The sequence below is a fragment of the Python bivittatus genome, unplaced genomic scaffold (genome assembly GCF_059951505.1).
Source record: "Python bivittatus isolate LINGU-HERP-01145 unplaced genomic scaffold, Pbiv_v1 ctg000850_np1212, whole genome shotgun sequence".
Lineage (NCBI taxonomy): Eukaryota > Metazoa > Chordata > Lepidosauria > Squamata > Pythonidae > Python > Python bivittatus.
Window position 1 is genome coordinate 28,233,729 of NW_028277112.1, and position 288,358 is coordinate 28,522,086.

A 288,358-nucleotide genomic window follows, 5' to 3' on the forward strand; every position below is an offset into this window, starting at 1 on the left:
ACTGGCTGCCAGGCTAAGGAGATACACTAGAGAAGCAGAGGCCAAGAAGATAAATGCCCTGTTCTCCGAAGAACCATCCAAAGTGTACTCTCAACTGCAGTGCAACCACAGAGTAACAGCTGAACTCCCAGCAGCAGAAACTGAACAGTACTGGAAGAACATATGGGAGAAAGAGAAGACATATAACACCAGTGCAAAGTGGCTTCAGGACCTGAAAGCAGACTACAGCAATCTCACAGAACAGGAACCAGTCACCATCACAGTAGCAGACATCCAACAGCGGGTCAGGAACATGAAAAGCTGGATGGCACCTGGGCCGGACATATTCCACACCTACTGGCTAAAGAAACTAACAGCAGTGCGTGAATGCCTAGCAGCACAGATGAACCAACTGCTAGCAGCAGGCTCCCACCCAGACTGGCTAACACAAGGAAGGACAGTGCTGATCATGAAAGACCCTCTCACAAGGGAACAGCACCATCCAACTACCAGCCAATAACGTGCCTCCCCACAACATGGAAAGTTCTATCAGGCATCATAGCTGCCAAGCTACAAGACCATATGGGCCAGTACATGAGCACAGCTCAGAAGGGCATTGGGAACAACACCAGAGGCTCAAAACACCAGTTACTCATAGATAGAGCAGTCGCACGAGACTCAAGGACTAGGCAATCTGAGCACAGCCTGGATTGACTACAGGAAAGCCTATGACTCAATGTCACACACATGGATCTGTGAATGCCTGGCACTATACAAAGTCAACAGGACACTAAGGATCTTCCTCAATAACTCAATGGGACTGTGGAAGACAACACTGGAAGTCAACTCAAGACAGCTCACACAAGTGGCCATCAAGTGCGGCATATACCAAGGTGATGCGCTGTCTCCGCTGCTGTTTTGCATAGGCTTAAACCCCCTCAGCCAGATAATCACAAGGTCTGGATATGGGTACAAGTTCAAGAGTGGAATCACCATCAGCCACCTTCTCTACATGGATGATATCAAGCTGTATGCTAAGAGTGAACGAGACATCAACTCACTGATCCACCTGACACGGATCTACAGCGAGGATATTGGGATGTCATTCAGACTGGAGAAGTGTGGCAGGATGATAGTAAAGAGAGGGAAGGTAGTTAAGCCCAATGGAGTGGAACTACCAGTGGGCCACATAGCAGACATAGACACCAGCTATAATTACCTTGGTATCCCACAGTCACATGGGAACCATGAGGAGGAGGCAAGGAAGACAGCAACATCCAAGTACCACCAAAGGATAAGACAGGTCCTAAAGAGCCAGCTCAATGGGAAGAATCCATGCCATCAACATGTACACCCTGCCAGTCATCAGATACCCTGCCAGTATAGTGAGCTGGCCAAAGGAAGACATGGAGGCTGCCGATGTGATGACCCGGAAGTTCCTCATAATGTATGGAGGTTTCTACCCCAAGTCCAACACCTAGAGACTGTACACCAGCCGCAAAGAGGGCGGGCGGGGTCTGATGAGTGTCAAAGCCACTGTCCTGGATGAAACCTGGAGCATCCAGGAGTACATCAGTAAGATGGCACCCAAAGATGAGCTGCTGAGAGAATGCCTGAGGCAGCAGCAGACAGGGGAGGAAGTTCAAGTGGAGGAAGTACCATGGCAAGACAAGCCCCTGCATGGGATGTACCATCGACAGATAGCTGAGGTGGCTGACACTGGGAAATCCTATCAATGGCTGGAAAGGGCCGGACTAAGAGACAGCACTGAGGCACTGATCATAGCAGCACAAGACCAGGCACTAAGCACCAGATCCATAGAAGCAGCGGTCTACCACACTAGAGAGGACCCAAGATGCAGATTGTGCAAAGAGGTCTCAGAGACAGTCCAACACATAGTGGCAGAATGTAAGATACAGGCAGGAACAGCACATACTGAATGGCACAACCAAGTAGCTGGCATTGTGTACAGGAACATCTGCACAGTGTATGGGCTAGACCCCCCCAAGTCCAGATGGGAGATTCCATAGAAGGTCGTGGAGAGTAACAGGGCTAAGATCCTGTGGGACTGCCAGATCCAGACAGACAGGCAGGTACTGGCCAATCAACCAGACATCATGGTAGTAGACAAAGACCAGAAGACAGCAGTAGTGATAGATGTAGCAGTGCCAAGTGACAGCAACATCAGGAGGAAGGAGCATGAGAAGCTGGAGAAGTACCAGGGCCTGGAGGAGGAAATAGAGAGGATGTGGAAAATAAAGGCCAAAGTAGTCCCAGTCGTAGCAGGAGCACTTGGGGCTGTGACTCCTAAGCTCAGAGAATGGCTCCAACAGATCCCAGGAACAACATCAGAGCTCTCTGTCCAGAAGAATGCAGTGCTAGGAACAGCTAAGATACTGCACAGAACCCTCAAACTCCCAGGCCTCTGGTAGAGGACCCGAGACTGAGGAAGACATGTACCACCCATAGGGGTGAGAAGGGAATTTTTGTGTGTGTGTGTGTGTATGTATGTATATGTATCTGTGTGTGTGTGTGTACACACACACATACATACCCATCTAAAGTGGCTTTAGTAAGTATTTATTACCTAAAATTGATTATGTGCCATCAAGTTGGTGTTGACTCTTAGCAACCATATAAATAGATCTTCTCCAGGAGGATCTGTCCCTAACATAGTCCTTCAGGTTTTCCAACAGTACCTAAACTTACAACTCGGTATTGTTGTTGATATAAAGATTGCCTGATTTTTCTTGTTTTCTATTCACAGTACTAAAGAATTTGTACAAAAGGGACTTTATATTTTTTAAAAATGGGAACATCAATTATTTGTTTTCATCTTTCTAGAGACCTGAAAATCTTTTGAGAATGCTAATACAATCTCTGTGTCAATTTGCAAATTTGGCAGTTATCCATCTTATCTAAGAAAGTAAGATATTGCAGACATGGCTTCAACATCAGCTACGTGACTGGGTGCACACATATTGCATTTAAATGTCTGGGTTCATACAACACATTAAGACCAAACCAAGCAAATCAGATTATGGCTCAATGTGATATGCAGACCCAGTCAGTATCTCCTCCCCTCATCCCCTGAAATTTTTAAAACAATCTTCCGTATTAGAACAAAGTTGTTTGAAAATCCATGATGGTCCAACTAAGGATGGCAGACCCTATCCATTTCCCACCATTTTTATGCTTCATGTAGATGCAGACAGAAAGTATAGAAAAATCTTGGTTTTGTAGAGCTGCTCCACGTTTAATCTATTTCAGCAGGAAAAGAGTTACCTCGGAGTCAAGCCATTCTTCCATGTTCATGTGACATGGTTGAGTTGGAGGTACCCTCATTGCTGAATAGGTTATAGAATTCAACATATGTTAGCCAACTTTCCTTGACCCAGTTGAAAGCGCTGCAAGAATAGGACCTTTACATAAATAGTATTGTGGTAGAAAGCTCCTGGATGCAAGAATGTAACTCCTTCTCCCTTAGGCCTTCAGGGAATAGTTTCCACATAATTTTGTCTGCCAAGGAATCCCTGTGCACCGTTGGGATTCAGGGGTGTTTTGGAGGCTGCTCAGTTCAAAACAGGTAAGTACCACACCATTCTCCTGTGTAACTGAGTTAACTCCTGTGCAGTGCCTGCATTTGTATCAGCAACACCCACCAACTCACTTCTCAGAATTGTGATAACATCTAATCACAATGCAGATGTTGCACATCTAATACGTTTTCGGTTTGCATTATCTTGTGTGCACTATTTTTGTGTCAGGATTGGATTTTTTCCCAATGTAGGACATCATGGAAAGCAAGGTTTGGACCAATAAAAAGCATTATCTTTTGGTAACTGAGAAGTTCTGAGCAGCTTTTCCGGGAATCGAGGGATACACCCCCCCCCCCCCCCACGAGAGGCGATCGCTCCCTCTTTCTCTAAGCTGACCGCCTCGGCGTAAAGCCTCCCTGGGCTTCTTGCAGCCTCAGCGGCGTCTGCGCGCCTCCTCGCGAGATCTTGAGGCTTGGGTTTCTTCCTCTACAGAAGAGTCGGGGAAGTTTCCTAGCCACTCGGCTAGCCGTCCGCCCACGGGGGAGCAGTTGCTTCGCAGGCCCGCCCATCCCCGCTTTGAGCCGCGCGTCAGTTTTATAACCCGCCATCTGCCGCGCGCGCCTGAAAGCTACTTCTCCGTCGCGAAGAGGCGGGGGCAGCGGGGCGGCGAGGCAGATGCCTCCTTCCTGAGGCGACGAGTGTAAGACGTTGCTGGCTGGGTCGCCCGGCAGGGGAGAGCGGGCCGCGGTGGGCCGCGGACTCGCTGTTTTCCTTTCTCTGAAAGGCGGTTTCGCCAGCTCTGGCTCCCGGCGGCAACGCAGCCGGGACCCCTGCCTCGAGGACGCCTGAGCCAGCGCCGGGCCAGCATCCTCCGGCTCCAGAAGCAGAGCCTGAGCGCTGCTCCGCCCTCGCTGGGCCAGATCCCTCCCTGCTCGGGCTTGCCTCCGCCTCCCGCTCCCCTCGCAGCGGATGCTTTAAAGACTCGTCCCCGAGCCGCGCGGCTGTTAGGCGATTGGCTGCCGCCGGCCCGCTCTCGTTCGCTCCTTGGCGCCGGCTTCGCTTGCCTCGGGGGAGCTGGGGGATAACGGAGGGCCCAGCGGAAGCTTTGCGGCCGGCTGCCAGCGGCCGGCGCGAGGGGCGAGGCGCACACACGTGTCGAAGCTGCTTTGGCTTATCGAGACCGAGGAAGGGTAAGCGTAAGTCCGTGTGGGACCGGCCAGCCGGCTTCCTCCTCCCCTCCGCGGTGCCCCAGGGAGTGTCGTCGCCTTGAAAGCAGAGAAACGAAGGCGTGCGGCGTGGCTGCTTCCAGCCGCCCTGAGACTCCGGCAGACGGAGCGAGGGTGGTCCTTGTCTGAGGAGGCGTGAGGTAAGAGGAAGCGGGAAGCAAGGGAGTAGCGGAAACGGGGAGACCTCCTCGGCTCTTCTCTTGGCTCGGACTTCGGGGAGGGGGATCTCCGCAGTCGGAGGGCGAGAGCGGCCGGCAGCGGCGGGAGCATCATCACCTGCCGCGACGGCGGCGGCGGCGCTGCAAGGACAGGGGCGGAGGGACCAGGAGGAGGGGCGGGGCAGGGCGGGGCGGTTGTCTGCCTGGGAGGTGCGGCGTGCTGCCTTGCTTTTTCTCGAGGGCGGCATAGTGGAGCCCGGCAGCGACGGGGCGCCATTTGGTGGTTTAAAGCGCCCCGAGCGGCAGCCGACTGTTTGTTTATTTGCTTGTTTGCCAGAAACGAAGGGACTTCACTGAGCCAGCCAGAGCCGCAAGAAGCTCTGTTCATCCTCCGGCCCGCATTGCCGCTGCCCGAGGAGAAGCCATGGAAGCAAAGCCTTTGCAGCAAGCTCCTCGCGCGGCGTCCCCACCGCCCCGCTCCGGCTCGCCGAGGCTCAAAGCTGCAGCAGGGAAAGGAGGAGGAGGAGGAGGAGCCGCCGATGCAGTATCCACAGGCGCGGAGGAAGTATCTCGTCTGCCGGCAAGTGACGGGGACGCGCCGGCTGGCACAGGCGGCTCCTCCTCGGACCCCGGGAGCGGATTGGCTTCTGCCTCTGCAGCTGCTGGAGATGGGCTGAGCAGACCGCTGGGTCCCACACCCAGCCAGAGCCGCTTTCAGGTGGACCTGGTGGCAGAAAACGTGAGCCGCACTACTGTGACTGAAGAGGCGAGGACGACGGAAGCACCTCTTGAAGTACCTGGTGATGGGTCTGGGAAAAGCAGCGAGGAAGCAAAAGGCCGGTTCCGGGTGAATTTTGTGGATCCCTCTGCTGGGGATGACAGCTCTGGTGAACCTGGAGGTGGGGGCACCGAAGGCTGCAATGTCAGCTTCCAGAACGGTGGCGACACGGTGCTGAGCGAAGGGAGCCTACATTCTGGGGGCGGCTCAGGGGGACACCATCACTACTATTATGACACTCATACCAACACATACTACCTGCGCACCTTTGGCCACAACACCATTGATGCCGTACCGAGGATAGACTATTATCGACAAACTGCTGCTGGTCTAGGAGAGAAACTTATTCGGCCAAGCCTTGCAGAGTTGCATGATGAGCTGGACAAGGTGAGTGATGGTGAGCAAGTAGAGAACATCTCAACCCCGTTTTGAATAAAAGATGGGACATCAGGCTGATGCAGTGTTGTGCTTGTAGTATAAAAGCAGAAAAATACTGTAGCTTTCCTAAACTAGATGAGTTTTAACTATTAAAACTCATGTTTTCTATGTTCTTTCTGCATGGACTTTGGCTTTATAGATATACATTGCAAATATATTTACTTTCACCTTTCTGTCTTTCTGTTATATGTTTATATTTGCATGGTGCAAGTATACTCATAGGTCTGTAAAAGTTAATGGAACACTAGAACAGTACTTGATGTCTGGTCCAAGGTATTATCACTCTTCATTTCCCCCTTTCCCACATTTTTTTCTCTGTCCATTTTAGGTTAGGACATGGGGTCAAGTAGTTGCTGGAGAAACACTGTAAAGTCTCTACATGGTGTAGGAACAATCAAGGGCCATCTTGAGATAGGCCAGAAGAAATCCCTTTATCTCTTTCTTATAGCAAGCATCCATATTCATTTGAAACCGAGCTTTCTGCTTTCCTGTGTATTCAGATTACTTACGGATGCAAAGATCTTTGTCAGTTCCCTGCAAGACTTATTGCAGTGTTCATGGATTTATAAGCTGTCTATAGGTAGATAAATAATGTATGTTTGGGAGGTTATTTTCAGAATAACATATTTAATAAACTATGTAAAAGCTAAAAAGGTTAATAATAATACAGGCTGCTTTAAAATTGTGCCTTCTCAATAGGTCAGAATTAAATATCCATTTGTTACAGCATGATGAAAGGAATTTAACCTCAGCAGTTTAAATTCCTCAACTACATATATGTCTGAAACATATTTAAAGAGTTATAGTTAATTATGAATTTTATTAGTGCTTATTTATATTAGGTTTTGATACTTTTCTGACCACTGTCTTTTGGAAAAGTCCAACATATTCTTACAGAAGACTACCAGTTTATGGTGATATTAATATTTAAAATGGAATTCTGTTTTGTAAAAGTATGTTAAGCCACTGTTAATATTTCTGATTTTACTAAAAAAAAAAAGAGATTTCCCAAAACAGAATTGCATATTCAAGCTAAGCCATTGAAAACCTGTTTGATAAATTAGTACAGTATAAAGATTAGATAGTTGATTGAAGCAATATGTAATAACATATATATACATGGAATTCTGGTTTCATCTTACTGGAGTTAAGAGCCTTTTGAAGATATAAACATCTATAGCTGATGGGAGAAAAAACCTGGCATGATAAATAAGTATTGTAGTACATTATTCAATAAAAGCTTACTCCAAAATCTACTTACTGCATAGTGTAGTGTGGAAGAACAACATTAATAGAATATAAATGCTCCTTTCTTTTAATTCAGATAGATTGTTAAAGCAAGAATTTGCAATTAAACATTATTTGCATTTTGCATACAATACTATATTTTACAAATACATGATCTAGCAGCTGTTTTCATCTTATTTCATAATGACTGAACTATAGAAATAATAGTTCAACATGGCATTTGGTTCCATGGTTTGTAAGCAATTGTTGTTGATAGGTAAATAACAAAAACTGCAGGTATTTGGGTATTCCAGCTCAGATACTTAGTTAATATTTACAAGAAGAATCTCTGTACCACCATCAGACTTCATAGAATGCATAATAATTTAGGGTTTCAACAATAATATTCTTTCCTGTAAAGTTTGAAAATATATGTTCTGTCTATCATTAGCATTGGTTAAGTCTTAATCCCATATTTGGCATCTTATATGCCATTAGAACATTACTATCAGTAACAAAACATGCATGTTGTAATGGCTTAAAATTGAACCCAAGGTTTATCATGTATGTGCTGCCTGTTTTATCCTTCCAAGGAGTAAAGGGTAAGATGCAATTAAATTGCTAGTGCATCTGGAGAAATTTTTTGCTTTTGTAAGAGCAGCTGAAATTTTTGTGGTAGTATAATGCTTTCAAAATGATGTGAAAACTGAGAATACCTCAGCTTTTGCATGACATATATGCTTTATTTCTTTTGTTAGTTCACTTTTATCTCAAACTGATTTTTTTAAAGTGTAATTATAACATAAATAGTGAAATGTTAATAGTACAGATTGTGAATATATTTAAAGGAGGTTGGCTTTATCACCATATCTCTTACTGATTTGAATGACCTAATTAATTCTGTGTCTATGGCAAGGTGTAGATTTTACATTTCTTCCACTCACAATTATATTTCAGATTGCTCCTTTGGGAGCAACTGTTAAAATTCAATCCCATTTCTTACCAGCAGTTTACTATGCAGAATGTCACTTGAAGTGTTTTGATGATTTTCTTAAGCCTTCCAGAATGTTTTTGAATCAAAGTACTTCAAAATTGGTGCTGTTTCAAGCCTGGAACACTTTTTGTAGGGTCAGAATAGCTTTGAATGTGGAACAGAGCGTTTTGACTACATTTCATGTGTCTAGTCCTTTATTTTCTTTAGCATCTATTAGTGTCAACTGCTTTACAGTTGTGTAAGGAGTCCAGAGTTAACTACGCTGTCTAGATAAGGACAACAGAATAGTGCTGTGATATGGAGAAGGGATACTGCTACTTCTTAGAGAGAGATACTGTTCCTTTGTTATCAAAGGAAAACAGCAATGCTTTATTGGAAATGTTTATTATTCCTTGAGATTCCCAATACCTTTCTTTTCTAGGCCTTGGAACAACACTGTCAGAAAACCTAAACAGAATTAGTACTAAACCTAAACAGAGTCTACTGGAGCTGGGCGGCCAATAAATTTAAATTTAAATAAATACTATGTAGATAGGACTGAAGTAGATGGACCAATGATCTTAATTAGGTATAAGAGCCTTCCAGTATTCTTTTGTAGACTACTTGGACAGCCTTTCTCAGTCCAAGCAAACACTTGCATAGGTTGCAGTTATGCAGTTATAATTTTTAACATGTTGCTTGAGACAAATGCTGGTAGGTGAACATAGGGGAAATACGTTGTCAGTGTTTAATATACATACCATTTTATGTGGTTCCTAACTCCAGTCAAGCTATGAAATCAGGCTGGACTGAATGTTTGTTATACATGCAATAAAACATATGCTACCTTTGTGCTGAACACTTCTGTTTGTGTGAAGCCTGTTCTTTCCTGCTTCTATTGCTGTGCAATTCTCAACCACACTTCTTTATTTGAATCTTTTCTTAGGAATTGGACCTAACGCTACCCCAATCCTATCATTTTAGAGATGATGAGGAAAATATAAATATAACTTCTATTCTATTGAAAATATAAATATTCAAAAATTCAACCATTAATCTTAAAGATACAGTGCTTTGTTGAAACAGAATAGCGGTGTTATACAAACTTGGTTTGCTGCTGTCATTTTGTTCCAAGAAGCATAGCAGAAACATACTTCATGTTCAGTTAGAGATATTAAGAACAATAATGTCATGTTGTGGAGAGGCATTCATAAATATTGATTTCTGTCTTTAGGTTTCTAAATAGCCTTCAAAAGCCATTTTGGTAAATCACATGTGAGGTACATTGGGGGGGTAAGGAGCATTTCACAGAGAATAGATAGCAATAGAGTGATAAACAAGCATGAGCATTAACTAAAATCCATAATAAGTAGATAAACTACATGATTGTTTTTTTAAACGGATAGCCAGTTTAGAAAAGTGTAGTTTGCAGAAAATGAGAATATGTCAATCCCGGGAAAAGCAGGAGCTTTGTGAGCATGCTCTGAAGTACCTCTTCCCCTCCAGATTTCAAGAACTGTGGAACTCTACTAGCATCAGAATTCATTGAGTTGTCTTAGAGCTTAGAGTAGACCTATTAAAATCTATTGGTCTTAAGTATTGTCTAAATTAGATCTCAGTTTTTTCAGGAATTGTATGCTAAGTGTGTTTTATTTGAATCTAAATAAATAGAATGTATTTATGGAAGAAGTAGGGTATCTTTTTAACAGTATTGATAGTCCCCTGTCTTGAATAGAAAGAAATAATGAATCAGGTTAAGCAAATATTTTTAAATAAATGAATATTGTCCATTAAAAGTACACTTTAAAATTGCTTTTAATGAAGTTAGAAAAATAATTTGCTAGAGATTTAGAAACAATCTTAGCTAGGCAGCAGTATAGGATATTTTATGAGAATTTAAATAATTTGTTATTAGTTTAAAATATTGAAGTTAATTTAAACCATCCTGCTTAGAAAGTGGCTGTTAGCATTTCTGTGTAAAAGATTCATGCAACTTACTCATTAAGAGATCTTGCAGTATTAAGGAAATACATTGGAGGCAGAGGATTTTTTTTTTCTGTAGTTTAGAACAAAATATTTTATTTATAGGTAGAGTAGTTGTGGTTATGTTGCTTGTGTGAAGGCAGACTGGCCTACAGAGCTACGTGCAAATGTGGCATGTTTGAGGATTACTGTGAGGTCAAGAGCTGAAATGTTAGCTAGATGGCTCATAAAAGCTTCTTAATCACCTGGCTAATTACTAAGTTATCTAGTAACTTAAGATTGAAAGTAACCAATAGAAAATCTGTTAAAGAAATATAGCTAATGAAAACTTAAGCAAAAATGAATTGCGCCAATTCAGTTGGTCACATTGGTTCTGAATTACTTTGATTGATCTGCTGTTGGAAAAAAAAATAACTGAAATTACTATCTAGGATAAGTGAGAAAGCAAGTTTAAGCTACTGTGCTTAACATTAATATACCTAAAGCTAAATAACTAAACAGATTAGATTTTCCTCTTTTAATGAATGTACTAAAATTTTATAGCTTTTTAAAAATTGATTTAAGTGATTCCTTGAAACTGGTTATGCATATAGCACTTGTTCAAGTGCTTTATTGCTATCAAGCCAGCTGCTGTTATAAGAAGGTTCAACCAAAACTCCTTCTCCATCCCTTCTCCCAGTAGCAGATGCATTAATGGGCTTGGATGTGTTGCATGAGCTGTGATCCCTTCAGTAACATTTTATATTAAAAGTATGGATTTTCTCATCATTCCTTAGAATATTTTAAAGTAATCTATATTATTTGGGCAGAAGAAGAGAGGGCTAAGTTTTGATTCAGATGGTATACTGAGTTTAATTGTGGTTGTGTATTGTATAAGACCAGTGAGCATAGTTTTTTCAGTGAACCAAGATTAAGAATAGAATGACTTAATATATTATGTGAACACAGCTTAAAATTGCTTGCCTTAAACTTTCCTGGGAAGAGAGCAAGTTTATAGCTAAGAGTTTATTCTTGCATTCTTAGCTACTAAACTGGATTACTTTTTCCATTTCCTTACAATACAGAATGATATTTTGGTTTATTGTATACTTCTGATTGTAAATATGCTGTGCATTAATCAGATTAGGAAATGAAAAAACATCAAGGATCACTTGAGTAGAAGGCATCTCTTCTGCCAGAGAGCATTCTGGCAATAGATGCTTGAAGAATCTATCTTTCAATCTACTAATCTTATAGTATCTAACTTGAGAATTACTAGAATAGTGTTTAATGAAAAGTAATGCCTCCAATGTTATAAATTATGAACAGATGGCATGTGTGATTGAATTTTTGGCTGGTGAAGGATCTCCTCCAATTGCAGTTCACTGCCAAATGTTGGATTGTTGATGGTGATGTTGGTGATATTGATGTATTATGCGTTGCTGAGCCAAAAAATGCCAAAATGGTAAACTGGGAAGTGCTGATTTTGTGATCAAAAATGAAGTGAACAACCTGTGAGAGCAATTGACAAGTTTCACACAAGAAAGATTGATGAACCTCATTCAGAGGGAAATTGCTGTCAAGCTTGGCATTTCATAGGAATGTGTGGGTCATGTTATTGAAGTTCTACGATATTGGAAAGTTTGTGCAAATCAAGAGTCTTCCTCACATCAAGACTCAAAAATTGCCAGCAATTATTGTCATACTACAAGAATGAATGTGAGAAATTTCTTCACAGCATTATGACAACCAACAAAACATGGCTTCATCATTATGATCCAGAAACAAAGTGTCAGTTCCTGGAATATCATAATGAAGTCTCACCTGTGAAAAAAAGAATTCAGAATCTAGGGTTTGGCAGGAAAACTCATGGTTACAGTTTTTGGGATGCAGATGGTGTTATTCACACAAATTTCTTTGAATCTGGCGCTGCTATCAACTCAGAGCATTATACTGCAACACTCAAAACTTTGGAACAGCAGAGTTTAGAAGCAAAAGAAGGAAATTTTGTTGCAACCTGACAGTGCTAGGTCTCACACCTCACAAGCCACCCAAAAGGTAGTTGTGAAGTTGGTTCTCATAATCTTATTCCATCCATCATATAGTCCAAACTTGGTATTGTGCAACTTCCACCTTTTCCCAAATTTAGAAATACTTTTGTGGATATCTATTGGACTCAAAAGAAGAGGTAGAAAGGACTGTCAGGACCTGGTTGAAGCAACAAAGTATGGAGTTCTTTTGTGATGGGTTTAAAAAAGTTGTTCATCATTAGTAGAAGTGTGTAGAGAAGTAAATACAGGTAAAAAATAGAGCTCATGTCAAGGATTATTTTTAGTTTCATTTATTAAAATATCCATATAGATACTTTGGAGATGAAGGCATTACTTTTCATTAAACCTCTTATTGTTTTCTGTGCTTTTTTAAACATTAAAATTTACAGCCTTTCTCAGCTGGGGTTCCATGAGAAGTTGCTTGGGGCTCTGTGAGAGATCGTGATTGAAAAAAATAAACATTGTTTTTTGAACTTTATATGCCATGCAATACTAGTACTCACAGTGGTGGGAGATTTTACGCACCCAACTCAGCTCCTGGCCTGCTGCTTTGCTGATGTTATGAACATTGTAAACATGGATTGTTTAAGCTAAAAGTGAATTATATTGTGAGGTTTTTACAGTATGTGTTGTGATTTTTATGCAGGGGTTCCCTGAGATTTGAAAATTACAGTGGTACCTCGGGATTTTCCATGACTCTGGGCGTATCCCGAGTTGGTCGTAACCCAACGCAAATTTCCCCATAGGGTTCAATGTAAATCCGGTTAATCCGTTCCGCCCTCCGAATTTGGTCGCACCCCGAAGCAAATTTTCCCATAAGGTTCAATGTAATTACCTTTAATCCATTCTGGCGTCCGTGGACCACGCGTCAGGGGCGGGAGAACGGCTGGGCGCTGCGGCGCAGCGGGAGAACGGCTGGGCGCTGCGGCGGGGCGGGAGAACGGCCGGGCGCCGCGGGGCGGGGTGGGAGAATGGCCGGGCGCCGCGGGGCGGGGTGGGAGAATGGCCGGGCGCCACGCAGCAGGAAAATGGCCGCGGATCACGTGTCAGGGGCGGAAAAATGGCCACGGACCACGTGTCAGGGCGGAAAAATAGCTGTACCCCAAGGCGGAGTTTGCACATCGAGGTAAATTTTTGCAGCCGGAGCTGGTCGTAACCCGAAAAGTTCGTTAGTAGAGGCATTCGTATCCCGAGATACCACTGTACTTCAAAGAGTCTAGGGTAAAAAGGCTGGTCTAGAACATTGACCCTTTTGACTTAATGTAAAAGTGTATCGTATCTATGAATTATGCATACAGATAGTCCTTGCTTATGATCACAAATGGGACCAACAACTCCATCGCTAAACAACATGGTCATTATGCGAGATATCATGTGACAACAATGGACTTACAACCTCATTTCCACCACAATTGTTAAGCGAGACATCACATAACGGCGACTTGCAATTTTACTGCCACATTCTCCAGTCACTCTGCTTGTCAGAAGCCAGCTGTGAAGTGTGCAAATAGTAATCATGTGATTGTGGGACTCTTTGATGGTTGTAAACAGTGCCAGTTGTGAAGCGCCCTAATCTCAATCATGTGACTGTGGGGACACCATGACAGTCATAAATATAAGGACTAGTTGTAAAGTTACTTTTTCAGTGCTGTTGTAACTTTGAACAGTCACTAAACAGGACAGTCGTTAAGCAAGGACTTTATGTACAATACATTTTATTAATGCTTTATATAATTGCTATGGAACTTTCTGTAATCTTTTGTGGAAATTATTTAATTATATTCTATATGACATGCAAAGCAACTTTACATTAAAATTATTTATTTAATAAATGAAACATATAAAACATTAAGTTAATATAAAGCTTCACTAGATGTTATCATACAGCGGTAGACTACTTTTCTCCAAAGCAGAAACATTTTCTGGGTTTCTAATATTAGTCAAAGTGTTCTGCCATTTAATCCTTGGTAGATACAGCACTATCAACATTAAATAGACATTCAGTAGTTTAGAGTCTTTCATGGCAACCTCCCTTTCCCTTCTGATTGATACTGTGTTGTAGGAGCTATTTGAAGATGGCTATGCAAATGGAGAAGAAGGAACTCCTACTGGAGAAGCTACTGCAACATATACTGCTGATAGTAAAGGGATTGTCAAATTTGGTTGGATCAAAGGTGTATTGGTGAGTAGAACTTGGGTATTTCAAGTAATTCTTGTTTTTTCTTTAGTGTTAACAAATGTTTTAAATCAGGGGTATTAAATGTGGAATAGAGACTCAAAATTTCATGAGCGGCAAAAAAAAAACTTAGGATGGAACAAAGCTACTTGTGAAATAGAGCTATTTCACTTTGGTCACTTAGCTCACAGTGTTTATCACTTACCAGAATACCAATATTTGGTTTTATTACTGGTTTGATATGTAATTTTTTCAAGTGCATATCTAGGGTGAGAAGATTTAGGGTACCCATCCCACTAAAAGCTGCACAAATCCTGTTTTTTTCCTTACCTTTTCTTGTCTTTTCTTGTCTTCTTTGTCTTTCAGTCTTTTTCTCATTTGCTGTTGCTTTACTTCTCTATTTTTGCCTGGCAGAGTTTTTCCTTCTCCTCTTTGCCTGGCAGAGATATCTTTTGTGTGCTTGCTGTCTTTCTCCTTGCCCTGTGGAGAGGGTGTGAGAGCAGGTGGGGGTTCTCAGTGGTGTTGCTCATCACAAGGAGTCTTGCAGGGCTGATAGTGTTCCCTATGCCTGAAAAATATGCCAGGTTGGACTGAGGCAAGTTGTGAGGCCACTGTTTCCAAACTGCTTCTGTTCCAGGAGCTTTTCTTGTGGCCCAGCATTCACATCTTCAGAGCACTCAGTGCCCTGGCCTTGCTGTTTAGCGTCCATGAAGTATCATTACAGGCCACAGAAAATGACTCAGGAGACCCCCTGTCTGTGTATCTGGCTGTTTTCACAATCATTACCCCAAAGATTCTTTTTTTAAAAGAAGGAAAACATAAATTTAAGAGTATCAGTAGATAAGAGAAGTAAGATCAGTAGATAAAAGTACGCTATGAAAATATTTTCATTTGTGCATCTTCATTCTTAATACCCTGTTATTTACCTTTTGTTGGTTGCTTTACTATAATCCAAAGAATACTTACAAAAAACCCAAATACCATATAACTGATTAGATCATTCTACTAAAGAAATGTTCCTAGAATAGAACTATATGATTAATAGTAAAAGGCATACAGTTTATATTATTCACTTTAAATGTGCAATAAGCAACATTATGCTTAGTCATATATACTTAGCATCTTACTAATTTATTTATTGAATTATGCTACATTTGAGGCTTCTCTCTTTATATTTTCTCCTTGCCTGTCCACTTATGCTGGCTTCAAGGATAGTATTGTACCTTTTCAGATGGGTTTCTATGGTTTAAATACTGCTTACAAAACAGTTTCCAGGTTGGCATCTTGAGAAACTATGGCTCTGTACTCATGCTTTTCCTGTAGTCATACAAAGCAAATGGCTCCAATTGGTTGTACACGACAAATAATGTATTTTTTCGGAGTGACATTATATATTATGTTTGCTGTACTACTACGTTTTCAGTTCATAAACACTGATCAGTCTTTTGTTGGTGAATGTTTTTTCTTACTATTAGAAATCTAGAAATGTAATACATTTTTTATATAATCCATTGATTAGCTATTAATAATCATAGCTTTAAATAGTTTGCAACTAGCTTTAAAATCTGCCATCCTCTTGCATTCTGTTTTCTAATTAATTATTTTTATGTGTAAAGTAGAAACTTTTGCCTCTGTCTTAAGAATATAAGATAATGAACAGTGTCTTTATAGTAAGACATCAATTTATATTTATATAAAGTAGCTCTTTACAACTTGTAAGCCATCAACTCTAGTGAGGTTCTCACTGTATAGTAATAAAAGGAAGAGATAAAACAATATCTTCATTTGGCCATCAACTAAAAAAAAATATTATAATGAGCTTTTCTTGATGAAAAACATATTTGTATGTATTGTTAAAGTTAGGTTGGTTCCAAATTGCATCTTGAAAAGAATGCTTGAAAACCTGAGTTGCTTGGTTCTTCTGTAGAAAACGTTTAAGATGAACTGTTACAATTACTTCAAAAATCTAATTTTAATATAAATATTTTTACTCTGATGCTGGTATAGGTACGATGTATGTTGAATATCTGGGGTGTGATGCTCTTCATTCGACTATCCTGGATTGTAGGACAAGCTGGCATAGGTAATTGCTTCTGAACACCACATCTATATTATTTTGGCCACTACTAAAAGCCCTGTGACTTTTAACATCTGACAGGAATCTGAATTATAGAATTGAATTGCTGCTAAATGCCCATAAGTTTCTCAAAAAGGGAGAACTGAGAGGTTAAACATATGCTTTTTTTTGCAGACCTTTCCCATTTTGAGGGGTTGTTTCTGTAGTGAAAAGTGGAGGTATAATATACCTGAAAGATTAGTCCTATGTTTGATTCCCAGACTATTATGTAGACAGGTAGCAATTTTTCCTTTCCTTATTAGAAATTAGTCTCTGCTATGATTTCTACAAAAGCTGAAGTTTGCTCTTCACTTGAAAAGAATACAGAGCAATTGTTAAACCTGTTCCATCTGCTTTTTACTAGTAATATCTTTTATAGTCCCATTCTTAAACAAATGCTTGCATGTTTGACATTTATGCTACTTTTGTTACTTTTATATATTGAACTCAGTTGTTAACTATGTTCCATCAACTTGGCATCAACTCTTACTGACCACATAAATAGACTTTCTCCAGGTTGATCTGTCCCCAGCCTGGATCTTCAGGTCTTCCAACAGCATATCCATTATTGCTGTAATTGAGTCCCATCACCTTGCTGCTACTACTGTCATCTTCTCTTTCCTTCCACCTTTACCAGTGTTAGGGACTCCTAAAAATAGGATAATTTGAGCCTGGTTATTCGTACCTCAAGTGAGAATTCTTGATTGATTTGTTCTGTGTTCCATTTGTTTGTTTTCTTGGCTATTCATGGTATTCTCAAAAGTCTTCTCCAACACCTGTTCAAAATCATCAGTACTTTTCTATCCTGCTTCAGAGTCCAACTTTCACTTCCATGAGTGTCACAAAAAAAACAAACATTGCCTACACAATTCTGATCTTTATAGGCATAAATGTGTCATAGCATCTGACATATTCCAAGGCCTTCATTACTACCCTGCAAAGTGCTAGTCTGCAGCATATTTATTGGCTGCTGGATCCTGTACTGCTGATAGTCAATCCTAAAATGCAGAAGATATTCACCACTTCAGTTTATTCAGTTCTAAGGCTGGGTTACTGTACCTGTTGTCATTAGTTTGGTCGTCTTTATATTTAATTATACTCCCATTTTCTCATTGAGGTCCTTGACTTTCATTGCTAAATCTTGCTGGTCATTTGTATTTGTAGTTTTCAGAGTAGTGTCATCAACATAGCCCATATTATTGGTATTTATTTCTCCAGTTTTAAAACCATATTCATCATCTTCCGATCCAGCTTCCTTCAGTATATTTTGACATATAGACTAAATAGGAGAGAGAATTTAGCCTTTGCTGACCTGAGGCCTGTCTCTTTTGCCATGTTCCATCTGAACTGTGGGTTCCTGTTCTGTGGCTTTTGCATTTGAGAATGAGATGTTCTGAGATTCCCAATTTCCCAAGTACATATCATAGCATGACACATTTGTAGGCCTATCTGTAATCAATGAAGCATAGTGACTTATTTTTGGTAGTCTTTGGCTTTGTCAATTATCCAGCATGCCTCAGCAATAATGTCTCTTGTTTCTAAAATCTGCTTGAACGTATAGTATTTCTCTTTCCATATAAGATAATCTATTCAGTTTTGGATGATCGTAAGCATTATTTTGCTAGCAATGAAATTAAAGATACTGTGCAACAGTTTGCCGACCATGTTAAGCCTCCTTTCTTTGGTATTGGCATGTAAACTGATATTTTCCAATCTCTTGGCCACTGTGTCATTCCCCAGATTTGCTGGTATAGGCTAGAACCTTCAATAATTCTTTTTTGCTTTGCCATATTTCTGTAAATATTCCATCAGTTCATGTAGCCTTTCAGCTTGATAGTGACTGGACTGTTGACCTAATGTTATCATCTAGTACTAAAGGTTCTTGTAAATAGGCACTATCTTCTAAGGTAACTTGGATATTGACATCACTGTTATTCAGAATTTCAATACATTCTATCCATCATTGTTTGAAATCAGTAGTTAGCCTTTGTTAAATAATATGCATTTGTTTTAGGAAATTTATAGTTCTTATAAATAATCATAAGAATTATTTTTTCCTTACAGGACTTGCTGTCTTGGTTATTGCAATGGCCACTGTTGTAACTACTATCACAGGCTTGTCTACATCAGCAATAGCCACCAATGGTTTTGTGAGAGGAGGTAACATTTCATTAATACTTACATGATTAGTAGTCTTCAAATGTAGCTGATATAAATGATTTTTAATTCAATGTTTATATCAATATTTTTACAATAAATGTGATAATGCCCTATGTACGTAAATTTCCTCATAGAAAGCATTTTCTGCGTAATTTAAAGAAATGTTAAAGACTAGGGAATATATGATTGATATACATTCAACAGCAATTTGATGCAATAGCAAGAACAAAATATTAAGCTAGCTTGTCAGGTTCAGTTTATTTAAAAAAACATGTTTTTGGTGACTTGTTATAAAAGTCCTCTGCTCATCCTGAATGTTTTGCTTAGTAAGCCAGACAGTTACTTGCATGCAGTTTTATAGTTCTTTGGTTATAAGGAAAGTTCTAGAAAATATATCATAAAGTTAGCTGCTGTGATTCTGTCTGTCTATCTAGAGTTAGGTTTCTATTAGGTGTTGATCACTTAATAAACAGAGGCAGACATTTTCTTACAAGTGATTAATAATATTGATAATGATATTAATACTGTGCTTCTTTAAGACTTAATTTTTGCACATGAATATCAGAATTGGAATCAACAAATAGTACCAAAATATAAATATTCTAAATATATTTGGTATTGCTTAAATTTCACTGGAATTCATTTAGGCATGTATGGAATTGCAAATTAAGAGGATGATTCATAAGGAACATTTCTTGTAAATAGTAGAATTTCACCTTATTAATTTTTTCAATCAGTGATATAGTTTTAGTAATTTTAATCATTTTCTATAGTCAAATGTACTTTGTATAACAGTGTACTGTTCATTTGGAAGATAAATTTATGATCCTTGAAAATTTATTAAATAAAAATGAATATACATAGTTTGAATATGGTAAAGCCAATTTTTATAAATACAGTATTATATGATTAATACCTTCTAACAGGTAGAATTCTAATTTTTTTTGTATTAATATTGTTTTACTTAAATTAGCTAACCCACCTAATGGTAAGGATTCTATATTCCAGCAAGATGAAGCTTTCACAGTTTTTAATTTTTCAGAGTAAAGAAATCATTTTACAATGTTATATACCAAAAGGTGATGGATTTCAAGAACATAGGAATTGGATTGCTTCTTTTGTAACTGGGTAGGCCACTGAAGGTATTTCTGTGGCAGAAATGCAAAGTAGAAGGCATAAAGGAGAAAAAGTATAATTTCATGGTTTAAAGATGGTTTTGGATTCTATTCTGCTTTATATTCCTGGGCAGTAGAATTGGCCCGGTAAACTTTTTGCCTGCTTTAGCTAATTGACTAATTTTGTTCCAGCATTTATGTCATGTTATACTTGAATGCTCTTGTAGGACAAAGTCTGTAACTTCTCCTATAAGACCAAATACAGGAAACCACAAAAGTTACCAAATTTTTAGCAATAACTATGGCTAGTTATGAGGTACAGTCATTAAAAGCATAGAGGATATATCAGAGTAAAAATCTAGAAAAATTATAAAAAGCTATAAGATATAAAAATATATGAATTAAAAACAAAGTACATATAAGAAACAATCTAAAAGAAGGGGTAGGAGCATTAGATGGGTGTAGAGGAACATAAAAGGTTAGTATGTGGAAGACTACAGTGGGGCAAAAACGTATTTAGTCAGCCACCAATTGTGCAAGTTCTCCCACTTAAAAAGATGAGAGAGGCCTGTAATTTTCATCATAGGTATACCTCAACTATGAGAGACAAAATGGGGGGGAAAATCCAGAAAATCACATTGTCTGATTTTTAAAGAATTTATTTGCAAATCATGGTGGAAAATAAGTATTTGGTCAATATCAAAAGTTCATCTCAATACTTTCTTATATATCCTTTGTTGGCAATGACAGAGGTCAAACGTTTTCTGTAAGTCTTCACAAGGTTTTCACACACTGTTGCTGGTATTTTGGCCCATTCCCCCATGCAGATCTCCTCTAGAGCAGTGATGTTTTAGGGCTGTCGCTGGGCAACACGGACTTTCAACTCCCTCCAAAGGTTTTCCATGGGGTTGAGATCTGGAGACTGGCTAGGCCACTCCAGGACCTTGAAATGCTTCTTACGAAGCCACTCCTTCGTTGCCCGGGCGGTGTGTTTGGGATCATTGTCATGCTGAAAGACCCAGCCATGTTTCATCTTCAGTGCCCTTGCTGATGGAAGGAGGTGTTCACTCAAAATCTCACAATACATGGCCCCATACATTCTTTCCTTTACACGGATCAGTCATCCTGGTCCCTTTGCAGACAAACAGCCCCAAAGCATGATGTTTCCACCCCCATGCTTCACAGTAGGTATGGTGTTCTTTGGATGCAACTCAGCATTCTCTCTCCTCCAAACACAACGAGTTGAGTTTAGACCAAAACGTTCTACTTTGGTTTCATCTGACCATATGACATTCTCCCAATCCTCTTTTGGATCATCCAAATGCTCTCTTGCAAACTTCAGACGGGCCCAGACATGTACTGGCTTAAGCAGGGGGACACGCCTGGCACTGCAGGATTTGAGTCCCTGGCAGCGTAGTGTGTTACTGATGATAGCCTTTGTTACTTTGGTCCCAGCTCTCTGCAGGTCATTCACTAGGTCCCCCCATGTGATTCTGGGATTTTTGCTCACCGTTCTTGTGATCATTTTGACCCCATGGGGTGAGATCTTGCGTGGAGCCCCAGATCGAGGGAGATTATCAGTGGTCTTGTATGTCTTCCATTGTCTAATTATTGCTCCCACAGTTGATGTCTTCACACCAAGCTGCTTGCCTATTGCAGATTCAGTCTTCCCAGCCTGGAGCAGGTCTACAATTTTGTTCTGGTGTCCTTCAACAGCTCTTTGGTCTTGACCATAGTGGAGTTTGGAGTGTGACTGTTTGAGGTTGTGGACAGGTGTCTTTTATACTGATAACAAGGTCAAACAGGTGCCATTACTACAGGTAACGAGTGGAGGACAGAGGAGCCTCTTAAAGAAGTAGTTACAGGTCTGTGAGAGACAGACATCTTGCTTATTTGTAGGTGACCAAATACTTATTTTCCACCATGATTTGCAAATAAATTCTTTAAAAATCAGACAATGTGATTTTCTGGATTTTTTCCCCCATTTTGTCTCTCATAGTTGAGGTATACCTATGATGAAAATTACAGGCCTCTCTCATCTTTTTAAGTGGGAGAACTTGCACAATTGGTGGCTGACTAAATACTTTTTTGCCCCACTGTATATCAAGTTACAGAGCACTCTAATACAGGTAATCCTCACTTAACAAGTGCGCTGTTTAGCAACCATTTGAAGTTATGACAGCGCTGAAAAACTAACTTTATGATTGTCCTTACACTTAAAATCGTCGCAGGTCCTGCAGTCACGTGATTGAGATTTGGCCGCTTTGCAACTGGTGGGTGTTATGATTGTTGCAGTGTCCCATGGTCAGATGATCACCGTTTGTGTGCCTCACAGTGGCTTCTGACAAGCAAAGTCAATGGAGAAGCCAGCAGTAAAATCACTGTTGTCTTACTTAATGACTGCATTGCTTAGTGACAGATTTGCTGGTCCCAATTGTGGTCATTAAGCAAGGACTTTCTGTATCATGAACTAGGTGCAGATAGCACAGATCATCATTCTATGGATTTTGAGTTCTGCTGCACAGAACCTGGCGATATTGTATGTTGTAGCAGGCTGGTATCTGATAGCAGGGTGGTGTAAAATTGTTTTGTGCATTCTGGGTATTTATGCAGTAATGGTGAGATGAGGCTAGCACAAATGTCTCTAAGGTACAGGCACTGGAAAAGCACATGCTCTGTTGTTTCTTTCTGTCCAGAGTCACAGGGGCATTGTCTCTCTGAGTAAGGAATCTTCCTATATTGGCCTTTGAGGACAACTGAGGGGAGGGCATGAAATCATGCCAGAGTAAAGGCCCTTCAATGTTTAGGTATTTCGAGTTTAGTTAGGTATGCCATGGGGGAGGCAGAGTACCTGTTGGATTCACTGGCAATAAAGTTTGGGGTCTTGGCCAGATCCAGTTAGCACTCTGCATCTTCTACATGCTGTTTAGTAAGTGCTTTGGCCTGATCATATCTCATGCTGAGCAGAAGACCTGGAGAGAAGTCCAGGGATAAGATTTTAGTTGCTGCTGCCTGTTTCCATGTGGATTGAAAATCATCACTTATAGTTAATAGGGCAAGGCCAAGGGGAAAAAAAGAAAGTCTGAGCCAATAGTTAAGTATGGTCATCCATACTCTAGCCTCCACTTTCATGACGCCTGTTTCTAGGCACAGGGTAGCATTAGAGATACAATGTGGGACTTGAAGGGCTGATCTTAGAAATTTGGATTGTACAAATTCTAATGGTGCCAAATTGAAGAAAGCCCAGCTGGGCACCACAAAGAAGTTTTATTATTAGCTTGGTTTCAAATAATTTGAGTGCTGCAGGTATACAGCGGCCACCCCTTGTCTTAAGGAATTTAAGGATGGCAGATGAGTTCCTCTGTACATTTTCAGCAAGGTAATCCCCATGGGCTTTCCGACTGCCAGCAGAATGAAGGACTATCCCAAGGAATTTGAATCAGAAGACCTGCTCAGTCTTGTGGCCATTGATGTTCCAGGAATGGCTTTTAAGTCTTTTGGCAAATGCTGTGATTTTAGTTTTCTGATAATTGAGTTCTAGCTGGTCTTCCTTGCAGTACTGTGTTAGTGCTCTCAGTCCTTTTTTTAAGGCCAATAGGTGTTCTTGAAAGTATTGTTGGGCTGGTCCGGGTTCTTTTCTCGTCTCTGGGGGGATTGTTAGGTTGTAGAGACTAAGCCATATTTACTTAGCAGCTGCTCTTTGCATTTTTAAAATAGTGTACTTGTCATATAGTTTACTCCTTCATGTGACATTTTTGGAAAATAACATTTTTTAAAAGCTCTTGATGTGTATGCAAACAGATTTAAAGTGTTTTGGTAGATATTTAAAGGAATTTTCCTATATTTATTACCTGCATTGCCAGAAAACAGTGGGCTAGAAATAGAAATATGATTGGACAGTCAAGCAATATTTACTGTACATCAGTAATTCAGATGAACACATGCTGGCCATTCAGAATGTAATGCCACTTGACCTCACATAGAAAAGAATGGGGAAAATATTAATTTTTTTGAAATGTTTTGAAAGTAGTTTGCATACATATAATTCAGGACATCCTGTCCTTGTAATACCAGTTGGGAATGTTAATCAGTGCTTGTAGGACATAAGCGTAAATTCTGTGTATAAAAATATAATTTATATCAAAACTTCCCCCGGCTTACACTCTCTGTTCTTCTTTAGGAGGTGCATATTATCTCATTTCCAGAAGTTTGGGGCCAGAATTTGGTGGTGCAATAGGCTTGATCTTTGCATTTGCTAATGCTGTTGCTGTAGCCATGTATGTAGTTGGTTTTGCAGAAACTGTTGTTGAACTACTTAAGGTAAACTAATTCTTCTAGTGTGCTGTTTGTTGTCTTTCTATTTCACAGTCTGAACTTTACTAAGTGTTTTCTTCAGCACAACTCTACATTGGAATGATCTATAAGAACTGTTAAATACAGTGGTACCTCGGTTCATGAACTTAATTCGTTCTGTGACTCTGGTCGCGAACTGAATTGGTCACGAACTGAATCAAATTTTCCTATAAGGTTCAATGTAAATACGGTTAATCCGTTCTGACCCCTCCGAATTTGGTCGCCAACTGATTTTTGATCGCGTCCCGAATCAAATTTCCCCATAAGGTTCAATGTAATTACGGTTAATCTGTTCTGAACCATGTTTTTTTTTTTTTAAACTGCAAAAGTATGAAACAAAATATAGAACGAAGAGAGAGAACGCTAACCTTGCTCGACGTGACTTCTGGTGTGGAGGACAGGAAGGTGGGTGGGAAGGCGGATATTGCTTGGAGGGAGAGTCCCCCCCCCACAGGAAGCCGCGACCACGTGTCACGGGAGGGAAAATGGCCGTGGATCCTGTTCATAACCCGATCTGGCGTTCGCGAACGGAGGCAAAATTTTGCGAACAGGGCTGTTCGTGAACCGAATTGTTCGTGAACAGAAGCGTTCGTGAACCGAGGTATTACTGTATACTGCAAGTGTTGATAGAAAATCTCTTACTATATAACCAGTAGCTAATTTTTAAGGGAGGTGTAAGTCAGCTTGGATTTGATGATGTTAGAAGTGCAGTTGACAAATATTTGCTCAGATCAGCCTTAGATTATAATTTAATTATGTTTATTGGAAAACCTATGGAGGTCTTTGACTCATCAAAAAAGTTAGGCGGTCCCAGTAGAAATGGTGTTTATAGACCTGTGTAAAGTCTATAATTTAAACCAGTTACCCCATGCCTTATGGGAGATGTGCCTGCTTCACAGTTCCAGGAGACATGCTTTGTTCACTCAAAACCCCTTTGTGAAATGCCCTTTTTAGGTCTTTGCAACCCTAGAAATAATCATAATCTGGGATTTGATGCTGTGAAAGTTATTCAGTCATTTAATATTTTTCATTTACTAATTATTAATGACTGTAGTTTGTACTTTCCTTCCAAACCAGAATTGGAAAGAATCTAAAGTCTGGATTAGAGGGCAGAGGCAAGCCATATTTCATTGATGGCCTGCCTATGGGAAAATTAAGGCAACATGAAAATATAGAACCTGTATACTGGTGATTTATTTCTAAATCTGTGACTTGAATTTTTAAAGTTGTTAATCAATTCAAATACAGTGCAGTTAGAAAAGTTTAACATTAATCTCTATGAAGGTAATTCTTATAAAATAGAGCAAAATAAACTTCAACATTTGTACAAGCAGGATTTTCTGGAACGTTATATTTGACAGACTAGAATGGAGTTCTGTGTTCTTTCTTTCTAATATTCTTTCTAATCTTTTTTTAAACCTTTTTGAAAAATATGATTTTAGCTTATTGCAGGCTTTTAAAAATATTTTTAACTCTGTTACAATTGTCTCAATTTTTTGTAGGAACATGATATACTTATGTTGGATGTAGAAAACGATATCAGAATTATAGGAGCAATTACAATTGTTGTTTTATTAGGCATCTCGTTAGCAGGAATGGAATGGGAAGCTAAAGTAAGTAACTGATTTTAAAAATGATATTCTAAATAAGTAATATATGAAGATGTGCAAAGCAATAAGCATACATTCCAGAAACTGCTAGAATTAATATTCAGACATCTAGCAACAGGGCATTCTTGCAATAATATTTCTTTCCATCATATAGTTAAAATATAGAGATTATTTACATTGTCTGTTAATGTAGCTTTTCCATTAAAGTAATGGGAGGGGAGGATTATTCAAATATGACTGTTCTAGTCCTCTACAGCACAATTATCGGAGTTTTGTTGTGAATAAATAATCTGAACAAGCAGTAAGATTTGTGACAGTTCTTAAAGAATTGTGCCCCAAAAAAGGAAATGTATAATCCTATTGAAGGCTTTTCAAAAGCAAGTACTGTTCTTTTAATGCTGACAAAATTGTGCATAGGACTGCAGCCTCATTGTAACTAAAATAAAAAAAGATACTTTGGCACATATCTTTTAAATGGAGAAAAATAAACAGTGAAGATATGTCATTTTTGTTGACTGTATAATTGAGCCAGTTGTGAATTCAGCAAGAGTTTCTTGTGTGCTAATTGTGTGGAAACTGCAGTATGATGTAAGATTTGCATAATCCAATTTTGTAGACTTCAATAATCTGAACATGCTTGTTAATCTGCAGGGAGATAGACATTTTAGCATATCTCCGGTAATTGTCTCTAAACCTGCTCTGGAGCACAGAAAGATATCAACAAACTCCCTGGAAAATAGAAATACAGCCCCAAATCAATATTAATAAAATATTAATAGTGTATTATTTTATATTACTATTATTTTATCCCGCCTTTGTATTTATAACTCAAGGTGGTGAACATACCTAACATTCCTGCCTCCTATTTTCCCTACAACAACCCCGTGAAGTGGGTTGGGCTAAGAGAGGGCGACTAGCCCAAAGTCACCCAGCCAGCTTTCATGCTTAAGGGAGGCGTAGGACTCAGTTTCCTGGTTTCTAGGCCACCCACTACACCAAACTGGCTCTAATGCTAAATTATTCTAAACATATATCTTATGTCCATATGTACAGTTTGAATTCGTAGTAAGGTGTTGTCAAAAAAAAAAAAAAGCATTCTAATTCTTTGAGCCAGCAGTTTTGTAAATCAGTCCCAAGTTCATTTAGCCCAGTTTTTAATGCAGGTCAGTGCATTTTTCTGGTAGCAAGTGTTGCCTACAGAATATGAATTCTTCATCATCCATGTATGATTATGAAGATTTATATCATTTTCACTTTAATCAAATTACTCAAATCAGTTAGGTCAAGCCACAGAATCCATTACAAATGCAGTTTAAATGTTTATGTATTAAAAGACAGTATTTTTTCCTTATTTAAAAGAATGCCATGGCCCCAGCAAGCCTTCTGAAAGGGCACTTTTGTATAAGGATATATTATTTTCATTCTATAAATCTAAAAAATTTACCTCTTATATTCCTTTTTAAAAATACTTAAGATCTTAATATGATTTAGTTCACAATATTACTTCACTTACTTTCATCTAATAGAAATAAGAATGCTTGTGGTTGAAAATGTTTTGTAACAGAGATGACAATTCACCTAGGAATTTGCTGATATAGACATATTGTAACATGCATTACTTTTGCATTGCTTACATTAAAAACACTATACTATTGTGTAAGATACATTCATAAGATTTTTTAAAAATTACATTTTAGCACAGTGTGATAGCCATAGACATTATTTACCAGTGCATTGAAGGGGAGATCATGCCTTGAAGCTAATCCATGTACATATGAAACAAGTACAACATATGGAACATTGGAAAAAAAATGTTCATAAAAATGTGTTCAATTAAAAACGAATGTGGCTCAATTGAAGAGAGACCAGCATATCTAAAGAATTGTATTTTTAACATTTATATGGCTGCAAACTCAGTCAAAGTGACTCTGGGCAGCTTACCCCCCGCCCCCCAACAAAACCTAACATAAAGGCTACAAATCCACAATACATACATCTATGAACAATAATGAAACAATAAAGCAATAAAATGGTGATCCAAAGGGCAATAACACCATTATCCAGTCTCTGAACGATGACTAACTTTTTCCTTCTATTGTAAAAATCTGTCTCGGAGGCAGGTTTTTGACACCTTTGAGTAATTAGGTTACAGCTGATAGTGAAAAAAGATGAGCTATGCTTTTAGATTTCTTCAGGATGTAGGGATACTTTTAATAAGCAGACAGTACTAATTAAAAATAGAAATCACAAACCTTTCTCATTTCTGTTTCCGTCTTAACTAGTTGACAAATATAACTGCATATAGTGTTGGTCTTAATTTGAAGAATTTTTTTGTATTAATGATGTTGATATTAACACCTTCAAAATTATAGGCACAGATTGTTCTGCTGGTGATACTACTAGTAGCTATTGCTGACTTCATCATAGGAACATTTATTCCATTTGAGAACAAGAAGCCTAAAGGATTTTTTGGTTACAAAGGTAAGACAAAATTATAAAATAAAACTTTTCCCAAATGTAGTTTAAAACTTGTTATTTCACTTACGTTAGAATTGGCTATATTAGTATCACATTTATTTTTAACTAAAACCTTATATTCTAAGGAATATGTTAACTATTCCTTGTTTTGAAACATTAAGTGTTTGGCTTCTATATACAGTGGTGCCTCGGGTCACAAACACTTCTGTTCAGGACCAATTCGGGTCACGAACAGCTCCGGTCGCAAAATTTTGCCTCCGTTCACGAACGCCGGATCAGGTCACGAACAGGATCCGTGGCCATTTTCCCTCCCGTGACACGGTCCGTGGCCATTTCCCCACCCCTGACACGTGGTCCACGGCCATTTTTCCGCCCCTGACACGTGGTCCGCGGCCATTTTCCACCCCTGACAAGTGGTCCGTGGCCATTTTTCCGCCCCTGACACATGGTCCGCAGCCATTTTTCTGCCCCTGACACGTCCGCGGTCATTTTTCCGCCCCTGACATGTGGTCCCTGGCCATTTTCCGCCCCTGACACGTGGTCATAGGGAGGGGGACTCTCCCTCCAAGCAATAGCCGCCTCCCTGTCCTCCATGCCAGAATGGATTAACGGTAATTACATTGAACCTTATGGGAAAATTTGCTTCGGGTCACGACCAATTTGGGTTGCGACCAGAGTCACAGAACGAATTAAGTTTGTGAACCGAGGTTCCACTGTAGTATACTTTGATATGCAACCTAACTAGGTTTTCTACAAACCGTTGGAACAGATGAATATTGCAAAGCATTAGTGCTAAGAAGAATTGCTTTCCAAACTATGATTTAGAAATGTATTGTGCTGTTAGAAATCCCTTTGTATCTTCCAGCCATGCCAGTTCCTTTCCTACAGCCCATACTACAGGTGAAACTCGAAAAATTCGAATATCGTGCAAATATTCATGTATGTCAGTATGGCAACTCAAAAGGTGAAACCAATATATGAGATAGATGCATTACATGCAAAGCGAGATATGTCAAGCCTTACTTTGGTATAATTGTGATGATTATGGCGTACAGCTTATGAAAACCCCAAATTCACAATCTCAGAAAATTAGAATATTACATGACATCAATAACACAAGGATTGGAAATAGAACAATATCGGACCTCTGCAAAGTATAAGCATGCATATGTACTCAGTACTTGGTTTGGGCCCCTTTTGGAGCAATGACTGCTGCAATGCGGCGTGGCATGGATGCTATCAGCCTGTGGCACTGCTGAGGTATTATGGAAGACTAGGATGCTTCAATAGCGGCCTTCAGCTCCGCTGCATTGTTCAGTCTCATGTCCCTCATCTTTCTCTTGGCAGTGCCCCATAGATTCTCTATGGGGTTCAGGTCAGGTGAGTTTGCTGGCCAGTCAAGCACAGTAATCCCATGGTCATTGAACCAGGTTTTGGTACTTTTGGCAGTGTGGGCAGGTGCCACGTCCTGCTGGAAAATGAAGTCAGCATCCCCGTAAAGCTCATCTGCGGAAGGAAGCATGAAGTGTTCCAAAATCTCCTGGTAGACGGCTGCGTTGACCCTGGACTTAATGAAGCACAGTAGACCAACACCAGCAGATGACATGGCTCCCCAAATCAACACAGACTGTGGAAACTTCACACTGGACTTCAAGCATAGTGCATTGTGTGCGTCTCCATTCTTCCTCCAGACTCTGGGTCCTTGGTTCCCAAATGAGATGCAAAAGTTGCTCTCATCAGAAAAGAGGACTTTGGACCACTGGGCAACAGACCAGTTCTTTTTTTCTGTAGCCCAGGTAAGACGCTTCTGACGTTGTTTGTTGTTCAGGAGCAGCTTGACAAGAGGAATACGACATTTGAAGCCCATGTCCAGGATCCGTCTGTGTGTGGTGGCTCTTGATGCACTAACTCCAGCCTCAGTCCACTTCTTGTGAAAGTCCCCAACACTTTTGAATGGCCTTTTCCTGACAATCCTCTCCAGGCTGCGGTCATCCCTGCAGCTTGTGTACCTTTTTCTACCACACTTTTCCCTTCCACATAACCTTCTATTGATGTGCTTTGATACAGCACTTTGGGAACATCCAACTTCTTTTGCAATTACCTTTTGGGGCTTTCCCTCCTTATGGTGAAAATGATGATGATGGTTTTCTGCACAACTGTCAGGTCAGCAGTCTTTCCCATGCTTGTGATTCCTACTGAACCAGCCTGAGAGACCATTTAAAGGCTCAGGAACCCTTTGCAGGTGTTATGGATTCATTAGCTGATTAGAGTGGGACACTTTGAGCCTAGAATATTGAACCTTTTCACACTATTCTAATTTTCTGAGATTGTGAATTTGGGGTTTTCCTAAGCTGTACTCCATAATCATTACAATTATACCAAAGTAAGGCTTGACATATCTCGCTTTGCATGTAATGCATCTATCTCATATATTGGTTTCATCTTTTGAGTTGCCACACTGACATACATGAACATTTGCACGATATTCTAATTTTTCGAGTTTCACCTGTACTACTATTCTAGAAGGTCCCTTAAACCTGAGGAATGGCTTTTTGTAATGCTTTTTCTTGTGAGGAAAGTGTCAGTGTGTGAAGAGACTTTAGGAATTAATTTCAGTTTTATACCTTGCAAGATGACTGTTTTCAGAATCTGAATGGGAATGTGTGAGTTTTTTTCCCCAACAGTCTAGGATAACTTATTAGTAGCCTTGGGCCACTCATCTCTCAATTGAGGATTGTGGGCATAATGATGGTTGTCATAGAATGTGTATGAAAGTAGGTCCATTTTCCTCCAGCTTAGATGTAAAAGGAGTAAGTCATTCAACTTCTCCAAGATATGGATATCTTGTGCTCCTCACTCTTGAGATACTCCTAACCAGGTTTATTTATTTATTGTAAGAATACAGGTAGTCCTTGCGTAACTACTCTAATTGGGACTGGCAACTCCGCCGCTAAGCGAAGTGGTCGCTAAGTGGGAAATCATGTAACTGTGCTTTCTAGCTGGAAAGAGAGAAAGCTACTCAGTTTCACATCTTTGGCTTTTGTTTGCCTCCTAACCATTTCTCTGCCTTTTGGAATGCTCAAGTGCCTCCTTACTGTCTTGTACCCATCAAAAGCAATGCAACTGCACAGGCAGCCTGAGGCTAGGAGCTGCAGGTGCACTATGTATACAGCTTATTCTCTTGAAATCCCTTCCTCTCCAATCTCTCCACTCTTCAAGGGGGGGCAGAAGCAAATGATTTCTGTAGGCAATCTCTCCTTTACCTCACCCTTTCCCGCTGTTGGTGCAATCACATTGCTTTTGATGTGTAAAAGAGCAAACAGCTTACTCTCTTGCAATCCCTCCGTCTCCAATTTCTCTGCTATGCAAGGTGGGAAAAAAGAAAAAAATAACAGGTTAGGCAGGTACAGGACAATGCATGCTGACAGTAATGGTGATCACGACTAAGGGATGCTGCAAAGGTCGTAAATGGTTGTGAATAGTCAGTAGTTATTTTTTCAGCACTGTCATAACTTTGGTCACTGAACGAGTGGTTGATAAGTGAAGACTACCTGTTTGTTTTTTCCACTCAATATGTCTTGTATAATACTACAGCTTGTGTATCTATAATTGTATTTAGTTAATATCTGTGTTTTAGTTAATGATAGGAGAAAGATTATATGCAATATAAGGACATGCTGTCTTCATGACTTGGTGGAAGATTCATTGGGATATGCTGTATTTGTTAAAAAAAAATCACAGCACATCTTTAAAAAATATATCTTTCAGTTTGTTTTTTTCAGTTCATATGTAATTTTTCTAGCTTCATTGTAGTTTCTTCAGTGGAATAATAAATATGAACTTTATTGGACAACAGAATGCTAAAATATTCTTTTAAAATTTTTCTTTCCTAATAGCTGAAATATTTTCAGAAAATTTTGGACCAGATTTCAGAAAAGATCAAACTTTCTTTTCAGTATTTGCTATATTTTTCCCAGCTGCAACAGGCATTCTAGCTGGTGCAAATATCTCAGGTGATCTTGCGGTGAGTGATCATTAGTTATTTTGTTGCTATTCAGTCCGTTGGATTGTTCTTATGGTTCATAAATTCCAATTTTTTCCAGGATCCTCAATCAGCCATACCTAAAGGGACACTGCTAGCCATCTTAATCACTACATTGGTTTACATGGGAGTAGCAGTATCAGTAGGTAAGCAATTTTCACTTATAAATTACTTGAAGGTGATTTGATACTATATTTGTATACCATAATTGTTGTGTATTAAGGTAGAATGCATAGTGACTTTTTGAGATTTTCAGCACATGTATGCATAGTTTTTCCTGGGTTGGTTTTTATACTTTGAATTATTGTTTATTCTTTTTATAGAGACAGTCACCTTATAATTTACCAAATATAAAATCAGTGTTCTGTACCTATATACTGTGGGCCATCTTAAACTGACCCTCTAGTCCAGTTGGTATCCCCAAGTGTTTATATTTCTATACGGGCAAAAAAAGGGAAGGCAAGAACAAGTATTATAAATATTTTATATACTTTTAAAGAGAACAAAAAGATCAAGAAAACCCAGGTTGCAGTACAGGTAAATTGGTTGTTAAAACTTTCTAAAAATAGATTATAGATATTTTGAAGTCCTATCCTTTTTTCTTACAAATCATAATAGCCATTTAAGTAGAAATTCTCCCCAAAGCCAGACATTGTTTTTGCTTTTGCTTTTTATGGTATGTATGTTTTATGTTACTTACTTAGATTTTTATACTGCCACATACATTGATTTACAATGTATGTGACAGTATAAAAATCATACAATGATTTACAATGTATGTCATCTAGTTGGATTTCTGAGCAGTCCTTAGCTTTCCAAAATATCAGATTAGCTGTATTGTATACTAGAGCCAAGCATACTGAGCCAAGCCATCTTTTTGTAGGAAGTGATTAAAAGGTTGAATAAGACAGAAGAAGAATCATTGCTGAAGTCCTGTATTCCTCCCCTATAACATAAAAGGCAAACTTTTATGTAACAAAAAATACTTTGTAAAATTAGGTAAAATAAACCTAATTTTACCAGAGTTTAGTCAACAGATTTTTTTTATACTTGTGGAAATTGTTGCTTCTCTAAACTTGCTTGAAATTGGATTTATGAAGAACAACAGTGTTAATTACCAAGTTAATCTGATGCCTGTATGTTAGAAATAAGTTGGTAACAAGTTTCTTCTACCTAGTGCACGAAAAGTTATGCTTACTGATGCTTATATAGCATTTAAGAATCATATCATTCTAGAATAAGACATTTTCAGAATTCTGTTTCCCCAATTGAACAGGATAGAAGGTAAGGTGGGAAGATAGGGTCTGTAAAAATTCCCTCCTTCCCTTTCTTTCTTTGAATAAAATCTAGTAGATTCAATTGCCCTTTTGTGGATAAGGCCATTTCTGGATATAGACTCTTTTTGAACAAGCAAACAGTGTACTATTTCTAGCATGGTGTATGATGTGCTGTCGCAACCTCCACAGATGCAGTTTTGGGTGTGCGTGTGGGTTCACATAATATCACTGGACACTGAGAAGCAAGGGATTTGTCAGTTTTCATTCCCCCTTTCCAGCTCCATATTTGTATTAATATGTTTTATTTATTTATTTGAATTTATTAGCCACCCAACTCCAGTGTTTTGCATATATTATAAAGGCTAACAATTTGTAGTGTTCCAAAGTTTAAATACTGGGAGAAAAAGATTATTTCCAAATGTACTTATTTTTAAATTGTTTTCTTTTTGTTTAACTGCCATAAACTGTCCTATTAGAACTCTTCAGATGGCTGGGATTCAGCTCCCATAGTTTTCACAGAAGTCTAGGGGATATAATATACTTTTAGTTAAAGAAGGGAAAAGGCTAGTTTGCAAAGTATTTTTAATTAGAAAAATCATAATTTACAAATCTGGGTCTTTACTGGTATTTCAGGAGCTAAATTAGTGTGCAGTGTAATTGGCTGTTATTTTTCCTCCCCTGCCCCTACCCCTGCCCCTGCCCGTCAGAAGTTTTGAATCTTTTATTCTCAGGCCTCATTTGTTGTTATTCCAGGGAAAGTAGCTAATCTGTACATGAGCACAAGCTAAGGAGAATTTCCTTGCTTAAGTAACATAATATACAGTGGTACCTCGGGATACGAACGCCTCTACTAACGAACTTTTCGGGTTACGACCAGCTCCGGCCGCAAAAATTTACCTCGATGTGCGAACTCCGCCTCGGGGTACGGCCATTTTTCTGCCCCGACACGTCCGTGGCCATTTTCCCACCCCTGACACACGGTCCATGGCCGTTTTCCTGCCGCACCGTGCCCGGCCGTTTTCCTGCCGCGCCACGCCCGGCCGTTTTCCCGCCCCTGACGCGTGGTCCGCGGACGCCAGAACAGATTAACGGTAATTACATTGAACCTTATGAGAAAATTTGCTTTGGGGTGCGACCAAATTCAGAGGGCGGAACAGATTAACCGGATTTACATTGAACCCTGTGGGGAAATTTGCGTCGGGTTACGACCAACTCGGGATATGCCCAGAGTCACGGAACGGATTAAGTTCGTATCCCGAGGTACCACTGTATATTTGTGACCAAGGCTAACAGCATTGAATTGTTATTTGGATGCATTCAGTGGTGCACATTGATATATTAGCATGGAGTTACCACCTTAGTAGCCTTCTTATCATGTGTTCTAAACCTGACTTGTTAAATCAAAGAATAATCTAATATCCCAGAGCCACGTGTAATTGTTTACACCCTTCGGGGCCCCTTCAACCACAACTGTTAAAAATCAGTATGGTTTTCTGTCATTTGGAAGCAGGAAACACAACACAAAGAAATCCCCCTGAACTACCTTCCAAACTCCAGTGAACTGAAATAGATACATGCAAAACATTCATTTTTTTCCTGTAGATCATGCCATTCTGGAAGTGTTCCAGCGTATTTTATATATACTTAAAGTATTGAAAATCCTCTGCAATAAAGTTACAGTTTTGAAAATCTTGGCCCCACCTATATTTGTGAAAATGACCACATCCACTTTGGGCCATTATGTTTGAAGTGGTTGTAGGCCATCAAAAGACCTCTTATCCTTGCTTTAAATCATAAAGTCCTACATAACTGAGTTGATTTGTTTTTAAGTACTATAACAATTACACTTATTTTTATAGTTAGTAATGCACTAAATAAGTGGTTCTCGAAGACCCTTTCAGCGGGTCCATGAAGTCAAATAAATAAACATTTTAAAATTTCTCAGTTTTAATTTCTAATACAGTAAATATTGATAGCTGTAACCCACGTAAACCAATGCTCTTTGGTTGGACTCTCAATCATTTTTAAGGATGTAAAGGGGTCCTGAGACCAAAATGTTTGAGAACCACTACACTAAATGTTCAAGGAGAAATGGGATATAAAATGCCATTTATATATTTTGGTATCCTGAAGAGAACAATGTTGCTTGAAATCAATGAGCTTAAATATGATTATCATTGTGTTGGGTTATGGGAAAACATGCATGGACATACTAGAAAAACTGACTTAATAAAAAAAGGTGCATTTAAATTATATAGATTTGTGAACAATTCCAAACACAAATATGCGAAAGCTGTTTTTTTTTTTGTAATCAGTAGGGTATCTAAAATATTCTTAGATAAGTGTGATCCTGCAGAAATTGAGTCTCAGTAGGTATAGAACATACTTCAGTATATGTTTAAAGTTATCTTAAATTCTTAGATACAAATTACAGAATTTGTAATGGATAAGATGCTATAGCTTTCTTTTGATCTAGCAGGTCAACAATTGGATAGGAAAATATTCAGAGATCTTACTGCATGTACAGTGGTACCTTGGGTTACGAACGCCTCTGCTTACGAACTTTTCGGGTTGCGACCAGCTCCAGCTGCAAAAATTTACCTCAGTTTGCGAACTCCCCCTCGGGGTATGAACTGGATCCGCGGCCATTTTCTGCCGTGCCACGTGGTCCGCGGCCATTTTCCACCCGTGCCACGTGGTCCGCGGCCATTTTTCCGCCCGTGCCACGTGGTCTGTGGCCATTTTCCGCCCGTGCCACATGGTCCGCGGCCATTTTTCTGCCCGTGCCACGTGGTCCGCGGCCGTTTTTCCTCCCTGCCGTGTGGTCCGCGGCCACTTTCCGCCCGTGCCACATGGTCCGCGGCCATTTTTCTGCCCTTGACGGGTGGTCCACGGACGCCGGAATGGATTAATGGTAATTACATTGAACCTTATGGGAAAATTTGTTTCGGGTTGCGAACAAATCGGGTTGTGACCAGAGTCACGGAACGGATTAAATTCGTAACCCGAGGTACCACTGTAGTACTTTTTTTTTCTGGTAGACTTTGTCATATTAGTTGGCAAGGATTTGGAATGCTGTCTCTTTACAACAGTTCCTCTACTTGTATAAAAAAGGTCAATATGACATTAGTAAAAGTGAGTAATAGTTGGATTTGGGTATCAATTTGTTGGAAATGTGATGGACAGAAATAATTAAATATAACTTTTATGAAATCCACATTTACCATTTTATCCTCAGCATCCTGCCTGGGGTTGATGATGTAGTTCCAATAATGTGTTTGGAGAAGCAGACATGTTTATTAGACTGCTGTGAATAGGAGTATGGCTTAGCAGGTTTGTAAAGGAAACAATGGCATGGAAAAGACCATAGTTTGTATGGACAGTTTATATTAAAAATGGATCTATCCTGAGGTGTCCATTGTGAAAAATTAATATAATTGGCCCTGATGCTATATTGACTACACTAGAACAGTTTATAAAATAGGCTGCAAACTGCAGCCAAACAAGAGCACAGTCACAGTGCTGGAAAACTCAAAATGGCTCTGTGAGAAACAAATTTAGGTTTCACAATAAAGTAGTGTGTTTTGTGCTGACCTCTAAATAAAATTCTCAGAACACATATGGAGCCTTCATAGCACCTCTTCCGAAATCTGAATGTTTCCATTTAAAATGTTTTGCATAATCCTAGAACACATGTATATACATGCTACTGTTAAGGAGAAATACAATATTTTAAACATCTGTATTCAATATTCAGATATTTGTTCAAATGAATGTAATTGGTTAGGAAGCATATAGCTCATACAGTTACTTTGAATACATTTATTATTCATTGTACAGTTTTTAAAACTCTTTGTTGTGTCATTTTCTCAACTGATTTCCCAAACTTTTTAAAAACCTCTAATCCAATGAAAGGTACTTTAGTTTTGCAGTGTTTTATGATAACAAATCTGGCAGTTTGTGATAGCAATTGAGTCAGTTACTTATGTTGCATCAGTGTATATACGTAAGGACATAAGTACCATAAACAGGAAGTTCAGCAGGGAGTTACATAGGTTTTGTAAAAGCTACTGGTATTAACTAATGGTGTGTTAAATGCTATTTTTAAGATTTAGTTTTAAGCTGTTAATATGATTTATGAAGGTTTTCAACAAAACCCCAATGGACCTTCTTTATAAGAATGTCTTAAGATAGCTGTAATGCACTATGCTTTTCTGATTAGTAGGTCATCTCTTTTTTATCTGCTTGTTCTAGGTGCTTGTGTTGTTCGAGATGCCACCGGGAACCTTAATGATACAATTATTAATGAGCTGGCAAACTGTACATCAGCAGCTTGTAAGCTGAATTTTGATTTCTCCTCCTGTGAAACAACAGAGTGTTCTTATGGGCTGATGAACAACTTCCAGGTAAAGCACCATTTCTAATCCTGGGAAATCTTTGAGATATTTTCCATACCATACATGATTTTAGAAATGGTTGTAAACTGTTCATTATAAATGTGGAAAAAGATCCTTTGTGTTATAATTACTTGAAATCAGATATTTAAAATGGAAAATGTCTCTCTCGTTGGACCTTTGATTGAAATCCACGGTTATCTCTGTTTTTGTGTTGGTGGTTGCATTCTGTTGTCACCTCCTTAATATTATTAAGGATTTTAATTACAATAGTAAAATCTAATGCAAACTAGAAAAAGAAAGAATAGAAAGAGTGAAAGGTGTAAAAGAGAAAAAAGAACATAGAAAATAGAAAGAAAAAAGGAAGAAAAGTAAGAATATAGTGAAGAGAGAGGAAAGAAATATATAAAGAAGTGACTTCTAGTCTTTATCACAAGTATAAAAATTTTGTAACTCTTCACCCCTCTTAGTTTACAATCAGTGATCACTTCATCCCATATCACATCTCTTATCTATAGACAAATCCATAAAGCATCATCTTTTCAGTCCTAGTATCAGCAAAAAGGGTTAACCATTAAGGGTTACCAGAAATATCAACATATCTTATTTTAACCTTGACCAAATAAACCAACTTTATATTCCTTCCTTTTAATTCTAATAGTCTTAATCTTTAGTCCATTCCAAAAATGCTGTAGAATTTGATTTCTTTTCATTCTTCAATGCTTTAGCAAGCCTCTTTTGTAAATCCAATATAAAAGAATTATCCAGGTTACTCTCTTGGTTTATTATTTGTACTTCCCTTTTGATTTTTAAAACACCAACTGGTTTCTTTTGTATGTCCAGTGAGACATCCTCTTCCACGTCATTCTTGTAACCTGTCAATTGTAGATCCATTTTCGATGCCATCTGCCTTGTCAAGTAAAACTTGTTCCTCATCTGCCATTTCTTCTATGATATCTTTTGGACACAATCTATCCATAGAAGCGAACATAGCTATGGACTTTGTTGATACTAACTTCTGATTCCCATTTTTCAAAAGTGTCCTTCAGTATCTTCAGTGTTAAAATGTTTTGTGTCATTTTATACATCACTTTTAATTAACTGTTAATCAGGCTTGTATATTTTTCTCCTTTAACTAAAATCTTTAGTTCCCTCTAGTGTCCAATTTTTAAAATTGTTTATCTTTATTTTGTCTTGCAAAAGTCCAAACAACTGTATTTCCCACAGAAGGCTGCTGTAATCAAGGAAACCACCAGGGAGGGAACCACACCCCCACCAAAACTGGCAGGGCAAGCTACTGTGTATAAACAGGCAGCAGTGCACTGATGATGTTACCTAGTTGGGTAATCAAATGTCTGCCAGCAAACACCAAGCTCAGAGAGCACCAAGAACTCTAAAGTTAACATTAACCCAGTCCCTCACTGTATGTAGATATTTTTTTTCTTTAACATATGTAGCCTCGTCTTAAACAATAAAAAATTGAATTACTGTACATATTTATAATAGCTGATAAAATCAATAGTAAATAAATTTGTATGCCCAGGGATTTTAACACCTATACTGATCTTTAACCTGCACAGTAGAGACATCGTTCAAGTCTCTGAGTTTATCTGAGAAAAGGAGGAAGTTCTTTTTTTTTCTTAGTTGCTGTGGAGAAGATAATGTTCTTCCTCTTGAATCATATTACAACATGCACAGCTTTCATTTGCTCTTACATTGTTTGGTTTTGGTTTGTTACTGTTTTTTGTTCTTTATTAGATGAAATGGAAAAAAACTTTAGGTACTAGTGATAAGAATAGCCAATTAAATATTTGTGGTTGAAATGTAGTGTTTTGATCATGCAATAAGACTCCTGTAGCTTTCCATTTTGGGATGTGTGTTTAAATTGTTTCAAAGCTTTACTGGGACCTTCAGAACAGATTTTGATATTGCATTGGAAAGTGCTTTATAGAAGAGTGCAATTATAGATCCATCATTCTTGGCTGCTATGTATTTTAAGTTTTGTATTATTGTTATTTTTATTTAAATGTTGTTTGCTGCCCAGAGTCACTTGGTGAGATGGGTGGCCGTACAAATTGAATAAATAAATAATTATAAATAAATAAATAAGTGCATGCAAGATTGGATTTATCATCAGAGACATAAATAGGTTTACAACCTATGATTTAGCTGAATTTGATGTGATTCACCTAACTTGCAAGTTAAAAACAAATGTTTAAGACAAATGAGACTCAGTTTGGTTTAGTGGTTAAGACATCAGGCTAGAAATCAGGAGTTTGTGAGTTCTAATCCCGCCTTAGGCATGAAAGCCGGCTGGGTGACTTTGGGCCAGTCACTCTCTCTCAGCCCAACTCACCTCATAGGGTGGTTGTTGTGGGGAAAATAGGAGGCGGAAGGAATATTAGGCATGTTCATTGCTTTGAGTTTTTTACATACATACATACATATAAATTATTAGTCATTGCTAAACAAAAAGTTAACATATGCTCTGATACAAATATAATAGCAAGAAAATCATAATTCATTCAAGGATATTAATAACAGTCCTTGTTTAGGCAATAATATATGCATAGAAGCCAGAAATTTAGTTACAGAGCTGAGAAATGATTTTTCTTTCTATTTTTAAAAATAATTTTATTAAGCTTTAATAAACATGTCTTTAAAATATTTATTTTAAAAAACCTTAGTTATTGGTTTATATAAACTATATATATGACTATATTACTATTGTATAAAAAGTTATTTAAAGAATAAATAACTTTTATTCTTTATAAACTTTATAATTATATAAAAAGCTAGATTATGTGGGGGGGGGGAAACCCTATATCTAAAGGGCATAAGAAACCAAAGAAACAAATTACTTAAAAAAAAAAAAAAAAGCAGATGAACAAAACTAATTAAAAAAACCCTAAACGATGTCAAATTCTAAATATAAAAGAAAAAAATATATAAAGGCAGAAAAAAAGCTACTAAATTATGACTTCCTTCAGTTTGATTTATTGTTGTTATTATTGGATTTGTTATGGCCACCCATTCCAGAAGACCCTGCATGGCTGACAAAATCCCAAAAATAATAAGAGTTAAAACCCACATAAGCACAAGCACATTAACCCCAGGCCTGGGAATAGAGCCCCAGGTCTTAAGTGCTTTTCAGAACCCCAGGAGAGTGGACACCATCTGTATCTCTGGGGGATGTTGTTCCAGATGGCAGGGGTCACAATAGAAAAGGTGCACAAGATGGCAATGTTTAATTGAAGGGACCTGGAGGACACCTATTCTGTCTGAACATACTGGGTGAACAGAAACAATTGGAGATAGGCGGTCCTTATGACCCTGTGTCATGAAGGGCTTTATAAGTGACAATCAGCACCTTGAATTGCACCCAGAAACCTACTGGCAACCAGTGTGGCTCACATAGCAGTCACAAAACAATAATGTGAGGTGCCTGTTATTGTTCGTGCTGCTGCATTTTGTACCAGCTGTAGCTTCCAGATGGTCTTCAAGGGCAGCCCTATGTAGAATGCATTGTGGTAGTTTGAGTTTGAGTGACCATCTGAAGAGCCTCCTGGTTGAGGAAAGAGTGCAACTGCCACACAAAATGAACTTGTGCAAAGGCTGCCTGGCCATAGCTGCTACCTGTTCTTCAAGCAGGAGCTGCAAGTCAAAGAGGTCCCCCAGGTTGTGCACCAGTCTTGCATGAGCAAGTGCAACCCAATCCAAGACCAATAATGGAAACATCTCCGACCCAGGGCGATCAGTCACGCAACTCAATCCTGTCAGGATTGAGCCTAAGTCTGTTCCTCTCCATCCAGGTTCGGATGTACACTGGGTCAGTACATTGACAGTTTTACCTGCACATCCCAGAGTTGAAATGTAAAGCTGGGTATCATCAGCATACTGATGGTACAGAACCCTGAACTGGTATATAACCTCACCCAGCAATTTCATGTAGATCATAAAGGGGAGAGAGTTAAATCCTGAGACACTCCACAAGTGAAGGCGCCATGGGTGAGAGCTCTTCTCTCCTAGCAACACCCACTGAGATTGACCGCTAAGGAAGGAGGCGAAACACTGCAACTTAGTGCCTCCCACTCCCAACCTCAATAGTTGCTGCCTGGAGCTCCCTGGCACCTCACAGCCACAGATAGGTGCTCCAACACATCCAGCAGCCAAACAAAAAACAACCTCACAAACCAACACCATTACAACTACAAAAAGGAAAAAAAAATTGCATGTAATCCTTTTTTACAACAGTCCAAGCTTGATATATCCAAAGCTTGTCATAGATTGAACAATTCCAGATTTTGAAAATATAATTTAACAAGACATTAACATATTTAATCCTTAACTCTGTTCCAAGTACCTGATTCACCATAGGCATACTATATAATTATTAAGGAATTATAGATGAGCATGCTGATAACACCAACATTTTATTGTGGGTTTTATGGGGAGTTATCTTTGCTTTCTGTGGTTATTCTTTGTTTTTGATATTGTTCTGATTTAACTATTATTATTACTACCAGTATTTTGTTTAACGTTGTATGCCACTCAGAGTCAAAGCATTTTAAGTACTGTACTTAGGCAGGTTATAAGTACTCTCAATAAATAAATATCAGAGTTCCTTCAGATTTATTACATTTCCAACCTAGGAAAACTAAGAGCCAACCTTTCTAAACATGCTTTCAGGGGTCCAGTATACCCAAAAGATAGATTTTTGCTATATTAATTGTGTTTTTAAGTCATGAGAAATATATTTAACAGTCTTTAAAGCCTTATGCAATTGATTAGGTAGTACGAGATACTCCAGTTCTATATTCCAAATTTCTTATATATTCACCAAATGTATCTTTCTTTTTCCTTTACTACTTCTTTTCTTTTTTGCTCCCTTCCCTTCCCTTCCCTTCCCTTCCCTTCCCTTCCCTTCCCTTCCCTTCCCTTCCCTTCCCTTCCCTTCCCTTCCCTTCCCTTCCCTTCCCTTCCCTTCCCAATAATTTGTCTGCATTGACTTTCCATCACTGAAGGTGGTCAGACTTATTTGAGTAACTTATTAGTTAACTTAGATTTATTTGAATAACATGTCCGCATCTCCACAAAGCTGAGAGTCTATAGAGTTGTGGTTATCCTTTATGGATGTGAGTCCTGGACTCTGTACCAGCAGTACATCAAACAACTGGAGAAATTTCACATGCGTGCCCTCCACTCCATCCTTGGCATTCGTTGACAAGACCGTGTCTCCAATCTGGAGGTTTTGGATCGCATGGAGTCCACTAGCATTGAGTCCCTTATCATCAGAACCCAGGTGCAGTGCGTGGGACATGTCATCGGAATGGATGACCACCGTATGCCTCGCCAGTTGCTCCATGGTGAACTGGAGACCAGAAAGAGATCGCGAAGTCGTCCATGCAAATGCTACAAAGACTCTGTGAAGGAAACCCTATGCTATTGTGACATCCAACCAAGGGAATTAGAAGCTGCAGCTGCTGACAGAACCTGCTGGTGAACCCTGTTCTATGAAGCCTACACCAGCATTGAAGATAGGCACTGCCAAAAAATGATGGAAATCCGTGAGCAGCATCAAAGAGTAACACCTACAGTTATTGTAACAATGGACTTCCAATGCTCCCATTGTGCTAGACTCTGCACTTCCAGACTGAGACTGCAGAGCCACCTCCGATGACCTGCATAACAGCATGTCTTTTTCGAATCCGAAGGACTACCTATTATAATAATTTGTAGGTTTAGTCTCAGTAAACACTTCTCCATGCCTTCAGGTTTTCAGAGACTATGAGGGCATTGGCGCCAAACAGAGTATGTAACAAATATTTTAATTGTATGTATTGCCACACAATACATACACTTAAGTAGATTGTATTTCTTTTGTAAAATTTTAAAAGTTTTAAAGGTATAATTATTTAATAGTTCTTTAGAATAATACTCTCATTTAACAGCCCATCTTACAGCTATTTCAGAATAAGAATTGCTCCACAGTATTAATTTTTCATGAGAAAAAGTAAATACATTTAAATTTTCTATCCAATAAAGTTCAAATAAATCTGACCATCTTCAGTTTTGGAAAGTCAACAAAATTTGTATTGTAGTTGGAATGAAGGGCTTGCCAGGATTATAAGAGTCCTGAACCCACAGTGGTGAGTCAGTATCATTCCCATTCCAATACATGACTGACAAATAATGTTTAACACAAGAATATTGTTTAAAATAGGAAAATTAAAACCACCTTCATCATAAGAGACATGACTTTAAAAGGAATATTTTCTGTCTTTCTGTCTGCTGTTTCAATCATCTAGGTAACTTGAATTTAGCTCCTTCCATAAAAAAAATTAAAAATTCATTTATGAAATTCTTTAAAATATTTAAGTGCAAGCAGCATAGGCATTGCTTTCAAAATATAGATATCAGTCTTGATACAGATTTCATTTTCACAACATTAATTCTTCTGTACAAATTATTTTTTCTATTTTATATTCAATGTACAGGTAATGAGCATGGTAGCAGGATTTGCCCCACTGATAACAGCTGGTATATTTTCTGCAACTCTTTCTTCAGCATTGGCATCTCTTGTCAGCGCACCTAAAATCTTTCAGGTAAGAAGGATTGTTTTCATAACCTTGATAACTGAAAATGTCTTCAAAAATGTTCCATATTAAAAAAATATTAAATATTTTCTCAACTTGCTCATAATTTATGTAGTAAGTGTTTTCATTAAAAAAAACCCCTACAATATATCTATATCTAATAATGCTGCCTGCTTCTGTCCATCATAGTCTCATTGCGTTTTAGACTAGAGTTGATGATCTGTACAGTTTCAGCATTACAGAATTTTTTCTTACTCCTTATGCACTCTCAGCCCTATGTCTTTAAGACTTGATGCTTGATTGTTTCTCTGTATGTTCATAGTTTAATCGCTCATTTCTTTTGGTCCTAGGCATTGTGCAAAGACAATATCTATCCTGGTTTCCTGATGTTTGCTAAAGGCTATGGGAAAAATAATGAACCTTTACGAGGGTATCTTCTCACTTTTTTGATTGCTCTTGGATTCATATTAATTGGTGAGTTTAAATCATATGTTTGTTTTTTAAAAAACTTGTTTTAAAGATCTTCTGAAGCATTTGGCATGATCTGCTTGTCACCATGCTAATCTTTAATAACTGAAACTCAGTTATGACTTCTTGTGAAGTCTGAATCAACGGCCCATTATTAACTGTTGCATATTTGGAAATAAAATACAATGATATAATGCCTGAATTGAGCCTCATGTGTTTTATAGATACAGACTAATTTCATCAATCACATTAACTAGTTAGACTTCAAAGGTTTGTCAGTAGAATTTCTCGTTCTTCAAATATTTGAAGAATCCTTCTGTGTAATCCAGTGCCTCAGTGTTAATAAATGCAAAGAAGTAAATCCATCTTACAATTACACTATGAAAAAGCAGAATAAGGTTCCTGTGTAAATTGACTTACTTAACTGTCATAGTATGCAAAATAGCTTGTCATTAAAAATGGCCTGCTCTAAGCTCAAATACTTTGTCTAATGATCAAAAACATCCCATTCTGAGTTCAGAGCAGCTGTACAAGCACTTACCAGAAGTATTCCAATATTATTCCATCCGTTTTAGAAGAATTCTAATTGTTCCATAAAAAGAGTTTTGGAATGCTTCTAGAAAGCTCATAATATTTCAGACTTAAAATATTTCTAGTTCAAAACATTGTGCCTACTCTTAAAGTTTGGGAGGAGCTGTACGGAACCAGTACTGAGGGAAGAAGGAACTGTTTGTATCTATTTCATAGATATTCTGTGCAGTCGTACATCTCACTAGCTCTCTTCTTAGTAGGAGATAGTTCAGCTTCATTTCAGTTCTGGAGTTGTCTCGTCCTGCTATCTCAATTAGTACAAGAAGCTTTAGCAGAAAAGCACTTTTGCCACCCTAATCTGGATTGTATATTTCTGCATATGTGAAGAAGGCAGTCCTTCTAATCTGCAGCACCACTCTTGGAAATTCTGTCTCTAGTTCATGTAAATGCTTCACTGGTAAAAAAAAAAGCTGCAAAGAATACAAAATCAAAAGAACCGCCAGTACAAGTAAGCGGCTCTGTTTTCCATAGCTGTCTACTGTAAAAATCAATATAATTATGTGTTTCTGTCTTTGCAGCTGAATTGAATGTAATTGCTCCAATTATCTCCAATTTCTTCTTGGCTTCCTATGCTTTAATTAATTTTTCCGTGTTCCATGCTTCACTGGCAAAATCACCAGGTATGGATTTTATATTGGTCCTAGTGAGATCACAGTGTCTTTTTAAAACTACTTTTGAACAACACTAATTGTACATCCATTTTTAAAACTGTAAATAGCAACAGCAATTAAAAAACATAAACTTTCCAGCTTAATCAAATTGTAGATAGCAGTCGGAATCATAACTGAAGTTTGGGGGGAAAAGGCATAGTATTCCTATGTAGTTTCTTGCTTTCATTTTTTATTTATTGATATTTAAGTTTATGGCAGTTGCATATGTGTATGCTGGCAAATTTATGTAATAATTTTTTTTATTTATAAACCATATTACAGTGTGGTAGTACACATTGAAGGATAAGTTACTGTTTATATCTTTAATTTATATTTGCTTTTCAATAGGCTGGCGTCCTGCTTTTAAGTACTACAACATGTGGGTATCTCTAGTTGGAGCAATTCTCTGCTGCATAGTGATGTTTGTTATTAACTGGTGGGCAGCACTCCTCACATATGTCATCGTTCTAGGACTCTACATTTATGTAACTTACAAGAAGCCAGGTGGGTACATCTTTTTCAGCCACTGAGATGGACTTATTTGCCTGTTACATATACAGTGGTGCCTCGGGTCACGAACGTTTCTGTTCACAACCAATTCGGGTCACGAACAGCTCCGGTCGCAAAATTTTGCCTCCGTTTGCGAACGCCGGATTGGGTCACGAACAGGATCCGCGGCCATTTTCCCTCCCGTGACATGGTCCGCGGCCATTTTTCCGCCCCTGACATGTGGTCCGCGGCCATTTTTCCGCCCCTGACACGTGGTCCGCGGCCATTTTTCCGCCCCTGACACGTCCGCGGCCATTTTCCGCCCCTGACAGGTGGTCCGCGGCCATTTTTCCACCCCTGACACGTCCGCAGCCATTTTTCCGCCCCTGACACGTGGTCGTAGCGAGGGGGACTCTCCCTCCAAGCAATAGCCGCCTCCCTGTCCTCCACGCCAGAACGGATTAACGGTAATTACATTGAACCTTATGGGAAAATTTGCTTCGGGTCACGACCAGAGTCGTGGAACGAATTAAGTTCGTGAACCAAGGTTCCACTGTATGTGATTTTTCCCTTTAGTGCTACTTCACACCAAGTACACATTTAAGTTTAGGTGAAGTAAATTAAAATGAGGATTTGGCTGTATGGCAAAGATTGAAACCTTCACTTTTCAGAGTAATACTTTTGCTAAGGAAATCAGTTACAAAAGAAAATAAAGCACTACTTTTCAAATAAGATTAAATTGCTTAATCATTTTATTGTATTATATGGTTATGTAGCAATTTTATTTTGCAAGACTTTCCCAGCTAATATGCTATCAACAGCTTTTCTTTCAGACCAGACTTCCTTAAGCTCCATCTCAGCAAAATTCACACAACTTTGAAGAGAGGCAGTACAGGTTTTCTTCTTGGTTACATCTGGGTTTTAGGATTAATTCATTTTCCATATCTTTTTCCTTAAGTTTCTTTTGTCGTAACTCTAACTGAAATCTGATGCTCTACTCTCTACCTGAAGGTTCATCATTACCTCACAGTACAGCTTCTTGCCATCTCATTCATTAGTTCTGACCTCTAGGACTTTTTCAAACAGGGTTCTTATATCTTTTCCTTGACCTCAGACTAACACATCAGTTTCTGAAACTGTTACTTATCAGTAATGTTAATCTTCAATCTATGTTGTACAGTTTGGCCAGAAATGCCATTCTAATTCTTTTTACCAATTAATATTGTACTTTAATTTCTTATAGTCATGTTTAAAATCTTGACTCAAAGCTTTTTTCTAATAACTGTACATGGCAACTATTCTTAACCAATCTTTATATTAAAATGTTTTATTTAGCTAGAAAAGTATAAAGGGATCCTTAAGTATCAAGAATTTGCATATCTTCTTATTCTTGGAGCTTGTCTGAAGTGAACATATTAAGCCTTCATAAGATAATGTATTTGCTCATAAAAATACATTTTAGGATCAAGTAAATTACTAGTGAAACTGCCTATGTGGTTTATTATTTTTCTTAATGAAGTGCTGAGATAATTAGTCTTAATATAGAAATCTTGAGTCCTGTTATCAAACTACTTGGGTTGTGGCTTGCATGATAAGGGAGTATCAATTGTTTATTGATTTATTGACATCATTCAATTGTTTGTTTGGTTGAAATTAAGATTGCTATAGGGCATTTTCTGTTTCAATATTAAAGCAATCTTTTACAGATGTCAACTGGGGATCCTCAACTCAAGCCTTGACTTATCTGAATGCTTTGCAGCATGCTGTCCGCCTTACTGGTGTGGAAGACCATGTGAAAAACTTCAGGTAACTTGGAAAAAAATAGTCAGCATATTGCTGGACTCGAAGTATAAGAACAGCAGTCTGGAGGGAAAAACTGACAGATGTCAGATGTTTGGAAAATTAGAGTCAGCTCTAACACTGAATTGGTGTGCTTAAAATGTGTTGATACTGGTATTGGATGATTTCATGCAGAGTGATGTAGCCTTACTTGATCTTTCAAATTAGTGCCTGTTTACCATTTTCCCTCAGAAATTTTAAAGTGACTTGATGGGTGATATGGTAAATATGGTTTGAAATATGCGTAGATTATGGAACTCATTTAATCTACTTTCTTATTGCTGGTTTGGACCAGGTGTTCTCTGACCAAGAATATATAAGTGGCTAGAAGTTTAGTTTCTAGATCCACTGTGTGATATTTTTCTGGAGGGAATAGCAGGACAAGAATTTTGAAATTTGTTCAGTAATGTTTTTAGTAATTGCAGTCTCCCAGAGCTGGTAATATCAAGTAGAATATGCAAAGCCAATATGCAGCAAAGGTTCATAAGTCAGCTTTTATATGCAGTTAGGAATGAGCTATTTTTTTTCTTGGGGAACTGGCTTAAATAGTTGTTGATGGCTTAAGGATAACACCAAAATGTTACTTAGCTCTCTGATCCCATTACAATTCTATTTGTCTCCTTTGCTTGGTGCTCTTCAGTCTAACCCCTGACCAAGAGATAAGTCCAGAATCCATGACTTTATTTTAGTAAATGTATATATACAGTGGTACCTCTAGTTACGAACTTAATCCATTCCGTGACTCTGGTTGCAACTCGAGTTGGTCTCAAGTTGAGGTAAAGTTTCCCATAAGGTTCAATGTAAATACGGCTAATCCGTTCCGCCCTCCGAATTTGGTCGCACCACAAGGCAAATTTCCCCATAAGGTTCAATGTAAATATGGCTAATCCACCCTCTGAATTTGGTCACACCACGAGGTAAATTTCCCCCATAAGGTTCAATGTAAATATGGCTTAACAGTTCTGAAACATATGCATTTTATTTTTAAACCTCAAAAACCTTCCAAATGCCACAAAAACCTTCCAAACGCCACAAAACACACCACAAGCCTCACCGAATGTCTCCTTGCTACCGCGATCTCGCCCACAGGAAGCCACGACCGCGTGGCAGCAGGGCAAATGGCCGCGGATCTGGTTCGTATCTCGAGGTGGAGTTTGCATGTCAAGGTAAATTTTTGGGACCGGAGCTGGTCGTATCTTGAAAAATTCGTAAGGGGGGCGTTCGTAACTAGAGGTACCACTGTATATAGGTCATTTTTTCACTTGGGCCAACAATATTCAAGGCCAATATCATGGTGTCTTGATAAAATAAATGGATAACAAGTGGTGATTCCACTCACATGAAAAATGTGCTAATTCCGTATTGTTTTCATGTGCAGATACTACTTAATGGGAACATTTTAACAACAGTTCAGATTGGATTGCAAAAATGTACATGTTAACTGTTGTTTGAATCTAAAACTAGGCCACAATGTCTTGTCATGAGTGGTGCTCCAAACTCACGTCCAGCTTTGCTTCATCTGGTCCATGCCTTCACCAAAAATGTAGGACTGATGATCTGTGGTCACGTACATATGGTAAGTGTCTGAATAATTGGTTATACTTTCAAAAAATTATTTCAGTGCCTGCTGTAATATTTTCTTTTTTTTCTCTGTTTCTGTAGAAGTCCATCTAAGATAATGCGAATTGCTGTATACATATACAATACATATATACATACATATATTTTATTGTAATATTAGCTTTTGTGGACTAGAGTCCATGTCATCAGATCTTGTAGGGGAAATAATGGCAGTGATATAAGAAAATAGTGATACTGTGTTATCTAAAAGGAAAAGTTGTTTAATAATTTTATCTTTAAAACCAGTAGTAGAGTCATGTGAAAAAGGAAGTACACCCTCTCTGAGTTCTATGGTTTTACGTATCAGGACATAATAAAAATCATCTGGCCCTTAGCAGTTCTCAAAAATTGGTAAATACAACCTCAGATGAACAACAACACATGACATATTACACCATGTCATCATTTATTTTACAAAAAGAAAGCCAAAATGGAGAAGCCATGTGTGAAAAACTAAGTACACCTTATGATTCAATAGCTTGTAGAACCACCTTTAGCAGCAATAACTTGAAGTAATCGTTTTCTATATGACTTTATCAGTCTCTCACATCGCTGTGGAGGAATTTTGGCCCACTCTTCTTTACAACATTGCTTCAGTTCATTGAGGTTTGTAGGCATTTGTTTATGCACAGCTCTCTTGAGGTCCCGCCACAGCATTTCAGTCAGGTTGAGGTCTGGACTTTGACTGGGCCATTGCAACCCCTTGGTTCTTTTCTTTTTCAGCCATTCTATTGTAGATTTGCTGGTGTGCTTGGGATCATTGTCCTGTTGCATGACCCAATGTTGGCCAAGCTTTAGCTGTCAGACAGATGGCCTCACATTTGATTCTAGAATACTTTGGTATACAGAGGAGTTCATGGTTGACTCAATGACTGCAAGGTGCCCAGGTCCTGTGGCTGCAAAACAAGCCCAAATCATCACCCCTCCACCACCGTGCTTGACGGTTGGTATGAGATGTTTGTGCTGATATGCTGTGTTTGGTTTTCGCCAAACGTGGCGCTGTGCATTATTGTCAAACATCTCCACTTGGGTGTCGTCTGTCCAAAGGACAGTGTTCCAGAAATCTTGTGATTTGTTCAGATGCAACTTTGCAAACCTAAGCCATGCTGCCATGTTCTTTTTAGAGAAGAGACTTTCTCCTGGCAACCCTCCCAAACAAACCGTACTTGTTCAGTCTTTTTCTAATTGAACTGTCATGAACTTTAACATTTAACGTGCTAACTGAGGCATGTAGAATCTGAGATGTAACTCTTGGATTTTTTGCAATTTCTCTGAGCATTGCACGGTCTGACCTTGGGGTGAATTTGATGGGACGTCCACTTCTGGGAAGATTGGCAACTGTCTTGAATGTTTTCCACCTGTGAATAATCTTCCTCACTGTAGAATAATGGACTTTAAATTGTTTGGAAATGGCCTTATAGCCCTTCCCAGATTGATGGGCAGCAACAATTGCTTTTCTGAGATCATTGCTGATGTCTTTACTCTTTGGCATTGTGTTAACGCGCGCCTCAGTGCTCGAGACCAGCAAACTCCTAAAACTTTGGCTTTTTTAGAGGTAGTCACACTTGCTGATGATCAGTTGATCAAGGGCATTTGATTAGCAGCACCTGGCTGCTACTTAGCCTCTTCATACCTATGGAAGCAGTAAGGGTGTACTTAGTTTTTTACATATGGCTTCTCCATTTTGGCTTTCTTTCTGTAAAATAAATAATGACATGGTGTAATATGTCATGTGTTGTTTTTCATCTGAGGTTGTATTTACCTGCTTTTAAGAACTGCTAAGGATCAGATGATTTTTATTATGTCCTGATACATAAAACCATAGAACTCAAAGAGAGTGTCCTTTCTTTTTCACATGACTGTACATCTTGATTCTTAAGAATGATAAAGGAGGTAAAGGTAAAGATGCAAGAGGTCCTCTTCCTTTCAGACAAATTATTATTTTTTTATTTTTATGTAAAATAATTACAATGACCATTCAAAGAATACTGTTGGTAAAGATCTTGTCATTTAATGTTATAATTAATATCTGTAGTATGATACAAATCTATAATCTTAATTCAAGGCATGGGCTGAATTCAATTTTTATTTTTAAGTTCTTTTGCTGCCGGAGGTTACAATTCAATAATGTGCCATAAAATACTAAAATGTTACTATATTTCTGAATATTTCCCATTCTTATATTATTTTTGTAACTAGCTATTGCTTGTATAGAGAGTAACGTTTGTCTTATGTAAGCTTTATAATGTAGTAATTGGCAGAGTAGAAGCATGCAGATAAGATGGTATGTTCCTGGAGAATGAGTTCTGTTTGTTAGCTACTGGGGCAATTTGTGGCAAGCCTAGCCTATATAAAAATTCAAATATCACAGTGCGCAGAAATTGTTGAAACGCAGTACATTTTAGGTATGCAGTTTGTGCATGAACTACATAAAGATTACCATAGTATGTTATTCATTGATAGAATGTGTGAGATTTCTAAATTGTTTGAAAGTAATTCTCAATAGTAGGTAAGGGTTTTTTTTTAATTTAGCTTTTGTGGTAAAAGGGAATCATAATTTATGGTTATAGTTTCTTCAGCTAGCCTCTGGTTTAAATAACTTGTGTTTAGGATATTTTCTCTGTTTAATCTAAGTGATACCATTGTCTTTTGAAAGAGCAGTAGATGGTCCCCAGTGAGGATGCACATTTAAATATTTCTTCCAAAACTTTTGATAACGGTTTGTGTGTAATTACATTCCCCCTTCCTCTTTTAGGGTCCTCGCAGGCAGGCCATGAAGGAATTGTCAGCTGACTTGGCCAAGTACCAACGGTGGCTTATTAAAAACAAAATGAAAGCTTTTTATTCTCCAGTACATGCAGAAGACCTGAGAGATGGTGCACAGTACTTAATGCAGGTAGGTAGTCATTCTAAAATGGAGGAGTTTTGTCTTTTGTAATTATTTCCTGAGAAATATAATTTCTATTATATACCACACATTCTGATAGATAGGGAGGCTATATAAATTTAATAAATTCCATTTATAAATAGGTATTATCTATTCATGTTTTAGAGTTACTTTATAGTTAAAGTAATGTCCAGAAAATAAAAATGGTCAGGAATAGATTAATACTGTTTCTCATACATCAGAAACAGTATTTCATGTCTGAAATTGAAGTTCTTTTGGTTTTGAGTACCAAATAGTAGACGCAGGGAACTAGCTTTCATGCAGCTGGGTTTCATGCATCATGAAGCTGGATCACCATCAACTGTCACTCACTTGTTGGAGACCATTCTAAAAATTCCTAACCCTTTACAATTTATAGAGTTCCTTTGTCTACTCTGCCATGTTTTTGAAAGGTATTCAGGAAATTGATATTTAAATATTATCTTCATTAGAAGAAGACATGACAATAGATTTGAAGTAAGTCTTAAGGCTATAAAATTCTGTGTAGTCTTACAAGATGACAGGATCACTCTTTTGTTCCCCCCTTGCAGAAAGAATGTCATCCAGGATATAATGGAAAAGGCTAGGTCTCTGTAAAGAGAGAATTCTGTTGGCCTCCTTTGCCTTTATAATTATACCCTTCCTGCTGAATTTCATTAGAAGGATCTAAAGGGTAGTTGGGAAGCACTCTGCAAAACCTGCACAAAAGTACATGATTTCATTAGGAAGACAGGTCGTATTCTCAGAATCTCTTTACAGCTTATTCTGTTTGTGCATACTGTAATTAGGTTAGACTGGGGGGAATGCTGCTGTTCCAGTGCTACCCACAGCCATTCTCATGGAGTACTTTTGAGTGACATAGTGACTTCAAAAAGCATGACAGTCTGGATAAAAATATTGATTAAATGTAATTATTCATTACATGTCGGTAGAAGGTCTAGGTATATATTAATAATGTTATGCTGATGTCCCATTAAAATTCTTGGAAGAGATTTGGAGACATTAACCTAGGCTTTGAGGAGATATATGCTATCTCGAACCATAGATTGTACATACCAACATTAATATCTTGCTGTACATCTTTAATAGAAAGCAAAAGTACTCAATGACAAACAGAAATTGCTCCAAAGACAGAAGGGTCCTTAGGTTCTAGGAGAAGATATGGCGATCCAGATGCTAACCTAGTCAGTGCTGTGACATAGAAAGACATATGTTTGGGCTTAAATTTGCTTACAAGGTTAGTTTTTACCTCATTCCTCATCTTGAGGCATTTAGAGTGCTTCTAAATTACAGCCAGAGTTATCAAATCGTTCCCAGTGAAACACAGGTCTGGATAGGGTAGAAAAATTCCAGTGTTTTTACCTAGTCTAAATAAAGCAAATAAAGTTTAGACATACAATTCCAAAGTGTTGTATGTACATTTTTTTAGGCTGCAGGTTTAGGAAGAATGAGGCCAAATATTCTCGTTCTTGGATTTAAGAAAGATTGGCAATCAGCTGATATGAATGATGTTGACATCTACATCAACTTACTACAGTGAGTAGAAGTAATAGTAATTAAAAAGGTATTGTTCTTGTAATTGAGTATCTATACTTGCCGTATCAATTTATCATTGTTTTCAAAAGAATTATAAACAGCTTTTTCTGCTAATATATTCTGAAATTGGGGGTAGTGGTTCAGTACAATATTGACTTATGGACCAATCTTCTAGGCATATTGGTGGTTCTGAAGTGGATAACATATTTCATTCAGAGTCCTTTTGACCATATGCCAGGAGAGTAGAAGAAAGAGGAGCCTTTTTCCCCCTCTTGTCCTGTCCTGGATGTTCTGGGACTTCAATAAAGCAGAGTCCTGGATTGCACTGACAACTGTACATACCTTCAGATGAAAGCAAGTATAGCTCCTCTTTGGACTGTCTACTGAGAGACTCCAAACTCTCCTTTTCAAGGAAAGTTATTGAGGTGAGCACCCAGAATGAAGTAGATTCTATGGACCCTTTTCTCTTGGGTTTCAGGCCAGGATACAGGTCTGAGCCTAAATTGGTCACTTTTGTGGGTATTCTTTGGTTAGAATTAAGATAGGAGAAATGAGACCCTCCCAGTTGCTTTCAGTACTATCGTTCTAGACTGACTGAAGGTTGAGAGTGGGGGGACACTGTATAAGTGATCCATCAGTAGAGGAGAGGTCAAACCCTTAAGCTCTCTGCTGTGACAGGCTGCAGGGCCCAACTCTTCCCCTTCTCCTGTTTAATATTTACATGAAGCCACTGAGAGCATTCATCCACTGGCACAGGATGAGATGTCATTATCTCAGAGATATATATCTCCACCCTGGGTCAAACAGGAGATGTAAACAAGGTTCTTTTTCAATGCCTCGAGGCTGTTAGGTCTGGATGAGGACAAACAGACAAACGTAATCCCAGCATGACAAGAGTGGCTGTGGGTCCAGAAATTTACTGATTTCAATAGAATTCTACCTTTGGTCCTAAATTGTGCACCCTTTACAGAGCAAATCTACAATCTGAGGTCCTGTTGTCCTTACATCTCCTGCTGGAAAGGAGGGTGGAGGCAATACTCAGGAGGACCTTCAGCACAGCTCGATCTTATATGGCTAGGCCTGAACCAGGAGGCTTTCTTGACCGTTAGTCATGCCTTTGTTACCTCACACTTGGATGACTGCAATTAACTATACATAGACTTACCTTTGAAGACCATTTGGAAGATACAGATGCTCCAAAGTGCAGCAGATAAATCAGTTTACTCAGATTACATGTCTTCTACAAGAACTGTATTGGTTGTCAGAAGGTATCTTGGTGTAATTACTTTTAAAGGTCATTACTTTTAAAGTGTTTATGGCTCAGGACTTGGATATCTCCAGTACTACCTTCTCTGAATGGAATTTGCCCTTCCAGTGAAATTCAAAGAGGACATTTACTGCATGTCCCAATCAAGCCTTCTCTGTGGCAGTTCCTTCCATCTGGAATAATATAACCCAGAGAGATAAGAGCGGTCATGTCCCTGATACTGTTTTGGAATGTGAACAAGACTTGTTTTTTTCCAAAATGCCTTTGAGGATCATGTGGAAGGACAGATTGCTCCTGGAGGAATGGCGCTGCATATGGGATTATAATACTGTGATTATGTACTATGGCTTTTACTTTTTTTGTGTGATACTGACTGTATGTTAATCTGCTTGTGGTGAACAGGAGTTCTGACTAGAACAGGACATAAGCGAGACCAAAGAAAAATGAAATGAATAAAATAAAATAAAACTGTTGAAGTTAGCGGGCAGGGGGGCAGCTCCTGTTTTTCCACATGTTCAAGTGAATTCATCTGTTGAAAGGAATATTTTGGCAGTGGCTAGTCTTTGAACAAGAAGCTGAAGTTAGGATGAGTCTTCCCTGAAAGATCAGTATTTAAGTTTTTTGTTTCGTAGGATGACCCTTGGAGACATCTCCTTTCTGATTTTATTAATCAAACTTGCTTGTCCTTTCAGGTTAATTTTACTAATTACCCAAATTTGACTGCTTATTGGTTTCCCCACCTTACTTTATTACAGCGATGCTTTCGACTTTCAGTATGGAGTAGTTGTCATCCGTCTGAGGGAAGGTTTGGATATATCTCATCTTCAGGGACAAGGTAATCCTTAATATGAGTTCAGAATATTAGATTTATGTTCTCCCTTTACAACAACAGCAACCACTCTTCCAGTTTTCCCTGTAATAGTCTTCCTAGATAATATTTTTTTCTGTAATAGCCAAGATAGACAATGTTTAGTTACAAGAAATTGGTTGAATGCATAGTTTTAAGTTATCAGTTCAGTGATGCCATTATTACACTTAACTGCATTACACTTAGCCATGAACATTTATTTATAAGCCAAGTTGATTGATTTCTGATGTGAAAATTAAACTCTTTCATGGTCTCTGCATCACATATATGAATTCTGCACCTGCATAGGAGTCTGCATCAGACCCTTGTAAAACTGAGGAAAAAAAATAAACTCCTTGTGACATTCCATTAATAGCATTGTACTTCATCCTGCTGTCTGCCCACTGTAGCCTGTGTACTAGAATTGAGTTGGGTTCAGTTCTGTTTCATTCTTGAGCCTTGTATCACAGCTTCTGAGGCTGGTTTCTTGGTAGTTTACCTTTTTTAAAGCCTAAAAACAAGGATAAGAAACATTTTCAAAAGGATCTTTCTTTCCTTACACAGCTGTCAGGCCCAGCCCAAGAACAATGGTGAAACAGTCCAGTTGAGTTCAGTTCCTTTATTTGCTTGTACCATATAGACAAAATCTTGCCAGCAACTAGTGGATATACCTGGGAGATTCTAGGGAGTGGCTATCCTGAACCCCTTATGCTTTCCATGCTTCATTTCCGGATTGTGTTGTCTTTTGTCTCCTTGCCCTTCCTGGAATGTGCCCCCTACTTCCTGATAGCCTTGCTCTCTGCTGCAATCCACCATAACAACTTTGGCACCAGTGATTCATCAATTTATTCTTTTATAGCCTGGAGCTACTGATTCTTGCTCTGCATCTTCTCCAGTTACTTATTGGCAAATTTCTATTGATTTGTGCCATCTATCATTGCTAATTTGATAAATTTGGTTTCAGGAATTAAGAGCATGAAATTATGGATTACACCCCCACCCCATTATCTCTCTGATTGAAAATGTGTCTCTGTGACATACTAGGTCAGTAGCCCCAGGTTCAGCATGGAGATTATTGCATAATATGATCAAATAATTCATCAGACTTTGGTTACACAATCTTATTGAGATGTTTTGCATCAAGATATGCATTAGTGGTGCTCCTCCCTTTTCCTGTTTTAGAATTGAGAGCAATAGCATTTGTTAGAAAGCAGCTGGGACGTAACTGTATAAGTGCTGTGGTATCAACATATGCACCACTCCTGCTTCAGTGAATGTGTTGTTGGTTGCCCCGTGCGGTTTTTCATCTTTCCTTCACTAGACTTCCTAAGGTACAGTTACCTTATATAAAGCATTAACGATCATCACATCTGCTTAATCTGGTCAGGTCTAGCAGTTATTCCAGTTTTTGCTTCAGAGCCAGTGGACTCTGTCATTTAATGCTTGATTCCACATTCACCAAGACCTTACTTGCCCCAGGTTACTAGTTGGATTTCTGTTAGTAAGAACACTCCTCAATAAATGATCCAGCTGGTGTATTTAGAAGCATACACACCTGTAGTCATTTTGATCTTACCAGTGTTTCTAAAAGGAGCTAGAGATGCTTGACAAAGGCCTTCATCAGTTTTGCTCAGTAAAACAATATAGTATTTAAGAAAAAGGTGACTGCCAGTTTCTTTTTCAGCACTATTTTATTATCATAGATAGTTCACAAAGCATGTTTCAGCATCTTATGGCTCTGGTGGGGTAGAGGTCATAAACTGGACACTATGGGATGCAAGTGCTATTTTATTGCTTCTTTCTCCTTTTGGAGAAAGCATCTGTTCTTTCATAAGCACATTCTTTTTTAAAATAACAAATTAACACCATCAAGCCTATGGCTGATCGTAATTGTAATTTGATATTTGGTTCTGTTGTGCTTAGGTGACATGTTAGCCTGTCCCATGTATCCTGTGCTTGCACGGAGGATCACCTCTTTGATGCCAAAATAGTCACAGCACAGAAATGAAAGAAACTTTGGATTCCTTAATCAAAGTCAAAACAGAGATTAACAGATTGTAAAATCACCAGTTCCATTCCAGGTTTGTGCCTTATGCTGCAACTTGGTAGGCTGTTACTTTGAATCCTGGATTAGGAACTTATCTCTAAAAAGCATCATAAATTCTTTACTAGATACATGGGACTATATATGAAGGACGGCGGCGTATGATCTACCTTAGACCTGAGGAATCTGAACATTTATGTATGTGTCAAGAAATTCAGCGTGAATTACCATTGCTCTGTCAGGAGAATAAATATGCATCCACCATTCTCAAAAGCACATATTTTCAGTTTGTGATCTGATTTCAGTGCAAGAAATACCTTCAATTTGGGATGGGAAACAATTATTCCAGTTCTGCATCCTTTCCACCAAGCCAGAAGATTCATAGCATGCATGGTAAATTCATGCATTTCAGGAATCGAAATCCATCCTTATATTGATGATTGGTTTTGATTCTAATTTTGATCCATAATCTCAGCTTTGCAAAGAGAAGTCATTCCTTTGACTGTCCAAGCATCTCCAGTTTATAGGCATGGAACTTGACATCTGCCCAGGTGAAGGCTTCTTCCTCCCGTAGCATTTTCTTTTCTCCGTAATTGCAGAAGATATTCATCAGTATTCTGCCCACTATCACAATGGTATTTTGCTGTTTTCTCTCCATACCTAGATCTACCATAGTGCTTTTTTTTTTTGGTCATTTCACTGGTATGCCACTCACTTTTAACTTTACAAGTGACATTGCCTTTTTTTTTCTAGCACTCCCAATTTGTCAAGTCATTTCTGATGCATTAATTACTATGGGGTTTTAATTATTCGTTAATTTTGACACTCAGTGAAAAATTATTGCAGTTCCTTTTGAACTGCTTGTCGTTTTCAAGGCAGTTTGAACCCATCCTTTGAACCTATTCAGAACATCAGTACAATCTCAGTTTTGTAGACTATTTGGGGAAGGAGTGTTTGTTAAATCTACTGAGGTGCTGACCCAGTGCTCAGAGGCTGTGAGGGTCTGGATGAGAAGGAACAGGTACAACTTAACCTTAGCAAGATGGACTGGCTTTGAGTTTTGGCCCACTGGAGCTGGTGATGTATCATCTTTGACTCTTGATGGAATAGCACTTTATTAGAGCTGGTACACAATTTGGGGGTCCTCCTGGACCCATGGCTCCTGTTGAAGAAGCAGGTGGCAGCTAGGGGGGAACTTTGCACTGATTTGTCTTATGCACCAGTTGCACTCATCCCAGGATGGGGAAGCCTTGCTCACAATCGCTCGTGCCTTGGTCACTTCCCAGTTGGATTACTGCAATGTGCTCTACATGGGACTCCCCTTGAAGACCATCCAAAAATTACAGCTCATACAGAAGTGCGCAGTTTTGAGTGCCCCTTAATTTGCCCATATTACACCACTGTTGTGTGAGCTGCACTGGCTCCCAATTCTTTTCCAGGTGCACTTCAAAGTAGTGCAGTTCTGTAGTAGCACCATCCTTCTCCCGATGATCCAGCAAGCCCTCATTCTCTTAACAGAAGGTCTTAAAAAGCTGGTTGTTCCCTCAAGCATTGGGATAAGGTTAGAGCCCCAATTGTTAATGGGTTAGAGAGCATTGTTTATGGCTCTCGAATTTGTTTTTTGGGATATATTGACAATTTGGTACTATTCTCTTTGGTTTTTATTGTTTTGTGAGCCACCCAGAGCTGTGACACGTAAGATGGGCAGCCATAAAATAAAATACCTAAACAAGGAATAAGTCAGCAAACCATATCAAACTGAGAGTTTGTCCACCGCATGCAAAGTCCCCTGAATGGGTATCCATAAGGTTTAGGTTTTACTTTGCAGTAGCAGCACTACTGTATAATAGGTATCTGTATAAGCAGTAAGCTAGACCTGATCCTCTATACTTCAGAATATCTTTCTAATAGTGTGCACCCCTCTAGTTTTGACAAGAGATTCCTTCAGTTGAACCCAAGGTCTTTCATATGAATCAATGCATCACCTAACCATGGTTTGTGATCTCTTCTGCTTTTGAGACTCCTAGCCAATTACATAATTGTCTCAGCAATAAACACAGAAAGACCTAGATACTGCAGCAATAGACCATGAATACAGATAATTCAGGGATGTGGATCTAGTTAGATGCAATGAGCCACTCTTAATACGCTTTTCTTTCTACATTGTTAACAAACATTTTCAGTACGTTCTTAGAATGCAATGCAATGCTCTTTGTATCCTGGTCACTCTATCTCAGCTGAAGCAGCTGTGATTCTCCATCCTTCTTGTCATTCTTGAAGGAGCTCATTGTGCTAACCAGCTAGAGATAGTCTTCTGATGCAGAGTAAGGCTAATTGTATCATTTGGATTTGCATTATCCTTGTCTGATAACCTGGTTCATTCCAAGCAGACATTTTCAGTAGAGAGAAGAAATTTCCTAGGAACAGCATGTAAACCTTCAACTTGAAAAACCTATGGTTATTAATTGAATTTGTTGTTTAAGTGGAATTATACAGTATACGTGCTCAGTAACTGTTACTTAGAATTTGTTTTCCAGTTTTTAATTACCCTTACATCAAAGTTCTAGACTTCCTTTCATTAAAGTATATTTACTGCTTTTTCCACTGTACCTGTCTCAGATTGCACTTCAGTTTCTTTCCTGTCACATCTGAAGTCTTTAAGGATTTTTTAATTGTCTAAATGCTTGTCTCTCATTTTTACATTTATTACAGGTAGTCCTCATTTAGTGACCACAGTTGGGACTGGAAACTAGGTTGTTAATGAAGCAGTTGCTAAGTGAAGCAAACTGTGCTTACAATCTTACTTCTGCTTTCCTTTGCTTTACTGACCTGCAAAGGTTGTAAACATAAAGATTGGTCACAAAACTACTTTTTCATCACCACCATAACTGAATGGTCATTAAATGAAGCAGTCACTAAATTAAAACTACCTGTATTTCAAACTGATCACTGTGATCCACTTGTGGCAACCACCAGAAAAACCACCTTCAAACATGGACAGTTGCCCCAGAGCTATAAGAAGGATCCCTTTAGTGTTGACCATCCTTTCTTTATGTATTCAGAAGACTAACATAACTGTGACTGATACTGATTCTGATTCCATTTGAGATAGTTTACAAGCTCTACCTAAACCGACCAATTGTTTTATCTGCCTTTGGACTTCTCTAGGCTATTTCTTAAGTGAATGGTGAGCGCTAGCCTTTTGTATGAATTGCACTGCCATCTTTTGGCAGTTCCAAAAACTTCTCTTTATTATGCAGTTCCTTAAAAAGGATTGGCCAGTCTGTAACACTTTTTCATGTGGATCACAGATGAAGTTGAGTTGTTTTACCAGCTATAGCCAGACCACTTCCAACAGGCTAAAGGATATCTCTAAAGGGCTAATGCCATATACAGTAGATTGTCTTTAGTCATGGGAAACCATTACTGATGTATGTAACGCAGGGTACTCCAGAGTGGTCAGTATCAACCCACAAGGGTTGATGGGACTATCCATTATTGCTGCTGCTGTTATAATTATTATTCATAGTACTATTAGCTAAAGTAATATTTATTAAACTATTTTCATAAAATAAATGTTTGGGGATCGATAAACAATCTGAAGCTTTATAAAGGAGTTGATGAAGTGAAGAGTTTGGGGAACCCTGCTCTAATGCTGTGACAGTCATAGCCATCTTTATTATGCTCATAAATTTATGTTTCTGTATCCTTTGGACAGATGCTTGTACATCCATTCTTTTCTAGCCTGGACCATCACCAGTAATAAGCTTACTAAACATCCATGTATTTAGTGTATAGAGACTATGAAGAACGATAACAGATTATTTTCCTGTGATAGTAGCTCTTCACTTAGTTATCCACACATTCACACAACCAACCTCCCTTTCCTTGTGCAAATGCTACCTTGGCAATTATTGCACATTCTGAACATGCTTCCCATTTAAAAATCTTAGTTATAGAAGATTCTAGTGAAACACCTGTGCAGATATGGAATTCCTGTGTGCTAAAGCCCAAATGACTACTGAAACAATCAGTTTCAAATAGCAGCCTATCCTTGCATAAATGTTCAGTAATATATTTTTAATATTCACAGAAGAGTTATTGTCATCCCAGGAGAAATCACCAGTAACCAAAGACATAATAGTAAATGTAGACTACAGCAAGAAGACTGATATGGTAACTTCTAAGCCTGTTAGTGAAAAAGGACTTATTCATAAAGGTAACTATGTATTTAGTACATTTATACTTAATCTTTTTTTCTAGGAACTCAAAGTAGCATGTGTAGTTCATCACACACATGTGCATGTGTGCAAACTGGCATACATACACATACTTTATTATCATATCAACCCTATAAGACAGATTTGACTCCTAATAGTAACTGATCAGAATGTCATAGTTTTGTGGGTATTTGAACTTAAGTCTCCTTATTATATAACAGAATTATTGTGCAGATTTTTTTTTAGTCAAATTTCTTATGCAGGGGTATATGTTGTTAACTCAGTCTCTTCCTTCCTATTACATTCTGTTTCATGTTGCAAAGTTTGAAGCTGGTGACAGTTTCAGAACTAGCAGTATTCAATTTAGTTGGTACAGAGGATTATTGAAGGTTATTTATTACAAATTAAATGAATAAATAAAGCCTTTGGGGCATTGAGGTACTGCATCAAAAGAGTTGCTGTTACAATTATGGCAAGTTTGTTGATTGTAGTGTGGATTAACTTAATAGATAAATATATTAGCTCTGCCATGTTATGTGCTTGTAGTCACTTATAGGCCTAGCCTATTTTAAGTACTTGTCTAGTAGCACAGCTTGTCTTGAGGCAAATGTGGGACTGATCATGGGTTTTACTCATTCTTTTTCCATCTCAGGCTAAAATGTAGAATTTTAAATTCTATCAGTACTTTCTCCCCCAGATAAAAATATTTGTGCATGCGTGCGTGCACTGGTGCAAAGAAAGAGGGATATATAGAACATTTATTTCAGCTACTAAAATCTATATTTCTTTTTTTTATACTGTAGTGATATAAAGAAAAGGTGTGACATGCTAATCAATAACATTCATGATGGCATGTATTAATTAATTATTAAAATGTAGAATTTTAAATTCTATCAGTACTTTCTCCCCCAGATAAAAATATTTGTGTGTGCGTGCACTGGTGCAAAGAAAGAGGGATATATAGAACATTTATTTCAGCTACTAAAATCTGTATTTCTTTTTTTTATACTGTAGTGATATAAAGAAAAGGTGTGACATGCTAATCAATAACATTCATGATGGCATGTATTAATTCGTATTTGATTTTTTCCCATAGAATGGTAAACAGTGATCCATTATCATTAATATTGCAAATAACCTTTTGATTTTTTTTGTTTACTTTTAAAACTTGTCCAGAAGAAGAAGAAGATACCAAGACTCCAACACAGCCACTTTTGAAAAAAGGCAGGCCATTTTCCATCTTTTGTGTTTAATCCATTTTCCTTTCTGTCAATGTCCATTTATTATTTCTTTCATATCTTATTTTGTATATTGCATTGTTTATCACAAGTAGAAGATAATTTATCTACTGGGAATTTGGGTGGTTGTTTTGGCCATGATAGGTTTAGTAATTTTTTGAATGAATTTCAATAATATGTTTTCCTAAATGATTTTTGATTACAGTGTTAAAAATGTAAGGGTATTATTGCAGTGCATATGTTTCATTGCACCAAATAGCTAATAAAAGTGATATGAAGTATTTCAGGCATAGGCCAATATCTAGATAGTGGAATCAAAAAGGGCTTGACCATTCATTTACACTCCCAACCCTCTCAGCAGCCACCTGCACTGCATATGGGGAGTTTCAAGGGCATGCAATGTGATAATATTAAAAAAAAGTCAAGTGTGACGCTAGGTCCATGTATTCTAGAACATATCTTCTTTATCTCTTATTTTTTTTCTATTCCTTGTAAACCAGCTTCTGCATTTGAATGGAGATGGCTGATCGGATATTTTGGACTTCATTTTCTTCCAAATGTCACTTCTCAATTTTACAGATCCTAAGGGCCTGTCTGTTCCTCTGAACATGGCTGATCAAAAGCTGCTTGATGCAAGTTCTCAGTTTCAGAAAAAGCAAGGCAAAAATTACATTGATGTTTGGTGGCTTTTTGATGACGGAGGTAAGACATTAAAAAACATTACAAGAAAATTAGAAATGTTATCTAGTTTTTCATTTCCGACACTGGCTCCAAACTGAGATTGGTTTTTTTTCCTTATATAGGCTTAACACTTTTGATTCCATATCTTCTGACAACCAAGAAAAAATGGAAAGACTGCAAGATCAGGGTGTTCATTGGTGGAAAAATAAATAGAATTGACCATGACAGAAGAGCGTGAGTTTAGTGATTTATGAAGTTCCCTTGGCTAAAATGATTTTTTTCTATTTTAATTGATGAAAAATCAAAGTACTGACTTATCCAATCAGTGCATATATTTATTATATAGTTTATATTAATATTCATAAATTGCTTTAGAATAATCATCAATGATGGTACTACACTGGATGAAAAGTTTATATTTGTATATAATGACACCTATGTTTTGCTGATCTCCTAAGCACGTCAGTACTCATAAGGAATTGCTTCTGAAATTACAGTGGGATGAAGAACTAATGCAAAATTATATATTTCTTACTTAATTATTAGATTTAGAACATACTCAAAAATATCCACTATTTACAGTATCCCTGACAGAGGGACATCCAGTCACTGTTTAAATGCCTCCTGTGAAAGAGGATCCACTGCTTCTCAAGGCAGTATTTTCCATAGTTGAGTAGTTTCTACCATTAAGATTTTTTTCCTGATGTCCACCTGAAATCTGGTTCCTTATAGTTTAAAGCCATTGTTTCTTGTCCTGTTTTCTGAAACAATTTTATTGTTCTGCCCTGTTTTCTACACAACAGCCTTTCAGAAACTTGTAAACAGCTATTAAGGTTCCCCATACCCTTTCCTTCTCCAGGCTAACTATAGTCCAGTGCCTCTAACCCTCCTTCATAAATGTTTCAGTGGCCTCTGGAACACTGCAGCTTACCAATGTCCTTAAAATCCAGAATTGGATGCAATTATTCTAGGTTTCCACAGTTGATTATGGTGTCTTTCTTTAACTTTCAGGATGGCAACATTGCTCAGCAAATTTCGGATAGACTTTTCAGATATCATGGTCCTTGGTGATATCAATACAAAACCAAAGAAAGAAAAGTAAGTTCTGTGCTAATTTTCAATATTAATTTTTATGGAATTTAAATGAGATATTACATAGAATTATTAAGAAAAGCATAGGTACTAAATAGAAATAGCTTTTACAGAAAATGGACTGAATTGCCATTAAAAACAGAATCATTAAGGACTATACAAATGTTGTGCTATTATTTAGATAGAACTTCAGTGTGATACTCATTTTAATTATAGTTATAACCACAGTACATGAATAATGAAAATAATCACTTAATATGATTTCGTAATTATATAAGTAACCCTTAATGTGATTTTCTCAAACCACAATCTGAAAAGAGATAGTGATATTGAAGACTGCAGGTAGTCCTTATTTAACGACCACAACTGGGACCAGCAACTCCATCACTAAGTGACATGATCATTAAGTGAACCATCACATGACCGTGCTGGACTTACATCAGTTCCTCTGCAGTTATTAAGCAAATCACCAAGGTTGTTAAGTGCAATGTCATGTGACCGCAACTTGCGACTTACTGCCAGCTTCCCTGCTGGCTTTGCTTGTCAAAGTCAGCCTCTAAAGGTTGCAAATGGTAATCACATGACCATAGGACACTACGACCATTGCAAATGCAGTATAAATAAGCAGGATTAAGGTTTCAATTAATGAAAAATCCAACCTTATGGACAGCAGTTTTATTTTTATTCTCAAGCCAGTCCCTACACTGCCTGGGAAGACTTAGTGTCTTTAAATAGAGGTAAATTGCCAAACATTGTCTGCCTAAGGGCTGGAAAAAATTTGCTAGGAACTATGAAACCTTTGTGCAAAGATAAAGTAGCTGTTGGATTCCAGTTATTAGGCCTGCAGTTTTTAATGGCATCATGACATGTTAGTCACATGTCTTACTACAGATATTTCAGCTAGCAAACTGAGAATTGATGCATTCCAATTCTATAATCAAATAACTTTCAGCATTGCAGCCTTTGAAGAAATGATTGAGCCATTCAGACTTCATGAAGATGATAAAGAGCAAGACATTGCAGACAAAATGAAAGAAGATGAACCTTGGAGAATCACAGATAACGAAATTGAGTTATATAAAACCAAGGTATATAGCATTCTTTCCCATACATACGTATATTTGCTCTTTGCATCAGTATTCCAAATTATTTTTAAAATGGCTATTAGCCTTTCATACATCAGTAATGCCCTTATTTTATTTTCAGAGCCACCGTCAGATTAGATTAAATGAATTACTGAAAGAACATTCAAGCACAGCTAATCTAATTGTTATGTAAGTACTCTTTTCTGTGGTTCTTGGCATCCTTTCCAGTAAGTATTTGAAATAACAAATCACTTAGAAAATGTTATATAGGTGGTCCTCGCTTAATGTCCATTCATTCAGTGACTGTTTGAAGTTACATTGGTGCTGAAAAAATGGACTTGCGACTGGTCCTTGAACTTACGACCACCACAGTGCCTCCACAGTCACATTATAAAAATTTGAGCCAGCCCACATTTACGACCACCATCCCCTGCCACCCCCCCAGCTGATCGTCACCTTCACCTGCCTCCCCTCTGCTGGGTTCACCATTCCAGCCACGTAGGGAGGCTCTGGGGCTTCTTGCCCTACCATGGCTTTGGCACTGCTTGCACCCTTATGTACCCTCCCCCACTCAGCAGCCACTCTCACACCCTCGCTCACCCTCCTCCGATCTGCTCTGGTCACACCATGCCTCACCAGTCACTCATGCACTTAACCTGCCTGCCGGCCTGCTTGTGAGCTGCCTGGGACTTGCAACTTCCTGCTGGCTTCCCCACTGTCTTTGGTTGCTGGAAGCTGGTAGGAAGTTGCAAGGAGGTCCTCACTTAATGACCTGTGATCCTTGCTTAACAACGGCAGTGGGGACTGCAGGGATTGCCATTGCTAAGTGATGCAGTCATGTGACATTGCACTTTACGACCGCATCACTTAGCGATGGAAATTCCTCTCCCGAGTGCCGTCGTTAACTGAGAGATACCTGTACTTTTGATGCTTAAAAAGAAGCTGTGTTCTCAGTCTGATTCAATTTAGTGACTTATTGCAGGCAATTTATTTATGATGCATGGTGGGTCTTTCATTCCTAGAATTTAGTAAGTCTGAAACATACAGTTTTGCATTTTCATAGGGTAAAGAAAATGCTCCAAAAGAAAAATGATATTTCAAATTAATGCTAGAATCCTTACAGTAACATCAATACTATGTATTTTTTTCATGAAAAAGTAGCAAGATACTTGTTTCCAGAAATTTGTTTCTTAAAATGTATTCTGATCCTGCACAAAAGCCAGAATCCTGCTCTTGTCCAGAGGCAATTCACTTACTACAAGAATTCTTAAGCAACCATTACTTCAGTTTTAAACTTTTTATGTGAATAAAAAGCTGCATGGACTACTTTAATGCACTGTACTTTAGATGCTTTCTGAGATGACTCAAGCTGCATCTGGTACAGAAGAGGGTAGCGAGATCATTGGCAAGGCAACCTCATTGTAGAATAATACCAATTGTATGGTTGTTGTGCTGGTTGCCGATAGGCCTCTAGACCCAATTCATTTCCCTTCAACCCTACACAATGTGGCACAAGGATACATGATGCAGAGCCTTGCCCAGGTTGAATCTACCCATCTAGTACAAACATCTGGAAATGCCTGCGGTGAGTCCCCCTTCTCATGAGGTGTACCTATGGATCACACTTCCCGTGGGAGGTGCGTTTTTCACAGGGATGTAGAAACTCTTCTTTTCTAGGGTGCCTTTGGCCTGAGTTGATTGTGTGTACTGTCCTAAGTGTATTTGTAATCTTCATTTTTATGCTGTTCTATTGTCTCTGGTTTTGCTTTCTTTTAAAAAGAAAGATCAGAATTCTCTGGGATTGGGGAGGTCCACAAATATTGCAAGTAAGCAAGTAGATAATTAATTAAAATTACATTGGCCGAAGTATGCCTGAATACCATAAGAACTTGAGAGATGGTGGAAAGAATATAGTACAGTGGATTGCAGTAAAATTAATCATTCAGTTGTGTGAATTCTTGCTTGAGCATACGTCTTACTACTGAATAACTTAGAGGGGGATTAGTAGAAGCAGTAAATCTAATAATTTAAAAACTGCTTTCCACAGGAATTTTTTCTACTTCTGCTGAGCACTATTGAGTAAAACCACCATTTAACGTCAGAAGTATTTTGGATGGCAGATCAGTTTAGTAATCTAATTGTATTAGATTACTTAATACATTTCTAATCCTGTCCACCTGTAAATAAAAATAGATTTTCCCCCCTCTTTTTTATAGGAGTTTGCCAGTTGCACGAAAAAGTGCAGTATCAAGTGCACTGTACATGGCCTGGATAGAAGCTCTTTCAAAAGACCTACCACCTATTCTTCTTGTCCGTGGAAATCATCAAAGTGTTCTTACCTTCTATTCATAAACACTCTTGTGCAAGATGCAACTGGGAAGAAATGGTACTTCAGTGCCTAAAGGAAAGGGACTGGGATATTTGATTAAAATATTAAACTCAAGCAGAGACAAAAAGTGACAACTCTCTCACTATTCCCCTGACTTGAAAGCACATAAGGAAAGTCACTACACTCATAAAGTTGTGGAAATTCCTTTTTTTTTCTCCTAATTCTTCTGTAATTTAATCTTGCTTAATGGGGGAGGATTCCTTAGTAAAGAATAAATAAACAGGTTTTTCTTTGCTACTTGAATGGCAGCAATAAAAGTGTTTATTTTTGATCAATGAAAGGGTTATAGATTTATAAAAACCTTTTAGCCTTGAGGTGCCTTCTGAAGTTAACCAAATTTCATCCATATACCGTTTTGTAAATTTATACAAAAAAAGTCAATCTGCCATTGGCTAAAACTTTAGATCAAACTTCCTCTAGTTTCTAGACTTTTCCATCTAACAATAATAAAGATGCTGCATTCTGGTCTTCCATCAAGGTATTAGTTTGGACTATTGTATGTTTCTTATTGTTTGGAACAGGGTGTGTTTGTGTGTGTCTGTGCTGTGTGTGTGTGTGTGTCTGTTTAAGATATCGGTTAGACCTGAAAAAAGGTAAGTGGGACGATTTGGCTGTTACAAAAAACAAATTTATGCAGTTAACATTGAGGACTTTATAATGTTCAATATTTACTACTGAATATTGTTAAGATGTACTAATTGGGAAGTACTAATTTTCTCCAATTCCATCACATCCTATGTTTTCATTGGGCTCCTATGACTAAAGATTAACCGCCCAGCTTTTATTGTGCCACTCTGTTGTCAAAGGGCGCTTCCGTCACAGGATGCTGTCAGTGTTGGGGATGATACCGTGTGTGCCCTCTGGTCATGTCACTTTGGGGGGGGGCACATAAATAAAAACCAGTTCTGTGGACCACATTTTGTCCGAGGCATCCAAGGGCAGTTTATTTAAAATCTGTTAAAAGTCCTGGTAAACACTCAGGTTTGATTCTCTTGAGCTTGCGTTTTAATTTGGTAAGACAGATGGTGTATTCAAGACTGCCTGTTTGTGTGCCCTCTGTTTGTGGGTGTGTGTTTTAATTGCTTTATATTTTTTTTATTCTACAAACTGCTTACAGAAGAATCTCTTGAGGCTTTATCCAGTGATTAGTAATAATGCTTATACCTGTTACCTGTAAGTTGCCTAAAAATATTTTTTAGCTTTTGGCTTTAATACAGAGCGCCATATTAGATCAAAGATCTATAATTTCAGAGTTTGTAAGTGAACGCATAGCATATAAAAACACAGCTTTCTTGCTAAGTGAGATCAAAATCTGTGAACAAATAACTTGTTTTTGGAAGATCTGATTAATGAGACAATAGGATCCTTGCATATTGTAATTTACCTTCAGTAACCTACAGCTCCAATGCTGATTATGGGTTTTTTTTTTCAGAAGTGCAATACAAGTTGGCTGTCACATAGAGTAACTCGTTGCCAGGATATATTTTTCAAAGGAAATTGGAAGTTTATAAGAGTAGTTTATTGTTACTTAAAAAAAAAAACCACATTGCAAATAGAGTGTTGATTATTACCAGGTTGGTGGTTTGTTGCTGTGATGAGAGAAGATGTAAAATTACTCTGAGGTTGAATTTCCTCTCCTCTCCCCATTTTGTTTAGTACAGACTTAGAGTAGGGTAGAAAATGGTGTTGCCATCCAGAAGAAACGCACTGGAACACTTAGCAGCTTGGTCCATTCAGGGCAGCCATTGTTTGTGATGTGCAAAAGAAAGGAATTGCATTTTTGTTGGTGCACGGTGGCTGAAATAATTATTTTAACATTTAGATCTATTGATGGGTACCAAATGTAGCCTGTGACTTAAAGTTCTTCATCCAGTGAGAATTTCCAATATTACAAATGCAAAATGCCAAATCACAATTATAACATTATTAAAGCTCTCCAGGTAATATAAACTATTAACTTGTTAGTAAATTTAGCCATTCCAATTTCTCTTTAATATAAATCTAAGTTTCTCTTGGGCGCTTTTTAAAAGTTTCAGTAATGACTTGAAATAGTTTTCCATTGACACTCAGCAATACCATTTTTATAAATTTAACTTTATTTTATGAAATTTGGAAGTGTTTAGAAAATAGTTGAACAAATTGATTATTTATTGTTTCGTTATGTTTGTCTTTCCTTTTTACACAATTCTTTTATATGCTATTTTGTTTATTTAAAAATGAACTATGGTCTTAATTTAAAGCTTGAGCTTTGGTTGGTACTATCCACAGTCTGAAAACGTTATGTCATATTTTGATAATGTATTGTAACTGTTACTCACAGTTATGGCTTTTCTAATGTTTTAACAACATTGAGTATTGCAGTTACTACACTGTACCGAAGAAGGATCACTGCAATAAATGGGAGTGAATTAAATACTTTTGTCTAAATAATTTTATTTTTTTTTACTGCACTCACCCCCCGCCCCCAGCCCCATGGGGCTCTGTCTACTTTCCTGTCATGTCATCTGCTTTGGCTATTTCAGGTTTAATATTTCAAGCACTATTTACACTATTTCTGTTGTCTCCAGATCAAAGAACTTTGATGTTTCATAATTGGTCTACTTTGTTCTCCAGGAGAATCTGCCTAAACAGCTACTTGCTTCCAACTTCTGCACATAGGCCAAATAAGAATTACTTGGTAGGATCAGCCTAACCCAGCAGTCTTGGTTGTCAGAGATAGGAAAAGTACACACTCTTTTACTTTCTGTTTATCTGTGAATGAACTCATTCTTACGTTTTAAAATTGTAAATTTAAACTCAGAAAGAGCTAGCCCCATCCAAATGATAATTGTGCCATTCTTCCCAGTTACCCACCCACCTTTGCAGCAAATGGTATCTCTCTTCCATGGTGCGTCTTTGTCCCCTGTTCTATAAAATTTCAGCAATAGAACCCTCATTTGCATCAAAAGCCTTATGGCTGTAGTATTTCCAGAGAAAGATTTTCTCGGCTTGGCATTTGCTCTTCTATCAGTGTTGCTAGCACTTATGCTTAAGAGAAGAGCTGGAAGGGGCCAAGTTATTTACAAGACTGGAGAAACACAAATAGATTTTGGCTTGGTTGAATTATGCTAAGTTCATCAGAAATGTGGCAATCTCATTAATTGGGAATACTTTCCAAATGATCCTGGGTTCATGAGCAAGTGAAATTGAATAGGCCATCTCTCTTGGTTCTTAATGTACAGAAATTGATTTTTATATTGCCTCTTAGTGAGAAAAAATTTATGCATATTGTTTCTCATCGATAGATCTGTTCATGAATTTATCTAAACATTCCAGTCATTGTAGCAATTTCATTAAACTAAATAGAATATGGCGTTCCATACTCCAGTGTATATACTGAATATTCCTTTTTTCAAGGTTATTCTCCATGCATCTGAGGAAGAGAACTGTGATCCATAAAAATGGGCACTTTGATATTAAGGTGCCACAGAATTCTTCACTGTTCCTGCATAGATCTTTCCAAACCTTACCTCATTCAGTACCAGTACCTTAAGTATCAAGGATCAGCTGCACTCGGTATTGGCTACCTGCATTTTAAGACCACCTCAGAAACTCCATTCTGGCTGTTCCTGCTATTTGAAATGTCCTCTGCAATGGCACTCCAGTTGTACCCAAGGTGACTAATCTGCTGCCTTTTCAATAAAGGCAAAGTCCTTCATATATTTCCAGGTCTTCTCATGGTTTTACTCCATCTAGAAATTGAGATACTTTTTTTTTTTTGACGTAGTTTTAATATTACATGGTTTGTGCCATCCCTACTATTTCCCAAGTTTATGGATGAGTGCCAGTAGTTAAGAACATATCCAGATGCAAGATGAAAGTGGGTAAACTTAAGAATTTAGATCCCATGAATAAATACTTGAGACTTCTAGAGCCATGACAGTTTGCTTCATTTACAAGCCTATAAAGAGGACACAAGGTCTTCAGCAAACAGCAGGTCCCAGGAAAGTGTTTTTCTAGCCATTGCTGTACTGGTTTCCTTCAGTTTTATTTAATTCCAGCTAAAAATCCTCTGTCTTGACCTTAATTGGAACTAGGCTGCTCTTCAGTTTGAGGGCCATGGCCAGCTGAGATAGATCCATGGTCAGCCCTCCCGGCTTGATGCCCTTGGTACGTGTTGCACTGCAGCCGCCCCCTTCCCCAGCTTTGTCGTCAGCCTCACTGAGCAGGATCTGGTAGTTGATTATGCAGTTCATATAAAATCTTAATGTTTTTTAGCAATTCAGCTGATCTATAATCATGCTTTATTTTATTATTGGAATCTTGTCAAAATGAAACCCAGGTTGCTTTACATTCATTTTTGTAATCAGTTTTTTTTTCTTGGTATGTGATACTGTTAATAAAAAGCAAAATTCCCTCTTGCTTGCTTTTCTCCCTTTAATTTTCAATCATTTTCAGGTGAAGCAATTTGCATTTTTTTTTTAACAAAAAACAGTTCTGCACATTAAGATGCAACCCCTCCCCCTTAATTCTGCATCTAGTTTACTCCATAAGGGGTTCAACAAAGTATTCCTGATGATTCATGAATCTATACAGAATTAGGTATAATTGCCTTTTCTGCTCTGGACAGGGTGGTTCTCCTTGGTTTAACAGGTTTCTGGATAGGATATTTTTCCAATCGTCAGCTCTGAATCTAAAATTGCAAATCTTCCTTCGCCTATCCAAATACTAAGCTGGGCTAGGGAGAAGTGGGCTGCTTTTTATGATTTTATTCCTTTTCCCCCTAAGAAAAGAGCAGCACATGCTTAGGAACATTGACTGTAACCACCTGCATCTTGTTGGAGGTTGCAGCATTCTCTCTGTCCTTATGAGCATTCCTGAGGGTGGGAATCTTACTCTGAGTAATAATTAGTGAAACAGGTTTTTAAATCTAGCAGAAAACGCATTGTAAGGATAGGCAGAGCCCAGCACCGAGCTAACTACATTCCACGCCTGTGTGCCTGAAAGAAAAGGCAGGAGGAAGTAACCACATTAGCCACTTCTCAGACAAAGAGCAGGCAGACTGATATGGATTTACTCTGTGTGTCCTTTGTCTAACTCTCTTACTACCTGTAGTGACACCTTGTGCCCAATAGACCACGAGGTGCTAAAGTGTCAGTGCCTTTGAGTTTGAACCTTCCACATAGGTTGGCCGCCTCATTCCCCAGACAGGGCCTCTGGCCCCAGCTGAGGGCCTTCGCAGCAACCTGAAGGTCCTTTGCTGAGTAGCAGCTGCAATCACTGCAGAGCTGGCTGGTTTGCATGTTTTCAAAAAGTGGGCACTAGGGCTGACAATTTCCTGGGGGGGAGGAGTATGTGAGCTATGGGCCAGAGAGTTGGCTGGATAACCACACTACTGATGCTAGAGTGTGTGATTGGGAGAAAAGACTTTGCTAGCCCTCCTCTTCTATCTTATTTTAGGATAAAGAAGGAGAGGAAGACAGTATGGCAGAAATTGCAATACGATGGCTGAACTCCAACATCCTGGTTCAAGCCTCGACTTATCTTTGGAGGAATCTAGGCTTCTGTCGGATTAGAATTTAGCCCCACAACTTAGCCTTCCTTTGCATTTACTTTCCTCCAGGAAAAAAGGAGCAGGTATGAACTTGCTATCTGGGCTGTACAAGCTTGCCAATTTTTTTGAATATGCAATATTGTTTTATTGTCAATTTATAGCAGAGTTAGCAGTGAGAATATTTCTGGAAAGTGACAGGAAAAGTCCTTTTCATCTCCCTCCAGTTTGCTTTCCCTTCCAGCAAGGTTGCTAGAAGCATCTCAGCTGGCCTCTCCATTCCTGTCTATGCAAGCGAGCAGTTTGAATGGAACCAGATGTGTCAGGGGGGAAACACAAGGAGATTAAGAGCACACCTTTGTCATACGGAAGTGGTCAAGCGCCATCTCGTGGTCACAGAGAAATGCAGATCCTGCTTTTGGAGCATCGTGGGGAAGGGAAGTTGTTGAGGATACATTATTGAGAATTCCGTTTTAATACCAAATTATAGAACCTATCTGGCCCAAATGACTGCTGCAGCTGGCACATTTTATATCTGCTACACACTGATTAGAACCTCAATACATCAATGCAATGAACCTCTATGTCTGTCTGACTGCTAGACTTTTGGATTATAATCTGGATAAGGTTTTCAGCAGTCATCACATTGAAACTCTCTTCTTTTAGCTCCAGCATTACCTGTACAACATTCAGGAAAATCTCCTTCCAGCATTGAATGTGTTAATTCTATAGACCTGGCAAGATTTACTTCTGTTGTGCTTTCAGCAAAACATACATTGCAATATAGACATTTAATGTGTGATGATTTCCCCAAACCACCTCAGTTTCTAATGCAAGGCTTTTTTGTTTCCGAAGCCTTATCGAACCCATATGCACATTCAACAAACCAAGAGCTACACTTGGAACTAAAATAGTCTATCGTTTTATGATGGAGGTACACAACACATACATGTTCAGGAGGAAAACGTCTGAGAACATAAAAGAGTCGCTTCTGCCAGCGTCACTAGATTAAGCATTGAGGAGAAGGGTCATTGAAAAAAGCTCTTAATCCAAATAATGCAACTGTTCTCCTGGAACAGAACTTCCAAGAACATTATTTGGAGTGTAGGAGACTGCTTGCAGTGCCCACCCCAATTTCTCCAGCTTTTGGGGGAAGATGCTGAAGATACCCGGCCCTTAAATCCCCAAGCCAGCATTTTTCAACCTACCTTCTGCTGCTTTCAAAAGCAGAGCAGGCACACGTTTAAATAAAGGTAGGGCCAAGTGGAGCCAGATACTTTAACAGTCTTTGAAGAAGGGAAGAATGAAGTAGAACCTGATTCTGTACATTACTGTGTACAATCTGACAACTCAACTGAATGTAAGGAATGTACTATAAGAGGAAAAAAATAAGAACGAAGCACAGAAGCTTGATGTCTTCCATATAGGTTGGCCTATATTTCCCATAATTCCCTAGCCAGCATGATACTCTGCCAGGTTATCTGGGAATTATGGGCCTTGAAGCGCTGCAGATACTAAAAAGTATAATCAGTCTGCTACACTTTCATGTGCAAATGCACACATTCAGGCTTACTCAGTGCAACAGGAACAGGTGTAAGAGTTCCACCATAGGTGCACAACACGTCCGGTTCAAATCTGGGATTAATTTTTAAAAGTAGGATCATTCTGACTCAACGTTCATTTACCTGGAATGGAGCAGAATTGGTCTGAGCCTTGCCAGCCTGGTGCCTGGCCTCTACAAAATTCCAATTCCAATCTTATTTGCCAGAGTAGCTGCACCAAAAGAGAAAAAAATATTTTAATATCTAGCTAAAATGCCATATTGGGGAGAGGAGAATGGTACTGAAGTTTTCCCCACATTAGGATGATCCTTGCAGTCAGGCCCCAGTCAGAAAAGTTGGTTGGGGGAGTAGAGGAAAACCCAGGGGTTAAGAGATTAGCATTTGCTTTGTCTCATTCTGATTTATGGAAAAGACCAGGGACTGATTCCTTACATTGCTTTACCTCCTGATGATCAGCTCATCTGCATAATTCCTTATAAGCCCCCCCTCTTTTGAAAATGCCTCGTCAATTTATCTGCTTCCAATCTGTTATTCATGGGCTACTATCAGAGCCAGCATCTGGGACGTGGGGGGGGGGGCGGGGCGTGCAGTGGCAGAAAGATGGAAACTGCATCATGCCTTTGTGTCACAAGCACACACCCCTTTTTTGTGTGGCATATTGCATGCACCTACAAAAAGGGGGAGCTCACAACACAACAGTGCCACACTACCTCATTTTGACAAAAGCAGCAAGATCCTTCAAACACCCATGATCAGAGCATCTTTGATCGTATGCTGTTCCAAACAACAAAACTAGAAGTCCTTTAAAAACAAAAAAGATATTTAAAAAGCATATTTAAAAAGATATTTAAAAAGAATCTCCAGCACTGATTTTATGATTTGGTATACTTTGGCACCTCATAATGAACAGCTTGTAGCCACTTTACTTTTAAATATGTTTTATAGATGTACATAAATTGGAAGTGTTAATCACTAAGAGCTCATTGCATCTGTTAATAATAATTAAGTAAATATTTTCCTGCCAAACTGAGATCACCAGCGTAAGAGGATTGCTGACCTTGAAGCCTGGTTGGTCATCTCTTCTTCTCCAGAATATAGAGCAGTGTTTCTCAACCTTGGCAACTTCAAGCTGTGTGAACTTCAACTCCTAGAATTCCCCAGCCAGCATGCTGGGGAATTCTGGGAGCTGAAGTTCACACAGCTTGAAGTTGCCAAGGTTGAGAAACACTGATACAGAGGATGTTTTTGTTCAGGGAGAGGCAGGGACTGAGGGCCTCATCTGTTATCACCATTTTTTAGACAATAAACGTAGGGTCCCAGAAGCCTTGCATCCTTCTGCCTGCAATTCTGCTGCTGCTCTGCCCTCAGAGCAGACAAGTGTTAGCAGCAGCTTTTTTTATAGTCTAACAACGCTTTGCCAAAAATAGTCATGTGTGTATGCACTGATTTATGCACTGCCTACTTTCCTCAGGACTCAAGGCGGTTTATTATCCCATGCAATAAAAACAGAAGAGTAGTAAGGAGGCCATCAGCACCTTGAATTGTCTCAGAAAAAAAGCCTTTTTTAAAGATCTTTCTTCTTAAAAATCAAGTTGTCAGGGCAGCCACCCAGAAGCCTCGGGGGGGGGGGGGCAATCCTCAACTCCTCTCTGTAGGTGGGTGCGTGGGTTCATGGTATCTAGGTGGGGGACCAGAGCTGTCATGCCACCGAGTCCTGGGGCCAGGCATGTTGAGACCCAACCCAGGCAGGGAGCATCCCTTCCTCCACCCAGCTCTTGCCTTTTCCTCGGTGCTTTGCAGGGACAGAAAGGTCTCAGAGCCTGGAAATTACAGTGGTACCTCGGGTTACGAACGCCTCTGCTAACAAACTTTTTGGGTTACGACCAGCTCCGGCCGCAAAAATTTACCTGAGTTTGCGAACTCCGCCTCGGGGTACGAACAGGATCTGCGGCCATTTTCCCGCCCGTGACACGTGGTCCGCGGCCATTTTCCACCCCTGACACGTGGTCCGCTGCCATTTTTTACCCGACACGTGGTCTGCGGCCATTTTTCCACCCGACACGTGGTCCACAGCCATTTTCCGCCCCTGACACCTGGTCCGCAGCCATTTTTCCGCCCCTGACATGTGGTCCACGGCCATTTTCCGCCCCTGACATGTGGTCCGCGGCCATTTTCTGCCCGACACGTGGTCGTAGAGAGGGGGACTCTCCCTCCAAGCAATAGCCGCTTCCCTGTCCTCCACGCCAGAACGGATTAACGGTAATTACATTGAACCTTATGGGAAAATTTGCTTCGGGGTGCGACCAATTCGGGGTGCGACCAGAGTCACGGAACGGATTAAATTCGTAACCCGAGGTACCACTGTACTGCACTCCGATTCTCTTTTTGTCTGCTTGGATTAAATTAATCACTGGTGGTTAATTTAGGGGCACCACTTAACACAGTCTGTTAAATAAAGATTACTAAGACATTAACTGGATGCATTATTCAGTTTCTCAGTATACTTTGACACACAATGTGCAAATTGAGCCCCTTTTTGTACTTTCCACCTGCCCCATTTTTCAGAGTCACATTTTTTGGTTGTATCTTAGGAAAGTGCTACAATCCAATGAGGAACCAATGGTAGTCCTGTGCAGGTTCTGCAAAATTGAACATGAGGAGAGAAAACACACCCTCTCACCATTATTCACTCCTAATCTTATAAGGTTGACCATCTCCCATATCAAAACAACACAGCTACCAGAAAATAAGTTTTATTTCAGGAAAAGTGATGCTGTATTAGTACAAAGACCAACAAAATAATACTGCTTCTTCTCAAAATGTAATTTACAAGGTTTTCTTCTTTCCATAAAAGAAAATACACAGAAAATACAGAATATGAACCAAAACAGGGAGCACAACTTCTGGCTAATTTTTGATCAGCACAAGTAAAAAAAAAAAAAAAAAAAAAGAGCAGACATGGAATGTGCTTTGGGTTGGTTCACACGTGAGGGGTTTTTTTCATATGACCTGTAACAAGTACCAGCTGTCATTTATAGCACCATGGTGACATACACTTACTTATTAAATGGCACATTAAAAAAAAAAAAAAAAAAACACTAAAGAAGACTAAATGCCAACTCATTGTACAAAGGTAACTCTTATAAAATAGGCTATGATAAAACGAGACATATTGTATATAACTACAGCATTAATGAACATTCTTATTTTCCAATACGCATTTTTTCCATGCAGCATGAATAGCGTACACATATGGCAATTCTGCAATAGCTCAGTTGTGTTTATTTCAGGGCGAATCCGAGCCAGCACCACTTAGAATGAAATATCAAGTGTTCGCTTCTAAGAATACATGATTTGTAATCAGCTGCCTACAGTAACGCAAGTATGTTGAGCACCTTTTGTTGTAGTGAATGAGGTTTGTATGATATAGTGAGGTTACCTGAAGGAAATACAGTACGGCTTGGCCTGCAATACTAAGGATATCACAAGCCATCCAGATGTTTTGTTACAGTGGTTGCACATCATTTCCATGACTACTCTAGTCTTTATGACATGCGTGTTGAGCATCAGCACCAAATTTAAAGTTGAAATTCTGATCATGGTTATTTAAGATAAATATCTTGCTCAGCAAAAAGAAAGCCCCGGGGAAGCATATTACAGTACTCATTTGATCATGTGACATTTTGTTTTTTATGTTTTATGGACCACAGGCACAATACTGAGAGGAAACTTTGTCAATCTATTAGTTTCTGTCCTTTTTTTTTCTAAAATACCTAATACATGTAATAGTTCAAATTCATAAAATCGCAAAGAAAAACAAGTTTTCTTTTTCTTTTTTAACACAGATTGTTAATTTCTCCATATATTACTGCATTAAAAATAAATAAAATCTCTATTTTTAATTTAGGAACTACAGCAAAATACCCAATATGCTAGACTGCTTATAGGAAAAAAGTAGCTCATGTTTTGTGCCATTTAGTGCCATATATGATCTTTTAAGCACATTTTTTTTTAAAGTATACTTAAAATTGAGGTTATATAGACAATATAGTAACCATGATTGTTGGCATTGTAATCAAAGCTCTGGCCACAGAAAAGTCAAGGTCTATCCTGCAGTCTTGTTCAGGATGGAAAGATGCAGAGGTCACTATTCTTTGCAATTTTTGGTCTTTTGAAAAAGTAAGCCATTGACCCCTTTAAAGCTTTCAAACCAAAGTATGGTAAGATATGTGAATGGAAGGGACTCCTTCATGATGGGGGTGAGGAAGGAAGGTTTTAGTAGAGTTCAATCCAAAGTCTCATTTTAAGAGCTTCTCCAAGTTCTCCTAGGAGGTAGTTGTCCTCGTTGCTTTCTTCCAACTTCTTTAGCTCTTCCTTTTTGTACAGAGGAATGCTTACTATTTCCAGTGTGTAAATACCAGCCATGGCTTTTTTCTTAGCAACTTGAAGATAACTGAGCCCATCTTTCTGATGTATCCGGAAGGTGCTGTTGTGATTACCAAAGGAGATAACATAGCGGTTGTGATTTGTGAGGGGCTGTATTGCGGGCATGAGATCTAATATATGCTCTTTATTGCCAAGGCCAGATATGCTGAACCTCATCCTCAATGGAAGATCAATGTCCAAACTTTCCAAACTGATCTGTTAAAGCAAAAATAAAAGGTGAGAGCAAAAGGCACAGGCAAACTTCACGATTTCTGTTTAGACAATATTTTTTTTTACCATGGATTATTAATTATTCTAATTTCTCATCATTGCTGCTTCCCTGCTACTGGGTTTAGAATGTCACCAAGAGCTCAGGTCCAGAAGCTGCATTTCAAGGCATTTATAGAAGGCAAGCAGACATCTCCCACTCTCCCAGAATACAAAACCATCTTTTGTGCTCTGCTAATTTACTGGTTGATTTGTTCAATAGGAAAATACAGAATCTGCATAGGACCTAGGAAATACTGATCAATATACTTTTATCATATCAGCAAAGCAGCATTCCCCACACGCAGCTCTTCAGATGTGTTAGACTTCATTTCCTATGTTTTGTTGGCTGGTAGGAGAAATGTACATGGGTGATGAAGTCCAATTTACCTAGAGGAAGGTGAACATGAAGTAATTCCCCGCCCCTGATGAGAAAGTCTCAGTTCACTGTTTTTTCATTTCAATAAAACAATTGTGGGGAGAGTGTGTGTGCTATCCACAAATATCTAATAAATTGGAAAGCATATCATCATGGAGGTTTACATCATTTGTGTGATGACATAATCAAATGGCACAAAATCTCATTTTACATCATTTGTGTGATGACCTCATTACATATGCATAATGAGGCCATTACACACATTAAGACATTTATAACATTTGCATAATCACAATTAGGCAAATTACATAAACTGCAGCGAACATTTGGTCCATTGTATGCAACATCCTTTCCATTATGCACTGAAATTTCATTGCAGTTGTAGTGACTACTCTGGTGAGAATAACCATGGAACAAGAAAAAACAGTCAATTAAAAGTGGGAATCAGTTGACAAGAACAAAATCAGTAATTTTATTTTAATTCCTGAAACTTAGAGGCCACAACTCCAAAATGAGTCTGGATGGCTTACATCAAATTTAATAAAGTAATCATATGACTTTATGAGTTTTTCTAGGATCCCTCAATATTCTGCAGTAGCAGTCTTTTCCTGTAATGATTACTCATTTATTTTAAATCCCATTGTTTTGCTCTATTTGTATATATAAACTCTCTTTGAAACTGGAGGGGCAGAACTACTATGCATAACTATTATGCATTCTGTAGTAGCTCTATGCAAGCTCATGTAAGAAACTGCTATTGACAGAACACAGTAGACAGAAGGATATCGTTCTTGATGCTAATAATGCAAGATTATTAGTAGTTTCTTTTCAAAGCCACATAAGATTCTGACAAATTCAGTGGAAGCATTTCTTAGATCTGGTTTTGGAACAGCAAGTGAAAATCAGCTATGCAGTTTTTGCTTACCTCTGCAGGCTGAGATTGATTGAGACTTCTTTTCTTCCTGCTGTCTTTTTGGGAGTATCCATTAATTTTACACTCATAACATGCTTCTGGAGACAAAGCATTCTCCTCACCTTGATCCACTGGTAGATACTGGCCTTTACTAAACCCCATACCTGAGACACAGTGTCTGTTGAATAACATAATCATATTAGCACCAGAAGAAAGAAGCCTTTTTGTTGCCATATTGCTAGTTCATAAGAGAAATTCATGATGTGTTATGCATCAGATCATAACCCCAAGTTGTAATCATTTTGTGCAAACAAATTCCAGACTTTAATTATGCATTTCCTTCTCTATGTTTTGAATCTTTTAGTTTCAAAGAGGGATTTATTCCTTTCTAAACTTTTTATCAGCTTCCTCACTGATTTTGCTTGTGGGAAGCTGTCAGGGAAGTTCGCAAATGGTGATCCCGTAACTGCGAGATGCTGCAACCATCGTAGTAATGAGCTGGTTGCCAAGCACCCAAATTGTGATCACATGACTGTGGGGATGCTGCAACGGCCACAACTTCGAGGACTGGTTGTAAGTCCCCCTTGTTCAGTGCCATTGTAACTTTGAACAGTTGCTGAACAAGTGGTCATCACCTAAGGGCTACCTGTAGCACTGAAAGTATTTGGTGTAGTTATAAGACATTAAGAGATGGGATTTTACTCTACCACTTGACTATCCCCAAGTGACTTGATGAGAATGGTTCAACTGGTGGAACAATGGCGGAAAGGAGACACAGGATACTCTAGGAAAAAAGAGTATAATCTCTTTCCTAATTTAGGCAGCAGAAAAACTCTACTGATTAAAACTCCTGCTGAAAAGAGCTATTCTGTCAATAGAGGTGTTACCCTGGAGTACCTCGGTATTTAATTTTCATCCCATATGAATTTGTAGATTCCGTATAATTGTAAAGAAATCACTACAGCTGCCATATTATTCAGTTTCATAAATAAAGACATTTTATGTTTAAGCAACAGGTATAGGATTTGGCTTGGAAAAACTTAAAATTTGCTGGAATAACATGCATTCAGTGCAAGTTTGATAAAGGGAGAACAGTGGAGCCAAATGAGTCTGTAACTGGCTGGTAGCACTGTTTAAAAAAAACCCTGATGATAATCAGCACTGAGTTGGGTATGAGTTAGACAGATGTTACAGATACATTCTTTTTTTGTGGAGGACTAGATTACAACAAAAAAATTATAGTTTCTACGTACTGGCTGTTTCAAGGCAGTCTTAAACATTCTACCATTCGTGAAAGCATAAAATGAAATCAGAGGTCACAAAGGTTATTGCGCTAGTAGAAAACTAGTATTTATTAATTAATTGGGATTTTTTAAAATAATATTGAGATTTTAAAGTTACAAAGTTAAAAGTTGGAAATGAAAAAGAAAATTGAAAATACAAATTATAAAGAAAAGGAAAAGAAAAAGTGAGATAAAGTAAAAGAAAAAAGATATGAAAAATAGATAACTTCCAATCTATCTCTGGTCTTAGGAATAGTAAGACTATCATAAGTGCTAGTTTTTAATACATTAAGTAGGAGTAATTCTTTGTCAAAACATATCCCATTACATTTATAATCTAATCTTCAAATCCCCATGTAAGCTTCAGCCACCTGCATTTTGCAAATAGTCCATCAATGGTTTCCATTCTTTAAGGTAATAGTTATTTGAGTTTTCTTTTAATAAGCAAGTCAGTTTATCATTTTCTGCCATTTCCATCAGTTTTAACAACCATTCTTGTATTGTTGGTATTGTCTGGGTTTTCCAAAATTGTGCATAAAGAAGTCTTGCTGCAGTAATCATGTATTGAGTAAATTAATTGTGATTTGACTCTCCCAAGATAATAGAAATTGCTTCATATTAAAATATGTTGGTCACTCACAGTTTTGTAGAAGATGCAGGCATGTGTCTGTCACAGTCAACTACTCACCCTTGCCCTGCTCTGTAATATCCCGGGGGGCAGCCACAAAGGTATCCGCCTTCAGTGTTGGAACAGCCGTAATTGCAGGGATTCTTAGTAGAGGAGCATTCATTGACATCATGGCAAGCACTTGTGAGCTGATCATAAGAGAATCCAGAGGGACACGCACACTTGTAGCTTCCAAGAGTGTTGTAGCACGAAGCTGAGCCACAAATACTAGGACTTGAGCATTCGTTTTCATCTGTTGGGCAATTGATAACACACCTTTTTAAGTATACAGATTTTATCAAGGGAGAACTTGTCAAAACAGTGACTAATTCCAAATGCTCATAAATGTATTTCCAGGTTTTCTTTTTAAGATTGGAATAGAGAAGTGGGTGTTATTTTAAAGAACACAGAATAATAGAATAAGTATATTTCATTTTAATAGTAGGGGTTGGTATAACACCTAGCAATGTGATGGGGCGACTGAGCTTTTTTTCTCTTTTCAGCACAAGTATATCACTTGGAAGGCTACAAGTTTCTTCCGAACATGCAGTAATTCGACATATCATTCTGAAATGATTTCTACTGCATTGATGCTTCATTATATAACTTGTGGTTATTATTCCCATTTCCAGAGGATCCTCTTCTCTCCCAGCACAGAATCCTAGGACCTATACTGACCTGTACACAGGCCAGTCCTTGGATCTACTGCAATTTTGGGCCATATGATCATGTTGGCTACAGAGCAGTATTTTTAGAGTTACAGGTAGTCCTTGCTTACTGACCACCTCATTTACCAACCATTTTAAGTTACGATGGAGCTGAAAAAGTAACTTTATGACCAGTCTTCACATTTAGACCCATGCAGCGTCCCCATAGTCACGTAATCAACATTTGGGCACGATGCAATCAGCAGGCATTTATGGCAGTCACAGCGTTATGCAGTCAGGTGATTGCCAATTGTGTGCTTCACAACTGGCTTGCGACAAGCAGAGTCAGTGGAGAAGGTGGCAGTAAAATTGGAAGTTGCAGTCACGTGATGTCTTGCTTAACAACTCACTTAATGACCAAATGGAAAGTGATGTTGTAAGTTTGTTGCAATCATGTTGTTTCACTTAGTGACTGTGGCACTTAGCAACGGAGTTGCTGGTCCCAATTGTGGTTGCTAAGCAAGGACTACCTGTAGTATAATATTAATTAGAGATCCAGAAGAAAGCAATGGTAAATTATTTTGGTACTGTTGCCAAGAAAACTTTGTGGAAGTCTTTGTGGAAAAGTTAATTTTTTTACATTTAGGCACACCCCATGAAGGAACAAATGATATAAAATAAAGTAATTCTGGGTTTCTGCACACTATTTTTCTTCTCTACCTCACATCATTAATTCTGGAACTCTCTGTGTAAAATGAGTTTCTTACCGACACATTGATTCCACTGGTAATGCTGGATAAATCCTTGTGGGCAGCTGCATCTATAGCCACCAAGAATATTTTGGCAGCCATGTTGACATCTATGATTTCCTTCACACTCATCCACATCTACAAATAAAGATATTATGGTAAAGAAAAAGAGAAAAGAATGAAATAGCAAATAATTTGCTAAATTTGGTGTATATATCTATAGAAGAACAATTCCATGTGACCCAATGAGACGTTCTTTTGAGTTATTATGCACAGGATTGTATTATTATTAAAAAAATTTATTAGGAGGGAAGTATATTCAAGCTGTAAAAATCCTCTGCAACCATTACAAGCCAGGAAGGTAGTGCTTCAATTTTTTCTCCCTCCCTCACTTAAGGATAGGAAGGAATCAAAGGCCAGGAGGACAGCCCTACCCTTAGCCATTCAGTTAAACAGTATTTATGAGAAGCAGCTGCTCTTTCTAGGGATGATGTAACAGCTGCACATGGTTAGTTAAAATGTTCAGTTTGCTTACTGGCTACTGAGAAGAGGAACAGGACATGACTCAGCTAAGTGAAAGGATGGAAGATTTATTAAATATTTTTTAAATTTCAGCCACTCTCCTTTATTTCCTCCCATTCATTCATTGGATCTGTAGACCATCCCATTCCAAATTATTCTGGAAGGCTTTACAAAATTAAAACAACAGTAAAATACAAAACAACCACAGCAATCAAAACAGCATCCATTCAGGGAGCAAAAACTCTCCACATTCCTCATAATGCCCAGAACCCATCCATCTACTAACCTAAGGCCTGTGGAAAAAGCCAGGTTTTTAAAGCACACTTAAAGATGGGGCAAGGTGGGAGCCATGTTCCAAAGAGCAGGAGCTGTGACTGAGAAGGACCCCATTAAATGACATTGCTTAACTGAAGGGACCTGAAGTAAGCCAACGCTGCTGGAATGCACAGAATGGGCAGACATTATGGGAGACAGATGTCCTCCAGCTTGCTAGGCCATATGCCATTTAGGGCTTTATAGGTAATGACCAGCCCCTTAAATTGCACCTGTATGCCAACTGGCAACCAGTGAAACTCATATAACAGGAGTGCTATGTGGGCATCATGAGGTTTGCTCATCATTGCTCATGTTGCCAACTTCTGGACCAGCTGTGCTTTGCAAATGGTGTTTAAGGGCAGCCCCATGTAAAGAGCATTGCATTAATCAAACCATGAGGTGATCAAGGTACGAGTAACCATGTGGAAGGCCTCTTGATCCAGGAACAGGCACAACGAGTGTACAAGCTGTTTCTATAAAAGGCCTTCCTGGCCACAGTTGACACCTGCTCCTTGAGCAGGAGTTGAGAGTTGAGGAAGACCCCCAGATTGTACCCCATCCCAAGCAAGGCAGTGCCACCCAACTCAGGCCTCGTATACCCACAACTACTTGGTTTCACTAGGGTTGAGTTTAAACCTGTTCCTCCCTATCTGGACCTTTATAGGGACAAGACCTCAACAGCATCACTTGACAAGCAAGGGGCTGAGAGTTACAGCTGAGTGTCATCAGCAACAGATGAGCTCCCCTAGTGGCCTCATGTAACTGTTGAACAGGAGGGGAGAAAGCATTAAGCTCTGAGTCACTCTGCATATCAGGGGGTTTGGGCTTGATCATTTCCCTTCCCTCAACATTAATTGGAACTGACTGCAGAGAAAGGAAAAGAACCACCATAACACTACATATCTTATAACCCTGCAACCAGTCCATGTTTAATGGTATTTGGCCATTCTATTTTTCAGAAAACTGATCAGTTTGAAGTTTTTTTCTTAAAATATTGCAATCATAGCAACAGTGATCTAAGGAGTATTGGTAGAGAGGTGTTATCTCCTATGTTCCATTGCTATATCCATCAGAATTTTTAGGGGGTCCAGTTTTTTTTCTAAAAAAATAGCATGAGCGAGATGAACTGAAATCCAGATATATTCTTCAATATTTATGAACTGGATGCACAAAATATTCTCCTACTATTGCATTCTGTCTTGGGAGAAAGCCTGAATCTGGTGCTGAATGGAAAATTTTGAGGTAGTTTTTAATGTACTGCATTCAAGATGGGACAGATAATTCTAATGTGCCGTCTTCTAATTCTGGAAAAGGCTCTAATGCTGGGAAAGGTGGAAGGAAAGAGAAGAAGAGGATGACCAGTAGCAAGGTGGATGGGCTCAGTTAGGATGGCAATGAGTGCATCACTGGGAGACTTGAAAGAACAGGTTAGGGATAGATCGTCATGGAAAAAGTCTATGTGGTCACTAGGAATCGAAAATGACTTGATGGCACATAATCAAAAATTCAAAATCATCCTCCAGAGCCAGGAGCTCTGCCACAACATAAATGACACAATTCCAAGCACACTAAGAGTTAAAAAGAGTTGCACTGAATAATAAAGATTCCAATGATCACATGAATTTATGATATAAGCCTAATACACATAAATATTGTTATTAAGTAATGACCTGGCAATTTCCAGAAATGCCTCCTCTGTATGTAACTTATGATGTTGAACTTTACCTTCACAGTTTAATCCAGTTGAATCTAGAGAGAAACCTCTCTGACATTCACAGGCAAAACTTCCAGGAGTATTTTGACAGATTCCTTTTGATCCACAAAGTGAAGGCTGTGATCCACATTCATTGTTATCTACAAAATGGTATTTCATTTTTATAAATCAGATACCAAAAGAAAAATAAAGAATGCTATGTTTGAATTTTTGCACACCTGTATTCATAACTGATATTCTCAATATCATAAAGACTTGATATCAATCTTGAATATTATCAAGGCTTTTAGTTATAATACATAATGGAAACTATTTGTACCTATTGCATGCTATCAGATCCAGACAACATAGGAAAATTATGGCTTCTCTTTGAGAATGTTTCACAATTTCCCTCCATGTGAAAGAGCTTGCAAATAGCAAGAGATATATGCTAAAGGTCAGTAAGTGGAAAGGTATTATTTGTCCTAGGCGTGATCAAGTGGAACTATGTTAGATTTACACATAGAATTTAGCAACTTCATAAAATGTTCACTAAAATGTTTAATTTTTTTTAACACATGTACACATGCACACATACACAATTTTTCCTGGAATTTGTAAAATGTAATACTAGGATAACAACTGTCTTAATTTATAGCACAAACTGTTTCTAAACCTACAAAGTTCAAATGTTGTACGAGAGGATTCATACACTGTTATTGTTACCGGTAACATTATGTAAATAAAACTCAGGTGCAGGAAGGTCTACCTTTTCAGACAAAATTGGTATTCTCCCTGTTATACTAAAAGCACAGGAAGAAGAAAGTCAGAATTTAACAGCTTTTAACTATTTATTTATATTTCCAGATTTGAAAGCAAAGCTACTGGGAGCTTTGTGTCCTCATTTCAATCTTTTTCTTATTAAATCCTATTAATCTAAACTCAGAGAGATTTATTACTAGCCCTGATTGTTGCTAGGGAGTTCTGACAGATGTTGCATGTTTTTTATGAAAGCAAAAAAACAAAAAAAAACCCCAAAAACTTATTTTACCTATACAGGCTGTATGATGTTGTGTGAAACCTGGTGGGCATTTACATGTGAATCCCCCAAGGGTATTGACGCAAAGAAATTGACAGTTATGCTGTTTAGTTTGACATTCATCAAGATCTAGGAGTGAAAAAATAAGGTGTTTATTTCTTTAAAATGAAGGCAACATGATTAGTTAGTCTAATATTTAATAACATTGTTAGAGCAATCAAAATTGTTTTTAAGTGCAGAGAATTAGCCAAAAGGCTCTCTTTCATATCTCCCTATGTTTTGATTGAACACGATGAGTATCACAATGTAAGTGCTGTCCCTTACAAACATACATGCAGTATCACAATTGATATATCAAAGGGGTGGAGCTTGCCTTGCAATGGCATAACACTCATTGCATCATTTGTTTAGCCACCCCCACCCCATCATAGATATCTCTGGTCCTTACCCATTTTGCCCAGAAGACCCAATCTCTGTGGTAATCAGTATTAGATTTGCTGTGTGGTCTATTCTGTGCACGGGCAGATCTTCACAAAGGATTTTTCTTTGCAGTGCAACATTCTTATTCATGATTCACATGATGCATTTTCCACCTCATCATCCTGGTTGCTATTTTCCTTCAATATGCTGTTGTTTCTTCTACTTCTTTTCAAACAAATAGCCCTGTAACTTCCCACTAAAGCAATTATGCAGGTGGACAATGATGGACAGAGAGATTAATGTATGTAAGTCTTGTTTGCAAAAATTGGGGGTAAGGACTAGAGATGATGAAAGGCTACAGTATATCCTTGCAGCTTTTGAAGGTGATCTTCACAAATTATGTATATAGTACTGTGCAAAAGTTTTAGGCAGGTGTGAAAAATTGCTGTAAAGTAAGAATGCTTTCAAAAATATATATTGTAAATGTTTATGTTTATCAATTTACAAAATGCAAAGTGAGCAAACAGAAGAAAACCCCAAATCAATATTTAGTGTGACCACTCTTTGCCTTCAAAACAGCATCAATTCTTACACTCGCACACTTTGGACACTTGGACAAAGTAAGGGATCTTGTAGGATTAGAGTCAGGTGTATGATTAACCAATTATACCAAGCAGGTGCTAATGAGCATCCATTTCATATGTAGGTTGAAACACAGTCATTAACTGAAACAGAAACAGCTGTAGAGGAGGCTTAAAACTGGGTGAGGAACAGCCAAACTCTGCTACTAAGGTGAGTTTGGGGAAGACAGTTTCATGTCACAGGTCATACACCATGGCAACACTGAGCACAGCAACAAGACACAAGGTAGTTCTACTGCATCAGCAAGGTTTCTCCCAGGCAAGAATTGCAAAGCAGACTGTGGTTTCAAGATGTGCTGTTCAAGCTCTTTTGAAGAAGCACAAAGAAATGGGCAATGTTGAGGACCGTAGACACAGTGGTCAGCCAAGGAAATTAATGCAGCAGATGGAAGATACATCATGTTTACTTCCCTTTGACATCGGAAGATATCCAGCAGTGCCATCAGCACAGAACTGGTGGAAACCAGTGGGACCCAGGCACACCCATCTACTGTTTGGAGAAGTCTGGCCAGAAGTGGTCTTCATGGAAGAATTGTGGCTAAAAAGCCATACCTCTGATGTGGAAACAGGCTAAGTGACTCAACTATGCACAAAAACATAGGAACTAGGGTGCAGAAAAATGGCGGCAGGTGCTCTGGACTGATGAGCCAACATTTGAAATATTTGGTTGTAGCAGGAGGTAGTTTGTTCGCTGAAGGGCTGGAAAGCGGTACAATAACGAATGTCTGCAGGCAACAGTGAAACATGGTGGAGGTTCCTTGTAAGTTTGGGGCTACATTTCTGCAAATGGAATTGCAGATTTGCTCAGGATCAATGGTGCCCTCAATGCTGAGAAATACGGGCAGATACTTATCCATCATGCCATACCATCAGGGAGGTGTGTGATTGGCCCCAGATTTATTCTGCAGCAGGACAACCACCCCAAACATACAACCAATGTCATTAAGAACTATCTTCAGCCTAAAGAAGAACAAGGAGTCCTGCAAGTGATGGTTTGGCCCCCACAGAGCCCTGATCTCAACATCATCGAATCTGTCTGAGATTACATGAAGAGACAGAAGGATTTCAGGCAGCCTACATCCACAGAAGATCTGTGGTTAGTTCTCCAAGATGTCTGGAACAACCTACCTGCCAAGTTCCTTCAACAACTGTGTGCAAGTGTACCTAGAAGAATTGATGCTGTTTTGAAGGCAAAGGGTGGCCACACCAACTACTGATTTGATTTGGGTTTTTCTTCTGTTAGTTCACTTTGCATTTTGTAAATTGATAAACATAAACAGTTACAATATATATTTTTGAAAGCATTCTTACTTTACAGCATTTTTTTCACACCTGCCTAAAACCTTTGCACAGTACTGTATGTGCCGTTCAAGACTCCACCCTAAGCGGCTTTCTCAGAGATTGTTTGTTTTGTTTGGAGTTCTCAGGATCCTAGTTTTGTTACGACTCCATATTCTGTGCTGTCCAGTTTTGCTTTCAGAGAAAGCAACAGGCCTGTCCTGCTGTCAGTTGGGCAGGCAGTGACTTTGGTGAGGGTTTTCTTTATAATGGGTGCGGGGTGAAGGGAATGGCATCCCTGCAAAAGCATAAAAGGGAAGTTACAGGGGTCCCTGAGCAATGCTTCCCCAAGGATTTGTGTATAGGGAAGCATCTTTAAAAACTCACAAAAATGCTCAGTAAGAATGGAATAATGGCAATGTCTTTACACATTTGCATGCAGAACTGCAATATATAAACAATCCAATAGATGCAGTTGGACTCTATAGTTCTAGTTATTATTGTTCACTGAAGTATATGGCCATTTCAGCACTTCCTATTTTATCCAGCATGCCTTGCAATCAAGCAGAAATTGTACTGTACCGTTTGCCGTATGTTCAGAGTAAAAACATTTTTTAACACCACCACTGTGGTGTTTCACAAATGACAGGAACTCCAAGATTGATCCTGCCTGCTTCTTCCCTCACTGCAGTAGAGGCAATGCATCTTGCAAGAACATTGAATCCAATAAGCCAGATTTTATGCTATTCATGTTTTGATTAGCTTTGTTGTATTATATAAGAATAAATTAATTGGTTAGAAAATCCATTGAGTTACTCAATCTTTTACCTCTACAGGACTTTCCATCTTCTTGGAGGCTGTAGCCACGTGGACACGAACATTGGTAGCTTCCTTCAGCATTCTTGCAGATAAAATTGCATGGTTTGGGAGACTGGGAGCATTCATCAAGATCTAATTATAATAATAATTGTCAATCTAATTACAACAATAATTCATATTCAAGTTTAATTTATTCAATAGTATTTGTTCCAACATGAAGCCAGTGAACTATGCCTGATAATGCTTATTTAAAAACCATGTTCAGCTCTAACCAAAGACAAGTTTCTTCATGGTGCAAAAAGGCCAAACAAGTTGGAAATCAGTAAGAATTTCTAAGTTCTCAATTAATAACGGAAAAAATCCTTCAGCTCAATTCAGAATTAGTTAAGCAGTTCCAATCAAATTTGGAAAGTTGATTGAGAAAAAATTATTTCAGAAAGTTTAAACTCACAATATCAAGTTTATAGTTCATATAGGAAGCTATGCAAGCTTGAGTTCCAAATTATAACATTATAAAACAGTGACATCACTACTTTCCAATCTGCATAAAAAGGTATTTCTAAAGGCAAATATACTACCTTGCTTAGAGTAAATTATGATATCAACCCTACTTCCCAATTCCTACTTCATGAAAATCCTTTTTGCTCTGTTCACCAACTTAAATGGAGAGTTTCCCAAGGAAAGTTGAACTACAACTGTCAACTGTACAGCCTCAAAAAAATCCTTATTGTGTGCCTCTTTTCCAGTTTGAGCTATGATACAGTAAGAGAAAGAATGAAAGGGTGAGAGTTAAAATATAAGAAAAAATAAAATTCAAGAAGGAGTTTAATTAGGGGCTGTGGATCTCTACAAAACAAAACAAGAACACTATTTTTGATTAAAATACAGGGATTATGTTAAAAGGCATATTCCTGTTGACATGAGAAGTTGAGACTGTCTTGAATCAGGAATATAATTGTAGAGAACTTTTTATATCTGGAGGAAATGCAAATAAAAAGTTTGAGACTTTACATCAAAATATTTTAAATCACTTATAAAATGGAAAATATAGCAGGTTATAAGATAGTTTCAATATAGAAGTAAAAGTAAAGGCTATGATAAAACTTACCCACACAAGAAGTACCACTAATGTCAGTCGTATAGCCAACTTTACAAAAACATCTGAAGGAACCCATGGTGTTTATGCACTGGCCATGTCTACATAAATTTGACATGACCTTACACTCATCAATATCTATGGAACAAAAAATATGTTGCATTTTTTTATTTTGGCATGTAACTATTTACAGCTAATCAAATACATGACTCCACTAAACAAACATAAATTAAATAGCCATAATCCTACAAGTTTAGGAGTTTTTTGTAGGTGTCAAAGTGCAATATCTTTCTGTCCATGAACAAAAAGATTCACCAGTAGAGAAGCCAACACTCTTACAGACAGAATGAAAATGAGGGCATACTAAGAATTAAAAACCATTGAAAAATTCAGGGTATAATTTTTATAAATAAATAAAGTAAGTAAATCTCAGTGTAACTGTCCCAGCAGGCCTTGGAAGGGTAACAGCTCTTGTAATTATAGTTCTACCCATTGCTCTCAAATGGGAGAAATTTTTCTATAAAAAAACAACCCCTTTTCCTCCCCCGCCCCTGCAAATCTCAGTAGAACCTTGCTACTTTTGTCTCACTCACAGCCAATAGTTTGCTCTATTAATGGTTTAAGAATTTCACTGTTCAAACTGTGATGCCTATTAATATTAATAGCAGGTATTATTTTTACTTATTTTCACTTCTATTTATTTCAATGGAATTTTTAGAGTATGCTACTATGATAAGTACATTTGTTGAGGATGCTTTAGAGAATGTATTTTATTTGGCCCAAAAGGTTTTGTTGAGAATTAGAGAATGCATTGTTACACAACAGTGAGTATCAATGTTTTCAATGAAACTAGAATATGATATTTGGTAGGATGTGCAAAAGAATTGCCATCTTTGGATGGTCCATGTCTTTACAGAAACATGCATGTTTTAGGCAGAAGTGATTTGGGGTAGGGGTGGGGAGTGGGGAAAAGGCAAGACCAGTAGAAGCAGCAGTTCTAGGTACTCAAGCAGTTCTAGGTACCTCAAGCAGAGGTAAGGAAAGGAAGGTGCTGGGAAGATTGGAGTGAAGGGGGGTGAGCAGATTGGTTGGATATGCTATGACTGTCAGTACAGCTTCCTTGAATTCAGCACAGAAATCCTTTTGGTCTGCCCATCCCTTCCCAGAACATCCCACTGCCTTCCTTTCCCCACTTCCCTAACCACTGCCCCCACCACTGTATACAAGAGTGTCCTTTCTACCTGGCCCAGAATAATCATCTCTGGAATCCTCCTGTCTTCCCCGATCCTTGCGCATCCCCTGGCCAGCGTGTACTAGAGCAAGTGAGTATGAGTGTGTGTATGTGTGCATCTATGGGTCATGCTTAGACAACAGTAATTATTAAAACTTTAACCTACAAAAGTATAATTTTACATTAAACTTTGTAATAATAATTTATATTATTAAAATTTTAACCATCAGAGACTATGCTGTACGTTCTCTTGAGACTGGGAAGGTTTGACAATTAATTAACAATGAATTTTCTTGCTGCTTATCAATGAATAATCTTCTCTATAATCTAAATCAATAGAAACTATCCATTTAAACTATTAACTGTGTAGGAAAATTTGTCTGCGAATGAAATTGTTTGATAAGCAATACAACTAAATTATACCACAATATTCTTCCGCTTTCAAAATCAAGAGCATCCTTAGCTTTAAAGGTAATATTATACACCATCTACCCCCCCCGTTAGGAAAAATATAAAAAAATTGTCCTAAGGTCCCATGCAGAATACCTCTCCCATCAGTGGTGTACCCCGGACCATGTGGGCATAGTTTCTTGTACTGAGTTGTTATTAGGAGCGGGCAAATCTCACACTGATTGCCCCACCCTCTTCCACCATCACAACAGCATTCTGATTTGGTGACAAGATTACGGCTACTAGAGGCCATCTGACACATTGTCTGTAAGACTTCAGCAAAGCAGAAACCTTGTCGGTTGTCTGTGTAATAAATTTGGAGAAATAACACACATTTAAGTAAGAAGCATTTGATTCTGTTAAAATAATTTCACATTTTTCAATCGTGATTCCTAGTAGCATTAGTTTTGGAAAAAAAAGATTTTATTTTCATTAAAACAACATCTAAATATATATTTCATGAAATAAAATTAGGATTTTAGCTACAATAGCAGCTTAGCGCTAACCAGCATTTCACGTTTAATAACTTTTATCGCAAATCCTTTGATTGTTGAAAACATATCAATTGGAATAATAACTTATATCTCTTACATCAAACTAAATTTTACAAAATGATCCTCATAATACAGATTAAAGTTAGTAAAGGCTGATCTTTTGAAAAAACAAAAACAAAACTATTCTGTTTCAAACAGACGCAGAAACCAGGGAATATAAATTTACTTGCCAATGCACTCAGTTCCAGATGGGCTTGACTGGAACCCTTCATTACATTCACACACGTAACTTCCAATAATGTTTATACAACGGCCATTTTCACAAACACCAGGCTTACTGTGGCATTCATTTTCATCTTGATCGAAAGAAAACAAAACAATGAAATAGCACAAATGCGAACAGAATAACCACAATTCCCACAATTTGAAATGAAAGCTACACTTTCGATACAGCAGATTAAAAAAAAATCCTACTGAGGCTAAAAAATCCTAGCCTGAGAAACAAGTTATACTGAGTACAAAATAAATGATATTATTTATGCTCTTAGTCCTTATATGCTTGCATTTCTAAAAGCAATTCAATGCGGTTTTTTGTGTGTGGGGGGGATTATTGTTTCATAGGGATCTGCAGGCTGATGTACCAAGCAGCTCTCCATCAGAACTGTTGCCTAATCACTTGCTATTTCCAGGGGAAGAATTCTTAAGAACTTTTCTATCATGGTGAATGGTGGGAGTATGAAAGGATTTAAAGCACCTTTCCCCACGTACTATAGTCTCAATCCTGTTTAGGTCCCCAATCCTATTTATTTACATTTTAAAAAGCACGTAAGCTAGGGGTAAAATGTTGAAACTTGAAACTGGGATACTAAAGAAGAGAATAAAGCGAACCAAAGACAAACACACTGATCTCCAACTTAGGGTTCTAGAGAATGTTTTTCTAGGAGGACAAATATGCAATGTAAGAATGTCCAATAGAAGAGAATACGTATGTGTAGCTCAGGTTTGAACTGTGGAGTCCTTGGTGATCGCTGAGCTTGAAGTTTTCTTGAAGACATTCCATTACCCAACTAGGTAACATTGTCAGTGCTAGTGAGCGCGTGGTTTGCTCCCTGTTTATATACAGTAGCTTGCCCTGGTGGGGGTTGGTGGGGGTGTGGCTTTCTCCTTGGTAGTTCCTTGATTAGGGTATTGTTTTCTGCTTGATTGTCTGCCTGCTGTTAATCCCTGCTTATCTGCTGGAGAGGATGTGTTCTGGTCTTTTGGTTTCCTTCTTAGCTTTTTTATTATTTCTTTTTAATGGCCTGTAAATGTGGTTTATCTCTGTGTGTCTATTGATGTCTGATTTGTCTGAATGCCAACCTTCCAGGAATTCCCTAGTGTTTTTGGATTTAGCTAGGTCTAGGATGCTTACAGTTTTCCAGTTGAAACTATGGTTGAGTCTGTCCATGTGTTGTGAGATTAAGGAGTATTCATCGGTGTCTTCTGACTGCTAGTTGGTGTTCATGGATGTACTCTTTTAGTCTTCTGCCTGCCTGTCCTATATAGTGGCTGTTATATGTATATTATATGTTGCTGTTATATGTATATTTTAACAGTAACTGTATATTATCTAAAACATACTCCTGTTTTCTCTTCTCGGGCTATTGGGTCTTTTGGTTTACTTAAGATATTTTGGAGGGCTTTAGTTGGTTTGTGTGCTACGGTGATGCTGTCTGTTGGCTCTTTCTGAGATGTTTTTGATGTAAGGCAGTGTTATCCTTTCATGGTTTGTGTTGGTTGTGCTGTAGTGGGTTGAATGGTCAGGCACTTCTTGATAAAGTTGCGTGGGTATCCATTTTGTTGTATGATGATGTATAGGTGGTCTGTTTCTTTTTTCTGGTGTTCTGGGTTGCTGCAGTGTGTTTGTACTCATCTGAATAATGTTACACAGCTACTCTTGTGGCAGGGTGGTTGTTGCTTAATGGAACACGGTTAGTGTGGATTGTTTTTCAATAGACTGTCCATCGAAATAAGAAAGAAAGCATAAAAAAAGCTAAGAAGGAAACAAAAAAGACTAGAATACATCGTCTCCAGCAACCTGCACCAGACAAACAATGAAGCAGAAAACAATACCCTAATGAACGAACTACCAAGGAGAAAACCACATCCCCACCAACACTGGCAGGGCAAGCTACTGTATATAATCAGGGAGCAAACCTCATATTCACCACTACTGATGATATTAGCCACAGTCACCCTCTCCACTCTGCACTCCAAGGCCCCTGCTGCCCTGTGCTCCGCGACCCCAGCTAACCTTTGCCATGGCCGGCCTGGCCCTTCGCAAGGCAGCTCCTGGCCACGGGAGGCCATATTCCCCAGGTCTTGCAAGGAAAGTTCCATGCGTGATCTTGGGAAGAAAGCCTTGTGTGGCCAGCAGCTGCCTTGCAAAGGGCCAGGCTAGGCATGCTTGGTCAGCAGTGGGAGCAAGAAGATGATGAAGGTCAGCTAAGGTGGCAGGGGCCACAGAGTTCAGGGGGCCAAAAGGGCATAGATGGGGGGGGATAGGTGAGTGGGAGGAGTTGAAGTGCTCCTGTGGTTGTAAGTGTGGGCAGGCTGCCAAGCACCCAAATTTTGATCACATGACCATGGGGGCGCTGCAACAGCTGTAACTTTGGGAACCGGTTGTAAGTCGTTCAGCACTGCTGTAACTTCAAACAGTCGCTGAACAAATGGTTGTAAGTTGAGGACTACCTATAAGAGCTAATAAAATATACCAGGTCAGTTTGTTTGCCTTGATTTATTAGTAAGATAATGTAATTACTATTTATTCTCACATGACAATTTCTAACGTGTCAACACATTCCAGTCAAATTGTATGTAAGCCTCTTATTATGAGGTTCCTTTGTGAAATATAGATTATTTATTTTTATAATTCTAAATTGACTTGGCAATGTTCTCCTCCATAGTAATCCTAGAAACTATAATGTCAGGGTTGCCAGGGAGAAATATATATTGCATAGGCAACTCTGCATCAATCTGTTCAGTTATGCACTGCCTGGCCTTAGTTTCTGGAATGTGGAAGGTAATATATTCCTGTATTACCTGTACTAGCCCCGTTACCAGCTACTGCCCTTGAACAAGCCTTTTTTGCATTTGTATTACAAACCCTTATTTGTAATCTTTAGCAGTATGTCTAATAATCTGCTGATGACAATTGTGCACAATTATAATGCCTTAACAATAATTATCAGAAATACACTATATTAAAAGCAACCACTGTATAACAATGAATTATTAAATCAAATTGTTTGCTTTTGATTTAATTACAAAGAACAGAGTACCTGGTCTTAATACCTACCAATACAACCTTCTCCATCTGGTCTCCGAGTCATTCCAGGGGGACATATACACATGAAGGTTCCAATCAGATTTTTGCACATCATGCCTCTTGATTCACAGTCATGTAGACCTTCTGCACATTCATCAAGATCTTTTTAGAAAGCAAAATAATGTGTACGTTAGAATACACATCTATTTTTTTCTTAATACCAGAGTTAAATGGGAATTGGATTGCATCCTGATTTTCGTAACCTTATAAAAAGCCAAAATGAAATATAATGTAGCAATTAAATAATTTATGAACAGCAATATTTTGTAATTAATAATACCAAAGATATTTCTTGTTTTATTATGATTTTATAAACTCTGCATACAAGTATCTTTCATACAAGATACTGTAATTATAATAATAGCCTTTTCTTCTACAGTAAATTGTCATGCTTCACACTCAAAAAATTTACAGAATACATTGTTCTGTAGAAATCGTACTGGCAAAAGTGCTATTAAGATATCAATATGATTACCTTTGCACATTTTTTGGTCCTCTCTTAATTCATAGCCTACTGGACAGGTGCATTCATAGAAACCATAGGTATTTATACAACGAAAAGCACAAAGCAAAGGATTTTGTACACATTCATTTATATCTAAATGACAAGACAAAACAGAATCAATACACTTGCATTTTAATAGCATATTTATAATATAATAATAATAATTATTATAATTAATAATTTTGCACATTTCTTAATGCTAACTGTGTGGTGCAGTTATGTGTGGAAAGAGATTGGGATAGGAATTAATGAATTCTCCCAACTTCGACACACAAGCTTTAGTGTACTGGCCATACGTGGATCTCTTACTCTTAGCCAAACTTTGCCAGGCAGCGTCCAGCCAACATGCTGCATAACCCCACGTGGACACAGCTTGTGTAATATTATATTTTATTAAACATATTGATTTTTCAGTTACATCCATTCTGATAAATGTGTGCATATGCATTAAAAAGCGATCTAAATGGGAACAAGTAGGTTCTTACAAATGTAGAGCACGTAATGAAAAATAGGACAAAGTATTTTAAAAAGACTTTTTAAAAGTATTTCTATCCCAGAATACTTAAAACCGCTGTAATCACACCAATTTGATGCTCTTTCCAAATGTCTGTAGCAGAGAGTAGTGTAAACAAGGAATTGGGGTGGGTGGAATTAATTTTCTGATGGAGCATCTTTTGTAAAATCAATCTCTTTCCTTTCCCCATGATAAGATGAAAACTCGAATGCCCTCTCTCAGATTAAAATGCCACTGGGGAGGAGATATGGGAAGAGCTAACCATGGATTAGCAATATATTTAAAGTCTATCCCTTTCCCATTTCAACCACTATATTTTTTCCAACAGTTTTTCACTTATCTGTATATAAATTGCTATGTTCAACATTGATTCTCTCAATTTCTTTCTTTGTACACTTTAATCAACTTTATTAAAGTGTTTACGAAAGAATTTAATATCAGAATCAGCTTCTAATGTTCAAAACAAACCAAAATTAACACTGAAATAGAATAAAATAATAACATGTAAAAAATACAAAATATAATCAAAACCACAAAATATTAAAGTTTAAAAGATTTTAAAAGCTGTTAAAAAGCATATAATTGTCCTTCTTAAAGATCTGTTGCTGAGTCAGGGTGGTTAGAAATAAGAATGATTTATGACTCTCTTTCCTAAGCCATATTAACGAATTCTGGGAGTTTCAACATCATCCAATTGAGATAATTGCTTCATGTATAAAATTGGGTGAGAAAATCAATGATATCTAAAACATGGCTCGTATGTTCTATAGATGTCAAATATTATGGTGGGGTGAGGAGCAACATAGACAATTCCAAAGAATTATCACTCATATATTTTACTCTCTCAAGCCCACTCTACATACAGGAATGCACAAACGTAAGATTATTGTCACTATTTGTGTCCCTGCAATATTGTGGGGCTTCTGGCATCCTAAGCTGAATTAATTAATTCCAGGCAGTTAAAAAATAGTTAATTAGAAAAATGCTAGAGTCTATTTTCTTCCTTTTCTCTTTTAAATATTCAGATAAGTATCCAGAGCAGGCTAGCAGTTGAAATATGCTCAGAAGAAAAAAACGATAACTTACCCTCACAATTCATCATTGGCCCAGGTTCAAATCCATCCAGGCAATTGCATTCAAAACTACCAATCACATTGGAACATGTGCCATTTCCACAAGGATTACCAATGGAACATTCATCAGTATCTAGGATATAACAGGCAGAACAAATGTTTGAAAATTGGGATGCAACCCAAGTTTATGAACTTTAAGGATTACAATACGTGCAATGTATAAACAATGCATAGTACAGAAAGAGCACACACCTACACAATGCACTCCAGTGTAGTCAAGGTTGTATCCCAAGGGACATTCACAACGGAACGATCCATCAGTGTTTATACAGTGTCCATTGGAACAAATACCAGGATTCTCAAGGCATTCATTCACGTCTAAAAGAAAAAAGTTATCCCAAACCTTTTATTCTCTATCGAGAGTCTAGTATACCATTATCGAACAATAGAATTTCACTTTTTGTCTGTTAAAAAAAATAGTGAGTAAAAAAGGGAACATTTTTAACATACCTCAAATTTTAAAACATTAAAGTCTGCTTGTCATTTCCATTAAAATTTCCTTCATGAAGCAGTGCCAAGAGCATAGAAGAATATCCTTTCAGTGACTTGCCAGATTTATTCTCTTTAGACATTTGTTGAAAATAATTTAAATTTGATTAGATGTTAACACAGGATATACGTGTTATTAAACAATTATTTTGTGCATTATTTTTACAGGTAGTCCTTGCTTAACAACCACAATTGGGACTGAATTTCCATCGCTAAATGATGTGGGTGTAAAGCAAATCATCATGTGACCATTTTGCTTAGTGACCACAATCCCAGCACTACTGGTTGTCATCATTAACCAAGAATCGTGGGTTGTTAAGCGGAGGGAGTCCCAGGTAAGGAGCACAGGGGTGCTGCAAGGGGTGGGAGAGGCTATAACAATAATGCACAAAAAGTTGTTTAATAACACATACATCCTTCTGGTCTTCCCCAGGTCTCATGAGACCAGGCGCACTATTTGGAGAAGGAATTTGGAGGTCTTCCAAATCATTGTGAGACTGGGGCTTCTGCTGTTCTCCAGATAGCATGCTCGTTCTTGTGAGACCTGGGGAAGACCTGAAGGTTTCCAAAGGATCATGAGAATGGGATGTGTGATTTGGAGAAGGAATGGTATGAATGGACTCGGGAAGAAGGCCTGGCACAGCCAGCAGATGCCTCGCATACAGTAGGGTCAGGCCAGGCACGCTTCATCAGCAGTGGAAGGAAAGTGGCAAAGATCAGCTAGGCATGGCAGAGCCTGTGGAGTGCAGGATGGCAGGGGCAACTGGGGCTTTGTGCAATGGTGCTGGGGTGGCTGGCTGCACTGTGGGGCTTGAGGTGGCATTTCTCAGTGGCAGCGGCAGTGCTGGGGCTCAAGTAGAGGCCTGGGGAATGGTGGTGGCTGGCTTAGACTGCCAAAGGCCCTGGGCCACTACTTCAGCTCCAGTCCCAATGCTTCTGCCACTGCCGAGTGCTGCTGTGCAGGGCAGCCAAAAGGGCATAGATGGGGGCGAGAGATAGGCAGGTGGGAGGAGTTGCAGCAGCTCTGTGGTCATAAGTGCGGGAAGGCTGCCAAGTGCCCAAATTTTGATCATGCAACAGCCATAACTTTGAGCACGGGTCCTAAATCCATTTTTTCAGCACCATCATGATTTTGAACGGTCGCTGAATGAATGGTCGTTAAGTGAGGACTACCTGTATAGTTTTACATTTTAAAATGTGAAGTGATAATTGTTTAGTATTTTGGTATCAACATTTTAACTAATGATGATTTATATATTTAAATGTTTATTAAACTTGTTTTTATACATTTTATTAGACTTTTTTTTTGTTAAGCAACTTTAATGTTTAAAACAATAAATGGGATATATTTATTAATGATATAAACCAGCATTAACTATAATGATAATAATATTAAACAACATTGTGCTACCTTATGATAACTCTGCACTTAGAGGCAGAGAACTTTCCTGAAATAAAATTTATACTCACTTTCCTTAATAAAGTGTATAAATCACATTTTAAAAGAGTTCCATCCCAAACTCAATTTCATTTAAGTATTATATAAAACAAAAAGTGAATAGAGCTATTTAGTGGAGTGGTAATGAAGAAAATTAATACCTTCTCGTGTATCATCTATTCCAGGTATAGTTCCATGGCCAAATGGACACAGATCCTGAAAAGCAACTGTGAAAGAAAATGTTTGAAACACCATCACTAAAGAGAGAACATACAGAGCAGTCATTTAAACTGTCTACAATAATTTAAATAAAAATGTAAACAAATTCTACCACGGGAATTTTCTGATTGCTCTTGGATAAAGAATACAGCTGACGAGAGTACGTCCAAAATGTAATCAGTAGCTATAGCTGTAATGCTATTCAGCATCTAGTATAAGCCAGTAATAAAAACAACTTAAGAAAGTTTTTCTACTGTAGGTTCCAACTCATGTTTTTCTACTTCCAATTTCATATGATGACTTGATGAGCGCGGTTTTATAACTGGAGACACTATATATTAGTTTCATGTTTTCATTTTCTGCTTCTCTTGAAAAGCTTTGCAATGTTTTCACTACCTTCTTCTTCTTTAGGACACAGTTCACATGGATCACCCCAACCTTCTCCTGGCATCTTGCTGCAACAACATTTTGCCTTGGTGGTATTAAATGCTTTTGGCATAGAGCACTTTCCATTCTCAAAATTAGTGAAACAAAAGCTCTGTCGAGTATCTAAGAGAGAAAGCAAAGGTCATACCACTGTAATTAATCACATATTAGGAATGAATTAATCCAAGCTTCTCACTTGGAAATATTCCTATTTAGACTCTTATTATCAGTAAGAAATAGTAATTCACCATACATTGTCTTGCTTTTAATCAAGACTTAGTAGAGATTGCTGATAACAATTTGCACTAATCACAATTCACTTTAGTCCTATTTATTAGCAATGACAAATTTTATATCCAACCCTGTATCATGAAGCTTGCTGAGATTTCTTTTAGGCGTTGATTTGCTAAAGTTTTTAAAAGGCATATATGGCTGAATTTGTTAAATTTCCTCTTCACATTTATATAATTAATTTGTTATTATTTTAACGATCCTGTTAACCAGTTTGATGAAGTTTTAAATGGAAAGGGGAGATAGAAATAGTTTTATTCAATAAGAATCAGGATTCCATATTAACCAAAGTATTGTTAATTTAGTCACTCATAATTTTTGGGTTTATTATTATTGCCTGTTACAACCATGATGCTTACCAAAACATCTCCTACCATTGTCGGATATCACAAAACCTGGGGGGCAGATGCACTGGAATCCTCCTGGAGTATTAGTGCAGGATCCAAACAGACAGATATTAGGATCCTCATTACATTCATCAATATCTGAAAATGTAATTAAATCATTAAATATTCTCCAAAATGCAATCCTTTGTGCCAGAGAGTAGATGGAAAATGCTGCAACAGTTAAGGTACTTTATATTAAAAGAAGTTTTAAAACAATACATATCTTAGATAAAAATATTTTTGTTTTTGTTTGTTTCAGATACTGTTTTCATAGATAATTAGCAAATACAGTCTTTGCTGAATATAGAAAATAATACCATTCATATTGATAAAAAAAATCCAGATCCAGCATTTAGGAGGAAAAATTGTTCATAGAAAATAATATATAGGTTTATAAAATAGTTACAACTTTCTGAGTTTCCAAGAAGTCGTCATCAAGAAACAGGCCACCTGTAAGTAATGTGCATATAGACCAAATGGAAAACTTGTGATGGTCCAAGGGTTGCTGACTACAACTTCCAGAAGACCTGTCAGCATGGGAACAACATCTGAAAGATCACAGTCTCTAACTTGCCAGCCAGTTTTTCACAGAATTAACTTTCTATACATAACAGCATAAGAAAAGTTCTGCAGTTCATGATCAATGGTCTGTCTAGTACACAGCGGCCAATCAAAAACATTTGGGAAGCTTAAAAACACAGACTGAACATTATTAAAACTCTTCCTGTTATCCTCTAGCAACTAGTATTTAAAATGTATGATCATATAGTCTACAGACCTGCATTTTAGCAGCACATTGTAAACTGCAAAAACTATTCATATAGTTTATTAAACTAGTTTTGCAAATTACATAATGTTAAAATTTTTACAAATTAACTTTATTAATCATTAGTCATTTCACATAAGACATAAAAATAAAATGTACATTTTTAAAAAGTGTGAATAACTTAATTGCTTCTTAGAATAATTTTATTGACTTTCACAGGACTTACTTCAGAGCAGAAATACCAGGGACCCTGCTTGCCAGTTTATATATAAACATGAAAGAAAGAGGATGAGAAATGCTAATTAGAGCCTTTCTCATTCTCTTTCTTTCATGTTTATATAGCAAAACATAGAAGTTTTCTTCATTTTCTTTTTCAATATTTTGGCTAAAATGATTTCTTAAATCTGTTTCATAATACAATTTTGTAAAACATAATGTTTATTTTTCTTTGCAAGCATCTATCACTGAATTCATGAAAAAGGAGGGATAAAAATCTAAAAAAACTAATAATAATAATTTTCTATGTAATGTTTAGTTTCCACTATATTAGTTCCTAGTCTTGAAATAAACCCTTGATAAATAAGGTTTATCTGCAACAATGAAGGCACTGAATACCCCGGTACACTAAGTTTGTAGAAAAAGTTATGACTGTTTCCCCAGAAAAACAAAAGTACTAAATCTCCTTCCCCAGTCACTGATGCAAAAACTAATGCATTCCATCTTCAGCTACCTATAAGATAAGGTTCCATATATTCAAGAGTTACGCCAGCAATCATGGGTTGAGAATGCAACACATCACACTATCTACTTTTTTTTTTTTTTCACATATTCAGGAAAACAATGGAACAGTGAAATTGTTTCAACAGTCATACTGTTTTGAAATAAAGAAGGATTAATAAATATGACTAAAACAAATACAAATTAAAAACTCATAGAATAGGATATGCTAGGAGTCAAAGAAAATATAAGTGATCAAATTAAAATCAAGTTGCTAATAAAGAATATGTGAATCTCATACTATCTTCCTATATAACTTAAAAGGAGGAGAAGAATTATAAATAATTAAATGATGAATAGTTCAATAGTATTACTCATTGTAATGTAAAAATGCCATATTTTGACATTCTTTTCCAACAAATCCTGGTTTAAATTCATCTCACTCAAAACCATTACTTTTGCTTGAATGTAATTCAACATGGATTCTCTAAATCACAAAACATAAGTTTTTAAAAGTTTTTATTAAATTTTGTGTTGCTTAAACACGAAGGCTTTGTATGTTTCTGGTATCACAGCACAATCACACACACGCATACACATGTGCTTCTGTGTGTAGCACAATACTTAAATTTTCTATAAACAGTTCTATAATATTGCTACCATGTAAACCATGTCCAAAAAGAAAAGGTAGCCTTACCAATGCAGCTTTCACTTTTTACTTCATATCCTGGTGGGCAGATACATCTGAATGATCCTTCCAAATTTTGACATGTCCCAGGAAAGCATGAGCCAGGAAGTACCACACACTCATTAATATCTCAACAGAATGGAGACAAAAGAGGACATTTAGAGAGAATGTCAGCTGGCGGGGCCCAGGAGGAGACCCTTCTCTGCCATGGCCCCCACCCTCTGGAATATTCTCCCCCCAGAAGTGCGGCAGGCCTCTTCCCTCCTGGCTTTCTGGAAAGAACTAAAGACCTAGTTCTGCCAGCTTGCGTGGGGCAAGAGTTTTAATCAACCCTGGGCGTGGCTGGTGCCCTGATGATGTTCCCCGAGGCTAATAATTTTTAGCTAACATCAATTAGCTTGGAAGTTACTATTTACTTAGGACTAATTGTTACATTGTATTTTTAATTAATATTTATTTTTCCTGTAAACTGCCCAGCTGTTTTCTAATGAGATGGGCGGTGACAAATTTGAAAAATAAATAAATAGATTTAAGAATTCTGGGCTGAATTTATTTTTTAAATTTATATCCTGTCTTTCATCCTGGAAAATAATGTTTGTTATTTCTCCATAACAATAAGTAGAAGTAGGTATTGCTGAGAGACTAGCCCATAATCACCCAGTGGCTCTCACAGCTGCAGATGGATTTTAATTTTTGGTCATAGTTCAATACTTTCATTGCCACACCATACTAATATACATAGGCACAATATGCAAATATTGCACAGAACTTGAATTGATTGCACTTCCCTCATTTCTATTGCTGATCTGCTGGATTCTTTTATAATAGGTTCATTTATATAAAATTGTTATCTTCAAGAAAGTATCATGGCTGGAAGAACTGATAAATCTTCAGGTGAAAGGATTATGTCTAATGTTTCTAAAATCAGCTCCTGCAGATAGAGCATAATCAAATCTCTTGCATGGAAATTTAATAGTCAATTTTTCCTACAGAAATCAAGATAGCTACTTCAAATCTGCAACCAAAATAGCTAAGAGCAAAACCAAAATTTTGATGGAAAGGAAGGGCGTCAGGAAGAGAGAGAAATAGAGAACTGGTTTTGTTTCACTTCTTGAGTTCTTGATTGCCCTTCAGTCCAGGTATACTTATCCACTGACAGCATTCTTGAAGTCCCTTTATTGGGTTTCCTTAATTTTAATTTTTTTAAAATATGAGTATAACTGAACCTTTGCCATTTCTTTCATTAATATAACATCTCATTCTCAGTACTTTATGCCCAGAATTCATACTCCTCATGATTATAATCTATAATGAATAATTTTTAAAAATACATTAATTTGATTTCAGCTTATTTCTAAGTAAGCACATACATAATTACACTGGGGTGGGCAGCCAATACATACATACATACATACATACATACATACATACATACATACATACAAACAAATAAGTAAAGTAATTACACAATACTATATGTGGTGCCTAAAAACCCAGAGGAATATTATAAAATTTATGAAAAAGTATATCCCACAATGTCCAGTGCAGCTTATTGAGTGTGGATTACATTGTATCATAAGGCACATTCACACTTGATAATTGCTTTTATACATACCAATACAGTTTTTGCCATCTGGAGTAAGTTCATAACCTTCATTACATAAACATTTAAAAGAACCAATTTCATTAAAGCACCTTCCGTTTCTGCACACCTGCCCAAAGAAGGAACTGCACTCATCAATATCTATAAATAAGCAAGAAAAAAATTAGGTATTTCTCATGAGCTTAATATAATGGAATGCATATGCAGACAGAGTTACCATATTAAGGTATAAACACATCCCAGTGGATAGTGTCATGGAAATGACAAAACATAGCTGGTAAGGAATGAGGTCCTTGTATGTGAAAAGCAATCTTTCTAGCACTTTAAGACACAGATTATTTAATGAACATATATTACTAGACAAATCTTTACCTTTTAATATTTCATACACAAAAGAAACATATTTCAGAAAGACCAGAAATATTTGCATATAAATTTTGATCTCCATCTTTTGTGCATATACAGAAGCCAGTATAGCTGCAGCACTTTATGGCGGAGAGTCAAAGGGAGGTTGCTTTGAGTAAGTCTTTGATTGAAGCAAAGTACTCCTTCAAGTCTTTGCATACAGTCCTAATAGCTGGTATCAGCCCCAGGTATGGAATCTAGTTCAGGAAAATGCTAGAAGCAGGAAGAGTTAAATTGAGCTGAAACAGCCCATTCACATTCACCTACTAGATAGTGGAAAATGAGAGAGCATTTCAGTTTAGCGGAAGAAAGAAAATCTTCCAATTTCAGGGGAGGCATTCGTGGGGGAAATGGATAGCACTATTATATTCTGGTTGATATTTGCTAGCTGAGAATATGCTGGAGGGGTACAGCAGGAAATAAGAGGATAAACCCAATCAACTTGCCTAGCTGGCTGACACACTCACAAATCAAGATACCTCACTTTGGCAGTGACATTAAATAGATGCAACAGAGACAGGATATGGATTGGCAATGGGGACAACAAATATAGTTTTGGGTTGATTTATGAATCAGAGGATAATACTTTAACTCAATACTGGAGATAGTACTCTGTGGAATTCTACAATATAGATGCCAGAGAGTAAAAGTGCAACCATGTAATTCTACTCTCTGAAACCTTTACACTGATGGATCCACTGTAAAACATCACAGTCTTCACTTGCAGAAATTATTCAGAAGATTCTGCAGTTAGGGAGGGTGTCAAAAGCTGCTAAAAGTTCATGCAGGATCAACACAGCACTCCTTCCATTTCTCTCCAAACCAATGAGAGCAACTAGGGCCAATTTTGTCCCCAAATCCAGACTGCAACTGCTTAACCATCACATTCTTGAGTGACTTGCCAAAAAAAAAAAAAAAGGTAGGAAGGTTATTTATAATTGGTTAGAAGTAAATCTCCAAATTCAGAAAAGGTGTTTTTAGAAAAGAACAGAGTCTTTGTTACTTCAAGCGTGAGCCAATTAGGGATCTTCTATGTTTGATCTAAAAGCAAGGCAGCATATCTGAGTTTGACTCATAAGAAAGTTTGGTAGAATACCCTCATATTATCTACCATTCTTATTAAGGGCTGGTGTTTGGCTACAAATTGATAGAATAGAAATATAAGAAAAGGCTACATAAAACAACAACAAAGAAATAACTGCGAAATAACAACCCAAAAATTCTTTATGCTAATTCTGACTAGTTAAAAGTATAATCGTAATGACATTTCTCAATAAAACCCATGAAATTGAAAGATTATCATACTTTTTTCTGATTATAGGACTGAAATAAATATTACAGCATTTCCATGTTTCTGTTTGAATGTATTATATCATCACTCTTTCTAAATGATATTCATTCTCTTACCCATACAATCATTATTATGAGTTAGCTCAAATCCTGGATAGCACAGACAGTTATATGATCCAACTGTGTTTTTACAAGTTCCATTTCCACAAGGGTGTCTTTCACATTCATCAACATCTACAGATAGAAAACATTAATACCAAACAAATTATTCATAATAAAAATTAATTTTGTATTTGCTTGTTTGTTTTACTAAAACTTATATGGCTCTCAGAAAATGATTCTGGGCAGCTTACACTTCTAATTACAGTTTTGGGATTAAAAAACAATAAATGAACAACAAAACTATAGCAACAATAAAGTCATAATCATAATCTGTCATATAATTGTACTTATCAATGGAACAAGTATGCAGTGACACAGGTTGTTATTGGTGTAGCTCATTACCCATGTAACACTGCTACTCTGTGAGCTGCAATGTTATCACCTTTAAAGCCCTACATGACATAGGACTGAGTTGCTTGCAGGACCACCTTCTCCCAAGAACATCTATCTGGCCCATACTCTCCCACAGGGAGGGTAGGCTCCAGTTTTCCTCTTTTAAGCTTTGTCACGTTATGGGAACTAGAAATCTTGCCTTTTTGGTGGCTGGCCCTGTGCTCTGGAATGATCTCACATACACACACACCCTCCCAATATATGACAGGCTCCAACTCTGCTCACCTTTAGGAAAGCTGTTAAGCATGACTTTTTCTTCCAATGTTTGGGTCTAGTTGAGTGGAGTCCCCTTTTGGTTGTTTTTATTATTGTGTTTGGTCACCATTTTATATTTTGTATTTTATATTTATATAACGTATATATTCTATTTGGTTCTTTTGGTGTATTGTTTGTTATTCTGCTGTACGCTGCCGACAGCCACATTGTTTGAGTTGGGCAGCTTTATACAGATAGCCGTTGGTTAACAACCATTCATTCATTCATTCATTCATTCATTCATTCATTCATTCATTCATTCATCCATCCATCCAGCGGCTGTTTGAAGTTACGAAGCACTGAACAAGAAGACTTACAGCCAGTCCTTGAAGTTGCGGCCATCACGGTGTCCCCACAGTCACATGATCGTGATTTGGGTGCCTGGCAACCAGCTTGCAATTATGACTGTTGTAGCATCCCAGGGTCACGTGATTGCCATTTGCAACCTTCCCTGCTGACAAATGAAGTCAATGGGGAAGCTGGCAAGAGGTCGCAAATGGCAATCATAGAATCATAGGATTGTAAGGGACCTTGGAGGTCTTCTAGTCCAACCTCCTGTCCAAGGCAGGAGTCATCATACCATCTCAGATAAATGGTTTTCCAATCTTTTCTTGAAAACCTCCAGCAATGGAGCATCCACAATTCCGGGAGGCAAGCTGTTCCACTGCTAACATCACACCTAACAATCGTGCAAGATTTGCCTAATGACAACTGGAACTGCCGGAACTGCTATCTGAAGTCAGTGTTGTCACGTGATGTCATGCTTTACAACTGCATTGTTTAGTGACAGAATTGCCAGTCCCAATTACCATTGTTAACCGAGGACTACCTGTAAATCCAGTCAATTAATTAATTAATTAATTAATTAAATAATTTTTGCCATATAATTTAAAGGGCTTTAAAGGAAAAGATCAGCTCTTTGAATTGCTCTTCAACCCAAACTGGCAACTATTGCAGCTCCCTAACTAGTGGTGTCACATGGGCCAGCCATGACATACCAATGACTACTCAACCTGCTGCATTCTAAATTAGGATAGTTTCTGAATATAAGTGAATATAAGATAGTTTCTTGATATAAGTGACCTTTTACAAAATCTCTTGGTGCAGGAATGGTTGTGGTTGGTGTACAATATGAGACTGTGCAAAGGTCATCATGACCAAGGTTTCCACTTGCTCTTTCAGCAGGAACCATGAGTCCAAGAATACTGCCAGGTTGTTAGACATGAGAGAACACAACATCATCCAGGGCCAAAGAAGAAATGCTATTAGAATCTGGTTGGTTTCTGCATCGAGAGCCACCATATCTTGTAGGAATTGAGGCTAAACCTGTTCCTCCTCACTGATACCCTTAAATCCTGCAGGGACCAAGACAGAATTTCAACTGGATTTACAGTTCAGCCAGATGTGTAGGCCAGATGTGTAGGAGATGTGTAACTGGGTATTATCAATACACTAATCTTCCATGACAATTGATGTTCAGTTCCAATAGTGTTATTTGATTTGATTTGACTTCATTCATATAATACAACTTAACCAATATTTGTCTATCTGGAAATTCTGAGAGTTGTAGTCTCAACACTCCTAGTAAGTAACAGGTAGAAAGCTTAACATAAGACAGTTTTTAATTATTACATTTTATCTGTGCATATGGAACTTATAGTTCCCTGAGAATTATGCCACTGCCATCCAATCTTCAGTTTAGCAATTTTCTAGATTTATAATTTAAGCGTTTTATATATTTATTCATATACCCATGCACATAGTTTGATCGTGGGATGCCTTGAAACCATTTTGACAGATGCAGTAGTAGCTCCCCTCTTTATCCACACATGTGCCATGACTACATACATTAGGAATTTCCTGGCATTCATTGCGATCTAAAACAAAATATAAAACACATGATGTACATATTTATCTATGGTATTATAATTTATCTATTACTCATAATTCCACTTCTAGAATCTGTTAACGATTATTAGAGCTAAAGTCTACTCTCTGAACCAAACTGTCCTAAGAAAAAGCTCTATTCTCTGAGTCAGCATCCTTTGGAAAAACTTTCTTCTTTATGCATGTTAAAATCAATATATTAACTATACTGAAGGAAATTACAAGAGCAGTTTTCCTACTACATTTTGCTGCTTATGAATTTAAAAAATGGTGAAACAAAATGTAAATTCAGTATAGAAATCTGGAAAATATGTAGCTAAAATGAATATTAAGCAAAATGCTGATCACAAGTGACTCCTTACCAATGCAGGCACCATTGGGTGAAAGTTTGAAACCTGTAGCACATTCACAGCGGTAACTACCAGGGCTGTTAATACAATCTGCATTTCGTTGACAGAGATTATCACCATTGCTACATTCATCAATATCTGTGACATCAATAATCCAAGATTAAGAGTCAATATATGTGTTTTACCACTATGAAACATTCAGGTATTTTCTACACTGAGCAAGGTACAGTGAATATGAATCAGTTAAAGCACTTTTATATTCCATTAAGTTTAATCAAACAATTTAAACATGAATTTTACATTCCAGTTGAAATCTAAAATCTAAATGCATTTATTATCAATATATATCCCTAGTATTTTACAGTACACTTGGTATGTTAAGTCATAAATAGCATTTTAATTTATTTTTAATTAAAATATTACAACATTGTCAAGAAGGAAACTTGTATGTCCCCAAATATATTTTTAAAACGATAACTTAAGGTAATAGAAAAATTATCAGGAGGATTAAAATTATTGAATAAATCTATCATTTTGCTTCTAACATAGCAAATAACAGGAACATAAACATAACATTTCCTAAGCAACATTGATGCTTACAAGAGAGTTATTACTTCCTTTTTTTTTTTCTAAGTAGGAAATCAAATTAGCAAGATAAACATTATCTTGTGAAATAAGACAATACACAGACTGGCTTATATTAGGAAAAGAAGAATAACTAATAATAAGGTTTAAAAGTTAATGGACAAGCTGAAGACTTATATTGCAAAAACTAAGCCAGAAATTCAATGAAATGCAATGAAATCTATTTTTCAAAAACAAGCATCCTTTTATCTTTTCAACAGACATTAAAATTCTTATATATTCTAACAATTAGGCTCTGTGTAAAAGAAACATTCACAAAGTTTCTGTGGGAGAATATGTACCAACATTCCACAAGTATTTCATCTTGTGCATTTTTTTTCTTTTCTGGCCCACTCAATCACAGTTGATCATTGTGGGATAACGGTGATTTGGCAGTGCAAATGTGTAAAATCTGCATATACTTGTCAATGCATATACTCTGCTATTTGCACCAGCTTGAAACACATACAGTTGCGGTGACAATCAGGCTATACAAAAAAGTATATCACCTTCACAGACCAAGAGCAGATCATTGTAGCTAAATCCTGTAGGGCATTCACAACGAAAACTCCCAATCTGGTTAATGCAAACACCATTGGCACAAATACCTGGAATTTCTTTACATTCATCAATATCTGAAAAATGAATGTTCATTAGTCAAATGCATTGGGTTAATATTGCCAACAGTCCATGTGTGGTCTGAAGTTCCTTCTATGCAAGCAATAAAAATTGCATTAATATTTTACTAAAATATAGACATATAAAATATTGCATGGCACTTAAAATGGTAACAAGAATATTTCATTTTAGTTAATATAATTTTAGCACATTTAGGAATTTTTCCAAGAGAAAATAAATCCATAAAAAGCTACAGTACAAGCATAGGGAATCAGACTAGGCTTTTCCCCTGTAATAATAGTTTACATACATATGGAGATGTTTATATAGATGTATTTTATTGCAAATAAGTGACTCAATTTAATGAGGGATACCAAGCTGACAGAAACTTGTGCATATCTACGTATGTAAATATCTGAACTTATTTCAGTGTATATTTAAAACATAATTCAGGGAGAGGGTGTTGAGAAAACACATAATATCTAAAGCAGTAGGGAAGAGAAGTCAAAATTTTATTCATGACTTAATTTTTAAAAGGTAATTAAAAATAAAAGAGGATTGCTTATCACAGTCTCACATTCTCAGCTTATGTAGTTTAAATAATGCAACAGCTTTCAAACTTACCAACCGCTTTTCCTGTATGGATGTCAAAGGTGAAACCAGGAATATTTCCACATAATGTTTTGAATTCAACTTAAGTGACAAAAAGGGGAAAACTTATATTTATTTCAATTCGTTTAAAAATACTTCGTAGTTTTATTTTACAATCCTTGTAATTATTTAATTATCTATCACTTGCATCAAAATTCTCCTGAGCCAAGCATGAGTACAATTCCAGAGGCTTGTAGACACCCATCTCAAATAAAAGCACGTCTTTTAATTCTCAGGTCCTTCTCTAGATGGAGAGCCTTTTCTCATTCTTTTCCTGTTATTGTCTAGCTGTCATTTTTTCAAATTTTCAAAAGACTTGAAAAAAATGTCTGCATTATCTGGTATGAGGAGAAAATCAGATCACTTCCAGAATAATCTGAAGTGAGAGAGAGACATCACCCTTATTTTTGAGATTTGTCAAAAATCTCATGTCCAATATATGAATAAAGTCAACAAGGATGGGATACTTCTGGTTGTATAGGCATACTGTATTTTATTAAGTTGTAAGTATATTTAATTTTCAAATAATTAATTATTCTTTTTGCACAATATGATATCTCATAAAACCACTGCAGAGGATTCCCATATTATTCTTATCATATACCAAATGCACATCTGTATAGAATATTTTTTTTATTCATCCTCTTCGTTCAAGCCACTTAATATAATTCTTTACTGTTTATAATAAAAATACTACAAACACTAACAAAGATAGTGTTCCCCAAGTTAACTAAATAATACATTTAATACACAGGAAAAGAACATACATGCTATAGAAAATAAATAAATAAATAAATAAAATCCATTGCAAGAGTTAGACAGATATACCATTATTTCTAAAAGTAGTACATGTATATTTCAGTAATTTTAAACTAGTTGGTTCACATCATTAATATAATACTTGCCTTCCTTGGATTAGCAAATGAAAAACCAGAATTGGAGACGAAACAAGGAAGTATAAAACCCAGTAATTCTGAAGAAAATATTGCATTACAAATTGCCCTGTTCTACCTTCCATATAGGAATATTTTCTTCAGCCAAAATTAAGCACATTATATAATCCAAATATTAGCTGTAATAGTGACTGATCACTGCAAGATAGGATTGCATAAAGATATAGTAATTGTGAATTCCTGCCTTTTTTGAATTATTTAGTTCTCCCATCAAAATGCAGCAACAGGAAAGGAAAGCATTAACCACTGAAAGAGGACGGCATTCTCACTTCAATTCTTTTTCTTTCATTGCTATCTGAGAATCAGAATTCTTATTTTTAACAAGTTTGATTGTACAGGAAATAAAACACAATACTGGAAGGAAAAAAGGGCTAAAAAGTTACTTTCTTCCTTACTGTGAAACTGAAAGTCAAGCTAACATCTTATGCTAAAGCTGCCATGATACCTACACTTATTCACTAAATAAATTAAAGCGAGTATCAAAGATGTCATTTAAATATAAATTGCTCCAAGAAAATGTAAATGAATTGTTACCTGTTCCTGGAACTGGGCATGGCTCACACAGCTTGTTCCAGGCTTTCCCAACATTGTAAGTGCAGCAACACATTCTCTTGGTAATGTTAAAGGGAAGTTCATTATCACAAGATGTTCCATTGTAGCTTCTATAACAAAAGCTCTTTCTCATATCTAAAGATATAAAAATCATATACTTTAAAAAATATCCTGTAGAATATTTCAGAAATATTGGTTCTGAATTAGAAACTTTTTCTGTACATACCATGCTAAGAGATTTTGTAGCTAACTAAGCTGAATTTTGTCTAAAACACAGCAGAAGATACACCAGCTATATTTATATCCCATGGTTTATTCAAGTAGATGAGGAAAAGAACTGGACAGGTAGGAAACTCAGCCATGATAGAGGTATTGGTTAATTTTTAAATCTTAAATTTCCAGAAAAAAACTGTATCACGAGATCAGGGATGCTAAGATTCATGTAACTTTTTTATTCATATTGGATCAATCTGACCTCTTATAGCTCCAAAAAACGGCATGATTACAAAATCAAAGAAACTAGGAATAAAGAAAAAAATAATAAATGCATCGTTAGTATGGAAGGGCACTCTGTGTCGCAAAGCCCAGGATATACCTTTACTTTAAACATGTTTCTTCCAGTACTCATTGCTTCAAAAGCAATTTGGACAGAACAAAGTATAGAAAGCGTTTTAGTTTGGTTTAATTTATGTGTGGGATATCTAGAGTAGATACGTAATTTCGGGGGGATATCTGTATGTGCATGGGTGTGTCTACATATGCACACAAATTAATAATAAATATGAATATATACATATATAACATACACATTTACCTGAAAGTAAATCCCACTGAAAACTGGAGCTTACTTCCAAGTAAACTTACTTAATATTAGATTGTATGTTTCAAAGGGGATATTTAGCAAACAATAAAAATAACAGCCAAGATTTAGGTTGTTTTAACAAATATACCCAAGTTTAGCTGATGAGAAAGTTTGGTGTAGTGGTTAAGACACCAGGCTAGAAACCAGGAGACCGTGAATTCTAGTCTTGCCTTAGAGACAAAGCCAGTGACAACGGGCTAGCCACTCCCTCTCAGCCCTAGGAAGCAGGCAATGGCAAACCACTTCTGAAATCTTGCCAAGAAAACTTCAGGGACTTGTTTCACTTTTCCAGTGAAACACCTCGCCACATATGATGCTTCTACATAAATGCTGCTTTGGTGCAAATCCTGCTTATAGTCTTTGCCTGCTGTTAAGATACTTGCATAGAAACAACTATCAGTGTAAACTGGTCCTAAGTTTTAGAGTTTTAGAAAGTCAATATGGCACTGTGTAAATATGAAAACGTACCCATACAATTGTGTCCTCCATTCACCTGCATGTATTCTGGGGGGCAAATGCAGGTATAGTTTCCTAAGGTGTTATAGCATGTCCCAGGTCCACACACACCAGGATGTGCAACACACTCATCAATATCTGGGGAAAAAAATCAAGCACCAAAATTAATTTCAATAAGTAAAAATGACAAATAATAACAAATGAGCAAATATTAAACATAGAATAGATCGAAGAAATGAAAATGATTTTCAAATGAAGCTGAGCTACTTCTGGATTTACTGAACTGACTTCAGAATTGAGACACTCTACTATGAAGTTCTCAAAGTACAGTGGTACCTCGGGTACCGAACGCCTCTGCTTATGAACTTTTCGGGTTGCGACCAGGTCCGGCTGCAAAAATTTACCTCGGTTTGCGAACTCCGCCTCGGGGTACGAACCGGATCCGCGGCCATTTTCCGCCATGACACGTGGTCCGCGGCCATTTTCCGCCCGTGCCACGCGGCCATTTTTCCGCCCGTGCCACGTGGTCTGTGGCCATTTTTCCACCTGTGCCACGTGGTCCGCGGCCGTTTTTCTGCCCTGCCGTGCGGTCCGGGGCCGTTTTTCCGCCCTTGACGCGTGGTCCGCAGACACCGGAACGGGTTAACGGTAATTACATTGAACCTTATGGGAAAATTTGCTTTGGGTTGCGAACAAATCGGGTTGTGACCAGAGTCACGGAACGGATTAAATTCGTAACCCGAGGTACCACTGTAACAATAAATAGATCTTTTAATCCTGTGGGTTTTTTTACTCATTTACTCATTTTACTCATTTATTCATATTTTAAAAATCAACAGTAACTACATGATTCACAAGCTGCATCAGTAGTACAATGTTTTCCCTATGCTACATTCTCACTGAAAATCACTGCTTGAACCTGACAGATATGCAGTTGGAAAAACAGTGTCTTAGGATACTGTTACAGTTAACTTTCCTTCTCTGTTTCAGGTCCAGTATAGATCAGTTCCATGAAGTTGCCATTATGTCAAAAGACAAAAAAGAAATGAAGCAGGCATGCCAAATTTGAATCAAATAAAATTAATTCAGAGTTTGTATATTCATAGATTAAACTTAAGTACATCAATTGTACTTTACAGTTAATTATACTGTAATTACTATAAATTAATCATTTTAAGTCCTTTGAACCTTTCTTAAATTATATGAGATCTGCGTGTGTGTGTGTGTGTGCATGTGTGTGTGTGTAAGGCAGAGACATAAACACATATTTGAACTTACTACTTGAACCTACTTTTGAATAAGTTTCATTGGAAAGGACAGAATTTGCATCCAACTATTTGGGCTAATATCAGAAGGCAAAGAAGGCAGGATTCAATTTCTATTATTTATGACAAATTCAGTAATTTGATCTGTAGAGTAGCTAGAACCCACAAGCTTTAATTTACGACCCCACATTAAATACCTACATAATATTCTCAGGAGGAAAACAGTTGTGGGGCAAAACATTGCTTAAGAATATTGTTTTTCCTTTCCTGCTATAAGAAAAAATAAGAATTTTTACCTTCACAGATTCGGGTTTCTTCACTGAGATAGTACCCATGGGGACATTCACACTGGAAGCTGCCAAAAGTATTGATGCAGTTTCCACCTTGGCACAAACCAGGCAATTCTTGGCATTCATCAATGTCTGCAACAAAAAAGAAGGCCATGTTTTTTGGCTGATGAAAATTACATGAAAGACTATAGCAGACCACTTTTAAATGATTAACTTATGCTTTTACTTTTTATTCTAAATCTGCTTACTTTGTTATGACAGAGATCTGGGGGGAAAGCTGCAAATAAATTATTATCCAGCTGAAGTTAAAGAACATTTCACTCTCATAATTTTGGATGGAAAAATATTAAGTACTATATTAGAATATTAAGCACATTTGGCTCCCCTACTGAAATCATTGTGGTTAAATCATAGTTACTATTAGTGTCTGGCTTAATTAATTTGATTTAACCAAGTCAAATTTACAGTGCTTTTCGCAGTGTATTTCAATAAAAATCCAGTAACCTTTCCTTTTCAGACTTTTTCTACCTTCCAGCAGGAACCAATAATCAAGTAGAGAGCTGACAATTTATATTTCTAATTAATTTTTTTTTTTTTTTGCTGAAGCGATGGTGAAATTAGCAAAAGTAATAAAATGTGGGCAACTCATGTAACAATACCATCCTTATTCCCTCTTAACAGTAAAACCTCCCAAATCCAACAAGAAATCCTAAAGACCTCAACATTCTAAAAGGAAATTGTGAATTGGTGGAAAAACTATAATAAATGGGAAAAGATGGATTATTACCATGAACTAACTTTTATCTATCTTCCCATCTATACATAAAGATTTTACTGTAGTCTATGTTCTTTCAATAGGCACTTGTTCATTCATATCCTTATTCTAAATTTGAATCTACTTTTTCTCTAAACTCAGTCTGACAATCTCCCTTTTACAGGCAGTTTATCAAACCTGACATTACTAACAGCAAAACCAATAGTGGTCACAATGAAAGAAAAAAAAAATACCTTCTAAGATAATTGTTATAGGATTTGGTCTGAAACCTTCGCCTCCTGGACACAGGGTATTATATTCACCTAGGGATTAAATAAAAGGACAACCAAGAATAAAATAAAGGCAGGAGGATTTGTCTGACATGTGGCAGAAGCATAGCAAGAAACTTTGACAAGTTGATGTATCACCTCTGAGAAATGTTTGTTTGCTCATAAGCACTGGTTTACAGAAAGTCTTATGACTTATGTGTGTATAGCAATGTTATCTGTTTTATTCCTTATTATATTACTTATTTGCCCTCCCACCTAACAGAGTCATTTCCTTACTGCTATTTACAGGTGGGCATGTCTCGCAGGGATTCCCCCAGGCTTTTCCCAAAGAACAGCAGCAGGAAGAACGACTGACTCCAACACCAATTTCAGTATTGCAGGAGAGACTCCCATCGCCCCTTGGTCCATATTTCAAGTAACAGTTGCCAACTCTGTTATCTGTACAGAACAAAAGAAAATTAAGCTGTGTTGATCAGTGTGTCATCTAAAATGACACTGCCCAGACTCATTGTGAGTCAGGTAGTGTACAAATTTAAATAAATAAATAGCATGTAACTATGGTAACTAGTTTTAATTTTATCCTTATTATTAATATCAGGAAGTTGTTTCAGTTAAAATTAAATAAAATGAAAACCTCTGAGTTTTAATTTAAATGTAAGGCTATTAACACCATAAGTATTCTTTACTGGGCTAAAGGCAAAATGAATGAATGAATGAATGAATGAATGAATTCACATTTATTATATAGAGACTGCAAAATGATAACTATGTATTTTACTCCTACACCCCCTCCTGTATTCCATTCAGATTAGGATGCAATACATTCATTTCATTATTTCCACAAGCTTGTGAAACAAAGTTTAGGTTACACAATTTAGCCTATGTTTATTTGCAGAATGTTGGAAAATGACTGTGTGTAATTTCTAGTTTGGTTTGCAGCCAGCACACTCCCAGTCAGTCCCTAAATCCAGATCAAAGCAAGCACACAAGCATGAGCATACCAGGCTAGCAAAAAACATGGCTTGATATTTATTAATTAAAAATCAGCAAACATAAAAAAACAACTAACTGCCAAAATAGGAAAAAAGATAGGCAAGAGCAGGGAGAGATACGGAAAACAGGCAAGAGATAAAAGGAAACTTAAAAACAACAGTCTACATTTTCAGTATTCATATATTTATCAAAAGGCACAGAATTTTCCACAGCCACTGGAAGCAATACTCTGGGTAATTAACCCAAAGAGAATGGCCTTTGGTTTTTCTAGCTTTAACCCTTTTATTTACCTAACAGCAACAGAACAGAGATGGAAAGTAGAACACCAGTTGATCTCTCCTCTATTCTGTACCATGTGAAGGAAACAATTTGGTGGGTGTGGAGATATATTCAACACAGAAAGGTCTACAGTATTCCAGAAATGTGTTTAGAGAAGAAACCCAATAAGATTTACATAAATAGGCTAAGGAACAGCTTGTTTATTGTTAATGACTATGAAGCACTGACTATGACTATCAGGCTGTTTTTTTTTTCACCTAACCTAGCTACCATACCTAAATATGTGTTCCCTTTCATCTGAAATCACCAGGCACATCTCAAAACACACCGTACAATATTACTGTGTTTATAATGTGAACATATATCACATACTCCAATGCATAATATTTTAAGTGCAGAATACAAGTAGTCTCCCCTTAGACCACAATAGAGACCAGAAAATTCATCATTAAGTGGGGCAGTTGTTAAGCAAGTCACCATATGACCAGACCCGATTTTACGACCATTTTTATGATGGTCCTTAAGCAAATCACCATGGTTGTTAAGCAAATCACATGGCCATTAAGCGAATCCAGATTCCCCAATGAACTTTTTTGCCAGAAATCACTTAATGACCACGTGATTCACTTAACAACCATCATAAAAAGGTTTCAAATCACAACTATGGGGGTGGTGGTGCAATGGTTTGCGGCACTAAGTGTGAGTACAGGTTGTAAAGCATCTTTTCCAAGGCCGTCGTAACTTTGAACCGTTGTTAAATGAGTGGTTGTTAAGCAAGGACTACCTATAGTAGACTTTTTGAAAGCTCAATTACAGTGCAGTCATGGGCTATAATTGTGGTTATTTCAAGTTCCTTTATAACCCCCTAATTTCTTGTTTGTAAATCTGTTCCTTAAGAACCACTTTGAACACAATGCATGACTTTTTGCCAGCCAATCCCACTGGATTAGTGCATTTAATGAAGTTGAACCATTTGCATCATGAAATATTTGTTTTCAATTTTTGTTCTTGTCTCCCACAACAGACATCCCTGGGGCAGTCTTTTCTTTCTACTTATGTAAAATTATTATAATCTTACATACCCACACAGCCAACTCCTGTTGGGTTCAGCTGGAAATCTGGAGGACAGTTACATTCATATCTTCCAGGAGTATTTACACAAAAGCCATTGACACAATTTATAGGATCAGCACACTCATCAATATCTAAAGTAAGAAATATGCATCTGAAAATTATGTTAAGCCTTTATATTCATTTCATTATTTTTTCATAATGAAAAAAAATCTCAACACACTTCCTTAATTGTTTACTTCACAAAACCTATTACTTTCAGCACAAAACTGATTTCTGAAATGCTAAACCAATCAATACTTCATTATATTTTGATTTCATAGCTATATTCTAGCAACCATTAGTTTAATGAAAAAAAGAAGTAAACATTAAATTATTTCTTTAACCAAAATCTAATTACATACAATCTAATTCAATTTCATAGTCATTATAGCATTATTATATCATATCTATAATTATCATTTGGAATAAAAACAAATTTCTTATTCTTGGGCATGTTTATTATTATAATTATGTGAATGATTCATGCTGTATCTTTATTAAACATTATGATGTACTATAATATTGTCTGTAATTTATCAGGTGTTACTAGATTTATTGAAACTAAGTTAGGTTTGAACTAAAATACCTATCTTGGAAAAAAAAATCCCAATCCAGTTCCAGATTCCCAATGGTAATCTAATATCCATATAATTTTATAAATAAAAATCTAGAAGGCAAATAACAGATTTTGAAGCTGTTGACTGCTCAAGTCCTGAGACAGGTATTAAAATCTCCAGTATTTCAAAATATGCATTTTTAGTCAGCTTCTTATTTAAAAAAATGAAGCAAAAAAAAAAAATGAAGCATTTTTACTGCTAATCTATCCAAATTAGATTAGAGAGATCTGCAGGTTACTGATCCCTTCATTTTGGGCAGAATTATCTTTGTTATTGGTGATTGCACTGAGGAAAATAAACATATCAAGGGCATTATGGATTGGGATCAAGAGAGGCTAGACAGGTCACTGCAGGGTTCAAAACTCTCTCATTCCATCAACATGCCACCATTAGGGCAAAAACGTATGGTAGCTTTGGAACTGGCATATTGATTTTCCATTGCATTACTTTTAATCAGTGGGAAACAAGCAGAACCAAGATGGATATCGCAGTGAGTTCCGCAACCATAATTACCCCTTTACCCACATGCATACAATTGCTCTGTTAGGAAAACTTTCTCTGTTCAAGCTGTTATCTGCAGTCACGCCCATACAATTCTTTGTTTTAAAAAAGTAAGTGTATGGATAAGCCTGGCTTCTATTCACTTTTTCCTCTGATTATTGTTCATCTTATTATTAGTTTGGGACAATACCAGGCAACATTCAATATTGTGTTAACAGCAGACATTTGATTTTGGAACAGGATTTACTATGTCCTCAGCAACCCTTACCCTGCTCCCCAAAATTCTTCCAGTGTCCTGGAAGAAATCATGGATAGAGATGACCATATTATTCTGTTAGTAAACAGTGTTGTATACATCTCTCTTTTTTTATGCTGATATTGTTCTTTTGAAGACTGTTTATGATTAATGATCTATTAATAAGAAGAATGTGTAATTTTGCATTTGTGGAAATATTTGCTAACAGTCCACATGAAAAAGAAATTATTAAGTATCAATAAATAGTAGTATAGTGTAACAGCTTTCTGCTTGTTTCAATGTTCCTGCTTTGACCTCTTTACACAAAGGATTGATTATACACAATACACATACATATCCATATCTACCCCCACCCCCACCCCATACACACATATATTTTTACCTGTACAATTTCCTCCAGTTCTATCCAGTTCATAGCCATCATCACAAATACAGTGAAACATTCCAGGTAAGTTATTGCAAGTACCAAACACACAGATATTCTGGAAGGCACATTCATCAATATCTGAAACAAAGGATAATACCAAAATGAATACAATACATACCCCAAATAATTTATTTCCTAATAATGCATCAAATGCAAATCTGTTTTGAAAGGTCTAAGTCTTATGTGTCTATGGTTCCTTGTGGTTTTACTGGGAGGGAGCTGAATATATTAATTACACTATACAATAAGGAGAGAATGTATACATCTTAGAATACAATATTTATATATGATATGAAACTTTAAAGAAGACTAGTTGAAAACTATTTACTTGAAAATATTTGCATATCATTTTCCATTAAAAAAAAATCTAATCTAAAAGCAAAAAATTTGAAATAATTTAAACAGTGTGCTAAACGAACTGATAAAAGCATATATTAGAACACTTATAAAGTCAGCAATAAAAACAATAAAACAACTGGAGCTGCAATAGAAAGTTTAAAATATCACAGCAGGTCTAAATGTGATGGATATGATACATTTGCACCTTGGCAGACTACAGCCATGTCACTAAATTAAACGGTTCATTTTACTTTGAAATCTACTGAAAAATATATTACCACAAATACAAAATTCTTATTTTTGGCTTACTTCTCTAAGAACCATTATCAATGTATATTTCCATATATATATATACAAAGTTGTGACCAGCACATTTTTTTACATACTATTTGTTAATTGACAAAAATGGTCAATCCACTGTTCAATGTAACATTTTATGTGCAAGGCCATGAAAACTTCAAAGTTAAGACAAACCTTCACTAGAGCTTCTGAAGCAAAGTCGTTCTGCTTGAGAAAAACAGCTATTTATACGTAAAGCATATGCTGTATATTCTGCATCACCCAAAAGCTCTGCCAGTACTTGTAGTTTACCTCCTCATATCTGATCCAGATTCTCAAAACAAGGTTAGAGTTGTGGTGAATTACCTTGGCAAGTTCGGCTGTTGGAAGCTGAAGTGAAGCCCATCTCACACTCGCAACGGTATCCACCAGGAATATTAAGACACTGTCCATTGTCACACAGATTAATATTTTCTGCACATTCATCAATATCTGTTGAATTTAAAATGTTACAACATCAGGCATTTGTACATTAGAAATAAATTTCATTCACTTTTTCTTAAAGGTCACTAGTAGAAAAGTCAATTTTATCCTCTGATGAATATATACACCATTTTCAAAATAATCTGTATTTGGAAATTATGTATGGGAAAGTTTAGGGCTTTGATGAAACTCCATATCCAGGTTTGCATAAAAGTAAACACTTAATCAATCCATTGTCCCATGGGGTTCTGAATTCTACTTCTAAATTAAATATAATTCTTTCACAAAATGATTTTAAATCTTTCTCTTACCTGAACAAGTAAATCCATCCCCAGTAAATCCTTCTGCACAGGTGCAGTGATATGATCCAGGAGCATTTACACACTGAGCATTTATGCTACACTGGTGTGTTCCATTAGAACACTCATCAAGATCTGTTAAAGCAATTAGTTAGAAAGAGGAAAATCATAAACACATTAAAAGTAACCATCATTTGGCTTTCTAAAGTTCACAGAATGTCTTGCAGAAATTGGCTTAAAGTCTATTAGTATTAATACTCTAAATCATTAGGATATAATTCACTTGAAAAACAATTGGTCATATTTCAGAAGTTTCCAAGTTCAGGCTCTGGCATTTCCACCTCAACAAATAAGACAGCAAAAGTCCTGTGCCAGAAATTAAAGGCAGAGAGTCTTATATGATCATCAGTGTATCTTTAAGTGTAGTATTGAGAGATTACCAGAAATGATTTATCAATATTTATTGATAACGAGAAACATGATGGCAATCTTCTAATACCTGAAGGGAAGATGGTTCAGATAGATAGAAAAAAGCATAGTTTGATATTTATTTATGAAACATCAGCAAATTGATGAATTTGTTAAAATGCTGTCTCAGGCCTGTTACTAAGGCCATAAAAACTTTTGGTGAACACTATAGGATGGGAATGGTTATGACCTCACAAGATGGTACCTCTCAGGAAAACACCTGTGATCATACAAGTATCACCTATTGTCTTATGGATAATGGTTATATTTGAATGTATAAACATAGTGAAATATACAGATATACTTTAAAGATACCAGTGAGGATAGGAAGTTTTGAAACCAGAAGAACATCTGAAACTTGAGACAGGATGCGGTGAATAAAGATGGGCATAACTGCTTCCTATTTCTGAAATGTTGGGGAGAACTGGGGAAATAATGGGGTTGGTTTACTGAAGTTCTCAGAGCTACATTTAATTTTTGTATAGAATACACAGCCTAAAATATATTAGGAAGGAATTTACAGCTGACAGTGAAGGTCACCCTTTTTGCGGAAGTTGTCTGAAATTACCTTTTGGAATAGGAGATCCTGATAAATTTAAAGTTGTAAAATGACTGTTTATGATGTTTGCTGTGAAAGTAACTAATATACCCACATATAAAATGGAACCATTTGACTAGCCTATATGGAGAAGAAAGATTCTGTCTGAAATTTGTTGAGATTCTTCTAAATCCATCTCCTGATGGTATATACTGTATACAACTGACTCTGTTACTGTAGAGTCAATTAGCTGGCTGCCCCTACTTTCTACTACCGGCAAGAGGAAATCCCCAGTGACCAATCAATCTAAAAAATCAATTTTAAAATGAACACATAACTTATATATGCCTTTTTATGAGGCAAGCAACTATATCAATTTATCTTTACTCACCAATACATTTAATTCCATTTCCAATCCATCCTTCCTTACAGCTACATTTGAAGCTTCCTGGGACATTGAGACATAGACCATGCATGTCACAGTTGTGGGCACCAATCTCACATTCATCCACGTCTAAACAAACAAATGTTAAATATTAAAATATTAAACCTTTCAGCTCACGTGTTAAGTGTTAGCTAGAGTGGTAATATTGATCACGGTTTTAATGTACCACATACTATAGGTACTGTGATTATTCCTCTTTTTTATAAAGCATCTGATAAAATAATTATAGATAATTACTATAAATCATAAAATGTGGATTTAATATAGATTTAAATATAATGGCTATTTCTTTCATAAACCCTAAGAAAGAAAGAAAGAAAGAAAGAAAGAAAGAAAGAAAGAAAGAAAGAAAGAAAGACAGACAGACAGACAGACAATGGATATATCTACATATATTTATGAAGCAATTCATCATAGAAAAGTAGCAACATGTATAAAAGAACCAATATAACATCAAAAGAAAACCTGCCACATCTCTCAGTGTTACATTTTCTTCATGTTCATGGTGTGACAAAAGTACAATTTAATTCCAGTAAAAATATCAGTAAATCAAATATTAAAAATCTCCAAGAAAAACAAAGTAATAAATCATATCATTGAATTAAATGCAAGAAAGGATGAATTAAAGGTAGGGAAAGAAACTGATGTGCAAATTTGATAGAAAGCATTACACATTTGTCTGACTTCTACCATTGTCATCATATCTATCAGAAATCAGAGCAAGAATAGGTGATAAATGAGCATGTGAAAACCATAAATTCCTTATAAGATTTTTTGATAAGCAGACATTTGTTCTTAAAGAAAACAAAGCACAGAGATTTCAAATACTGGGATTTCAAATTCAGCTACAGATAGTCCTCAGTTAACAACCACTTGTTCAGTGACTATTCAAAGTTATAATCTGGGTGCCTGGCATCTGGCTCACACTTATGACAGTTGCAGTGTCCATGGTCATCTGATTGCCATTTGTGATCTTCCCTGCCGGCTTCCCACGAGCAAAGTCATTGGAGAAGCTGGCAGGGAAGGTCACAAGTTGCTCAAGTAAGTTGCACACATCCTCCCCCACCTGGCAGCAGCTACACTCATGCCGCCCCTCACCAGCCACCCAGATACCCTCCCCCACCCAGCAGCAGCCACTTACCTGCCACTGGCCTGCCTGCGAGCTGCCTTGGACTTGCAACTTCCTGCTGGCTTCCCCATTGATTTTGGTTGTGGGAAGCTGGAAGGAAGTCGTGAGGATATTCTTACTTAATGACAGCAACAGAAATGCCTTCACTAAGCTATGCATTCATGTGATGATCCCCTTGTGATATCACTTAGTGACTGAAATTCCGGTCCCAATGACCGTTGTTAAGTGAGGACTACCTGTACATAAATTTACCTCTGAAATGTATACTTTGATAAAGATGCTTGACAACAGAATATTATAATATTTACAATATTTAATAGTTTAGAAGTAAAGGTGTGTTTTCTTAGGATAACTTAAAATATGTCTGACATGAGATATGAACTATTAAACAAATATTGTTGAGGAAAAGGTACACTTCTTTCAACATCCTTGGGTAATGTCCTTGGGTTTGAGCAATGGTGAATGCTACCTTGAGAATGTGGGTGATGCTGCCAACCTTAAAAGTAGCAAGTCTGCCCCTTCCTCAAGAAGTCATCCATCAACCCAGTTCATCCTAGGCATCTATTGCTCATTTCCAATCCATCCTTTTGGCAGAAGGTGGATAAGCAGGTTAGCAGGACAACAGTTACAGAAAGTCCTATATGAAGTGAATTATCTGGATCAGCCAGGCCAGGTCTGGGCACGGTATAAAAACTTATTTGACTGATTGATCAAATATATATCCCACTGCAATTACAAGGACTCTTGGTGGCTCACAAAAATAAGCACGTACAATGTAATTACATAATACAGTTAGCCTCAGGATTCAAAAGCTCTCAGGAAAATCTCTGTCTTCAATTTCTGTTGGAAGGCAGATAATTTGGAGACAAAGTAACCCCCAACGGGGGACCATTCCAGAGGATTGGCCCTGTTGCTGAAAAATGCTGAAAAATGTTTCTGAGCTTCAGCTCCTCTGACCTCCTGGAAATGGGTGGACAACTAGCAGCTTCTCAGCATGAAGAGCAACTCTTGTAGGAAGATGTGATCCTGCAGATAACCTGGTGCCAAGCCATAAAGGGCTTTATAGGTTAAAGCCAGCACTGTTGTGTAGCAAGACATACCACAGATGTGAGAGATGCATCCCTCCTATCTTGCTTGACATCTCAGCAGTGTTCCATACCATCAATCATGGGGTTGCCTATGAACAATGGGCACACTGTTTTGCAGTAGTAACCGCCTAAGTTGGAGTTTTAATTGGTGTTGGTGAGGAAAGGGAGATTGAGCCCTTGGTTGCTCCAACATGGGTGTCTTAGGGCTTGGACCTCTCCATCATTCTCTTTAATGTTTAGATGAAACCACTGCCTACCTGATGTTCTACTACTTGATGGAGTTGCAATCCCTGGTTCAGGTATAGGTGAAGGCTTCTGATATAGCAGGCAAAGAGAGATTCTCTGCTTTACTAGCAATCCCCACTCATTCTACAGATTAGCTGTCTTGGTATCAGGTTTTAATTCACCTCTTTTCCCAGCTCCACCCCACATTAGAGATAGTGATTTGTGGATATTTTCCACTGGCTGATGACATTTGATGGGAAGGGAAATGAAGCTAGGGGAAATCCACCAAGTTGTTCGCCTTTAAAGAACCTACCCACAGATTGCAAATTAAAGCTATTAATTACTGTACCTAGTATCTGATGAATATGCCTACTACATGACTTTCATACTCTGATGTATTTACCTGTACTTGCTTTGATGGATTTCCTTGTGCTTGCTCTTTGTTGTTTAATGAAGGTACTTTTGTGTGATACCATGACGGGCCCCAAATCCCTATAGAAATTACATGCCTTGAAGAACTGTAAAATTCTCAGCAATGCTGATTAACAACATTCTTATTTCTTCTTCTGCAGTAAAGTGCAGATCAGTCTGTTAGAATAACAGTAATGAGCCTGGAACTCTCATATAGCAAACAGACAGCCCTGCATTTCCCCACAAGGGCTGTTGCATCCTCCTTTTACCATGAGGAGGGAGCCCAAATCAGTAACAATGAAAAATATTCAGCACCTCTCCACAGAGGCAAATTTAGGTTTCTTTGTTTGATTAAAAAAAAAGCAGTGTCATACCTGTGCATCCTGTGGTTCCCTTCTTGACAGAATAACCCAGCTGGCAATGACAAATGAAGGATCCTTTGGTGTTCTCACATTCTCCAAACATGCAAATGTTCGAATTCAGATCACATTCATTCACATCTATAAATTCATAAAGCTCAGTGATTAAGTGCAAGTGTTTTATTATAATCACCTAGTTATTCCAATAAAATAGCTTTAATTAACTAAAGAAATATTAAAAAATAAAATGTCTTCTATATTTTGTCTAACATTTAATAGTGCTTGATTAGCAAAATTATTTAATAAAGGACTGATTTATACATTAATGAAATAATTACTTAAGCATAATATTTAATTACATGCAGAATTATAGAATTGGAAAAAGCCATTTAAACCAATGAGTCCAATCTCCTGCTTGGCGCAGGGATGCAAATTAAAGTATCCCTATTAGATGACTGTCCAGCTCTACCTGAATACATCCTGATAAGGGGACCTGATCAGCTCCCATTCTTATTGGTTCAACAATTCATTGATCTTACTGCTTGGATGATTTTCTAAACATTTAACCACACACTGCTTTAAGACCCAGGACCTTTATTCTGTGTTTTGCTCTCTGGGATGATGATTGAGACAAGCGTTTGTTCTTTGTGACAATCCTTTAGGTACCTGAAAAGTACTATCATATTTCAAGGCTAAACATAGCCAGCTCCATTATTATCACCATTCTATTTCTCTAAACTTATGCTAGTTTCTCTGAAACTTCTTTAAATTTGGCATCTAAACAGCACACTGTCCCACTGGAATATGAGCAATGCAGCACTGTAATTATTTCTTCATGAGATCTGGAAACTCCTACTGTCGCAATCTAAAACTGCACTGCCTTTTTATACCACAATTTACAATGGACCCAAATTCAGCTTGTGATCAGCTTCAGCTCCAAAACACTTTTGTCAAATATTATTATCATGCCTGGTACGGAGTAAAACGGTGCTTTTATTCCAGCAAAGCACTCCTTCAAAACTGTTTTTGAGCAGATTTTAAATTTTATATATAGTACGTCTTCTAAGTATTAGCCATCTCACCAAGTTTTGTCTTAAATCTGATAAGCATTCCCTCTACTTTTTCATCCAAATTATAAATGAAAACGTTAAATATACTAGGCCCAGCATTAGCTCCCATGGTATTCCACTTGATATCTCAGTCCAGTTTGATGAGGAACCATTCAAGAAAATTCAGACCAGCAATGAATCAACTTAACAGATATGTCATCTTCCCATCCGTAATTAGTTCGCTAATTAGAATGTCATTGGGTACAAATGAAGTCAAGATATATTGCATTTTCACAAACTGAAATCAATTTAATCTATCTCAACTAAAATTACAATTTAATCACTTAGAAAGAACAAATCTAAAGCATTTTCCTATTTGTATGTTATTATTTTTATAACATTAGCTTATAAAACAGAACCTCTGAAATCTGTAACTATCTTACATACCAATGCATATTTTCATATCGACAGAAGCCATGAATCCATCGTAACAAAGGCAACGATATTCTCCTGGAATGTTAATGCACTGTCCACCATCACAGATATCTGGGTTACTCTCACATTCATCGATGTCTGAAAAAAAGTGGCTATCGATATCATATTTAATCTTTCATTTCCCTAATAAATCGTATAAAGGCTTTTTTCCCAGTAATTGAGGAAAATTGTTCAAACACATCATTTGAACAGTAATTGAGGAAAATTGTTCAAATACATCATTATATAATCTACTATGAAATGCTCTTGGGGGCACATATTTTTTTCTTTACCTTGACTGTAGATTGTTAAACATTCTGTAGTTTTGACTTCCGGGGAAGCAATGGTGGACTGAGAATGGCTCCACGACAATGGAGCCGATGGCTGCGGCAGAAAGAGAAGCCAGTGAATGGATCGGCTCCTTGGAACCCTTCTCCAGATTAAGGAGAGGACTAGGATCACCAACAAGTTTGCTCCATACAGAGGCTCACCAGTGAAGAGACCATAAAATAGTGATCTCCGATGGGTTTGAGAGCTCTGGGAGCCAGGGAAAAATCTTCCTGCCTAAGTCATGGTTCGGTGCCTTCAAATCGACAATGGGTTTGCCCACTTCCTCTCTTAACTACCTTAGGAAATTGCTTGTTATTGAAGAGCAAGTTTCATTATGCCGTGAGAGCTTCCATCCTGGATGAAATAAGTGTCATATAAGTTTAAGGAATAAAAAGAAAAAAAAATAATTTTTTGGAAAACAGCAAAAGAAGGACTAGAAAGTTGATTTTGGAAAGTTAAGAGGCTAGGTTTGTTTAAAAATTTATAAATATATAAATTTATATATAATTTTGAAATTAACTGTAAGAAATCCTCCTGTGGGAAAAGCTTTGCTGATTGGAAAATAAACATATGATAAGAGGGGACTTTGAGGATTGACTAGAGGGAACCAGAGAGAACTAAGGATTATAATTAAAGGAGAATAGACTTATTAATACAATGGAGCAATATTATTTGACTATGGAAGAAATCAAGGATATTTGGGAACAATATACCTAGAAATTACTCTTAAGATTGTCTGCCACTATAAAAATGGATCTAACAGAGGCTACAGAAGAGGAACAGATTTACTGGACGAAACAGAGATTGAGGCTGCCTTGAATGTGGATTGAAAAATGGATTGAAAAAAAAATCCAGATTACAAGAGTGATATGGAAAAAAGATGATATGGATTTGAAAATGGATTTAAAAATGACCAATTATAAGAGTAATATGGAAAAAGATGCCACAACCGAGTTACAAATGAAACTGGCTGATGTTTTAATAACTAAAAGGGACATGCAAGTAATAAATCAGAAGAGTGACCTTCTTATCTTGGATTTACAAAAGGGACATGTTAAACTACTGAAGCTGTTCCTGAGAGGAGACAAAGAGAAAATGATAAGAAATCAACTTGTGGGATATTACTTGATGGGATTAAAGACCAAACTTTTTAAAAGTAAACAGAAGGACTATAAAGTGAATTTACTTGATCAGGCTTAAAATATATGTGTTGTGGTTTCTGGTAGCTATTAATGGAATTTCTTCTTGACCAGGACTGAATGATGAGGCTTTGAAGATTTATTTATAAATGGGGAGATATTTCATTTGCTTTATTCCTCAAAGAGAGTAATAAATTGGAATACAAAATGAATTTATTTGATTAAGGTTAAAATATATATGTTATTATTTCTGGTAGCTCTTAAATAGGCTTTTGCTGAATAGGACTGCATGATGAGTTTTTACAATTTGTTTATTGATAAGAGATGAGATATGGGAAGAAGAGATCTTTTTCAATTATTAAAATACTAGAGAAGGTGTTAAATTACTGAAGTTGTTTATACTTGTCTGGAGGGAGGGGAGAATCATTTTTTTATATTTCTCCTTTTCTTATTTTTTCCCCTTTTTTCTTTTCTTTCTTTTCTCTCTTTGCACTTTTATTTTTCTTTACTTCACCATCTCTATTTTATTCCATTATCTAGGGACCTGAAATTCTTTACCCAGGCCTAGCTATGCTAATCTGGAGTCACCCTTACACTGTAAAAATACTTCTCTTATCCCTTTTATGAAGCAGTCGCTAATCCAGCAGTATCTGCTGGGTTGGTCAAGCCAGTCAATCTGATGAAAGCAGCACCACACCAAAGCCCTGCCCCTTCTGTACATGGGTTATAATGTTATGTGCATGTCCCAAAGGGGCAGAACTTGCAGGTTGACAGTGTGACACTCTTTTTGTCATGCTGATAAAAGCAGCAGAAGCTGTGGATGCCCATGCACTTAGTTTCATTCCTGACTTGACTTTCCCTGATACTTCAGCACTAATTTTTGATGCCTGCAGAAAACAACCTTATGAATTTCTTGTTTAAAACGAATAGTTCTGATGCTCAAACTAGAATTTGTGAGGAAACTATTACCTTAGATATTAAGCAAACTTATTATCGGAAGTTTTTCATCTTTCCTAATTTAGAGCTTTTAAGAGAAAGAGAGACTGAGGGAGATAGATCCATTCATGTAAAAAAAGGGGGGGGGCATTTGATATTACAAATGTGAACCTTGGACTTGCAAGGATTGTCTTTCCTTTCTGTATTTTGATTTTTACCTGATACTTGGTGTGGGAAAACTACGTATATTGCTACTTTACTGTATTTACCAGAACCATAGATTAGAATCATAATTCATACTAATTTTACTGTGGAAGGTAAAATCCTAGTGTGCCAGCTTAGAGGCAAACAAGGAAATTACTGAAAGAATTGGGCTGCACAAGTGAGTATACAGTTACACTTGATAACAGAATATAACAAGTGTAATATAATAAAATCTAATAAATAACTATTATTTATTAGATTTATACCTCACCTTTCAATCAGGAGCTCAAGGTAATGTACATAGCATTCCCTCCTCCAATTTTCCTCCATAACAATTGCCCTATGAGGTAGTTGAGCTGTGAGAGAGTGACTTCTGTAGCTGAGGGTGGGTTAGAACCTGGGTCCATCCACTGCTAGTCCAGTATCTTCACCACTGCATCCTCCTGGTTCATGGCTCATTCTCTAAGCCATTTTACTATAGTACTTCTTTGTGTACAGGACTTTTTTTCATTATTTTGTGGATGCAGTATAAGAAATAGAGTTGAACTGCATTATCTTACCTGCGCAACTCCTCATATCTGGCATCAGAGCATATCCATCACTACAACTACATTCGTAGCTGCCTTCAGAATTACTACAGTGAGTGTCACAGCCTCCATTCATAATCATGCATTCATCAATATCTAGGAGAGTGTATTTGGGACAAATGATTAGATATGTACCTTATAAAGCATCACTTTTTTTTTTTGCTTCTAAAATCTGCATTTTTATTCCTTAGTTTTCACATTTCTTCTCTATCTCTATCAGCAGAAGAACATAAATACTTCTAGGAATTAATTATATCAAGATTTTGTGATGTAAGATAACAAACTAAACTAAACTAAAATTAGAATATAAATTATAGCTAAACAAACAAAAGTAACAGTGTAGTTTTTGTACATCCGGGTAGTTCACCTTCATAGATCTTGAAATAAGCTTCATCTTATTTGTTATGAAGTTAAAGTTCTGAAAAGAACACATTTAAAAATTTATTGTGAAACTGACAGATATTAAAATTTCTAGTACTCACCAATGCAGCCTTGCTTATCTGGAGTTGCCTGGTACCCAGGATTACAGGAACACTGATACATGCCAATCACATTCACACATTTCCCATTTCTACACAGGTTATTGCTAAGAGAACATTCATTGATATCTGAAAAAGAAAATTTGCTTGCTTCAGCTCCTGTCTACTGTCTGGTTTTGAATGGGCAAAAATCTAGCAATGCCATGAAAATGGATTCTGACATGAAGTTCCAACCTTATGTTAATATAGCCATGTGTCAAAATAACACTAACATTTCAACACCTAAGGGCCAGTACTTTTATGCTTTAATGTTATGAGAATGATAATATTACAGCCACGGAAAAATAGCAATCACATTATTGCTATTTTGCAAATTTCAGTCCTAATATACATAATATATATATGACTGCATTTTTACAACATCCAACCATATGAAAGCAATTAATCAGTGGCAAGATCCAGACTTGGAGTCTGCTCATTGTCTACTGAAAATGACAGACATTTAGCATAGCAGATATCTGCACAACCTATTTAATTGTTTAAATATTTTTATTCCATTTTTCTATAATATAAGTTGGCTAAGAAAACCAGAAAATAACATACAGTATTTCAAGAACATGAATGAAAATAAAAATCAGCTTGTGCTTCTTCAGAAAATAAAAAATGCAAGTGCTCCTTCAGATTTGCTTGTTAACACAGATAAATGACAATTTTATCAAATGCAAGCTTAATATTAACAAAATTCACATGTATCTTCAAGGCTGATTAATCAGGGTGATCTCTCAGTAGATAAAAAGAATTTCATTTTACATGTCTAATCCAAAAAGTGAAAGTAAGAGAAAGGGGAAGGTTGTAATAGATATGAATGAAGGTGGTCTGAACTTGTGGAATTAAGTTACTGAATACATGCATAAAAATGAAGTTACGAGTTTCATTACAAATGAAATGAAAATGATATAAAAAGTATGCTTTGATATCATTTTTGTTGTGCATTAATATAAAAGCAGGAAATCATAAATTGGTGATAATTGCAAAGTTATGCTCCAGAAAAAGGTGCTAATGAAAGTATAAAGGATCAGTTTGGTGAAAAAAGGTGTGCAACATTCTGAATGAATGCAGTTTCATAGCCGAGTGATTATTTTGGGAGGCATAAATAGACAAGTAGGAAAAGAGAAGAGGGTAGAAAAAAGGTGACTAGCCCATTTGGTAACCCAGGAATAACTGAGAATGGTTGCATAAGATCTTTTCTGGGTCATGGATCTGGGAGGGAAGGTGAAAGAAAGGGAGCTTAGAATGGGAGAGTTGGCTTTTTTTAAAGTAATGTTCTTCTCTATAGCTCCCAGCTGGACCCTGTCCATTTTCCAATTTTATCTTTCTTTTGCTGTTTCTTCCACCACACCAATTTGATCATGTTCTGTTCTATTTTCAGACAGTTATCCCACTGACAAACAGCTTGATAAACAGGCAGACAGAAACCTGACACTCTTTATATATTAGTGTCTGAGAATAAAATGATGAGAAGGGAGTCATAAATCCAGTGAGAACGTTGCAAGTGTAGATGAAACAACCAGAGAAGTGCTAAAATATGGATATAGTTTGCTTATGCAGTGACTCTGCAACTTATTTGTGTGTGAAGACTGCACCTTGCCTGATGATAGAACAAAGGCTTAAAAGGAAAAGGTGGAAAGAATGGATGCAAAAACTACATGGTGATGCATTTATTAAGTGTAATTGGGAAGACATTAGGCAAAATTGTGATGAGGGGTGACCCGAGCAAACTTTGGGAATTGCAATGAAGCTTTATTCTGGGCAGACATATATGTGCATGATTTTGCTTTTAAGCAGGTCATTGTAAAATGTATGTATAAATACATTTATACATAACTGATTTAAGAAAAAAATATTCATAATTATTTAAGAAAAATAATTGTAATTTTCTTGAGTTAAGATAGGATGAAAAAGCCTGAATTATAGAACAGTATGGAGTTGAAGGTTGGCTACTGATATGGTAAAAGCAGTACATAATGGAAGTAAAGAATGTGTGAGAGTAAATGGAATGCTTAGAAAATGGTTCCTCATTGACTAGGGAGTTAAACTAGGATATGTGATGATCTCTTGGTTCTTTAATATAAATATGGATACGTGTTTAAGGAAAAAGTCTGGTGATGTTAGAAGTGAGTTGGTCAGGGATATGAATGTATGTCCACATTTGTAGGAAGATTATCTAGTATTGTTGCCTAAGAATCAAATAATTTTCAGGGAATGTTAGATAGATTATATGATGTAACAACAAATACGAACTGAAAATTAATTATCAAAAATGAAGATAATTGTGTTTGACAAAAATGGAGGAAACAACTTGTAAATTATATATAATTAGTGAAAAATCAGAGCAAGGAAATATTTACCAAATATAAGAATATGGATGGAAAAAAAATAAGATGTGCAAAGATTGCTATTAAACTAGTGGGTGGTATGGCATCCGCAGTGAAGAATGAATGTTTGTCAAAAGAAGTGAAAATGCCTGTCTATGCCCACTTCATCGCATGGAATAAATGCTTGGTGTATCACAAGAAATTTAAAAGTAACTTGAATGTAATGGCAATAGGTTACTCAAGAAACGTGTGGAAAATTAAGAAGCAATATTATAGTCAAGAATTACTGGGTGATGAACAAATATGGATTGAATGCAAAAGTGAGTGACCAATCTGAAAGAAGTACTGTGAGATGGTATGGTTGTACAGAAAGAATGAATGAGAATTGACTCTCAGAACAAACATAAAGAGTAAATGGACTGGGAAGAAGGGAAAGACCAAGAAACTTGTGGCTTGATGCAACTGGAAATTCTCAAAAAACAGGTGCAAAAAGGTTAAAGAAGAAAAAGCAGTGTATGAAGTAATGTAAGAAATTCTGATGCAAGGATGGTGTGCAGTGATAGAAAGATAAGGAGAGGTTTAATGAATGCTGCTGCTGTTAACTAGATTGAGCTATAATCACAAAACAAATATATTAAAGAAAATTAAATGAGTTGAGAATAGGAATACCAAGAAATTCATGTATGGACTTGATGTGATGCTCAAAAATAATGTTATGAGAAGTTTAAAGGACAAAGACAGTGTATGAATCAGTGTATAGATTTGGTGGAAGCAAAAATGGCATGCAAGGATAGAGAATTATTGAAAATTATAGTGAATGGTGTTAGTGTAAACTAGATTTAGTTAGTTTTATTTTATTTTCTCTTATCTCTTGCCTTTATTTTCTTTTGCTTGTTATCTCTTTCTTCGTTTATGCACTTTGCATAACATTGGTTTTCCCAAAAGGAAAGAGCAGGATGGGTATATAGGCAATCCAAACGTTCCAGGTGAAATAATTTTAATGCATTCATGGGCAAATTTATATTATGTTATTGCAACATTATCAGTTACTTATTCACAGACAATTTTATTTGTAGGTTCATGAAACTTACCCACACATTCTTCACGTGATAAAGACAATTCATGCCCAAGAGGACAGTCACATTGAAAGCTTCCTTCTGTGTTTAAGCACTTCCCACCTCTACAAAGAAGGGGGTTACGTTCACATTCATCTATGTCTGAAAAGATTTTAAGGGACAATTTAAATGCCAACATATGGAAGCAATAAGAAACAATTACATTTTGAGAAAGAGCCTCTTTATAAAAATAATGACAACTTATCTCCTCTATATTTCATAATAAATAATACAGGAATCTGGGTAATTTGGCACTTACAAAATCATATTTAGACATAAAAATCATGACATTTAAAAACCCAATATTTATTTATTTGTCTAATTTATATAGCCACCCATCTCACAAAACAAGTGACTCTTGGCAGCATACAACAAGCTAAAACAATTAATACGTATCTAAAACCATATAGTTTAACTATATTAAAACTATAAAATTAAAGCTATAAAAATAATAGAAGAAAATTTATGAAGCTCAGGGTTATATTGAGATTTCCTTTAACTGCTATTTCTGAGGTTCTTTTATATACTACTATCATATGTAAAAGTATCATGTCCCACCATTATATATTAATAGATTTGTTTTAAACTATAAGCAGCAACATAGATGCAAAGGCCCACATGCTTTTCACAAGCGGTATGTGATCTTTTTCTGTACTTAGCCCAGTATTTAGTTTAATTGATTGCTACTTGTCCTAAAACAAATACACACACTCACACTCACACCCGCACATTTTATGTTTTATGTTTAGACTCAGTGTCCAGTGGCTTCCATTATTACCATAATAGCTTACTTTGTGGTATTATGGGACAACATGACTCGGGGTGGTGTACCAAATCATCAAATAAAAATACAAAATAGAAATAACACATACCACTAAAGCAAACTAAAACAATTAAATGGTGATCGGGACTAAAATACATGCAAAATATATTATATATAAATATATTATTGTTGTACCCCAATTTGTCCGAATGCTCAGTCCAACACATATAGAGAACTTGAAGTTGGAAAAAACTGCACAAAAACTCCACCACTCACCCATGCAGTTCTTCATCATCATAAATCCACTTTCATAGCCCTCGAAGCATTCACACTCAAAGCTTCCTGGAGTGTTGACACAGGTGCCACTTCCACAGAGATCAGGTGAGATATGGCACTCATCAATATCTAGTTCCAGAATCAAAAAAAGTAAACAACATCTTACTGATAACACAAGTATCAAATAAATTAGTTCTGCAATGAAGTGAGTCAAGAATATAGTTCAGATACAGAGGCATCACGAGCCTTACAATTATTGAAAATGATTGGAAGAATGATGACTGAAACAAGAAGGTGATATTTATATAGTGAAAGGATGCTGTACCGTAACCAGTAATTTCTACGATTATTGACAGTCTTCCATGCTTTATCCTTTTTTGTTCCTTCAAACCTCTCCCTGTTTCTACTGGAATTATTTGTAAGCAAATGACCTCCTCCCATAAAGTGGCTAGACATTAACTCTACTGGGTTCCTAGGATACTGTCTGCTGTGTGGAAAATAATGCCACAAGTATTCCAGGTAGATATGTCATGGAGTCTGCAGTATGGGTGATCTAGTTCTATGCTATGCCATCCACCCTCATACTTAGGCTACATCCTGAATCTGGAAACAGGTCAAACTGGTGTTCACCCTTAATCACAACCTAACCTAGATTTGATTTTATGTTGATATTAATATACCTTTTTGTACTTTCTATCTTAGCTGTAATATGCATGTCAATTTTATAACTTGCTCTGTGTGTGTGCGCGTGTGTGTGTATAGATATGGTATGTGTATGTGTGCAGATAAATAGACGGGCAGACAGATAGACAGATATTGTCAGGAGGAAAACCAAAGGCTTGATTGAATATAACCACTTCACTGAGCAGCAAGAACCAAGTATTTGAAACACACCATGATTATTATTGAAATGCACCTCTTTCACACTGTTCTGTGATCTACAGAACACCTGACTGGCAAGTATGGTAACAATAAGCTTTCTCTTGCTGTTTTTCTTTTCTGCCCTAAAACTGAGAAAAAATGGCAGAAACCTTGCCCAGCCCTAGCTAATGAATTTATAGGCGGGTAGGTACTTAGCTACTTTTCAAATTGGCTGGCAGCAGAGGAAGTAAGACAAGCCAATCTAAATTCTAAGACTGAGGAAAGGTTTCAAGTATGTTTTCCCCAATCTAGTAGGCAGAACAGGAAGAAGGAATTAACTTGTGCACTGTTCTGACACAGAGGAAAGAGCAGTCAAGAGGTCTCCAGGAACAGGATTCAAAGCCTCTTCTTGACCTTCTCAGCTGAAATTCCAAACCCTTACTATACATTATGAGGAAAAAGAAAGGGAGGTAAATGTATATAAATGTGTAAGTATGAGTATATAGTTATGTGGGGTTCTATTTTTTTAAAATGCATTATATCATATCCACAAGATTCAATTGGATTGGGGGAAATTGGCACTTCCTCCCCTAATGAGAAAATTGACCTTTCTTCCACTGAAGAGGTGAATCTATATCAAAGGAAAAGGAAATTCTCTTGACACACGATAGGCGTAAGAATTCAGGATAACATTTTCTTTCCAAACTTTCAGTTAAAGTTGGCAAGAACATTTCTATTTATGCAATCTTTATAAAAACAAGGAAAACAATCATTATATAAACAAGGAAATAACTGCTACAGCAATATTAATACCAAGAAAACCTTGATTTACATGTCTTGCCACACACATTTTATATCACTCTGGTGCATTTAATTTCTACTGTTCCAGAACAAACTTCTTTTCACTTTAAATGTGCAGCCACCCACAATGCAATCAGCTATTCATCACAGATGTATAAAGTCACTAACTGAATTTCAGATTTTTTAGGGGTTGAAGAATTATTTTTATTTTCAGAACAATGTTGGACACTGATTTATTTAGAAAGGTTGAAATCATATTTAAGCAAACTTGGTCAGCATGATGATTTAGGTAACCTGCCCTTCCCCATGCCTCTGTGAAAGTTTTCAATTTTTTTGACAGTACAGTAGTACAATTGTTATTTTAAGTACAGTAGTGTAACTGTAATTTTAAGAAATCTTTCCAAGCACTCCACTGTCAACAAGATTCTTACCTATGTTTTCCTCCTTACATTACAAAAAGATGAAATCTGTATTTTTAAAAAGACAGACAAAGTATAAAAATGACAGAAAGTTGGGACCTAGGACTATAGTGCAAAATGGGCTTAGCATTTTTGGGCTATGGCATTATGGGTTAAAGCAGAAATAAATATTTTCTATAGGCATTCTTCATAATAGCATCATCTTTCAGAGACAAAAGAGCTTGTGTTTGTTCTTTCTACCTGTTCCCTCATTAACTGTTCTCCTTAAAAGGGCAAAAAATCTACAACTACAAAAAGAAGAAGGGAGCAGGAAGCCCCAATGGCTGGAAGCTAGCATCCATTGAAAAGTAAAAGTTGCTTTACCTCTAAGGCTGAAATTATTCGGAAGGAATTCTTTTCTGCTTTTCATAAAAGTAGCCCAACTTTCCCAGTCTTAAAGTAGCACACTCTCAATGGCAGCCTGAAAAGTCAGCCTGCTTTAATGAATAGCAAACAGGTGTTGTTTGCATGAGATATCCAAAGCACTTCTGAATTATTTTCAAAGCATGCACAACCATACTTACAAGCATCTAATTCCCACACTGCAGATTTTACACACCTGTAGACAGGCTACAGTATAAATATTTTTCAAAATATTTTTTAAAATGAAAAGTGTACAAGCGAGCTTGTTAGTTTTAGTGGAAAACTGGGAGGAGAAGCAAAGCTACTCAAGGCTTTAGTCTCTGGCTATTTTACCATTCAGAATTACACACAGCCTCCTCCTCCTAAATTTAGATTGTGGGAATCTTGACAAAAACAATGTTTTAACTTTCTAATGAACATCAGAAGTTGACATTATCAGATACACTTTTCAAACTTTACTTATTGCAAGATCTATGCACATGATCAGTAGTGAGAATCTGATGGTAGCAAAAGGAGTCTCCCAACTGATTAAGCAATGAAAGACAATCTTTTGTTATGGAATCCCATCTCAAATTTACCTGTGCAATTTCTCTCTTCCATATCAAGTGCAAATCCATTATTACATCTACATTTGAAGCTTCCAATTGTGTTTCTGCATTTGCCATTTGTGCACAAGCCAGGGAACATTTTACATTCATTTATATCTGCAATAAGAAAACAGATGCATGCTTTATGTGGTCCAAGAGGTTATTTATCAAACAGAAAAATACACCCTTTTAAAAAAATAACAAAGCAAAGGAATAAAACTGAACAACTTGATTATAAACAAGTGAGAAACAGTTTTAATGTTTCCATTCATTTGGATACCTCGTACTTATTTTGTAGAACTTTTCATCACAAAATAATTCTCCAAAGAAGATTCAGATCATTATGAAACTGTTATGAAGCCATACTTCTTCAAAGTGGTTTATTGAGTTGGTTAATTCTTTTCACAAGTCTACTGCCAATATCCTTTCAAACTACCCATAAAGAGAACAGTCTGCTGGTATTCCACTGGTACGTCATCTCCAAATTCACAGCCACAAGAAGCTGGTTGATTATCCTCATGCAAGTGCAAGTACAGGCCGTGAGGTACCTTCAGGACTGTTTTGTCCAACCAATATTGACCCACTCAATGCAAATGTCCTGGTAAAACCTTCCAGGGATCCCTACTACTCAGAAGCACTGCTTTTCTGCTGGAATACTCTTTCTCCAGATATATAATCAGGTCCTACTTTAGAAGATTGATTGAATTAGGATTGGGGTTGCTGCTATCCATCCATCTATCCACCAATCCACTGACCCATCCACCCACATTACTTATTGTTTTTATGATGCTGTTATGGTTATAGGCATTTTAACTAATATTGTATCAAAGACATTTTAATAGAATGTACTGGAAAATACTGTAAGTTGCCAAGAGTCATTTGATTGTAATACATTTGATTACAATATACAGTACTGTACAAAAGTTTTAGGCAGGTGTGAAAAAATGCTGTAAAGCAAGAATGCTTTCAAAAATATATATTGTAATTGTTTATGTTTATCAATTTACAAAATGCAAAGTGAGCAAACAGAAGAGAAATCCAAATCAATATTTGGTGTGACCACCCTTTGCCTTCAAACCAGCATCAATTCTTACAGTTGCACACTTTGGACACTTGCACAAAGTCAGGGATCTTGTAGGATTAGAGTCAAGTGTATGATTAACCAATTATACCAAGCAGGTGCTAATGATCATCCATTTCATATGTAGGTTGAAACACAGTCATTAACTGAAACAGAAACAGCTGTGGAGGAAGCTTAAAACTGGGTGAGGAACAGCCAAACTCTGCTACTAAGGTGAGTTTGGGGAAGACAGTTTCATGTCACAGGTCATACACCATGGCAACACTGAGCACAGCAACAAGACACAAGGTAGTTAGACTGCATCAACAAGTCTCTCCCAGGCAAAAATTGCAAAGTAGACTGTGGTTTCAAGATGTGCTGTTCAAGCTCTTTTGAAGAAGCACAAAGAAATGGGCAACACTGAGGACCGTAGACGCAGCGGTCAGCCAAGGAAACTTAATGCAGCAGATGGAAGACACATCATGTTTACTTCCCTTTTACACTGGAAGATGTCCAGCAGTGCCATCAGCACAGAACTGGAAGAAACCAGTGGGACCCAGGTACACCCATCTACTGTCCAGAGAGGTCTGGCCAGAAGTGGTCTTCATGGAAGAACTGCTGCCAAAAAGCCATACCTCTCATGTGGAAACAAGACTAAGCGACTCAGCTATGCACAAAAACATAAGAACTGGGGTAGAGAAAAATGGCAGCAGGTGCTCTGGACTGATGAGTCAAAATTTGAAATATTTGGCTGTAGCAGGAGGCAGTTTGTTCACTGAAGGGCTGGACAGTGGTACAATAATGAGTGTCTGCAGGCAACAGTGAAGCATGGTGGAAGTTCCTTGCAAGTTTGGGGCGGCATTTCTGCAAATGGAGTTGCAGATTTGCTCAGGATCAATGGTGTCCTCAATGCTGAGAAATACGGGCAGATACATATCCATCATGCCATACCATCAGGGAGGTGTGTGATTGGCCCCAGATTTATTCTGCAGTAGGACAACCACCCCAAACATACAGCCAATGTCATTAAGAACTATCTTCAGCATTAAGAAGAACAAGGAGTCCTGCAAGTGATGGTTTGGCCCTCACAGAGCCCTGATCTCAACATCATCGAGTCTGTCTGGGATTACATGAAGAGACAGAAGGCTTTGAGGCAGCCTTCTTCCACAGGAGATCTGTGATTAGTTCTCCAAGATGTCTGGAACAACTTACTTGCCGAGTTCCTTCAAATACTCTGTGCAAGTGTACCTAGAAGAACTGATGCTGTTTTGAAGGCAAAGGGTGGTCACACCCAGTATTGATTTAATTCAGATTTCTCTTCTGTTTGCTCACTTTGCATTTTGTAAATTGATAAACATAAACAATGACAATATATATTTTTGAAAGCTTTCTTACTTTACAGCATTTTTTCACACCTGCCTAAAGCCTTTGCAAGGTACTGTATTTAATAAATAAATAGCATACTTCATATTTACAGAATGAACAAGAGCAACCCCATTGTAGCATTTAAATTTAACAGTGGATCAGGGTTTTAAAAAAAATAATTCTGTGAACTTTAATGCCAGAATGATTATACATATTAATAACCCCCATTCTGGAACATCTATTTTAATGCATAGTAAGCTCCAGTTGTTTCACTTCTGCTTCGTTATATGATAAGCAAACATGACATCATAGTTTGAAATTAGGAATTGTGCTTCTTTACGGCTGGCAGTTAGTAGCATATCACTTAGATTAAAGAAGGAAAGATATAGATTTATTTTGATGTAGGCAATCAAGTGATTAAATTACTAAGCACGTTTGTGGAAGTCATCATTAAAGGAATAATAACATATGCAGAAGGAATGTTTTTGTACAATAAACCATTTCTGAAAATATTGCCTAGAAAACTGCACACACTTGTCCATATACTTACCAGGAGTCAGGACTTAGTAACAGATAAAAACAAAAGAAAACAAAAACCAACAAACAAAATTCTAAGGAAAGCCAGCTTGATTTAGTGGTTAAAGCACTGGATTTGAGTGGGGAGACCTGAATTCTAATGCTGCTTTAGGCAAAGAAGCCAGGTGAGAGACTTTGACCTCTCAGCTGTAGGAAGAAAGCACTGGCAAACAATTTCTAAAAACACTGCCTAGAACAGAATAAAGGACAAAGGGATAGAGATTAAAGTTGCGTAGCCAACTCTTGTGTTTCTGGGCGGGCCCCTTGATTATTCAGACAGTAGTCTGGGAATTATAAATATGTATTACAAAATAATATCATTCCTTCACAGAAAATTAGGCTCAATAATTCACTGGAGTGTATAAAGAAATAGCCTCATAGTTATATCTGATTCAAAAACCCAGAGGAAAAAAATACTGAACTGAAGAAAATCTCTTTGGCTGCAATCCAATACATAAAGACTTGGAAGTAAGTAAGTGCTACTGATTGCCATGTATAGGATTGTATAAAACTTGTATATTTCACAACTTTTGAAAGAAACTTTTGTCATCCTGGATACAGTGGTAATATGCACTTTCCACACTCTCCTTTCAATTATACAATGGTAAAATTAGGCCTTACAAGGCAGATGTATTTAGTAGTTTCCTGACATCTGTAACGAAAAACATCTGTTAGGAATGCTGTGCAGAGGAGTTGCTTAAATGTTTCTTCTCTAAAAATTTTCCCAGTCAAAAGCCCTTTTCTCAGTTATTTCCCATTTGGGGTGGAAATTTATGGTTTTGGAATATGATTTTGAGTGGAAAATATCTCTAAGGGAAAGAACTTTCATTTCTCACCAAATTCACAATCCTTTGTAGCTGCTTCAAAAGAAGAGAAAAGAAAAAGAAAATGCTCATTTGTTACTTGCTTCAATAATTGCATCATACAGGGTATATAATATTTCCTATTATGCTTTGGAAAAGATCCTCCAAGCACAGCAAAGGAGAGAAGAGGTTGGACCTATGTTTATCATTTCAACAATAGGTATATCTCAAATAAGGACTTCATATTTACCAAAAGTTATCTGTTAAAACTGTAGTTGGTGGATTATGAGTCCTAGTAATGGAGCTTTAAAAAATATTAATGGTGTATATAAGTTTATATCTATAAAGTATAAAGAAATACAATTAGTTTTTACCTTTGTAAAATGGCCTTCCAGTTAAAATGTCCCCACGGTTGGAGAAGCCTGGCCCTCTGGGGCATAAGTCTTCGTATTCTTTCATGCCTGGCTCGGGGCATTCCTCACAGTCTGAACCCCAAGCAGCACCTATAGCACAACAACATGTGTCCATACGGAATTTTCCAGGTACAGGCTGAACACAGTCATCTTCATCCCATCTCAGGTAGCACTGCTCCATTCGGATATCTACATGGGTCATTAAAAGCAACATCATATACGGAAGTTTATATGCTGTTTGCCACCTATAGTTGCTACAGTGATATGGGCAGCCATACAAATCAAATGAAATCAAATCAATCAATAATAGAAACTCCTAATTCTGAAATGCTCACTAGGATTATCTCAAGAACCTTTAGTATGGGCAAAGACTGTTTAAAAATATTAGGAATGAGTAAAAGAAATCCTTAATATTATTATGCATTATTATTATACATCGCATGCATAAACTATATTCAGATGTGTTGACTAGTTTATTGCCAGTTAAAAGTAACAGAGAATGTTAATCAACATGTGTGTTCACATAATGGGCATAAATGATGCTCATTATGTGAGCACATATGAAAATTAATATGAAAAAGAAATACGAAAGAATCCCATTCGTATGTAAGTCAAATATAATAAATATTAATTAAAATGAATCCAAATTAAATATAAATTCAAAAGAACGCCATTTCTCCCAAAACTGTGCTTGAAAGTCTTCCTTATGAATAAAAAAATAATACATTATAGGAGACTGTTACATACTTCTTAAGGAAAAAAGTCTCTTTTCAGTATCACAAACTTTACTACACAGCAGCATATACACGGGAGGGCAGAATGATGAAAGCAGCATTGCAGGGTTGGCTGTAAGACCTGACTCTTTTGTACATGCACTATAATATTACATGTATGTAGAAAAGGGGCAGTGCTCGCAGTGTAACACTACCATGCTGCTTTCATGTTCCTGACAAAAACAGCAAACTCCTGCAGATGCCTATCTTTTTAGAAGCAACTCTTAGAAGCATTATCTATTCTGAATGCATTTTTATACTGTAAGAGTGAGGAAACTTATACTTGTTATTTTGTTAACTTTGTGGCGAGAGAGGCACAGCCCTGGTTTTAATTTTATTGTCATTTAGTTGTCTTGTAAAATTAATTCAGTATGCTTACAGATGCTTCATAAAATATTGGCATCTAACAAGTACAAATATAATGTGAAATTCTAAGAAGTGGGTGGAAAGTACATCTGCAAATGAACCAGTAAAAACAAGACAAAGGCCACTGCCTTTGTTATATATTTTTCCTGAGCATTTCAGTCTTAGAAATTTATTTGATGGAAGTAATTTCCATTTAGTTAAGGGTGACTTCCTTTCCAATAAATATGATATACAGGCACTAAGCACCAGGTCCACAGAAGCAGGGGTCTTCCACACTAGACAGGACCCAAGGTGCAGACTGTGCAAGGAGGCCTCAGAGACAGTCCAACACATAGTGGCAGGGTGTAAGATGCAGGCAGGAACAGCATATACTGAATGGCACAACCAAGTAGCTGGCATTGTGTATAGGAACATCTGCACAGCATATGGGCTAGACCCTCCCTAGTCCAAGTGGGAGATTCCACAGAAGGTTGTGGAGAAAAACCAGGCTAAGATCCTGCGGGACTTCCAGATCTATATGGACAGGCAGGTACTGGCCAATCAACCCAACACAATGGTAGTAGACAAGGACCAGAAGACAGCGGTGGTGATAGATGTAGCGGTGCCAAGTGACAGCAACATCAGGAGGAAGGAGTATGAGAAGCTGGAGAAGTACCAGGGCCTGAAGGAGGAACTAGAGAGGATGTGGAAAGTAAAGGCCAAAGTGGTCCCAGTGGTGGTAGGAGCACTCGGGGCCGTGACTCCTAAGCTGGGAAAGCGGCTCCAGCAGATCCCAGGAACAACATCAGAGCTCTCTGTCCAGAATGGTGCAGTGCTAGGAACAGCTCAGATACTGCGCAGAACCCTCAAACTCCCAGGTCTCTGGTAGAGGACCCGAAATTGAGGAAGACACGTACCACCCATAAGGGTGAGAGGTTTTTTATCTATATCTATATCTATCTATATCTATATCTATCTACAGTTTGTCTGTCTGTCTGTCTATCTATCTATAGCACATTCTTTGCAAATTTATTCTAGCAATCTTGTAGAGGTATAATTTGCTATTTCTACAAAGAAACCAAAGTTAGTTTGGTGTTCTTTTCAAAATATAGTATTTTTTAAAATACCGTATATCATTAATCTAAGCTGTAACAACAGATAAAATCTACTGTATTTTTAACATATGGTCTTATTACTGTTTATATTTTTTTTCTGATATGGCCTAATGGCTAATCAATAAAGTATTACTACTACTACCACTATTACTGTATTTTTTTTTAACCACATCTGTGATTCTTGTCTTTAGCAAACCTGAAGTTAATTATGGATCTTAATCAGAAGTTAAACCTGGATACATGCATAATATATGCAAAACCCCCCAAAAAATCTGTTCTATCCCATTTTTCTCTGTTATGGAAGACTTCCAAGATTCTGAGAGTTGCAGATCCAGCGCATTTGGATGATAAGAGACTGGAAAAGACTAACATATGCATGAGTGATAAAAGGTGTGGGTCTCTTTCACTGTGTAACCTGTGTAGTGGCTTATGTAGGTAGAAAGAGGCTTAAGGAAAATATCTTGAATGCTCACCTAAACACACCCTGCCAGATCCATCCAATGTCAGACCGCTGGGACACTCACAGTGAAAAGAGCCTCTGCTGTTGATACACTGCCCATTGGGACACACCCCCGGAAAAACTTCACACTCATTTACATCTGATATAAAATATGCAGAAAGGTTTACAATCTATTCTTATAGACATACTGTATAACATAAATACAGTATATTTCTTACAAATAAATTACATTTTTATTCATACAGCTGTATTTTTCCAAGTAAGATAATGCAAATATAAATAAGGCTACAATGCTATGTACTCCTATATCTGAGTAAGCTCTACTGAACAGTGAAACTTTACTTTGAATAAATAAGTGTAAAACTTCACAGTCAATATTGAACTGAATTATTTTAAAAAATGAGAGGTGATTGTGAAGATATCAGTTGAAATTAAGGCTATAACTTTGTTGGATTCATAGTTTTTTGTTTTCTATAGACTGTGGCTGAAATCAGGATTAAAAATGGATTTTTCATATCACTTTTGAACTGCAAAGAGTTGGGTTATAGTACATATACTTAGGAAATATCTCTTAACCCAAAGAGTATGTAGTTAAAGTCATTTTTAAACATGTCAGTCATTCAGAAGATTTGGTACTCTCCCTGAAAGAAGAGGTCTGCTTCTGGACTGTTGATCAAAAGGTATAAACTATGGACAGGGGGTCCTTTGACCAGCTTTGGCTGATGTGTCACTTGTGGCTCTTTTTGGAGCATGAAACTCTTACAAGAGTGACTCTTCCCCTTACACCTTAACATTAGACTGTTGCAACATTCTGCCTTTGAAGACCACTCAGAAACTACAAGCAACACAGAAAGCAGCTTGCTGACTTGCTGACAGTTGCTTTAGCAAGTTAACACAGGTTTTGTGGGTACTGCAGGATTCTGAGGGCAATTCAAAGTGGTGGGGTAGCCCTACAAATCCCTACATGACTTGATTCCTGGTTACTGTTGGAACTATCTCCTCTGAACAGAACAATCCTCTGCAATCCTTTAGGGGATGCTTCAAGATCTGACCTTATAAGAAATATGGAAAGTGGGAGTCCAGAGCCAGACCTTCTATGTTGCTACTCTATCACTATGGAACGGCTTGCTCCAGAAGTCCAGTTGACACCTATCCCATTGAGCTTTAGGAAGGTGGTTAAAAAAGTTCAACTGAACGTTTTGGGCTGCTTTATGCTAGTTTTTGGAAAATATCTTTACATTTACATTTATTTAACTGGCTGCTTTAATCATTTGATATAGTTTAGTTGTTCCATTAAGTTATTTCATTTATATGCTTTAATGTTTTAACCCAAAGTCTTGGGAAAGAGCAGTATACAATTTCTTCAATAAACACACACACACACACACAAATAAATAAATTCATTTGTTGTTATGGTATTATTGCTTTAAGTTCTTTCCAACTCTTCCAAAACAAAGAACTTTCTGTCATGACAATTAGGAGAGAAAATAGCTTTGTTATTTTCAAAAGTGTCCTGGAAGAAAGCAATATTATTGACTTCCATATTATTGACAATAAAACTTCATGAGTGTGCCTGAATAAGCCACTATGACTTCCTTGGTGAAGCAGCAGGATGTAGCCAACCATGGGTGATCTCAGAAACTTAAGCAGGATTGGATCTGGTCCATAATTAAGTGGGAGACAACCAAGAAATACTGTAGCTGTAGGCTAGACTGGAAAGTTGGAAAATATTCCCAAAAGAACCATTTCTATTCTGTTGCCAGGAAATAACTGGAACCTGAATGAGTTGGAATCAGCTTGAGGGAAAGTTTACTATTATTCTAATATAGAGGATATCATTCATTGGAGAACAATATCATTCATTGGAGAACAATAAGTAGATTACAACAGCAATATGGATCATAAAGAATATTTTCATTTTATTTTGTTAGTGAAAATAACCGTCAAATAGCTAACAAACTTACCTTCACAGGAAACACCTTTGACTCTTGCAAATCCTCTAGGGCATGCTGTATCTATAGGAAAACAATAGGAACATATGGAGAAATACACACACACACACTTATCTTAGAACAGGCTAAGCCATAGTTTTAAAAAGGGGAAAATCTGCTACTATAGGTATTAGGGGAAAATATACTTAGACAGTGATTGTTGGAATACTAGGAAATAAGAATGATATTGCACATCCCACCACCCTAAATAACAAAAGGTTTATTTCACACTATATGAACTAAAGATGCATTAATCATATCCAATTCATGTCAGATTTGCATGTATTCATTCATTATCCCATTTCTCATTTTTTACAAAGAAAACTGGAAGTGTATTCAGCAACTTCCACTAATATACACTTTTTTATATAAGTTTACCAAATATAGTTGTATGAGTGTGTACATGTGCATATGAAGGTTAGGTAGGACTTCAGATTCAAAGAGAAAAAATATTTATTAAATGTATATAACATAGAAATATAAAATATTCTCTAGAACACATGGGCGGTGCATGCAGCATCTGTCAATAACTCCTTAAAGCAGCTGCAGCTGCCATACAATCCTGGAAGGTTGTTTTTGATTTACGGAATTATTGGCAAGTGCCACATGTGCACTCATGTGTGTTATGAAGCACATTTTCCCTTTGAATCCAAAATTCGGTATATATACAGGCCCACAAGCTTTGGCAGTGGTCACTTGTGATCTTACCACTTCACCCATATCATACACTACATGGACCTGAAGTCTATTCTGAAAATGCTGAAAGTACAGATGTAACTGCATGAAGGCCAACTGGGACTCTCTAGTATATCCATAAAACACCTATAATGGAGAAGTTTCCTTGGCTGCCAATTGGTTTCATGTATAACACATGACTTAGGACTTGGTTATCTGAGAGATCACTTACTCAAGATAGTATCTGCTTACCCAAGGCATGTCTGCAGAGTGTCTGCTGAGAGTCACCACCTCCCATGAGATATGATGGGAAGGGACTTGAAGACAATCATTTCAGGAACATTCAAACACCTGCAGCCTCATTCCTGATACTTAAGAAGCTGCTAAAAACTCAGCTTTTGAAAAAAGCAATTGGGACTATAGAGTGAGGGATATTTTGGTATTACTGTACTACAATGTTTTGCTGTAAGCTGCCAAAAGTCAGAATGATTAAAACAGCATAAAAGCATTTGAAATAAAAATAAATAAAATATAAACACATAAAGACTATTTTAACTGAGAACTATGTTAAAATATTCAGAGAAGGATAAATCAAGGATAAATTTGCTTCAATCTGCAAAGAAGTCTAAAAATTGGAATTAGATCAATATGTTTAAAAATGTAGGCAAAATGAAAGTATTCCTTTATACTCATATATACAAATAAGATCAAATTGCTATAATTTTGACACAGACTAAATTCTGTGTGGTGTAGTGCTCTACCCAAAGTTGAAATCTAATTATATATATTTCTGCTTAGGAGCTAGAGAATGTTATCAAGTAGAAATCATACCAAATTCACAACGCTCACAAGGACTACCCCAAGCAGCTCCCAGAGTAGCACAGCATTCTGATTTCAGAGTAGCTCCATTAAGGTTCACTTCACAGCGATTATCTTGGATGTTCAGCCAGCATGTTCCTTTCAGACTATCTACAGTAAATTAAAACACAATTAGGTCTTTCTAATTCTTCTATAGTAAAACATCTTTATTGTAAATAAATACAAAATAGTGACCCCAACTGATCTTGCAGAAATGTGCTGCTATAGCTTTGCAAACTGGCTTGTCAAATTTTGCTGCTAAAAGTGAGGTGACTATTTACACTCCAAAAATGTTTTGCAAAGTACATCTAGCAGTCTGTCTTTTGAAAGCCCATTTCCTCTTTCCTTTATGACACTTCCTTTCTTTTCTTCTCCACCATAATTGTACAAAAACATCTCCTCCCTCTCTCCCAATTAGAATGTAGAATATATATTCTATGGAAGAATATAAAAAAATCCATCTACACAAGGACAAGGTTTTGAACTTTTACTCTATTTTCAACATTATTAAATTAACATTTGTTCATTATGTAGTATATGGTAATACCTTAGTATAATTATGACAGACCGAATGGAATTAAGTAAGGGGTCTCTCTCTCCCACTAAAAGCCTGGGTCTTCACAGCTCTTCTAAAGAACAGCAGAGTGGAGATCTGGGTGGCCCCCACTCTGCTGTTGTCTAGAATTGCTGTGAAGACCTGGATCTTCACCCAGGCCTTTGGCGAGGGAAAGTGAGACTCCTTGCTTCATTCCATTCAGTCTATTGTTCATGCCATTTTTTATATTATTTATTCCTTTTAATTGCCTTTCCTGTAATTTCTTGGTTTCAATTATTGTGAGCCTCCCACAGTCTTTTAGCATAGCATTCTGCTGGCATAGCTCATAAGGAAACCTTGATCAATAAATCTTAATTAGAAAAATCCTAATTAAAAATTCATCCTTCTCCTGACAGCAGACAATGCTTTCAGCTAGCAGAAGAAGAGTGAATTTTTAATTAGGATTTTTCCAAATTTAATAAATGTATCGACAGCAAATTATAATCTATTTTCTCAGTAGTGTACTTAGGACTCACTAAATAAAAGACAAATTCTTTTTGCAACATTATAATTGAAAACTTTTTCTAAGTATGATAGCATTCTCTTGAAGAAAAATGAATTCTGATCAGAATATTGCCAAGCAAGATATTTCTTGTATGGAGTACACTTAGCTATATTATTTCCTGGATATTGCCATGTACTCTTTTTTTCTTTTTTAAGGATTATAGTCTAAACACAAATGAAAGAATTCATGATTTTTCAAAAAGAAGAAACCATTAGACTCACCAATACAGATGAAGCCTGTAGAGTCTAGTTTGCTGCCAGATAAACATTCACAGATGAAAGACCCAAGATTGTTCCTGCAAGCACCATTGACACAAGGACTGCTTTCACACTCATTTATATCTATAATCCAGAAGGAAACGTGTCAGACTCACTGGAAGTTTCTGGAAAATATTATAATGTATGAATCTTGCCATGAACCACATTACGCCAGAATGTCTGGAAAATGTGTTCACTGATCTAAGAAAAGAGTTAAATTGAGTATTTATAATGCAGAGAATGTATGGCAAGCAGGTAACAGGGCTTGCATAGTTTTGTAACTGCTAATTAATTGGTTGCATCATATAACCTAGAAATATACAAGAATTTCAACCGAAACCGTTTTCCAGAATAACTGTCTTGTGAAAAATCAAGAATCCATTTTAATGGAAGCAGTATGTTCCATACAACAACATGCTGTGTCCAAAAATTTGAATCATTTATGGCTCAATATGGCTTTAAGATAATTTTTAAAAACTGTAGAAATTAAATGTAATGGTGTTGTGACTCCGCTGATCCAGCCACATTTTGGAAAATAATATTGCAAGTATGGGGGGGTGGGGGAGGAAATCTATATTTTCTTTTTTATATTCTCCTCCATTTTTTTTTACAACTGTTTTTAAGCAGATCCATGTGAAGACACACCATCTGACAGTTGATATTAATTGCTGTAAGAAGTAAATAACAGAGGTTCTTAGTGACTTTATGGATACTGTTATATGATTTTATTGGCAGTAATACACATGCTGTCTTTTTCTAGTATGTTTTTTTGACTTCTAGGTGGAGTACGTCTATACCAGTCTACATGATTGAATGGTATGATGGAGAACCTTCAGACATTCAAATTGGTATCTACTAGGTACAGAGCTGTGCTGTGACACAGCCTGAGTCTACACCTAGTAACCACCATTGTACATGTCAGAAGGTCCTCTCTTAATCCATTTAAACATACACATTACTAAGGACATGACTTCAAGATCATTCATTCTCCTCCTCCCCCTTTTTTGGCTTCCTTATTAATCAATTGGCTTTATGAATATTTCCCGAACTTAAATGTTTGCAGTGTTTTGTATGTTTGCTCTTTGCCTATTAGATGTATTGCCTCTATTAATTTTGAGTATTAAAAATCCTATCTCAAGAGTAGTATTATATACACACATACACATGTATTTTCACTTTATAACTATCATTTTAAAATGAACATTAAATGTAGATGCATGAAACCAAAGAGAGAGATAATACTGAAGCCCATGAATGGAATACATTTTAATACATAATTATGTTCTCAAGAATGAATTAGAAATTCATTTTGAACATAACCAGAAAAACTGTTGAGTAATATAACAAATACACATTACATTGAATAATAAAGTCACCAATTAGATTTAAAAAATATTTATAAGGCATATATAACTTATATCATGATACCATGTGAACTATAAAATGTTCATGTATCTTTAATAACTAGAATACTATCTCATATGGTATTCTATATGATCCCATCCCAAATTTTGTTTTTCCAGATATCTGTTCAATTTTATGACTCTGACGTGAGACAAAGAATGTTTGAAACAACTCTTTGCATTTATAATTTGCATAACGGAAATATTTCTATTCAACAAGATCCTTTTCTACTAAGATTAGACAGTCATACACAAAGAGCTAAAGCTTTTCCCACTGTGTAATAAAATATCAATAAATCAATAAATCCATGCAGACATAAAAAAAAAGCATTCATACGTACATACTTGAAGAGAATGTACTGTGATCCATAAGAAAATCAGATGGCAGTGATCCCCATAGAAGTTCTTTTATTATTATTTCATGCTTACCACAGTAGGTGTTAATACTACCTGCATCCTCCAATAATATAGTACATTCAATTGTCTAGCCATTCAGCCATAGCACTGAAATCCAAGAACTGATCAAATGCTTTTAATTAAACTTAATATTTGGGATAATTTTGGCACCTTTCTAATTTTTTTACATGATTAATATTTCATGTCAGTAGTGTATGGAAGCACCTGAACAGCATATAGTCAGTATGCAAAATGTGTGTATTCCTGATTAATACTGTCTCTATGATTTACTATGATTTTAATGTATTCTGGTTTGTCATCAGATCATATCAATCTTTTACTGTTTTCAGATTTTTTAAAATTAACATTATCCTCATGAGCAATTTTTCAGTTATTTGGAGGGTACATAACAGTCAGCATGGACCACTATTCCAACTATTGTGATGCCATTAGGTTTTTTTCTAAGTTCCAGTTGTTCCTTTTGGTGGAACACTCAAAACAACATGGAACAAAATGTCGCATTTTATCCTAAGCTTGTGAGAAACTCCAGAATATGGGAGAAGGGGATTTCTGAGTTTAAAATCCTTGAAACAACCATTCTGAGCTCAGAATATTTTGTATACACCTTAAACAACAAAGAAAATGGAACACAACCAATTTATGATTTAATGCACCAGACATTAACACGGATCAGAATCTGTCCATCCATCCATCCCTAAATTCTATCAGCAATTCAATTTGGAAAAGAAATTAACTTGGAGAAAGTGCTGAAAGCTTTCTGTTTTACCTAATCTAAATGGATCTGTGTTCCTATAAAGTATATCAGAAAACATTCTGGCAATTTATCCAAGAGGATAGGTGGAGTTGGGAAATCTGGATTTATGTCCTGTAGTCATATCTAATAATTACAAAATGAGTCTTGTGACTTTGGCCAAGTTCCCTTTTTCTGGTGGAAAGTGAATGGAAGTTTTTTCAGCCTTCTCCTTCTCCCTCTCCCTTCTATTAACTTTACACATATTTAGTGTTTAGAAACTCTCATAAATTTAAAAGATGATTGTCAGGGGAGTAAAGAAAATTTACCCTTTTTAAATATGCCTGCTGTTTAAATGAACTGTAAGTGAGTGTCTTCTTGTAATTTTACACTTCTAGACATATAATTAGTTACTATAGTCTTCAACTCAATCCTACCAAGACCGAATGGCTGGGGGTGTTAGAACCGTCTAGATCTGGGGATATTCCATCTTCAGCACTTCCTCCTTCAAGGGTGGTGGGCAATTTGGGGGGTCTTCCTGGACTTACAGCTCATGCTTGATGAGCAGGTGGCAGCTGTGGCCAAGAACACCTTTGAACAGTTTTATCTCGTGTGCTAGTTGTGCCCTTTCCTAGATCAGGCGGGGGGGGGGGGGCTTCAGACAGTTACTCATGCCCTGGTTACCTCATGGCTTGACTACTGTAATGCACCCTATGGGGGGCTGCCCTTGGACCACCGATAAGCTTCAACTGGTCCAAAATGCAGTGGCACAAGGAATGATGGGCATGCCTTGGTATGCCTCTGTAACACCTCTGCTTTGCAAGTTGCACTGTGTAATAGAATGTGAGACTGACCTTGGAAGATGGGGGGAAAAGATGTTGCCAAGGAAATGATCAAATAAAAGGGGGAGGAGCCCACAACTGAATAATGGACAGAGAAAGATAGTTAGAAAGGACCCTCCTAACTGATCAGGTGGTAAATAGGGACAGTGGGAGATGTGTACTTTCAGACTTGCAGGATTCTGTAAATATAACCTAACAATAAAGTAGAAGTAGCTCATCTGGTCGTGTTTCCTGTCTGGTTTACCCAGGAGGGCTGACACACTGGTTGCCAGTTTGCTTCCAGGTGCAATTTGAGATGCTGGTCACTATCCACAAAGGCCTACATTGCATAGGGCCTGATTACTTGAGGGACTACCTGTCTCCCACTGAATCTGCATGCCTGATCCAAGCTGGCAGGGTTGGTGCACTCCAGGTTCCTTCAATTAAACAATGCTATCTATTGGTGCTGGAAGTGCACCTTCTCATAGCAGTACCTGGCCTCTGGAATGATATTCCCCCTGACATTCAAATGGCCCCCACTCTATTGGTGTTTTGAAGGCCCTGAAGACCTGGCTCTTCATCCAGGCCTTTGGCGAGCGTGACTGTAAGATTCTTTTCTTCTTTTTTTTTGTTCCCATCTGGGTTTACTATCTCTGCCATCTTTGTTCTCTTTTTCCGTTTTGTGAGGTTTCTTGCTTTAAAGTTTTTAACTATTTGTAAACCGCCCAGAGTTGCTGGGAGTTGGACGCCATATAAATTTAATATACTATTACTATTATTATTATTTACTTAGGGCAAATGTATACAAACTTAAGACAAACCCGATTCTTATATGATTTAGCCTATAGTGCTATATTTTTCAACACTCTATTTTCTTTTATGTGCCCTTGTATATTTTATATATTTGCTACAGTAGGCTAGATAAGAACGAAGTAACATTATTTGAAATAAAAAATATTTTATGACAACTTTCATTTCTATTTCTCATACATTTTAACACAGATTATTCAATATTTTAATACCCTTATAAGGGTTGACAAACCTCTGGATTTATGTTTGCTTAGAAGAAGTTTTGGGGGATTTTTCACTTAATAAAATATTAAGAAAAAACTGAAAAGTATTCTTTAAGGTTAAACATTATAAACGACCTATTTTTCCACTCTAATTTCTACATTAAAAAACTTGGTTTAGCTGAATTGTCTCCTTCTGTAAAAGTAACTTGTGTTGCTTTTTTACTTCTTGAGAGTCAAAGCCAACATTCGAAATGTCCCTTGTGATTACATTACAATGATTTAGGTTTTGTTGTTTGTGTTCTGTATTCATGTATAACAGCGTGAACATGTTTATAGCTAGAGCTGTTCTTTGAAGCTAAATATCAAGATAAACAGATATAGTTAGCATCTCTTTGTTGTACTATTTCAGCCTTCAGCTTTTAATAAATTCCCCATAGCACTAAAATATTAAAAAACACACACAAACATTTGAATTCCTAACAAAGGTCAATTTCCAATATCCTGCAAACTGATTTCCCTTTGCTCTGTCTCTCTACATTCTTCTACATGCACCAAATCTACCCTGGAAGTTTTCCTCAGCTCTGTGAAGCAGATTTGGGGGTCTATAAAGAGAAATTTATCCATCTGGTGGACAGCTTTTGAAATATTACATGCAGTATGATACTAAGCATGTTTATTTAATGCAAGTCTCCCAGAGTTCAACAGAACCTACTTCCATTTGAACAGAATTATGTTACATAAAAAACCCTTATTGCAATGTAATTCTTTGTTATATCTATTTAACTAACTAGAAAGCATGCCCATATATTTTTTACACAGATATTTAAAAGTCTCGCAAGATTTTCAGTAAGTGTTCAAGGAATTAAAATTACCTTGACTATGATGGAAACTGTGGTTGTTTAGCGAGAACCAAAATGCAGACATTTCTAAAGAATATCTGTTAACCATAAGGCATGTGGAAATCATTAGGAGGGAAGTTCCATTAACTGAACTTTTGGGAGGACTCTGAGAAGTGCTGCTTCATTGGTGGCACCACTAAAATTGAACTGTCTCTGCAAGTGAACTGTGAATTCCTATTGGCTACTGTATGTCCCTGCTAAACAGAATAGTCCTTTATTAACAAGAAAGTAGATTCCAATACAGCATTTTCAATTTGTTGTACAATGGTATCTAAGATTATCTTTTCCACTGGTCATCATAAAGGAATTCTAGAACAAGACAACTTGTTCTTTACAAATAGAGATAATCTTATAGGAGCACATTATTCCTGTTCAACTGTACAAAGTACCCCTCCACTTCTAGCTCCTGCAACAAAACTGCTCTGCCACCACTTCACTGATTTGGCCACTTCAGTAGATTTTGCTGGCTTTCTGCACGTTCATCTGCATAAACAGAACACATTTCTGCTGAAACCAAGCAGTGGGCAAAGTGACGGAGACACCTCATCATTATCAACTGGAGTGGCCTTACTTTTCCATAGCAATATACTATCTCAAACTGGAGTTGAAGCAGCTTTTTAAAAAACCACTATTGCTAAGTATATGTCCAAGAGAATTCACATCACATTTTGTTTTTGCATGCAGATTTCACATGTTGTAAAAGTTCAACAAATGTTAAGGTCAGATAATATTTTAGAAAGCTATCTCGATCAGGCTAACTCTGTAGTACATGATAATATTTCCAAAATATTATAGCCCAAAATTCAAACCCAGTAATGCAGTTCTCATTTAATAATACAGGCATGCTTCTAGAATATTTGGGCAAATATGGCATGTCCCATCTCCAGCAAACAGCATTTAAAGGTATAATTGCTCTATAAAACAATCTGCCCATAACTGCTAAAAAATTAATGAAACTTTACAAGTTAGCTCCCAGTTTAGCACCAGCTATGCGCTGCTTGTCCAAAAAAGTTATATTCGTATTTAGTGAATCAGACTCTAAAATAGAATTTGTCTATTTCAACTAGTCTTCAAGATTAAAAAATTAAATTAAAATAGAGACTTGAAATAGCTTTGGCATTTAGCATTAGATTTTTTTTAAAAAGGATGAATTCAGACTGTAATCAAGTACTCTGCATCTATTAATACCAGGTTTAAAATTAATGAGAGAATTGATTAAACAGAAACCCTGTTTTTCAATGAAGAATTATCACCTTCACATGTGTCAGTTTCACTGCTGAATATATATCCTTTTGGGCACACACAGCTGTAACTTCCAGGTGTATTTCGACAAAGGCCATTGTCACATAGTAATCGATTTACAAAACATTCATCAATGTCTAGAAAAGAAGTTAATAGTTCAAATTAGTTTATATGCTACAAAATTTGTTCCTCTTTGAGCAAGCTATACCTCCATCAAACATTCACAAAAAATCTTTAAATAATGTAGTTTTTCAATAATAGATTGTCTCATTTTGAAATGTAATTGTGAAAAGAAAAGCTTATCTTTTAATTTAGTTAATTTCTGATGTGCAGAGTTAGGGTTATTATTTGTATTATACATATTGCCAGAACTAGTTTTTATTGCAGTAGATATTATACAAATATAGAAACTAAACAATTTCTCATGAATAGTTCTTGTTGGGTTCAAAATGTGGAAAATGATAAGCCTTTCATTAAATTTTGTTGACAAAGATTCTGCTTAATATATTATGCAAATTAAAGGAGGAGTCCTGTTTGTAGAACTAGAAATGATATTCACTGAAGGAGAATAAAGTCTTTACTTGCCTTTGCAGCTTCCCATTTTAGTGCTAGTAAGAAGGTATGGAAGTATAGAGTCTCCTGCATATATCTGTAACAGATTTGGGGTGATGTATCCCAACCTCTCAGAAAGGATGGAGAAGAGGAAGAAGTTGGAGATTCAAAAAACAATTTCATTCCTGAGTAGACCCTGAGAACCCCAGGAACAAAATGGAACTCTCAAGAGGTGCCAAGGGGTATTTTTATTGAAAACATGTGGATTGATGGGTAGTTTAAAAATCAAGTAAATAAACTAATGGAAAAAAATATTTTAAAATAATATAACTTGAACCCTCCCCCCACCCAAATCCATTCAATCTATCTTGAAACTTGACATGGCTTGACTTTCCTCCAAATCTATTACAAAGTAGCAGTGAATTCAATATCTGTAGGATAGCCTGAAGGGCCTATTCTATAAAAGATTCTGTTAGGAAAGTCTACTTCAGGGGAGGGAAATTAAAGATCTAGCCAATGACCTGTAAGAGGAATAAGCTTACAAATAATATAAATTCTCCATTTCCTCTGGTCTATTGCTGAATCACATTTCCTGCTGCATCTCCTGCAAGGTTATAAATCCAAAGATCTTCAAAGGAAATAATTCTTCTCTTCCCTATCTAAAAATAGGATTGCTGGGTTGTACTGAGTTAGAAGAAATATAATCAACAACTGACCTTCAAAAGCTTATATAAACATCATTTGTACAACAAAAATCTTATTTTGTTCCACTTTTCTCACATGGTAAAGTGATATATGAAACAGCTCTTCAGTCCATACAGAAGAGAACATCTGGAGTCAATTAATTATTTGGCAACAATATGGCCTTCTACAGTTATAGTTAAGTGGGACTTCTAAGTAGTTATGTATCCGAAAAAAATCAAGACAAACAGTTGCAACAAACATAAACAGATAATTTTAGATAACAGCAGGCTTATCAAAGGCATGAAGGTCATTCCCAGTTGCCTAGCTAAAGCAAGCAGGAACCTATATTGGGCAGCAGCGATATAGGAAGATGCAGGAGTCAGATGAACATTTTAGGGACAATGGTGAAGCATCAATTCATACTGCATGGAAGAAGCTAATGGCAAACCACTCCTGTATTTTTATCTAGAAAAACACATGGATAGAAAATATAAACTGATTCATAATATAGTGTTGGATGATCGGCCCCTCAGGTTGGATGGCAATCAACATGCTACTGAGGAAGAGCTGAGTATCTTTCAGAGTGCTAATGGTGTTTATCACGGAGCTAGATTAAAGCTTTCAGGATGTCTAGTTGCTGATGTTGCCATACCACAGGCATAAAAGAAGATGAATGTGGTATTAAAATTGGAGGAAGAAACATCAATAACCTGCGCTATGCTGATGACACTAATCTGATTGCCAAAAGTGCAAAGGATCTGCACCTCTGGTAATAAAAGTAAAGGAACACAGTGAAAAAATGGGACTAAAATTAAATATAAAGAAGACAATGGATACAACAACCTGCCTTACAACTGACAAAGAAGATACTGAAGTGGAAATGGAAGCATCTGTGTTTTAGGATCAACCATCCACAGTAAAGGAACAAAGTCAAAAAATACGCCGCAGACTGTTGCACTTAGTAGAGGAGCCATGACAGCCTTGGAAAAGATACTCAGATGCTATGTTGTGTCTACACCTACAAAATTCAGAATAGTGCAAGCAATGGTACTTCCTAAAACATTGTGAAAATGAAAGTTGGATTGTGAAGAAGCAGTATAGGAAGAGTATTGACACTTTTGAACTTTGGAATATGATGGACAGCCAAGAAAGCAAACAAGTGGATTATCAAACAAATCAGCCCAGAATTCTCACTCAAGGCACAAATCACCAGGCTCAAATTATCATACTTCAGCCACATTGTGTGAGGACCTAGCTCTCTAATCCTAGGGAAGTTGGAAGGAAAGAGAAAACAAGGACGCCTATCAGGAAGGTAGATGGACTCAGTTACTATGGCAATGGGTGCATCATTGAAAGACTTGAAGGACCAGGCTAGAGACAGATCGTCATGGAGAAAATCTATCTACATTGGTTCTAAGAGGTGACACCAATTTGATGGCACGTAATCTATCTAAGATACCAATGATTTTCTTAATACTTTATATTTTAGAAGTCAGTCTCCAAAAGAGTAATAATAGATTGATGTTAGCTTTGATTTTAGAAAAAAAATCTCATATTTTCTTATGATATTTATGTATATAAAATGTATTTACAGTACTGTGCAAAAGTTTTAGGCAGGTGTGAAAAATGCTGTAAAGCAAGAATGCTTTCAAAAATATATATTGTAATTGTTTATGTTTATCAATTTACAAAATGCAAAGTGAGCAAACAGAAGAGAAATCCAAATCAAATCAATATTTGGTGTGACCACCCTTTGCCTTCAAACCAGCATCAATTCTTACACTTGCACACTTTGGACACTTGCACAAAGTCAGGGATCTTGTAGGATTAAAGTCAGGTGTATGATTAACCAAGTATACCAAGCAGGTGCTAATGATCATCCATTTCATATGTAGGTTGAAACACAGTCATTAACTGAAACAGAAACAGCTGTGGAGGAGGCTTAAAACTGGGTGAGGAACAGCCAAACTCTGCTACTAAGGTGAGTTTGGAGAAGACAGTTTCATGTCACAGGTCATACACCATGGCAACACTGAGCACAGCAACAAGACACAAGGTAGTTAGACTGCATCAGCAAGTATCTCCCAGGCAAAAATTGCAAAGCAGACTGTGGTTTCAAGATGTGCTGTTTAAGCTCTTTTGAAGAAGCACAAAGAAACAGGCAACACTGAGGATCGTAGACACAGCTGTCAGCCAAGGAAACTTAATGCAGCAGATGGAAGACACATCATGTTTACTTCCCTTTGACACTGGAAGATGTCCAGCAGTGCCATCAGCACAGAACCGGAAGAAACCAGTGGGACCCAGGCACACCCATCTACTGTCCAGAGAGGTCTGGCCAGAAGTGGTCTTCATGGAAGAACTGCTGCCAAAAAGCCATACCTCTGATGTGGAAACAAACTAAGCAACTCAACTATGCACAAAAACATAGGAACTGGGGTGGAGAAAAATGGCAGCAGGTGCTCTGGACTGATGAGTCAAAATTTGCAATATTTGGCTGTAGCAGGAGGCAGTTTGTTTGCTGAAGGGCTGGACAGTGGTACAATAATGAGTGTCTGCAGGCAACAGTGAAGCATGGTGGAGGTTCCTTGCAAGTTTGGGGCTGCATTTCTGCAAATGGAATTGCAGATTTGCTCAGGATCAATGGTGTCCTCAATGCTGAGAAATATGGGCAGGTACTTATCCATCATGCCATACCATCAGGGAGGTGTGTGATTGGCCCCAAATTTATTCTGCAGTAGGACAACCACCCCAAACATACAGCCAATGTCATTAAGAACTATCTTCAGCATAAAGAAGAACAAGGAGTCCTGCAGGTGATGGTTTGGCCCTCACAGAGCCCTGATCTCAACATCATCGAGTCTGTCTGGGATTACATGAAGAGACAGAAGTATTTGAGGCAGCCTACATCCACAGGAGATCTGTGGTTAGTTCTCCAAGATGTCTGGAACAACCTACCTGCCGAGTTCCTTCAAAAACTCTGTGCAAGTGTACCTAGAAGAATTGATGCTGTTTTGAAGGCAAAGGGTGGTCACACCAAATATTGATTTGATTTGGATTTCTCTTCTGTTTGCTCACTTTGCATTTTGCAAATTGATAAACATAAACAATTACAATATATATTTTTGAAAGCATTCTTGCTTTACAGCATTTTTTCACACCTGCCTAAAACTTTTGCACAGTATTGTATATGCAAAAGTCCAATAAATAGCCAAAGTAGCAACATAATTCATAATAATGTGAAAAAAGGGAAAGATTGAAGGCAAAAGGAGAAGAGGACGGCAGAGGATCAGATGGTTAGATAGCATCACTGAACAATGAGACTGAAACTGAGCAAACTCAGGGAGACAGTGAAGGACAGGAAGGCCTGGCGCAATATGGTTCATGGGGTCACGAAGAGTCGGACACGACTTAACGACTGAACAACAAAATGTCTACACATAAAATAAGTATAGCTTTATATGTATCATACTCCAAAATATTTTCTCAAAATATCCATCAATTAGAATGTAAAACTTAAAAAAGGGAACATAAAATGTGTAAATCACCTTCAAATATTTACATTTTTAGTTTTATACATAACAGTGTTTTATGAGCTTGTGATTATTTCCATGGAAAAAAAGTTGTATTTTTAAATTAAAATTTGTATTTATTTCATTAAATTTAGTATAGCTGCCACTACAGCAAACTCTGGGCAGCTTACAAAATGTAATACTAACTTAAAACAATCAAAAATATAGACAAAACAAAACAGACCAGACTAAAAACAACCATTAAAACAGAGCATGATGGCCCCTTCACAATGGCCCTAACACACTGACCCCAGGATTGGGACTAAAGCCTTAAGGACTTTTTGAAACTCCAGGAGAGAGAACGCCATCTTTATCTCTGGGGTGGGTGTTTTCCAGTGGGTGGATGCTTTTCCAGTATGGCAGAGAAGGCACACTTCCTACTTCTCACAAGATGGCAATGTTTAACCGAATAGCTAAAAGGAATTACACAAGGGAAATGATTCCCCATAATGTTGGAAGATAGTTATTATATGATTTAATAAAATATATACAGTTAATAATTGTTGATAATTGTTATATGATATATAGGCAATAATTTATTGATAGTAAGTGATGTCATAGTAAAGGCCAATATTCTTTCTGTGTATTCAAAATCTTAAGTCTCAAAATGTATACTGTTCATATAACATACCAACACAATTTTGTCCTGAAACATCTGATTCATAGCCACTGTTACAGTTACAACGATAGCTGCCACGTAGGTTTTCACAAATCCCATTAGAGCAAATATCAGGATCTAAAGCACATTCATTTATATCTGCAATCATAATATAATTGGTCAGAGTATATTTCTGCAGCACCTTTTATTAAAAACCCAATGTTATATTGTATATAAAGTCAGCATTGATTTATATTTAATATAAGCATCAATAGATGAATCATCTTAGTTAAAAATCTAGGGACATATACATTGTTATTTAAAAATAGCAGCATCAAAATATTCAACATATAACAATATATTAGAATGAAATCAATAATATGTAGTTCTAAAGAAAAGTCTGTAGTCATTATAACAGTTTACCTGCACAAGAGTACTTAAAGTATTTTCTGCATGTGCATATTATTATGGAACATTACCTCTTCCATCCACAGTAATTCCTACTCCTCCACTACAAAGGCCATGGAACTCAGCTTCTCATGAGAAAATAAAAATGGTGAAGCACAACATAAGTAGAGCAATTATATTAGCTTTTAATATTTTAAAACATTTTGCTGAATGGAGTTAAATTCCTTGAAAGTTCTGCTTTTGTTCACACACATTTCAACACAAAATAATCTCATTCATCTGTAAATAAAACAACTTCAAAAAGACTTCTTAAAATAACAACATAATTTTACTGTATATACTCATTACACATATTACTTACATTACTTACTATCAACAGATTATATCTTCATTTACAGTGCAGAATAATATCTTCTCAACTCTGCAATATTATTGTGTACTACATACTACCCCACCTCCACACGCTCCAAAATCCCTGGACAATTACACTACATTGCAGCAGAGTAGTAACTCAACTAATAATTTTACCATTGGCAAAGTTGGTAAAATATAATTTTATGGAATGCAAGTATTATTGCCTTAAAAACAAATCTGAAAGTATTGGTTTAATATTCAATATCCTCTATTTTTATATTTAAAAAATTAACAGCCGTTACTGTTAATCTCCAAAATGTTTTCTAACCAAAATACTTAACCAGAATCAGAGCAATTGTTCTACCATAAACACATACACAGCTGTTTGCATGAGACTGTTATAGAATATGAGTAAATAAGCTTTTTGGAACAGAATCCAGCTTAACATCTGAATCCAATTCAATTCAACTTCATTTAATATTTGGATTAATTTATTATGAATGTCTTTTGTACATGCACTTTGCTTTCCACATTCTTATTTTGTGCTATCCTTCAGTGTGAACTGTACAGTGCTCTAGTTTTTACTAAAACTGAATTCAACCCATTCTGAACTTTTTATGCAAAGTGTGTTCTTTGTATATAAGCAGTGTGTAATGCACTAAGCAATATGAACCTTAAAGGGAGACAGGGATGTATGTTACTAGTGGTTTAAAGCCAAATAATGTTTCCTACAGAAAAACATACATAAGTACTAAACTCCCACTAAAAAACAAAGAGATATACTTTGACATGAAACTGATTTGAAACAGCATTGAAAGCCCAGCAGAAAACAAATGTCCAAGACACATAATATAATATTTTGGGAGACAAAGAAAGAAGCCTTTTCCTCTCTTTGTTTGCATTGCTAACAAAAAAGGCAGTAGATTCTTCACAATAAAAACTGCTTTTAAAAATACAGATTTATAAGATCTTATATAAGATCTTATAAAAATACAGATTTATAATCTGTCATTTGATTATAATTTATTACAGGCAGTCCCCAGGTTAAGAAAGTCCAAGTTACGGACAATTCATACTTACGAATGGGCTGCCTATTACTAAAAATGGGGGACAGTGTTCTCCTTCCTTGACCCAATAAATCACTGAAGCCGCACAATGTTTTCATGAACTGCTGAAGCCACACATTTTTAATATACAGCCTGTTTTCAGCAGTTCATGAAAACATTGTATGGCTTCAGCGCTTCGTCAGCTCGAGGAAGGAGAGTACCCTCTGCCATTTTTAGTAATAGGAAGCCCATTCATAAGTACAAGTTCTGACTTACATACAAATTTGAGTTAAAGACAGACTTAGGAACAGAACTCATTCTTAACCCAGGGACTGCCTGTATTTGTATCAGGTATGAAATCCAGAATGATACCCCATTACCTGAATTCTTGGCAGGACATGGGTGGCATGGCTCTCCAAAGCCATAGTCTAAATTGGCACAGCAACATTCAGATTTTGTCACTGCTCCAGGAAAAGGGCGTATACATATCCCCTTTTTGATTCCACCATAACATGTGCTTCGCATATGAGTATCTAAGAGAAGATGGACAAAGAAGTACATAAAATGTCTTACTCCAAAATGATATAAATAAGTATTCTCATTTTAAAAAATGAATCCAATTTTTTACAACTTATATTTATGGATTCATATGGAATTTAAGACTTAATTTTTGTAAAATTCCATACCAATCAATTATTAACATCCAGCTGTGATTTATGTAATTACATTTAAGGACTGTTTCTAAATGGGCATTCTACCTATGTTACAAGTTATTTCCTTTGTATCATACTAAAGTTTATCAGTTAATTTCCTGGAGGAAAACATGCTATTTCAGGTATGAAAGAATCCATGTTTTGCTTTATATATGTATGTATGTATGTATGTATAATCTAAGAAATATTTGTTGTAACAGGTGATAATACTTAGCTGATCTTGGCTAATGTGAAAACAGGTTAAGAAGGATTGGACCCAATTAGCACTTGAATAGGAAACCACTAGTAAATCCAAAGGCTGTAGGCTAGACCTAAAATGTTTTCTTAAAGTGGAAAAAATACTTACCTACACAAACACGACCATCAACTCCAACAGCTAGTCCAGGTGGACAGTCACAGCGAAACGATCCTTCTGTATTAATGCAGTGGCCATTCATGCAAATACCTGGAGTCTGGCATTCATCAATATCTATTAAGAAAAAAAGAAAATTGTACTCATGTGAACACCAATGCTCATATTGCTTAAAAAAATCAAGAATCCTACTGAGGTATGTAGGATTGCTTGATGAACAGATAATGTGGCTTTTATTAGTCAATAGATTTTTCCTACCGTTTTTAAAACAGTTCGCTATGCTACATCCTCAAACTATCATATAACTTACACCCTAATGTGGTTGAGCACTTGGGACCACTTTTTTAAAAAACTATTTTCTGCAGCCAAGAGAAGGTCCATAATATCATGAATTAGAAGTAAATGGAGCCCTTTTTCTTTATTTTACTTGAAGTTTCTCGGCTTCTTTTTCCTTCTGCTATTTTAAATGATTAAACTTATCCAAAATCTTAATGAGTGCATTTTGTTCCCTAGCCCAAAAGAAAAAAAAAAAAGTACCATTGATTTTCTACTGAATTTTATCAGTGGGGTCCTGGGGATTGGTGCAATTCCAGACAGTCCACAAAAAGATTGTCTAAGAACTGTGAAGTATTCTTATGCTATAAATTAGTGTTATGTATAACTAATTCCCCATGGTCGTTCAACAACTATTATTGAAAACAATCTGGTTTAACATTATGTGTAGCTACAGTGATGTGTCTGGTTTCAATTCTGCAATTTTATTAAACATTTTAGCAACAAAAAGGTAGCATATGCATGCAATAAATAATAAATATTTCCATTACACTTTCAAATTCAGAAACACATAACAATAATAAGATTCACTGGGAGTTGGGTGGCATATAAATTTAATTTAATTATTGTTGTTTTTGGTGTTCTATGTATAGAACTTTTTTTTAATACAAATACTGGTCTCATCAAGATAGGTGTAATATATGTACCAGTACAGTAACGTCCATTAGGAGCCAGGACAAACCCAGGTTTACAGATGCACTTGAAACTGCCATCCTCATTAATACACATTCCATTCAAACACATGTTGGTAGTTGTACATTCATCATGATCTGGAAAATAATGCATTACAGATTACAACTGAAATAAAATCTGAAATCCTTTTTTAAATCCTAAAAGATTTTTTTTTTCTGTTAGGAGATAGGATTCTGATCTAATGGAAGCTCTTGATTTAGGACAAAAAGAGGTAGGCAGTTTTTACTAATTTTCTTCCTTGTGCCAATCCCCATTACCCCCCACCCCAAAAGCTAACAGTATCCAATAGAATTTCTTAATGCTTGGAGTGCATCTTTAGCAGTGCAAGTTGCAAGCTTTAATCAGGACAGTTGCATCTCCCATTAGTAGTAAATGTGAGCAATTATAACTAAAACAAAACAATTAATTCAAAACTTACTTAAAAAATAAAATAAAATAAAATAAAATAAAATAAAATAAAATAAGAAATGCATACCAACACAGTTTTTCCCATCAGTTGTCAGTTCAAAGCCAGCATTGCAAATGCATTGGAAACTTCCATCAGTGTTCACACAACGACCATTCTTACAAAGGACACCATTCTGAATACACTCATCAATATCTGAGAAAAACAAAAGTAAACATTTCAATAACCAGCTATTATTTTCTTTGCTAGAGTTTTATGACTACCTTCTTCTATGAATCATGGGTACCCAATGATTTTCTGACTCAAGAGCCAGAAGTGGGACTTACAGAGGTCAAAGGTGGAGCAGCAAGAAAGAAAATGGATATAGGCAAAGCATAAAATGGGTATCTAATACAAAAAACACATTTTTTAAAATCCCTTCAACTTTTCAAATAAATTTACTCCTGATGTCATCTTTAAAACCACAAATTTTAACTGAACAAAAGTTCCTGGCAGATTAAGAAGGAGCCCAAGTATCTTTTTCTAATAGCGATAAAATTAATTAAAACTAAGCTATGACCCTGGCCAAGGACCAAGATGCCATACTCCAAGTATCAGTTGCCTTCATAAAAATAATGTGTAGCTGCACATGACACAATTCAAATCAGGACTCTTTAATCAATGCCCACTACTGAGGCCCTAATTTGGATTGCTACATTTTTTCCCAAACCATTTTCCCCCAGTGGAAACAGTAGTTTGAGGACTATTTTGAACATGTGTGGTATTCTTCTGCTTGCTTAATATGAATTCCCCCTCTGGCTATAACTTTTGGAATAAAACAGATGACCAGATTTAAAACAACATATAGTTCCAGTGACCATATGCTTGTTGTGCAGAGCCATGAGAAATTATATTAATTGAAAACTTCCAGAGTTAATCATGGCATGCTGAAAAGAAGCTGGATGTACAGAAATACAACTTATTTATTTATTATTATCTAAATGGAGCACTCAAGGCAGCAAGAAGGTTACAACTTTTCATCTTTGAACGTCATACTGAAATCTGAGCTCTCCCAGCCAGCAGAATACTCTTTATCGCCTGCTATTAACTAAGAAACAACCTTGCAGAGAGAGTCCAATATATGCTGGGAATCAGTAGGCCTGTGGGCTATAATTATGATCCTATCATCAGGATCAAAATAGGCCTAAAAGCTTCTTCAAACTTTTTTGGTCCTTTTCTGGTAAGTATTAACTTGCAAACAATGTAAAATGTGGTTGGAAAAAAGGATCACTGAAATCTTGTTAACAGAACCAGTAACTGTTTTACTGGAACTGCAATATGTTCTGTGCATGTGGAATGTTGCTTTAATTTTTCATTGTTCATTCTCAAAATGAGATACATGTGTGTAGATCACTGGAGTTAAGCATGGTACACCCAGTTTGTCAAATTTTGCTTCACTATACCATAAATTTAATTAGATACCTGCAAACATTAAACCATTGACAAAATAATCTTGTTTTTAGAATTGAAGAAGGATCAGACTCAGGTCAAATATAAGCATACATAGAATGTACAGATGTACAAATAACATTTCCATACCAATGCAAGCCTGCTTAGTAGGTGTTCTTTGGAAACCTGTATGGCATTTGCAATAATAAGAGCCAGGTGTGTTCACACAGTCTCCATTAGAGCATGGATTTGATATGCACTCATCAACATCTATTGGCATCAGAAAACAGTACAATCAGATTTCATAATTTGTACATCGTCTTTTTCACAAAATACATTTCATAAACATACTCACTCTGCAGTGAGATGGGCGGTGACAAATTTGAAATATAAATAAATACAATTAGCTTACTTCATTCAATGTACCATTTTAAAAATGTTTTCTTGAATCATAATTGTCAAACTAAAATATGTTTAATATAAACTATCCATTCACTTTTTCAAAAATAGAAAATAGTATTTCATTCCATACAAATAAAATCTTCAAAAAGGAAACAAACAAATATAGAACTTTACACACCACTAATTATTAAGGTTGAGTACATTCTCATTTTTTTTTCTGTTGTTGATTCTAGTGATCTTGTTATAGAGATTTAAATATTTTGGCTGTTTTTAATAAAATATGACTAACAAACAAACCAAAATACAATATCACAGAAGTCAGGTAACATTAAAGTATTCCCTAGTCATAGGTCCTTATTCTGCAGAAAAGCTATTGCTTAAGTAATTATGGGCAGCACCGTCCCTGCAGACACTTCCTTATGTTCTTGCCAAATTTCTGCTCTGCCTGACTTAAAAAATTAAGCTGCTTCATTTTTTTTAAAGCAACTGACATTCTGCAGAGCAAATTGCAATTATTAGAGCATCCAGCATTATTTTTTTCCCAACAGTACTTTTGCCAAGAAGCACTGTGGAACAAAAAATAATGGCTTCATAGATATTCTTTGAAAGTAAAGGTTACAAGTGACTAGCCCAAAGCTTTGTTTGGCAGGGTGCCCATTTTTAAACAAAGTATGTCTAGAAAAAATCAGTATGTGTGCCTAGTCCAAAAAGGTGCACACATCTGTGAGAGAACCCAAAGCATCTTCCCAAAATATCAAATGCCTGCATCAGCCCAGAAAGGGCTGATATATGTATTTGTTATCCAATCCTATGCTTTTCACGAACATTGGTTTAAATGAATATCCATTTATACTTTTGTTTTTGAATGAAATGCATTAAAAGCTTGAACATATAATAACATATACAGTATAAGCTTTTGTTTAAGGCACAGATATTCAAACAACAAAATGATAAGCATTCCTGGTCAGACCAAGATCATGACAAGTATAGATACCTACTTGAAATGAGAGGAGTCTGCAGGTTATAAAATTAAATAACACTTCCGTTGCTGAATTCTATAGGTTGTAAAATTAAAAAGCTTATCCTTCATTGTTGATTTCAAACTAGCCAACAAGTTAAAACTCCTTGTCAATTTGCCACAGTGGTGTTGGAGATGTAGGATAAAAGCTCAGCCCTCAATTAAGCAATGGTCAAAATTCCCAAGGATGATTTTATTTGGGCTACCGGATCTAGAGTGCAAAAATCTGATCAACATTAGTAGCAAAGAGTGATACACTTCTTGGTGCCATCTCATGGTCATCCAGATTTTTGCAGCATAATCTGATAATCCTAATTTCACTGCAGATGTGAAACAAATTAAGGAGTCTTAACCACTTCAAAATTTCACTTCTAGAGAAGAATGATCATTCTATTATCTTGAACACTTTCATTTTAAGTAAACAGCAATAATGTTTGATTGCTATCACTAGTGTCTACTCTCCCCTGAAATGGAAATAAGAAATTCCTAGGCCTTAAATATAGCACAGTAATGGATCTTTTAAACTAGCCAGGAAAACACCTGCTATTCACTGCCTGATAATAAAGAAAATTTGTAACATTAATTATACATCACTAAGTGCAGACTCATACATTAATTCTCCTGCAGACTCACATATTAACTTTATGGAATTTTATTTTGGTATAAATTCTATTCTCTTAAAAGACTAATTACCCTCAGTTTACTAAAAGGAGAAAGCTTGCTTGCAACTCCTTTTCCCAAATCTCTTTTGAATTTCTATTAGTGTATGTTACTGCCCAGAGAAAGTTCTAGTATGGCCTGAGAATATATCCAAGATACTCTTGAAACTCCCAACTAAACATCTATGCTTGCAGCCTATTCCTACATATTTTTTCCAGTTAATGATTTAGTTCAGTATGAAAATATCTGACCACTTCAGTCTTTCAGTTTAATCTACCACATATTCCCTTTGTTCCCTTTTCTGTATCTTTTTTATACTTTCACTTTTCATCTTTCTGTCTCAAGCCAACTCTTTTCTGTACTGGACAGATAGTTTATGGATCCTCAGATAATGATAGCACAGAGTACTAAAACAACACTGTTCCATACAGCAAGCATAATTCCCAAATCTCCTATTACTCCTATGGAAGATTTCTCAGTGTCTGGAATCAGATTTAAAGTCCACATGGGAACACACGCGTCCAAATAACTGTGATAGCAAACCTGATTCTATGAAGTTTTGTTGTGGTGGTACTTATAACTGTTTTGGTAATCTCTTCATGTATGTAAAACAGACTTCAAAAATCCTGTACACGCAAAAGGTTATTCGTCAAGCCCCTAATGCTTTTTTTATCCTTCTAATAGTATACAGGTAGTCCCTAGTTTAAGAAGGAGTTCTGTCCACAAGATCTGTCCTTAAGTCAAATTTGTAAGCCAGGGTTATTGTATAATATTGTATAAGTAGTATTGTGTCGTTAACTTGAACCATTGTGTATTTAACTCAACTCATTGTGTAAGTAACTCAAATTTTGCTGCTACAATAGGCTCTGTTCTTATTTATTTATTTATTAAACTAATTTATATAGCTGCCCATCTCACCACAGGCGACTCTGGGTGGTGTACAACAAAGCCAAAAACAATCAGTGAATACATTAAAAACATAAAAAGCAAAATAAAACAGAGAATAAAAGGATCTTAAAAATAAGGGAGCCACCTCACTAATTCTCCCATCCCCTGGGGTTCCCAGGCCTGCTGGCATAACCAAGTCTTAAGGGACCTCCGGAAGCTCAACGATGATGAGGCCAAACTTACCTCAAGGGAGAGAAGATTCCACAGTGCAGGGGCCACAGCAGAAAAGACCTGCTGCCTGGGGCCTGCCAAATGTAGCTCCCTAGGCAATGGAACCCGTAACATGCCCTCTCTGCTGGATCTGGTAGGATGGGCAGATGAATTGGGGAGAGGCAGTCCCTCAGATAGCTCAGTCCCGTGCCATGAAGAGTTTTAAAAGTCAACACCAGCACCTTGAATTGGACCCGGAAACAAACTGGTAACCAATGCAGCTTGCGAAGCATAGGTATAACATGTGTTCTACTAGAAACACACATAACTGCTTGCACCACTGCATTTTGCACCAGCTGAAGTTTCCAGAAACTCTTCAAGGGCAGCCCCATGTAGAGCGCATTGCAGTAGTCTAACCTGGAGGTGACCAGGGCATGAGTGACCATGAGTAGGTCCCTCTGATCTAGGAATGGGTGAAACCGGTGCACAATACGAAGTTGTGCAAAGGCCCTCCTAGCCACAACTGCCACCTGCTCTCAAGCAGGAGTCGTGAGTCCAGGAGGACCCCCAGATTGTGCACAGGGTCTCTTTGGGGCAGCAACCCCATCCAGTACCAAAGATGGTAAAATCCCAGAACCAGAAGGGCTCAAAACCCAGAGCCACTCAGTCTTGCTAGGGTTCAATTGAAGCCTGTTGTTCCCCATCCAGATCCCCACACCCTCCAGACACTGAGATAGGACACCCACAGCATCACTTAAGTTGCCAGAGCGGAGATGTACAATTGAGTATCATCAGCATACTGAAGATACCTCATCCCATGGCGAAGGATGAGCTCACCCAGTAGTCTCATATAGGTCTTAACTATGGGTCATCCGTAAACCGGGTGTTCTTAACCTGGGGACTACCTGTACTCAATAGAATCTGATGTTAGGGACATTTGTTCACTTTAGTAGACATACAGTATGCATGTCAAAATCAAAACTAACAGTTATAGCACTATCCTAATTAATACTGTAACCATATTATTCATTTTTCATACAAAAATAAAATACTTGGCTTGATGTGGGAATACTAAGTCGAGGACTACCTGTACTGTACATATACAGGTATGTCTAAGTCTGGTAACTTAGTCTATGCCTTCTCTGTCTTACTAAAAGCTTATGTGAAAGCCATGATAGGTGGCAGTGAAGAGAGTACAGCAAAAGTGATGGCCATTCAGAAAATGAATAAGAATACTAGTTGATTAGTATCTGCTCAGAAAAAGGTCTGTTTGAATATGTGGGTTAAACCTAATATATACATTCAGATGGCAAAGAAATGTAAAAGCATGGTTATTTTATTGTTCATTACTGTATATTAAAGGCTGAAACTAATGTAGTATACAAAGATGAGGAGAGGTTCTGAATGTGGGACAGACTGTTTTTTTAGAAGTGTCAAGAATGAACTCTGGGGGAAATGGATATACAAATAAAAAAGTGAAAAAAAAATCCTAAAGTAAAAGTAAAATGACTGCAGGAAGAGAAGAGTATTAGAAAACAGGTTAATTCCCCAACAGAATTAAAGGAAAGTAAGGAAAGGAAATAAACATGTAAGGAAAAAGATATAAACATTACTTGTATCTAAGTAAAAAGCATTATTTTGCAGGGTGCTACAGAAGTATGTGGAATTGTACTACTAGGAAGTATGAAAAATGATGCTTGGTGGAATGGTGAAGGATCAGGATGTGGATGAAAAATGCATATAAGATAATGATTACTGCAGAAAAATGAGGAAGAAAAATGAAGAAAGATGAGAAAGATACTATATAATGTATAAAGAAAAAAGGCAATTGCATGAAAAATGTGAGAATAAAATCAAAGAGAACAAGAAACAGTTAAGATTAAAGTAGCAGAGAAAATGCAAAGTGATTTTTATGGAAAGAAAATTTGTTCTGCAGGTGGATAAAAAGAGCTAAACAATGAGCATCCTTAAGAAGGAATTCGATGAAATTACTTTGAATGAATTAAAGAGAAAGGTAGCAACAATGAATGCAAAAACTGCAGTTGTGTGGTCTTAAAGGTACCTGGGAAGGTGCCTGGCAGAATCTGGACTGAAATGGTAGTAATAGAGCAAAATTTAAGAATTGCAGTGAGACCTGATATTGGGCAAGGGGTATGACCAGATTTTTGCTCTTCAGAAGGTCACTGACAAAGGTATGAATGAAAGTTTAAGTTTTATGATATAAAGAAAGCATATGACTTATGAAATTGTGTGAATATGGAATTGAACATTTGTGCTCAATGAAGTACGAATGGTATATGATGGAAGTAAAGGATGCACAAGAATGGAATTCTGCTTAACACTGCAAGGAATAAGACAAGAATATCCCCTGATTTTTAACATTTACAGATGAATGTGAATGGAGCAGAGAAAGAAGACCAAAGAAGTTGTGGTTTGATAAAATTATAAAAATCCTCAAAAGAGAGATGTGAGAAGATTAAAGAAAATAAAGCAAAGCATGGACATGGGAGAAGCAAAGATAAAAAAGTACAGAAAGGTATGAACAAATGGTAATGGTAGAAACTAGACTGAACTATATTTCCTTTTCTTACCTCCTATCTTATTTCTTTGGCTTATTATTATTATTATTATTATTATTATTATTATTATTATTATTATTATTATCATTGACACTGTATAATTCTGCTTATTCAAAAAAGGAATAAGATAGCTATGCATATGTGTGTGTGTGTACAAACATTAATCATCTCCAATTTACTAATATTTCTTTAGAGATGAAAGACAGAACACCTGCTTTAATAAGTTTTATAAATATTTGCTTTATGTTCCATACAAATATATTTATATTTAATAAGCAAGTCTCAATGTATGTATAGTACTTTGACAGAATTTGACAGAAAGAATCTCTTCTTTCTATTCAGATCAACCAATATAAAATTAACAGTTAATATAGTGGTGAAAAAGAAATAAAATCAAATCTTCCCTGTCTTTTTAGTAAAGGACTACCCAGCAAGAGTTGTATGAAATCATATTGTCCTTTGACATCTTTGTAATTTGCCCAACATACTACTCCAACTATCTATTATTGTACAGTGTTCTATGAACACTTTCCTACTCTCTGAACATCCCAGGTATTCTCTTTAATGTTCTAACTTACATGGGAATTGATTACAAAACACTTTATTCTGTTTTCTCCAAACAAGCCAGTTAATTCAAAACCAATATTCCAATAAAGAGCTTTATGGATCAATTCATAAATACACAGTTCGAAATATGGAGGTAGTCACTGAACCATTAGGAGTTGCTTCGGAGTGTATTCTAATAGTTCAGTATATACTTCCTATATAAATTTGTTTAATCATCTGATTACCCAGGTATTGCAAAGACTTTCCTGTTATTTTTCTTTTCTCCAAAAAGTCTTGAGAGGCAGAAGGATGGAGAAGAAATTCTTTAATCTTTGTATTCTAATTACTTTTTACCTAGCAATTATGTTACTAACGTATAAATTTTGTAAAAAAAAAAACAAAAACCCACACAGACACCCTCTCCAACAGAAAACATTTCCTTCAATTATAAGCTTTAAGTCAGTGTGATAAGTACAAATAAAAATCATTTTCATGTTATCAGTTCATTTAAAACATATCAGTCATATCAATCTACATTTCATTGTAAAGAAAGCTATAGCAGACACCTGATCTTGCAAGAATGTACTAGAATTAGAAACCCATTTCTAAAAGAGTAATATTTTAGAGAAGGATATAGTAAGGAAAAAAGGGTGAATTTGGAAGTTGCACTCACCAGTACAGTCTCCATTTGCATCCTGCTTATATCCCATATTGCATTCGCACCGGTAACTGGAAATAGTTGGGATGCAGCGCCCATTTAAGCATAAATTTGGATGATGCTTACAGATATCTATTGTCTGATTGAGTATTGCTATGGAAAAATGTGGGTACTATTAGAAGTTTGGACTGCTACCTCTAAAGTTTTTTTTTTTTTTTAAAAGAGGACCTTTATTTTAACATTAAATAAAAAATATTGTATTATTAGGTGAAGTTAAGGTAATCTCAAGTCACCAGCACTTTTTGACAGTCAAGGTGGTGGAATCTGTCTTAGAATGGAATGTAGGAAGATTCTGGAAACATTTCAAATTAGACTTGACCAGGCAATAAGGATTTCAGGTAGCTCAGCCAGGATAAGGGCTTGTTACTTATTTCAGGAGTTCTTTCTGATGGAAATAGGAATAGGTGAAATTTTCAATTGACACAGGAGGAAAAACAATATTTTTTGTCTATAAGCGTCGTAGTTCTGTCATTCAATATGCAGTTATATTATAGTACTGAACCTCTTCAGATTCTTACTGAAAACTTTAAGAAAGCTCTAGCAGCAAAGAGCTTCAGCACATATATTCTCTTATTTAAATTGTACAAAGATTTACATGCTTTTTAAAGAAGTTTTAGACAATGTACATGGCAGAAATATGGATTAGTCAACACTGTATTTCATATTTAAAAAGCCTACTTTTATATATTAAAAATGTTACATTTAAGATGGAATATATGTGTAAAATCATACAGCCTATATCTAACTTAAGAACTTTACCTATAAATGGCAATATTAAATTAGCACTAAGAGAAGCTATGTGCCACATCACATTTAATGTTTTATAGGAAATAAATAATACAATTTGACTTAAGTTATGGAATATTTCCATGCTCTAATCTAAGTTGTTAGAATAATGTACTGTCCACTCATGTTAATCTCCAGCATTCAAGTGGACAGAACATGGTGCATTGATATAATGTTATACTATACTTTATTTTTATACTTAACTATTTATTTAATTATTTATTTTAAAGTATGCTTAAATCAAGCTTCAAAATGAATCCTCAAGTTATTTTGTTAAAAATAATTAATCTTTATTGATTACCCGAGTATTGCTGGTTGGATTTAAAAGATAAGGGGAAAAAACCAGAATAATTCCTGCTCAATTCAGTTTATATTGTTTCAATGTTTCCACTTCTTCCTCTTTCTTCAGTAATGACAGAAAGGACCAGTTGAGAAGGTCAACAGGGAGCTGCTGCCATCATTACCAAATCTAATAGCAAGTCCTATTATAGACATCACCTTCCTGCCTCTGTGCCAGCCAGCAAAAAAGAACTCATAATCTTGACAGAAAAAAGCCTAACTTTAGTGTCTTGGATGCTAATAACTATTATTTATCTGTACAATTATTCATATCCCTCCTTCTCCTAAGATGTTAGATAGCTAACAATAAATTATGGGGACTTATTTTCCTCTTTCCTGTAGTTCAGTTTTTGCTTGGTTTCTTCCCTTAATTTTAGTAGAACTGCAATCTCTCTCACATAACACTGAGATTCATAGCTTTTCATTCCTTACATATACAAGAAGTGAAAATCTCATAGCTCATACCAGAAGTCTATATGAAACTGTGTTGGAATACAAACTTGGTTGTATCACAGTGAAAAAGCCTAGAGTTTTGGAAACGGAAATCAGGTTCCGGTGGCTTCCACCAGTGGGGGACAAGGGAGCAGTCAGACCGATGAAAGCAGCATCACAACATCGCAATGCAAGTGCTATCCCTGTTCTACATGTGTTATGATGTTGCCCAGATGCCCAAAAGAGGTACAGTTTTCACTGAGATACTTCTTTCATCATTCTGATGAAAGCAGCTAGATACTATGGATATCACAGCCAGGTTCTGTTCTCTGTCGGGGAAGAAAATGGAAAGAGATCCCATAGTGCATGAAAACATGGAAAGGCCAAATGTAGGTCAATTAATATTTTAATCAGAAATTAAATGGATAGAAATGATATGTATGTATGTATGTACAAAATGAATTAGAAATTTTACATAAATTTAATTAGTCACTGGATGTGGGTATAGGCTTAAAAATGTAAGGAGAATACAAATAATTTGATCAAGCATAAATATAAAATACTGCATGTTCAGTCTGCAAGATGGATATCATACTGAATGGCTCATAAGTGCATAAAAGCAATTGGAGTGTGCTGGTAATGTAAAACAACTTGGGAAACAATGGGCAGAACTGAGAAAAATCAAGTTTATATTGTCTGCAATGTTTCACTGAGAAAAATATAAAGCAGACATAGAAATAAACCCTACTAGTTTTAAGCATTAAGTAGGAAAGGATGTATAAAAATGTTTACCGGACAAGCCTTCAGTTCTATAATTATGCAATCAAGCAACTTACTCAGTCCCGTAATGATGGGGCCATTTCCTGTGGGACCTTGGCCACCAGTCCCTATTCCAGTTCCATGCACACTTGGTGAAAAGCCATTTCCACCAGGAATAGGGATGAATCCTGTTCCTCCTGGACCAAACCCATTTCCATTTCCACCTGGAATGAAGCCATTTCCTCCTGTGCCCCCAGGCCTGGAACCACCTATAACAGGAATGCCATCTATGCAAAGTCCACGATATTCATCTATAAAAATTAAAACAACACAGAAACTTATAATCACATATTTTCCCAAAAGATGCAAACAGACATCAGTGCATTGATTTGAAAAACAGCATTTCACTATAAGATTTACTACTCTTCATATATAAAAATGAGTGACTATTGAGTAGATCAACTGGTATAAAATTACTATAAACGTTATTAGTTCAAAATTTAGTTCCAGTTAGTTAAATGATAAATATTGGCAATAATTGTGAACATTTAAGTGTTAGATAAAATTTAAGTCACCTCCAAGATAATCATATTCTAAGACAACATTTCTCAAGAAATGATTGTAGGCTTTCGATAAGCAAAATATTCTTCTAATCAAAGTAAATGGAACAACCAAGGGAAGCAATCAGAGCCCGAGCATAAAGGAATGCAGATAAGAGAGGCAACATTAGAACAAAGAATAATTCTGCATTGTTTCCCAAATTGATATTCTCCATTCAGCCACTACAAATGCTATTGTCCTACTCAGCAAGTCAATGGGTTACTAGCTGAAGATGTTGAAGTTGTAATTCAATCATTTTAAGGGAAAAGAGGGACTTCTGTATAGAACAACTCATACATATACAGTAGAATGTAGGAAATTATTATTTTTCTAATGCAAACAAGCAGTTCATAAAAATAACAAAATTTTCTTGCTGATTATGTTTTGTTTCTGTATGTAACCTCATCCTCCAAAGCTCCCACTGAATGAAGACATAAAAATTTGTCATCTACTCAGTCAGTTTAACAATGTAATGAAATGAAAGCTGTTTCATTAAATCCAGATGAATAATCATTCCTCCAAATAAATTTGATTTGAAGAAATGTTTCTAATAATAATAGGAAAAACTGGCTCAAACCAGAGGTAGTGGGGTATAAATGGATAAATACTTAAACTAAACAAAACTTTTTCATTGTTTCAGGATTGACGTTAAAATGAGTTTAACAATATTCCAACAATTTTAACAAGCTCAGAAATTTACCAGAGCCTCTAACAGGACACATTTCGGGGATGGATCCAAGAGCCCAACACCGCCCAGATTCACAGCAGCACTGCATCTTGGTAAACCTGCCCAGAAGCTCTTGTGCACAGCGACCATTCAGCAGACTGGAGAAACAAGTGCCTGCTCTTTGATCTGTATATTAATTTTAAAAAATCACTCATGGAGCACTTAGTAAAAACTTTTCTTTAACCATTATAAATACAAATATAATCAGTGAAACAGGCAATACTTTACTCTGCACCTTGTGACTGCCACTACTGTGAACATAGCTAAGAATGCATGGGAAGGCCACAGACCAAAAAGAAAAGACAAAGCATGGGTAGAGATTTACATCTGTCCCACGAATCAAGCAACTTGCTTTTGCCACACTTAGTCACTGCTTAAGACTTTTCCTTCTTCTCTGCAACTAACAGTGGAAGGAAGAAATGATTTATTTACTTAGTTACAGAACTTATAACTATAGCACTTATATGGCTGCCCACTTTCAGCAAAGTGACTCTGAATGACATAGAAAAGAACCACCCTTTCAAAAGAGAAGACTTGGATTTCTTCTTCTCTTTAGCCCCCATACTGTCTGTTATCATGGACACTTGATTACATTCTCTGAATTTTTGCCTTCTGTACCAAAAAGTCCACCAAGTTATACTGGAGCTACTAACTGAGACCTGGCATACCTACTGCTGAAGTAGTTTTCTGATACAGGGTCAGAAGAGTACAGAATTATCTCTTATAAAGAAAGGTGGGGAAAAAAGACAAGTGTATAAAACCATAATGTTTCCTTTTTTATAAGGCAAAAATAATTGGGAATGCCACACTGCATACCATCTGATATCAGAAGATCTTGTTTTCTGGAGTTAATCAATCTTTTTGACAGATTTCAAATTAAGCAAATTTTTCTCTAGCTTTGTATGAACAAATACATAAGCTGTTATTATTTCACCATTCCAAAACAAATGTCAAAATATTAATCAAAAATTAATATGAGGTTTAGTGAAAACCAATGACTTTCATTTTGAAAATTCTGTAGAATCTCAATCAATACATTATATATAAAATATGTTATTTTATAGGAGGCTCCAAATAATTTGTAAACAATAAATTTCTAAAGTGTTAAAAGAGAAAATGTCTGTAAAACTGTAAAGCAATACCTGTAAGTTCTGTATTCTAGTCAATGCTTATGGATCACAACTACATTACATATGGACACATCAGGAAAAGTAACCTTAGTTGCAGAATAGGCAAAGATTAGAAAGTTAATCCAGAGACTAGTAACTTTAATGAAAGATCTGTAGAAAGAAGGGTAAAAATTGCTACTTTTTGGAATGGTAGCTTACCAATGCAACGAGAGCCATCTGTGGATGTCACAAAGCCACGTGGACAAAGACAAATATAACTTCCCACAGTGTTGGAACATTCACCAGCATCACATATTCTTGGAATGAGGCTGCATTCATTAATATCTAGAGATAGAAACAAATGAAGAATATATTTATATGCTTCTCCACAAAATGAAATCATTTTTAAGATAGGTTTAATATGTTATTATATATGATATCACTTATGGTACTATCGTAGGCTCTATCTGTGCAAGCTCGAATTCTGATTATTTGGTATATATCCACAAATATTGAAATTTACTGCACTTCTATATCAGATTTACAGAAATAATATTAGCAAGCATATTTAAAAAGTTAGCAAGTAATGGAGCATACTTTATAGAGTATAGGAAATCCTATGCAATTTGTTGTCTGCAACTGAAACCAAATTTCATTACGCTATAGAAAATTTATACAAGATAAAGCTAAACTGTGGGGCGGAGGTCAGACACTTTAATGTGAAAAAGGATATTGTAAATCTAATTTACAAAAAATGCATCTTATCTATGATAAAAATCTACACTGATACAAAAGATCTCTAGAAGCATGGCGGGGGGGAAGGCCTAACTGCAATACTATTACAATGTGAAAATATATAGTCGTGTGAAAAAGAAAGTACACCCTCTTTGAGTTCTATGGTTTTACATATCAGGGCATAATAAAAATCATCTGGTCCTTAGCAGTTCTCAAAAATTGGTAAATTCAACCTCAGATGAACAACAACACATGACCTATTACACCATGTCATTATTTATTTTACAAAAAGAAAGCCAAAATGGAGAAGCCATGTGTGAAAAATTAAGTACGCCTTATGATTCAATAGCTTGTAGAACCACCTTTAGCAGCAATAACTTGAAGTAATCATTTTCTGTATGACTATCAGTCTCTCACATCATTGTGGAGGAATTTTGGGCCACTCTTCTTTACAACATTGCTTCAGTTCATTGAGGTTTGCAGGCATTTATTTATGCACAGCTCTCTTGAGGTTCTGCCACAGCATTTCAATCAGGTTGAGGTCTGGACTTTGATTGGGCCATTGCAACACCTTGATTCTTTTCTTTTTCAGCCATTCTGTTGTAGATTTGCTGGTGTGCTTGGGATCATTGTCCTGTTGCATGACCCAGTGTCGGCCAAGCTTTAGCTGTCGGACAGATGGCCTCACATTTGATTCTAGAATACTTTGGTATACAGAGGAGTTCATGGTTGACTCAATGACTGCAAGGTGCCCAGGTCCTGTGGCTGGAAAACAAGCCCAAATCATCACCCCTCCACTACCGTGCTTGACAGTTGGTATGAGATGTCTGTGTTGATATGCTGTGTTTGGTTTTCACCAAACATGGCGCTGTGCATTATGGCCAAACATCTCCACTTGGGTGTTGTCTGTCCAAAGGACAGTCAGTGTTCCAGAAGTCTTGTGATTTGTTCAGATGCAACTTTGCAAACCTAAGCCGTGCTGCCATGTTCTTTTTAGAGAGAAGAAGCTTTCTCCTGGCAACCCTTCCAAACAAACCACACTTGTTCAGTCTTTTTCTAATTGTACTGTCATGAACTTTAACATTTAATGTGCTAACTGAGGCCTATAGAATCTGAGATGTAACTCTTGGATTTTTTGCAATTTCTCTGAGCATTGCACGGTCTGACCTTGGGGTGAATTTGATGGGACGTCCACTCCTGGGAAGATTGGCAACTGTCTTGAATGTTTTCCACTTGTGAATAATCTTCCTCACTGTAGAATGATGGACTTTAAATTGTTTGGAAATGGCCTTATAACCCTTCCCAGATTGATGGGCAGCAACAATTGCTTCTCTTAGATCATTGTTGACGTCTTTACTCTTTGGCATTGTGTTAACACACACCTCAATGCTCAAGACCAGCAAACTTCAGCTTTTTTAGAGGTAGTCACACTTGCTGATGATCAATTGATCAAGGGCATTTGATTAACAGCACCTGGCTGCTACTTAGCCTCTTCATACCTATGGAAGCAGTAAGGGTTCATTTAGTTTTTCACACATGGCTTCTCCATTTTGGCTTTCTTTTTGTAAAATAAATGACGACATGGTGTAATATGTCGTATGTTGTTCATCGAGGCTGTATTTACCTACTTCTGAGAATTGCTAAGGACCAGATGATTTTTATTATGTCCTGATACGTAAAACCACAGAACTCAAACAGGGTGTACTTTCTTTTTCACACAACTGTAAGTGTTCTTTCTAATAGATCAGAAGGAAAGACCAACATTTAGATTAGTATTTTCTTTTCTTTTATAATGCATTCATTCTACACTGAGGATCTCCAAGTGGTTATACAAAGATAGGGATGATCTAAGTGCTGATCTAAGTGCAGCTAAGGGCTAATTATGCTTTGGTGGTAAGGTACCTGTAGGACCATCTGCTTCAGATAGAACCTACTTGTCCAGTTCACATGTTCTACATAGGAAAATTAAAGGTTCCCCCATGGGAAATTTGGGGAGCAGGAGTCAATGCTTCTCACCCTCTGTAGATTTCCCAAGATACTTTTTATCAGAAAATTAATCTATTGCAATTTCTATGAAAGTTGCCGAATCCTGGTCAAGTGTGATTTCTTTTAGAACACAATAGGCCTAAATTATACTGAAGCTGGTCTGAGAAAATTTATGCCTTGAATAGAAGATTGCCAGTTGCCACTAACATCTGTTCTAGTAATGTGTTAATTTGTCATGTTTTATTGGCTTATATAATACTATTGCTTTCCTTTTAGTCTTTGTTCATAATTTAAATTAAATCTAATAAATATATAAATAACTGTTAAGATCATTGTTGGAACAAGTTGCTTAGTAATTATAAGTAATGTTTGTAATAGATTGTTTTTATGTAATTGCTACATCAATTTTGTTTTATTTTAGATTATAAACTGCTAAGAGTCTTCAGGAAATATGGTGACAGGAAGTACAGAGAAAAGAAAAAAGAAGAGAACAGAAGGTCATTATTGGAATGGTACACTTAATAATTAATTTTTATGATGATGTACTGTTTTTATGTAAAAGTTACAACTCTGTTGTTTATTTTAAATTGTAAACCACTCTAAACTTTCAGGGAGGATATGTAATCAATCAAATTTCTATTTATTTTTTTCTACTGTAATAAAATATTTGTATATATCCCATAGCTTTCTTGAAAATAATGCCTTCAAATTATTTATATTTTTGACCCCCTATGTTTTAAAAGATTTTTCGGCTGCAGAAATCTCAGAGATATATATTAAAGAGTAAATGTAGAAAAGACAAGGCAATTTAGTGAAAATCTGTCTAAAGAGAGAGGAAGAAGGTTTATCTATGGATCTCATATGGATAATGTTTCCTAATAGCATTTTAAAATAGGGTTTAAAATATATTTTTTAAAATAGCATTTTAAACACTGAAATTTTCCTAAGAAAGTCTATCAGGACAGTTATTAGTTTCATGTCACACTGTGTTAGCTATATCATTCTAATAAAGAACCACACACTTTGGAAAGTGTAGGTTATTATTCAGAAGGAATTATCCAATGTTAGGAAGAATGCTTTTGTTTAGCACGAGGTAAGGACATCATTGTTACATGTTCCTGTGGTTATCAAATGTATTGTGGGAGAGCCATTTTTAATACCATTCTCTACACAAAGATAAAGTTGATACACATGTAGAATTTTCTGGAAATCTAGATTAGGGGGCTTGTACTGGATACCATACAAAATAAATAAATAAATAAATAAATAAATAAATAAATAAGCATATGTCAATTTCACATACATTATCTGATGAGTGGAACTTCATGTTTGTGATCAAGCTAATTAAGTACTTAAGAGGTTTGTACAGGAGTATAACTTTCTAATCACCCTTATCTTTTTCTTACACTCAGTATCATAAACATATATTTGTTGCACTCAGCAGTACAGTATACACAGCATCTCATCCCTGTGTCCACATTGGCAGGACAGTTCATAGTACTTTAAATTATCGCATCAGATGAAAGCACATCCATATTTTTTTATAAGATCCAGAACGTATCTCTCAGAGATCACTTCAGGTGATAGAGCAGGTAGCCAGATTTGTATGGCTTCAATTATGTTCATTTTGAGCACAAAAAATCTGGTAATTGACTATGGTGAAAGTATGCATTTAAAAAAATGAACCAGTTTCACAATTACTTGAGGCCAAGTAGGAATAGCATACTGCTAACATTTCTCTTACCCCCACCCCAATACTCAGTCTACAGGAAGGCAGAGGACTATCATACTTGAAAATATGATCATAGCCACAATTCTAATCTTTCAGTTAGCAGGAAAGCAATATTAGTAGTATCATTTCTAAAGCAATAATACTAAAGAATATCTCACTTTGTACATCCTGCACATAGGATAATACTTTATTAAAGTATTATCCTACTTTACATCCCATTACAGTAGATATAGTACTTTGGTACTGTGTAGGCTTGTAAAAATAACCATGCATATGAAGTTCATGCGAGAAGCAAAAGTTTTATTAGTAAAATAGTGGATATCCCACTCCAAATTTTGATCCTCCTATCCAAATTACGTTTCCCTGTCTTTGAAAATTGTAGTCAGCCCTATGAATTTAAACAATCCACTGTCATATATGCATTGTTGCTTCTGTGCTGGCTGATGAAAGGAAAGTAAACACCACACAGCTGTAGGATTTGGAAACAAGGCTAAGAAAAAATATTTAAGTTTCTGGATTCTGTGCAGTACAAACAGCTTCTATTTCTTTCCACAGGAAGTACATACAATCCTGATAATATCAAATCTATGAACTGACTCCATGACAATCACATTACACTGTAGTAAAATAGTACTGGAGTCCTTTCCTCTACCCCAAACCTTATTCTTCTTAAGATAATATATATTTTTCTATTATTTTCTTCCATTAAAAATGGGAAACATTGTATGCAGTTCGACACTATGTTAGAATGTGAAGTAGACTTCAGTAAGGATATTTGTTTAATTGCCAGTATTTTTGAGCTACCAATGCTCAAAACAAACATGGTACTAAATACACTTCAGAACTTTAAACTTTAAAACAATAAATTGGAAAAATAGAAAGACCTTCTATTTTTTTCTTTTTTAAATTTTGTATTAGCTTTTATTGTTGTAAACTGTAATCTGTAATAAAATTACTATAAAAACAATAAATTAAATAACTTAAACAACTATACAGCAAAATTAAGAATAAGGAAAAATGCTTAAAAAAATAGTGTTCGTACATTTAACACCATTTAAAAGTGTTAAATGTACATTATAAAATAAAGTATGCAAGGGGAGTGAAACCACAAAAAAGAAACTTGTTTCATATTCCCATAAATTTAGCCTTCTTAATGGTAGGATAAATAGAAGAACGTCTAATACAGATCTTACATTAAGGCAGATTCATAAGGTTCTGTTTGTTTAGTTAATTCTGCTGACAAGAAGTCAGCTGTGAGCAATCAAGCAAGAACCATATTTGTTTATTTCAATTTTGTATTATCCATTAATACATTAAAACAAAATTTGAATTATAAATATGTAGAAGGTATGTTTGAAGACACTTCAGACAAACATGTCTTACTAGACACAGTTTATTTGCAAACTCTACACTTCTCTCTTTCAAACGTTGCAGTGTTCACTTAAAATATGTGGTGTATTAAGCAGTAAATCCGTTGGCTACATGGGAGTGGCCCCTAGCAGATGTTGTGATTTTTATCCATCATTTCTACAAAACCTCCAGAATAAATGTAAATAGTACTATTTACCAAACATTAACAAACAGACGCAAACTTCTTAACTGGAAAAAACATAATGGTGTCATTGTTCTAAGTTCAAACAAGGCTGGGGATGTAAGTACTGATATTTAAGGACTGGGCATCAAAAACAGGAGTAAACAGGACTATAAAATGGATTGTAAATTCCCAGCTGTGGAATAAGTTAATAAAAAGCCAGCCTGCCAAGAAAAACATCTTCCTTCCTTGTGAGCAAGAATTTACTCTTTGCTAAAATAGTTACATTGAATAAGATATAATAAATAACTTGGCAATATAGATGGATAGTAATCGTTATTGTCATTGTATTACTTGTACAACAAAATTAAATGCCACCCCAGTGCAGCTTTAAAAATATAAAAACCATAGAACACATAAAACACATAAAACACAACCTTCACATTCCATATTGCACAACCCCTGATGCTGCATTAATTCTGCACTATACGATAGAATTCAGTATAGTTACAGCTCTAAGATAGAAGCTATTCTTCAGCCTATTTGTCCTTGTTTTCATTATCCTGTACCATCTGCCAGATGGTAATAGTTCAAAAAAAGAATGTCCCAGGTGGGATGGGTCCTTAAGAATGTTTTGAGCTTTCTTAAGGCAGTGAGAACTATAAAGTTCTTCCAAAGAAGGGAGAGGGCAACCAATGATCCTCTGGGCAGTGGTGGTAACCCTCTGGAGCACTTTCCTATCTCCCACTGTGCAGTTAGCAAACCATACACAGGTGCAGTAGGTTAAAATGCTCTCTATAGTACAGCGGTAGAAGGTCACCAGCAGTTTTTCATTCAGTTGTTGTTTCCTGAAAAGTCTCAGGTAGTATAATCTCTGCTGGGCCCGATGCATACAAATGATGTATATTCTTTTTATTATTAGCAGCATTGGTATTGTTATTAATAAAGCATCCAAAACTGTATGATCTCATTTACAGAAATGTCTAAAAAGCCTATTCTAACAGTTCCAATAAAACCAGCAAAGGACTTAGCCAGTATTCGCAACCTGGTTGCTCCCAGAATTGTGTACTAACAATTCATAGGGTAATTCTGAAAGTCTGGAAGCCACTACTGGTGAAGATTAGACTGAACTACAAAACATGATGATCTTTCCATCATTATAATCAGTATTTTTAGATTAACTAGAATTTATGGAGACTTTGTGAAGAAGTGCTCTTCCTAACTGTTCAACAACTGTTGAACTCAATCTAGAAAGAAGAGCATTTCTCTTCAGTAATTTTTGGCATTAGCCCCAAGAAATGAAATACTGTGATCCAGCATATTGTTTCCTCCACTTTTCACCTCAAATCAAAAATCCAAATGGAGGTATCTCAAAATATATTACTCTGGCTGAGTTTAAGTGAAAAGGCTGTTTCTCCTTGGGAAGGAAACAAGGTTTAGAGCAGGAGATTCCAAGTCAAGTATATTTTAATTAATTTTTGATTAAATATATTTTGATGAATTAATTGTGCCATCAAGTCCATGTTTACTCTTAGTGATCACTTGGGTAGGCCTTCTCCTAGATGATTTGTCCCTAACCTGGTCCTTCAGAACTTCCAATGGTGCATCACTCCTGTAACTGAGTCTATCCACCTTGCTGATGGTCATCCTTTTCTCTTTCCTTCCATCTTTATCAGCATTATGGACTTTTTTTTAAGGGTCCAACATCAAAGATTTTATTTAAAAACTTGTACAGATTCCATCATCCCTAAGGAAAGCAATTCTTTAACAGTTAATAATATTTTTGTTAAAGTTTATATATATAAAAACTAATACAAAACTAAGAGACCTACAAAAAAAAAAGAAAAGAAAAGGAAGAGAATAGAGAAAGAAATATAAAAGGTGACTTCCCCCTCCCTCCAAACAAGTATATGCATTAACAGTAACTTAACACCTTCTTTACTATTACTAAAAAAAGCCCTCTTCATCCCCTTTCTCATCCCTAAACAATAACCAAATTATGAAGAATATTCAACGATCAATCTAATCAGCACAAGTATTAAGAGTGCCAGTGATAATAAACTATATATTTTAAGCTATGTCTATTTTACATTTTAACTTCTAATTTTTTCTAAAAAAGTAAAACCTAAAAGATCTCTCCCCTTAAGCATACAAAAGTCCAATAATAATAACATATGTATTTTAAACTAAACCAAATAGATCACTTTTACAGGTATAAATCATTGTCTTAGAGTCCTGGTCAGAAAAAGAAAATTCAATATTAACAATCCAAGATCAAAACATAGACAATTTAACCCTGATCTGATAGATCCACTTTGAATTTCTTTTTCTTCTTTTTGGAAGGCTGAGTCTTCAGTCTCTTCTCCAAATAAAACCCCAAATAGTAATCTCTTATCATTCTCTCCCTGTGTTTTCGGAAAAGGTTTCAGAGATTTGATGTTTCCCTTCTGTGGGTCCAGATAACTCTCAAAGTCAATCTTCTGATCCATTGCAGTTTCTTTCTCCACATCATTTTCATAATCAAGCAACCTTGAGTCCATCTTCAGATTCACAGCATCTTTTTCCATATCTTCCATGCCTCTCTTATAATCTGGTAATTTTAAAAGTCCATTTTAAGGTCTTTATTCAAGTCATTCAAGTCTATATTATCCAATAAAAACTTTTCTTCCTCTACAACCTCTGTTAGTCCCAATTTTAAAAATAGTTCCTGGACATACTGATTCCAAACAGCTAACAATTCTTCTTTGAAAGAAGGATACTCCTCCATTGTGTTAAAAGATATCTTTTCCTTTAATTGGTGTCTGGTTCTGAAGAAGACTGAAGACTTTCAAAGTTCAGTCTTATCTGGTGTTTATTTTCAGAAGCAAAACTTTCCCAGGACAGATTTTCTTGCAGTTAACTCCAAACTCAAATACTTACTATATTTTCTTAAACATTTAAAACAATCATTTAAAAAGCTGTTTCAAATCCATCTAGCCTCTTAACTGTCCCCAGTCAGCATTCTTAGTTCCCTTTCACTGTTTCCAAATGTTAAAATATTTCTTTTTAATCTTTAAATATATTTTGATCTTCTTTCTCCCAGGATATAAGGAAATTCTCACAGTATACAGCAACTTGTCTTTCAGGAGGTTTTTAACTGCCAAATAAATCACGAATAGACAGTTTATGATGTTAATTAAAAGAGGAAGTAACAGCAAATCTAGCGTCCTTTTGAAGGCTCTGCACCATGGCTTGGGCTCGATGTTTTTCCCCTGACTCCCAGAGTGCTCCACCCACTTGATATTGCTAGATTGCAATCTCTTCACAGGGAGCCTCTGTAAGGATAACTTGTGGGTGATCCTGTCACTCTCCTTTAGGTGATTCTGAAGAGCTAAACCAATTGCCAGCTCCTCTAATTGCCATGGTCATCAGCCCCATAAAAAAATGGAGCTATATTCAATTCACCATTTTCCCTAGATGTCAGCATTATGAAGGAAAATAAGCCTTCATGTGCATCCAAAATATGATAATTTGAGCCTGGTCCGCCTTGAGTGAGAACTCTAGATTGATTGATTTATGAACCATTTGTTTCTTTTCATGGCTATCCATTATATTTTCAGAAATCTCTAATAAGTTAGAGTTCATTAACAGAGTTAATATTCTGTTCTATCCTACTTTTTCAAAGTCCGACTTTCATTTCCCTAAAGCAGCCTTTCTCAACCTTTTGACCCTGGAGGAACCCTTGAAATATTTTTCAGACCTCAGGGAACCCCTGCACATTCAGGCTCAAATATAGGCCAAAAGTTACAAAATTATTACATTTGTTTCATGTACTGTATAGGCCTGTATATATGCATTAACAGTGTTTTTAAACTAAAAATAAAGAATGAAACTTACCTCTTTAATGTGAAACCTTTGCTGCACAAATAATCAATTCTGGGCCAAACCTGAGATAGGCACACATGGATTTCATCTTCAACTGAAATAAGGTGATTTCTGTCTTTGCTTTTGATGCTTGTTAAATAAGAAAGATTGCTCACACATGTAAGGAGTTGAAAACTATAGCAAAATGTTCAATGCCTTCCTACAAATGGCAGGATACTCTTCTTTCACAGAAATCCAGAACTTGTCCATGGGCAGATCAGTGAATCTCATCTTGAGTGTACAATCAGACTGCAGCTCACAAAGTTCTTCCTCTTCCTTCAAAGTGAAGTTCTCAGGCTGAGCAGAAGATGCAGAGAAATGATCCCTCACCCAGTCATACATTTGTGTTGAAAGGGAGGGAAAGTACTGATCAATTTTGTTCTGCAGTTCTTCCAGAAGGTTTTTAATTAGAGACTTTCTGGTATCCTTCCTCATTCTCAAACCCAAGCAGCAGTGGAAACATTTCAATATTTCCTTTTACAACATGATTTTTCCAAACATTCAGTTTTCTTTTAAATCCAAGAATCTTGTCACTTGAAGTCAAAACATTTTCTCCAGTGCCTTGCAGAGACTTATTCAGCTGGTTCATGTGATGAAAGATATCCGCTAAGTATGCTAGTTTCTGCAACCATTCTCCATCTTCAAAGCACTCAGCAAAATGTAGAATACTACTTTCTAGAAAATACCCTTGCAATTCTGCCTTCAGCTTAAATACCTGGTTGAGAACTCTTCCTCTGCTGAGCCACTATTTTTATGTGTGTAACAGGAGACTTCTGCTCTTTGTCCAGGTTTTCAGTTTTTTAAACATTCTTGAGTGAACTGGTCTTTGTTTAATAAAGTTAACCATTTTTGTAGCATCATCCAGAACTTTTTTCATTTCTTCTCCAAGAGTTTTAGACACCAACACCTCTCTGTGAACAAAGCAGTGTGTTGTGACAACATCAGGGTTTTCTTGTCTTACAAGAGAAACAAAACCTCTCATGGAGCCAACCACTGATGGAGCATCATCAGAACAGATGCCAACACAGTTCCTTCAAGAAAGACTTTTTGTTTCCAGATATGAAGACAAAACATTAAATACATCTTGGCCTTTGTATGTTTCATGTAGTTCTTTGCAGCAGAAAAAGTTTTCTTGAATGTCACCATCATTTACAAATCTTACAAATGTCATAACGTGACATCTATTGGTGAAATCTGTTGACTCATCAAATTGGATAGAAAAGCTGCTGCTCTTCAGATTATCACACAAAACCTCTTCAGCATCAGGTGACGTCATCAATATGCCAACTTATTCTACTGTTTGACAGTGGAACCTTTTTAATTTCTTGTACTGCATCTGGTCCCAGCATTTTTCCCACTGTTACTTTACATGCTGGCATGATTACTCTCTCACCCAAAGCATGGCTTTTCTTTTGCTGTATAATAGGTTCTGCAGCTAAATGACTTGCTTCTTGGGCTTTTTCACTGACTGCCATTTTATTAACAAAAGCTTTACTCTGTTCTGTGATTCCAATAGCTATTTAAAATAATCAGAACTTTTACTTGTTATATGGTTGTGATTTGCAGTTAAGTGTCTTTTTAATTTTGCTGGAGCCATTGCTGCATTTGTAAGTTGTTTGTCATAGATGAGGCACAATGGAATAGAACAACTTGGATCACCAGTCCATGTAAAACTCATTGATAAATTGCTTTCATTTAAATATGAACTTTTTTTAAGGATGTACCAGTGCAGGGAAATGCCTGAGAAGATTTAAATTCTTAATTATCATCATTAAACTTATTGGTATTGTCCGTTCCAGAATCCTCCTTTTCTCTCACATCTCCTCTTCAAAAATTGCCACACTGGACCCTCTGACATAACTGAATAACTGTGTAAGAAATTTATTAAAATAATGGGATAAAATAACTACAGGAAAACTGGAGGGAAAAGATGCAGGAGGGAGAGACTGATGTCACAGACTAAGTTGGACGAGTCTATTAATTTCTTGAAAAATGCACTTCTCCCTTCCCTCCCTGCAATATATTCCTCCCTTCCTGCAATATAGTGTTCACTTACTATCAATAGTCTCCCCTATCTTGCGTCAAAAATTAAGAATGGATTAAACCAAATAAACACAGTCTTATAGCACACTTCCAGAGAGCTCAGAAAGAGGTGTAACTAGATTTTTGTTCAGTCTCTGCTCATCACTGTAAGAGTGTGCTGCCTGAATTTTAAATAATTTTTTAGATAAATCATGATCTCCCAGGGAATCCCTAGTGACCTCTTGCAGAAACCTAGGGTTCCATGGAACCCTGGTTGAGAAGCCCTGCCCTAAAGTGTTGCAGGGAAAATAACTGCCTACCCAGTTCTGATTATTGTAACTATAGACAAATCCCAGCATCTGAGTATCTTTTCCAGGGCCTTCATGGCTACTCTACCAAGTGCTAGTCTGTGGCATATTTCTTGACTGCTGTTCCTTTTCTGTTGATAGTTAATTCTAAAGGTAGAAGGTATTTATGATTTCAATATCTTCATTGTTACTTCCAAGATTGGTTGCTATACTAGTAACATTAGCTTGCTCTTTGAATTTAATCTTAATCCAATCTTGCATGAGGACAATGAAATGTTCTTAAAAACATTCCACAGTTTGACATGGTCAAGACAATCAAAGGACTTTAAATAAATAATGAAGCACACATTCATTTCTTTTTTTATAGAACTGAAAGATGTTTATGTAGATTAGAGTTGAAATACTGAAGCAAATTTTGAATGCTTTCTGAATGGGACATCTTATATTTATTCCTTAAAGATGACAACCCTTTTCACCCTTACTAGGAGTAAGATCTACTAAAATCAACTGAACTTATGTCGGAATAATACTGAAAAGATAAATTTACGGCCCAAATCACATAATAGACTGAAAATCTGACGTTGCTTGAGATTTATGAATAAATTGCTTACAGACAGAGACTATGTATGAAGAATTATGCTGAAATATGGTCAGTTTACTGAAACTTTTGTATAAAACTCTGTGTGTGTGTGTGTGTGTGTGTGCGCGCATGCATAAATAAAAAACATGATATGCCTTTCTATCTTCCCCCCACACACATACATATATGTGTGTGCATTCTATTTAATTAAATAAAGGCAATAAGAAATAAAAATATGTGAGTAAACATGTAGAGAAAGTAGATAATCCAGTTGCTTTTAATAGGTATTTTAATGTAATGCCAAAAACACAAGGAATGTAAGATATGAGATTATTAAGAAACATTTAAGGCTCTATAGTTTTCCCTTAATACTACAATATGACCACACTAAATTAAAAACTTTCAGAAATAAAATGAAAATTAATATATAGATGCACAGAATTACAGAACAAGTACAACAGGCTTTGTATTTTTAGGTAATTTAAGTTACAGTAAATTTTGTGTTTTATATTTTTAAGCAATTTTAGTTAGCAAGGTTGGGAAAGTATAATGAGAATACTTATTCAGATTATTGGTAGGAAAAAATATTTTAAGCATGCTACAACATAACTGAAACTGCATGCTTCCTAGTTAAGAAACTTGGATCATTAATGTCAAAGTCATACCACTCCTGTTAAAAACTGGCATCTTGCCTGGGTATGGTCTATAAGACTTTTGCCCATTTGCAATGTTTGAACTGGCTTTGCACACATCAGGAAAGGAAGGGAGTAGGCAGGGTATTTGCTGGTGAGATCACTTATGTTAAAGAAAAAAATAAGTATTCATCTATTGACTGAATACTTCTACCCCTCGTCTCTCCCTTTCCCTCTCTCCCTCTCTGAAAAAAGTAGGTCCAACTTGAAAGAAATTATTTTTCCTTAACCTCAGACAGTGTCCAATTATGTCAGTAATGTTATATTTTGGAACTTGAAAATAAATGTCTTTTTAAGCAAATGAAATGTTTGTTTGAAGAGCATTATAATATGCATTAAAAAGATTTAAAATGTTCTTCTCAGGACAGATTTTCTTTTCCACATTAGCGTTTGAAAGTAAATGGGCATTTTCCAATTTTTGGTAAAAAAAACTTTGCAAGTTTCACCAAAATAGAAGTTTCTGCCAATAGAATTATTTTTCTAAATGATGTTGCCATTTCTACTTTCACATATATTACATGTAGATTCCATATATATTGTACTGTATCTTAACTGTATTAATATTTACATATATAAAGTTTTTTGCATTCTGTGCTACAAATTATTGGATTAGGGGCAGAACAGTATTTATTTCATGTATTTATAGTGATAAAGATAAAACATGTTTTTCTTCAACTTAAAATGTCCAGGACAATATCAAATAGTAATGTACCTTTGGAGGGTTTTTTTTGGGGGGGGGGAATAGCATTATTTTTTTACAAATATCATAAGAACAGACCATCATAAATAAAAATATGTTAAACTACATTTAAAAATTGCATTTAAACCAGGGGTTGGCAATCTTTTTCTGCGAAGGGGCCAGAGGCCAGTCCACTGCTGCTATTTCCTCTCCTTCTCCATGTCACAGCTCCATCTTGCAAGCACTCGGTGGGGGGGCTTGTTGCCCCACCCATTCCCAGATGGCTGGTGAAGCTATCATCAAAGTGGCCACCTGAGGGGGTGGCAAATGCTTTCACCCTCTTTTTTGCAGGCCATGTAAATATTTTTGGGACCATGGGCCAGATGATTTTGGGTGGTAAGCCATGGGCTGTAGGTTGCAACCCCTGATTTAAACCATTATCAAAGTTCTCACTAGAGGCACAAATGACCAGGCTCAAATTAGCCTACTTTGGACAAATTATGCAAAGACCTAGCTCTAATGTTGGGCTCTAATGCTGGGAAAGGTGGAAGGAAAGAGAAGAGGATGACCAGCAGCAAGCTGGTTGGACTCAGTTACAATGGTGATGGGTGTATTGTTGAAAGACCAAGTTAGGGCCAGATCATGGAGAAAATCTATCTATGTGGTTGCTAAGAGTCGACACTGACTTGATGGCACATAATCAACTTAAAAAAAACCCTATATAATGAAACTATATGAAAGTGATGTCTAAAATAATAATAATAATAATAGTTATTATTATTATTTACTAAATTTATATGCTGCCTGACTCCCAGTAACTCTGGGTAGTTTAATAATAATTTATTAAATTTATATGTTGCCCAATTCTTTCTTTCTGAAGTGACAAATGATGATGGAAAAAGGATACATGGTGGTAGAAGAGGTACAAGGAAACAGCCATACTTACCTGTTCATGTAATGTTGGGTTTAATTCATGAAATATGCATTTAAAGGAAATAAATAACTCTACATTTAAATGAGGAACTAGGCTTTTCATGGCTCACCCTATCTGTCAAGATCAATATGATTAAGTTTGTAGTACAGGTAGTCATCGGGTTAAGAATGCCTGGTTTACAGATGACCCGTAGTTAAGAATGGAGCCTACTGTAGCAAAATTCCAGTTAAATACACAATGATTTGAGTTAAATACACAATGATTTGAGTTAATAACCCTAATTATGCAATAGTACTTATACATACTACACAATAATACTGTTCCGGTTTACATATAAATTCAACTTAAGGAGAGACCTTGAGAACAGAACTCGTTCTTAAACTGGGGATTATCTGTATTCACATTCCCTGCATATTAAAGCATTTAATATATTGTGTTACAGCTGAATTATGCCAATAATAGGTAACATCTGCTAAATTTCTAGGATCTGTCTGTCTGCAGGTACAGTGATCTTTTATTTTCTTATGATCAGAAGGAGTCTGGTAGCACCTTTTCCAACTAACATATTTTATTAAAAGGCATAAGCTTTTGTGAACTACAGCTCATTTCATCAGACACAATGGAGTGGCCATGGTGTTATAAGATTTAAACTGGGATTTAAATAGGGTAGGAGGAAAAGGAGGGAAAGACAGATTAATTATACAGATGCAGGTTACATGTGGACACCTTACAAAGTACCTTATTAATTAGCAATTGTAATCTATTAAAATACATATGTTTGTTGAGACCTTCAGACATAGTCTGAAACATTTTGATGAATGTGAATTCAGCAAACTCTTGCTCATTTATGCTAGCAAACTTTCTTTTTTTCAACATGTTTATTTTGACTGGACAGTTAAAGTACTCTGATATTCTTTGTCCCTGATGTCAACTTGTGTCCATTCATCTGTGTAAAGTCTGTCCCATCTGTCTTATACAAAATCCAGAGGGACATAACTGGCAGATGACACATATATCAGATTATAGGAAGAACATGTGAAGATGGCTCTAATCCTGTATGTGAAATTGTTGGGGCCTGTGATGATGTTGGGGACAAAGCAGACATCTAGGATTCTATGCAAGACACTCAGATCAAACCCTAACCCTAATCCCCCAAGCACAAGTACATATAAGTATAAAAAACAAAAATTAAAGTAAATGTTAGTATTATGTGCCTGCAACCCTACATCCAATCAAAGAGTGCCCTTCTATGAAGAACAATTAGGTCTTTAAGGCTTTCCTGCAGTCTAGGATGGGTGAGGCAGATCAAAGTTCTTTTCAGAAGGACTTCCAAACAGTAGGGGTAGCCACTAAGAATGCCTGCTTCCAATCATGTGACTATTCCAAAAGAACAGGATCTGAAGTGCCAAAGGGATCAGGCACGAACAATGAAATCATGCAAAATTTCACAAACTTACAAGCTTTAATTTTTTAAAATAAAATAAAATTAACTTTAATTTTAGGGATCCCACAATTGCTATCTGGGGTCACTCCAGATAACATGCCAATTGTAGGCTTTGCATTGTCTATCCTTCCAGAAGGCAGTGAACATCAGCTACATTATTCTTTTAAGCCATTACATTACCTTCGCACTTTTGAGTTGCTTCATTCTGTTTATGACCAGCAGGGCATTTGCATTCATATGATCCAACTGTATTGATGCAATTTCCACCCTGACAGATTCCAGGGATAGCCTGACATTCATCTACATCTGTAAATAAAATAAGACAAGACTCTAAAAATTTATTTTCCATTGTTCTTCAAAATAAGTCTTATTTGATTGCAAATACTACCTATGTGGAGGAGTTTCCTGCTGATGACAATTAGAATACAGAATTCATACAGAAATTTCTTTGAAGGTCAATAGAAGATTTCTAAGATTTCTATAAATCTTAGAAAACATATACTTGCAAGTGTTTTTTTAGAGTTTTCAAAAATGCTATTTGTTTTCATTTATAAACTTCTGTGCATATGCATCCTGAGATGTATTTTTGAACAAAAAGAGTTTGGAACATCTAGTATCTCAGTGAATGCCAAACTTTAGCTTTAAATAAAATTGCAGGAAGTGTTTATATGTTTTATTGAAACTCTACTGAATTTATTTAAAATAATTCAGCCTCCATAATGTATAATTTAGATAAAAATTGAGATAAAGCCATGTTCATATCCTGTTTTCTTAAGAGTCTAGGCTGTTTGAGATGCTTCAGGGTAAATTAATAAAATTAATATCCTTCCTAAGTAGAGGACTTTATACATGGAGATGGTCTACAGTGGAATTATCTGAAAAAGTTCAGTGTCTCTTCAATAAGTGTGTTAGTATTTTGTCATATAGTAGTTGCAACAGTGATAATTTGATGAACATTCTCTCCACCATTAAATATCTGGAAATATGGCTACCAAGGTTTTCAGAAATGTCAGTAATACTGGTAATTTAGTATATTAACAATCAACCCATCGAGCACCTATGAACAGCCTCATCTTATTCTATTGTGTCTGAAAAATGAATGCAGTTTCACATATTGTACGTCTTGTCAAAGTTGCTATAGCGCAATGTGCTAGTAACAATACCATATTGGACCATTGCTTCCTTATACTGATTTCTGTTGTTTTGTAAAACGACAAACTGGAAACAAGATAAAATCATGAGCAAATATATTCTTGTTCTATGATTCCAATCACACATGCATGTTTATCATTCAAAGACTGACAAATTGTAAGATGATTTACATGTATGAATAAACATCAAACAGTAAATGCACAAACAGAATTTTCCTGTCACCTTCAAAGTGAATGTTTTAATGGATGGAAAATCATTGAGATACTTACTAGCAACATTTCAGGAGAAATAATCAGTTTAAAACAGCATTAATTAACAAAATGGCAAGAAGCCAAGTAATGTATTGTCGAAGGCTTTCACAGCTAGAATACGATGGCTGGTGTGGGTCTTCCGGGCTGTGTGGCCGTGTTCTGGAAGTTTTGTTTCCTAACATTTCGCCAGCACCTGTGACCGGCACCTTCAGAGTGCAGGAGCACAGACAGGAGCAGGGGCACAGAGAGAACTGCTCCTGTCTGTGCTCCCGCACTCTGAAGATGCCGGTCACAGATGCTGGCGAAACATTAGGAAACAAAACTTCCAGAACACGGCCACACAGCCCGGAAGACCCACACCAGCCAAGCCAAGTGATGTTTGTGAATTTAAAACACTATAAAATACGATACAGCCAAACTTGATCCTATCTGAAGCATAGTATTCATAATAATTTCAATATTTCCAATAACCTTTTTCTTTTCATTTCTTAGCTGCAATGTTCTGTTTTGGACTCATGCTTCAATGGGCACTTAATAGATGTAGTTACTGAGTATAAGTACATGCTTTATCTGCCAGTGTTGCTGTTCAATGCAGCCAAGTGTGTCAGGAAAGCACTAGCTAGTACTAACAATTTACAGATGTTGTTAAGTAGCAAATTAATGTGCAAACAGCAATATATGAATTCTCTAGTGACAATTACTTTACAAAGAGGTCTCTGTTTGACTCCCTCACAAGAAGCTGTTACACAGTTCAATGAAATGAAGTTATTAAATAATTAAAAGGAATTCTGGTACTCACAAGAAACAAAAATATGCTAAGTTTCCCTTTTTCCCTGAAATAAAAATATTTTTGCATTGAAGAAATGTTAATGATTCTCAGTCTCTGACCAAATTATAAAAATAAAAAATTGTTTTTCTAAATGAGGAAAGGCAATGACTTGCATTATGTTAAGTCTGCTCTACTGAAAACAGATCAGGAAATTAAAAAAAATAGTTTTGCTATATTATGACCTGAAGTTAGAGAACCTCTTAATAGTCATGTAGATAAATTAGCTCTAAAATATATCTGGGCATATCAGAATGATGTACTCGCAACAGCAGTGACAGAAGAATATTACCAGAAAATATAAATGAAAAATCATATCTGCTCTTGCAGATTTGATCAAGCAGAATCTTTATCTCATCTCCTTCTATAGTCCTCTTATTAAATCTATTCTTATTGTCTCTCCACTACCTGAACTCCTAGGCAACACTAACAACTTTTATCTAATATCAGATAGTTCATCATACGTTGCCAAAAGCTGTGCTACAGTTTCCTATCTTCAAAGGTTAACAATTGTTCAGTGCCAAATACAGAAGAATTGTGGCCTTTTTTCTTTAATTCTTACTTTATTCTTTCTACTTTATCTATTTCCTTTTAAGGACTGAATGTTACACTTTTGATAGTGCTAATCTTGTGATGGTTATAGAAGGAAATGAAATATTTTCCATTGGTACAAGTACAGGTAGTCCTTTGGTTACAATGGCAATTGGGACCGGGATTGCAATCGCTAAGTGATGTGGTTGTAAAGCACAATGTCACATGACTGCATTGCTTAGCAACAACAATCCCAGGCAGTCCCGGTTACCATTGGAACCCCAAGATGTGCAGGCATTAAGCAGGAAGAGGCAGGAGTCCCAAGTAAAGAATGTGGGGTGCCAAGGGAGGGGTGGCCAGGGAAGGCCAGCACAGGCTGTGTGCGAGTCAGAAGAGACTGGGGGAGGGCCTGGGAGGGCTGGCACAGGGGCAATTAGACTTCAGCTTCTTCTGCTATCTTCTAGAAATGTCATGTTTCCTTCCATTGTATCTTATACCACTTCACTAATCTTCCTAACTCAATATTCTCTATAACGATTGGAAGTGTGTTTCCAGGGTTTCAGGCATATTCTCAATTGCTATATACAAGCTTTCACCAAACAAAGAAAAAATTTGGCCTTTGATCATGGCTTGTCAGGGACTGGATCTCAGACTAATTATAGCCTAAGTACCAGTATATCCATTTTATGATCAACCTGCGAAGTATGGCATTCTGTTCCTGTATATATTCCTATATGATAATATCAGCTCAACACATGTAATTACTAGATTTAGTTTTCCCTAAAGTACTCTGGTGGACAGAATCCTTACATTTTCTATAATCAGACTATTAGCAAAGCTAGAGAAACTAGCTTTAGGAATCTGACAGATAAAAGATTAGAATAATGATGATTAATAATGTATTTCTTAATTAAATAAAAAATGATTGATATAACTGAAAAGAGAAGGCATTACTGAAGGCCTCATTATTTCAGCAACATGGGCTATTATAGATTTTAGGAAATGAAATTTAAGAATGTGCATCATGAAAAATACACAAAAATGAAAGCTAAGTCAGGTACTGAATGCAATTCTTGAAAAACTATTGGAGAAAGGAAGTATACATTTTAGTAAGCAGAAATAAATGTCAGTGAGTAATTACTCTTTAGGATTCAGGTTGCATATAATTATTATAGATATGATACCCTGTTATGAAGCCTGATCCCTCCCTTCTTCCTTCATGGTATGTCTATTTCCATAAAGATACAACCCAAAGAAACTTAGAAAAAGCTTCTAGAGGCAGCTGAAAGGGCTAATCAAATTATCCTATATTTGAAAGAAATACAGTATAGACAATATAAAAATAGAGGTACTGAACATTTTATGGTTCTGTTTCTAAGGACAGCTCCCAATAAACAAACTAACATAAACATTTAATCCGTTAATGTATTTTAGAATACAAACTTGGAGTTTTCTCTCAAAAATATAATTTTCCTGCAAACAAAACGGCAAAACTAATTAAGTTTAGCTTCCAATGGGTGCACTTTTCAAAATACTTTTACTTCTTTCTCATGTCTGAATGTTTAGGTCTGTTGGGTCTCGCTGCCTGAAGCATTTGAGGCGTAAAACTGCATTATACAAATAAGGGGTTTTTGTGTTGCTCTCTTCCTCTGTACCCCCATCACCAGATCCAACTGGAAACTGCTGAAATCAGTAAAAATTTGGTGTCACCCCTTTTTATACATACGGAGTCTTTAAAATCATTTTACCATTTGTACTGACTTCTTTCTTTGTAGATTTAAACATGTTTCCAGTTCTCCTTCCCAATTTGTTGAGCACAGTCTCTTTGTTCAATGACTCATTAACCTTGTAACATTTTTAATAGCAGTGATGGTGGTGATATTTTAAAGTGAAAGAATGCTGTGCAGTCATTCAGAATCCTTACAGAAACTACAAATAATTGTTTTTTTCTTATTAGGAGCTTCATTTATATTAAATTGTACAGTAGTAGCAGTCTTAAAGAATAAATAAAAATAGCTTGTCAAAGCAAAGCAAAATAATGTGTTTGCCATATTTTATATAAGGTCTGACATACTGCTAGTTAAGTCTGCCAAACTTTATGCCATCTTGTAACAGCGTCAATGGTGCGCTTAACAGGTTTACTGTCTCTGGGATCCTACTGATTTATCCTTTTCCTGAAATGATAACATTGTTCATTGGTAGTAGGCATTGTTTACTTTATAAACACAGTAGACATTTGTCCCCATTTATTAAGAGGTCCTTAAAAAGTAGCTGTTATATTTAGACATGTTCCTCAGAGGGACATGTGGTAATATCTGTCTCATATTTTTTAGCCCCATTAAGGCATATTTATTTTTTTTATTTATTATTAAATTTATATGCCACCCATCTCTCCCAGAGGATGACTCTGGGAGGCTATATATAATTATTATTTATATATAAAATAATAATAATCAAGGAGCTGTGATTGTGTAGTAAATGTTCACCAAGGAATCATCCTTTAGTTTAGTATCATTTGCTCACCTAACTTACTTTCAAATCAAAGAGCATATGAACTATATAAAAGGGAAATATAATACATGGAAAACTGATTATGAGTAGTAGTGTACAAAATGCTTCTAGTTCAAACTGCTTAAAATTTAGAGCTTGAAACATATCCAAAATGATTGAGACAGCCTTTTTTAAATGCAAAAAGTTGTTTCAAACTCAAAACAATAGTTAAAACCTGAAATGAACCATTTGAATTTGAAACATTTTGCACATCTCTAATAATAAATATACAAGAATACTGCACAAGTCTATAATGCAGAAATTAAAACTATCTTAATTAACAAATGCACAGTACAGTTCTTTTTGCTTCATATTTTCTTTGTAGTATGTGAATCTAATTTCATTCTTTCCCAAGCACGTTAATTTCATTATAACATCAGTGCAACCTAATAAATACTTGACACTTAAACAAATATTTGTTATTTTAAACTTATAGTAAACAGTATACAAAGGAACAAATCTCATCTGGCTTGAATAATTTGTTCTAAGATATTTCACAGCAGGGAAATTTCTAATGTCAGTAAACTATTTTGGCTTACCTTGACATGCTCCAGTGCGGATGTTTGGGATAAAACCACGACGACATGGTTGGGGTTGAGCAGGGCACATTTCACAAGGATGGCCCCATGCACGTCCAATAGTTGCACAACAAAGAGTCTTCGTGCAAACAATACCAGCTAGCTGGCCTTGACACATCTGGTTGCTGACTTGAATAAAACAAGGGCCTGTCCTATAATCTGGAAATTAAAAGGAAACATTTTAAGGCATGGGCAGTGGTCTTCCATCCCATATGTTTAAACACAGGAATCTTTCAATCTAGTTCAGATATCTGATGCAATAATCTGTTCCCCATTAATGCTCATGTCCCAATAAACCAGTGATCTCTAAGGTCCAAGGACATGAATTTTTTATATTTTCCTTTTAAGCACCAAAAAATTAAAAGAAACTCTAGTCTTAGTGTACTTTGTCTATCTTTTCAATTAACAGAAGGACTTAATACAAATCTCCACTATAAAATACCCTGCTATCATAAGAGGCATCATACAACTTACAGTATGCCAAATTTCAGAACATTGCTTTTTTAACAAAAAAACCCAACCTCCCACAACCCAACCTCCCACAAGAGCAGCTGTGTAAGAACATTATTCAAATGAGCACAAACGCACTGCAGTAACCCAGAGCAGCAGAAAAAAAGAAACAGACCACCTATACAACATCTTCCAACAAAATGGATATCCATGCAACTTTATCAAAAAGTGCCTGACCACTCAACCTACTGCAGCACAACCAACACAAGCTATGAAAAGGGTAACACTGCCATACATCAGAAACGTCTCAGAAACAACCAACAGACTGTTACAACCACATGGCATCTCTGTAGCACACAAACCAACTAAAGTCTTTCAAAACATCTTAAGTAAAGTAAAAGAGCCAGTAGCCCAAGACGAAAAAACAGGAGTCATCTACAATATACAGAGTAAGGACTGTAACAACCACTATGTAGAACAGACGGGCAGACGGCTAGCAGAACGCATCCATGAACACCAACCAGCAGTAGTAGACATGATGAAAACTCCTTAATCTCACCACACATGGACAGACTTAACCATAGTTTCAACTGGGAAACTGTCAGAATCTTAGATCAAGCTAAATCCAAAAATGCGACGGAATTCCTGGAAGCTTGGTATTCAGACAAGTCAGCCATCAACAGGCACATAGAGATAAACAACATCTACACACTATTCAAAAGAGACAATAAAAAGGAAAACAAAAGACCAGAATATCTCCTCACCAGTAATGAACACCCAGATAAACTGAGATTAACACCAGGATTAACATCAGACAATCAAGCATTAAATAATACCCTAATCAAGGAACTACCAACTCATACAGACAGTCAAGCAGTAAACAACAGTCTAATCAAGAAACTACCAGGAAGAAAACCACACCCCTACCAACACTGACAGGGCAAGCTACTATATATAAACAGAGAGCAAAGCCCACTCCCTTCTAGCACTGAAGATGTTACCTAGCCAGGTAACGAAACGTCTGCAAGAAAACAGTCAAGCTCAGAGAACCCCAAGGACTCCACAGTTCAACCCTGAGCTACATATATTCTCTTCTATTGCTTTTTTATTACTTCAATTTTCTTTAATATATATACATATGTATAAGCAGGTTAAAGATGATTAATATGAATAAGATATTTGAGAAAATGTTCATGTGAAAAAAGTTGACCATTTGAGAAAAAATTTAGTATAGCCATAATACTGATATTTAAATATTTACAAGACCAGAAATTTAACAAATAAAGGATTATATCTTTATTTGTGTAGTTAAAGAAGGAGAACATTTGTTTTACAAATTATAACCAGATTATTTTAACGTTCTATCCTGTTATTGATTTTAAAAACAGATACTTAATGCTTTTGCACATGGTGAAAAATACTGTTAATAATGTAACTAAAATACATTCTCCCCCATCATTAGATGATGTCTATATATATTCAAACCAACATGGATATACTTTCCAGGATCATACCTCCCATAGTTTAGCTTTATGATAAACTGAAGGTCCCATTATCAGATTAGGTTCTTCAGTCTGAATTTCCCTTTTTGGTGGTTATTCATTTCACAGAATTATAACATTTGAATAATATTCATTTATCTTTGAATGACTAGCTAAGTGTCAAGATTGGAACCTTGCCATGTTGTGAAGCTCCATAGAGACTCCTTGTAAGCTGCAGAAGTGGGATGTGATTTCCTAACATTATGTTACACTTTTTAGTTTTTCAGCTGAAAAACAGCTTCACATTATATTGAAAGATAATTTTTAAAAAATGAATAGAAATTGAAGTTCTGTAAATGTAAAATTATGGAAAAAATCATATTTTTACTAACATCCGACTTGAATGTACGATAAATTATACCAAGACAATAGCACAGAGCTCAATCATGTATCAGCAACACACTAGTGCAAATACTTAGATCAATAATTACATTATTTCAATCTAAAGCCCTTTTCAGACAATAAGAGTGAATCAGTTAGAACTTTATGGAATGAATGAGGATTCTTGGTCACATGAAATACCTATAAGCATTCTTTCCTTCTTCAGATATTCAATCCTCTAACACAAGAATAAGGACAGCCATTGCAAGTTATAGGTGGGAACCGTTAAGACTTTATTCTAACTATACTTATAATGACTACCTTTTTAAACTAGGTAGCAGTGCTTTATTTAATGCAGCACCTCCTGGTAGCATTCTTCTGTATGTCATATAATTTACTGTGGGGTTATCCCTGGAATCTTTGAATTGAAGGAATAAGTGTGTTGTCCATATATAAAATTGATTAAGGGGAAGGGGAGGGTTCTGGCTGGAATGCCTTGTGTCCACTGCTTCTTCCACCTGTCTTCTTTCTACAAAATAAAGAAACTATAAAGGACAAAAAGCAAGAATAGCTACACTACTGATCAGAGTATAGGGAGTCTTTCATGTAAAACAGGCTCCTTATGATACTGATGAGTTCCAAAAGTCAATACATGCTAAAAATAAATAAATAAAAGTGCCATTGGCCAAATATAACATTGTTTTACTGGCAGGGTGCAAGTTCTAGGATTTGAAAGCTGCCACCTGTCACAAAATGGCTTAGCAATGCTTCTTGTGAAAAGGATCTCAGAACTAGAATTGATTACAAACTTACTACGAATCAGCAAGAATCATGGTTGTGAAAATGGAAATTCAGTTTAGGCTGCATTAATACAAATTTCAAAATAATAGGAACTTTCACTCTAGTCAACATTGTACAGACCCCACCTTGAGTGCTGTCTCTAGCTTTACCAAAAGGAGTGGGAAGGCTTTACAAAAGATAAGTAAGGATGATTAGGGGATTATAAATAAGACCTATGAAGGAAAAAAATAAGGGAAAGGAATATGTTTAGACTGGGGAGTGGAGGGCTTGAATTCTTGGCTTGAATTGGACAACTGTTGGTTGTTGACATCACTACTTTCAGAAACTCCCACACTCAGATTCTAAGTTTGTTCCATTGACAGGAAGGTATCCTAAGTACCATCCAAAGGTCTGTCTTTTGTTGAAATTCTTCTCCAAAATACTTTGAGATGGACGTTTTCATTGCATTTACAATAGTTCATTCTGATAATTTTACAGGACATCAAGATTGCTATCATTTTGTCACCATTTCATGTTTTATCTTTTTGCCATTTTTTAAAATTCAGATAATTTGAAAGGAAAAGAATAAAAATGCAATTATCCAATGACATTCCAGAGGACTTTTTTTTTAGGGAGGGATGACTTCAACATCAACATTGACCCTTCCACTCCTGCCCTACTCACAATCCAAGAATGCAGAAAAAAAATTAGCTCCAGAATTTCAAATTACTATGTGTCTACCATCTGATAAATTGCTCTGACCCTTGTTTCTATCTTTTTTATGTTTTCCCTTATGAATAGAAGAAACATTTTATTTGAGTATGTACAGAAGTGGGCTATTTAGCTCAAAAATATTATTAAAAAATATTATAGTACTTGAGGAACAGAAAATGATGCAAATTGCAAGCAATAGTTTTCTAGAAATTCCAGGCTGTATCATTGTCATTTAAGGATAATTATTTTACTCATTAAACTATGTTCACATACAGTTCTTAAACATTTATTGTGAAACATAGTTTCCTTCATTGTGATACTGATGTTATGAATGGAAAAGTCAATAAAGGGTACTGAATATCTGTAGTATTTTAAATTCAGGAATTCCTATTATTTATTTTAAAATGATACACACATATACATACAGAGTATGTGCTCACAAGCATTGGATTGGGGAAACTGAACAAAACAAATCAGAGTGATAAAGAGATATTGCACAGCCTTTAATGATTTGCTATTGGTGTGTATATGGTGACTTCTTTACAATAAGACACATACCAGGACTGAATTACATTGAGTCATAAGCAGCCAATATAATTAAATACAAGAGAATGCTTATATCTGGATATAGTCCAAATGTTGTTACTGAAAACTAAGCAACTAAGGAAAGAGCTTTGGGGGTGACGTCCCTCTTGTGGAATGTCTTCCCTAAAGAGATGTATCTGGCATCTCTATTACAATCTTTCTGGCACCCATCTGAAGTGTTCACTTTCCCAGGCAAATTAATATGAAAAAATGCCATTACCTTTTGTACTTTCTAAAGTTCTCATGATTTAAATGAAATTTATGATATAGAAACATATGTTTTGTTTCCAAAAAACCCCTTCCATTTTTTCTAGATTTTATTCAAAAGAAGCAAAATGTATGTCTTTCACACCAAGAACAGAACTAACCACAGCTAACAGTTTAATAATGAATATAAAAGTTTATATAGAAAATTTACTTGGGAGAGTCTCAAAAAAACTTCTACTTTCTTGTAACATAACAGTTAAGTATACTGTAATAATTCCAGTGATTAGTTACTGTTCAACCTTCTATCTTCAGCCTGGAAATTAATCTGGTAGAAATCAAGATAGCTGAACAAGCAGTCACGCTTTATCATACTACTGATTCTAAGAGGCTATTGTGAAGGAAAGCTACATGTGGTATATATTATGTAAAACACTTAATTCCAATTACCTTATAAAATACATAAGTTTAGTATTTAAACGAACAACAACATAATAAATATTGGCATGATAAATTCTTTAAATTTACAATTCTGAATAGAGATACTAAGCAGTAGGTAGAGCATCTTATAAAATTTACAATATTAGATGTACACATTGTAACATACATTACTAAAGAATAATGTAATGTAATGTAATGTAATGTAATGTAATGTAATGTAATATTATAATATAATATAATATAATATAATATAATATAATATAATATAATATAATATAATATTGTTGTTGTTTAGTCATTAAGTCGTGTCCGACTCTTCGTGACCCCATGAACCATATTGAGCCAGGCCTTCCTGTCCTTCACTGCCTCCCTGAGTTTGCTCAGTTTCATGCTCATTGCTTCAGTGATGCTATCTAACCATCTCATCCTCTGCCGTCCTCTTCTCCTTTTGCCTTCAATCTTTCCCAGCATCAGGGTCTTCTCCAAAGAGATCTCTCTTCGCATTAGGTGACCAAAGTATCTGAGCTTGAGCTTCATTATCGATCCTTCCAATGAGCAATCAGGGTTGATTTCCTTTAAGATTGACTGGTTTGACCTCCTAGCAGTCCAGGGGACTCTCAAGAGTCTTCTCCAGCACCACAGTTCAAAGGCATCAATTCTTCGGCGCTCAATAATATAATATTGAGTAATAATATAATATTGAGTATATATTGAGTATATATATAATAATATAATATTGATTATATTAATCAATATTAATATAATAATATAGTTAAGTTACCAACATTGATTTACTCTCTATTAGCACTTAGTCTCTCTGTTTCATATAATGTAAAACTTATATTTTTCTTTAGGAAAATGTATAGAATATTGCTGAACTTGATTGCTGACATACCATTCTTCTTTGCAACCTAGTAAGACTGAAAACCTAATTCAAAGATATGCTGGCTGTAAGGAATTCGGGAGAGGAGTAAGTAATCCTCTTCTGCCAGCAAAAATCCCTTTCTGCCAGCATGTAGCAACTTTCCTTTGCTTAATCCCAAAGACATGCCAATGGAGAGTTCTGCTAGCATAGATATGAGACTCCCAATCTTCTGTAGAGTTTATAGTAATATGATTGGAATGGAAGTAACTGGGTTTTTTTTGTTATTTCGTTTGCTGTGGGATTTTTAAGATTGAGTATAGGAACAAGGACCAACTATGAGGAAAAATACTTATATATTCAAAGAGTGATCATAATTGTTTCTTATCAAACTGAATCAAAAGGAATTGGTGAAATACATATATGGATAAATAAACAAACCAATTGGGGAGGGATAATCAAAAAAGATACCACAAGGTCTAGTGTTTGGCCCTTAATAGTCAACATTTTTATTAATGATATAGATGATGAGAGGGAGTCAATTACCAAATTTGCAGATAACGCAAAATTGGGTGGGATAACAAAGATGGTAGAAGACATTTGAATAATTTTGAAGAGAAATAGAGTGAAAACAATAGAATGAAATTTGACAGAGACCACTGTAAAGTTCTCCATGTAAGAAACAGAAATCAAATACTAGGTACAGAACAGGTAGTAGTTGGCTTTACAACAGTCCTTTTGAAAAAGATCTCAGAACAGTAGTTGATTATAAACTCAATATGAATCAACAGAGTGCAAAAAAAAAAAAGGCAAATGATGTTTTTGGCTGTATTAATAGAATTATAATTTGTATCTACTTTATTCTGCATTGGTAAGACTCCAAGTCACCAGTTTTGAACACCATACTATTAAGGAGGATTCAGACAACTGAAACCATTTCAAAGAAGGGAGACAGAAATCATCAGGAGCCCAGAAATCAAATTCTATTAAGAGAAATTAGTGGAACTAGGACTGTTTATGATATATATGATAATACTATTCAAGGAATGTCACAAAGAATTAAGACCTCTTCTTCATCATCCCAGAGTACAATATGTGTAATAACAGATTTAACTTACTACAGAAAAGCAGATTCTATTTGAACAGTATGAAAGACTTTCTGGTAGTAAGAGCAGTTTAGCACTGGAACCAATTACCCAAAAAGGAGTTTTGCTCCCCCACAAGGTGTATTCCAGCATAAGTTAAGCAGTCATCAAGTCAGGAATACTTTAGTTTGGATTGCTGCATGGGGCACTATACAATGAACCATAAACTAACCAAGCATGCAGAGTTCTATTTCATTTATATATTTACTAATATTTCTATGCTGATCCATTCCCAATGGCTCAGAGTGCCATACACGGGGGAAAACAGAAGATTAAAATCAACACAACACTTAACAGTATGCATTATAATGGCACTGACCAACATGGTTATATACCAACATCTCCCAAATGCTTTCTCTCAGAGCCATGTTATTACTCTTTACATAAATTAATTAGGGAGGCAGTTCTTTATACATTAGGATAAACTGATCCATAAGAGGGACAACACCATTGATAAGATGCTTCTACAGGTCCATATAGATGGAACTCTTTTATAGATAAGATCTTCCACAGGGCCTCTCTCTCATATCTTACCAATGCTCTCTTATATCTTACCAATGAGCAGATTCACTCTGGAGTAGCCAATCTCAGAGATAACCAGGCCCTGAGCCAAGTATGGTTTTAAAGGTGACAACTAGCAACTTCAATTGCATCCAGAAGCTAGCCAATAGCCAATGTGGTTCCTGAAGAAGCATTACATGACCAGATCATGAAGCCAAGGCTGCTGTATGCTGAACCATGTTCAGCAGACAATCTGCTGTGAAAAATGTTCACGCCATGAACCATGTTCACAGACAGATAATCCCAGGCAAAATGCAATGCCTCTACACAGTCAAAATACTTTTTCCTCTGAAGCACTGTACAACTCTACATTATCTTGCTTAACAGATACAGGGATCTGCTATCTGCTCGTTCTTTAAAAAAAATGATGAAATTCCAAATGGAATAATATCAATCTCATGTTACAAAGTGCTGTAACATTTAGCACTATAGCACTTAACTGGAAACATTCTGATTTTAGGCACATTTATTTCTGATTTTGTAGTTCTTACCTCTTTCACATTGAGGGCCTGTGAATCCATATACACATGCACAACGATTTGGTCCAATGCAGCGGCCTCCGTTCTGGCATCCATGTTCACAGACAGCTGTGTTTAAATAAATATTATGTCATTCGAGGACTATTAAGAAATTGGATATTGACATTAATCATTATTTCTAACGGAGAAGGCTTAGAATAAATTGAATTGGGAGAATTTGCTTATATTAATTAATTAATTCATACAATTTTAAGTCTGGGAGAATAGCCAAGCCTTTACTTCTTGAACATCACCAGGGTGAGAGCCATTTGGATCTCTGGGTGGATCTCATTCCAGATGGCAGGTGCCACAACAGAGAAGGCATGCTTCCTGGATCTTGCTAGATGACACAGCCTGATCAATGAGTCCCAAAACATGCTAGGATACCTTGTGCTTACCCTCAAGCAATATAAATATCATTTGCAGTAGGTACTGACAAGACATAATTGAAAATATAAGTGGATTTTTGAGGAACACCTAAGTGAAGGTTCCTCCTCATGGCCACATTAGAGTGCTATCTTCCACTCTTCCATTTGTCATAAAAGTATGCAGGCATAAACCACACTGTTCTAACAGCTGAGGTCTATTGTGCTTCAGTAACAAGTCTGGCAAATGGTACTGTTCCTACCATTTTAAGGCAGGACAAATGAAGGAAAGCAACTGGTGGATTACTCTGCCTTTCTCTCCACTCACACTGAGCATCACTTTCTGATGGGAAAAGCAATCACCAATTGCTCTCATGAACCTGGGGGGAAGGGGGAGTCAGGTGCTTTAATGGCAAGTTTAGTCGCCATTGAGTTCCCCAAACAACATGTCTTATACGTACGGAGAAGGGTGAAGAACAAAGTGGGAAGGAGTGAATGATCAAACTCCATCCTCAACAAGCGCAGCAAGAGAATGAAAGCAGTGGTAGCAAGAAGTAACCTGTGGTAGAAGTAGCCTATGGAAAAGATCCAGCATATATAGTCCTTCTCTGAGGAAGCAGCGTAAAATTTGTAATGCATTCACTGGGGACAGAACCACCAACACAGCCAGCAAAACCCAGCCCTCTTTCCCAGTTAAAGCACAGCTCTAATACTCTTTCAAAAGACCCATGCATACAAGGAGTGACCATAACACCAGACAAGCACCAGACAAGTAGGTGTCAGTGAGGCATTATGCTCCCAGATGCATCTGTGGGAGTCAGGCATTCCTTTTCTTCTGCAATAAAAACCAAAAGGGCTACAGAGGGCAGCCCCTAGCAATCAGAGGAAAGAGGCATGTTCACATTAGCCTAAGTGGCAGTAAGTGTTTACTATATTGTTACCTGCACCATTCATTCATTCATTCATTCATTCATTCATTCATTCATTCATTCTTCATTAGATCAGAACAGCTACCATCTTATGCACCATAACCCTGAATGGCTCATAGATAGTAATACAACAATAAACATTAAAAAGCATAAGCTTCAATGTAATTACCGTTAATCCATTCTGGCGTGGAGGATAGGGAGGCGGCTATTGCTTGGAGGGAGAGTCCCCCTCCCTACGACCACGTGTCAGGGGCAGAAAAATGGCCGCGGACCACGTGTCAGGGGCGGAAAATGGCCACGGACCACGTGTCAGGGGCGGAAAAATGGCCATGGACCACATGTCAGGGGTGGAAAATGGCAGCGGACCACGTGTCAGGGGCGGAAAATGGCCACGGACCACATGTCAGGGGCGGAAAAATGGCCGCGGGCTGTGTCACAGGAGGGAAAATGGCCGCGTATCCTGTTTGTACCCCGAGGCGGAGTTCGCAAACTGAGGTAAATTTTTGTAGCCGGAGCCGGTCGTAACCCGAAAAGTTAGTTAACAGAGGTGTTCGTAACCCAAGGTACCGCTGTATTTTAAGAAAGTTCAATCATTAAGTTGTTAATGTTGAATTTTATTTTTTTTTATCTGCACTCAATCGTTATTGATTCTGTGGCGACTGCCTGGACGAGTCCCTGCAGTTTTCAAGGCAAGGGTTTGCCAGTGCCTCCTTCCTAGAGCAGAGCCCAGCTGGCAAGCGCAGGACGTGGGGTTTCCGTTGCTTCGCGCCTTTTTCAGGCGTGCGTGGCTTCCGCGTTACCGGCAACTGCTCCCATCTCCTTTGCAAGGCGCTGCCAGCATTTTTCGTCCCACTGGGCTGAGAGTACCCATTTATCTACTCACATAAGTTTTCAAGCTGCTGGGTTGACAGGAGCTGGGGAGGAAGCAGGAGCTCACTCTGCTGCACGGAGCTGGGCTTGAACCGCTGAAGTGTCGACCATTTCTGGCCAGCAACTTTCAGCATCGTTAAGCTGCTGCACCACCACATCCCCTAATGTTGAATATACTTGCTGGAAATGAAGGGGGAAGTTTCTTACCTTTTTTGGAGGGATTTTTTTTTCTCTACAATTTATTAATATTTTTTTTCTTTTAATGAATTTTTATATTAGGTTCTTGTATTAGTTTTGTTTTATGTAATCTTTAATAAAATTATTGGGGAAAAATGAAAATTATAGTTAAATATATCACTTTTCTAATATTGAATATAAAAATTACATACGTCAAATACAGCCTATGCTTTTTAAATTTAAGTGTTCTGAAAGAATTTTCTGTAATAATTGATTTTGCACATCTGTCTGAAGTAAGAATTTCTACCATACAATGATTAAAGCTTAATTTGTTATGCTTTCTATATTCCCTAAGATTTTTGACCTGGCCTCTAAGAAAACAAGCATTTATATTCAGCAGAACCCATTCCCTTCTCTTGCAGATCTAGACATCTCAGGGGACATGACATTTGTTTGCAGTGCCACAGTGTCTGGGAAAAGAAGACAAAAAAAGCATAGATCTAGATAGTTAGAGGAGACAAATAATACTCAAAGTGAGGGAACTAAGGAAAAGACTGTGTTGACAAGATCAGAGTAAGTGTGGAAAAAAAAACAACGTAAATCATCCACAGTGCTGAAAAAATAATGGTACCAGCTTAAAGACATTTCTATCAAGGTTCATATATGTTTTGAGGCTACAAAACCATGATAACAAAACCTTGAGATTATGTATCTCATATGTAAAAACAGTGCTTCTAAAAAGAGTGTGAAAATTACACTGTCTATATTATACTTGAATGGTGGCATTTATATATTTTATTTCATATGTTTTATGTCAGGGTAACTGCATTATTTTAAGACTTTGTTTATTTAATTGGTTATTTACCAATAAAATAAATCAATAATTTTATTGCTTACTGTATTATTATTTTTATTGTGTTATTATTCTTATATTTATGATTTCAACAATACAGTAAACTGCTTGAAAAACTCTTGTCACTAAATGGATAAAAATATAATAAATAAATTTATTCTCTTACTGGCACAGTGTTGTCATTAATAACTAAGGGAAAATCTTCCAAAGCAAGAGTGAGTAGAACTAATGAAAGTACAAAAGTCTAAAAACACAGTCTTACAGACAGTCCTAAGTAGATGTACAAACTAGTGTTAAAATGGTCACCTTTTTACTCACAGACATACCTTCACCTGCACAATTGTGTGAATTAAAAAAAAAAATACAAGTTTTGAACAGGCATGAACCTTTTTTTCAAGTGCATATGTGTTAATTTAAACCCTGAATAATAGAACTTGACAAATTTGTATTGCTTATATAAAAATATCTTGCAATCTAAGAATACTCAGAATACTTGCCTATAAATTTAAAATTTGTCCCCATCATTCCAGTGTCTACACAACTGCTCCAACACTCTATAAAGTATGAAAAAATGATGGATGCGTGATCGCTGCTTTCCATTGTTACAGAACAGCTGCATTTATAACAAGTTTATAACTTCCTTAAGAAAGAGCTAAAGGTTATTTTGTTTCAGTTTTTTAGGCATTTTCCCAACTAAAGGCTCTAATAGCATATGGTCAGGTTTGGAAGGCATTCATTTTCCTGTGCCAAAAGAACAGATAAGTAAAAAGTGAAAAAAATATTTAAGCCATGGAAAAAGAGCGGATAAACAGCGTGGCAGAACTATTGTCTTGTATCTCAAAGTAAACATAAAAATGTATTTTTATAGCACGTTTTCCTGTTCTTTATCAGATCTCATTAAATGAATTGTTATTGTTCAGTAATTACCGTGGCATTATTTTTATATAAGTGGGTGAATTATGGCAGCAAGTGAACATCTTATGTAACAAATAATCTAAAAGATTATGTCTCCAAATACTTGTGAATTGAAATTCAATGATTCCAAGTGGGACTTGCTAAGAAATGTTACAATGTAATTTTATCTTGTTCACATTTTAATCAGTCATGCTTTTCTTCAAGATACTTCATACTATTCTTTTGTACCACCACTGCAACAGTCACAAAAATTTAATGATGAATCATGTTCATTTCTTATTGGGCTGTTTTACCCTTAAATAATCTCCTGGGGTTCCAGAAAGCTCCTAAGACCTGGCTCTGTTCCCAGACCTGGGGTTAATGTGTTTGTTAATGCATTTGTGGGGCCCTTGTTGTATTCGTACTGTTTATTGTTCTGGTTGCTTTAGTCTGGGCTGCCTTTTTATGTGTTTTAACTGTTTTGTTTTTTGGGAATTCTGTAAGCTGTCCAATCTAAAGGAGTGGGAAGTCATAACAAATTTAGTAAATTAAATTAAATTAATAACAATTCACATATTTTTAATACCATATTTGTGCAACATTGGTAAATGTTTCATTAAAAAAGAAATGGTACTCAGAATCAAAACAGCAAAAATAGGATGTAACAGAAGGAAACTGAACTCAATGAAATGATACACAATCTAATAAGAACCAAGGAACTAGCAGGGAAAGCATAGCATGAAATAGCTAAAATCAAAGAAGTAAGGATAAAAATATTATGGCTAGGAAAGTAAAAGAAAGAAGGCTGAGAAAGAGTAACACATATGAAAAACAGGATACAGATCTTCCGAGATAGAAAATAGATAATTCTATTTTACTTGCATTTTATATTCTACTCTTATGACTAAGGAATAAATGAGCAACAATAACAAGCCATTAATTGATATTTTCCGCAGAAACAAAATCAAGCCTTTCACTTAAAAAAATCGATTCCATCTTTCGGTCTTTCTCTTATACACTGTTTTTCAAGGTTTTTGCAACACATTATTTGCCATTGTATCAAAACTGGCAAATTATTGCTTGAATAAATCATAGCTTGCTCTTAAAATGTGGTTTGGGATTCTGGTCTAAGAGCAAATAATGACTGGCCAAGAACCTGGAAGGATTCTTGAATCTATAACATACAGAAGAGGGAGTAGAGGACTCTGAAGCCATGTTCTATTTATCAATGTAATGTCCAACCATGGCTTAAATATAGCTTATAGGTGCCTACATTAATGATTTCATAGGAGAGAAAATTCTAGTTGTTCTGGAGTAGATACCTTATGTTGTTTTGTTCAGCTAAGCAAATGCTTTAGGAATTTTAAATTCTACAAAGTTCATCTGCTATCAGATCAGTAGCTCCTATATTGGTTTTTGGAATCTTTTAAATTTATATCCTGTTTTAAGAAAAAATGCCTTTTATTATTTCATTAATAATCAATCAATAGTTGCCTGAAGAGTCTGTATAGTTTCAGACGCTCAGCTGCAAATTCAGTAAATGAAGAAACACTCCAGTTTCCTTGTTTTCCTTAACTCATAGTTTGTCATTTGGGGCAGGCTGTAATTTATGAAATGTAGAGTTTTCAGACTGCCATTACACTTATTTATATATGGCTTTAAACTTTCAAAAGAAATGAAAACAATAATTCTTCAGGTATTAGGTTCAGCAGCAGTGTATGTAAGTAGTTATTCCCCTGTTTCACTATACAGGTAGGTAGTCGCTAAATGAGGACTATCTTTATAATATGAACTCTATCAGTTTAACACTTGGGATATTTTTAATGCAATTCTCATGCCCAATCTTCCCCAAAGGAAAGGCCTGTTACACAGACTTTACTATGTCATACTGACAAAACAAAACCATCAGGGCTTGCTTTTAAGATCATTCTGAAAAACTTTAGAATATGAGCTTGACAGCAAGCATAGCTGGAGTGCTGGAAGTGAATAGCAGAAATGGAATTGAAATATATAAATAACCCAAAACATATCTAATGTTACATGGTATTGCTTTTTTCATATAAACTAAAAAAGTTTGCTCACTCAAGGATTCCTTCAAATATAAAAATTCGCTCAAAATATTCTTGCTTACTGCCAGTACTTTTTACCACAGAACTTTTATTAAATGATCCTAATGCTGCTCAAATTAATACTATTACTACTTCTTATAATTACATTTCTGTATTTTCTTTATAATTGCATCTTTCCAAGAGTAATATCTCTTCCCTATAACTACTCTATTAATGTTTTGTTCATGACCATCCATTGAATTTAATAGCTGAAAAATGCACTGAATTTACAACTCTTACACCCAGATGAAACAGCAGCTAGTGAAAAATATCAGACGGCTATACAACACATGTGCTAATGAATGAGCAGGAATCATTCAAATAAATCACAGCTGCCAAACATCTACTTACGTTGCCCACAGTAAGTACCAATATATCCTTTTTGGCACTGGCATTGGTCATCTAGACAGGTACCACCATTCAGACATCTGATGTTACACTGTTGTACTACAGCAAAATGCAGACAGTTAATTGTGCACTAATTTGTTATTTTATATCAGGAAGCCAAAAAGGCACAAATATTAAGAAAGTATGCAAATAATATAAATATAAAATACCATTAAAATATATAACATATTTTAGCATTTTGTGGCCTAGGACTTCAAACTGATTTAAGGTTCTAGTGTAAGAGAACAACAGTTAATTACTTCTTTGTAATTGCTAGTGTACATATAATTTTGAGGACTATCTAATCAGCAGATCTCTTGTGCAGTTCTTTTTTATTAATATCTCTTTCTTACTCTTCCTCAGCACACACACATTTGTCCTTAACATATGCTCCATCTGTTTCCCTCCCTCCTCTCTCCTCAAATGCTGTTTCATATGAGTTTCTTTGCCAAAATAATACACAGGGTGTCTGAATTCTGCATTAATAAACAAAAACTAACTATAACTTTTTCTTCTATAATCAAGAGGTGCTTTCTTCCACTAATTCCTTTGACTACGTCATCCTGATCTCTACACATCTCTATACTTTGAAGTTCCTTATCTTTATCACATCCATTTTATCTTAAAACTCTTTATCATTCTGACTTCAATTAATTTCCACTTTAATTTATTAACTTCACTCCAGTATATATCTAAGCCCTTTTCATTGTTATTTTAAGTATACAAGTTACCTATTTTAGTTATTTACCCATTTAACACAGTTGAAATATTATTCTTCAATCAAGAAAACTTTTCCTACAATGTGGCTCATCAAAATTATAAAACCAGTATTAAAATGCAATAAAACAATGAGATATTTTAAATGATCCCAAGCAAAAAAGATGTATTAGCAAAACAGGAATACAATCAAGTGTCTGAGGGGAAGGGGTAAAAATACACCTTATTACTTACTGTGTAATTACTTTGGGTGAGGTGGGCCTTCAATCACATTGTTGCAATTGTCATTTTGGCTGTTTAGACACACACACACACACACACACACACACGCAGAGATACCCTTGCAATCAACTTGCAATAAATAACTACAAATGCAAGGACAAACCCATGTTGACATTCCAAACTTGTCTTATATGTCTAGTATTATCACATTAGACTCTTATAGCAGAACCTTAGCCATCTCTGTTTATAATGTCTAGGCCATCATCTCACTTTTTAAAAAAACAATTAGTGTAAGATATGAACCCAGTAATTGTGGTTTGTTAAGCCAGAGTTTCTAGCTTTAAAGTGTCACAAAGGACAAATGTGTTTTATTTAGTTAACGATATCATGGCTTAATTCGATGTGTGAACTGAGCCTCTGTAGGCCTGTGTCAGGCAGTTGCTCTTTGCCATAAGCCACATCCAGCATTTCCAGTAACTGGAAGGATTTTTTGTGCATTCCTTGAATATTCACAAAAGTCTGTTCTGGCTACAATAACTGCTGGACAAGGGGTTCAAAACAACAGGAAGGGAAACAATGTGGATGCTTTACTTCACTTTGCTTTAAGAAGGAAGAAGGGGGTATAGTCCTTCATGAGACAACTTTACACAAGCCATCAAAACAAAGTATGTGTTTGAAATATTGCATAGCCCTAATATTTAGGTAGTTAAACATGGGAAAAGTCAGCAACATATTGCTTGCAGTGGTTCTTTACAGTCGTGCATACAGATTTGGGAAGCAACTAAGATAACCAGTGAAATTGGAACAGAATCAGACCATGTTCATCTATTGTCCTATACTATAATGTAATTTGTTTGGTTCTGACTTAGTGAATCCACAGCTGTTTGTCAGTTATGGCTTAGTGTTTACTGTATTGTACAAACATAGCTATTTAAAATTTTCAACAAACTGAAGTTATATTCTGACTTAGCATGATCTGTGAACCCAAATAATGTGTTAAGCTTTTTTTGTGCTTTTAGGCATGGGCAACCAACGTGCAAGTTTAGCCCTTGCTTCCAGTAGGGCTGCCAACAGAAGAGACACAACTGAACAGCAGGAAAATTTTGGACACAAACCAGAACATTCAAGAGAGGGTAGCTGGCTTTACTATTTATCTATTTTTAAATAGAATCCTAGAATAAATTCAATGCCTCTAACCTTAAACTGCAAATGCCTTTATTAAAATATAATACAATGAAAAAGATACTATTTAGGCCTTACTAGATTTTGGTCCACAGCTTGGCAATATCTGTCCACTGGAACAAGTGCACATGTTAGGACGAGAACAAAATCCATCACCACAACTATTTCTACAAATTGCTGTGGAAGAAAATAGTGTATTAGATGACTTGCAATATCACACTGTTAAATAAACAATAAAATGTTTAAATGTTTCAAAAATATAGGATGTAGGCATTTTCCTCTATTTTGAAACTGTATTAGGAATTTTTATTATTTTGCTTTCATTTATACTTCCTTCATTGATCCTATAATTAGAATGGTAACAACAGTTTTCCTTCTAATATGTTTACAATTTTCAATGTGGGTCAAAACACACAAAATTCTATTTCAGCAAATGAGAGATATGCAAATGATATACAGGTAACACAAAGTTAGTATGGAAATCAGAGTCATCCATATCATTTACAGGTAGTCCTCGCTTAACAATTGTTTGTTTAATGATGGTTTGAAGTTACAGTGCCTTGGAAAAAGTGCTTTACGACCTATATTCACACTTACGATTATCGCAAACCGTCGCACCTCCCTGCAGTCACATGATCATGATTTGCAACTTTTTTACGATGGTTGTTAAGCGAATCAACAGTCATTAAGTGAATCACCATGGTCTTTAAGCGAATCATGTGGTCATTAAGCTAATTCCAGCAAAAACGTCCATTGGGGAAACTGGATTTGCTTAATGACGTGATTCGCTTAATGACTGTCATAAAAATGGTTGTAAAATCAGGTCCAGTTACATGGCGACTCACTTAAGCACCCCACTTAACGACCAATTTTCCAGTCCCTATTGTGGTTGTTAAGCAAGGACTATCTATATGTGGATAAAATAGGGTATCAAGTTTTTACTGTCAAAATAATATCTGAGTAGGAAATATGGGGATAAGTAGGACAGGGATGTCTACGAATAAGCCTATCCCGAAGCTGCTACTGCAATCAGTGATAGCCAATGGAAGTTTCCCGCTGAACAACTTCCTAAGGAAAAGATTTCTGTCAGCAGTATGATATGAAAGGGGAAGTCAAGTTAAACCTGTTCCTTTTTACCTGAATTCCAGTTCTATTTCTCCACACAAACTCATTACTATTATTTTGATAATAAAAAGCAGGCTTATTAAATGCATTTATGGATTTAGCATCACATCTGTTTTAGCCCCGCAAGACCAAACTATTGCTTTCCAGCTGATAATGTTATCTTTAAAAAAAAAAACCTTCAGTAATGATATTTTTGTAACCAAAGCATGTTAATAGCTTATTTTTGAGATAAGCTAGATTCAAACATTGTTTAGAAGTACTAATTGCAGATGTATTTCTGGCTTCATTTTGGGAACAATGTCATCTTTTTTCTTGGTTAACAGGCTACACTTACAAAGATAGAATAATGAGACTTTATTATGCTTTAGCCGCCACTTTGCGAACTATAAACTATTCTAGTGCAATATAAATGAATACATAGCCCAGATGCATCCTTTCTTTCACAGATGATTTATTTCTTTACTTCTTCAAAAGAAGTTTATTAGCTTAAAGGGATTTATTTCAAGATAACCCCAAGACACACATATTTTAATTAAATATTTTGGACAGCTAGGGCCATATTAAGCAAAGTAATGACATCAAAACAAGTTGGCAGGGCTGGTATTTTGGTGGAAGGAAGTTGTGGACATTTGTGGAATTTAAGAGATTGTGCTTTAAACCTATCCTGAGAGCCAATTTGGTGTAGTAGTTAAGGCACCAGGCTAGAAACCAGGATGCCATGAGTTCTAGTCCCTCCTTAGAGAAAAAGCCAGCTGGGTGACCTTGGGCCAATCACTCTGTCTCAGCCCTAGGAAAAAGACAATGGCAATCCACTTTCAAAATCTTTCAACATTTAGTCCAGGTAGTCACAAGGAGTCAACGCTGACTTGAATGTGTGTGCACGCACACAGATAAAACCCTATCCTACAAATTCCACTATTTTTTTTGTTGTGGTCATATAAAAACATAAACCCAAACTGCCTCTATGTTTTAGAAGCCAATTTCTGATGAGGCAGAATCTGCAAAAAACAAAAAAAGGAATTTGTAGAGTACATATTGCAACTCCTGGCATAAAACACAATAGCTTCAGTTGACAGACTGTAATTTAAAATCAAGAAAAAATAAGAAAAACAGAAAAGGAAATCTTCATGAATATAAATGTGTTATCTAATGTGTATATAAATAATTGATGGTCTTTATTAACACTGATTTACTCTATATTCCAAGCACATTCTACAGAGGAATTGTTCACTGTGGATCACAAAATATGCTGGGCTTCACTGTTGTTGACAAGTTGTATTACTTTTCAGTGTTTTGATATATGCAGTTATATTATTGCTGTAAAATCTTGAGATATATCTCAACTGATCATCTCTGATATTTGGAATATTATTTAATATTATTAATATTAAATATCTCTTATTAATATTTAATATTCAGATCAGAAAAATATTATGATAAACAAAAAAAGTGAAATATATGGGATAGACCCAAATATATGGGATAGGCTAGAATGGTGTCTGTAGATTCCCTTAGAACTGAGAATACAATTTCATTTCCAATGCAGTTGCCTAATTTTTCATGGTGAAGAAATGACTGGCTGGGAAGATCAAAGTTAAAGTCCACCCTCATTGATTTATTTGGGGCCATGCCTTATCCATCTGTCCAACTAATCTCACAGGGTTGTTGTTTTAAAGATAAAATTAGAGGATAAAATGCTATGAATTTCTAGAAGAAAGGTGGGCTGTACATATAAAGAATGAATAAAATTGAATCTGTTTCTGTACCTGAACTATCATGTACACAGGCATAAGTATATTCATAGATAGTTTTCTTGGCAGCCATCAGCTTCCGTGTCCCTCTTTTTCTATCTTGATTTTTTTTAACTGGGAGGCTCCAGTGCATCCTTTATTTCAGCTCTGGGTGGGATCCAGGGGTATTCTTAAAAAACAGAAACTCTGGGTAACTGGTGTTCAACACTTTCCTTTGAAGCACACCCAGATGCCTGAAGGGGAAGAACAAAGCTAAAGTGGGGTGGTAGGATGCAAGCTGATGAACAGAACAGATAGAGAGCACCTTTAGTAGACTGGAAGCTGTATGTAGCATTGCACTGGGCTGTATGTTTCTCTTTCCTGGTGATGGATCTCTTTTATTTGTTGATATAGTAAGGTTCTTTGAGATTTATGCATGAGTGTACCTATTTGGTGTAGGGCAATATTAGGATTGTGGTACCATATGAGCTTAGTATTTGCTTCATGAACTGTTACTATACTGGTGAAATAACTGATAGGCCTCTATGATAACCACCATAACAGTGCAACCGTAAGTAAGCTAATTACATGATACATTAATTGGATAGCATACAAGTGCCTTTGGGGTTTTTATTTCTCATTCAGAAATAAGCACCCATGTAAAGAGGACTAAACCTATCTCTCAGACTCTACATTTCTGAAAATTCACCTTTGTCTATGCACATATGGAGGGGAGAACTTTCACTGGTACCAAGGGAGTCTCTGATTTTAATCTCCATGTACATGAGAAGAGTAAATTTTCCAAGGCAAAGGCTGTGGGAAAAACTTCCCCCACCCATGCAGTAGCCTTGCTCTGGGTCAATCCACTGTGTTTACTCTACAGTAAAAAAAAAAAAAAAAAAAGGAGAGCAACCACATACACATAATTTAATGTACTCTATATGCCCCTCAGGGATATGCCCTATTGTATTTAATAAGAGTTATTTGTAAATAAACATACACAGGATTTCACTGCTAATATATAAAATCTGCTCTGCCCAAAAATAGATATAATTTATATATCATTTGGAGATAATAGATAAACAGAAAAATCAGAAGAGAGAGAAAAAAGTATTCTGTCCTATTTATGCCCAAAAGACCCTTATCATTTTTCAAATGTTCTAGAGCTGAAAGCTGATCTCAACCACAGATTGTAGAGGTTTGTCTTGATGAATCCCAGTTCAACTAATTTCCATGTTTTGCCAAAGAAATCAGTAGTCAAATTTCTTAGCACAATAATAAGCTTGGCCAAACAAGCTATCATCAAGCTATTAAAATACTAATATACTAAAATAATAAATATCCTAAATAATAATTCATATTATTTGTGAATTTCAAAAATGGCATCTTTGATCAAATGATTTTTTATTTTTATTACCACATAGCCAATGCTTCTGTTTTAGTAACTGTCAAGCAATTGTTATTTCTTAAACATAAAGTTGAAGCCTAAAATGAGCAATTCAACTAGAGTAAATTCATACTTTTGTTTAAACGTAAGTAGCTATTAAAACTCAAAGACTGCAAAATCTGAAGCCAGAACACTTACGAACAATACACTGATTTCCCCCTGGGAGTGTTTTCCATCCAGGGCAACAGTAGGAGTGGAACCTGGAGCCACACACATTTGGCCTGTTGCATGCAAACAAGTGTATACACAAAAATACAGGTCATTTGGAACAGCCATTCAAATTTTTGCTCTGCAGAATAAAAAAGTTATTGGCTACAAAAATAACAGACAAATTCATACAAGTTTTGTATTTCTAAAAAAACAGATTCCTACAAATCTCTCCTAAAAATTAATAACCTGCCTCTTAGTAAAAAAAAAAAAGGGGGGGGAATGAGCAATAAGTTTTCCATTTTTAATCCATTCTGAAAGTAGAAGAATGAACAATGGATCAAATTAATGTGTACTTTACTTTTATTAAGAGTGAAACATCAAAGACATCTGACATAACATTTCCATCTTAAGGGAAAGAATTACAATGTATATCACAAGCTGGTATGCAAGTAGAATATTACAAAGACTTAAAAGTGGAAAGGAATTGTCACATATTTTATAAACTGGTATTTTTAAGTTTTTTCCCCTTCAATTTGAAAAAAAATGTATCTTCAGCAGGTTTTAATTGAAATGATCCTTCAGCTGTGCTATACCAAAGCCCTTTAAAACTTAATCATCTCTGCTACATTTGGTACTGTTATTAGTATCATATTTATATATATTTACTTTTCTAAAAGCCAGTTGTTTTTTGTTTTATTTTTACATTAGCCTCTCAAGACACATATCAAAACTTTCCAACAAAAACCAAAATTAAAATTAAAGAGAAGCAACAATTATAGAAGTGGAAAAGGACATACAGAAGTGTTCAGAAAGAAAACTGAGACATCGGCCAAGTATTTGGACTAAAAATTTGAAAGGGAATATACTAAGGTATGATGTATTTTACCTGACTAACTGGGAAAACAAGTTGAATAAAGAGGTGGCTGTTGTAACACAATTACAAATGAACACAATAAGCAAATAGGAATAAGGTGAAGGAAAATATATATATGGAACTTCCAGCTAGACCTAAACTTGTTGGCAAGGTTTCTACTTAAGTACTTTTAAAATAAGGAATTGTGCTTATTGTATGTAGTTCTATGGAACAGTGAAATAAGAGAGGGAAAATCATTATTTTCAATGCTTTAGGATTCTTTCATGAAATCACACAAATACTGTATGAAGTGTTGCCAATTTTATGGCAATACTTCAATTAACTATTTAATCAAAGTGGAATCCAGTTTTGGGCATACAGATGTTAGTGAAGCAAGGTGAAAGTATGTTTTAAATAATGTGGTTTTGCCCTAGAATTGAGGCCACCTGTGAGAAAATAAGAATTGCTCACATATAGGATGCTGTGGTGGTGCACAGAAATTCTTGCAGCATGTAGGCCTAGCCATGATCTTGAGAAGGTTAATAATAAATCAAAGAATGATAATGGAGTTATAAATAAAAAATAATCTGGCAGAAACTTGATGTCAAAAGGGGCTTATGGACTGTAAATTTGTTAATTATTGGTAGATTGCAGGATTGCTTAAGGATACAGAATAAAATAGTATCCTGTGTCTTTAAAGACTACAGTATTTAAATTAATGGCATTTTAGCCAATGAGAATATACCTGATACAATGAGAGTTGGTCAATGGCCAACAGGCTAAAGAATGAAGATGGCTGTTGTGTTTGAACCAGGAGAATTTACATGCCCAAAGAGATGGAAAGTCAAAGAAAAAGTTTGGGAAAGGTGGAAATAGATGAATGGAATGAGACTGAGTAAATGAGACTTCAGTAGTATTTAGAAGAAGCAATATTTGTAGGGCATAAAAAAGTAAGGACAAAGTGTCTGTAAGGTACAAGAACTTATGTCACAAGGTGTTTAAGGAGGAACAATGGCAGTGGCTCTACTAAAGGTATTAGTATTGTGGAACAATGCTTAAAGGTGGAAGAATGGTAAGGCTAGCTATAGGTGTTATGGAAACAAAAAAATGAGAGCATCATTTCATCTGTGAGTCACCTGGAGATTTTAGAAAGGCCTCTATAGTTTATATCTAAGCCTGAAAAAAGTTAGTCAACTACATCAAGGCTGTTGTGTAATTATATACATGTGGCCTATTTCTCCCAAACAGCAGCTGAGGAAGAAAACCTGTGGCTGAATTGTACTCCTTCAGACAACCCTTTCACAGATGGAGGGCCACTAAGTGGAAGGGGGAGAGCAGAGCCAAGAAATTCCTGTGCATAGCAGCAGGTCAAGAAGGGTAGGTAGGCTACAGCCCTGGTCCCCTCCTTGTCTTTAGTCAGGGATTAGTCAATTTAATCCTTATGAAGGCACATTTCAGCATGCCACCCCCTACCTGCCGTCTGTAGTGGTCCCATCCAGGTGCAGATTTATACTACCTCCACTGCTGTCTGCAGGAAACAGGCCTACCTGTGGTGGACGTGGATGCGAGCAAAGGTTGCTTTCCTACCCCCTGAGCACGTCCTGCTGGCCTCTCCTGCGGACGCGGTTGGCGGCGGCGGCGGCGGGCGCTATGCCTCCTTCCAGGCTCCCCAAGGCAGAGTAGCGGGTGCTATCTGTGCCCTCCGCCGGACGACCCTGCCGCTGCTGCCCAGCGGATCCGTGCGCCCAGAGCGCCACGCAGCCCAGCCAAAGAAAATACGGCTGCAGGCAAAGCGCCCGCCGTCTCCCCATCGCCGACGGCAGGAAATCCTGAGGTGTCACCACGAGCCACGGAGTCCGACTTGCTCCTGGGGGAGCGCCCGGTGCTGCTGCTGCTTGTTCGCTGCCCGCGTCGGCGAGGCGAGCGTCACCCCTGCTGCTGGCCCTCGCCCTCTCAGTGAGACGCCTTGCGGGTCGCGGCGGTCAAGGGGACTGCTACTCGCCTTCCACGGTGCATCCTCCTCCCTTCCCCCTCTTTCCTCCTGAGCAACTGGAAGGCGCCAAATTTCACCAAAAAACTTGGTCAGAGCAACGAGTGAGGCTTCCAGTTCTTTCGGGGGACCGAGGAAAAAAGGAAAAAGGAGGAGGGCGGGAAGCGTTTCCTGAACCAGTCTTTTTACACTGACTGAAAAGAATCCTCAGTGAGCCAAAATTACTCTTTGCAAAGAAAAAGAGGATTCTCTGGCTCAGAAATAAAACATAAAGTTACTAATAACGGCTAAGGAGAGTGGATTCAAGCCGGCTTCAACCGGACGGGAGTTTTCCCCCCTAAACCCAGGGACAGAAAAATGCAGGAACTCCTGCTACGCCGCTGCCGCTCGAGTAACAAGAAAAGGCGGCGATCCGGTGCACGGAAAGAAGAATGAGGGGAGGAGGAAAGCGCGGGTCGGAGAGGGAGGAAGGAAAGGGCAAGGGGGAGGCGATTGCCTGCCTGTCAGTGGGGAGCAGTAGCGGCGCGCCAAACACGTGGGAAAGGAGCCCACTGGAGGCGGGAGAGAAGCTGCGCCAAGGGGGCGCCGAGAGGCAAGTGGGGGCGGAGGATGGGAGAGGAAAGCCCGCGCGGCGCTGGTAAAAGGATGGAGGAGGAGGAAAGTTTTGGAAACCGGGGTGAGAGAAGAAGTTGAGGCCGGGAATTTGGAAGGGGGCGCTGCTGGAAAAGACTGGCGGCGGCGGAGGAGAAGGTGGGCGTCAGTCCGTCCGTCCGTCCGTCCGTCCCAGGAGCACCGCATCGTCGTGCCTTCTCCGATGGCTCTTGGCATCCTCTTTGCACCTAACAAAGGAGGTAGAAGGAGTTAAAAGGACGCTTTCACCCGTTGTCACCGCTTCCCAACTCAATTATTTTAGACCCTCAGATAGCAACTACCATAAAAACAAAAAATCGAGTTATCCTCTGGATTTGCTTAATTGCCAGTAAAACTTTGTGTTGCCTTTCACTAGGTGAAGTTTGAAAGAAATATATTTAGGCTACACAAGTAGCTTGTGATCGTTCGTCAGCGTCTGCGAGTCTCCCTGACATGCTCAAGGGGATTTCTTAGCAATTCTTCAGTAACCTGACAGGCGCAAGACAACATCCCTTGTAAAAGGAACCATATGGAGCTTGAATCCAATCCATAGCCACTGATGTCAATGAGTGCGCTCAATTTAGTCAGCTTTGATCAGTGAAGCTGGCAGCTGCAGACACAGAAACAAGGGAGGATTTCTTTTTTTTTTTTTTTTTTCAGTGCTTCAGAAATATCCATGTCCAGAACTCCATTGCTGGCAAAATTATCTTGGATGTTGAACAGTAAGTCCTTGAAAAAGAAGGGCATGACAATTCTGGCCACTCCCTTTTGCCCAACTTAAACTTCAGGAAAGCGGGGGGGGGGGGGGTTGTTATTGCAAAACAATGGATGTTTTACTCTTCCACCCTAAATGGGTCCTGAATACTTTTGGGGAATCCTTTCTCAAGCCTTGGCCAACCTCTGGAATATGAGATGTCTGGGCAGTTTATGCTATTACTCCTAAGCATCCCCTTCTCTTTAGCAGAGCAAAATTGTCAGTTTATCAGGAAGCAGAGAGCAATGAAGCAGAAAATAAAGGGCTTTATGAGGAACTCTCAGGATGAATCCAGTCAGGGAGAGGTCCTTTTTAAGACTTCTCTGAAGTCCTATGGCAATGGATGCAATGGAGAGGGATGACTTCTCTCTGTCCACTGAATTTACAAACAAGCCAACAACATTTTTCCATTCTGAATAGAATTTATTAATTATGCAGTTTATACACTTTATCTAGTGCTTCCATCCTCTTGAATTCTAGATGGTTTAGAGATACTAAAACAGCAATAACTAAATAGAATATTTTAAAACTCCAGTAATAAGGATATAAGAAATAATAACAGTACAAATACACAAGCACATACATAGATTCTTGTAGCTCTACAGTCCAGAGAGATCTTCTGGGAAAGCGAAGCTTTTATTTCTTCTGGAAGAATGAATGAATGAATAAAGTTATTTTGATCTTGTTTTCTTGAGAAGGTAGTCAAGGTATGCGGAGAGAAGAAATAGCTGCTTGCTCAACCCTTCTTCTCCAACTGATGAAATCAGCCACGCTGGGATTGGCCTCATATGTTATGATCTCTGATTTACAGGAGTTAGAAACTCGGACCTGATGCAGCAGGTGGTAAGCCTCAGCAATCAACCATCTGAGACTAACTCAGGAAGCAATCAGCAGGTACAAGCATGGGAGGAGTCAGGTGATGAGGAATCCAATCTGAGCAGATTATCCTGTCCTAGGATGTATTGGGAGTTTCAGAAAACAAACAGAAGCACTTTGCTTGGCTCCTCAAGAAGCAAAGGCACATAAACACCCATAACTGAGCCAAGCTGCATCTGAGCTATTTAAGAGCAGGACTCCTGCAGCTGGCCTTCAGCTCAGCTTTCGGTTTTCCTACAGGGGAAGCCCCATGTGGATTGCTTTACAGTAATCCACTCAGGAGGTGACCAAAACGTGAGTGACCATGAGCAGAGCCTCCCAGTCCAGGAAAGGGTGCACAAAACAAAGTTGTGAAAAAACCTTCCTGGCCATGGCTGCCATGCTCCTCAAACAGAAGCTGCAATTCCAGGATGATCCCCAAATTAAACAGTGGTTCCATTTGGGGTGGTGCAACCCCATCCAGAACAAGAGGTGGAAAATCCTTGGATCTAAGGGAACCCCTAACCCATCAGTTTAGCTAGGGTTGAGCTGAAGCCTGTTTCCATCCAGACCTCCACAGCCTCCTGATGCCAAAAAGAATTTCCACAGTATTACTTGGTTGGTCAGGGATGGAGATATAAAGCTGGATATCACTGTCATACTCATGATACCTCATCTTGTACCATTGGATGACCTCACCTAATGGCTTCATGTATATGTTAAACAGAACTAGGGTGAGTGTTCAGCCCTGAGGGATCCTGCAAAACTAGGGGCTAGATGTCTTCCCCCATCAACACTGAGACTGGCCCCAGAGGAAGAAGAACTCTCCCCACCCCCAACCTCTCCAAGCTGGTCCAGAAGGATGTCATGATCAAAAGCTGATAAGAGATCAACCATCCTTATCACCCTCCTGCCAGGGGTCATCCTTAAGTGCGATCAATGCCATTTCAATCCCATACACATGTCTGAAACCCAGCTTGAAGGGATCCAGATAATCAGCTTCCAGAATTCTCTTTATATTTAAATATAAACTTTATATTTAAAACTTTTGAAAGAAAGTAAATATTATTTAAAATACAGTGATGAAATGTTAAACGCTTACTGATGTCATGCACCTTTTCAAATAATTGTCATTAGAAACTAGGACAAGCACAAGTATAATTTATCCTTGATGAAAATTGCACTTGTTTTAATATAGACATTTTGATGCAAATCATAATCATCATCATCACAAGGTATAAAAATGATGCTACAAATATCAATAGATTGCATTTTTCAAGAAGTCCAACAGTGCTTACTGGAATTTCTAGAATATCCTAAAACTACTTTTAATAGTATGACGTAACAACCTTAGCTGATCTTTGGAATGTAAACAAGACAGATATATTTGGTTACCCTGCCATGATTAAAGTTCTCATAGGATTTGATTGTTAGTCATCCCTATTCTCTACTTCCAATTATTGTTAGCTGTGATATATACTTTATACATTTTGTGTATGAATACATTTGAATTCTCTCTGTTTTCTTTCCTGCCATCCTTTTTCTCTAAAGCCACCAATATAATTTATGGCAGAAGGGGCCAAAATCAGGAGAAAACAGCAAAACGTTATATTACACAATATTGAGTATAGCCATGGGGGAGGGCTTCTCCATTTAATCTACAGCTGTCTTAAATGAAAAAAGCATCTATATGCCAAGCAAAAGCACACTGAATCTATTACCCAGTGGATATGTTAAAAGCAATGTAATGAGACAGATGAAATGAAGCCAAAATGGAATAACAAATACATATAAGCAAGGAACAAAAGGGCAAAGCAAAAGTTCTAACAGAAGACTTGCAAATAAGAAAAAGAATCAGAAGTAAGAAAAAGATCAGAAAAAGTATCAATAGGGGAAAATATGGTTAATGCCAGGAATGTTCCAGAAAAATGGCAACATGAAACAAAATGGGCAAAATTAAACAGAAAATCATTGAGTGGTAGATAATGGTAATGTCTCAAATACCCATCTTGTGGAAAGTCACACTATGAAAGTCATACAAAAAAAAGCAAACTAGACATATCTAGTTTGGTTTGGGCAGGATAAAAACTATACACAGCCAGTTGTCATTACTACATGGACTACCACCAATCACTGAAAAGAGACCTAGCAACCTCAATAAATAGGTTTATTTTAAAAAAATCAATATATATTCCTTGAAGTATCTAATTGCAACTCCCAAAATAACTGAAACAACTAAGAAAAATATTCCATAAAATTCCATAATAAAAATACAAAATATAAAATGATAAAGATCAGTCCAATTAAAACTGAAATCAGTATAATTAAACTCAACAGTTAAAGGATTTTTATCATTATTGTCTATATGGAAATACCAACAATATTGTTTTAATTTTCAGAAGTAATTGGCTATATTTGGAATAAAATGTTGGAATAGAAAATTAATAACAATTGCTAAGGGAAAAATGTGATACGTCTAGGTGTTTTTTAAATGTCTGTGCAACAGAAACTCTTCAAATCATCAAAATATATAATGTTAGCTGTCCTATGAACATTCTAGTGTGCTGGACCTCAATTTGTCTGTGTAGATTAAACTTTTATGGGCATTACTCAAAAGAGAATATCATTCCACTGCTACAGAATAGAAAATTAAAAACCCCAAATACAGCATATTCTATATGCTGCAGAGAAAATCATACAGTTCTAAAAGATGTTACAAATACTTACACCCTGATATGACACTGGAACCACTACATATAAAAAGAATCACAGTATGCTGGATTAAGATTTTTTTTAATGTCAGCTAAAAGAGGAGAAGACTGAGATCAGATTATGATAGCAGCCTTCATAATTAAGGAGCTGTCATATAGAGCGGGAGTAAATATGTTCTGAAACTGTGGGGAATCAGATTCAGGTTAGATATTAGGAGGAATTTCCTTCTAGTAAGCAATGTCAACCAGTGGAATAAGCTTCCCTTCACTGGAAGACTCCAGAGGCTGAATAGCCATTTGCTGAAATGCTTTAGGTCCCTCCCAGCTCTATGATTCTGTGTTCTGATTACAGTACGTTCCTATATACCAGTGTTTCTCAACCTTGGCAACTTTAAGATGGGTGGACCAACTCCCAGAATTCCCCAGCCATTGGAGGGAGGAACTGAAGTTGAAGGAGTTGAAGTCTACCGTCTTAAAGTTGCCAAGGTTGAGAAACACTGCTTTATACATATCACACCCCAGGGATGAAGACTTAACGTTTTAAGCATCTTTTAATACACATGGGTAGTGGGTTTGTTTATGTTAGCTGCTTTGAGATTCATACCATGAAATTCTAACAAAATTTTGTTGTTGCTCACCTGTTAATGATATTTGCAAGTTCAGGTATAGTCTTTGTCAAATATATAGTTTAGTCCTTTGGGTCAGGTTTACTGTTGATGACTTCCTGGGCAAGTTCCTCAGTTTTCTTGGTAAGATTTCATAAGTGTTTGGCCCTTGTCTGAAATGAGCACCAGTCTGATCCCATTGCCAACCCAGGCAATCCAGACTGGAATTACTGAAATTGCCTTAAAAAAAATGGTAGCATCATGGGAGTCAAGCAGCTTAGGCTGTTGTATGGAAATTCCTTAGAGACCAAAGGGAAACTCTCTGTTTATATAGCACATATAGCATTTCAGTAACTTTTTCTTCATAAGTCATTTTGACCCGTTTTCCAACAGTTAGAATGAAATGCTAGCAGTATTCCACTATTTCAGTTTAAGCAACTTATCATATTATTTATAATAGGAAAAGGCACATTTTTTAATATAAACAATGGTAGAAATAAATTATGTGGCATCAGACCACTGATTGATTTTATAATAATATTACTGGACTCAAAATAGAGCTCATCAAGTTAATTGGTGTACTGTATTATACATTTTTCTACATAATAATTATGAAGGAGACAACACACACACTCCAAGTATTATATAATCACAGTGTATAACAGATCATTCCATCCTTTGCAGAGAGGAGAAGAAATAATTATTTTAATAGAAGACATCCAAGGTCCCTTCCAACCCTATGATTCTATGATTCTAATATATCTTGTCTTTTCTGATGCATGTGCTGCAATGATATTTAAAATATTGTAAAATATGATTCCTGGCTAATCAATCATACTAACTGAATGTCTGAATTTATTGGGACAATATTCCAATGTTTATATTGGAACAAGTGAAATAGGATAAATCAGGGGTCCCCAAACTCTTCAGCTCATCGACCTCTTCATGTAGTTTCAGATTGTTCATCAACTATATGAAAATAATTTAATAAATACTACTTTAACGAATAGTACTACTACTACTACTACTACTACTACTACTAATAATAATAATAATAATAATAATAGGTGCAATCCCAAAACATCTGGAGCACCACTTGAACACCATCAGCATTGACAAAATCACCATCAGTCAATTGCAAAAGGCAGCTTTACTTGGAACAGGTTATATCCTGCAACAATACCTTTAACACCCTCAGACAATATCTGCCTATCCCAGGTCCTTGGGAAGAACTCTATAGGTGGATAAAAATGCCAAATCAAATCTAAACATGTGGCTGACTGTGCAACCAAACACAATAATAATGAAGACAACTCATGGCTGCTATCACTGGCAGCTGACCATCCAACCCTGGGTAACACATTCTCGCCACTAGCCACCTCATCTTCAGGACTACGGACTGGCGTTGAGCTTTACAGAGACCCCAGAAGATTAATTGACCAATCAACCTACCACCTATTGACCCCCAGACATTTACTGACCCCCTTTTGACTGCCAGACATTTATCAATCCCTTGGATAGTCCCATCAACCTTGGGGGTTGATACTGACCCTTTGGGGAACCCTGGGCAAAAGAAATATGTATCAAAAATAACAGTGTTTGTGTGGTGGTAGCAAGTAACAACATGGCAGCTCTTCCACCTTTTCCAAGGTTTAGGTGGCTGATGCTGCCAGGGTAGCAGGTGTGTGGGTGGGTAGACTCATTCTAATTTTTTCTCCAAGTAATGAGAGACGTTATTTTTAACCCCTTCACTGAAACCAATGAGAAGGAAAACAACTAGGATAATCAAGGAGCTTGATCTTGGAATTCTACTTCAGGACCTAATAACAACTAGCTCTGGTAATAGACATGTACGGACATAAAGACAGTGGATACGCTCCACTCTCCCAAGTAAAAGGACTTCTTTGCCCTATCCTAGCCAGCAGTATGAAGGTCAGGAATATTCTCTCCCTCTCTCTTTCTTTGTCACTGTCTCTGTCCCTCTTTAAATCCCTTTTTTTCCTACATGGGAAAATAATGTTTCAGATAAATTTTTCCTGGGATTTTTTAGGCCTTATTTGATGTGAGGCTGTAATTGCAAGCCTTAACTTGCAAAATACTGGTTCTTGCTTCAAAAACATAAGATTTCCCCCTCCCTACCCCCACTCCAGTGGACACTGATTAGCACAGTAAATGTTTGGTAGATATTGCTACCTTCACCTATTTTCTGAGGGAATGTCTTTACCTGGCCACCTCCCACTGATGAGAGAGATAGGATTCACACCCCTTTTAGCCTTACCAGCAAGTACAAAGATTATAAAAACCAAACACTCTATAGCCACCTCCTGGCCCTTGTAGCTTTTGGGCATGGGACTAGCAAAATTAGCAACCTCATCCCGACCCACAGTTTGAAGTATAATTTAAAATAACCTTATTCAGAAAAGGAAAAAAGAGAATATAAATGTTTCTTTTTGACTTTAGGTAGTTACATGTAAAAACTATTAATGGCAAAATAAAAGTAGAGCGCAACTAACTGCAGTGACTCTGATCAGTCACTCATGCCTTCGTCATCTCCCATATAGACTATTGCAATGCACTCTACATGGGGCTACGCTTGAAAAGTATCCAGAAGCTACAGCTGGTTTAGAATGCGGCCATGTGGGCAATTTTGGATGCCCCAAGGATGGCACATGTAACACCTTTGCTGTGGGAGCTGCATTGGGTGCCAGTCTGCTTCCAGGTCCAATTCAAGGTGTTGGTCATCACCTTTAAAGCTGTATGTGGCATGGGGCCAGGTTACCTGAGGGACCGTCTCATTCCCATTACATCGACCAGTCCCACCTGTACAGGCAGGAAAGGTATGTTACGGACCCCATCGATTGAAGAATGTTGCTTGGTGGATCCCAGGAAGAGAGCCTTCTCTGCCATTGCTCCCACCCTATGGAACACTTTTCTCCCAGAGGTGGCCTTCCAGAAAGGGGTGAAGACCTGGCTCTGCCAGCTTGCTTGGGGCTCAGGGGGGGTAACCAACCCTGGGGTGTTTAGCACCCTGAAGACACTCCCAGAGGTCAATAATTTATTTATACCATCTATCCCTTGGATTGTATTATTTATTATTTATTACTGTTTTAATTGTATTTTAATTGGTTTTTACTCTTATTCATTGTTAACCTCTCAGAGTCACTCATTGAGTGAGGTGGGCAGTGACTAAATTTGAAATATAAATAAATAAATAAATAAATAAATAAATAAATAAATAAAATCACAAATAGGTCTTTAAAACGATCTCCCATAAGAAGCCATAATGGAGAATGTAAGCTTGGGATTGATCAGAATGTATGATGGATCAGGAATCCCTAGAAGCATTAAACATACAATAACCATGCATGTATAGATACAAGAAACCTCAGAGGCAATACATTAGACTTAACACCATACAGCAAAAAATGAAAATTAATCATATAGTATGCAGTTTAGCCAGCTAGACATTATTGATTTATCCTTCCTGAGGTAATTGCTGCATGGAACATATTCGACTCTGTCTCACTTATTCCTGGATCCCTCCACCACATGATCCCTGATGATTCCAGAGAGATAATTCTGAGGCTACTCTTCCCAGCCTCCATTCCCAAGCTTCAAAAGACCATTTTATATATATGGATTTATAAATATGGTGGATTCAGAATGTCTGCAGTTTACCCAGCATGAAGCTGACACTCTGGAATACTGTGAAGGCAGGCTGGCTTCACAACAAACCCATTTCATCAATAATTTTGTTTCAAGAAATTTAGCAAATGCCCCCAGCAAGATCACTCCAAAATAAATCAGCAGGATTTTGCTTCAAGTTTAATTAGGAAGAATGGTAAAAAAGAATCAGCAATCAATTGCCTTATCTCTTGAAACTCTTTCTGTTTTTGATGCTGAATGTACAATGGAGGAGACCTTTCTGGCTGAGAGGTTGGCCATAGCAGTACATTTTTTAATAGTAGTATTTTTTATTATATTGTTGTAAAACTTACTTAATACATTATATTGTTTTGATACAGTGGTATTTGTACAGTGTTGATTAAAGATTATTAACATGCTAATGTTTAGATAACTTAGACCATTGAGGATAAAAAAAAGAAATATATACATAATACATAAAAAGGGGTGGGCTTTGGTTGTATGGTTTGGCTGCCATCCTGACTTTTTTGACCTCCTTGCAGACACCTCAAACTTCATGTGAGAATTAACCTTCATATTCATTGCCTTTAAATTAGGCTTGAAGACAAAGCAGTAATATATGTTCTTGAAAAATGACTGTGAAAGAAGGCACTTTGAGTAACAGCAGGAGGGCTGAGAAAAAAATGAAGAGAGGTTCAGAATCATATGGAAGATAAGTTTATTATTTGTTTAGCTTCACCGCAGTAAGATTAATGTATTGTATCACTACTTTGAAAAAAGTAAAAACTTTTTTTTTTAAAAAAAAGAACTTTATATATCCTTAAAGTTCAAGATATTAGCCTGCATAGAGTAGGAGTAAGGAGCATTATGTATTCCTTCATCTTTTTTCTCATTATTTATAAATCATTATAATGATTATATATTAGGCCTTTGGTTATGTACTCATTATTAATTTTTCCAGATAAAACAAAGCTTGGCAGAACTAAATTTTTAGTTCATGTCCCAGTTTTCCATAATAATATGCTTGATTTTGCAGTATATTGAGTTTTGTTTCCATACTTTTCATATTAAAATTATTTAAATTCTACATCTGTGTTTGAAGCTGATCATAATTCAAGTAAAAAGAAATATTCTGAATTCTTTTACTTACACAGTAAAACTGCTGTTACAAATAGGACCCATGCAGATGAATCATTTTTCAATACCTTTTAAAAAGCAAATAAAAATATTTCCAAATCGAAGAGGGCTGAGCCAGATAACCACTTTTTTATACAAAATTCCATTCTCTTACTGATATTGTATGTCTTCTAAAAATCACATTCATATTGTGTTTCTTCTTTTTTTTCCTGTGCCTCCGAGTCAGTGTTGACTCCTGGCAACTACCTGGAGTGGCAAGTTTTTTTGGAAGTGGTTTGCCATTGCCTCTTTCCTAGGGCTGAGAGAGAGGGACTGGCCCAAGGTCACCCAGGTGGGTTCATGCTGAAAGCAAATCTAGAACTCATAGTCCTGCAGTTTCTAGCCTGTTGCCTTAACCATTACACCAAACTGGCTCTGCATTTTTTTTAACTGTTGTTAACACTTGCTTAATAGCACCAAAATATAATAGAAATAATATAGAAAATTTATTGCAATCATCCTATAAACTATAATTCCTACTTCTTGTATATTATCTCTATAAAAAGGGTTTCAGGAATAAGCACTTGTGTAAGACTGAAAAATTAACAAGAACGATTTCTTAGTGCTTTCATTAAATCAATAATAATTTCATGTTAGTATTTTGAGGAAGAATTGGAGCAGTCAGTATTTTCTTGTCTTGAAGAGACCAAGAAATCTATGGTATAAACAGTGAAATGAGATCAGCAATATAGCTAAAACCAGAAATGAATGGCAAAAGCATGTTGGTGCTGTTGGACTGTTTCTACTGAACCAGTAATCACAGCATGAATTTGAACAGCATTTTGGATAGGCTAAATTGAAGCCAACAGAAATACAGTTAAAAACATTGTGGAGGAAAGATAATTCCCATTAGAGTGATGGGACCAGTAACTGTATAATGCAATAATTACCAAGGTATGTTGCTGGACTCATATATTACAAAAACAAGTGGACCAGCCCTTTGGTTTCATGCCTGGCTGAAGAGGTCTCTGCTGGATTAAATTCCATCAGTAGTCAGTGTGCTGTGCTTCATTTCAAAGAGACCACCAAGAGTAAACTGAAAAAGGAATTGGATGATAAAGTACCTTTGAATAAAGATAGCATTCAAGCATATCAAGGGTAAAATGGTGCTGCACATCCAGGAGCACTTCCAGTTCCATATGCTATAAGCAAAACTGAATTGGGTTGGATAAAAAAACAAAGAATTTCAAAAGTTGCATGGAGACTATGGGCTACACCTGTGGTTCCAGAACAAAACAATTGGGATCTATGGTGATTTTAGACTTACCATTTATCTACTATTACAAGCTGAAGAATACCTCTTGCCTAGATCTGAGCATATTTTTGCTAACCTCACTGTGGGACATTTCAGCATAGTAGATCTCTACGAGGTTTATCTACAGATAGAAATGGAGGATGGAGACTTGTTTTTGGAGTAGCATCTGCACCAGCATTTGGTACACAGCTGTCCAGTCACCCAGTGCTTTTTTAGGTGGTATCAGTGCCATCAGAGAAAACAGTTAGTAGTATCTGCTTCTCCTCAGCCCTATTCTTGTATTTTGTTTGGAGAACTAATTCAATGGTTGTAAATCAAAATGTTTACTGTTACAAATATCAAGTTCAAAGAAAAGTATAGGAAATTTGCCCAAAGCTTTATCCAGCAACTTCACTGGAATATTTATTTGGTAAAATAATATACGCCTCTTGGAGTAGATGTAGAGACTGATCGATCAAATGTGAAGTATTTTACTAAAATTGACAATAAATTAAATACACAGACAAGAAGGTTGAAGTATTCTTCCAGCAGGTGTTTTTATCCAGATGCTAGTTTTGATGATGACATTACATTGCTTAGTTTTTGGTTTCCAATTCTTAGATTATTACATTTTCTGTGCGTTGTTTTCATTTCTTCTGTTGGCTTCCAAAATCTTTCATAACAGTCTATTTTTCCAGAGTAATTTTCATTAATATACATTGTCCCCTTTGATGTTCTTTTTCTCACACAATCTTCAGTTTAAAAACCTAGCTGGAATTCACAGCTTGATTGGGTTTGAACCACTTGCTCCCATTCTTCCAATCTCATCTTGAACAGGGGCATCTGTGTGTTTGTGATGGGGAGATCAATGGCATCAAAATGGCCGGCGCAACCAGGCAACTGAAGTCCCACCTCTTTTTAAAATGTGTAGTATGCATTGCACGCATGTAAAAAGGGGCAGAGCTTCAATTGCTCAGCTGCACCATTATTTTGACAATGTTGATCCCTTCCCCAGGATGCCACTAGTTTTTAATTATTTTAAGATAGGGAATGTGCAATAGCTTCAATTTGTATTTTGTGAGTGCGTTCTGTTCCCAAGGAATTAACTCACAAACTTTAGAGAACTGGTAATGATAATGAGCAGATAAAGAAGATCAATTTCATGTATAAATGGATGTTTTTAAATTTTTATGTTTTATGAATTTATATGTGTTTATGTTTTAATGTTTTGTGTGAACCGGCCAGAGTCCCCCATTGGGGGGAAATGGGCGGGGGAGAAAATAAACTAACAAACAAACAAACCAAATCAGAATCAATATACCAATAATTGCCTACATGTCATGGCAAGATTTATGTCTGATTATTTTTCTATCTAAAACCAGCTTGCTGAAGAGTGGATTGCTTCAGTACATGCAGCCAACAATGACAACTTATGCTTGGAAGAAGATCAGGCATAAAGCTTTTATCACTGTGACTTCATCTCCTGTAAGCACTTCCCCTCATCTTGAACCCAGTGGTTTTAAAGCCACACATATAAAACCACTAGGCAAATACCAGGAGATTAATGTAGATATTTATGTAATTACCATAGTGACCAGTGAACAGAGATGAAAGTGGTCCAAACCTAAAGAGACTAACCCCGTTGCCAGTCTCTCAACTATTTATAATGGCATTCTCTCAAATTCAGAATGGGTTATAGTAGTTTTGCAGTTTAATGTGGGGGGAAAGGCAAAACTCCCATACATTTCTACTCCCTATTTAATATGAGTCAGCTTTTCAGTGTAAGGTCCAGAAAGGGTAAATAATTTTTCAGTGAAACTGATAGCATGTACTTTCTCTCGCTGCCTAAGATCTAATCTGTACATGAGGATTTGGCTATCTTGAGAAACAGAGCTTCAAATTCCTGTATAGTCTTTCATAACCTTAAGTCATTGGGAATATCACTAAATGGCCATTGGGAATAAAATGTTAGTAACAGTACTTTGGGTGAAAACTGTAAAATACAGAGCCACCCATTTTAATTAGAAAAAGTGAGAAATATGCCTCCAGCAGTAGGTACTAAAAATAGCAGCAAAGAATTAGAGGAAAAAAATATATGTGGCCTACCTTGCACCCATTAAACTCTTGAATGTGATGGAAGATTTTTGCTATTGCTAGTGTTAATTACAAAGCTAACTCACTTTTACAAATGAAATACCATCTTGTCCTTTAGGCAGCAAAATATCATGGGCCAGTTCTAGTAGGATATAAAGATCTTTGCACAAATTTTTGTTTGAGGATGTGACTATCATTTATGAGAATAGTGAGTATATTATGACCTGCTCAATTTGTTAGCACAGGACATATTAACTATGTAAATCTTGAAGAGCTGGGCCTTTTTTATGTCCTTTTTTGAACAATCCAAATAAATGGATGGGCCACAAATGGTCTTACAGCAAGAAGACAAACACTAGTGTCTTTCTTTTGTAGAAGGACGAGTGATGTTATATGAAAACATGAACAATAAAAAAACTCTGCTCCACAGCTTAATTCATGTATCTCCACATAAAACTTACAGCAGGTGGCGACTCCTAGTCAACCTTGGCTGATCTCAAAACTGTTAAGCAAGGTCAGACATGATTAGTACTTGAATGGGAGACTACCAGAAAAACCCAAAACTGTAGGTTAGACTGGAAAAGTGAAAAAACATTTTAGAACAAGTCAATAGCACAGCACTTCACCACCACTAAAAAGAAAGCACCTTAGATATGACTACACACTCACCAGAAATTGAGCTTGACTCACAAGTTATTTTCTCTGTTTAAAAATTAAAAAGATGAATTAATTGATGTAAAATATTTTTTCCTGAGGCCCTGGAGAGCCAGCTCATATAAAAAAATATCTTGAGTCAGATGGCCCAATAATGGGATTTGAACAAGGCAACTTCCTATATACTTACTCAGAAGAATACAGGAGTCTCAAACACTGGTGACCAAGTGGCTTTGCAGGAACGTTATCATACAGGGATCATTCACATTGTCATTGGGAAACTTACCTACACCTAGCTCGTATCTCAGAAATAATGGGTGAGTTGATCTATGTGTGAACAATATTGTGGCATCAGTTTCTTATACACACACACACACACACATAAATGTTACAGATACAGAGATAAAAAACTAATACAAACTAAGGAAAATGTAAAAATAAAAAAATAAAAAGTACAGAGAAAAAAATTAAAAAAGAAAACATAGTAAAGAAAAAAGAAAAGAGATATATAAAGAAATGACGTCCCCCTTCATCAAGACAAGTACAATTTCAGTAACTTATCACCTTCTCTGATACTACAACAAAAGATCCCTTCTTCCCATAATCTCTTACATATAAACAAATTTTTAAAACTTGTCATTCAGTCCTAATCAGCAAAAATCCATTAAAAGTTACCAGAAATAACAACATACAGGTAGTCCTCACTTAATCACTGTTCTTTTAATGATAGTTCAAAATTATGATGCCTCGGAGCTTTACAACTCGTGAAGCACTTCTGGCCATCATAAAACATCGTGCTGCCCGCCCCCCCCCTCCCAGTCACATAGCTGCATTTCAGACACTTGGCAACTGGCTCACATTTACGATCAGTTGCCAAGCACCCCGCAATCATGTGATCGCCATTTGGAATCTTCTCTGCTGGCTTCCCTGTTGGAAGCCAGCAGGGAAGGCTGCAAGCAGAGGAGATAAGGCAGTATGAAGGAACAGACCTCAAATCTTCAGGATTTGAGCTCTGTAACTGCCCAGCGCTAGGAGGTTTCCCCTCCCCTTTCAGCGGTGGGCAGACACAGACCTCAAATCATCAGGTGTCCCAGTCACCACCGAGAGAGGGGAGGGGAAAGAGGATGGAGTGAAAGAAAGAAGATTTAGTGAAAGAGTGACAGAAAGAAAGAGGACGGAGTGAAAGAGAGATAAGAATCTTGATCTTTAATCCCTTTAAATAGTGTCCCAAAAGTTTATTTCTTTTCATTTACTCCTTGTCTCTTTTTAGGAACTCCTTCATACGTTTAACACGTCTCTTTTGTAAATCCAAGATAATAAAATTATCCAAGTCACTCTTCTGGTTTGTTATTTGTATGTCCTTTTTAATTATTAAGACATCAGCCAGTTTCATTTGTAAATCCAGTGTAACATTTATTTCCATATCATTCTTGTAACCTGTCATTTTTAAATCTGCATTCAAAACAGCCTCAGCCACAGTCTTATCCTCTTCTATCATCTCTTTTAAATCCATTTTTATGATAACAGACAGCCTTAAAATTCACTTCTGAGTGCATTGTTCCAAAATATCCTTGAATTCTTCCAAAGTTAGGAGATTATGCTCCATTCTATATTAATGGGTCTCTTCTCATTTAGTTCTTTCTGCTTCCTTCTAGTGTCCAACCTTCAAAGTTCCATCTTATCATATTTTTTTCCTAATCAACATTTTCCCACAGGAAGATTTCTTACTTAGTTTCAAAATCTTCATATGTATTTTTTATAGAATTTTAAACAACCCACAGGAAGGATTTGTGTAATTCATTTCAAAATCTTATTTCAAATCCGTCTGGCCCCTTAGTCCATTTATAACTTTCCAAATTCAATGTACTAATCACGCTTTTGCTGTTTATTCTAAAATAAGAATTTTTTAAGTCCTTAAACTTGCATAAAACTTCTTACTCCAAGGATTGAAGGAAATTCATCTGGTGTAATGAAGCTTGTCTTTCTGAAGGTTCTTAATATCCAAAAAACATTAACAAGCAATTTCCAGAAGTGATTAAGAAAGGAAGTATGTGATCCCAGTGTCCTTTAAAAGGCGCCGAACCACGGCTTGGGCAAAGATGATGATCCCTTAGCTCCCAGAGCTCTAAAACCTGCCAGAGACCACTGTATTATGATCTCCTTATGGGGAGCCACTGTATGGAGTGCTTGTGGGCAATCCCAGGTCCTCTCCCTGCCAAAGAGGAATTCCAAGTAGCCGATCAGTTCGCCAGCCCCTCTTCCGCTGTGGTCATCAGCTCTACTCTCAGCAGAGCCATCTTCAATTCGCCATTGCTTTCTTGGAAGTCCATCATGGCATCAGTTGCCATGGTTACCTGAACAGTATGTTCAGTGACCTGCTCTTTTAAACAGTGGTGTCGCTTGTAATAGTGTGTAGCTTGTATGCTTATACATAATCAACTTTTGAAATTTCATATTATTGGTGCTACCATATTTTTAACTAACTTGATTTATGCATTTTTCTTCCATTCCTATTTGCACCGTGCCAGTCTAAAATTAGTAATTCCTATTTCAAGAAAAAGCAAGATAAACAATGCTAGATTTTACCTGTAATAATGACCATTCTGTCACTTGTAAACAAAATACAAAGCCTATATTTTACGTCTTGCTGTTTCCCTGAACAAAAATAAAAGCAGTACTACAGCTACTGAATATGATGAAAAGTTTTATGATCCAAGGCATTTCACTTCATATAATTTCTAAAAACGTGTTCATTATATTTTTTCCTATAGCAAGAAGACAGTAATCAAAGGGGCTGGGTGCACAAATATGCAAAAACCAAACAAATCATATCATAGATTAATACAAAGCATTTATTCTGATATAAAAAACAGCAATAAGAGTTAATATGACTGAAAAAATAAAAAGGTATTTACCTTGCACAGAAAAAATAAAGTTGATGCCATTGTATTTATTTATTTAATTTTAATCCCACCTTTATTTTTGGTCAACTCAAGGAAGCAAACATTCATGTTTTCCACTTCATGTTTTCCCTACAACCCTGTGAGTGGACTGGACTGAGACAGAGAGACTGCTCCAAAGTCACCCAGCCAGCATTCATGCATATGGAACGACTGGATAAGATATTCCCAAGCAGAGGCTATCATGAGAAAGGTCTACCCCCAAGTGGCTACTCAAAATGCAACATTTTTGTCTACCTAGATGAGAGCTTCTGCAATTGATTTTAGGGCTATAAAGGAAGAGGCATGTTTTCAGATGAAATACTCCAAACAATGAAGAGCTTTGTAAGAAAGAAAACACAAATGAATTAGAAGACAATGGAGATGGCATACCTATCATAATGTCCAGTTCCAATCAGATGTCATATTTTGCATTTATAAGAATTCTGAGACTACCTTCAAGGCCAACCTCATCGCAACACATTGCAGTAATTTAGACAAGAAGTTGCTATGACATGGATGACTGAAGCATGGCTATGTCTATCCAAGAAGGGTTGCATCTGATACAACTTGGTGCAAGTGTGTAAACAACTATTCATGCCACAGAGAACACTTCTTTTCCAATGGCAGAACATTTTTTAAAAAAATCTAGATGCTGTCCTAGGCTTATGGAATTCATTAGTCTCTGCACTATAGCATGTTAATCATCCTTCATTCCAACAGAGAGAAATAACTGCAAACATAAGGTCAAGAAAAAAAAGTAGGGATGAATTTTAGTACAAATTAGATATATATTCCTTTAGCTACACAGAGTACTCCTGAGTCAAAGGACAGGCAAAGCAAGAAAAACAATATCTGGCACCCCAAAATTAAAATTTATGCAGATGTAAAATTATGCAGGGTGGCTTGAGATAAATAATTATTGAACACCAATTGTGAGGATTAAGTTGGATTAATTTATATGCACTAACTTGAGCCATTAAGGGAAAAACAACTTATATCTGTAATAAAAAACTATAACTACTATAACATACAGAGTGAAAAATGCTGAGCTATACAGTTGTCCCTTACTCGTTTTCCCTTTAATTCATCAGCCTTGTCTGTTTCCATACTTGAACATAAGCAACTGACATGAGAGCAGAAGTATTTATGATTTCATAAGTTTGTTCAACATAACAGAGTTTTACTATGACAGTTTGAATTGTTGTTTGCACATTAAAGATACGTTTTCCTCCAATTTTAACAACATAGTTTCACAGCTGGCAAATATTTATTTTTCAGACAAAATATTGTTTATTTATTAGAAGTATAATCTTGCTTTCCTATTGGAGTTCAGTATCACATACTTAATACTCCTTTTTCCAATGTTATCTTCATAACAAAAATCCCATAAGATAGGTTTGCTAAGAGAAAGTGCTGGTTCAGAATCACCAAGTGAGTTTTCATGTCTCTGGACTTGAACTATCCTAGTTCGTCACACTAACTGCTATACAGGTAGTCCTTGCTTAATGACCATTTGTTCAGCAACCATTCAAAGTTACAACAGTGCTGAATAAATGGTAGTTATGGCCATTGCAGTGCCCCTGCGGTCATGTGATCAAAATTCGGGCCTGCATTTATGACCACAATGTGAGCTCTAACTCCCCCCACCTGCCAATCTCCTCCCTATCTCTGCCCTTCTGGCTGCCCTGCACTCTGCCGCCACCTACCCCTGCTACCCCCACCATCCCCAGCTGACTTTCGCCATCTTCTTTCTCCCACTGCTGACAAGGTGCACCAGGGTTAGGCAGCTGCTAGCCCTTTGTGAAGCCTCAGAAAAGGGCAGAAATGGGGGAGAGATTGGTGGGTGGGGGGAATTGAAGCGGAAGTGAGAGTGGCAGGGCAGGATAAGTGTGAGATCCTTACCTAACAATGGTGCAGTCCTTGCCTAATGACCGCAACTGGGACTACCAGAACTGCCATTGCTAAGTAGTGCAGTAATATGATGTTTTGCCTAACAACTGCTTCACTTAGTGATGGAAATTCTGGTCCCAATTAGGCTTGTTAAGTGAGGACTACCTACACTATAGTGGCTCACAAAAGTAGATAATCAAGTTAGGAATTGTATTTCTCACACTGATTGCCTATGCACGTGATATTACACCCAAATTCTGCATTAATTGTGCTATTAAAACAGCCATGCTTGATTCTTTCTGTGAGGATTGGTTAAATAAACCCGGATGTTTCTTTCTGCCTCTGAACCAGGAATTCTAGCTTATTTTCCACCTAGTCAACCAAAATCATAAGCCAAGAGGGAAAAAACACATGTTTTTGATTCTGGTTTGCTCTAAGAGAAATAATCCAGAGTTCCCATTTGCACATGAACATAACATAACAAACCACAGACAGAATTGCCTGGGTAGGATTTACTGCTCCTGCTTGCAAAAGTAATGCTGCTCATTCACAACTAAGTTCAACTTAATATTTTGTCTGACCAAAGCTACAGATGGAGAAGAAATGTTCTCTGAAAATCTTTCATTTACTGTAATGACAGAAAGTGGATTTTTGGGTAATCCCTGGATGATTACAATTGATTTCTGACTTTCACATGTTTAACTGTAGCAGCCACACATATCTTGTTTATATCTAAATTAGGCTGTCAGAATGAAGAAGGCTTGAGGTAATCTGGATGGGAATATTGCTGGGTAAAAAATGAGAGCTAAAAAAATAATCTGCTTTGTAGAGCAAACAGAATCAGAATATTCTGTATCCTTTTGTTTTTTAACCCCAGTTATTGCCTACAGGATGTTGGGCTTCTAGTAAAAAAAAGGACAGCCTTGACATCTTCCCATCTGTGGTCTACATTACACCTAGGCTTGCAAGATACAGTGCAAATTAGATGACAGGACAAAAGTGCAGCTGAACAAATGTAATATGTCCATTCAGCATTTCTAATAATAATAATAATTTTTTAAAAAGGAACTATAGACTCCAGAAAATAAGAGAGTTGGTCAATATATTTTTCTGACTGTTCAGATAAAAACAACACAGATAGAGATAGAAACAGAGATAGAGACAGAGATAGAGAGATATAATCACACACATACACAAGCAATACACATACACATACACAAGCAATTTTATACCCTTTTGGTTGGATAGCTCCCCAGATGGCATATATAAATCTAATTAAAACAATGAATCTCCTATATATAGAATTTACTTCTCATCCACATGGTATTTGAACCATTGCTTAGTTTAGAAATAAAAGATTAGCTTGAAACACTGATCCCAAATGCAGTCGCCTTGATTGAACAATTCAGTTGCACAAATGGATTCCCCATGCAAATCAGAAGTACCAAATTTTTAAAAAACCAACTTTCCCATTGGTTCCCTCCTCCAGTAGATTGGAAGGAGTCACTAACATGCTTGGAAGTCCTATCACACGTCTGTTAGAGGACCTAGAAAATCTTGGGATCTATGTGAAGGTAAGTCTTGTTAAACTCTGTAATTTCCTTCCATAAATGAATTCATTGGGTTATTGGAAGAGATAAAAATATTCTGCTATTGGCAAATAAAATGAACAATAGGAAAAAGCTTTGTATGTAAATGTAGGGCAGACCACATATAATCAGGACAATTAAAAATATCTTCGTAACTCAGGCTGCACTTGAGATTTTTGGAACTGAAGTTTTGCAGTGGCCATGGTGCCAAGGGGGTAGGGCCATGTCATGCAGATGGATGGAGTAGACTTGGATTCATTTTGGTGGTGTTTGGTGAGATTTCTGATAGGTATTTTATTCACTTTTTTCCACTCCAGTTTTGGATATACACATATGAGGGATGCTATGCCTCTTCCACATCTGAAGGTGTACAAAATGCTCATTGAGTAAGCTTACAGCTTTCTCTTTTTCCCTTTTATTGGTGCATCTGTAGTCTTCAGTTGCCATTATGGTCTGAATGGTTTCCCATTTCATGAGTGAAAGGATCTTCTTTAAATTGAAATGGTTTACATGCATGAAACTAGTCTTTTAAAAACAGAAGCTCCAAAAGTAAATATTTGAATCCAGCCCAATAGTTCCTACCATTAGACCTCATACAATACTGGTTGGTTATTTGTAGTCTCTCTCTTGAAAAAATAAAATAAAAATCACAAACTAACATTTCACTTAACCCACAAAATAATTAAGCTACTATGGACTAATGGAATTGCCATTAGAAAATGGCTCTCTGTGTTAAAGCAAGGGTTAGACAAGATCTACATGGCAGGGGCATTTAAGCAAAATATCACACTGCAAGCATGATGAAATAATATTCACAGTCATATTAAACAAAAGGTGCCAATTACAGACACCATAATGTAAGTCTGGACACAGAGTTAAGGCTGTCCTCTCAATAGTGTCTTAATTGTCCCCTAAATTATAAGTGGTTTTAGTAAAGTTAAGCAGCTAACAGTATACAGGTAACGCTCCAAGCAGGTGTTTCACTGACAAGTGATATCCTAAATTTATACTCAGTCTGCCTTCTCTCCCCATACCAAGACTGGAATAAGTAAGTCTGGTTTTTAATCTCCAACAATTGACAGTTTTCTGGGTGTTTCAACCAACTAAACAAAGCAGCTATTGTGAGAAGCCATTCAGTCAGGCAAACGGGTTCTATCCTCTTAGTTGTCAGACTGATCACAGTCTGGTATTTTAATTCATGGTTCTGAAAGTAGTGAATTTGTAGAAGGGGCTTTTTCAAGTGTCCTTCTTTTGCTTTGCTTCGCTCTGCTTTGGTTTGCTTTGCTTTGCTTTGCTTTACTTTCTACTGTAAGCCCTTTTCTGCCCCAGCATGATCCTGGCATCCAAGCTATAGTTGAACGAAGCAGACATTCCTAAGGTGTCCTGCCAAAAATAATGGAAAGCTTGATACAATGGAATAGCACCTGAAATGCTGAGGAAGCCATAACGTTTAATGTTGCACAGCTCTCCTACTGATGCCAACTACTAAATACAGCTGCTGAAATGGACTATATTGGAGATTTTTTGCTTATTTTTAAAAACGTGCAGTATGCAATAGACATTTAAGACTCACTTGTGTATAATACAAGCAGCAATAATTTCCAGTGTGATTGTTTGGGAAAAAAAGAATCAATTTCAAAATAACAAAAGGCCATCCATAAAGTATTGGGGTGGAAAAATACAGAATAATGTTGAACTATTTTAATATGTTAATATAATATTATCAAATGCTGTTTAATAGGAACTTTGCAGGCATACAGTAAACCACTGTAATACTGTTTCAGGTCAGCAGATGGTCCAGTCAAACTTTTCTTTGGGAGAAAGGTAATGCAAGCAATAACTCATTGTTTAGCATTAGAGAGAAGGAAAAACACAAAACTAATATTTTAAATTAAACATCAGTAATATTTCACAGATTTCTCAGTTATGTATTTCAGCTCAGCATCTCTACCTCCACTCATCTTAATATCCAGTCTCACTCTCCTACATGTATCACTTTCTTCTTCTTCCAATCCCTCTCTCAATCTCTCTCCGTTCTTCACTACAATTCAGTAACAGATATTCATTGCTTCTAACCACTTCAGCAATTCCTCTACCAGTTAAATGTTTATAAACTCCAAATGGATAAAACATTTCTGAAGCAGATACTCAAAATGTTGTACACATGTAGCAGTTTTGTCTACAAAGAGGCTACCGCTATTCCTATTTTTAATAAGGGCCAGAAAGATGGCCCAGCTAATTGTCGTCCAGCATTACCAGTGAGAAAGAATCTATTGCAGGGATTTTTACTGGAAGTTGTTAGACTGGTTGAACACAGACCCAAATAGGAAGGCTTTACAGGCAGTTGCTACTGCATATAATGATCCAGAGCCTGAAACTATCTTGCTGGTGGAAAATATACTGCAATATTTAAATGAATGTTTCCAAAATTTCATTCTGGTGTAAAATCTATAGCGGAAGCTGATGGCATACTCAATAGTGCTCTGTAATTTGTTAAATACACATCAGAACTAGCTGGAGATTAAGATGCATCCCAGTAGAGCACTAGGGATCAAGTGCTGTCCACTAGGAAGGGAATAAAAAAAGGATGCATCCTTGCCTACTACTCTGTCACAGGCTTTATAGAGAATCCAGCAGTAGCAAAGTCTGCCTGCCTGCCTGCCTGCCTGCCTGCCTGCCTGCCTTCCTTCCTTCCTTCCTTCCTTCCTTCCTTCCTTCCTTCCTTCCTTCCTTCCTTCCTTCCTTCCTTCCTTCCTTTCTTTCTTTCTCTTCAAGTCAGTTTTTGAGTCCTGACAACTGCCTGGACAAGTCCCTGCAGTTTTCTTGGCAAGGTTTTTCAGAAGTGGTTTGCCATTGCCTCCTTCCTAGGGCTGAGAGAGAGTGGCTGGCCCAAGGTCACCCAGCTGGCTTTGTGCCCAAGGCAGGACTACAACTCACGGCCTCCCAGTTTCTAGCCTGATGCCTTAACTACCGCACCAGACTGGCTCATAATAGGTTGGAGAATTCTGGAATTAACAGCTGATTCACATCATATATAATTAAAGTGAAATGATAGCAACTGCTCAAGTAAGATCACAGTAAGCTTTCATTTGGGAACTGGCTGGGTGCTGTTTCCAAACCCAGAAAAATCCTATTCATGAGATAGATAGATAGATAGATAGATAGATAGATAGATAGATAGATAGATAGATAGATAGATAGATAGATAGATCGGAAGAATGTACAGCAGCTGCTCCCTATAAAGGCATACAAATTGATTTATTATTTTCATAATAAATGAAGTTGTGTAGAGGGCTAGCCCTCCACGGCATATGAAGTTGTTATAAAAGCATCTTTATATTTAAGATAGCAAATGATTTTACAATATAAGCAATACTAGATAATTGTAAAGTGGAAAGATATGTGGATGAATCCAAGTCCTATAATGCTGCAGAATTTTTTATTTTATTTTATTGCATTTTTAACTACTGAAAACAGAGCATTCATTGTCACTCACATCTTTCTGGATATAAGTTTTGTACATAACTTTTCCTAATGTATGCTTTCATAGTTCTTGTTTTTTAAACCACCCGTGATATATAAACCTTTGTATGCAATATTCGCAAATATTTGCTTAAATTTGTTAAGTAAGAATCTGTTCTCATGTGCCACACTTCTCCTCCTCTTACTTCCTTATCACCTCTGGTTCTGTACTTAGTAGTATCTTTATAATCTTAAAAATGTGTACAATGAAACTTCAATAAACAGACTTCACATGCAGTGAACCAAATTTTCTCTGTTCTTTATATCGTCTGTTTACCAATGGCATAAATGACATATTATGCATCCATTCACATCATTTACATGATTATGTATTTACAAATGATAGAATAATTCAAAATGACATAATTTAGACCATTTTGGGTGACATCATCATCATGGCACCAATTGCCATGATGATATAATGGACATTCTAAATAACGGGTACCGCTCCCACCAATTAGTCTGTAAAAACAAGGTTTCCTCATACTGTTAAAAATGTTGTCATTGATCTTTCTGATTAAGCATATTAGCAATAATGAAGCTAGATTTTCCAAAGACAGTGAAGGATCCATGAGTATGAAAAGCAAGATTAAAGACCAAGCCTTTTAGTGTTCTCATGCATTTCTACATTTCTACATAAAATTTTCCAGTTTATACACAGCCTTTAAAAGAGAAATTAAGTTAGGCAAAGCAGTAAGGTGTTGTTGGTACTTCTTTAGAAAGGTTCATGATGCATGGCTTCATTATTCACACGTTATTTGGTTACAATTAGTTCATGTACTATAAACTATTAATGCTGTGAGCACAGGTGTGAAAAATGTGTGGTGAGCATGTCAGAGGAGGAGTTCAAAAGCAGTTGATCTTTTAACATTTTGACATTTTATTTGAAAAGGATGAAAAGTTACTAAATGTTATCCAAAAGTCATTAAAAACACCAGGCCATTCTTGTAGATTTACAAGAAAAATTATTTCATTTTTCTATAAAAAATTATTTCATTTTTCTATAAAAAATTATCTTCTTCTTTTCATAGAAGCATCTCTCATCATAGCAAAATAGTAATTGCTTTTGGAATAGCTTAAATAATATCTAAAGTAGTTGTTCTTCACACGCTGTATTTTCTGTACACAGCACTTACTAATGCAAGTTATATAGAGGCCTTTGTTGTATGATCTCTATCAGTGCTTTGCATTATTGTTCTGGTCTAATAGGATCAAATAACAAACTATAGTATACGACAAATGATCTATATTAGGAAAGGCAACACATTTCATAGGGTGAAATTCTAGTAGTACAACTCATGAGTTCTACAAAAACATTCATTTCATCTGGCATTTTGAAAAAGTCAGAAGATGCCAAGTCTGCAATTATAGTATGTTGGCAATTTAGCAAAGTAAGGAAATAGTTTAGCATGTTCAGATAAAGTGATACTTTCTAAATCAGACATTGACAATATTGGATAATTCCATTAAGCTAGCATACCAAGACTTATGTTTAAATTGTTATTCAGAATACAGCAAATTATAAATGTAATAGGAAAGGGAAAATAATATAATCATATGATCACTTGCATTTATGCTACCCCTCTAGACTATAATGGTTATACGTGCATGATTGTACTATGCTGTTTTTTCATATTTCATAGTAATTTAAAAAAAAGCTTTCAAAGGGAAAATCAAAAGTTGTCATGGAACAGTTCTCCCTATCAATCTGTAAAGAGATTCCAAAATATTAGTAATAAAAAATGAATCCAGAAGATGATCAAGTCTAAATTGCCTACTTAGACTTCAGCTAATTAGTCCCACTGAATTTGGCTTAAATCCAAATCTTCCAGTTAGTCCAGTTTGTAGATTGGATTGAAAACTTAGCAGATGGTATTCTTACTCATATTTCATCAGCAACAGTGGGCCTCCACCTTCCCTTGTTAGTTACACCAGTTGGAAATACTGTTTGTTTAATTGCCTATGTTTTTTATTACCATATTTTCTGTTGCAAAATATCTAATATGTGCTTGGAGCTACGTGGCGCAATGAATTCATGTGTTTCCCATTGTTGTGAAAATAGAGAACATAAAATGCAATTTTGGTCAGTTGAAAGACATTAAATTTTGCCAAAAAACCAAAGCAAAAAAACTTTATTAGCACTAAGCTAAATTCAATTACATCTTTGCTCCCAAGCATTAGTGTCAAATCTCTGTAATATCCATATTACCATTCACAAACATTATTATATCTTACTTTTTTGTATTACGATCATATGAAGTACAAAAGGCCAGAAAACGGTATAAAAATGCTTTTGTGAATTAAACAATAGGCATATGTATGTTATGAGCAACAGCAACAAAAAAAATATATAATCCAGTGAAACCTCAATTTTCCTGATCTCAGTGCACGGGACTTCACGGGCATGGACCAAATTCCATCATATGCCTCAAACTGTCTCATTTGCATGATTGTGTCTTTATGCAAATAACATCAGTGATACAAATGGCATGATTTGCATGATTTGTTTTGCTGCAATTATGTAATTTAAGTAATTTGCATCACTGCAATGATGCAGTCTTTGCTTTCCTGGAGTTTGGGAAATACAGTGAATCCTTTCCCCACAGTCTGACTGTTAAAATAAAGCTTAACTGTAACACTTCTGAAGGATGTGGCTCTTCACTTCTCTTTATATGTAGACCATGGACTGTCCCATGCACATGAATAAGGCTATAATGTTCTCATCTACTTCCTTATAGTAATAGAATAACCCAAGTACAAGAATAGCAGCAGCAGGTCAACTTTCAACTTCCCTCAAACCTTTCTGGAATTAGACCAAGGGGCCATTTAGACTAGTCATGCCTATCTATTCTATCAGCTGCTATCCAGAGTTACTCGCGGTTATACCACTTAACTGCATTTTATACATTCCAAGGCTAGTCTGCTAGTTGTACTGAAATACCAGAACTCTGAGTTCCAACTGGGGCCTTTTAGAAAGATCCAGAGTCCAGATATATTCGTTTTGACTCCCTACCACCACCACCACCACATTCATCCTTGGTTTTTGCTGCCTTCTTTGTCAGCATAATTTAATTTTTTATTTTATTAAACGTTTTTGGGTACCGAGGCTAAGGGCCAGGTAAATGGGAATGTGTGATGAAAGCCAAATTAATGAAATGACTATTCATATGTATATTGTAACTAATTACTTTTATTGCCTTTAGTGAAAATTATTGTTCCATCTCATTGTTTCAAATATTGAACCATACTTTGGATGGGATTCCTTGGTATGTGGGACTAGGAAATAATTGCTCTGCTCTATTTTGCTTTCAATCATTTAGTTTACAATAGAAGCAAACTATAATTGTAAAGGGACTTTCTGTTGTTTATGCTAGTACACACACACACACACACATACACACACGTTTGGCATTATTATTACAAAAGGTTGTGCATGATTACATAAATGTGATTGCTTTTTAAACTATTAATTTAAAAGCAAAATGATTCCCAACAGCACTTCCCAAGTTGTTCATTTGTTTGTTTGCTTATCCCATGTCTAATGCTGCCTGACTCTGGGAGGCATGCAATGATAAAAAAAAAAAAACCAGTTTCAGAATAGTATAACAAACAAAAAGAATGATACCATCAGGAAAGAGCAATCACACAGAACTTGGACCCAAAGTTCAGAATGCCAATAGGTTGTAGTGGTATATGAGAATGACCTTTGGAGACAGGAGGAAGAGCTGCAGCCTAAACAACAGTCTGATAAACAAAATTTTATAAGATTTGACAAAAGAGAGGGAGAGGAGGGTATTTTCAGATGTGCAAGATTGATGTTAGCCCTTCAAGGTTGTCCAGACAAGAATCACAACCAGGAGTACTAGCTATATCTTTATTGTAAGGTTACATTAACAGAATGTTGTAAGTCTATAAGAACCCCTCCCATTGCTCACTTTTACTCTCCTGAAAACTAGGGAGGGTCCCTTCTGAGACACTTTCACCACCACCCCTCCTTCGGACTCAAATTTCATTTATCAGACCATTGTCTAGGCTGCAGCTCTTCCTCCAGTCTCCCAAGGTCATTCAAACATACCATTACATAGGTTTTAAACAGGGTCAAAACTGGAGTGGTACAGTGTAACTCAACATTTAGACCAACACAGTCACATATGTCCTTCCAAGTTATTGCTTTCTTGGGAACAGGGAAGTGAAAGTACAGGTAGTCCTCGCTTAGCAACCACAATTTGGACTGGTAACTTCATCACTAAGCGATGCAGTTGCTAAGCGAGGCATCACATCACAGTGATGGACTTAGACGTCACTTCCCATTAGGTTGTTAAGTGAGTCACCATGAGTTGTTAAGGAATACAGTGGTACCTCGGGTCAGAAACTTAATTCGTTCTGCGACTCTGGTCGCGACCCAAATTGGTCACGACCCGAATCAAATTTTCCCATAAGGTTCAATGTACATACGGTTAATCCGTTCTGACCTCTCTGAATTGGTCGCCAACCGATTTTGGTTGTGACCAGAATCAAATTTTCCCATAAGGTTCAATGTAATTACGGTTAATCCATTCTGAACCATATGTATTTTTTTTTAAAACCACAAAAATATGACACAAAGTACAGTACGAAGAGAGAGAACGCTAACCTTGCTTGACGGGACTTCTGGCATGGAGGACAGGAAGGTGGGTGGGGAGGCGATTATTGCTTGGAGGGAGAGTCCCCCTCCCTACAGGAAGCCACGACCATGTGTCACGGCAGGGAAAATGGCCGCGGATCCTGTTCGTCACCCGATCCGGTGTTCACAAACAGAAGCAAAATTTTGCGAACGGTGCTGTTCGTGACCCGAATTGTTCGTGAACAGAAGTGTTCATGACCTGAGGTACCACTGTATATCATGTGGCTACAACTCGTGATTTTATTACTGGCTTCTCCATTGACTCTGCTTGTCAGAAGCTGGCTGTGAAGAGCGCAAATGGCAATCATGTAACCACAGAACACTGCGACAGTCATAAACACCCGCTAGTTCTGAAGTGCCCAAATCTCAATCATGTGACTGTGGTGATGTTGCAGTGGTCATAAATGCAAGGACTGATTGCAAGTTACTTTTCCAGTGCCATCGTAACTTCGCTAAACAGGGAAGTTGTTAAGCGAGGTCTACCTGTAATTGATTATTTTTCTATCTGACTAATGCTACCTTGAATAATCTAGGCCAACTCTATTTCCATAAACCTGCTTGGAATTTTGTAGTAAAATAATTGTATTTTAGAAGAATCTTAGAAACTGTTTAGGAAAACAATGATCCAGGCAAAATTTCTTGTAATAAAAATAAATTGCCTGTTTTTTAAAAAATAGTGAGGATATGTTGACTGGGAATTCTAGATGTTCCTAGGGACTGTAGTTCTAAAACATGTAGAAAATATGAGGTTAGGGAAATCTGCCTTAGATTAACAGCAGAATTGATGCTTTGCCTTTTTAGTTTATTCTTTATAGGCTTGTAACTTATAATTTTGTTGTTTTTGTTTTTCTAAGTGGCGCAAATAGTTTTTTCAACCCAATGCCTTGGAAACAAAAACACATTGATGTTCCAGTTCATTAAAGGGGGGGGGGGGAAAAGTAGTGGACAGATATACACTGAAAATAATAGTTTAAATAAGGATAGAACAGATAGGATAGAAAATAATGGAAAGTTACATTTGGTACTGAGAAGGCTGCACGGAGTAATGCTTGAATTCTAAAATGAGAGGGGCTGGGGTTCAAGAATGGGCTTGCCAAGAAGCTGCACTCTTTGATAGCTCCAAATCCAGATGTCTGGGAGATGTTGTAGTTATTTAGTGGCAAAGAATGCCATTGTTCATATTCACATATGTATTCCATTTCTACTTTGCATGCCCATGGTATTTAAAACAGGTTCTGGAGTTGAGCCTTAGGTCTTTCTGGCTCAAATTAACCTCTGGGAGAGAGCAGAGAATAACCAGAATTCTTATTGCACTTGTCATCTTCAAAGCATTTTAACCAGAACCCTAAACACATTCACTTTCAGTCAAGTTGCTGTTGTCCTTCTTTGCTTTTTTCCTGCTTAGTTGCAAGATCACTTGTTTTGCACGTGCTCACCCTAGTTATTACAGCAAAGCTCATCCGTGTATGATGTGATAATGGGATTTCTTTTTCAGCCAGCTTGTCCCAAAGCCTGATAATGATTAGGACTGAGAGGGAGTGACTGACCTAAAATTACCCTGCTAGCTTCCATCCTAAGCTAGAATCTGGCTCTCTCCACTACTAGTCCACCAACTTAATCACTACACTGCTCTGGCTCTCTTACTTACTTCAGGGAAGAACCACTTAAACTGAAGTCCAATTAAATGTGCTTAGGAGCAGAGTGAGTATTGCTGACATTATTCAATACATAGGAAGTAAATGCAATTTTTGGCTAGAATATCTCACTATCGTATCTGAATATAATGCAATAATATGCCTAGACTGCATTCTCTTTCAGAATATATTTTCACCTTTCATTGAGTTTTTGGCTTTGTTTGTGTTAATCCCCTCCATGGTCGGGGGGAGGGAACTATTCCACTTTTGGAACTGAAACAATGGTAAAAATGTCCTGGCTAGTGGACATGGCCTAAAGGTACATGATACACCAACCTGGTCTGGTGTTAGTCACTGTGTAGAAGGGGAACTCTCTTGAGTTCCATAATGGAGTAAGGGCAGGAGAGAAATGTAATAAATAAAAAACAAGCTGGAAAGCCCTGAAATATTTTCATCTACTCATTTAGCTATTGTTGGCTCATAACCAACACTAGAAAATTATATACAAGATATATTAAAAGCTACACAACCTTTTGATCCACTAGCTGATAAATAAGTTAGAGATAAAATTCTTTATTTAATTGTGTTCCCTGGCTTGCAAATGGTATATCAAAAAATCAGTATAAATAAGTGGGGAATGATGACTTATCACCTGAAGGATAGTGGCGTTTTGGGGAAAGATGTACTTTTTTATATGTAATGGTGAAACTGCTTAATCTGTAGGCTCTTCTCACCCTTTTCATTTGATGCTATAACTTCAAAAGCCCCAGTCATATAGCTTATGACCTAGATACCTCTTCCTTCATGCCCCTTATCAATTCTATAAGGCCTTTCAGCTTCCTGCCCTGTTCTGCACCAGACATGAATGTTACTACAACATCTGCAGAATTACTCTCCTTTAAATAATATTTTACTTTATCAAGCATTTTATAGGGAATAGTTATTTTACTGCAGCAAAACTACCCTTGTTAAAATCTCGGTGCTATGTACTACTGCTCCTTAGGAACCAGGGTCAATTAACACTTGTATAGACTTTTCGAAAGAAGAATACTGGATTCTGGGAAGCATGCCCTAAAGTATTTTTAAAATCTCTGTATAAATCTTGCTTTATTGTTTTCAAGTCCGGCTAGTTAGATCTGGATTACATTTTGTTTAGGTTGCTCAGATTTAGGCTTATCTGCACTGCTTGGTTGCCCCATTGCTAGAATGGAACAACTATTTTTTGAGGGCAGAAACAGACAACTCACCTCTCTCTCATCAGAAATTTAACTTTTGGGTGTTTTTTCCTCCTTGAAAGTAGTCTTTCCTTCTTATCTCTGCTTGAATACAGGTAGTCCTCACTTAGTGACCACAATTGGGCCCAGCAATTCAGTCATTAAGCACAGTAGTCACTAAGTGAAACTGCAACTGTGCTTATGATCTTACTTCAGCTTTCCTTTGCCTTATAGATCTGCAAAGTTTGTAAACTGAGGATTGATCACAAAGTTACTTTTTCATCACTGTTGTAACTGCAATCAGTTGCTAAATGAGGCAGTTGCTAAACAAGGAGTACCTGTACTGTAATCCTTTTCAGCTGGAGCACTTTACTCCCTTACAGGCCTACCCCAGCAGTTCACTGGCTTTTTGCAGAGAAAGGACTTCCCCTTCAATTGAAGCAAGAGTTGCCCATATCAATAACAGCTTTTAAGAGCCCCTATTACCATCAGCAGTAAACTAGGAGAGTGGCTAAGTGTTTTGCCTAATATGTAATAAGATCTTTGTTTGAAACCTAGCATAATTTTTTTTTACTACTGTTTTTTTCCTTCAGATACCTGACTAGCTTGGCTTTTTAAAAAAAGGGAGGAGGAGGAGGAGGAGGAGAAAAGGGAAGGACAGGGTTCTAGGACTTCCTTGTTTTTCCAGCCACTTTTATTTCAGATCCCTGGAAAAATGAAACAGTGGAACTCTGTACTTTTTTAAAAAAGAGAGAGCCTTCAGTTAGCTACTGAAAGCTAGTGACATAGTAAAAGGAAAAATGTGTTTTTAACAGTTTCTGTTTGAACCAACAGTGGCCAAATGCGAATATGTGTAGCTCAGGGTTGAACTGAGCTGAGAATATGTGTAGCTCAGAGAAACTCAAGAACTCCACAGTGGCCAAATGCTTGGCCATTGTGTTATTTTACTGCGGATGGTAAAACAGGGCCCATATTGCAGGCACCCAGAGCAGCCTGCTTCTACTGCCCACCCTTGGTACACCACTTGCTTTCTGAAACCTGGAGGCAAGGAAGACAGCAACATCTAAGTACCACCAAAGGATAAGACAGATCCTGAAGAGCCAGCTCAATGGGAAGAACAAGATCCATGCCATCAACATATTGCCCTGCCAGTCATCAGATACCCTGCTGATATAGTGAACTGGCCAAAAGAGGACATGGAGGCTGCTGATGTGAAGACCTGGAAGCTCCTCACAATGTATCAAGGTTTCCACCCCAAGTCCAATACCCAGAGACTGTACAACAGCTAGAAAGAGGGCAGGCAGGGTCTGGTGAGTGTCAATGCCACTGTCGTGGATGAAACGCAGATGGCACTCAAAGACGAGCTGCTGAGAGAATGCCTGAGGCAGCAGCAGACATGGGAAGCTGAAGCACAGGAAGTGCTATGACAAGACAAGCCTCTGCATGGGATATATCATCGACAGATAGCTGAGGTGGCTGACATTGGGAAATCCTGCCATTGGCTGGAAAGGGCTGGATTAAAAGACAGCACTGAGGCACTGATCATAGGAGCACAAGAACAGGCACTGAACACCGGATCCACAGAAGCTGGAGTCTACCACACTAGACAGGACGCAAGGTACAGATTGCGCAGAGAGGCCTAAGAAATAGTCCAGCACATATACTGCATGGCACAACCAAGTAGCTAGCATTGTGTGTAGGAACATCTGCACAGTGTATAGTCTAGACTCTCGCAAGTCCAGATGAAAGATTCCACAGAAGGTCATGGAGAATAACAGGGCTAAGATCCTGTGGGTCTTCCAGATCCAGACAGACAGGCAGGTACTGGCAATCAACCAGGCATCGTGATAGTAGACAAGGATCAGAAGAAGCGGTGGTGATAAAGGTAGCAGTGCTGAGTCATGACAACATCAGGAAGAAGGAGTATGAGAAACTGGAGAAATACCAGGGGCTGAAGGAGGAACTGGAGAGGATGTGGAAAGTAAAGGCCAAAGTGGTCCCAGTGGTGATAGGAGCACTCGGGGCTATGACTCCTAAGCTGGGAAAGCAGCTCCAGCAGATCCCAGGAACAACATCAGAGCTCTCTGTCCAGAAGAGTGCAGTGCTAGGAACAGCTAAGATACTGTGCAGAACCCTCAAACCCCTAGGCCTCTGGTAGAGGACCTGAGATTGAGGAAGACACGGACCACCCATAGGGATGAGAGGGGATGGATGGATGGATGGATGGATGGATGGATGGATGGATAGATAGATAGATAGATAGATAGATAGATAGATAGATAGATAGATATCCTAATTTTTTCCATGAATATTTTGGTTCCCTCAAATGTTAATATTTGCCACATAAAAGAAGCTGCAGTGACATTTGTACCATCCCCAGAGTGAATATAAAATTCCCTTATTCTATTATAAATTTCTGTAAGAACAACATGGATTTGACCAGAAGATGGCTGGAAGGAACTCTACAGTATATTGGCAGGTCGCCATCTAAAAAATGTTTATGGCTGGATATGTTGGAACAGTCTTTACCTTGCTCCAGACAATAAGCCAGGGCTGGCAAAGACTCAGCTAAAAATTTAAAGAATCCTAGCCAGTTCTCAAAGTAGTTTGATTCACATTTCCACTGACACATAATTGGACTAGATCAGTTTAATCCAAAACATACTAAATAAGTAGCTTAGGCTAGAAGTATCACCATGTTCTGGGTAAAGAAACAAGACCTTCATTTCATTTGCATCTACATGAAACTTTGAACTTCATCTAATATTTCTACTTCTAATATTTAGAAGAAAATAGAAATTGCTACGGTCTGTTGGTAACAGATCCTGATATTAAGTCTGGCATCTAAAATACAGTAAAATGCTACTATCATCTGAGACTTTTTCACCTGATAGCACATATGGCTCTTACTGTACATATCAATGCTGATTGATGACAGTCAACCTAACACAAGTACCCATAAAAATAATATGTATATGTACAGTATATATTGTGTATTCATGTGTTGGGTATATAATGCAATACTCTACAACTTTTAGGGAGTCAAGAGGCACATTTTGGTCTATGAATGGTAAGTTGACTTCAAAAGATGGGGAGGGGAGGGAACAGCAAAATAACCAAATCTGATTAAAGTTAACATGAGTATGTCACATGTATGATTACTTCCAATAACTTTCCCTTATATCACAGAAAAATTGCAACTCAGTAGCAACTTTTAGAGGAATCCTGGGGATGAAGCCAAGGATTTGGAAGACTGCAGAAGGTCCTTTGACCTCAAGTTGTTCAATCTTGCTATTACAGTCGTCCATAAAATGACCCTGCTACTCTACAGTCAAGAAAGCTTTGACTTGTTGTTTTTTAAGGTACAGAATAAACTAGTTAAGCCTTTCAGTGTAATAGAAGCTTCTGTTTTCTTAGTATCAGTAGAGCAGAATAGGTTGTATGAATGTGTGTACAGTAGACCATACAAATGATCACTTAAGTTATCCAAGATAAGAATATGGTGATAGCACTTGGCTCTGTTTCCACTCCATCTGAATCAGGAGAGACTATATAAAGGCTGAATGGTTGCCTAGAAACAGCAGTCAACTGTATAAATAAGGTGAAGCTGAATCCGGAGTCAAGAAGTGCTGTTGATAGGTGATTCTGAGACTTGGGAGTTAGGCAGACAGAGGAGGTTCTGTTGCATCTCAAGAAGAGGGATGGAAACAAAGTTCCCTCAGAGTTTTGATGGGAGCAAAACTGGATATTTTCATCCCATCAGATTCTGGGTGAGATCTGATTGTGTCCTTTCTGGCTTAAAAAAAATAAACTGGACAGAGTAGCAGAGGTTAGTTTACTTTAGCAAATAATTGTGATGAGAGATCCCTCCTTCTTAGGGTGAGATTAAGGCCAACTGACGCCCTAAGCACAGCCTAACAATGGTGCCCCTCAGTCCTTCCATTGCTTAATTGACAAGACATTAAGACTCAATAAGTGCTGAAAATTAAAGTTGGGTGTGTGTGATGGAATGGAATTATGAAGGCCAAGCTCAGGGAGATAAACATTTTCTTAGCTCACCAGAACCGCATGGGAGGAACAAGCGGATGAGACTGGCACCTCCCTGAGGAATTCACACTGTTGTAGTTGGAGGACTTTGGGAACTGGGGTTTTAGTCTGGGAAGATTCTTGCTAGAGGTTGTAGCTAATAAACATAGCTGGACTGAATTGGCATTGTCTCTTGGAGTTCCTTGGGCTAGGCCTGACATCAATCTTCCCAGACTCAAACCCCAGTTCCCAAAGTCCTCCAGCCACAATAGTGTGAATTCCTCAGGGAGGTGCCAGAGTCATCCTCTTGTTCCTCCCACGCGGTTCTGGTGAGCTAAGAAAATGTTTATCTCCCTGGGCTTGGCCTTCATAATTCCATTCCATCAGTGTGGCAGTGAAAGAGTTAAAGGCATGATAGCTAGGGGAAAAAACTCTGTGATGCTCCCCCCCATTCCCATGGTTCCCTAAGCATGTGTTTATTTCACTTAATGGATAATTCAAGGCTGCTGCTCCTCCTCCTATACTGAAAGAGACTGATCCACTTAAATCAGCATCAAAGGTCTTCTTTTCCCTCCAGAATTTCCTGCAACTATCATATGATTAGTCCAACTTGCATGATGATTCCAGGAAACCCTTGAGGAAAAATAAGAGGCTAGGGCTTTTAAATGCACCAGGATTTTCCTGGTTTGCTCTGTTGTTACAAATCTCCATTGTCAGCTAAAGATACGTGTGTGTGTGTGTGTGTGCACGCACGTGTGTGTGTCCTTGTTTGAATCAGCACTGCTGAAGCTTTTTTTTTTTTTTACCGTCCTTCAAAAACATGTCAACATTTATGTGTGTTATTGTTTTATTTTGTAACTTTTGTTTTGGGATCATTCTGATAACAAAAAGTGAAACAAACATTACAAATAAATGATGACACATGAGTTGGAGTGAATATTCTTAAGTCCTTTTAGTGGTGTGGTAGGCCCAAGAAGCCAGAGTTTAAAATACAGTATATACACAGTTACTATTTCTAAGAGAGTTAAAAGATAATATAGTTACTCCTCTAAAAGGACTTTCATTCTCCCTCTGGAAACTTCCCTCTCTTTTATTATATTAGAAACCAAGTGACTTTTTGTTATAGCCAAGTCTGGAACTGAAAACCCTGCAAAGTATAAATAATTTACATTTTACAAACATTTGATTGGAAGTAGGGTTCCAAAATAATCTTATTTCCTGTTGTGTCTGTACTGTACCATGACTGAGATGCTAGATCTGATTTCATGGCAGGTTACCAACATCAACTCAACACTTATATTTTTCCAGCCGAATAAATGGCTAACTCACCTAGCACTGAGTACATTGAGTTCTTGACCTTGTAAAAATGCGTCAGAATAGTTAATTTAACATATGGAAGTAATATGGCCACATTATTTAAACCTCTTTTTCAGTCTTCTGTGTCTGGACAAATTATTAATTGCCTAACCCGACAGCTAATGTATTTAGCAAAAACTAAAAATTTAAGCATGAGATTGAATTCAAATTTTGTTTTTCTCCCAATGACAATATGCACATGTGTGTATGCATGTTTAAAAAAAATACGTAACAAAAAAATCAGTATTTTATCCATCTATCCTTAAATCTGCCTCAAATTATCTTTGGCATTACATTACATACAGTTCTTTTTCAGACAGTCACACTCAACAAATGCCTTTTTTAACTTCTTTGGCATTTCTTCAAAAAAAATACATACTTCACTTCTTTGAGCAGAAATAGATTACAGAATTAGATTACAGACATTTCCAAAGGGCAGAGCAATGCCGAGATATGAACTGCTGCATTGAAGCTTGTGGTAGTGTAACAGGAAACAGTCTTCCCCAGGAACATCAAAAGGAAAACAGAAGAGAGAGCAACAAAATAGACTTTCATGAGTTCTGCAACAACACTGCTGCCATTCACTAATGACATCTCAACCAATAACATTCCCACATCAGCCATATATGATAGCATCATTCAACAAATCACATGCTGAAGTCACCCACTTGGTATCCACGGCACTTTTTCCAGTACGTCTAATATCATAAGTCAGTAGTTAGAAAGGCAGAAATTATAACCAGCAGCCACAAACATCAGGACTAGCTGCTTATGTACAGTAACAGTCTAGTGTAGGGGTTCTTAACATTTCTGTGCCATGAATCTCTTTGAGGGTCTGGTGAAACCTATGGAACTCTTCTCAGAAAGAAAGAAAAAAGTATTTAAATGCATAAAATAAAATGCAAAGATATAGATTGTATTACAAAGGAAACCAATTATGCTCAAATATAATATAGTAATATATGTGAAAATAGCATAATCCTAGTTCACAGACCCTCAGAAATATAGGTTAAGAACTCCTTATAGAGATTGCTGGGGCTTAGAGATAGATTGATATGAATGATCCAACTATTCTTTCCCCAGTCAATACACTCACCTATGTATACCACCAACAAGCAATACAACACAGAATGGCTGAGTATCTTGCAGTGGCTGCTTTTATAGTCCTCCTAATGTCCACAAAGGAGGCTAGTGGGAAGCAGAGCCAATTAGTGATCCAGGCAAAAATTAGGTTGACCCCAATACAGTATGAGAAATTGTGAGAAATACCAGTAGAGTGATACTCATAATTTTAGCTCTTAGTCCAACCTCCTAAATAGCAGAGTGAGGGGAAACAGCTACATTTAAAAAGATTTGTAAGGCTGCTAGTCCTAAAGCTTAAGGTGGTCAGTATCAGGGATTATAATTTTACATAATCCCTGATACTCAACAAATGTGAAATTCTGCTACTCCAGGGAAACTCTATAGACTACCTATTAGACTCAGCTGGTCAGGAATATAACTTTGGGCAGATGAAATATTTGGAATACTTCAGTCTTACTGAAGAGGCTGAGATAAGGTCTCTAGAAAGGCCCCACAAAAATGGGTTCTCTGGAACTCCCACCTCAGTCTTTTCATTTATTTTCATTTCCTGTAGCCATAAGGCATGCATAAAAATAAGGACAGAAGAATATAGGCAAGAGTCATCTGAATCGATTGACAGTAGTGCTGATTCCAATCATGTCACTATGGATATTTATATCATTTGATTCTCCTCTGGAGGGGAAAACTAGAATTTAATTAGAATTTCCCCCAATTCCAAACAAACAGATCTCAGCTTCAGATAAAATCAGCCTCCATCTTGCCTTACAATCAGTCCTAGTATGTAAGTGGTTCCTAATGTCTCTATCTCAGCGTAGCCTTATTACTATTGGAATACTCACAACTACAGCCTGTACAGTACATTATTTTATATCTTAGTTAGTCAGTGGCTACTATCCCTATAACTCTGAAATAACTCTCAGATTATCAGAACAGATTTAGTAGCTGCTGTAAATGGTTTCAGGATAGCTACTAGAAACTAGAACCATAGAATAGTCTTTTCTTTTGATATTGCTCACATGCTTTATAAATTCCTACTACAAGCTATTGTAGATGAAATGGAGAGAGGAATCAAAACAGAAATGAGAGAATTTATATAAAATTTTATTTTAACCCAAGATGGGAAAAAATGCAACACATTTACTTCATACGTTATTGGTTGCCTGCCTTTCTCTTTGCTTTTCAAAGGAGTTATCCAATATGCCCTTTTCAAAACTAAATAATACTTCTTGGCAATTATTTCTGGATAAAAGCCAAACAGACTGGTAAATAAGATGGAACAGGAAAGGAAGATAACACAACTGGAAAAATCCTTGCATCCCAATTTGAACCAAATGAAATAACATTTTTCCTATTCGTTACAAAGTAAGACATCTCAGTATCTGAATCTGGAGTTAGAGTTAGTTAACAAACACCCAGTCTTTCAATTATTCTAATCACATTTGAATCCTTTTTCAGTCAGAGACAGAAATCACTATAATTTTTGAGGCACTGTTTCAGAACTGTCCTTTAATCTTTTTCTTCCCAGTGTTTATATTCTGTCCTAATCCTGCTGTACACTGGGCAAGTAACAATAAAACATTGAGTACAACCCCCTCCCCCAATAAATAATACATGTGTATAAGGCATCTAAGAACAACAATGGGCCAAAAGCATGTTCAGATAAAATGGTTTTAACATTTTTTATGAAAAGTAGGCAGGATTGGGACCATCGTGAACTCCAGAGAGAGGGTGTTCCAAAGAGTGGCGGCCATCAGCAAGAAGGTTTGGTCTACATCACATGAACCATAGAAAGAGGGGGGACCATCAACCATTACACCTTCTCTCTTTGTCCACACTGGATGAGCAGACTGGCAAGATTTTGCCTGATTCATCCTAATAATAGTCACCTGCAGAATAAGAAAAAGGTACAGAATTATTTCTCTTAATCTATGGTAACTGTTTAAATTTACTGAAGAGTACTAGCACTCTAATCTGGAAAATATTACAATACATTTCCTATCTTTTCTAGCATCGTGGGACAAATATATCTATTGTCCCCTTGGACAGATTCTCATTCATTCATTCATTACACAAACATGTACAATCCACTATGGAGTTGTTATTTAAGGAAAAGCTATATTACAGGTTGTATGCATTTTAAGAGCCAAAAAACAAATCAGATACAAAATTCAGGCCCAGGTAGTTTCCACATGGACCTTTTCATGTCTTTTGAACGTGTTTACTTCATTATAGTACCTTCATAGGGCACTCAGATAACAACAAAGTATTCTGGTTATCAGCAGCACACATATCCTTTAACATGATTAAGGATAAGGATATCACTTCCTATGACACAGACCCAGATACACATGCACATACACGGACACACAACTTGTGTATTTATGCAAATAACAGCTATAGAAGCCTTAAGACAAACAAAATTGAGTGTTTGAAGAAATACTGCAGTTCATCATCCTGGAATGTACTACCCAATATAATGATTTTTGAGGCATATCTTCCTTAGCTAATCTCATTTTAATCCCTTAGAAATATTTCCCTTACCTTCAATGCATTGCTTGTTTGTTTGTTTTTGTATTTTCTGTAATAGCTCCTTATGCTGCAGTTATGTAATAAAATTTAAAAAATCAACTTTGTTTTAAAACACCCATTAGCTTTATAGTCACAAGGAAAAGCTTTTGAATGGGACTGCACAGCACCGTAAATTAAATAAATAAAAGGTGAAGGAAAGGAACCCAAATGTATTATTTTTTTTAAAGGCATAGGAGATTTAACCATGATTTTTTTATTTTTTTTTTTGCTGTTTATGTTGACAAGACAGGTGACACTTCATAAAACAATATGCACACGCTTAAAGAATGTTAGTATTGGGGAATTTAATAGATCAAACAAATATTAAAAATACTGATGTATTCTATACATGGATGGATACAAATGTATAATAAAATGGAGAGAGAGAGAAAGAGAGAGAAATAATCTGCTTTTCAAGATTGTTGAAAATACCAAGAGGCTGATTGGCCAATTGCTGAACTTTTAATATAAGTACAATTTTCAAAAATTTTATCCATTTTTACTTACACTGGAATTTTCTAAAGTCTACAGAGTAATTGTGTATCAGTGAAGACCTTAACTAAACAAAAAAAAGTAGTGTTGGGTATTACTTGGGAAAAGTCATTTATGTTTATATAACATACTCTGGATTTTGACTACATTAAATCGATACATCTATACTTGATGCTAAAAGAATGAAAAATATGTCATTATGAAGAACAGATGGAAGAGATCTTTATACTGAATAATAATCATCTTCAGAGGCAACAATTGGCTGGCTCAAATACAATGCTAAACTATAATGCAGTCTTTATAATGAACGTAACCTCTTGCCAAGTTCACATGTGTCTTCCATCCCTCTGTCAACCTAGCTATGAGGAAGAGTTCAGAAGCTTTGATTTCTGTCTTAGATGTCCACAGTTCATGCATTTAAACTCAAGCAAATTGTAGTTAATCTTAATAATAATTAGTGGAAACAAGTTCGTTTCAGATGGCCGGTGATAAAGCTAACTTGTTTTCACCAACCATAGTTAACATCAACCACAGTTCAGATGTGGATGATATAAAAATCTTGAAACAAAACAGATTCTTCTAATTTGTTGCTGTGGATGTGCAAGGAGAGGAACAGAATAAGGTAGGTGAGATTCATTTTTAGAACTGTAAATCAAGGGGGAGCAATCCATTGCCCACAGACCACATGAGGCCTCTCCCAAATTTATAGTTCCAAGAGTACCCCCAATCATGCCAGTAAAATGCAGTGGCCAAACTTCCTGTTTTCCTAATATATGTGGGTTGTGGGTTTATTTTATGTTTTTGCATTAAAAAGATACAAAGCAGTACATATAGCTTCTACAAAGCAGGGAAATAGTAGATGCATTAAGATTCTCCAATCTGATGTGCTTCTTTTGCACTTTACAAAGCCCAATCACTCTTCCTCCAAAAAGGTCATGAATCATAGATTTTTTAGAAATGGCCTAAAATAGGAATCATTAACAAATCAGTTCTACACTGCTTGCATAGTCTCAGGTCAGTCAGCATACTGGAAGAAAAGTAGAAACAATATAAATAAACATGAAGGAATTATTAAAATATTGGATTTAACTTTCAAATAAACCTTCTGGTCTGTGGGACACATATAAGTTACTGTACGTGTTAGGGAAAAAGGGCCACACTAGAAATTATTGGTGGCATCAGTGATAAAACTCACATAGGATTATGCAATGTTAAGGTTTTGTTTTTGTGTAAAAGTATTTCTTACGTGGTGACAGTTGGTGAATTTTAAAAGCCCAATTCTTCATACAAAGTGGAATCGCAGTGTGATCATTGCTCTGTAATTGGGGCAGAAGAAAGGAACGCAAGAACTGCTGTCTTAATGAAGTGGTAAGATTGAACCATAAGCAAGCTCCCAAGAGGCTGGAATTCAGGCAGAAAAGTGTCTTGTGCAGACGCTGATAATGGCCATCATGATAAGTTGTGGTGGTGCTAATTATGTGTTTTGTGAAGAAATATTTTCACTTGCCTACCCTGTATCTAATTCCCACTGATATTATTAGAAGACTTCCATGTGCTAATATTATGAGGTTGAAAAATATCTGTTTTCTCTTCACCATGTACAGCTTTGTAAGCCTCAGTCATGGCTACTATCCATATGGGTAGTCCTCTGTTAACAACAGTAATTGGGACAGGAATTTCAGTCGCTAAACAATGTAGTAAAGCATAACATCATGTGACCACATCACTTAGCGACAGCAATACCAGAAGTCCCCATTGCTATCATTAAGTAAGGATTCTGGGTTGTTAAGTGAGGACCTCCTTGTGACTTCCTGCCAGCTTCCAACAAGCAAAATCAATGGGGAAGCTGGCAGGAAGTTGCAAGTCTCAGGTGGCTTGCAAACAGGCCGGTTGGTGGGTAAGTGGCTGCTGTGGCCTGGTGCGAGTACAGCCAGGCTGGGAGTGGCTGCTGCTGGGGGCAGGAGGGTATGCAAGCGTCTGCTGTGGTGCCTCACAAGTGCAGACAGACCAGAGTGGCTCCTGCCGGGGTGGGAGGGTGCGCAAGCCACCCGGCACTCTGCCACCCCTGCTGCTCCCAACTGACCTTCACCATATTCTTCCTCCCACTGCTGACGAGGCTTGCCTGGCCTAGCCCTTTGTGAGTCAGCTGCTGGCCATGTGAGGCCTTGTTCCTAAGGCTGGGTGTGGAACACGTGTAATGGAATGTGAGGGTGACCTTGGAAGATGGGGGGAAGAGATGCTACCTAGGGAATGATCAGATAAAAGAGAAAGGAGTCCTCAACGGAGTAACAGGCGGTAAATAGGGAGGGCAGGAGATTTGTACTTTCAGACTTGCAAGATTCTGTTAATGTAGCCTTACAATAAAATAAAATTAGCTCATTTAGTTGTGTTTCCTCTCTGATTTATCTGGGAGGGTTGACACAAGGCCTCAGAAAGGCCGCAGGAAGAAGGCCTCACATGGCCAGCAGCTGCCTCAGAAAGGGCCAGGGGAAGGTCAGCTGGGGATGGCAGGGGCAATGGGGTGCAGGATGGTGGGGGCCGCAGAGAGTGCAGGGTGGCCAAAAGGGAGAGATGGGGAGAAGATAGGCAGATGGGGGGAAGTTGAAGCCCACCCTGCTGTTGTAAATGCAGGTGGGCTGCCAAGTGCCTGAACTGATCATGTGATTGCAGAGGTGCTGCAACGGTTGTAACTTCAAGGAGCAGGCATAAGTATCATTCATTCAGCTCTGTCATAACTTCAAACAGTTGCAGAACAAATGATTGCAACTACCTTATTTATCTGCAAGTGTCCCAGAATTCAAATGTCTTAATTCCAAGCAAATATTTATAGGATTATGCTTGATTTTTTAAAAAATGTTGCTTATATCTTAATGCAATATGTTATGAAATAAAATTAGTAATGAAAGGCTAAAGGATTTGGACTTTGTAACTTAAAAATATTAACTAATTTTCCCAAGGATTTTGGTGTGACCTCAAAAAATAAAATGCCTCCTATATAGTGAAGAGAAACATAGGAAAAGAAATTGTTTATCATGTAGAATGTACTATTGTGTCTTATTGTTTCCAATAAGAATAAAAGTTTTAAAATAAAATAGAAGCAGAGGTTGAGCGTTCACAGCCATTAAGCTCCATAAATATGTAGTGTTTCTGTTAAAATCTGAATTTAAAACTAGGCTAAACATTCTTTCACATATCTCTTTCTCTAATCACATCCCACTAAGCAAAGCTCATAGTCTGGAAAGATGATAAAAATATACTTTGGATAGGATATTAATTCTTAAATCTTATCTAGGTCAGTGTGTCCTTGAATATAACAAGAGACACCATCACTTGAGCCAAAAAGTAATTTGATATTCAGTAACATTAAATCAACTTTTCTTAAAGGAGTTTGATTTTAATACATTTACTATAATTTAGATTTTAAAAAGACTAATGTTGTTATAATTTTATTTGGAAAGTAAATAAACATCAGCACTTATCTGTGTTACAACTGCCATAAACTTACATTAATTCAGTTTCAGAAGACAGCCTATAGTTACATTTCAAAAATAATTATGTTTTCTTAAAGGATCTGGTTCAGCCCTTCAAGAGAAGCAACATTTTGTAGTGATACCTATACTGTGAAAATGGAAAACTGTGAGAAATGAAAACTGTGCTCATCTCTTTTAGAACAAAGACCATTTTGTAAACATAATAAATACTTCAGAAGTGGGAGTGAAATCAGATCATCTCACCAGGTGAAGAAATGCTGAAATCCATCCAGCAGTCTTTCCCCAACCGTATAGAATCTAAAACTCTGATTTCATGTGTCATCTTAATTTGAGTAATTTCTTATTCAATATCCATTTATATTTTCTTACAATATTTGATTTCTTCTTAGAGGTATGCACGAAGTGGGACAATCTTGGACCTATATGCAGAGGAACCAGCTTTAGTAAACTAAAAGGACTTTCTTCTGCTTATACTTGCATAGGATTCTGTTGTGAACTCCAAATTCAAGTTAAGGAGAGTTTTTGCTCAGCTTGGAAATGTTGCTAAATAATTAGCAAGTTCAATATTTGCCAACTTTTTTTTCTTTTTTTTGAGCCTAATAGGACCAGTTGGTAGTTTTCTTTTTCTGTTTTGGAATCCTCCACTGAAAGTGATGTGGGGAAGGAGGACAAAATTAGTTATAAGTCAGCTGAGACAGTAGAAGGCATCCCAATGTTAGATGCGGGGCAGATGGTTCCCTCTTGCCATCGTTTATACATTGTGAATGCAAAAGATTTGTAACAAGTATTCTGCAAGTATTTAAAAGTTTTACACTTTATCTATTTGCTATTTCATCTGAAACAAACAGATTTGATGGTTTAGCAGTCCCTCTTACCATTTTAATAAGGAACCTTAACCTTCTGTGTCTATTAAAAAGAATAATCATTATCCCAAATCGTAACTAGTCATTGTTTCCAAGCATTCCAAGGCCCAAACCTGTTGTATTACTTTGGGCAGACCTGTGGCTCTATTGCAGATTTAAGAAGCACTAAAATCTGGCCTTGTAAAATCCAGAAAGAGAGAAAAATAGAAATGGCCCCAGAGTTAAAGCACCATTCTGCCATGGCCTGGTAGTGGTAATGAAACCAAAGAAAAGGTAACTTGAAGCTCTGTAGAGAATGGTAGGAATAAAGCTTTGTTTTAAAAAACAGTAAAAATCCAGGGCTCTCCTGCCTGGGCTTTTTATTGTTGCAGCTGCAGAGCAATCTTAAACTCTCTGACTGCCAAATGAGGGACAGAGAACAGTGCCAAAAGAATGTGCAAATTTCAATTGCACAGCCTTGACACAGCCTATAACACGGGCAACCCAAGGTTTGGCACCAAGCAGAAAGAGAGGGTGGGTCTGAAAGAATGTTTATTTGTTGAAATAACCTATCCCAACATAGCCACTTTCTCCACAGTCACCCCAGGAGGAAACCGAGTGTCTGACTCTCTCTACCACTACAAAGACAAAGCACATTCGAAATCAAACGGAAACAGTCTACTACACATTTTTGATAGCCTTGCCTGATAACTTTCCTTCCTTCCTCAATATAAAAGCAGGGTCCCATTCTTGCATACCATCTATATCACATTATGAGGGTAATTAGGCCAAATGGTCAAAAATGTTTAGTTCCAACCCACAGCTGTCTTCTCTCTGCCCAGTATAGACAAAAGCAGCTGCAGCCTTCTGGATCGCTGTCTGCAAGCCTTCACTCCTTCTACCACAAGCATTATTATCTTCCCCCATAAAGAGACGGTTTCCTGTTCCTTGAAAGTACCCCCTTCAACTCATTTAAGATTTGTGCAAACCACAGATAAGGTACTTAATTTGTGATCTGGCACCTGGCACAATCCAGCAATTGGGAACAGCCTGAGTTTTCTAGGGAGTGATCATTCTAAAGGAACATCTCAGCATTTCTGCAGTAGCTAGCTATTAAGTCAAAACTTTATTCTGCTTATAGACCAGCTGAAAGGATGGGATACAGTAATTGGGGGGGGGGATCATGAAAATATAATTGATATAAAGCATGAAAAGCTATATATAAAAGATGTATATATAAGAAACATAAAAAGTATGAAACATTAAGAGTGAGAATCTGAAAGGAGGCATAGGAGCATGAGAGGGTATAGGGAAAATAAAAAGTCCCATGTATGTCATGAGAGACTCTACTTATTAGATTATAGAACATCCTAATATGGCAAGCTAGGGGCACACTGAAGCTAGTTTATAATGCTGAATCCTAAGCACAAGCCAAAAGTCATCACCTGATGGATTTAGCACTGCTACATAGAACCTGGCAATGCTATATGTTGTGGCAGGGTTAATGTTACTCTATGCACCCTGGATATTTATGTAGTAATGATAGGGTGAGATTAGTACAAAGGTATCTGTAGTATGAGCATTTGGAAGAGTACATGCCCTATTGTTTCTATATGTACAGAGTCGTAAGGGCATTTTTTTTCAAAAAGGTCAAAATGCTGTAATCCCCAAAAGTGTGCTTTACTGCATCTCAGATGACAGCAATGGACCTAAACCACGCCATCCAGTCTCAGAAAGCTTCCGATAAATCATTATTCCTTTGGGAAATGCATTTCTTGGAACAGAGGAAGCCCAGGTTTGTTGTACATACCTTGTGCTCAAGTTCTCCACGCTCTGAGTACTGAAGTTTTCTGTAGACGTTTCACCCTGAATCTCCACCAGGCTTCTTCAGTGCAACAAGTATGAAGTGGGGCGAGGCTGCCTTCTGGTATTTGTACTCTGCATTGGATTTGAATTCAGGGGCATTGGTTGGTGATTGGAGGTTTCCTGTGATGTATCAATCAATTGGTTCACGCGAGTGCTGTCTCCATTTTAATTGGTCCTCCTCATCTTCATCTTGTGGGTGTTTTGGATCAGGCACTTGGTAGATGGTAGATAATATCCAGCTCAGTGGATCTGTTAATGTTCCATTTATTTGACTGCCAAGCTTCTAGGAATTCTTTGGCTTTTTTGCTATTTTCAATATTATCCCAGTCAAATATGTGGTTAGATTTAACAGTGTGGGTGGCTGTTAAGATATTTTTAATCTTGCTTCTTTACTGCAGTTTTGTGTAGGCTGTTCCAACCACTAGGCATCACAGTGGTCCACAAACCCAGAAAAACACTGTAAAGAATTCTGTGCAAACCAGACAACTACACACCCCACCAGGACGGAACCAATGCCATATACAAAGTTAACCGTCTGAATTACAACCAATACTCTCTAAGACAAATAGGACAGCACCTACCTCAAAGAATTAAGGAACATAAAAGTGCAATAAACAGGCATCTGATCCAAAAAGCCCACAACAAACAGATGAGGAGGACCAATCAAATTTTTAAAAGTTTAAGCATATTAGGAATTGCATTTCAGCAACATTTGAAGGATGACAAACCTTTCAGGCCCACGTACTTGCTGCTATAATGTATAGATGTAGTCAGAAAATATTCCTTCAGGCTCCCAGAGGGCACAATTGAATTCTGTGGAGTCCTTGGTACTCTTTGAGCTTGGTTGATTGCTTGCAGATGTTTCGTTACCCGACTACATAACATCAACAGTTCTGGTGAGTGTGGGGTTTACTCCCTGTTTATATGCAGTAGCTTGTCCTGCCAGTATTGGTGGGGGTGTGGTTTTCTCCTTGGTAGTTCCTTGATTAGGGTATTGTTTTCTGCTTGATTGTGTGTCTGGTATTAATCCCTGCTTATCTGGGTGTAGGCAGCTGGAGAGGATGTGTTCTGGTCATTTTGTTTCCTTCTTAGTTTTTTTTATTGTCTCTTTTGAATGGTGTGTAAATGTGATTTATCTCTATCTGTCTATTGATGGCTGATTTGTTTGAATGCCAAGCTTCCAGGAATTCCCTAGTGTTTTTGGATTTAGCTTGGTCTAGGTTGCTCACAGTTTCCCAGTTGAAACTATGATTGAGTCTGTCCATGTGTTATGAGATTAAGAAGTCTTCATCATGTCTTCTGACTGCTGGTTGGTGGTCATAGATGCACCCTGCTAATCTTATGCCTGTCTGTCCTACATAGTGGCTGTTACAGTCTTTATACTGTATGTTGTAGATAACTCCTGTTTCTTCTTCTTGGGCTACTGGGTCTTTTGGTTTACTTAAGCTGTTTTGGAGGACTTTGTATGCTATGGCGATGCCCTGTGGTTAATTAATTTTGGCTATTGAAATTCTGTCACTTCATCTCTGTTGTTACTTGTGAATTACTTTGATCACTTCCTAAAACTTTATAGAAACATTTCAAACTCATAGATGTTGTACCATCTCATTGTCTTTTCAACTTTACATAGTTTTTTCTATACCTATTGACTTTGTTTCACTTTGGTAAATCTATCTCCTTTTTATGCAGTGTAAGAATTGTTCTCATTTGCCCTCAAGAAAATATAGAAACCTTAAAATTTCTAGTGGACAAAAATAGTCTGCTACAGTTTCCCACATGTATATCCCTGCTTTAACAGTTAGCAACATAAATATTATACATACATACATACACAATTATACAACAGGCATATATTTACCCAAAGTTTCATGGTATTGCTTTTCCTTTTTCATATGGGCTTAACTTTCTCTTCTGCATTTCTAATACTGCCTCATTCATTTATCTAATGTGTGGTGGCAAAAAAAAAAAAAGAAGTATTGCATATATATAAATGAGTCACTGCATTGTTTTTTAGAAAAAAAAAAGATGGAGAAAGCATTCCTAATTTCTTATACAGTTGTCTGCATTCTTGGAGAGGGGGGAATAAAACTCTTTAGAACTTATTATGTCACAGCTGGCAGTAGCACATCTCACCTTAACTAATCTCAAAAAAGCTAAACAGAGTTGGCCCAGTTTTGATGAATCACCAGGAAAATCCCATATGAAGAAGAGGAGAAGGAGAAGGAGAATCACTTCTATATTGTTGCCAAGTCCTTGTAGTAACAGGAATTGAGCCAACCACAGAGGTCTCTTTTAAATGCCTTAACTAACTTGAATAATAATTCTTTGAACTGGTGGATTTGAATTCTCTCTCCTCTTAATCTCTTGTCTTTAAGTTTCTCTGCCCAATGTACAAGGAGAATGTTTGCCTTGATTCAGTATACCTCTTTGTCTTATGGGCTGAACACATTTTGCATTAGTCTAATACTTTCTTCCATCAGGGTTCCTAGATCATGTATGTACCATCTAAGGATTGTCCAGGTGGTGGCCTTTAGGAAGACATTTTGTTTCAAGCAATGCCTCAATTTTATCATATCTTTTTAGTGTCTTCCCCATTCTCATGGAGCCACTTGTGGAGCTTCTCTAGAATCTTGAATAATTGCTAGCTCAACATTTCTTCATATTTTACAATTTCCTCTTAATGCCTTTTGATTGCAAGCCACTTTGGGCCATATTGCAATTCTGCTGTGAATGGTATCTTAGTAAGTTTGAGTTCAAACTTTATAAATCCATCTTGCGAAACAGCCTCACTAGTTTCTATTGGTATTACTTCCAACAGGAATGTTAAGATCAGGACATTAGCCCCCAGTTATAAAAAGAAACGATTGCCTTAGTTCTTGATTCCTAAACTTGCCTGTTTTGAACATGTTCTTAGTTTGCTATAACAAATATTTTAGGGAATGTTATCTGTGTGAAAGTATTACTTTCAGCAGTGTTGAAAGAGCAAGAGGATGTCCCAGAAGTCATATTTTTCCAAATAATTTACTTTTAAAAAGGGAGTGCTATATTATATTTGCTGAGAATATGGGAATGGAGACAAACAAGTTTGTGTATGTGTACCTGGTGGGGGAGGGAGGATTGTCTTAAATTTGGCTTCACTTCAAATGAATATGGTACTAGCTTGAAGTCTATCACTGTATGCAAAATATGAAATATATAAATTAATTTGTTTGGCACAGAAAATATTGCTATCACAGGGAATATGTATCTTATAATAAAAGCCTCAAAATACAGAAAAACATTCAGAAGCTTGGTCTGATATATTAGTTTTAAATGCATGTTTTTTAAATAAATAAGTTGCATTGCGCTGGCAAAAAGCCTATTTTTGTTCAAAAAGCTAGCATAATCTCAGATCCTCTATTTTCAGTGTAGTACTAAATAAACAAAAAACAGTAGATGGGATTCTTAAAGATGTTCCCCAGCTGGCCAGAACTAAAAGTATTAAGTAGTAGTGTTGGCATCAGAAACAAAATAATTGTCATGGAACAGAAATTGGCTCTAAGACTGGAAAATACACACACACACACACAATTAACATTTGTTATCAGTCTAAGTTGTATTGTTGGCCTAACATTGTCTAAATTTATCTATAAGTAATATGGAAAAGAGATAAGTTTAGAATCTTGCACGAAGGAAGAAAAACATCATTCAGAGTGGAACTATGTACATGAAGCCATGGATATATTTCTGCCATGGCACTTGTCCTCTGGAATGTCATCCCTCCTGAGGTGAGGTTAGCCTCAACTCTTATGGCCTTCTGGAAAGCTCTTAAAACATGGCTTTTTTTCAGCAAGCCTGGGGACCCCTAGTAATAGGAAGCCTGCATGCTGGTTATATTGTATGTAACATCTTCCCTCTCATGGGCTTGTTTTATCTATTATTGTTTTAATGGGTTTGTAAAATGTTGTAATTCCTGGTTTTATTGTACGCCACCTAGAGTCACTTTGGGTGAGATGGGTGGCCATATAAATTTGACAAATAAAAAAATAAAATAAAATAAAAATAGGTTGATTTATAAAATTTCATTGGAAAGGCTGAAGTTTGAAGGCAAATTGGGAGTGTGTGAGTAACCAGTTTTATCTTGCTCTTTTATTGCTACTCATATCCCATCTAGGAGGAAGTTCAACTACCTTCAAGTTGTTCTTCCAGAAGTAAAAGCAGTTTCTGACATTTAGGAAAGCTGTATTTAATTTTATTTATTTATTAATTATGTTGATATAATTAATTATAATAATATATAGCTGCCCATCTCAGAAATTCTGACTCTGGGCAGTGAACATAGGACTGAAAAAAAAAACACAACAAAAAGGGAACAAAATTCACAAATAATAATAATAACAATAACAACAACAGTACAATAATACAATACAGCTTTACCACTGGAGAAAGAATGAGCCAAAGCAGAGAAAAATGCAGAAAGATCTGCTCTGTACATAGAGATCAGTATGGCAGAATGAATCTTATATAGTGCACGTTGGAAGACCTGAATGTCCAGGTTAGGGGCAGATTGTCATGAGAAAATCTGTAGTAATAACAACTTGATGGCACATAATCAATTAAAAGAGAGGGAGAAAGACAGTTTGTGCTAATATTTTGAATAATTCTTTTGCAGACTGTAGTGCCACTAATCCCCATGGAGGAAAAATATGGTGTTTTTTAAAACATATTGTTCTTTTAGCATAAAATGTATGTACCTGATTACCATTGTAAAATATTGGGGGGAATCTCACCAGTTTTATATTTTGCAGGTTTTCCATAACTTGTTCTATTGAGGAAAAACTAGAACTGCATGCTAAACAAGATTAAAGTGGATCTGGGTAGTTCAGTTTGTTGTGGGAATTCAGCCATTGATTTAACATGCTATGTCAACCAGGCCGTCACATTAAGCTGTAATATGGTTCAATGTTTGGGCACTGAATGTTGTGCTTTGTTAACCTGTTTTAGCAAATCCAATGAGCCAACTTCAGGTTCTAAGCCAGCGATTCCAGGATCATATGGAAATAAATCCAAGACACACAGTAGAGTTTTATGCAAGTTGTCTTTGTTGAGGCTAGAAATGGATAACCTTTTAGTTATCATGTACCCATTTTAAATTTTTTATAATTTGCCCTTCATCAAATGATACCAAGGAGACGATCAGTGTATAATGAGTGAAACTGTAACAGGTAATAAAATAAAACTCATAGTAAAGCAGCCTTAAAAGGTAATTAAAATATAACAGGTCTGCTTTTCATTTGTATATTTATTTATATTTCAAATTTGTCACTGCCCATCTCACTGCCGAGTGACTCGAGTTGCTTGAGCAACTATGAATGTGTATCCATATGGGACTAGCATAAGAAGTAAATAAGAAAGCTTAGCATGCCATTCCACTTAGAGCTGTGTTGGCTAAAGTTATAGAGCATATCATTTCCAATTATCTTTCACTTTGGGGCCAAATCTTTTATTGCTGTTTTGGACTTCACATTTATGGTCATCTTTTTTTTTTTTTTTTTTGCATGGATGGTGGGACAGAAGAAGCAATCTGTTGTCCTATGCTTGGAATTTAGATATGGAGTATTTAAATAGCATTTCTGCTTTGTAAGATGTTTATGTTGTTGTTACAGTAATAAATATAAATAGCCTATTTATATAATTCTTTTGAATGTTAACGTGCTTCAGCAGAAGTGCTGTGGTTGTGAAAAACAGTTTGTTATGAGGACTTTTCGTCAATTGGTTTTGGGAACTTAATAAAACTACATTCTTGGTGCTGTTTGTCTTGTCAGTAGTGAAAGAGGGGGATACCAACTTTGAAAGTCACCTGATTGTGACATCACCAGTCTCCTGCCAGAACAAAAGTTCATTTTAGTCCACAAGGCTTCTTATGAGTTTGTAAATGAAGACAAATGTTTTCTAGCTTGACATCCAGCTCAAGTTAACAGCTCAGTTATTCCAGGAATCTAAATTTATTGTAGATCATTTTCATATATTGAATGACACACATTTACATAGATATAAGAAAAAAATAAGACATAAACATGATATTTAGACATAAAATTATACATGAATGGAGTTGGATGGAAATGGTAATATATTCCTACATACACTCAACAGTTATTTTAGTTTAGATCTTGTGTCATCTGAATTTGTTTATTCTTTTATTTTCTTCCATGAAATGATGAATTAACGATTCCATCAGCTTACTGCTATTAATCTAATCAATTATGATAACAAAGTCATTAATTTGATTAAATTTCTCAATTTATAGATATAGGCAGTCCTCGAGTTATGATGGCAATTGGGACTGGAATTTCCATCGCGAAGTGATGTGGTCGTAGAGTGTGATGTCATGTGACTGCATCACTTAGTGACAGAAATCCCTGCAATCCCCATTGCCATTGTTAAGTAAGGATCATGGGTCATTAAGCAAGCACCTCCTTGCAACTTTCTGCTGGCCTCCAACAACCAAAGTCAGTGGAGAAGCTGGGAAGAAGTAGTGAGTCCCAGGTGGCTCGCAAACAGGCTGGTGGGCAGGTAAATGGCTGCTATCAGGTGGGGGAGGGTGTGCGAGTGGTGAGGGAGGTGCGACACAAGTGTGATGGGCTTGGGGTGGCTACTGTGAGTAGCTGAGGAGGGTGTACCACTGGCCACGAAGGGTGCAAGAGTGGCTGGGGAGGCAAAGTACAAGCGCTCAGGGAGAGGGTGCAAGGGTTTGCAGGGGGCTGGCGAGACATGGTATAAGCACAGAGGGGCTAGGTTGGGTGCACGGGTGTGCGAGTGGGGGAAATTTACCTGAGCAACTTGTGACCTTCCCTGCCAGCTTCCCCATTGATTTTGCTTGTGGGAAGCTGGCAGGAAAGGTTGCAAATATTAATCATGTGACATGGGACGCTGCAACTGTCATAAGTGTGAGCCAGTTGCCAAGCACACAGATAGCAATCATGTGACTGCTGGGGTGCTAGGACAGCCAGACTTTTGAGGACTGGATGTATCTACCACTCATTCAGCACTGTTATAACTTTGAACAGTTGCTGGTTTTTAACTGAGGACTACCTGTAGTGCCATTCAAATGATCTGACTAATACTGTTAAGTACCAATTGAAGAAACCTCAAATATGGTTTGGGTTATTGGTTATGGATTGGATTATTGGATTATGGATTATTTCTAGAACTTGAGCAAAAGTTTTTATAGTTGTTTATTTGTAATTGTTTTTATGAATGTATTCTTTTTAATTGTTGTATGCCACCCAGAGTCACTTTGTGTGAAACAGGCAGCTATATAGATATGATAAATAAATAAATAAATAAATAAATAAATAAATAAAATAAATAAATAAAAAGCATGTTCTAAAAATTTCTGTCACAGCAAGGAGGGCCCTACTGTCCCCTTTGTTATTACAAGGACAACAGTGCTTGTACAGGTGGAGGGCATTTGGATGATATGACAGGCATAACACATAGTTTGACATGTCTGTATCTACCCACTCTGGCACCTTGCATTCCTTGTTAAAGTCTCCCATTTATAACTTTTTGTATAGTATCTACTTGCCAATGAAAAGAACAGAACTCAGGATACACTTTTGTTTTTGTTTTTGTTTTAATTTCTTCCTCCAAATAGCAGCAAATGGAAATTGCAGACAAATTATGTGAGAAGCCAGCTGACAGATACAGTTCTTCATCCAACACATGGTTAATGGCAGTGGCCATCAGATTAGAGAGGTCTTAAAAGGTCTAAAATTAGATTAGATTTAGCATCTGCTAAATGCTTTATTATGATAGGTAGATGAGCTCTGTTCAGGTGATATGTTGATGGAACATAGGAACTAAGGTGAGAAGCCCTTTCCATTTATAAGTTACACTAGAAACAAACACGCTACAGCAAACAGTGAATATTGTTTGTTTGTTTATTTAAACAATTTATATGGCCGCCCAACTCACTCACAGCGACTCCGGAAGGCTTACAAAAATAAACATCCCAGTACAAAACCCACTCCACCCCCCCACCCCCTGGCAACAACAATAGATTTACACTAGCCTTTTGATGGGCTTCAGGTCAACCTGGGATACCCAGGCTCACTGGCACAACCATGTCTTCAGAGCGGAAGAGCGTCAAGGAGGGGGCCAGTCTTATCTCTGTGGGGATTATGTTCCACAGGGAGGGAGCCACCATGGAGAAGGCCCTTCTCCTTGGTCCCACTAGATGGACTTCCTTAATAGGGGGGACCTGCAACATACCCTGCCTCCCCAATCTGGTGGGTCAGGCAGATGAAACTGGGAAAAGGCAGTCCTTCAAATAACCTGGCCCCAAACCATGTACTGCTTTAAAGGTGACAACCAGCACCTTGAATTAGACCAACAAGCAAATTGGCAACTAATGCTGCTCCTGTAAGAGAGGTGATACATGTGCAAATCTAGGCTTGCACAGAACTATGTAGGCCGCCACATTCTGAACCAACTGAAGCTTCCGGATACTTTTCAAGGGCAGCCCCGTGTAGAGTACATTACAATAGTCAAGGCAGGAGATGACTAGGGTGAGCAGGGCCTGTTGGTCCAGGAAAGGGCGAAACTGGCGCACAACCCACAGTTGCGCAGAGGCCCTCCTGGCCATGACTGCCACTTGCTCTTCGAGCAGGAGTCGCGAGTCCAGAAGAACCCCCAGATTACACACGAGCTCTGTCTGAAGCAGTGCAATCCCATCCAAGACCAAAGATGGCAATTCTCCATGGACCAAAGAACTCCAAACCCAGAGCCATTCCATCTTGCCAGGGTTTAGTTTCAAATATCTAGACTTCAGGATACATTGTGACTGTCTGCAGTGGAAGCTTTTGTATATACATGTGAGCAGGAATCATCCACCATTAGACAATCCCTTAATCCACCATATTTCCTGCTGCAGACAATCTTTCAATAGATATTGGCTTTTCAGTTATCTTGTTGATATGGGTTGAAGAAGAAAGGGGCTGCTCACCACTGTTTGAAGTTCTATTGGTTTATATCAACTGATCTCTTGGGGACATTATGTGACTTAATACTGGTTTCTGGAGAGCATTAGTGGAAGAAAAATCTGTCTTTGTATCTTAGTCTTGGGTGAGATAGTATGGGAAACACAATTCCATAGACTATATAGACTTTTGATCTTTTCTAGCAATGGTTTTCTTATCTTCTTAGTTTAACTCCAAAGTAATTGAGTAGTTTAATTTTTGCAGCCCCATAGATCTGGATTGTGAGGAAGGGAAGGCTGTAAAAAGTATAGTACAAATATAAGGAGGAACCATTCTACAATATTGTGACCTGGCCAGAGTTAGTTTGAAGTCAGGTAGCAAATA

General features: G+C 36.9%; 2 protein-coding genes across 6 annotated transcripts; one reads left to right on the top strand and one right to left on the bottom strand.

The window, feature by feature from the left end:
- The first annotated feature begins 4,100 nt into the window (after positions 1 to 4,100).
- Positions 4,101 to 70,515, top strand: SLC12A2 (solute carrier family 12 member 2). 5 transcript variants are annotated; one of them, XM_088129776.1, is made up of 28 exons: positions 4,107 to 4,884; positions 5,240 to 6,067; positions 14,394 to 14,513; positions 16,515 to 16,590; positions 18,688 to 18,783; positions 24,079 to 24,218; positions 25,754 to 25,864; positions 28,234 to 28,342; positions 32,236 to 32,363; positions 32,443 to 32,527; positions 37,913 to 38,064; positions 44,550 to 44,657; positions 44,999 to 45,122; positions 46,226 to 46,327; positions 46,706 to 46,861; positions 48,553 to 48,652; positions 50,150 to 50,261; positions 53,061 to 53,201; positions 54,661 to 54,767; positions 56,790 to 56,869; positions 63,019 to 63,144; positions 64,325 to 64,369; positions 64,963 to 65,085; positions 65,187 to 65,298; positions 66,076 to 66,162; positions 67,109 to 67,244; positions 67,363 to 67,430; positions 69,458 to 70,515. In XM_088129776.1, exons 2-28 carry the CDS (start codon positions 5,327 to 5,329, stop codon positions 69,591 to 69,593), a joined length of 3,621 nt encoding a protein of 1,206 aa, XP_087985902.1. In that variant the 5' UTR covers positions 4,107 to 4,884; positions 5,240 to 5,326; the 3' UTR covers positions 69,594 to 70,515. The 5 variants fall into 5 exon arrangements, 3 of the variants coding, with proteins under 3 accessions (XP_087985902.1, XP_007422352.2, XP_087985901.1); XM_007422290.4 differs by having other exon boundaries at positions 4,108 to 4,884; positions 64,322 to 64,369; XM_088129775.1 differs by having other exon boundaries at positions 4,108 to 4,708; positions 64,322 to 64,369.
- Positions 70,516 to 79,467: 8,952 nt separating this feature from the next.
- Positions 79,468 to 232,164, bottom strand: FBN2 (fibrillin 2). Its single transcript, XM_025177307.2, has 65 exons — positions 231,076 to 232,164; positions 228,624 to 228,706; positions 224,262 to 224,360; positions 222,027 to 222,122; positions 215,453 to 215,548; positions 207,319 to 207,516; positions 201,650 to 201,775; positions 185,143 to 185,268; positions 183,788 to 183,940; positions 182,565 to 182,798; positions 180,127 to 180,264; positions 173,301 to 173,420; positions 171,792 to 171,917; positions 171,271 to 171,393; positions 170,285 to 170,407; positions 169,606 to 169,758; positions 167,897 to 167,950; positions 167,451 to 167,576; positions 162,023 to 162,148; positions 155,451 to 155,570; positions 154,103 to 154,240; positions 152,570 to 152,620; positions 150,619 to 150,744; positions 147,874 to 148,101; positions 143,687 to 143,812; positions 140,626 to 140,754; positions 139,563 to 139,688; positions 136,100 to 136,225; positions 135,591 to 135,713; positions 132,395 to 132,520; positions 130,914 to 131,039; positions 127,633 to 127,755; positions 126,248 to 126,370; positions 125,820 to 125,945; positions 124,791 to 124,913; positions 123,004 to 123,126; positions 120,926 to 121,087; positions 120,614 to 120,682; positions 119,612 to 119,737; positions 118,063 to 118,188; positions 116,715 to 116,867; positions 115,201 to 115,269; positions 114,468 to 114,593; positions 113,347 to 113,472; positions 112,849 to 112,974; positions 110,405 to 110,521; positions 108,605 to 108,733; positions 106,999 to 107,118; positions 104,792 to 104,917; positions 104,112 to 104,264; positions 103,658 to 103,723; positions 101,762 to 101,887; positions 101,523 to 101,642; positions 99,893 to 100,015; positions 99,388 to 99,519; positions 96,281 to 96,406; positions 95,653 to 95,859; positions 93,888 to 94,013; positions 92,789 to 92,911; positions 89,634 to 89,750; positions 88,615 to 88,743; positions 86,071 to 86,190; positions 84,678 to 84,909; positions 82,719 to 82,884; positions 79,468 to 81,363 (listed from the first exon to the last, which is right to left on the bottom strand). Exons 1-65 carry the CDS (start codon positions 231,297 to 231,299, stop codon positions 80,998 to 81,000), a joined length of 8,694 nt encoding a protein of 2,897 aa, XP_025033075.1. The 5' UTR covers positions 231,300 to 232,164; the 3' UTR covers positions 79,468 to 80,997.
- Positions 232,165 to 288,358: the final 56,194 nt, after the last annotated feature.

Excerpts from the sequence above, each read along its gene's own strand:
- FBN2 (XM_025177307.2), bottom strand. The coding sequence starts at position 231,299 with ATGGGGAGACGGCGGGCGCTTTGCCTGCAGCCGTATTTTCTTTGGCTG. Across the intron at positions 126,371-127,632 it reads AAATGGAATTAAATGTATTG|ATCTTGATGAGTGTTCTAAT; the intron begins GTGAGTAAAGAT and ends TTGCTTTAACAG. Across the intron at positions 89,751-92,788 it reads AGATGGAAAGTCCTGTAGAG|ATCTTGATGAATGTCAAACT; the intron begins GTAAAAGATTGA and ends TTTCACTCCTAG.
- SLC12A2 (XM_007422290.4), top strand. The coding sequence starts at position 5,327 with ATGGAAGCAAAGCCTTTGCAGCAAGCTCCTCGCGCGGCGTCCCCACCG. Across the intron at positions 18,784-24,078 it reads CAATGGTTTTGTGAGAGGAG|GAGGTGCATATTATCTCATT; the intron begins GTAACATTTCAT and ends GTTCTTCTTTAG. Across the intron at positions 64,370-64,962 it reads ACAGCCACTTTTGAAAAAAG|ATCCTAAGGGCCTGTCTGTT; the intron begins GCAGGCCATTTT and ends TCAATTTTACAG.